This window comes from Pleurodeles waltl, chromosome 6 (genome assembly GCF_031143425.1).
Source record: "Pleurodeles waltl isolate 20211129_DDA chromosome 6, aPleWal1.hap1.20221129, whole genome shotgun sequence".
In the NCBI taxonomy this organism is placed as follows: domain Eukaryota; kingdom Metazoa; phylum Chordata; class Amphibia; order Caudata; family Salamandridae; genus Pleurodeles; species Pleurodeles waltl.
In genome coordinates this window covers 131,529,437-131,817,794 of record NC_090445.1, presented here as the reverse complement: position 1 = coordinate 131,817,794, position 288,358 = coordinate 131,529,437, and the positions used below count along the sequence as shown (strand labels likewise).

Sequence of the window (288,358 nt, the reverse complement as noted above, 5' to 3'; positions counted from 1 at the left end):
TTGTGCATCCTGAAAAGGAGCGGATTCATGACGAGCAGATTGGTCCATTATAAGGGTGAGAGCACCAAACTCAGTAAGAGTATTGAAGAAAAAAAGTTAAATTATCTATGCTTTTTTTTTTTTTTTTTAACTAGGAGAAAAAATATCCTATTTTTAAAAAAATTTATATATTTTTTTTTTGTTTTTACAAAAATGTATAAATATATATGCACCCCAAGTAAATATAAAGGGCAGCCCCCTCGCTGGTGCTCAAGGCAAGGAATAAATATATGAAAAATATATAAAAAGACTGCCACTAGTTTGTTTATAACTGCCGAGCAGCAGTAACATGTGAGGGTTGGTTTGGGAACCGAGACGAGTGACAGCAATTCAAAGAATTTCCTATCAGCGTTAGTCCCGAAACGAGCGTCGCGGTCAGCTGAGGCACTCTGAGAGAGCCGCCTCAGAGGAACAGCTGACGCGCCTGACAGCTTGGCAGAGAGCGCGCGCGAGCATCTCTGCCAGGCTGCGACGAATTTAAACAAATAAAAGAGCGCTCGGGCCCAAAGCCTACCGCACTAATGAGAAGTATTATAAAGGAATATAAGTAAAAATACAAAAAATATAATATAATATGATATCGACAGTTAAGTGAAAAGATAATGAGGAAGTTCTTAACTGATGAGCAGTGAAGAAAAAGGAACAGGAAGGGACGTCATTCATATTTATACGTTGTGCTGTACTGTGATTGAACTGTGGCACTCTCTACACGATGGACTCATGGGACTTGTAGTCTTTATGTGTTTTTTGGACTTTATTACGTTTTTTTCCTTTAAATATGCTGTTGAAACAAAGTGAAGAAAGTAATGCATAATCCTCGCCTCCGGTCCTGACATAGAATTTAAGGCTCTTTGCATTGCCAATCGAGTGTACTACAAAAAGGCCCTCAACTGATATGGCCCCTGGTGCAGCCCTACATTCTCATGAGGACGTTGAGGTCCACAGCTTAATTTAGTATGGTAATTCCAAAAGACCAGAAGTGGAAGCTGATTGTTTTGTCTACCAGGACCCAAAACTCTGCAATTCCTTGCCTATTAAGATCTGCAAGATCAAAAACGAATCAATGTTCAGAAATATGTTGAAGTCCTGGACATTTTTATAAAAACTGGTGAAATAGATCTGTTCTGACCTTTTAGCGGTGGGAGGGCTTCTGGTGGCCATGCACTCTACAAATGAATAGAATAGAATAGATTTCCAAAACCAAGCTATCTAGTAATAGGCCGGTTTACAAAGGGCCAGATGTATCAAGTGTTTTAGCATTCCCAAATGGTGCGAATGGCCTTTTGCGAATGCAAAAATGCCATTTCCGATGTATGACAGGCTTTTGCAGTGCGAAAATAAGGAATCGCAAAAATAGTGATTTTTTGTGAACGAGACATGAATTACCGTGTCGCAACAGCGTCTCGCAAATAGCGATATGAATTACCAAAACGCAATTTGCAAAACGCAAATTGCGACACAGATTAGCGAATCACAGATAGCGATCTGCTAAATGGTGACGCTATTTGCGATACGCAGATTGCGACACGCAAAAATAGATTCGCAATGCGATGCATCAAAAAATGCAATTTGCGAATTTTCGCAGAATGGCCTTTTGCACATGCAATTTACCACAAACTGAAACCAGGTGGTAACCAGGTGCAACCTATATAAGGAGGCCCAGAATGCCTCAGCTCCTCTTACACAATGCCTGCACTCTACGTCATGGCGAGGAGAATGAGGACCTTGGCAGGTTTGAGGAGAGAGAGGAGGAGACAGGAGTGCATATTTAGAGTGCACATCACCCTTTTTGACGAGACTGAGAAGGAAATTTATGAGAAGTACAGGTTAAGCTCAGCCATAATACTTGACCTGATAGCTGAGCTACAACCCATGCTGCAGCGCACAACACACAGGACGAACAGCATACCCACCCATGTGCAGGTATTATGCTCCCTGCACCTACTAGCCTCAGGGAGATATCAAGGGGTCATAGCAGCAGCTGGAGGGGTATCACAGACTGCCCTCTCTAGATTTTTCAACACATTTCTCAATGCCATGCTGAGCAGAATACAATTGTACATAAGATTCCCCAGCACCCCACAGGCATTACAACAAACTAAAATTAATTTCTACCAGATAGCACAGTTCCCACATGTCCTAGGTGCCATCAATGGGACAAACGTAGCAATATGTCCACCATCGGCCAGTGAGTATGTGTATCGCAACTGTAAAAACAATCATTCTATAAACATACAGGTGATATGCAATGCCTCCTACATCATTAACGATCTCGTGGCCAGATACCTAGGGAGCACACATGACTCCTACATCTTTCGCCACAGCGGGATTCACACCAGACTGCTAGCTGGGGAGTTTGGTGAAGGATATCTACTAAGTAATGTGATAGTTTAGAATAATGCATTGATGTGAGCGTGACATCAGACAGCACATGTACTCATTTTACTCTCTGCATTCGGGAGACAGTGCCTACGCTGTGCGCACCTATATGCTTACGCCCTACCTGAGCCCTGCAACTCCAGCAGAGAGAAGGTACAATGCTGCACATAGGGCAACCCGCAATGTGGTGGAGCGCACTTTTGGGCTGATGAAGAGCCGCTTCAGGTGCATCCACAAGAGTGGAGGTGCACTACAGTACAGCCCTCAGACGACATGCACAATTGTGGCCGCATGTGTTATCTTGCACAACATAGCAACCACCAGGGGCATACCAGTGGAACTCACGGAGCCAGACTCAGATGAGGATGATGATCCCTTACCACCCCTCCAATCAGCAGACAGGACCAGTGCAGCAGAGGGCAGGCAAAGACGTGCTGACATCATGCGCAACCATTTTTGATGTAAGTAATGACAAATCCACTTAAATTAAATGTTTTCTGTAGTTAGCATCTCTATTACCTTGACTTCAGGTAACCAAAGGGTCAATAGGACATAGCTATTCACAATGGGCAGACATGAACAATTAACAGTGTCACACTATTAGCATCATAGCATAACTGTTTTGCTACATGTTTAGGTTGTCCCCTCTAGCCCTCAACATCACTTCTACCCTCCACGCACTCCACTTGAGTGCTCAGTACCCTCGCTGGCACCTCTTGTTGCAGGTTCAAATGCAGTACTGTGTTTGGCACTGCGATGCCTCGGATCAATTACAGGGACTGTCAGACTGCTGAGACTAGAGGACTCCTTACCGTCCCCAACACCCAGTTTGCTGGTTGTGGCACTGCGTGCTGTTTGCATAGCATCCAGTACGTTGGTTATTTGCACCAATCCCTGTGCAATGTCTCCACCTGTGTGGCAACAGTACGCCGTGATATCAAGGCTTTTGAACTTGCAAGCCGATTGACGGATCTACAGAAGCTATCAATCCTTGCCAAATATTGGTGATGGCGCCTGCACTGGCTGATGCGCTCCTGCCGTGTCTCAGTGCAGAATTCCCCAATGGCCTGTGTCAACTCCTTTGTGTTTTCAGCAGCTGTTTGCTGTCCCTCAATCAGAGTCTCCAACTGCTTGTGTAGTAACCCCATGTTGCTATTGTGAGACACAAACTGTCTGTGCAGTGACTTCAATTGTTTGCATTGCAGACACTGCACCTTCAGCATGGAAGCTTCAAGGCCGCCAAAGATTGATGGGCCCACTCCTTCATCTGTGCACTGTCTGCCTGCATCGTGGTGCCTCCTGAGGGGAGTTGACTGTCGCTGGGACTGCTGTCTTCATTTGGGACTAGCCTCTGGTGGTGGTGTGGGTTCGTGTTCTGGCATCTTATCTGAGTCTAGGTTATACTCTGGCAGTGGTAACACTCTTGATCTGCGTCTAGTCGGAACAATACTGTAGGACTCGCTGGTATTTGAGTCCGACTGTGGCTGTGTTTCTGCTTCCCCCACTTTTTCAGATCCTGCAGCAGCTTGGACTGGGTCATCTGCAAGGACACTATGCAGCATGTCAGTTCTAGCATTTCCCACAGATTTCCGCAGTGTTGCTTTAAATGTACAATTAAATTGTGTCACCCTGAGTCGTTTGTGGTGTTTCTCTATGTGGCCGACCACTATCTTACTATTTATGTTGTGTATTCACCTTAATGTTGTGTACTACCACTCCCATAAGGCACAGTATGTAAGATGTGACATGGTCTACTTTTCACTGTGCATCAAACTATTTTCTGTTCCCTAAGGGGCATTTGTATGTGCACATGTGGGGATACACATAATTACTGGCCTTACCTATGCTGGTGCTGGGTGCCCCTGGGGTGTCAATGTCATTTACACCACTGACAACTTCTGGAAGCAATATGGACTCCACCAGGTCTTCCATAGGGGTGGACGGTGTCTGGGTGGATGGTCCGCCTCCGGTGCTCCTTGCCTCCATAAACCTGCTTGCCACCCTCTCTTTGGCACGGGACCGCAACTCGTACCATCGCTTGTGTATCTCCTCCACAGAGCGCTGCTCAACACCTACTGCGCATATTTTTGTCTGGATGTCAGACCAGAGTCTCCGCTTCTCACTCTCAGGTACTTGGAGTGAGTTTTTGCCAAATAGTCTATCATTGTTCATAACAACTTCCTCAATGAGCACCTCCAATTCTGGCTCACTGAATTTTAGCTTCCTCTTCCTGTCTCCCTTTTTCTTCCCATTTCCAGCATTGGCCATGTTGCAGTTTGGTCCTGGCTTACTCACAATGCTGACTCCCTGGTGCTGGGCGGTGTCTCTCTCCCTGCTCCTGTGGGTGTGGCTCCTAGAAACAGCATGGGCTGACTCACTTCCTAGTTGTGATGTCATCAGGCTGTTCAGGTTTGCCATTTTCACTATTTGCGATTTTCAATTACCGAATCGCAATTTTTTTTGCGATTCGGTATTTGCATCTCGCAAATTGCGTTTGCGAATTTTAAGAAATCGCTCTTAGCGACTTTCAAATATGATACATCACTTTTTGCATTTCTTAAATTGCAATTTCTTAAAAATCGCAATAGGAGAATCGCTAACTGGAATCTTGATACATCCGGCCCAAAATTCCTATTCAGAGTGGGTTGCAATTTAACCTACATCATGAATATTAATGAGGTAAGTCACAAAGTGTGAATTACTTCATTTTGATGTCAACACTGGAATGCTGGCCTAATGGGGGTCAGCAGACCACCATGATTGTGATCGCATTTAAATAATGTAAACTTTTGTAAAAAATCAGTTAGTTTTCTTTAAAACAAATATGGTTGTGTATAAAAGAATAGTTAAGATAAGCTTGCCTGAGAGTTGGAAGTGGTCTCCAGGGGGACCCCATCCCTTTTGCAAATGCATCATAACCGAAGTGGGAGTAAGTAATTTTCCGGTTGCAAAATATTGCCAAAATCACATATCGATTTGTGATCCCATTTTAGCAGCCCATATACATTCACAGACCCCTAAAATATGATTAGTGTAAAGTAAAATCCAATTTTTGCATGTGCAAAAGAGACAGTTTTTTTGTGAATCGCAGTCTTTGCGTTCTCAAAATATATTTGTACTTCAGGCCCTAGGTGTTCTACTTTTACTGCTCAGTATACTATATGTGGCGAATCTGGTTATGTTAGATGGCATAGTTTTGATAATGGTACCTGTAGTTAAAGGAAGTCTAGAAGTCAAGGTTCTGTAAGCCGTGAGTCAGTTGTGTTTCTGAGTTAAACTTTGTTGCTAGATAAGATCACGGGCCCTGCATCAAAGATATTACTATGTTTATCAAACCATTCCAATCTGTGGTTTCACCTTGTATTGCGATGTATTTTCTGCTTCATATTAGAAAAGGCATGATTTATGTATTTTATTTTTTTACTTTGAGATCTAAGCTGAATGGTGCATTCATTGCACCTGCTAACATGAAGGGCGTGGATTGTATAAGAGGTCACTATAGATATATGGGTTGGAGCCACTATGGCCCTCATTATGACATTGGTGGCAAATGCTGCTTACCGCTATGCTGATGGCCAGCAACTTACCGCCGCCGCGGTGGATATCCATTCACCATATTATGACACACACACACCAATCTGACAAAATTCAGCTACGTACACAAATCCGCCAGACCAACGGTCAGTGATAAACTGGCGGTATCAAAACCCACACCCTTACTCCAACAGAACAACGCCCATCACATTTTGACCCACGAATCACCAAGGTTTAACGGCGGTAAACCATTGGCAGTACATACCGCCGCACTCACAGTGGACACCCACATACAACACAATACCACATTGGACAATTCAAACAACACACACCTGGCACCCATGCACACACCAAACACACACACACCCACGCCACTATAAAACAAACACCCACATTACCCACAACCCTTTACGATTACAAATCATTGCCAACAGAGAGACACCAAGACCACTGACACAACTAGAGCCACACACTACTCACACCTATACACCACTCATGCACTCCACATCACACACCCCAACACATAACCCAACACACCCTCAACAACACACCTCACATAACACCCATGGCACCACAAAGACACCCCAGTTTCACAGAGGAGGAGCTAAGGGTCATAGTGGAGAAAATTGTCAGGTTAGAGCCACAGCTATTTGGAGCACAGGTGCAGCAGATATCAATAGCCAGGAAGATGGAGTTATGGTGGAGAATCGTGGACAGGGTCAACACCGTGGGACAGCACCCCAGAACTAGGGATGACATCAGGAAGCGGTAGAACGACCTATGGGGAAGGTACGTTCCATGGCAGAAAGACACCAGCTCGCTTTACAGAGGACTGGCAGCGGAACCCCACCTCCTCCCCCAAAACTCACAGCATGGGGGCAGCAAGTCTTGGCAATACTGCATCCTGAGGGCCTGGCCGGAGTCTGAGGAGGACTGTACTCTGGTAAGTGAACTCTCTACTATTATCACCCCCCTACCTGCATGCCATCACATACCCTCACCCTCACTCTTATCACTCCACTACATCCCACACACTCCACCATCCTATCTCACTTATCCCAATGCCAAGCCCTGCATGCTGCACCAATGCATGGACACCCCTCACAGCCCTGCATGGACACTCATCACTAAAGCATGCACAGGATAGAGAACTAACAATCCCACCATACACTAACATACAAAAGTGAAAGCTGCCAGGGCAAATCCAACCATAGAGGGAACACCAGGGATGTACAATATGTCATACACATCAACCATAGCACATCATTTACATCCGCAAAGGTACCCCAGACAATGTCACCGGAGAGGAGGTGCCAGCACTATCCAGTCCTCCAACAGAAGAGGTCCACAGTGATGACAGTAACTCTGGTCTTCAGGATCTGGACGATCTACCTGGCCCATCAGGGACCACTGGGCAGCCGGTTACCCAAGCCCAGTCACAGACCATCACAGAGCCTCCCCCATCAGGAAACAACACCATAGCACCCACCCAGCGTACCCACACCTCTGTCCCCAGGACACGTCAACCAGCAGTGTGTCCACCTCTACAAGAACCCCAGGCCACACCTCGCACACAAGACAATCAGGGACCTGGGGTCAGTGGCAGTGGGCACACGGTTCAGGGGACAGAGGCACAGGCCAACAGGGAAACTAGGAGGAGTGCTGTGCGCCAGGGGGAGGACAGGCCCAGGGAACCGACTTGTCACAGTTCACCCTGGGCTTACCGTTGAGGTTGATGAGAGGTGGGGAACGACCCTGGTTCCTGCAGGTCCTGCTTTGGCCGAGGTAGGGGCGACCCCTTCCGGTAGCCACGGTACAGTCCGTGCCCTCCAGAAGGAGTCCCAGAGGAAAAAACCCAAAAGGGTAAAAAACCTCCAACAGGAACTCCCTGAAACAGAAGGAGGACACAAAGACGTTAGGACTGAAGATTCTGGAGTTCAGGAATACTGGAGACAGAAAACAGGTCAAGAATAACTGGCTCCACAAGAGGACACCAGCCGGAGCGTGACTACCACGACAGGAGTGTTGCAACGCAATGAGAAAGAAGCTAGATTCCCCTTATATACCCCTAGACAGGAAGTGAAAAACAGGAAGTAGTAATACCACCATCTTGGATTGGGGAAAAGGTCATGACTAATAATAGAGAACATGCGTTTGGAAAAGAGAAACAAAGCATGCAGGGAAGAGAGGAAGTGAACAGCATGCTGGGAAAGGGAAAAGCATGCATAAAAGCTAAGCATGTGCAGGCATCCGGCTTTTTGCCGTGTAACAGGTGAGTGATGTCAATGAGGGTTCCCCGGGGAATCCCAGACATGTGTGGGTTAGAGATGTGTTGTGCGCGCTGAACGCGATATGTGCGGCAAGGTTTGAGACCCGACTCGGTGTCTCTTCCCTTGCCGCGCCGACCCTGGAACCGGAGGTCTGAGAAAGGGGGCGCGGCGAGTGCCGCGACCCCTGACTCGAGACGCAGCTTCCCCCGCAGCCTGCCCGTGCTCGCGGCCGCGGCGCGACAGTAGGTCCCCCCGAGCCCCCAGGTTTGTGAGGGAAAAGCCATAAAAAGCGACGGACCAAAAGAGGGGCATGAACTGAAGGGGCATCTTCCCAGGAACACTCACTCATAGGGTAACCTTTCCAATGAACAAGATATTGAAGGCGCCCATGGAAAAACCGAGAGTCACAGATTTCCTGGACCTCGTATTCGGGTACATTATCAATCAGCAGAGGGAGAGGATAGGAAAATTGCCTGTGATAAGGATCAGGAAGGTAAGGTTTAAGTTGTGAGACATGGAACACAGGATGTATTTTCCAAGTCTGGGGCAGACGAAGACGCACAGAGACTGGATTAATCTTCTGGAGAATCAGGAATGGACCATAATAACGAGGTTTAAATTTGTTCTGGGTAAGTCGGAGAGGTAAAAATCTAGAGGAAAGCCAAACCTTATCGTGGACCTGATATTGGGGAGCCTCACAACGTCTTTTATCAGCTATTCTTTTCATGCGTGACTTAGTGGCCACAAGGTTAGAATGGATAACACGTTGGACACCCCGTAGCTGCCGAACATAGGAGGAGATTGCAGGAAGATTGGAAATATCTTTCAGGGGAGTTGGGAAGGCCTTAAGATGGAAACCGTAAGATCCATAGAAAGGGGAGACTTTCGAGGCACTGTGTATTGAGTTGTTGTGGGAGAACTCTGCAAGTGGTAAATAGGTAGACCAATTACTCTGCGTAGCATTGCAGAAGCTGCGTAAATATTGTTCGAGGCCTTGATTTAGTCGTTCTGTCTGTCCATTAGTTTGAGGATGGAACCCCGATGATAAGGCCACTTCTATTCCCAGGGTCTTACAGAATTGTTTCCAGAATCGGGAGATATATTGGGGACCCCGATCCAAGATAATGACCTGAGGTAATCCATGAAGTCGAAAGATTTCTTGTGTAAAGATTTGGCTTAATTCCTTTGCCGTTGGTAATTTTCTTAACGCCGTGAAATGAGCCATTTTAGTGAAGGAGTCAACGGTTACCATAATTACTTGATTTCCTACTGAAGACGGTAAAGAGCACATGAAATCAGTGGAGATAGTGTGCCATGGACCTGGGGGAACAGGTAATGGGTGAAGTAATCCTACTGGTTTAATACGGGGCGTCTTGGCTTGAGCACATATAGGACAGGATGATACATAGTCTTCAGTATCCGCCTTGAGAGTTGCCCACCAGAAGGAGCGAAGCAGAAGCTCTTGGGTAGCTTTCATTCCGCGATGACCTGCGATGGGGGAATCATGGCACATACGTAAGGCTTCTGTCTGTACTAACTTAGTGGGTAAGAACATGGCCTTGTTATGGTAATAGTATCCTTGATCTATATGAAGTTGCGGGCGCAACTTATTCATCTCTGTAGTTCCTAGATGGGAATATTCGGACTTGACCTGGTATAGAAATGTCTGTACTAAACCAATGATCTTGTTACTTTCAAATAGGTTCTGTACAGGAGAATCGCTACACTCAGGGTAACGCCGAGACAAGGCATTGGCCAGGATATTCTGAGAACCAGGAATGTATGTGATGTAAAAGTCATATTGACTGAAAAAGAAAGCCCATCGAGCCTGTCGGCTATTCTGACACTGAAAGTTTCTCAAGCATTGTAAGTTTCGGTGATCTGTCCGGGCTTCAAAAGGGACATTCGAGCCCAACAGGAAGTGTCTCCATTCCGTGCACGCGGTCTTCAAAGCGAGTAACTCTCGTTCTAACACTGAATAGTTCCTCTCTGAATCGGATAAGATGTGTGAAAGGTAGAATACAGGGTGCTTTAACTCATCATCGTCTTGTTTTTGTAGCAAAGCAGCCCCCTTAGCTCTTTCGGAGGCGTCTGCGACAACGATGAACTGTTTGTTGGTGTCTGGGTGCCGTAAAATGGGAGCTTGAATGAAGGCTTTCTTTAAGTCTAGAAAAGCTAACTCTGCGTCTTGTGTCCAACAAAAGCCCTTCTTTAGATTGTCTTTTTTAAGGGTTTGAGTAATGTAACTGATTCTCTGGGCAAAGTCCGCTATAAATTGTCGATAGAAATTGGCCAATCCCAAAAAACACTGAGGGCGTTATTACAACTTTGGAGGAGGTGTTAATCTGTCCCAAAAGTGACGGTAAAGTGACGGATATACCACCAGCCGTATTACGAGTTCCATAGGATATAATGGACTCGTAATACGGCTGGTGGTATATCCGTCACTTTACCGTCACTTTTGGGACGGATTAACACCTCCTCCAAAGTTGTAATAACCCCCTGAGTTTCTTTGATGGAAGAGGGAGACGGCCAATCCAGTATAGCTTGAACCTTATCTGAATCCATGGCGACCCCAGTTTGGTTAATGCAATATCCCAGGTATTTTACCTCTGTTCGATCAAACTCGCACTTTTCTGGTTTGCAGAATAAATGGTGTTGTCTGAGTCTCTCTAGGACTTGGAGAACATGTTTAGAGTGTTGTTCTGGGTGGACAGAAAATATTAAAATGTCATCTAGATAAACCACCACTGTTTGCTGTAGAAGATCGGAACAAATAGAGTCCATGAATCTTTGAAAAATGGAGGGGGCATTGGTGAGTCCAAATGGCATTACTCGGTATTCATAGTGACCGAAAGGTGTTCTGAAGGCGGTCTTCCACTCATCCCCTTCCTTTATCCTTAAAAGATGGTATGCTCCTCTAAGATCCAGCTTGGTGAATCTCTTTGCCCCTCTGACAGCTTCTAAGATGTCCTTAATAAGAGGTAGCGGGTACCGATCCTTAGTAGTGATCTTGTTTAATCCTCTAAAATCAATACAGGGACGCAAGTCTTTCGTCTTCTTAGGCACAAAGAAGAGAGGAGCCCATGCAGGTGAAGAGGAGGGAGCAATCAATCCACTCTGTATGTTCTCCTCTAGGTATTCCTTAAGGATCTGCTTCTCAGGTTCTGTTAGAGAGTACATTCGCCCAAAAGGAACCACAGCATCTGGTTCCAAAGGAATGGCGCAATCGTATTCTCTATGGGGTGGCAGTTCAGGTTTTTCTGGTTTCTGGAATACATCGGCATATTCTTGATAATGTCTGGGTACTCCCTGTAGGACGTTAATAGAACATCTCACTTGAGGGGGTGCTGTTAAGAGACCTTTTGGGGACCAATAGTCTCCTGCTAGGTAGCAGTGGTGTTGGCAGAAGTGAGAGGATAAAGAAATAGTTCTTGTTTCCCAGTTAATGTAAGGGTTATGCCGTGTGAGCCGTGGAATTCCCAGGATCATAACGTGATGTGGTGAAGAAATTAAATCGAAAGAAAGGTTTTCTTGATGTTTCCCGAATTGGAGACAGAAGGTAGGGGTGGTATACTGTACGGGTCCTGAGGCCAAGAGTGATCCATCCACCGTGTGGACTTGTTCTGGTACTTCCTTAGGTATTTGCAAAACCTGTCTTTCCCTGGCCCATGCTTCATCTAGGTAGATACCACTGGCTCCACAGTCCAACAAGGCCAGAGCTCTTTCCTCCCGGCCATCAGTTAAGTGAAGGATAACGGGTAAAAGGAAAAGAGCAGTTCCTTCCTCCCTAGAGGAACAAATGGAAGGTATTTTGCAATATCCCGTCCTCACCCTTCTCACTGAGGACGGGAATTGGTGTTTCCCAAAGGCTTGGCTGGACGGACGGGACAGGTGAGAATTAGGTGACCAGCTGCACCACAATACAGAAGAAGTCCCTTCCTTCGTCTGTTTTCTCGTTCACTAGATGATAAAGGTCCTCGAGCTGTATCGATTTGCATCGGCTCTTCCTCGGTAGCACCCTTAGTTTCAGGACGAACCTCTTCGGCACGATGAGGAAAGGTGCGAGACGTCACTGAATGTGATGGTAAACGACTCTTCTTTCTCTCCATTCTTCGCTCATTTAACCGATATTCTATCGTCAGGGTCTGATCCATCAACCCCTTAAGATTTTCTATTCTGGCAGAGTGCACCAGTTCGTCCTTAATGTCCTCTCTGAGACCCCTGCAAAACAGACTCAACAAGGTACGTTCCACTCAGGACGTCTCTGCTGCCAATTGTCTGAAACGAGTGATGTATTGTAATACGTCCTGATTTCCTTGTTGGATATCGCAGAGAGCTTCTTCTGCTGAAGACTCGAGTCCAGGGCGCTCAAACATCTGCTTAAAGGTAGTGACAAAGCTGGAATAATTAGACAAGCTAGGGTCGTTGCTTGTCACTAAAGGAGTTGCCCATGCTAGGGCTGGGCCAGATAGGGCGCTAATCAAATACCCCACCTTGGCGGAATGCGAAATAGACCGTCAAGGCATCCAGGAATTCTCTCAATTTGTTAGGATCCCCGGAGAAACGAGGTGTAGTGGCAGAGACCGTGGGAACATCAGTGGTTCTAGAGGCAAAGGCTTGTCGGTAGACAGTGTTTTCGGTATGTAGCTGCTGGAGTTCTTGAGCCTGTTGTTGTATAGTCAGGAGCAGGGTCTGGCTTGTTGGTTCTGTATTCATCACTGGATTATCCATGGTTCCGGACTGCAACTGGAGTTTTGGGCGTTGCAATCTGTCACAGTTCACCCTGGGCTTACCGTCGAGGTTGATGAGAGGTGGGGAACGACCCCGGTTCCTGCAGGTCCTGCTTTGGCCGAGGTAGGGGCGACCCCTTCCGGTAGCCACGGTGCTGTTTGACAATAGCAAGCCACTACAGTCCGTGCCCTCCAGAAGGAGTCCGAGAGGAAAAACCCCAAAAGGGTAAAAAACCTCCAACAGGAACTCCCTGAAACAGAAGGAGGACACAAAGACGTTAGGACTGAAGATTCCACAAGAGGAAACCAGCCGGAGCGAGACTACCACCACAGGAGTGTTGCAACACAATGAGAAAGAAGCTAGATTCCCCTTATATACCCCTAGACAGGAAGTGAAAAACAGGAAGTAGTAATACCACCATCTTGGATTGGGGAAAAGGTCATGACTAATAATAGAGAACATGCGTCTGGAAAAGAGAAACAAAGCATGCAGGGAAGAGAGGAAGTGAACAGCATGCTGGGAAAGGGAAAAGCATGCATAAAAGCTAAGCATGTGCAGGCATCCGGCTTTTTGCGTGTAACAGGTGAGTGATGTCAATGAGGGTACCCGGGGAATCCCAGACATGTGTGGGTTAGAGATGTGTTGTGCGCGCTGAACGCGCTACGCGAGGCAAGGTTTGAGACCCGACTCGGTGTCTCTTCCCTTGCCGCGCCTGCCCGGGAACCGGAGGTCTGAGAAAGGGGGCGCGGCGAGTGCCGCGACCCCTGACTTGAGCCGCGACTTCCCCCGCGGCCTGCCCGCGGGCTGCTGCGTTTCCAGAGTGCTGCGCCGCGGCGGCACGTGCTCGCGGCCGCTGCGCGACACGACTCTCCAGGAGGCACTCTCAAAGATCCTGGGAACCTACCAACATTCCCAGGACACGATGGGCCAGATCCTGGACAACGTGCAGGAGACCAGGCAGCTGCAGGAGAGACAGTACCAGGGGATCAGGGAGGCTTGCAGGCCATCAACAACACCCTGATTTCCATAGCAGGGGTGCTGGCAGGCATGGCCAACATTATGAGGGAGACAGTCTCACACCAGCGGGCCCCTGCCACTAGCCAGTCATCTGAACAGCCTTCCACCTATGCTGCCGCTAGTGGCCAGGAGGCCCCACCGCAGGACTCACAGGCCACCAGCACCCCTTCCCCTGCAGAAGGTGAACCACCCTGCAAAGGTTCCCTGCGATCCAGACAGAAGCCAGAGACACATGCCAAGACCCCTGCCAGGAAATGACTCTCCTGATTGTTCCCTTGTGTCCCACCCAGTCACCCTGTCCACCTTGAACTGCCATTGCTCCCCTTCCTATGTCCCCTTGGACAATGCACCTGTGCTACAAACAGACTAGAAAAATACCCTGGACTTTCTTCCATCATCACCCCATTCCATAGAACTTTCACCCTATATGTTAGCACTTCAATAAACACCCTTAGACAAAAATCTATTTCTGTCATGTATTTCAAATATGTATTTTTTTGCAACCGGTACAAACAATGCAAATGAACTGTACATAGAATGAGCATAGATTGATGGCCTGTAGCTGGCTGTAGTGATCCCACCAGGAGTATTTGTCAAATCACCAACATCTGCAAAATGAATTGCCAGAGGGAACTGGGCATAGAAGTGAGAAATATCGGCATGCCATTGCCACACAGATTACAACCAAAGTCATTGAAATGTAAAGTTACACTGTCTTACCTGTGTGTCATTGGAAGTATTGACGGATTATGTTCTGTTATCCTCATCCTCGTCCTCATCCTCTGCCTCCACATCCTCACTGTCTGTCCACAGGGTCTACTCTGCCACAGGGGCCTCCTCCTGCAGAAAAGGGACATGGCGTCTGAGGGCCAGGTTGTGTAACATGCAGCATGCCACTACTATCAGGCAGACCTTCTTGGGTGAGTAGCACAGGGATCCACCTGTTACATGGAGGCCCTGGAACCTGGCCGTCAGGAGGCCAAAGTTCTCTCAATTATCCTTCTGGTTCGGCCATGTGCCTCATTATAGCGTTCTTCTGCCCTTGTCCTGGCATTCCTCACAGGGGTCAGCAGCCATGATAGGTTTGGGTAACCAGAGTCACCTGCAAATATTGAGGGTCAACATTTAGCCACACATTATCCTATATGGCCCACACCATACCCATACACCAGCATCTACTGGGTGGGAACCAGGGCTCACTTATTAGCCACACACTGTGCCTCTGTAGTTGGCCCATCACATTTGGGATGCTGCTATTCCTCAGGACAAAGGCATCGTGCACTGACCCAGGATACTTAGCATTGATGTGGGAGATGTACTGGTCGCCAAGCACACCATCTGAACATTCATGGAGTGGAAACTCTTACGATTCCTGAAAACCTGTTCATTCTGGCGGGGGAGGGGGACAAATGCAATATGTGTACCATCAATCGCCCCAATTATGTTGGGGATATGTCCCATTGCATAAAACTCAGCCTACACTGTGGCCAAATCCTCAACCTGGGGGAAAACAATGTAGCTGCACCTGTGTTTTATCAGGGCAGACAACACTCTTGTCAGCAAGTTTGAGAACTTGGCTGTGACATTCCTGCTGCCAAGCCCACTGTCACTTGGAAAGAACCAGTTGCCAGGAAATGTAGTACAGATAGTACTTGCACAAGAGGGGGGATCCCTGTGGGATGACGGATAGCTGAGATCAGGTCAGGTTCCAACTGGGCACACAGCTCTGTGATTGTGGCCCTGTCCAGTCTATAGGTGAGTATAATGTGCCTGCCCTCCAGTGTAGCCAAGTCCACCAGGGGTCTGTGTACGGGGGCATGTCTCCATATCCTAATTATCCGCAGCGGTAGGTATCTAAGGGACACAACATTGAGGAGGCTGCCACAAACGGAACTTTGGAGCCACAACAGTAGTTAGCATTCTGTAAACATGTAATGGGTCAGTGTGATTTGTCCAGTATGTGCCTAATTCTCCTGTGACGCAGCATGATTCTATAGGGCTGCCCCCCCATGAAATGGCGTCTGCCTGTCCTGTGTGGCGGGACAGGTGGAAGTGAGGTAATGCGGCTGACGTTGTGCGCAGTAGCAGGAAGCGGTCGTGAACCGCCATCTAAATCCTCATTGGCTAATATTGGTCCCTATGGGTTACAGTGGCGAATGGTGATCTATGCCGGTGGTGACGGTATGCACCGGCGCGGACGTGACCGCCATTTTCTATCTCAATCCTCACTTGCTACCTGACCTTCCATAGGAAAGGACCTACGCTGCTGGTGCTGCTGTGACCGGTGTCTGGAACCTACCATTGCCCGTGTGACCGGGGAAAGGACCCCAGCCTTCACTTCGGAGGAGTTGGAGAGACTGGTGGATGGGGTCCTACCCCAGTAGGGACTGCTGTATGGGCCTCCAGACCAACAGGTGAGTACACTGTGGGCACGATGCATTTGGCATGCATGTATGGAGGTGTGTGTGACGGGTCCGTGTAAGGGGGAGGGATGTCCTCCTGGCAGGGTACACATTGGGTGCTGGGCTATGTGTGTTCCAATACTGCTATAAACAGGTATGGTGGGCCATAGGTGTAACTTGCTGGAATGTTTGTCTAATGGTGTTTTCCTGTGTGTATTGCCTCTGCAGGTGAGCGCCCATCAAAAGAAGGGTATATGGCGTGCCATCGCCAAGGACGTGTGGACCCTTGAGGTCTATGGCAGGCAGAGCACCCACTGTCGCAAACGGTGGGAGGACCTGAGACTCTGGGCACGGAAGACGGCAGAGGCCCAGCTGGGGATGGCCTCCCAACGAGGAAGGGGTGCCCATCGGACCCTGACCCCCTGATGGCCTGCATACTGGCAGTGTCCTATCCAGAGCTGGATGGCGCTTGAGGGTGAGTACAGTGGCTAACATTACAACTTACGACTGGTGGAGTGGTATCCGGGTGGTGGATGTGTGTTAGTGGGTGCCTCTAGGCAAGACCTGACATAGCATAGTAGGTCCTGTTGTGTCTAGGGTACTGAAGTCCTGCCTACCTAGCTTGTAAGCATCCACTACTGGTCAGGGCTGAGTGGGTCCCATGTGTGCTGCAGTTGAGGTGTGTGCCCCTCCTCATGCCTTGGTGGCTAGCAATATCATTGGTGGTGCAATGCATAGTGCGTAGGCCAGTTCTCGGTGTGTGAGGTGCTGTGTACACCAACGGTGGTGTTGGTGCAGCCATTGACCCAGTGTATCCTTTGTCTACCCCCCTTTCTTGTTTTGTCATCCTGTCCTTATGTGCATTAGGAGGAGCAGAGGCACCGCCGACGAAGGGAGCTGCATCCCACAGGACCCAGGAGACAGAGTCCACAGACGCTGAGGCCAGCAGTGCGACAAGGGGTGAGGGGAGCACCACGGCGGAGACTGGAGGGGACAATGCAGACTCAGATACCTCCTCCGATGGGAGCTCCCTGGTGGTGGTGGACACTTCTGTGACCACCACAGCTACAGGTACAGCCGCCACCCCTGTGCCAGCACCGTCCTTCCAGCAGCCCCTCATCGAGTTGCCCATGCCAGCTCTTCTAGGAGGGTAGGCCTATCCTTCACCCCAGGAACCTCAGGCCCTGCCCCAGTGAGCCCTGCTGCCCTGAGTGAGGAGGTTATTGACCTCCTAAGATCCATCTCTGTAAGGCAAACAACCACTGTGAATGCCATCCAGGGGCTGGCAGCCCAGATGCAACAAACTAATGCATTCCCGGAGGGCATTCACACTGGATTGGCGGCCCAGAAGAGATCAATCCAGGCTCTGGCCTCCTCTCTGATGGCAGCCATTGTCCCTGTTTCTACCGTCCCCCCTCCAACTAAGACTTCCCAGTCCTATTCCCCTCAACCCCAACCCAACCCAAGCACACAGCTAGGCAAGCATGCACACAAGACAACACCCAAGAGTGTCACAGGCAAACACAAGCACCACACTTCAACCCACAGGCACTCACACGAACACCATCCAGTTGCAGACACAACAACATCCACTATTTCCACTGTCTCCCCCTCTTCCTCCTCCTCCACCTCTCACCCAGTTACGTCTACACTCACACCTGTATGCACTACATCATCATCCACTACCTGCATCATCACCACAGCAAGCAGAACACACACCTCACTGGCAGACACCTCCACAACAGCATACATCCCATGCACCTGCACCCAAATCCAGCAGACAAACACCTCCAACAACCACTCCCTCATCCTCCACTCTCATTACTTATCCCTCTTCCCGCCCCAATGTCCCTAAAAAGCTTTTCCTTTCCACCATTGACCTCTTCCCTACCCCTGCATCCTGCATGTATGGCCAGGGTACGAAGAACCCCGCCAAGCACCTCAGCCACACAGTCCACAGGCCCAGTTCCATCCACACCAACTCGTGGTGGAAAGGATTCCAGGCCACATATACAGAAGGAGAAGGAGCCTGCACCAGCCAGCCGAAAGGGGAAGGATCCTGCACCAGCAAGCAAGAAGGGCAAGGAGCCTGCAACAGCAGGCAAGAAGGGGAAGGAGCCTGCACCAGCAGCTGTCACGGAGCCCCCACCACCAACGTGGTTGTGCAGCCATCGCAGGGTGCAGGGGCTGTGCAGGAGCCTCCCACCACCAGCACCACCACAGTGCAGCCATCCAAGGGTGCAGGGGCTGTGCAGGAGCCTCCCACCACCAGCACCACAACATTGCAGCCATCCGAGGGTGCAGAGGCTGTGCAGTTGCCTCCCACCACCACCAGCACTACCACAGTGCAGCCGTCACCACCGGCGGACGCTATGTGATCCAGCCTCCATGGGCTGCTGTGCGGCCTGTCCCCTCCAGAACCAGTGTGGAAGACACCCACCTGAAAGACTGTGGCCTTGCACTCCCCAAGACCAAGCACAGGGCATGTTGCCCCCTCCAGAACCAGTGGGCAAGTCACCCAATCGTGAGACTGTGGCCTATCACTCCTCAAGCAAAGCACAGGGCATGCTGCCCCCCTCAATCAATCAATCAATCAATCACTTGTAAAGCACGCTACTCACCCGTTAGGGTCTCAAGGCGCTGGGGGGAGGGTTGCTACTGCTCGAATAACCAGGTCTTGAGGCGTTTCATGAAGGTCATGAGGTCCTGGGTCAGTCGTAGGCCAATGGGGAGGGAGTTCCAGGTTTTGGCGGCGAGGTGTGAAAAGGATCTGCCGCCGGCTGTGGTACGATGGATGCGGGGAACAGTGGCAAGGGCGAGGTTGGCGGAGCGGAGTTGGCGGATGGCCGCATGGAAGCTGAGTCGCTCGTTGAGGTAGGCTGGGCCTGAGTTGTGGAGAGCTTTGTGGGCGTCGATAAGGAGTTTGAAGGTGATCCTCTTGTTGACGGGGAGCCAGTGTAGGTCTCTGAGGTGGGCTGAGATGTGTTCGTGGTGTGGGATGTTGAGGATGAGGCATGCGGAGGCGTTCTGAATACGTTGTAGTTTCTCCTAGAGCTTGGACGTTGTTCCCACGTAGAGCGCATTGCCGTAGTCCAGTCTGCTGCTGAAGAGGGCGTGGGTGACCATTCTTCTGGTTTCGATGGGGATCCATCTGAAGGTCTTGCGAAACATGCGGTGGGTGTTGAAACAGGAACATGAGACGGTGTTGACTTGCTGGGTCATAGTGAGTGATGAGTCTAGGATGAAACCAAGATTGCGTGCATGGGTGGTGGGAGTTGGTGCAGTTCCTAGGGTGGTTGGCCTCCAGGAGTCGTCCCATGCGGAGCGGTTGGAGCCCAGGATGAGGATCTCAGTCTTGTCTGAGTTCAGTTTGAGGTGGCTCATCTCCATCCAGTTGGCGATGGCCTGCAGTCCGTTGTGGAGATTGGTCTTAGCGGTGGCGGGGTCCTTGGTGAGTGAGAGAATCAGCTGGGTGTCGTCTGCGTAGGAGACGATGTTGAGGCAGTGAGATCGGACGGTGTTGGCGAGATGAGCCATGTAGATGTTAAAAAGAGTTGGACTGAGGGAGGATCCTTGGGGGACGCCGCAGATGATCTTGGTGGCTTCATACAGGGATGGAGGGAGGCAGACTCTCTGAGTTTTACCGGAGAGGAAGGATGTGACCCAGTCCAGGGCCTTGCGGCGGATCCCGGTGTCGTAGACACGTGCGCGGAGGGTGTGGTGACAGACAGTGTTGAAGGCTGCCAAGAGGTCTAGGAGGATGAGGGCAGCAGTTTCTCCTTTGTCGAGCATGGTCCTGATGTCATCGGTTGCTGCTCCTCCCAGCTGCTCCTCCCTCCCACATCCCCTTCTTAATGGCGGCCGCTGTGCAGTGCTCAGAGTGAGTCCTGATCTGCTTTTAGGGTCAGAGCTCCCCCTCAAGCCATGCATCTCCACCGGACTGTGCCCGTGCCTTCCACCCCGCCCTCGGTGCTGCCGCGAGTTCGAGGCCCTCCACCACACACAGGCACACGCCTGCGCCTCATCCCTGGTGACTAGAGGGGACAGTAAGTTCTGTAAGTGGGTAAGTCGCCCACTCGAGAGACTGTTGCCTTGTACTCCCCAGGACCAAGCATAGGGCCTGTTGCCTCCTCCAGAACCAGTGGGGAAGACACCCACCTGAGAGACTGTGGCCTTGCATTCCCCAGGACCAAGCACAGGGCATGTTGCCCCCTCCAGAACCAGTGGGCAAGTCACCCACTCAAGAGACTGTGGCCTGTCACTCCCCAGGACAAAACACAGGGCATGTTGCCCCCTCCAGAACCAGTGGTCTTGTTTCCGCTTCCGGCTGAGGTGCCCTCCTCCCCCTGAGGTGCATGCCTATTTGCCAACTGATGCTCCTGCAGTGTTCTCTCCCTATTGATGCAGGTGACAAGTGAGGCCTTGGACTTTGCCCTGTGGCCATGTGGCCCACGCGAACTGAGGACTGAGCAGTGTCCCCTTTTCTGTACATTTGTATATATCTGTAGCATTGGCTAAATTGTTATTTATACTGTGTTCATCTTATTACAATCACTTTGGTACATTCCTGTTGTCCTTGCATTATTTAGCCGATTTAGGGGAATTAACTTGTTTTCTTGTGCAGCTGGTTGTGTGTATGGTGTGTGTGTGTGGGGTGTGTGTTGTGCGTGTGTGTGTCACTGTCGTTTTCCTCCCCTCTCCCATGTGTGCTAGGCGGCTGTACTTACCGTCGTCGTCTTCGCTGGCGTTGGTGTTCGTGCTGGAGCAGAACGTAGAATATCATCAGAAATACTTGCAGTTCTGGTTCCATGGTGGCGTGGATCTTCCCTGTATCTCCAATGGTGAGTCCTTTCACGTCTGTGCAGTGTTTCCGTCAGGCTTTTGATGTCATTGGTACCGCCCCGGAAAAGGTGGCGGATTGTCTGGTCATAATATGGTGGGCGGAACTTTGACTTCCGGCTGGCTGTAGGCGGCTACTGCCGTGGTGCCTGTTGTTTCCTCTCTGGCGGTCGGTGTGCTACTTTGGCTGTCTTTCAGAGATCTTTCCGCAATAGTCATAATTTGGCGGTAGTTACTGCCAGCCTGTTCACAGTACTACCACCACTTTATCACCGACTGCCAGGGTCGTAATGAGGGCCTATATCTCTTTCACTTTAAACCCATGACGGACAATGCACCTTTTAAAAGTAGAAACGAATAGCTATCTCAGCAGTTTAGGAAGGCTGTCTGGTAGTTATAAGAGGTGGCCAGATTTATCCTGCCTTTATAGTTCTGTACTCATAGTTTTTTTATTGAGATTCTCACTTTCTTTGTTTTGCATAGTAAGTTGGTGATCAGTATGTCTAGAGTTCTAAAGAGCATGCTGGTAATATAGTTCACTAGTGGAGTGATCATAATTTTTACTTTTCCCACCATGTAATGTATTTTTGAGACCACTTCGATAACTGAGATGAAATCTTATTTCAGAATAATTTTGTTGTATAGTTTACATTTTTTTGATACTGCCATTGAACCATATTCGATGGTATTTCAAAAATGTTGTTTGCCGTGTAAGCCCTGTATCACCTTTGGCATGCATAGTATACTGCTGTCTTGTCTCTACTTAGATTAGAGCCTGAGACTGTTGCATATTTGTCAGTAACGTCTAGTAGAGATATGCTGACTGTGTCTGCTTCTGCAGGGCAGAAAATATAATCTGCAGAGGCTGCAGCTTTAAATATTGCGTTTCCTATTTTTGTATTGTTTCTCCTAATGTTTTTTAATAGTGGTTCCATTGCCAAAAGGACAAGAGCAACGTCAGGGGGATAGTGGGCAGGTCCATCTTGTTACCTGCTCTAGTTGGAAGAAGCTGGATATTCAGCCATTTATTCTTACATTTGCGGATGGTTCCACCCAGCAAACCATAACTCTGCTGCCCTAAAGGCAAATTAGTCAAATAATTTCTCTTCATCTAAGGCTGTCACTTGTACAGGAGAGTCTATGTATTTGACGTTTTCCAGCAACATGGCAGAAGAGACAGCTATTGTTGTTGGAGTAACTGTATTTTATGAATGTGGTTTGAGCGGATAAGCTTATGGATTTTTGACTCAAACCTCATGAAAGGTTTTTTGGCTCAAGGTTTACAGTCTATTTTGGTTAGTGATATGGCCCTATAGTGTCTTGTAGTTAAAAGCTGCCATTTAGTGATACTTTGGGAATCACTTCAGTGGTAGCCTTAGATGTAGTGCCTTGAAGTTTATCAGACCTATCTAAGTGTTCACGTATTCTAGTGGATCTAGTAATACATTTGTATAAAGAAGGGAGAGACACTCTCAAGCTGCAACTAGGGATCCCTCACTTATTGTATAGCTAATATTCTCTTTTTTAAATTTAAGTGGGATTTCCTGGTGTTTATTTGTATTAGAAAAGTCAGTTAACACAATGTGGTTTTGTACAAAATATCTGTAGGAGGCTGCCTCTGTATATACTATATCAAAATGAGATATAGTGTGCACAGAGGCCAGGGGTTCCCCAGAGGCTTAACAGAGGCTAAAGTAGATAATAATAATTATCTCTTTTGTGGTAGTGTGATCGAGCAGTTAGGCTTATCAGAGAGTAGTGCAAAGCATTTGTTTTATACACACAGAAAATAAAAGAAGCACACACTCAATGACAACTTCAGATCAATGTTTTTTTATATAAACACAAATATATTTTCTTAATTTATTTCTAGACCCACAAGATTCAAGTTGCAGGTAAGTACTTCCATAGATTTGTATTTCACACATATATCAATAGTACTTTGTTTGAAAGCGATAAGTTATACAGTTTTTGCAATACTGGCAATTATAGACACTGCAATTTTCAGAAAAAGTTCCTGGTGGCAAGAAAGGTTATTACAATTTACAGGTAAGTATGTGACTTACAGTTCCAGTCTCTGGGGGGTTAGTAAGTCCACAAGTTGGGGTTCAAGTTAACCCAAAAACACCCACCACCAGCCACACAGGCCATCCGGGCGCAGAGATCAAAGTTGAAGCAAATTTAACATGGGCTCCAATGGAGACTGGGGGGACTGGGGCCAAGTTAGTTTGCGTCTTCCTTCTTCTTTGCTGGGGGTTCAGCTTAGCAGTCTTTCTTCTTTCTTGTTACGTTGTCAGGAATCTGGTGAGCTGTGTTCAAGGAGGTCCTTAAATCCTGGATTTGGGGTGTTTCAATGTTCAGAGGGCAGTAGCCAATAGCTACTTTCCCTGAGGGTGGCTACACCCTTCCTGTGTCCTCTCCTTTTGGAGAGTGAGACACAAACCTAACCCTATTGGCCCCTGTCCTCCAAACCAAGAAGGAGGATTCTGTAGGGAGGGGTGGTACTAGCTGGGGTGGTCACGCCTCCCTGTTTTACCTAATTTTCCCACCAGACTTGCCGCCAAAAGTGGGGCTTTGTCTGGGGGACAGACAACTCCACTAGCTGGAGTGCCTTGGGGCACCGTAACCCGAGGCTTGAGCCTTTGAGGTGTTACAGTTCCTGCAGTGGGGAGGCGTGAAGCACCTCCACCCAGGACAGGCTTTGTTTCTGGCCACAGAGAGCACAAAGGCTCTCACCCCATGTGATCAGCAACTTTTCTGAAAGTGTCAGGTTGACACAGACCGGTCAGTCCTGCACTATCAGTTTGCTAACATACAGGGGGCATCTCTAAGATGCCCTCTGGGTGCATTTCTCAATAAATCCCACACTGGCATCAGTGTGGGTTTATTGTGCTGAGATGTTTGATACTAAACTTCCCAGTATTCAATAAAGCCATTATGGAGCTGTGGAGTTCGTAATGACAAACTCCCAGACCACATAGTCAATATGGCTACACTGCGCTTACAGTGTCTAAGAATGGACTTAGACACTGTAGAGGCATATTGCTCATGAAGCTATGTCCTCACCTGTGGTATAGTGCAACCTGCCTTACGGTGACTTACATATGCCACAGGCAGTGGTTTGTGGGCATGGCACCTTGAGAGGGGTGCCATGTCGACTTTGTCTTTTTCACCCCACCAGCACACACAATCTGCAAAAGCAGTGTGCATGTGCTTGGTGAGGGGTCTCCCAGGGTAGCATAATACATGCTACAGCCCTTGGGGACCTTCCCTAGCCATATGGCCCTTGGTACCAGGGGTACCTATTACAAGGGACTTAACTGTGTGCAGTGGGTGTGCCAATTGTGGTAACAAAGGTACAGATTTTGGGAAAGAACACTGGTGCTGGGGCCTGGTTAGCAGGATGCCAGCACACTTTCAATCAAAGTTGGCATCAATATCAGGCAAAAGGTGGGGGTAACCAAGCCCACAGTGGCACTTTCCTACAATCCCTTCTTTAGGGCTAAAAACTGCTCCTTGATCTATAACTGTCTACAAGAATTCATCCCCAAGTCATAAATTGCACTTGTTCCCATTGTAATGAGGCGGATTTCTTATTGCAGTAATGTTTTTCAATATATATGTGTGATAATTATTCTTTTGTCATATCTCTTTGAAATATGTAGTTTTAGCAACAGACAACTTGCCTGATAGACGATATGGCAGGTATTGATCTCACAGCCATAAATGTGGTGCTCATTCTAAAATACTTTTCACCGTGTAGTTAGAAGTGGGCATGACAGGTTTTAGCTGCTGCTGTAATTGAACATCTGTGCAGCAGCAGTCAAAATTCAGGATTTCAGCTTCCAGGTGTCATCCTTTAGGCTTCTGTAACTACCCAGTAAATTTACTCATCAAACTGCCCTCAATCATTAAGCAAACTGATGGGAGAGGACATTATTATTATGTAGTGGATCTAGTAACACATGTCTGTATAGTTTGTAAAAACTAGGGCTCCATAGCCATCTGGCCCTCGCGATTTTCTGAAAATCCTTCCTCATTACAGCCAGAAAGGAAAAGGGTTGGTCAAAACCAATCTTGCAAAAAAGAGATTGACTAGAAACAAGCCACGTTAAACCAGAAGAACCATCTTGTGGATGGGGATTTAAAATTATTACATAACATAGCGGTGTCAGGAACTTTAGTGTTACAGGAAATAACAAGTCTAAATGGTGTTTGCTGAATGCTTTCCGCACTTGGGAGTGCTGGGTATGATGATGATCAGCATCGGAGGAAAGTGGCATGCGTAACTGTGAACTCTGCAACAAAACAAAATTCACTTGAATTTTGCAGGAAGCAGGATTTCAGAATCTGTGGCCACCTTGTATTTTATTGTATAAAAGGAGAATGGAGCCAGAGGCTCGTTGCTTTCTAAGCAGTCGTGATTGGCACTTGTTGGCAGATCATGGAAACCAGTATCTAGCAGTAGAAGCATCAGGTTGGAACTTTGACTTGCTGCCTTTTGCACATATTTCCCATTAAGATCATACTTATGATTGGTTATGGTTTCAAAGCCTTGTACATTTTTATATTATGTGTGTGCTCTATTTTGTCACATTTATGTTTTTTTTCACATTTATGTTTTTTCAGGCCCATTCTTATTTTGCACTTGGTGTCTCTCCTTTTCCTGGCTATATTAAAGAATTAACTAGTTTGGACTACTGTGCATTGAACTCTCTAGTATGTTTGCAGAATCAAATATGCAAACCACACTGCATGGGTTTCAAAGGTAAATAGTAATCATTATTTTTCTCAGTAAGTAAACTGCATCTAAGCTTAGAGAAGAAAAGGCTGAGTTAGAGGACTTGTTACTTAAGGTAATTAGGTAGAAGGGGTTGTAAGATATACTGAAGATACAAGGTTCTTTATTAATCTGATATTGTTTCATATAGACTTCCATGGCAGTACGGGAGGAAGTGTGATGTGCCTTGGGTCAGTGTTTCTCTTTCTTCTCCTTACCTTTTTCCCATCTGATGGGCTGCTGTGATTTCTGTTACAATTACAAGTCATGGTCTCTATGAGTAGGATTAGCTTTGTGGCACTCTTGCGGAATGGTGTAAAGAAATCTGTGAGTTACAGCACTTTTCCTTGTTTCCTGCAGCGTGGCTGGCAATCTACAAAAATGCAGGTGATGTTGATTTCATGAATTCCCTAACCAGTCTGGATATACTAGTTCTACAAGAAAGCTTGGCCTCTACCCCATGGAGAATCCCTGGGTACACTAACCTTTCAAAGTGAGTGACAGAATAGTGGTTATCTACAGATAGCTTGCAGGGTCAAAAAACGATTTTCAACCAAGGATTCAGGCACACAAACCTGCTAACATACAATATCAGATTACTAGATAACACAACAGAAAGAATAATAACACTTTATGTTCAACATAAAGGATTGAGGTTTTTCACACCTCAGCTCCACTAAAGAAGCCATAGCCAAACCCAGCAATCAAAACTCCATAACCTCATCTGTGGTTATTTTAATTGTAAGATGGGAGAGAGTGGGATTAATGATGATCAAACAATTGAGCTGAAACTTGTACTCATGATTTCAATAGTCTGACACCGATTTAAGAAAAAAGCTCCAAAGGGCAAGTGCCTGGCCCCATTCTGTTTAAGCAAGGGCCTCATCTCAGTACACAACTCATATTACAATAGTAATACTCATGTAACAACTTGTAATGCTTGTGGAGCTTAGCCTGTAATCAACTATATTCTACTAACTGTAGTTGATCCAGATTCAAAAGAGGTCCACAGGATATTGGAGAGTGAGCACAATGCCTTATTTCTGGACATGAAAAACAAAATATAAACTGAGGTAAGATAAGTTTTAGACCTGAATAATACCTGGGACATGAGCAGACAAGTGAAAGAGATTGAATCCCATCCTCAAATCCAACATCAGAAAATGGCAAAAAGACCCAGCCATCAAGGACCTCCTGACAAATCTGAGGAGAGAAGCAGAGAAAGCAAAATTGTTGTTCCTCCATAATACACTACTAAAACCAGTATTCCATATAGTATCAAAATGACTCACTTTCAACAAACCATTAAGATCCACAAACACTGCAAAAGAAGTTTGGTTTGAAGATGAGTACAAATTCATAACTGAGGAGCTACAGACATTAGTCAGCAATAACATACAACAAAATCAGGAATGTAAGACATAGGTTTAAAGTCTTTATAAAAAAGAATGAAGCACTCAAAACAAAGTGCCACAAACTAGACAAAGCTAAAAATCCTCAAGATTTTGGGCACAAAATTGGAGAAGGGTTGAGGCTAAAAGAAATTAATTGGAATCAAACATCAAGGAAGACTCATGGGTGCTGCATTTTCGACCCTCAGGGACCAGCTCACTAAGTGCAGTGCTGCTTTCGAGACTGCGTGTCTGTTGTGCAGAACTAAAATGAAAACATGACATGGCACACAGGCTGTGCGCCCTCTCCCTTTTGCATTACATGCAATATATCTGTCTGCTAGAGAGCAGGCTTTCCAGCCCTAACGGCAGTGTGCATTATATTGCGTGAGCAGATATACCCCTGCTATGTCTATGTTGATTCTCCGACATAGTAAGTGAACAGTGAAGTCATTTTAAGTGCATGTGCTGGACACTGGTCATTACGAGTTCCCCAGCTACATGAGAGCTTCACTGACAATAGGGATGTTTGGTATCAAACATCTCGTATTAATAAACCTTCACTGACTCCAGTGATGAATTTAGAAAAACATGCCCTCAGCAGGCATCGTAGAGGTGCCCCTTGAAAAACCTACCAACTCCTAGCGTGGGCACTGGCTGGTCAAAACCAGTACAGTCACCTTAAGACACAGTTCTGGCCGCCTGAGGTGAGGGCCAATGATCTTGAGGGCTCAGAACAAAAGCCGGCTCTGGGCAGAGGTGTGACCTCCTCTCTCAGGCAGGATGGACATTCCAGGATGTAAAGTGTCAAAGGCCTTGCCACCTTTGAAATGCGACCCAGGCCTCTCCAAATGGTGGAGGACACTGGCCCACAGTTCCTACCCTCACTTTTGGTGGCAGGAGTGGCGAGAGTGCCCACTTCATGCCAGTCCCACCCCCAGGGTGGACGAGCTGAAGTGGACACTACTTTTTAAAGTCCTCCATTTTGCATGGAAGGAATTAGGCCAAAAGGAAGTGGTCATAGGAAGGGTGTAGTCACCCTAAAGGCGAGTAGCCCATTGACTACCACCCGGCACTCCCTGTAATACCCCTAAATTCAATATTTAGGTGGCACCCCTGAACCTTAGAATGAGATTCCTGTCGACCTAAGAAGAGCCAGACAACACAGAAGTCACCCAGCAGAGAAGTTTGAAGACAACAACTGACTTGGCCCCAGCCCTTCCGGCCTGTCTGCAGCCTTCAAAGAACCTGTGCCCAGGAGACGACTGTCCTGCAACCCAGCGACCTTCAAAGTCATGGGAGGACTGCCTGCCTCTGATAAAGACCAAGAACTCCAATGGACAGTGGACCTATCTAAATGAGACCATCTCTAAAGAAGAAGAAGTCCAGTCCAGTGTAAGTTCCCTAGCACTTCTGACCAAGAGTACACCGTGGGCTGACCCCTGCTGGACTCCACGGTGAAGCCTGAAGCAGGAATCCGATGACTCTCCCTGATCGCGACCTGCCTGGTAAGCAGTTTCTGATGCCAAAAGACACCCCTGCACCCGGAGCCCCTGGGCCTTGGGGAGCTGGACCGTTGGTGCCCCTACAGCCCCTGGCATCTCAACTTACCTGTTTAGCTGTGGGTTGACCTCTCCCGGCCTCCTGGCCAGAGCCTGCAGCCTGTTTCTGAAAGTAGTCTCCTCCATTTAACAACTTTGGGCGCCTGATGCTATGTTGGCACTCTGCACCCTGCCGCCCCTGTGCCACTGAAGGTGTACGTTTGGTGGTGCCTTGTGGCCCCCCTTGTACTTACCTCAAACCTAGGAGATCAACCCGTGGCCCGCTTTACTCACTTGTATGCAGCGCTTGAGCGGATACCCCCTGTCTCCACTGGATAGGATTGGGCACCTGACGCTGTGTTGGCACCCTACACCCGGCCGCCCCTGTGCCACTGAGGGTGTAAGTTTGGTGCTGCCTTGTGGTCCCCCAGTGCTTGCCTCAACCCCTGGAGACCAACCTCTGACACTGCTTGTGCTTACCTGGTAGCAGCAAGGCTTCATTCCCCCCAGTCTCCGCTTATTAACATTGGGCACCGACTGCGACTTTGACTTCTGCACCTAGCCACTCCCGTGCTGCTGGGGGTGCACTCTTGACCTTGCCAAGTGCTGGTCTAAAATCTTGAAGACTGGGATTGTGTGTTGTGTAATTACCTGTGAAACTGCATTCTTGTTTCCTCCCATAGGGTAACATTGAAGACTCTGAAAATTGCAGTGTCAATTTTTGAAACCGCAAAGTATTTTTAATTTAAAATCTGCTTACCTTATAACGAAGTTCTTTGGTTCAAAGCATATATAAAAGGTACTGATATTTTTCTAAATTGGTCTCAGATGTATTCTTTGAGTGTGGTTCTCATTTATTGCCTCTGTACAACAAATGCCTAACACATCTCCTTGATAAGCCTAACTGCTCTCCCAGACTACCATAAAAAGAGCACTTGAGCTATCTATTTCTGCCTCTGCAAACTCTTGGGGATCCACTGGATTCTCTGCACAGTGTACTTCATTATAAGAACCCTAAATGATTTTGTCACCAAGGGAAACATCCTACCCCTCCAGCCAAGGTATCTTTAGAGATGCACTCTCTAAGATAACCAGATTTTCATGTTTTACACACAGCACACAAAGTCATCTTTGTGGCTTTTGTAGATTTTACATCAGCTTTCCACCTGGTTAGGAGACAACCTCTGGACAAAATTGTAAACTTTAAGCATTGATCCAGCCGTGCTGTCCTTAACTCAACTGCTGTACCAGGGATGTGGAATTCCTATCGCCCGAAGCCCAGGACATATTGTTTGGGGTCAAGGGCAACAAGTTTTCATGTTTATTTTGTCCTTGGGACAAGGAAGCCCGACCCCCTGCGACACAAACCCTTTGGCTGCTAGTTTACAGAAAAAGGGAACTGTCTGCAGTTGAGATAATATGTATGTCCATATGTTAATGCTGTTCGATCTCGTATTTATGGTTCATTAATGAAAAGCCTTCATTTTTAGTATGAGTGCTGTAAAATATGTTTTAAGGTCACATTGCACTAATGACAGTGGTTCCAGTAAAAAAAAAAGTGTACACACATTTTTGAAAAGTGTAACAATATGAGGCTAACTATAATGCTCACTGATGAGATGCAAATGTTTGCAGAAACTTGTAAGCAAGAGTGATGATTCTGGGCTTTCAAAATAGAATGTTCAGAAAAAAAGGCAAGTAGGAAAAAAACGTTTTGCTACTATGAAATTTTAGGTGCTATTTCTTTGAAGCGTCATTTGATAACATGTGTTGATGCATGCTAATATTTCAAAAAAATATTCCTAATGGAAAATCAGTATAACCATTTTCAACAAGATTATGGGAAGCATGAAAATCAACAAGCACTGGCAAAGCCAAACGATTCGACATTTTTTGTGAGTCTTTTGGTTTCGTCAATGCGTGTCGTGTTTTGACATGGCCTTTGTAAACACTTTATTGTTGTGGGAGCTGCCAGGCCCTCACATATTTGTAACAAATACTGGCAAAATGAAAAACACGTTTTTGGCCTCAAAAAGCACACATTATCACCAGTGGCGTAACAAAGGCCCAGCAGCCACACTCCGGGGTGAGTCTGGAGGGGGGTCCCTCCATGTTCTGTGCAGGTGGACCGCTCCATTTTCATTACGCCACTGATTGCCACAGTAGTTCCTGGCACTAAAAAAAAATACTTTGTGTGCCAGTATACCCTTTGTGGAAGAGCAGATGCGATCACTCACAGTAAAGCCAGACGATAGATAGAGAGAGAAATAGAAGTTAATGAAAACAAAATGTCTTTGTTAAGGCCAGACCTAATTAGGGACCTAATTCTTGAAGAAAGTCATAAAAGTGCACCCATGGTATACGTCTTTGAATTAGTGGCTTTCATGAATTCACAAGAACTTACAGAAGTAGACCAGGATATCGTACTCCTAGATAATATTTGTGAACTGTATTTAAGCACAAGCAAATATGCATGTGTAGGTTTACTCATGTGAAAATCTATTGAGCATTTACAAGCTCACTTTCCCTCCCAACCACTTTTTTCCCAACCCTGGAAGAACTTCCACTTCTGCCACTGTCAGGAGTAAATTTCCAACCTTTCTCATTATGGGAAAAGATTAGAGAAGAGCTGGTGAAAATCCTTAAAACATGCAAATTAGTAGGTTTGCAGACTCAAAGGCATTCCAGCCCTGGAACTATTGCTTACTGCTTTCTCCAGCCCCAGTATGTAGATCTGCGGAAAGGTGGCAAAATCAGAAAATAGCTATATTAGGGATTGAAATTGCAAGTATTCAAGCTCTACTATAGTAGTATCCCTGGCACAATCGGAGAGGCTATTATCAGAGCTCTTAGATAATGAGATTGCTGCCATAATTTGTCGTCACACTCCATGGCAACAAAGGGACAAGTAGATTTTTTTTACAGGACAAGTAGATTTAAGAAGCAACATGTCGCATGGACAACTAGATATTTTATCAAATTCCACACCTGTGTGTATACACAATATCTCAGGTAGGATGCCATCAAAAGGGTCACATCAGCAAAATAAATCCTGATCAGTAGCCAGGTAAAACAGGGTTGCCTTCTAGCTCTGCTGATGACTCAGTCCTGATTGCCTGAATCCAGGAGGTCTGCAGGCACAACCTGAAGACATGGAAAGCTACTGCAAGGCAAACTACCTAAAGATCAACACCCAAAAATCTAAAATTATGACTTTCAAAATGAAATGTCCAGGGGAGAAAACTTTCTCAAACAATGCAACAAGAATTGGAGAAGCTGATTCCTTTAAATGCCTGGGTGTGCCCATCAATGACAACCTCAAGTGGGATATCTAGATCCAAACCACACTGGACAAGGCTGGGGCAGCAGCCAACACCATCCTGAGCATTCACAGTCATTGCTTCTGTCAACATCGAGTGTGTATTCCAAATAAAATGGTGAAGTCAAATTAGCAGTAGTTCTGAGTTATCGGGTCTGGACAAATTGTCGAGCGGCTTTGGTCATTACTAGCGTGAAGATTTAGAACTCTATTAAGGCTGTCATCAAGTTTTCCCATGACGGCTTTGGAATAAGATTTTAGTTATCATTTGATTGAAGCCAGTTGAAGCCAGTTGCCGGGTGGCAGCTATAAAATATGGCCTGAAGACTTTGAGAAACAAACTGGTGGGCTGGGCCTGGAAAGAACTATTCACTATCAATATTCAATAAATATTTGTAAAAGAAGAAACAGTAAGTATTGTCCTAGCCCTATTATAGGTACCCTCAAACTTGGGGCTTCTGTCAAAGAAAAAAATAAATTCCATTGTAAACAACAATTTTCCAAGATGGAACAGAAATTTAAGTCCCTAAAAAATAAATTCCCCTGGAACCATTTGGCACGTATGACCCTTAGGCGAGTGCACACCCATATTCCATTTTATCTCTCTTTCTAACTTTTTTATACACATTTGGATTATGTCTTGTGCAAAAGGTTGTTTTGTTTAATACAATTCTAAGTTTCTTGTTGATTTTAATATTTACGTCCTTAATAGTGATAATGATAATCAGCTGAGTATCAGCATAAGAAAGACATAAGAAAGCTGATAGTGACCAGACATAGGGCCGGATTTAGAGTTCGGTGGGCAGGTTGCTCCACCATGGGGATATCCCGTCTGCCATATTATAATGCACTTATAATATGGCGGTCAGGATATCCATCATGTCCACCAAACTATAAATCAGTCCCATAGATGTTAAATAGAACTGGAGAAAATGAGAGGCCCTCCAAGACGCCTCTGACCCACTTAAAAGAGAAGAAACCAATCGACTGACACCTCCTTTTCACAAATGAGAAAAGAACCATCTAACATTGTTGTGATCTCATTCAACGCTAATAGCAAGGTGGTGTGAGTACCATGGTCAAGGCAGCACCTGCTCTGCAAGAGATTAATAATATCGACCTTCTCAAAATAGCCAGACAGCTATGTGACCACTTTTCTAATAGCTAATCCAGAGCACAAAGAAAGGTGATGGTGAAGTTATACATGTTTCTGGGATCCTGGTAGACTTTATAGGCAAGAGAGGATTCACCTGCAGCTTCCAATTACCTGGCACAATTCCTGTGACCATGCTGGTATTAAATATACAGGTCACAGTGCATGCAATATACAGGGCCGGCTTCTCCAACACTTCCACAGGCTAGTATCTCATTGGGGGATCTTCACTTCACTGTCGCAATCTGGGCCTCCATCTCACTAACCAAACAGTGAATGATATGGTTCATCATTGACTAGGTTGCTTTTAATTGTGTCGTACAGATCTTTTACTGTCAGGTTAAAGAAGGGGGGGGGGCAAATCATCAGAGAACTCGAGAGTTTGACAGGGTGTTTGCAAGGCACAGTGTCTTCAGAGTGGAAAACAGAGGCCACTGAGCATTTTCAGGTAGGCTGATTTTCTCACATAGGTAGCTGGTGTTCATTTGCCTTGGCTTGTTCTTTTCAAATTTAAGCTGTGTTTTGTAGCCAGTTTTATCAACCTCTTTATCATGTCTCTGCCAGGTGTGTTCTGCTTCCTGGATTGCCTGATTAGTGGTTTACAGAGCATAAGTAAAAAGGTATTCTTAGTTTAGCAAATCAAGAGGAGACTAATTTCCTAGATGTTGATTTTTAGAAATGATCTGCAGATATTTCACAACAGCACATACTGATTAACTCTGGGCACAAGTGTGTACCCCTCTGTGAAATTACCTTTTTATTTGCTGCTTCACCCTTTCCCTGTGTACCTGCTGTTTGATTGCTATACCCTCATGTTGTTATTAACCTGGATGTTGTTTGTAGGCTCTGCCGTCCACCTTGGGTTTTTTCCTGTTACCTGGAGTGCCCCTCTTCCATCCTCTGCTTGTTTTTTTCTTTATGGGTGTGCACCCTTTTACCCTGGTCCTGTTTTCCCTGGAGGGCGAGCAGGCATACGTCTTTCCTCATATCCCCACTGTTTGCTATAGTATTTTGACCCCTACATTTGCCTCTGTGTATATTCATGTGGTGCTGTGCAGGTGTCAAAATGTCTGTTGTAGACAGGATGTGGCGCAAAGGTCGCATACCATTGTTCAATTTGAATCCACAGCCACATATCTAAGGCCCGAACTTCTAGGCAGTCCACTTTGTTTGTGGTTTGTGATGAAGTGTTCAGTCCAACAAAGTAGTTCAGCACTTGCTGTTGTCATGTGGCAGGAGTTAGGAAGTTGGATGATCTTCAAGGGGCTATTTCTTTCTCCAAAGATGTCCTAGCACTAGTTTATAATCTAATCTTTGACCTCTGGATTGGCTGTGCTAGAAAATGGCTTGAGTTTCATTTTCTTGGGCTCTTGTATCTTTGTTGTCTGTTATGACAAAGAAATCACCAGGATTCCATGTAGACAACATAGAGATCACCCCTGTTGTACAATCCTCAAGTAACACAAATGAAAGGCATGCATCATATGAATTTAATTAGATGGAGTTGGAGTTGGCAGGAGCCATTACTTTGGGCTCTCTGCTCGACCTCCTCCCTCCAAAATACTGTAAGGCACTTGCACCAGAGCTGGCTGAGCCTTTAAGATACATCTGTAATCTTTCTCTGGCCACTGCTAAGGTTCCCAAGGCCTGGAAGCAGGTGTTAATTCTGCCCTTACTAAAGAAACAGTCTGCAAGTCCTAATGATTTTGCTAACTTGAGGTCCATTTCTTTGTTGCCTTTTCCAATAAAAGTATTGAAAAGACAGATCAATAAAATAATATTGCCTCATACTGAGGCCAGTAACTGGCTGAACATGGCCTAATGTGAATTTAGACCTCGCCATGGGTCTGAGACAGCTGTGGTCGGTGTCACTGACAATATCCGGATGGCTGAGGACAGGGATGAGCAAGCGGTTCAGGTACTTCTGGACCTGTCCACAGTATTCAATACTGTAGGTCACTCCATCCTGCCCAATAAGTTGGAAGAAGCTGGTGTAGTGGGAAAAGCCTTGGACTGGTGCAGCTCCTATCTGTCTGTCCATGAACAGGCAGTACAACTCCCTCTTTTCACTCCAGCTTTGTCACACCAAAGCAGGGAGTTCTTCATCCAGCCTCTCATTAAATTCAAACGTGGGCTGGGAATGAACTGCATTAATTATGTGGATGACACCCTAAAGACAGTGTTGTTCAACCCAGGCTCTATGGGGTCGTTTGACTTCACCAGTGCATGAAGAGAATAGTCGACTGACTTAGAAACAACTTACGGCAGTTTAATGCTGCAAAATGGAGACCATGCTGTGCCAGGTAGGAAGGGCAAGCATCAGTCATCTAAATGATTTTTGTCCAACAGGAGATAGATCAATTCCTGTAAGGGCAGACTCCAGCGAAGTCTGGGGATACAACTTGTCTTCATCCTTTGTTAGTAGACCATGCAAAGAAGATCTGCAATATCTGCTTTGCTCGTATGAGAGCTTTCCGTAAAATCCTCCTACTTCTTTCTACCAGGTGGCACTCCTGCATCATCCATAGTACAATCATAAGCCGGATTGATTAGTGTAATGCCCTTTTCATCAGCACACCTGAGACGACAAACTCTCTCACAGATTCAAGTTGTAGCTGCCAAACTGACGCTTGGGCTGAAACGGATTTCCTCCACCTCTACAACCCTCGACTCCTTGCTCTGGTTGCCAGTGAAAAAGAGAATTTCTTTTAAAGTAGCGTGCTTGATTCACAAGATGTTTTACCAGCAGGCACCTCGCATCCTGGCATAAAGGATTCATCTGTACCAACCAGGTAGATTACTGTGCTCAAACTCTGTGCCTAAACTTCAGATTCCTAGGTACAAGAAAGCAAGAGCCGGAGGCAAAGCCTACTCCGATCAGGACCCAAACTGTGAAATAGTATACCAACACACATCCGAATGACTCAGGACCATTTATTATTTAAGATACTCCTCAAAACGTGGATCTACAGCCAACACTTTTCCCTCAGGATGGTCAGGGGTATGGCCCGCAGTGCCAGAATACCCGTGGGTTTGCAGTTCCGCTTAACAAATGTTTTATAATAATATTAATAAAAATAACAATAATAACAGTAACAATTTATACACCAATTAGTCAAATATATATATCAGTATCAACTATAAAAATCATAAATAAGTACATAGGAACAGGACACCTGGGTCGCATAGCATTCACAACATCCCTAGAGACTAGCAACTAACATGGGCAGCTATTTTGAAACAAAAAAAAGTCTACACCAACATGGCGTTTGTACACATCAATGGACTAATCGTCAAATATAAACAATTAGATCGCTGAACTTTCTTCCAACATGACACCTTCACAAGTTCACAGCATAGCCTTTCGAAAGCCGCCAAGCAAGCTCACTTGGGGCATACATTTATTAGGGTTCACTTCTGTCCATCTATATAATCTTTGGTCTGCAGTTGACGATATACAGTAGCAGTTCACCTCACATGAGGTGAGATAGGGGATACAGGGCTCATAGCTAAAGTGTACTAGTAACAGAACTGAGAACTCACATATCAGTAGAGCTAGATAAGCCTTACTTTGCAACTGATAGGACATGATACTCTTTAGACCTGTTTTGATCCTGTTGCAATCTTAAAAAAAAAAATCAAACAAAAATTCTTCCTGCCCACCTCCAAGAAGCATTAGGTCTCAAGTGCTAGGTAAGTATATATACTGCATGATGTGTGCTTGTGGGATCAAATAAGAGAACTTGGGATGATTAGTAAAAATGGGAAGAGAAAGCCCTCTGTTGGCTTATTTGCTTTATGTACAATAAACACAACCATGAAACAAATATAAAAAGGATTGCATGAGGGCATTGCTATAAGGAGAGAGGGCAAACAATTATTCAGTACCAGTAAGACTAAGGTGGTCATTCCGACCCTGGCGGTAAAAACCGCCAGGGCCGGGGACCACGGAAGCACCGCCAACAGGCTGGCGGTGATTCCAGGGCCATTCTGACCGCGGCGGTAAAGCCGCGGTCAGAAAAGGGGATCCGGCGGTTTCCCGCCGGATTTCCCCTGGCCCGGAGAATCCTCCATGGCGGCGCTGCTTGCAGCGCCGCCATGGGGATTCCGACCCCCTTCCCGCCATCCTGTTCCTGGCGGTAAAACCCGCCAGGAACAGGATGGCGGGAATGGGTGTCGTGGGGCCCCTGGGGGCCCCTGCACTGCCCATGCCACTGGCATGGGCAGTGCAGGGGCCCCCTAACAGGGCCCCACAAAGATTTTCACTGTCTGCTTTGCAGACATTGAAAATCGCGACGGGTGCTACTGCACCCGTCGCACCCCTGCAACTCCGCCGGCTCCATTCGGAGCCGGCTTCATTGTTGCAGGGGCTTTCCCGCTGGACTAGCGGGCGATCTTCTGGCGGTCGGCCGCCGGCCCAGCGGGAAAGTCAAAATGACCCCCGCGGTCTTATGACCGCGGTGCGGTCTTTCGGCGGTTTCCGACCGGCGGGCGGCAGTCGGAATGAGGGCCTAAATGTTGGTCAGATTATAATGATGAATGGTTCTACTGATGCTGGTCTACAGGAACGATAAAATTAACCGTGGCAACACAGATTGGTTATGGTAAATACTATTTTTATTACAAAAGTGTTTTTTACCTACCTACCACTAGGCACCAAGGAAGATAAGTAATCCACGAGTATGTACTAAGGGCCTTATGAATTGACACTGACTCTTTAGTGAACACACAATATGTTATATGCATGTCAAATTAAATGACATGGAGGGTGATACTCAACCCACTTGTTTTTAATTTGTTGTGGGAAGACACCAATAGTGATTTTACATTTGGCGTACTGCAGGCCATTTCATTACACAGGCCCAGTTTTTCACATACTGTATAGGTTTGACAGTTTTCTGTCAAAAAGCAACACAAAGCAACAACAAGCATTCAAAATAGGAGAATAGCTATGAGCTCCCTACATGGTTGAACATACTTCAGGAAACATTTGAAAACCTGGCATGAGGAACAAAAACCCTGTTGTGAAGCATGCCACATATCTTTTCAATGGCAAAATTGCATAAAATTAGTCTCCACCACCTACAGTATAATCCACTACTGAGTTGTGGGCAAGAATAATTCCAGCTCTGTGCAAGCTCACCTACTAGACTACTGCCTAATCCAGTCGATAAATAAATGTTTCGTAGGGAGCACAGACCACAAAATCTTAAGTTAACCAACACATTTATTGCCAAATGCTGAACTTTCAATGAGAAGTGGTTTCAAAAATGTTTCCCAATACATGCCTTAGTAAGAAACTTATTTGCATTCATATGACATTTTCCAGGCATCAAATTACTCGAAAAGTTTTTATAAACAACATTTTTAGACATCAAATTACTCGAACCAGTTACACACACAGAAAATTCAATGGTCAGACATTCCTAAGACTATCCAGCATTCCTAGAAACATCATTAAATTATAGTTACAGTTAATAAATTTCAACAACAAAAAACGTCAGCCAACATGTTTTACACAGCGATACATGCTGCTCCTTCGGACCGACATTATAAGAACGGAAAAATATATTAGAATCATTCTATATACATACAATAACAAAAAAGAACGAAAAGGATACCAATTCATAAATCACATTTCACACATTGGGGGTGATTCTAAGTCCGGCGGGCGGCGGAGGCCGCCCGCCAGACTTCCCCCACCAAAATACCGCTCCGCGGTCGTAAGACCGCTGAGGGTATTTTGGGATTTGCCCTGGGCTGGCGGGCGACCGCCAAAAGGCCGCCCGCCAGCCCAGGGCAAATCAACCTTCCCACGAGGACGCCGGCTCAGAATTGAGCCGGCGTAGTGGGAAGGTGCGACGGGTGCAGTGGCACCCGTCGCGTATTTCAGTGTCTGCAATGCAGACACTGAAATACTTTGTGGGGCCCTCTTACGGGGGCCCCTGCAGTGCCCATGCCATTGGCATGGGCACTGCAGGGGCCCCCAGGGGCCCCGCGGCACCCCCTACCGCCATCCTGTTCCTGGCGGGAGACCCGCCAGGAACAGGATGGCGGTAGGGGGTGTCAGAATCCCCATGGCGGCGGAGCGCGCTCCGCCGCCATGGAGGATTCTGTAGGGCAGCGGAAAACCGGCGGGAGACCGCCGGTTTTCCTAGTCTGACCGCGGCCGAACCGCCGCGGTCAGAATGCCCTGCGGGGCACCGCCGGTCTGTCGGCGGTACTCCCGCCGACCCTGGCCCCGGCGGTCTGAGACCGCCGGGGTCAGAATGACCCCCATTATTTTTACATTGCTAGTTTTTGTAAGACCCCAAACACATCCTCACTTATGTTTCTATAGTTTTGTAGTGAATGAAGGTACTAGTCTAATACTTTTGATTAGTGCCTACATCATCATTTTTTTGGCACCTTTCTAGGCACAATCTAATTAGAGGTACACTATTCCCAAATAACGCTATGGTGATGTTCGACACTGCAGTAATATTTTTAGAGTACAAGACATCCGCCATAGTTTTCTCAAATATCTACTCCACTAGTGATCCCGATATTCATATAACCCAAAATAGGTGTCCTCAGTCCCCTGTGTACAAACTGAAAACTCACTCACTTGCCAGTACTTGACATATATACAAAGTAACTCCTCTACAGTTTCTGATCAACCAATACTTAAATCAGTCGCGAATACTTTTTTCCCATCAATACCATGGGCCTCATTATGAGGTTGGTGAGCCGACTGTCGCCCCCCCCAGCCCCATGGAGAGGAGACCGCTGTGGAGCTGGCAGTCTCCGCCACAGGCAAGGTTTCTACTGGGCTGACCGATGGAAACTTCTGAAATCGGAGGTTTCCGCCAGTCAGCCCACTGGAAACAGTGCGGCGGCATTGGCCTTGGCTTTCATGGAGCCGAGACCAATGCTGTCTCACAGAGAGGGCCCCCAGCACCCTCGTAATACACACTGTCTGCTGCAGCAGACAGTGTGCATTCCGAAACTGATGGGCAGGGGGGCTCCTGCACTGCCCATGACATGGTCCTTGGCAGTAAGAGCCCTCCTGTGGCCTCCAGAACTGGCTTTCCGCCAGCCTTTTCATGGCGTGTCCCCACTATGAAAAGGCTGGTGGAAAATGGACTTGTGATAAGCACGGCGGTGCTAAACGCACGCCTGGCTGACCACAACTCTGACCACACCACCTTGCCGGGAACCATGATCCTGGCGGTGCCGCCGGTCCTCTGGCAGTCCAACCACCAGGGTTGTAATTTGGTGTTCGGACCGCCAGGAGTGTGGTGGTCTGACCGCCACCTCGAGTCTGGTAGTCTAGAGACCGCCAGACTCATAATGAGGCCCCATGTCTATTGGGAAACAAAGAAAGAACTCAGCACTCCAAATAATGCATACACTACTAAAAGACAACACTTCACCCTTGCAACTATTCTTGATCTCCACCTGCTTATCTCACCTATTCCTGTTTCCCACATCCTCACATCAGTCTGGTCCTAGTTAGCGAACCTTCCTTCAAATACTCTGTGTGCTCTCTACTTTCTGATCTGGCACAAATAGTTGCCCATCACTATGTCAGGTACTCCACTTTTTCCGATTGACCACACACTAAAACTGAAATTAGAACCAAAATAAATTGCTATTAGCCTGCCCCGTTCCCACTTAGTGCCAATCGCCCCTGCAGATCTTTCATGAGTTCCCATGTACCCAACAAACTACCTTTTAATTTCTCTCTCTCAAATCCAATTCAAATCAGGATTAGTAGAGCACAACCATTCACCCGTAAGGCAGTTTGTCTCAAAATCACGATATCACGACATTCACATATTTTCAAGACAACAAATGTCCTCCATTTCGCGTTGTGGATCCTAATGTCACCTATCCTGTCTCGTTTCTTTTCTGACGCACGATTCCACTCTGAAACCAAAATAAATATATACAACAAATACACCATAGCTACCAGACCCCAAACACTCTTTACCAAGCTCTGTATTTAACTCCAAACTTACTGATAATTATAGCATTGCCACTGACTTGTGTCCAAACTCCAGTGTCACCAATGTGGTGACTTCGGCCCTGTTTAATTATTACCCTTAATTGAGGAACAGCCGTTACTACTGTTTTAACTACTTCTATTCAAATTCAAACTAAACTACTTTCCAAAAAAGCCCGGAACGGATTCTTCAATCATTGACCCTCCCGACTCACTCCATTCCACGATATTTGTAAAATGTATTTCCAACATTACATTACATTTGTCTCAGTATTTCAAACTCAAAGTGTGTAAAAGGTTTTCCCATTCACAGCACCAGGAAGCCATAAATTTAAAAACAAAGAACTCTTAATATCAATAGATATTCCAAGATCACTCCTATTCTAGTGACTGTCTACACCTGTGATTCTACCTGCAAGCATGGAGTGTGAGGTCAACAACCTGGAGAGCTACACTGAAGGTGAGTTCAGAGGTTTCTTCAAGGACAGGGGGCTTCCAACAAAAACAAGCTCCAAAAGGGAAGAACTCCAGAAGGTCCTCGTGGCCTCTGTGGGGGCCCATTAGTTGCAAGACACAGCAGAAGAGGTTGAGGCAATGGAGGAGCAGGAATAGGACCTGGGCACAGGTCCTGAGCTGCAGCATTCAGAGGAAGAGGACAACTCACCCCCATGAGTGGAACCTGTTGTCAGGGCAGACAGCAGTGTGTTTTCCCATGGTCTGTCCAAAAGGAGAACAGACAATCTGAAAGGAGGCTTAAGCTGCAGCTGGCCAAATTAAAGTTGGAGGCAGCCAAGGAGGAGGCTGCTGCCAAGAGGGCCCTTGAGGGAAAAGATGTTGGCGCTGGAGGAAAGGAGAATGGCCCATGAGCTGAGTGTCAGAGAGCTGGAAACAGGGCCAGACATGTAGAGACCAGCAACCCTTGAGAGTTGAGAGTTCATATGCTACAAGACTTGGTCCATATACTACAAGACCTGGTGCCCAGCTATGTGGTGGGTGATGACATAGATAAGTAGTTTTTTGCATAGTCCTGAGAATGTACAGGATCCCGCAGGAGTATTGGAAGGCTAGCTTATGGAAACATATGCCCAATGTGGGGAAGGACACCAGTCTTACACCAGAGGTGAGGGACAAAATAAAGTATGCACCTATGAAGTCCATCCTTGTCTCCAAATTTGAGCTGATCCCTGACAGGTCAGGAACAGTCACAAACTCCCAAACCAATCTTGGGTAGATTTCCTGGACTATTCTAGCAAGGTACTCAGTGATTGGGTGAGAGGCTGCAAAGTTGATGTTGGTGATTTTACTAGGCTGTCAACCTGATTCTGAGGGAGCACGTGCTCAATGTGTGTTTTACAGAGCTGCACCAACACAAGGTTGACAGCCAGCTCTCTGACCCCAGGGAGCTTGCTAAGGAGGAAGACCTCTAGGTCAGCAGCAGAGTTTCTAAGAGAGCATCTGGGACGATTCCCAAAAGGGCAGTCAGGGTCCCCACCAGAAGAAAGGAGGTGGGGGGAGAACAAAAGAAAGAAGTTCTCTCAAGGCCCCAATACACAGCTCACAGGGGAAAGGAACCCAGTCCTGTTCTGACTAAAAGAACAATGGCTTCTGGGATAAGAAGACAAGTAATTATGTCCCCAAATGCCAGGAGTGCTACACGTTTGGTCATGTGAAAGGAGTTATGCCTGCGCTGGCTCGATCGAAGCTTATGCGTGTGGCAGGAACAGAGCATGCAGTCCATAAAACGTGCGCCGCCCCACAGAAAGCTGCTTGCCATTCTAGTTGTTTCGGCCGCAGATTCCTGGCAGTGTGTCACTCCTCTTTCCCCACTCACCTGTTCTCCTTGCATCTTCTCGTCCTCTGGTGGCATTTGCTCATCGTGTAGGACGGCCTTTCAGTTCCCGGTCTTCAGGTATCTGGTCCAACTTCTCTGCTTCCCTGCCCCCAAATCCCCGGGGAAATACAGTCAGTGACAACCTTCAGAAAACAACAAACAAACACAAAGCTATTAAGCTGGACATGAACTAATACTGGTAATTCATCTTACGCACTTGTGTTGATTTAAACAACTGTTGAGTAAGTACACTTATCTAATTGTGTTTCTCCACTGCAGTTCTGCTTGGTGGGTAAAAGTAGTCCGTAGTTTATTTGCTCTGTGAGACAGAAGAAGATACATGTTAGCATGGTTTAGGATACATATTGGGGCACTTTAGCTTTTCAATACATTATCTGTTTTGTTTGCATTTGCTTATTAAGGTGCAGGTATAATAAGACCCTAAGGAAGAGTAGCTTATATGTATTACGCACTATGTAAATGCGCTCTGCCTTGATGTATTGTTTTTAGTTCTCTAGCTTCCTATATATTGTGCTGCAACCCCCTAAAAGAAACCTGATGGGACCTTAATCGGGGCACTATAGGTAGGACTCAATTATATATATCCAATATGTGTAAGTGACCTATAGTAATGTATTTCTTTACCACTGGCAACAGTTTCTCATATCTATAGGTGTTCTGGCAGTGCTATTTGTCCCTCCACATCACGTTACACAGAGAAGGGGGTTTAACAGGTACAGATATATAATTTCTCTTTATGAACTTACACAGAAGGTTGCAGAGTTTCATTAGATTGTATTAAGTTACTAAAATCATACTTGTTTTTTTTTCCATAGGGAGAGATACATAGAGAGGCCCTAGACAGGCGCATCCCCTGGAGCGAAGTCTTGTGTGGACATCACCTTTCTTTTCTCCTCCCTTCAGCTTTTCCCCATTGGTCAGGTTTGGCTTTGACCTAGTAGGGCCTGCCCATTCGGTGGGGAAGTTGGGACCTTACGACATGACTTATATATAATCCAGGTGAGAATTCTGACAAAAGGGGACTCCAAGTGTCCCAACTGGGCATAGCCCCAACTGGTTGGCAGACCCCCCGGGTTGGTTAGTGTAGTGCATGGGAAGGAGATTGACCCAGTTAATGTGAAGGAGAATGCAGAGTTTACCCTAGTTTAACAAAAGCCCATGTGCCTTCCGTACTTCTAAGTATGGGCAGAAGGACAAAATCAATGAGCAAAGGGTGGAGGCTCTGAGGGACACAGGGAGTCAGCATGACTACTGTGAGGTATCGTTTGGTATTCTGAGAGCAGGTGATACCCAATATATTCCACCAGGTTGTGGTGGCAGACAACCAGGATTGTCACTACCCAGTAGCTCTGGTCCGCTTTGAGTGGAGGGGTGGAGTCAGGTTCTCTAAAAATAGCTGTGAGCCCTGCCATGCTGTAGATTGTCTGTTAGGTAATCATTTGTCTTGAAGAACTGGAGCTCAGGTCACACCTGAAGAATGTAGGGTTGCCTGAGTGGATCTGCATGACCAAAAGGTCCATGGCTGCCCAAGACAAGAGTCTACGAGGCCTGGAAAAATGTCCCAGGCAACTGCAAAGAAGGGTAATGGTAGGGGGCATGGGAAGCCATTCCCCAAAACTCCCACAATCCAGGTTGATGGGGTGTCTGAGGAGGCCGCCCGAAGCTTACTGTGGAAGACATTGCTGCCTTGGCTGCCTGAGCTTTCTGGATGGCAAGTTAAAGTTGATCCCACAAGCGAAGAAATCTGTAAACTGTAAAACACAGGATTGCCCACCTCCGGAGGGCTTGAGGTCCAAACTGAGGCCCAGGTAGCTGGTGACAAGTCTGAAGATCACCTCATATATTGGGAGAATGACCTCCTATACACTGAGCCTAAGGTTTCTGAGCCTGGGGCAACCTGAGTGTTGGTGGTCCTTCAATGCTACAGAGCCTTCCTACTGGGGCTGGCTCACAACATCACCCGGGCAGGACATCTGGGGCAGGACAAGACCTTTCCAAGACTTGTTACCCACTTCTATTGGCCCCAGATGAAGACAGTGTCAGATGCATTCTGTAGGTTATGTCCCACCTGCCAGGCCAGTCAGAAAACAGGGAAAAAGCTCAAGGCTGCCATGGTTCCTTTACCTGTCAGTGGCACCCTCTTTGAAAGAGTGGGCCTCAACATTGTTGGGTCACTGGCCCCCAAAACTGCCCTATGCAACAGGTTAACCCTGGTGTTGGTGGACCATTCCACCAGTTACCAGAGGTCATTCCTCTGATATCTGTAACTAGACTTGCAGTGGCGAGAGCCCTAATGAGGATTTTCACCTGAGTGGTGTTCCTCAAGGAAGTGGTGTCTGACAGGGGCACCAACTTCATGTCTGCCTACATGAAGTCAGTGTTGGATGAGTGTGGAGTAAACTACGAGTTCTCCACATCCTATCACCCTCAAACAAATGGGCTTCTTGAGTTTCAACAAGACCACCAATGCTCCTGGTGAAAGATAATGGGGTGGAAGAGGAGAGTGAGCCTCTTCCTTACTCCTGTCCTATAAGGAGAATGATGGCTCAGTGGAGGGTGTCAAACTCTCCCCTACCCTGACCCCAGAAAAGCAGAGGGATGGTCATCAGTTGTTGGGGTAGTTTGCTTCTCTGGTTTCTCTCACCTTTGGGCTCACACACTTGTGTACTCATGACATATATACTGGAGACAGTGTGGGTGCAAAGAATAAAATGTATAGGTTGTCATATAAGGTGAAGGCAATTATTAAGTAAGAAGTGTCCAATATGCTGGAATTAGGGGTAGTTGAGACCTCCAACAGTCCCTGGTCCAGCCCAATAGTGCTGTTACCCAAAGAAGCCCCCTGGGGCACTGCCCCAGAACTCAGGTTCTGTGTGGACTACAAGGGACTCAGTTCCAAAGACTGATGCTCATCCCCTCCCCAGAGCTGATGAGCTCTGTGAGGATTTGGGTGTATTATATGGTATAGTTGTGCACCCTTACTGTTTAATACACTCACTCAAGTCAGGCTTGTTTGCAAAATATTTAGCTCAGCACTGGGGAGCTGTGGCTTCGAGCAGCAAGGCCTAATGAATGGAACTAGTATGAAATAATTAGAAGCACCAAACAACGAAATAAGAAAGTCACACAACACAAAAGAAATCCGACACCAATTTTTTAAAATAAGTATATTTTTATGAGTTTTTAGAGACGAAGATGAGCAAAATCCACTGAAGGGATCAGGAGATATAGATTGTAAAAGAGAACGTGAATCTTAGTTATTGTAGTCACAACTGCAAATAAGCATTGGTAACCGTAAAGTTTGGAAACTTTTGAAAAGTTTGAAAGAGTTGTGTTAAGCTACTCTGGCCCGACTAGGGAGATCAAATTCGAAAGGAAGGCGGTCAGGAAGGTCACTAAACAGTAGTTTGTCACCAGAGCATTCTCCAGTCCAGTTCTGAACTTTACAACACAATTGCCGTTGATTTTAATGGAGTGGTCCTTGTATCTGAGGATACAGGAGAAAGGGGATGCTTAAGGATGCTCTGTGTGTTGTGCAGTCAATGGGGGTGTCCTTGCAGTTACTCCTTGGACCTCAGATGGGGTGACATTGGGCAAACAGTTTGGGGTCCCTCAAAGTCCTCTTTGAGCCATTAGAAGGCTGGCTTCATCTGGGCTATCGGCCTCTGGCCACAGCAGGCCCAGTGGTATCCTTTGGTGTAGGCTACTGTCCCTCTTGGATGACAAAGCTGGAGTCAGATGACACTCCCAGTTCCGGCAGACTCCGGTGCAGCTTTTGATTGTCGAGGATCAGTCTACCGGCGATCAGTGATGATGCCCCAGAATGGCTACTGACTTGCAGATTTGGGTTGCTTCAGCTCTGATGGCCCTGGTGCTAGTTCGAGGGGGTCAGCCGACTGACCCTTGGAGTCACTTCTTTGGTCTGGGGTTTAGGAGTGACTTTTCCTCAAGCCAGGAGCCACAGTCCTCTCTTCAGTAGCCTAAGGTGCAGTAGGTGCTATCCAGCAGACGGTGCAGCCGAGACTGGGCCCAATCCTCTTTGTGTACTGGAACCAAACTCCATCGCGGTCGGCTGTAAATTTTGACTTTGGCCAGGTCTTACAAGACTAAGGCCCTCATTATGACATTGGCGGTGAGTGATAAAGTGACAGTAATACCGCCAACAGGCTGGCGGTAATTACCGCCAAATTATGACCATGGCAGTGATAACCAATGTACCACACCAACCGAAACAGCTGACCACGTGGTAGCTGTCAACAGCCAGGCAGAAGACAATGTACCGCCTACCATATCATGACCCAGGAAACAGCCATGATTTCCGGGGCGGTACCAACGCCATCAAAAGCCTGGCGAAAACACATCACAGAAGACGAAAGACTCACCATCGCAGACGCAGGGAAGAACAATGCCGCCATGGTGCCGGAACTGCAAGTCTTCCCAATGCTCATCTATGCCATGCTCTACCTGGGACACCAAAACCCATGAAGACGATGACGGTGAGTACAGCTGCCTAGCAAACAAGGGAGGGAGGGAGGAAAAGGAGAGTGACACACACACACACAACACACACCCGACACACACACACACACCATACACACAACCAGCTTCAGACGAAAAACATTGGCACACGACACACGGCATAATAATGCAAGGACAACAAGAATGCAGGAATGAGAATGTATTGATTGTGAACAGCTACCAAAAGAACCCATTGGACCAAAAACAGATATGTAAAAATGTACACAAAGGGCCAATCCTCAGTCCAAAGTACTAAGGACCCATATGGCCACAGGGCACAGTCCAAGGCCCAGCTTGAATCCTGACTTTATCCGGATAGAACTCTGCAGGCACCTCAGCCGAATACGGGAACAAGCCCACTGGTTCTAGAGGGGGCTCCATGCCCATTTCTCTCTGCTGGGGAGTGCAAGGCCACAGTTTCTCAGGTGGGTGACTTGCCCACTGGTTCTGGAGGGGGTTCCATGCCCATTATCCTTTGCTGGGGAGTGCAAGGCCACAGTCTCTAGAGTGGGTGACTTTCCCACTGGTTTTGGAGGGGGCTCCGTGCCCATTATCCTTTGCTGGGGAGTGCAAGGCCACATTCTCTCAGGTGAGTGACTTTCCCACTGGTTCTGGAAGGGGCTCCCTGCCCATTATCCTTTGCTGGGGAGTGCAAGACCACAGTCTCTAGAGTGGGTGACTTTCCCACTGGTTCTGGAGGGGGTTCCATGCCCATTATCCTTTTCTGGGGAGTGCAAGGCCACATTCTCTCAGGTGGGGAACATGCCCACTGCTTCTGGAGGGGGCCCCTTGTACAGCAGTCCCTGGAGGGTGGTCTACATGCCCTCCGCTGGTGGTGAGGACTGCACTGTGTCATCTGGAGGTGAGGGCTGCACTGTGTCAGTAGGTGAAAGTACCTCCTGGGCAGCCTCTGCTGGAGATGAGGGTTGCACTGTCTCAGCAGGTGAAGGTGCCGCCTGGGCAGCCTCTGCAGGAGGAGTAGACTGCACTTCCTCAGCTGGCAATGAGGGCCCCGTGACCACTGGTGGTGGTGGTGTCACCCTAACAGCCTCTGCTGGAGTCGAGGGCTTCTTCCCCTTCATGGCAGGAGGTGTGGGATCCTTAGCCTTCCTGGTAGGAGACGAGGGCTTCTTCCCCTTCATGGCAGGAGGTGCGGGCTCCTTCCCCTTCATGGCGGGAGTTGAGGGCTTCTTCCCCTTCATGGCAGGAGGTGTGGGATCCTTAACCTTCCTGGCTGGTGGAGTGGGATCCTTCACTGTCTTGCCCCCACAACTCGGAGGTGCCTCCACTGTCCTCGTGGAGTGTTTAGCTGAGGTGCTGGACTGAGTCATTGGGATCCTGCTCTTACAGGCAGGATAGGGGGGAGGGGGACGGAAGAGGTCAAGTTGGGAAGGAAAAGCTTCTTAGGGACGGTGGGGCAGGATGAGGAAAGAGGGATGGGAGTGGAGGTTAAGGGAGTGGTTGTTGGAGGTTTATGTCTGCTGGACATGGGTAAAGGTGCATGGGCAGTGTGCTGATGTGAGGTGGATGGCTGTTGGGTGTCTGAGTGCTTACGTTTGTGTCCTTTGGGGGGGGACAGACAGGGTGGGAGAGGACACAGTGCATGGAGGTTGTGGAGGTGTCTGCTAGTGAGGTGTGGGTGCTGCTTGGTGTGGTGATGCTGGTGGTGGATGTTGATGCAGTGCATGCAGGCGTGAGTGTGGACATGACTGTGAGGGAGGTGGAGGAAGGGAGACAGTGGAGGCAGTGGATGTGGTTGGGTTTGCAACTGTCTGGTGTTTGCGTGAGTGCTTGTGGGATAAAGTGTGGTGCCTGTGTTTGACTGTGCCACTCGTGTGTGATGTCTTGTGTGCATGCTCGTCTGTATGTGTGCATGGGATGGGTTGGGGTTGGGGAGACAAGGACTGGGAAGTGGCAGTTGGAGGGGGAACGGTAGGAAAAGGGACAATGGCTGCCATCAGAGAGGAGGCCAGAGTCTGTATCGATCTATGTTGGGCCGCCAATCCACTGTGGATGCCCTCCAGGAATGCATTGCATTGCTGCATCTGGGATGCCAGCCCCTGGATGGCATTCACAATGGTTGACTGCCCTACAGAGATGGATCTCAGGAGGTCAATAGCCTCCTCAGTCAGGGCAGCAGGGCTCACTGGGGCAGGGCCTGAGGTGCCTGTGGCGAAGGAGATGCTTACCCTCCTGGGTGAGAGGCAACGGGCAACTCGCTGGCACGGGGAGTGGTGGTTGTAGCTGCAGCTGAGGTGGTCACAGAGGTATAAGCCACCACCAGGGAGCTTCCATCGGAGGAGGTATCAGAGTCTGTGTTGTCACCTCCTGTCTCCGCCATGGTGCTCCCCTCGCACTCCGTCCCTCTGTTTCCCTCGGCGTTGGTGGACTCTGCCTCCAGGGTTCTGTGGGATACAGCTCCCTCTGTTGCCGGTGCCCCTGCTCCTCCGCCAGATAATGCTAATACACACATGGACAGGATGACAGAAGAAAAAACGGGGGGAGAGAGAAAGAAAGGAAACACTGGGTCAATAACTGCACCAACACCACAGTTGGCATACACAGCACCGTTACACACAGGGATCAGGATTGAGCACTATGCATTGCACTTCCAGTGATTTGGCGAGATGCCACGGCAAGATGAGGGCCACACACCGCCAACTGCATCCCTCCTGGGACCCACAAAATCCTGACTGACATGGAATGCTAACAAGCTAGGTTACCTACATTCGCCATACACCCATTACCTTTGAGCTGGATCACGCTGCAATGTCTGACCTGGCATTAAGGGGCACCCACTAAATCACACACACCACCCGGATCCCATGCCACCTACAAATTATTGTGGTAATGCCCACTGTACTCACCCCCTTGTGGCAGCTGTGATGCCCTCAAGCGCCCATCCAGCTCTGGGTACGCCACCGCCAGTATGCAGGCTATCAGGGGGATCAGGTTCCGATGGGCACCACTTCCTCGTTGGGAGGCCATCCCAAGCTGGGCCTCCGCGGTCTTCTGTGCCCAGCATCTCAGGTCCTCCCACCGTTTCCGACAGTGGGTGCTCTGCCTGTCATAGACCCCCAGGGTCCGCACGTCCTTGGTGATGGCATACCATAATCCTTTCTTTTGATGGGCGCAGACCTGCAGGAGGAATACAGACACGAGGACACTATTACACATACAATCCAGCCTGTCACACATATGGCCCACAAATCCTGTTTCCAACTCCAATGACACACACATTGCCCGGCGCTCACCATGTACACTATCAACAGACATCCCCCCAAAATGACACAATGCCTGCACACACATCTCCATGCAACCTTCCCACATGCATCGTGCCCAAGGTGTACTCACCTGTTGGTCTGCAGGTCCATACAGCAGTCCGTACTGGGGTAGGACCCCATTCACCAATCGCTCCAACTCCTCTGCAGTGAAGGCAGGGGCCCATTCCCCGGTCATACGGGCCATGGTAGGTTCCAGACACAGGTTACAGCAGCACAAGCAGTGTAGGTGTTCTCCTGTTGAAGGTCAGGAAACAAGTGAGGAATCTGATGGAAAATAGCAGTCACGTCTGTGGCGGTGTACACCGTCACCGCCGGCACTGATCCTCATTGGCCACTATACTCCATAGAGCCCCATATTATCCAAAGAGGAATTGCATGGCGGTGCAAGACCGTCTTCTGCCATGACGCCCGCATCGGCAGAGTTACCTCACTTCCACCTGTTCCTACATACAAGACAGGCGGTTGCCATTTCATGGTGGTGGACAATGAGCATATCAACCTTAACTGCGTCATAGCCTAGATTAGCACATACTTCACCATTCCCACAGTCCCATCACATAAATGCACTATGTACACTGAGGTGGTGGTTCCATTGTTCAAATTATGACAGCCTATTCACTCTTGTATCCCTTAGATACCTACTGCTGCGGATGAATAGGAGGAGGAGACAAACCTCTATGTACAGACCCCTTGTGGAATTGGCTACACTGGAGGACAGGCACATTATACTCATCTATAGACTGGACAGGGCCACAATCACAGACCTGTGTGCCCAATTGGAGCCTGACCTGATATCAGCTATACGTCATCCCACTGGGATCCCCCCTCTTGTGCAAGTGCTATCAGTGCTCCATTTCCTGGCAACTGGTTCTTTCCAAGTGACAGTGGGCTTGGCAGCAGGAATGTCACACTCAATGTTTTCAATCGTGCTGGCAAGAGTTTTGTCTGCCCTGGTGAAGCACATGTGCAGCTACAGAGCTTTGCCCCAAGTGGAAGATTTGGCCACTGTGAAGGCCGTATTCTATGCAATGGGACAAATCCCCAATATTGTTGGGGCGTGCTGACGGGACACATATAGGCCCTCATTATGTCCTTGGCGGTAAAAACCACCTACCGCTGTGGCGACGGCTGCCAAAAGAGCGTCACCACAGCTACCATCCGTTCGCCAAATTATGACCACAGACAGATTTCCGCCACAAGAAGGGCAGAAATCCGGCCGTGGCCATACTGGCGGATTGTGGTAAGGTGGTGCTGCTACTACCAGCAGCGCCACGCCAGCAGACCGCCGCTAGCCGCGTTATGACAAATAATACGTCCTGGCGGTGTTCTGCTGGCGGGGGCTGCTGGCGGTAGCAGGGCCCCGTCCCGTCCCCTGCCGGAAGACCCCCTGGATGCAGGTAAGTCAGGTTTCTGACAGGGGAGGGGGTGGGGGTGTTGTGTGTGTGTGTGTGTGCATGAGTGTGTGCATGAATGCGAGTGTGTGTGTAGTGTTGTTTGCGTGCATGTATGCATGTGTGTGAGTGCGTGTATGAATGCAAATGTGAATGTGTGTACGGATGTGTGCGTGAATGAATGGATGCATGCATGTATGTATGGGTGTATGTCTGTGTGAATTAGTGTGTGTCTGCGTGTTTGTGTGTGTGTGTATGGGGAGGTTGGAAGGGAGGGGGGCGTGGATGAAGGTGGGGGGTGTCGGGGGAGTGTTGGGGGGAGTGGGCCTCCTATCAGTGACAGGGAAGGAATTCCCTGTCACTGATAGGGCCTACCGCCATGGTTTTCGTAGTGTTACGAATGCCACGGAAATCATGGTGGTAGGCAGGGCCATGATACCGCTGGCAGCACAATAGCGGCCGCCAGGCTGGAGATTGTTATCTCCAGCCCGGCGGCTGCTACCGCCATCGCGGTCCGAGTGGTATATTGGCGGGTTGGCTTCAGCCAACCCACCAATATCATAATGTGGCAGTAATTACCGCCAGTCTGTTGGCGGTACTACCGCCACATTATCTCTGACGTCCGGAGTCATGACTCCCACAGCATTTGTCCCCCCGCCAGAATAAACAGGTGTTCAGGAAGTGTAAGAGTTTCCACTCACTGAATGTACAAATGGTGTGCCTGGTGGACCAGTACATCTCCCACGTCACTGCCATGTATCCTGGGTCGGTGCGTGACGCCTTTGTCCTGAGGAATAGCAACTTCAGAGGCACAGGGTGTGGCTAATACATGAGCCAGGGTCCCCACCCACTGTATGTTAGTGTATGCTTTCAGGTGCCATCCCCATAGGATTATGTAAGGCTAAATGTTGTCCCTCCCTACTTGCAGGTGACTCTGGCTATCCAAACCTATCGCGGCTGCTGACCCCTGTGAGGAATGAGAGAACAGGGGCTGAGGAACATTATAATGGGGCACATTGGGTGAATCAGAAGGATCATCGAGATGTTCTTCAGGCTCCTGAAGGCCAGGTTCAGGTGCTTCCATCCGACAGGTGGATCCCTGTGCTACTCACCCAGGAAGGATTGCCAGATAGTAGTGGCAGGCTGCATGTTGCACAACCTGGCCCTCAGACAGCCTGTACCTTTTCTGCAGGATGAGGAGACTGGAGATGCCCCTGTGGCAGCAGTGGACCCTGAGGACAGTGAGGATGAGGAGGCAGAGGATGAGGACAACCGAACATCAGTTATACGTCAATACTTCCAATGACACACAGGTGAGACAGTGCAACTGACCATTCCTCTGACTGTTGATGTTTTCTGTGTGGCTGTAGCATGATGGCATTAACTTCCTTTGCATCTCAACTTACTGTCACCTATGGCTTGGCATTTTAAAGATGTTGGTGAGATAACAACTGTGTACTGATGTGATAACTACAGACAGCTACAGGTCATTATATGCTCTCACAGTGTTCATATCATTTGCACTAGATGTGACTGTTTCCATAAATGCACATTTTCAACACATAAAATACTAGTAGTCAAGTTGTGTTCAAGGGTGTTTATTGTAGTGCTGTGAAATTGAGGCAAAAGTGCAATGGAATGGAATGATGGTGGAGGAAAGTCCAGGGTACTGTTCTATTCTGTTTGTAGCACAAGTCCAGTGTCCCAGGGGCCATAGGAAGGGGAGCAAAGGCAGTTCAAATTGGACAAGGTGACAGTGTGGGACACAAGGGGGACAATCAGGAGAGTCTCATTTCCTGGCGGTGGGCTTGGCAAGTGTCTCTGGCTTCTGTCTGGGTCGCAGGGAATGTTTGCAGGGTGGTTCACCTTCTGCAGGAGAGGGGTGCTGGTGGCCTGTGGGTCCTGTGGTGGGGCCTCCTGCCCACTAGCTGCAGCAGACGAGGAGGGCTGGTCAATGGACTGGCTAGTGGTAGGGGCCCGCTGCTGTGCTGTTTCTTCCCTCATGATGTTGGCCATGTCTACCAGAACCCCTGCTATGGAGATCAAGGTGGTGTTGATGGCCTGCAAGTCCTTCCTGATCCCCTGATACTGTTCCTCCTGCAGCTGCCTGTTCTCCTGCACGTTGTCCAGGATCTGGCCCATAGTGTCCTGGGAATGTTAGTAGGCTCCCAGGATCTCGGAGAGTGCCTCCTGGAGAGTCGGTTCCCTGGGCCTGTCCTCCTCCTGGCGCACAGCAGTCCTCCCAGTTTCCCTGTTGGCCTGTGCCCCTGTCCCCTAAACGGTGTGCCCACTGCCACTGACCACAGGTCCCTGATTGTCCTGGGGGCGAGGTGTGGACTGGGGTCCCGGTACAGGTGGGCACACTGCTGATTGACGTGTCCTGGGGACAGAGGTGTGGGAAAGCTGGGTGGGTGCTGTGGTGTTGGATACTGAGGGGGGAAGCTCTGTGGTGGACTGTGAGTGGGCTAGGGTGACCAACTGTCCAGTGGTCCCTGATGGGCCAGGTTGTTGGTCCAGATCCTGAAGTCCAGAGTTACTGTCATCTTCTGTTGGAGGACTGGATAGTCGTGGCACCTCCTCTCCGCTGAGATTGGCTGGGGCACCTGTGGGGATGTAAGTAATGTATTATGCTTCATGTGTCTGACATATTGTACATCCCTGGCTTCCCCTCTATGGTTGTTGTTGCCCTGCCACCTTTGTTTGTGTATGGTGATGTATTGTGGGATTGTCAGTTTCCCTATGCTGTGCATGCTTTCGTGATTGGTGTCCATGCAAGGATGGGAGGGCTGTCCATGCATTGGTAAAGCATGCAGGATTTGGCATTGGGGTTAGTCAGATGTGTAGGTGCAGTGTGTGGGATGGAGTGGAGTGATGGGAGGGAGGGTGAGGGGGTGTGATGGCATGCAGGTATGGAAGGGTGATAAGTAGTAAATATTGACTCACCAGTGTCCAGTCCTCCGGCTACTCCGGCGAGTCCCTCGAGATGCAGTAAGGCCAAGACTTGCTCCTCCCATCCTGTGAGGTGCGGGGAACGAGGTGGGAGTCCACCTCCAGTATGGCGAGCTGGTGCCTTGCTGCCACGGAATGTACCTTCCCCGTAGGTCATTCCACCTCTTCCTGATGTCATCCCTTGTTCTTGGATGCTGTCTCATGGCGTTCACCCTGTCCACAATTCTCCGCCATAGCTCCATCTTCCTGGCAATAGATATTTGCTGTACCTGTGCTCCAAACCGCTGTGGCTCTACCCTGACAATTTCCTCCACCATGACCCTTAACTCCTCATCAGTGAAACGGGGGTGCCTTAGTGGGGACATGGGTGTTGTGTGGTGTGTGTTGGTGAGAGTGTGTTGAGTAATGTCGTAAGCTGTGTGATGTGGGGTGCGTGAGGGATGTATGGGTGTATGTTGTGTGTCTAGTTGTCTCTGTGCTGTTCATGTCACTTTCCTGGCATAAATTGTTGTTCATAAAGGGTTGTGTATGATGTGGGTGTGTGTTTTAAGGTGCTGTGGGTGGGTGGGTGTGGTGTGTGTATGAGCATCAGGTGTGTTTTTTTTGTATTGGCTAATGTAGTGTTGTTTTGTATGTGGGTGTCCATTCTGAGCGCTGCGGTATATACCGCCAATGGCTTACGGCCAAGTCCGCTGTGGTGATTCGTGGGTCATGATGTGGTGGCCGTTGTTTTGTTGGCGTAACAGTATGGGTGTTGGTACCGCCACTTTAGCATTGACCTTTGGGCTGGCGGATTTGTGTATGTGGCAGTATTCTGCCGGATTGGTGTGTGTGTGTCATAATATGGGGAATGGATATTCACCACTGCAGCGGCATGTTGTCGCCCGTCACAGTGGCGGTAAGCGGGATTTACCACTAATGTCATAATGAGGGTCTAAATGTCCGTGTGGTTGGCCATTTGATCTTTTAGGCACTATTTTACTTTAAAATCTAAAAATTCATGACTCTGGTTCTACTGATTGGATTTGTGTTGTTTTGGTGTTAAATAATGTATTTGATTTTATTGTATTTTTCTAAATTGGTGTGGGATTTTTCTTGCGTTGTGTTTTCACATTATTATTGTTTAAGTGCTGCGTAAATGCTTTACACATTGCCTCTAAATTAAGCCTGACTGCTTTTGTGCCAAGCTACCAGTGGGTTCAACACAGGTTCATTTCCCCAAAGTCTTGATGAAGACACCTGGAAATTAATTTGCCAACTCATCCTGATACTCTGTGTACCCTTTAACATTTATGCATCTGTTCACCACAAAAACTGAAGGGGTCTGCTCAAGGATCAAGTTTCATTCCTAACTTCTCTTTATGAGTCCAACACAGAGTAGACTTTCCTTTACAGTAACGTATATTTTACTCCTAGTTCTTCTATCTTTAAAGTTTAGATCTGGCCATACAAACCTAACTAATTTAATTGGATACCATGAATAACTGACATATCGTAAATCATATTGCCCACATTCTTCAAGAGTGGCAATAGGTTTAATTCTTTAAGGTTAAATGCTCCCAAACCATTGTTTTAGTAATGAGCATCTTTGAGGAGGACAATCCCCTTCATTCAGGACTACAGATTGCTTGGCAGACAAATCTGCTACAGGTCACATCTCAGGTTGTATGAGCTTTACCCAAAATGCATTCTGCAATGAAAATGCTCACACTGCAGCACAACATCCACAGCCTTCAAACTTTCCAATGAGGGCCCAACAGCAAGCCACAACCTCAGATCCTGCTCCAAGTCACAACATGGATGCGAATAATCTGGAAAGGAACCACAACTGAGTTGGCTGCACTCCACAATTAAAAACCAGGCCACAATACAGAAACTAGGCTGCTTCCAATAAGGACTGTACCCTCTTGCTGCTATAAAAGAGAGATATCTGATAGAGAGGGAAGGTCGTTTTTTGATGTATTCATTCAACATAAGATAAATCTTGAAACAGCGCAAGAGCGTCTGTCCACTGGGTAAATACCACTCCTGTTAAGTACCGTGCCTAGAACCTACACACTTTATGCAAAGTTTTAGAGGAAGGGATTTCCATAGCTTTGGTCGAAGAAAAGCGAAAGGGGGCCCTCCCTAGCTTGCAAGTCTGACTTTAGGAATAGTTGCAAGATTATGATTACTGGAGCTGAACTTGTGTCTAGCAGAATAAGGATAGACCAGCAGTTGCATTGCAAATACAGAGGTTCCGTGTGATGCATGGCTTTGTGCGTATAGCATATCACCTTGAATTGATTACGTTTGACTATCGGAAGCCAGTGCAGTTGCTGATGATGATGGGAAACCGATTCAGATTTTGGAATATGGCATAATAGGCGAGCCAACACATTCTGGACAGTCTGAAGCTGCTTAGTACAAGAATTAGTAGCACCCAAAAACAGAACACTGCCTTAATCTAATGTGGATGAGGCCAAAGCCTGCACAGTCATTCTTTGAGTCAAAGAAGGAAAGAGCCATAACATTTTCCCTAAACATCTGAGCAGGCTGAAACAGCATGGTGCCACCTTGATGATTTACTGATCCATAGTCAGTCTATCGTCCAACATGAAGCATGAAACTTTAATCTAAGTTTTGGGGTTCCCATTGCTGGCCAGAGGACCTAGGCTTGCGTCTGATTCCCACGCAAGCCCAGGTCCTCTTCCAGCAATGGGAACCTCAAAACTTAGGTTGGTTACCCAGCAATACGACTTCGTTTTTGCTTCTCTTTGATTTCAAACAGTTATTTTTCTTCCAGTTCACAAAATCAGTTAAACAAGGAGTGCCATGTGATAGAGTAAGATTGTCATTTGCAGAGAATGCTACCACAATTTGCGTATCATCTACAAAGGTAAACAAGCATTTGCAATGCAACGGGTCTCGCATTTGATAGCGTTGTAAACTCCTAACCCGGCTTTTCACCTATCGGCAAAAGTGCATTTATGTACGTAACCGAAAAAGTGCAATTAACTATGTAAAGCGCTCGACTTCTGCCAAGCAAAATTGCGCTAGTAAATTAGAGAAAAAGTAGTCCACGAACCGGACAGAGAACAGCGAGCCTCGCATGTTTTCTGTACTTGGTCGATGCGCTGGAGGAGGGCTAGCCACCGGAAAAGGAATGACGTATGCATGCCTTTGACTAATGAAAGCAAGCAGATTTTATTAGGCAAGCCCACGAACCAATCAAAAACACTGACGTGACGTAAACAGGGCTCCGAGCCCTTTTCTAAACACTAAAGCGTCTCGTTGCGATACGCATGCGCGAGCGCATGCAGCCCAGGCTCGACCCTAAAAAGTGACAGACCATGCACTTCCACTATGTCCGGCAGAGGGCGGACATAAATGTTGAAGTGCGTTGGGCTCAAAGAGGAGCCATGAGGAACTCCATAAGGTAGCATGTGAACCGGAAGAGTTGTATGGTCTTGCTGCGAATTGAAAAGATCGATCTTCCAGGAAAGATTGGAACGAAGCGAGGGCAAGCCCTCGTTTACCAAAGTCAAATAACCACTGGAGGAGCACCCGATGGGACACGGTATCAAATGCGGCACTTAAGTGCAAAAGAATGAGAGCAGCGGTTACACCTCTATCCTCCTCTTGCCTGGGGTGCAGTGCAGGGTCCGTGCCGTGATCCAGAGTGTGAGGGGTGGGGAAAGTTGTTAGTTACCAGAGACACCTAAAGGTGGTGATTAATGTGCCTTTCAAAGATCTTTGCACAACAGGCGGGTGCCGGGGATTGGCTCCATACTTTTCTTTACCTGCCATATGTTGTGGCAGTTCTAGCAAGAGCTATTTTCTGTTATTAACAGTGGTCTCCAGGCCTCAATAGTTCCGGAAGCAGGCTTGGTGCTTTTTGGAGTTTGTATGCAGGCGTTTGTTTCTATCACACTATTGATCACCCGCTCTTTGTTTTTTACGAACTTCAGAACGCGACTAGTCCCAACAATGCAGGTTTGGTGGGAAATAATGCTTAAAACAAAGCAGTGTGAAGAGGCATATGCATAACAAGTAGGGGGTATCAAGCAGCTATCTGGCAGTATATAAAACGTATGAAAGAGGTGGTTCCTAGCGTCTGATAAAAGTAAGGTGGTGTTAGCGGCACTCTTGTTTTTGCTAGAACCGGCAGTGAAGCTGTCTACCTGTCTTGAAGATACCATGTGTTGGCGCTAAAATCTACATTTCCTCAGTATTATAGAATTGATTTATGCCTGGCTTTCTGCAACTCTTTCAGATCCAATAGGTATATAGTGCATTGGACCTAGCGCTAACAATGTAATATTGTATTTTTTTAACACTATTTTCTTGCACTTTATTTGTTTTGCACCACTGTGCTTTAATAAATTAGTCTCAAGGGGTAGAGACAGGATTATGGAAATACTCAGCAATGACTATATGGCTGCTCATTTGTCCCACTGCAATAGATTATTAAACAAGTGCAAGGTTGGGTTGCGCTTTATTTGGATGTGCAAGACAGCACTTTAATGTTTCCCCCCAGGGGATATGGATAGGCCTACGTGGAGATCGAATAAATGGCAACAGGGCTGTCCTTTTGCTTTTTTAGCTTGCATAAGGTTGTATTTCATTTCGCATCAGGTTGTATTTCATTTCGTGAGCTTTTGCACTTTATCTCTGTTTGTAGTTACTACAGAGAGAGAAGGTTTTTATGCAATTAAGATGTATTGCACTTATGAAACCACGGCTGCTTGTTAGCAAGAGCACTCAGTCCATTGGTCCTTGCTGTTTAACTATTTCTTGAAATCTTGCACTTTGTCACTTTATCTATTACTTGTACTGTATATTTTTGTCCATGACACTCAACCCGGCTTCTCAAGGTTGAATCTCTGACTCTTTTATGAAGATGTTTCAAGATTCTTTATTTTCATTCTGCTCAATAAAAAGATTTCTTTAAAAAAAGGGATCTTTCCACAGAAAGAAAGCAGCAAGGCTGGATGATAATTGGCACAGTCAGAAGCTTCCAAATTCAGTTTCGTAAGTAAAGGTAGTACCATCCCAAGTTTCCATGCACCTAGGACCAGGTCATGAGATAATGACGTGTTCTGCAGATCTACTAAGACTGGGGAGAGTGTTGCACTCACCATTCTCAAAATTCTCGGCGGTAATGGGTCTAATGGAAAACCTGACTCCATGGCATCTATGAGAGACTGAAAATTGGTGTTATTCAAGGGCAGAAAATATGCCGCACTGGTTTCAGAAAAAGTGGCGTAAGCAATTGTGGAATCTAACATATTGTTAGTATTAAAAGAGTCATGAACATTAGCCACCTTTTTACAAAAGCATCTGCCAGTTCATTACAGTCATTTTGAGAAAGACTGGGTGATACTGTGGCCAGATCCAGTAGGAACTTAACAATCTGGAAAATTTCTTTAAGAGAATTCTGAACTGTGGCAAGTTTATACGAATACCAAGCAGTACTTGCGGCTCGGCAAGCCTTATGATATTCTTTAGTGGCAGACTTCAGCTTTACTTTGTCTTCTATAGATGAAAGCACACTTCAGGCATTTACAGCTTTTCTTTAGAGCTGAGACAGAATTGTTAAACCAGGGGGTGAGAATTCACTTTAATGCCAAGTTTCAAGGGGAGTACTAAGTCTAAGTTAGACCGAATGCAATGGTCCATGGTGCTCACAAAAGTATTCAATTTTCACTTCTATTTCCGGCATTGATTGTAATTGTAATTGTATTTAGATAGTGCTTACTACCCCTGACAAGGCATCAAAGTGCTGTTTGGCAAGTAGCACCCTACTCCGGAACCCAAAACGATTAGTGGTGGATTAGTATAGGGAAATATGAGTATGGTATTAGTATTAGTATTAGTATAGGTAGGTATGAGCTAATTTGAGCAGAGGACATGTGAGCCTGTTAGTTGACTCGAATAGAATAATGGAGGGACAGAAGAGGGAAGAATCCAGAAGTGTTAATTGGGAGATCATATTAGTAAGATGAGGTTTGGGATGAGTAAAGGAGAGGTGGAGGATGTAATAGTCTGTAGAAAGGTATTAGGGAGATCATAGTAGCTAAATGGGGTTTGGGATGAGTCAAAGGTGAGAGAAATGAAGGAGAATTTAGTAGGGTTGTTTGGGAGTTAATAGTTGTAAACAGAGGTTTGGGGTGAGGTACGTGCAGAAAACAGTGGGGCTGAATTTGTCCAATCTAAAAAGGGCCACAGATCCTGGGTAGACATCCCTGGTCCCAGAACCCTGAATTAAAAGAGAAATTGCGAAATGATCTGACCAGCTAAGAGGTAGTGGGGAAGCTGCAGATGCACCGGTAAGCTAGAAAACACAGAGTCTAAACAATGTCCTGCTCTGTGAGTTGGTCCATGAACTAGGAGATGTAGCCCAACATTTTAATGAGTGAAGAAGCTGTATTACAATGCAAATTATCAGAATGGGTTTTAAGATTGCCCAATATATTACAATTAGCACATTTCGGATTAAAAGGAGATAGAGCCTCAGTCATCATAGAGACACCTAGCAGCCAGGCCCCAGAGGGGGCGATAAATTAGTGAACCAGAGAGCGTCAAGTTTTTGGCTAGATATCCTGAAAAGATACCACACTTGCAATCTGTAATGGAGAGATTGCAAATCTGATAGGAAAAATTTACTTGAAGATAATTGCAAACCCACTGCCCCGTTTCTCAATCCAGCCTTGTCTAATTATACAATCAAATAAAATGTAGGAAGAGCTAATGCATTGTTGGGCACAAAATGCTCATACAACCAGGTTTCAGTGAGAAAGACAGCATCAGGCTCATGATCTGCTGAAAAAATCAAACGTATCCGAGTGATGCAGTGTCAAAGAACAACAGTTAAAGCTGAAAAGGTGGTAAGATGATTGCTTTTGCTTCTCAGGGCCAGCGACCTAGAAAGTAACATTTACAGCCCTTTACAGCCCCAGGTAATAACTGCAAGGACGGTAGCCCTATCTAATGAGCAGTGGATCTAGACAGTTAGGTGACATTACCGGGCAGAGTGAATGAAGCTGTACGTTTCCATAGATGATTCTTCCTGGCAGAACTTAACTAAGGTTCTCAGTCCCTGGTCCCTGTTGGGCTGGAAAAGCTTGCCTTTGCTGCACCAGTGATGCATCAGCACGTTGCCTGTCTTTAAATAGGGAATGTGACTTTTGTCTGATCCAGACAGTGAACGATTAGACCATTACAAATGGCACGTTCAGAATGGCCACACCAAAATGGCTGCCTGTGCTTTCTCCCACTTCCAACAATAGGGTGAATCTGGCAGACAAGGTGGCATAAAAAAACAATTTAGCAGCACAAAACACTTGCTAAAAATAAAATATTGCCCCTCACAACAGAACGCCATAAATTCCCTCTGATTTTAACAGTTACCTCTGTTTTCCGCTGTGCATCCACACTTTGCCTGTCTTTAAATAGGGAAATGTGCCTCGTATGTGATACAGACAATAAAACAACTAGGCCATTCAAAATGGCCACTTTAGAACAGCCCCCCAAAACGGCCACCAGTACTGCCCACTGCTTCCAACAATGTGGTAAATCTGGCAGACAAAGTGAGATAAAAAACAAATTAAACCACAAAACACTTGTTAAAAAATAAAATACCCCCCCCCCACACACAGACACAACAGAACACCACAAACTCCCTCTGATAGTAACAATTACTTTGCGTTCTGTTTGCTGCCTAATTTGGGTGAGGGAACATTTCTGCTTTACCTTTGAAGGTGATTTTCAGCCTTGCAGAGTACAGCTATATGTATATAATCTGCACCTTTTACCGCTGCTTTTAAAGGGGTGAAATAATTTCCATTCCGCTTGCACTGCAGTTGTGAAATCGGGGTACACAGATATGGAGGAGCCATCTTATCTCAGATCTTTTTTCGTGAGAGTTAGGAGTTATATAGTGTCCTGCTCCATCAAGTTGAATATTCTAGTGCTGACTGGCCTGGCCGACGCCTAGAGTATAGGGCTATAGGCGTTATTTTGCATTTCTTGTGATTTCTGCTTCACCTTCATTGGATCCTCATTTTCAGAGGCTTTTGGGACCCATGCCATCATGGGATGTCCTTGACCTGGCTGTAGTGCTGAAAACTTCAGTTCTTGTTGTTTACTGTCTGGCTTCCCTCACTGTGTGCCGACGGAAAATGGGGGCCCACCCATGGTATTATGTTCTGCACACATCTCCTCCTTCTGCTCGGCAGGGACCACCAGGTTATTGAAGGAGACTCTCAATTGTGAGTCACAAAGGCATTTCCTTAGTCATCTCCACCTGGTCAGCCTTTGTCACTGGTGCACAATATTGGTGTCATGACGCAATTTAGGGAGGCAGAGTGAGCATGGGACCACACCATGTAATATATCCACCCCCCACTGTGCCACAATGGGGCTTGCATTAGAGGCTTAAGATTTGCCCTTTATTGCATGGCAGATAGTACAATTCCTGGGTATTTCTTGTCTTAAAATAATGCCCAAGGTATACAGTTTAGGGCTATGCTGCTTTTTGGCTAGGTTTGCCTTAGGCAAATACCATATACATGTTGTTCATCCGTCGTTGTCAACGATGACCAAGGACATCACGTTGAGGAGGTTGACTGGATAGGGTGTGTCTGCTTGTGGCTGATCAGTCCGATGTGGGCTCGGAAAGGCCTGCCACATGTTTAGCACAATTGGTCTGCTGGGTTGGTTGGCAAAGAGTTGGCTATGGATATGCACAGCTCACGCTTCTTCTACGCCTCTGCAATTCTGCTCTGCTCTTAGGAGGTAGCGCCTTTGCTAATGCAGCTTCGCCAGGTGGGGTGGTCTTGCGCTAGGGTTTCCCAGGAGTCCGGGTCAATGCCAAAGCTCTACAGAGAGACTTTCAGCATGACCTTGAAGCGCTTTTTCTGCCCATCTTGTGTTCGTTTGCCTTCCACCAGTTCACCATAGAACAGTCTCTTGGGTAGTCGTGTGTCTGGCATACGTACTACAAGGTGGTCTGCCCATCTGACTTGGGCTCTCCTCAGCAGGGTGTAGATACTTGGCAGACCAGCTTGAGAGAGGACATCCGTGTCTGAAACTTTGACCTGCCAGGTAATTTTCAGCAGCCTTCTTAAGCAGTCCATGTGGAAGCAAGTCAGCTTTTTGGCATGGCACTCATACACAGTCCGTGTCTCACAGGCATACAATAGTGTGGGCAGTACAACTGTCTTATACATCTTCAGCTTTGTGGACAGTTTGACGCCTCTCCTCTCCCACACTGACTCCCGCAGCCGTCCAAATGCAGAGCTTCCCTTGGCGATGTGTGTGTCTACCTCATCGTCAAAGTTCACAGATATGGAGAGTGTGTTGCCAAGGTATGTAAACTTGTCAGCACACTTCAGGATTTCTCCTACAGCAGTGATAGTTGGTTCCGCATACGTCTTCTGCGGTGCAGGCTGATTCAAGACCTCAGTCTTCTTGGTACTGATTGTGAGGCCGAAATTTCTGCAGGCAGGGGAAAAGCAGTTCATGCTCTGCTGCATCTGGGCCCTTGTGGCAGCGCTGAGTGCGTAGTCTTCTGTGAACAGGAAATTGTGCACAAAGTCTTCTTCAACCTTGGTCTTGGCCTGTAGCCTCCTCAGGTTGAACAGCCTGCCATCAGTCCTATATCAGATTTTGATTCTAGTTTTTTCACCATCACAGAAGGAATCTGACAGCATGGCCGAAAGCATCATGCTAAACAGCGTGGGTGCCAGTACACAACCTTGCTTGATAGCGTTGGTGAAGGGGAAGGCATTGGTGGAGTATCCATCGTCCAGTACTTGATCAAGCATGCCATTGTGGAACTGGCGCACCATACTGATGAATTTGCCTGGGCAGCAAAACGTCTTCAGGATCTACCATAGCCCCTCATGACTGACGGAGTCAGAGGCTTTGGTCAGGTCCATGAACGTTGTGTAAAGGTCCCTGTTTTGTTCCTGGCACTTCTCCTGTAGTTGACGTTCTGCAAATATCATGTCCACTATCCCTCGGCCCTCTTTGAAGCCGCACTGACTCTCTGGCAGGTGTCCACCTTCCATGTGTTGAGTGAGGCAGTGGAGGAGGACTCTGGCAATGATTTTGCTGGCAATGATGAGGAGAGATTCCTCTGTGGTTGTCACAAGACTGACGGTTTCCCTTTCTCTTGTAGAGATGGACGATGGGGGCATCCTTGAGCTCCTGAGGGATAACTTCCTGTTGCCACGTGGACTGAAAGAGCTCGGTGAGCTTCTGTAACAAGACTGGTCCCCCTGCCTTGTAAATTCTGGCTGGGATGGAGTCAGAGCCCGGTGCTTTACCATTGGAGAGAAGCTTAATTACTTCCTTAACCTTTGATTCCTTTGGAGGTTCTGCCAGGGAGGTGATGATGGCGACTTGCGGCATGCGGTCAATGGCTTCAGTATTTTTAAAGGAAGGCCCGTTCAGGACATTGTTGAAGTGCTCAGCCCATCTTTTCAGGATGGCGTTCTTGTTGGTGAGCAGGGTGGACCCATAAGCACTGAGCAATGGTGATGTTTCAGAGGACTGTGTCCCATAGATGGTGTTCAGGGCATCGTAGAAATACTTGGAGTTGTTGCTATCAGTGTACTTCTGGATCTCATCTGCCTTTCTGTTGAGCCAGCAGTCTTGCATCTCTCTGAGCTTTGCTTGCACCTTGCTTTTGATGGTGTTGTAGGCTGCCTTCTTGGAGACAGATGTAGTGTCTTGCTGGAGGGATCTGAAGGCTTCACACTACTCATCCAACAGTTTCTGAATGTCTTCATCATTGTCATCGAACCAGTTCTGGTGTTTGCTTGTGTTCTGGTCCAAATGAATGAGAGCCGTGTTGTAGACCACATCTCTAAAAGCTGTCCACTGTGCCAAAGCTGAATTGGTCAGACTTACTGTTGAGGTCCTCACTGAGGTTTTGGTTCACAGAGTGCTGTTCTAACTTGCTGACATTCAGTCACCTGTTGGTCTTTTGCCCCTGCGGGCCCCGTCTGAGCTGGATGTTCATGTTGAGTTTTCTTTTTCCCCTGTGGGCGCCGCCTGAGCTAGATGTGCATGTTGAGTTTTGAGAGGATGAGTCTGTGGCGTGTCCAGCAGCCTGCACCGCACATGGCCTTAGTCACTCTAACATCCTGCCTAGCCATTCTCCTGACTATGATGTAATCAATGAGATGCCAGTTTGCCCTAGGCAAATACCATATACATACACATATACTGTATATAGCTGTACCCGCTGGTCCACCTCGCTCCCCCTCCATTGTGATGTGTGGCCTCAAGGGAGATCTATTGCAGTGCTCCCTTCCCTCCAAGCCAACTTTAATCTTTACTTTCTTGTAGGGGGAGGGCGTCACCCACTCGACATAGGCCTGGGGGCCAAGGCAGGTCTTCTTTTAAAGATTAAGGGCGTGTCCCGACCTCCATGCCATGTTTAGGGAGCTAGCTAGACCTCTCTTATTCCCCAACCCCCTTGCCCCCATTACCAAGGCTCAGGCCTCACCACAATTATGTTGGGGCTTCAAGCCCAGCGTCTCTGTGTACCGGCCCTCCTCATCAACGCTCTCCTCGAGCATGTATTCAGTTGCATGGTCTAGACCTTGTGTGTTGTTTGGATGCCTCCAGGCAGGGATGGGTGCCAGTGCCCTGCCTGGATGTACACTTGGTTGTGGAGCCCAGGGGCTGCACTTCTTTCAGGCATGGGGCACCTTGTTGCCCTGGGTTGTTACCATGCCTGGAGCCTGTCATTTTGCTCTTGTCTATGAATCATTCATCCTCTCAGCCAGAGCTATGCCCCAGAACACAAGCCAGATGGGAAGTTCATGCATCCAGAGTGATTGCCACTGTTGCTGGATACTGGAGCCAGGACTTCTTGTTTGGTCCATGGAGCCTCACCAATGAACAGCCATCTTTACTCACTGCTCTCAAGCGCCTCCTGCCAATGTGAAGCTTAATAGGCCCCCCCCAGTGCTAGCTGCGGCCTCTACCACAAAGAGGTTGCTGTCAGTAGAGTGAGGGTAGTGAGAAAGGTCTGTGTGAAACAGGCCTATGTACTTGAAAGACTTTTGTGAGCCATGTGAATAGGTGAAGGAGTCAATGGCGGTTTATTGGGCAAGTCTGATATAGCATTTATTGTGGTGCATGCGTGCACTAAGAAGAGAATGTGCACTCCTTGTATTATTTTTTTTTACATTAATGTAAGTTCAGATAAACATCATCATCATCACTTAGTACACTGCCTCTAACAATAAAAGGATTTTACCATCCTCGTTGTTTTTGCTGACAATGAATAGTCATCACATGCTGCCACCTTTCTGATGCCGTGGCGCGTCCTTGCAAGTGTTTAGACCTGGAATCACGTCATTATGGATTCTGTTCGAGCATGCTTTGTATGTTCTGTTGAGTTCTTGCAGGCTGCTTGAAAATAGCCTATTTTCCTGCACTTTTAACGGGTGCTGTGTGCAGTGGGGCGTAGGTGTTCACATTAGGTACTTTCCCTCTTCATGCTGCTTGGGCATAAAGGAGCGCAATTAAGTGTATGAACCTGGAGCTCAAGTCTAACTGAGACATTAGCTCAAATAGGTAGGGCCATTCGAGGGAATCAAATGCCTTGGTGGCATCTATGAACACTGCAGCTGCACGGAAGGCAGGGTCAATAGTGTGTATTAGGGCGAAAAAGGTGTGCAGATTGTGAGATGTTGGTCTCCCGGGGACAAAGCCTGCCTAGTCGGAGCACACGAAATGCAGCAACAGGGGAGGCAATCAGAAGGCTATATGCTTTGCGAGTATTTTATTGTCCATATTGATCATAGATAAAGAACGATAAGATGATAAGGCTCGCAACGAGAGAAGACTGTCTGGCTTAAGAATTGTTACAATGAAGGCTTTGCACAACGAAGGTGGCAAGATGCGTGTTGATAGTCTGGATGATCTCTTCCTGAGTGAACCGCTTGCCTAAGTATCGCCTATGTCCGTCATCAAGCCACAGTAATTCTACTGATCAAGATAGAGAGTGAGATCTGAGAGGGTCTCAGACTGTGTGAAATAGTAATGGGAGGAGATGAAGGCAGCCATCTCCCTCTGAACTGCCGCTGTGCCAACATGTTTGCAGTGCTGATCATCTTGCAGTTCAGCTATGTAATCACTAGCCTTCGGCTTCCGCAGCATATTAGCTAGTGTCTTGCCAGCTCTGTCTTCCTCCCCATGCTTCCGGAGATTTGTCTCCTTCCCTAGGAAGTGGGCTTCCCTCTGTGCAGCCTCCTCATAGTCCACCAGATTGCTCCAGATTACCATCAGAGTGGATGGCGAGCCATGCTTGAAGTATTGAAGCTCCAAAGCATGGAGCTCCTGCTCGAGACATGCCAGCTCCCTGTGCAGCTCCCCCTGCTTGGCTATTCGGACCCATCCCCACACAATAGCCTTGAAGGTCTGCCACAACTTGGACTGGAGGACACAGTGGCCCTCATTACGACCCTGGCGGTATAGAACCGCCAGGGCCGCGGCACGCGGGAGCACCGCCGACAGGCTGGCAGTGCCCCGCAGGGCATTCTGACCGCGGCGGTAGAAAACTGGCGGTCTCCCGCCAGTTTCCCGTGGCCCGTTTGAATCCTCCAAGGCGGCGCAGCTTGCTGCGCCGCCGAGGGGATTCTGACAAGCCATACCGCCATCCTGTTCCTGGCGGTTCGGCTGCCAGGAACAGGATGGCGGTATGGCTTGTCGTGGGGCCGCTGGGGGCCCCTGCAGTGCCCATGCCAATGGCATGGGCACTGCAGGGGCCCCCGTAAGAGGGCCCCACTTTGTATTTCACTGTCTGCATCGATTCCGAGCCGGCGTCCTCGTGGGAAGGTTGTTTCCCGCTGGGCTGGCGGGCGGCCGCCCGCCCGCCCAGCGGGAAACTCAGAATGCCGGCCGCGGTCTTCAGACCGCGGTGCGGTATTCCTGCGGCGCAACTTTGGCGGGCGGCCTCCGCCGCCCGTCAAAGTTGTAATGAGGGCCAGAGTGTTTGTTATGCCCAAAGTAGTCTACAATGGCACATTTAATCTTCTCCCGGAACACCTGATCTCCCAGGGCCCAAGGAGGAGTTGCCACATGAAAGCGCATGGAGTGCAATCTGGCAGGGTTACCTTCAGTAAGACCAGGGCATCATCTGACAGTATCCAAGGCAAATGTTGAAAGCTAGTAGGCCAAGTGTCTACCCTGTGCATCACCAACCAATAGTCTATGAGAGTGGTATGTGTTAATGAATTACAGGTGCCCTCCGAGCTATCAGCGTCTCTGGCACGCCAGAGGTCTGCAAAGTGATTGTCAGACATGAGAAAGCGAAGCGACGTAGCTGCATTTGGATGTGGACAGCAGGACTCACCGGAGCAATCTGCTCCAAGGCCCAGGACCAATTACTAATGAGTGTTCTATATACACATTTTTGTAGGGTTTATGTTTTGTTTTTGTGTTAAGGGGAAGACTTTATGTGTTGCACTCTGGTGGGAATTACTTTTACACCATATGCTTCACCCTGTGATGCATTCAAGACACAGTAACATGAAGTCATCTGGTCACCCTATCTGTGCTGGGAATTGACGCCTGACTCAGACAGGACATTACAAATGCAGCGATGTTGGTTTGTTTTATTATTTTTAGGATTCCACATAACATGGGCGTAGAAAGGGGTGGTGATTTATCCAGCCCATATTTTGGATTAGGAAGAAGCAGGGAACAATGCCCTTGCCAGATTATGGAGTGCAAGGGAACATGAAGAATATACAGTGGCAGAACAAGTCTCTTTGAAGCTCTGTATACCGAAGCGCAAGCTCAATGGGGCCTCCAACAGAATTTTGTTTTGTAAATTATTCAATTGTGGGACTTTGTTCTGTAAATTATTTAATTCTGGGTATTAAGTGTTGAGTCTCTCCTAAAATCCTCTGTTTCTCAAGTAAAGTCAGGCTAGCCAGCAGTGACATTTAAAATAAAATATCACCTCCTGCCTTCCCTTACACTTACATTTTACAGCCTGCACGAGAATGGTACCTATTCCAAATATAAAGTTAAGGGTAAAGAAAGACGGGGAGTGACATTTCTATTTAACTGCTACTGTTGGCTCCCCTGACTCAAAAAAGAACAAACTTAAGTGAGGCTTAACACTTCAATGACACAATTTAATAATTAGCAAACCATATCGTTCGTATATACCCCCACACAGTGATAGGAGACACATAGGATATGCAACACTGCTTCAGGCAGACATGGTCTGTCACCTTGTTTGATCTTCAGTGTCTGTAGATGCATCCCAAACAGAAAAGCAGACCTATGATTATGTATATGTTTGTGTGGATAGTGGTACTTTGTTTTAGGTGTGTTTATTGAGGTCAACATATTAAAAGTAATTTAAGAAATACTTGAACACAAGGCATTAACCTTTGATGCTAAATGGAAGATACTAAACGATGGTGCAATTACCTATAAATCTAGATACCTGAGCTTCCAGGACAGGCCACCAGTATTTGTTTTAGATTTTTGCAGTTGCTACTGACCCCTAAATGGCCCTTGTATGCTTCTTTATTAATATAATCTTTGATAGATACTGGAGGCCAACAAATATCATTTTGCACAAGCACACCTGCACAAAAGGTCTCAATGAAGCCTCAACATTTCTCTCCTTGGGCCAACCTTCTTTCATGAATTTGAAAACAGGCTGTAAGGTGGCATTCTATTTGGAAGTCTCTAACCACTGTTTATGGATTATAATCCCTTTGTCCTCCAGTATGTCTTCCACAAGAGCAATCACACACTAATTAACTGGAACTGGGTTTGTGCCCTCATTTCCAAAAGATAACCTAGAGAGACAATCAGCCCTTATGTTTTCCCTCCAGGTGTATAGTTCACAGTGAAGTTAAACTCTTGCAGTTTGGAATGCAATCTGACCAACCATGATGATGCTTTTCCTGAATCATTGCCACTCAAAAGGTGTAGCAATTGTTTGTGATCAGTGAATAGATCAAAATGCCAACCTCCCAAAAAAGTCTTGAATTTCTCTATGTCCCAACAGCAGGCTAATCCCTCTCGCTCAATAGTACTGTAATTAGCTTCCGCATTACTGAGTGAGCGGGAGGCAAAGGCAATAATGTGTTCTCTGTCCGGATATATTTGTGAAAATACCACCCCAATCTTACTAGGATCAACCGTGATGATACATTTTTTGCCTCAATTAATGGAGATAAAGCTGGGGCTTAAATAATGAGATTCTTCACTTTCTGAAAAGCTTCTTGCACATAATGGGACCAGATATCCTTCACTACCTTCATGAGCAGATTCCTCAATGGTTGCACTATGAATCCATAACCCTGCACAAACCTTGAATAGTATTCAGTAAGCCCAAAAAAGGGGAAAATGGTATCTCTATCTCTTGGTAGTTGTGCATCCTTAATGGCATTAATCAACAAGAACTTCAGAGAAATACCGCTGGGGCTGATCGAATGCCCTAAGCAGTCAATATTTTGTGTCAAAAATGTGTATTTCTCTTTGCAGAGAGTGATGCCAAACTCCTTACATTTTGTAAATATTGTTTCAAGAATTTGATTGTATTCAGACAAAGATTTTTGCAACAATTAGCACATCATCTTGAAATGCCGGTATCTCCTTCACACCCTTCAATATGTTGTCCATGAGGCGCTGAAAAATACTAGTGGCTGACTCTAAGCCAAAAGGAAGTCTGCAAAACGTATCTCCTCCAAATGGAGTCACAAACGTGGTTAATTCTTGGGATCTTTCATCTAACAGAATCTGTTAGTTAGGTAACTTATGGTCTAACAGTGTAAAAGGTTTAGAGTCCCCAGTATTAGCAAGTAAGTCTTGTACCTAGTCCACCACGATTTTCTTGTGGAGACTGTGAAGATCAGCGCACAAGCGTATCTCAACATCCTTTTTTCACACAATTACAATTGGAATTACCCATTCGGAGGAGTCAGTAGGTTTCATAACGCCATCTTTAACTAACTTCTCCAAAAGATACTTCAGTTCACTTCTTAACACTTAAGAGAACAAGTCTAGCTTTGTATGTGACAGGCATGGCATGCTTCTTCAATTTAACCGTGTGCACATATTTTTGAATGAAACCAGTCTTACCAGAAAACAATTCAGGGAATCTCTACAATATCTTCAGTAGGATTTGTGTAATCTGCAGTAAACAAAGAACCATTAGCTATTCTAACTGGAGTATCTGCACCAAGTACTAACATGAGGCCAGTTTTGTAAGATCCTGCCAGCCTATTATGTTCCTACCCTTGGCTGCCCCATAATTTTTTGTTGACATTGTTCTACAGAGACAAGACACAGTGTCTATGAAGAACCCAACCATATCGATATTCTGATCACCATAAGCCTTAGCATGTATATCAGCTGTGCTTGGGATAACACTAGAGCCCCACTGTTGGCAGATGTATCAGATATGATAATAATAGGTGCCCCTGAATTACACATCGTGTCTGGTGTTATTTTTGAACCTAAATAAACCTGACATAAAGGTTTTTTTTAATTTTGTTCGTGGACATGGAATCAATCTTGAGCAGCAAAACCATATTGGATAAATCCACCTGCTGTCACCCTCATTTAACTCAACACTGTGTACTTTAACAGGTTGTTTTCTCGATCTACAAACACTGTGAAAGTAACCTAGTTTCTTGTATTTTATGTATAGTTTATCTCATTCTGGACATTGCATGTTGTTGCTGAAATGGGAGTTTGATCCTCACCTGAAACGACAAGTGTTATTATGTGCTGAACATTCTTGAAAACTTTGCCCTTAATTTGGGATGCCCGGGCTGAACATGCAGAACTTCTTAAGTGACTGTGGGTGGTGGATCATAAAATATACAGGGAACGAGCACATAGTAAAGGAGATAAGACAGCAACACTATGGGCGTGACTGATAAAATACTTGCCATCTCCCACTCCCACCTTGCACATACTCACCCCTTAATTATCCGATATCAACACCCAGACAGAGATTAACACACCATTCCTAGACTTTTACACAGACCTGTATTCTGCCCCCTCCACCACTGGATCGAGCGCAGCTTCGATCTTTTCTCCATAATCTTACTCTCCCGGTGCTTGAAGACACCAAGGCAGGCCCTGGGAGCCCAGATCATGCAAGGGGAAATACGAGAAGCCATTAAGAACATGCCTCGTAATAAATCGCTGGGGACAGCTGGCCTTCCGGATGAGCTTTACTCAACCTATAGTACAAAACTGGTTCCCCAATTGCAAAAGCTATACCAAGCCTCACTAGTTGCTGGTCGCCTCCCCCATACTACAAAGCAGGTAATAGTGATCTTGCTATTAAAAGATGGTAAACCTGAAACAGATATGTCTTCCTACAGACCACTGTCATGATTAAATACTGAACTAAAAATACTGGCCAAAGTATTAGTGGAATGACTCCTCCCGCTACTATGTAAACTGATACACACAGATCAATGTGGATTTGTACTGACCCGAAACATGTCCCTTAATATTCGCCGCCTGTACCATATTATGTACTATGCTGGTGAAAGATATCCCGGAGCTGGTTGCCTTTCCCTGGACCCACATCAGGCATTCGATACACTGAACTGGGACTACATGTTTGCAGTTCTTGAACGTTTTGGGCTCCCCTGGTGTACATACGTTGGGTGTGACTACTGTATGCCTGTCCCACGGCAAGGGCATATGCTGGACAGTGTATATCGGATTCCTGTCCCATATTCCGGGGCACTCCACAGGGATGCCCACTTCCCCCCTGCTGTTTCTCTTGGCACTGGTGCCTCTGGTGCAAAGACTTCAGCGAGATGCCGGGAGATGGGGTATCACAATAGGAACTATAATTCACTCTGTGTCCTTGTATGCTGACGACATTGTGTTACATACACAAGATCTGGGCCAAAACGTAACGAGAGCAGCACATATATTCACATACTTTGCGCCCCTATCTGGACTTGAAATAAATTACAGCAAATCAATGGCGTTCTCTTTTCGTAAGACTGTTATGGGAAACACTATCGATTTTGGTAACAAAACCTTAAAAGTAGCAGCCGACACTTTCCGATATCTGGGTATATATATATATATATATGTGTGTATACATATATATATATATATATATATATATAATATATATATATATATAGCAAAAAGGAGGACACAGGACAACCCTACTGTTAGAAGCACAAGCCCTCACACATCCTAATGGATGTCATGCTTCATCATTGGGCATGCTTCTTGTCAGACCGGCGCTGCAATGTCTGACGGGCCCCCCATGTAGGGGGCTCTTTGCTGGAGGTCTTTAACAATGTCAATGTGCCTTTGGAAAATAGTAGGCCGGATAATGCCGCCTAACAAGATCAACAAGGGAAGGAGAGCAGAAAAGAGTAAAATTGGCTCAGAACCCTTCTATTCATCATCAATTTATTTATTGAGTCAGGAAAACGTTAAGGCCAAGATTAAAAAAACACAAATGGAGTGTATTGAGGTAATGCTCAACCACTCTCTCAATCAGCTGTCTGGATCTTCTTTGAAAAATTAAACCTTTCTAATAGAACACTAGGTTCATCTGAGTATTTGACCCAAAGTCTTGTGATGGCTTCTGAGTATTCGTTCCAATAACCAGATTGTCCAGATGTGGTAGCAGCTGGAGCCAAATTATCAAGGATTTGATGGCCTTTATGGCCCAAGTGGCTACACAAAAAAGCTGCCTTTCTTTTAGGTTCAAATACATCTGCTCCAACATCGATTAAATTGTTTGAAAAAGATCTCAACCGAGCATTCCACTTAACCACTGGCTTTCCAGGATGTTGAAGAAATTGTGAGATATGCACTAAACTTTTAGAAGCCATTGAAGTGGTATTTATAAAATGCTAACATCCAATAAAGAGTTGTCAGAGATGAGAATTAAAGTTCTTAGATGTCTTTGAGAACTTCAGAAGCAAGTGACAAAGAATGTTGAAGAAATCCACTTAAAGTAAATATTCCAACATTCTCTTGAAATAATTTGAGGAATTAATAATCCAACAAATATTAAAGCATAGCTGCTGAATGACTTGAAATTCCCAAACCAACATGGGCGTGGATGTGTGGATGTCATAGCTCGTAAACAGTTAAACATAGGATGAGCAGTTCAAATGAGAACAAATTGTGCCATGCTCCAGCACAGTGGCTCAAGACTGCTGTAGCTGCATTACATAGCTCAGAGCCAAATTGAGCAATCAGGGTGCAGCAGAGCCACGAATAGCCCAAAAGCAGGAATAAGTGGTATACAGCTCCAGAATGAGCAGCACTGACACTCACTGGGTAAAGCAGAGGTCTTCAAACTGTGGGGCGCGCCCCAGAGGGGGCCGTGGTGGCATTCGAAGCGGGGCACGAATGCCTTAGTAAGTACTTGTAAATAATGATGGCCTGGAAGCTAGACTTATTTTGTTTTTCACATTTCCAGGACTCTTCATTTACATGAAGCTATTAAGTTTAGAGGTGCCACCTTTCACAGAGAAAAATGGCCATGTGTTCAGGTTTTAAGATTCTGCAAAGGCCTAGAAAGCTGTATTCATTCTAAAAATGCTTTTATATCTTTGTGTACTTTAGTTATCAGTCAGTGCTCATTAGGGCAGAAATAGAACACATTTTAAAGTGTTTTCTTTTAACATTTTCTATTTAAAGTATGTTCTAATAACAGGAAAAAGCCTGCTGTATTTGAATTTTCTAATATTTGTGTGGACAATAACTTACTGGTCATGTCAGCAAATGAGATCCTGAGCCCTGTGGTATCGATGTGAAAAACATGGCTCAAAACAGCAAAATATTTGTTAAGTGTTTTGTTGGTATTTCACCTTCACCAAACCTGAATATAAAATAATGCACACACCTTAAGTTACATCTTAATAAAACAATTTATGCAAATTAAATGAATTGGTGGGAAATGTACCCTTTCAGTTATGAAACACTAATTGGTTAATGCATCACTGCAGATGTCTGTGAGACAAGAAGTCACAGAATTGAATCCAGTTTGCCACAGTGCAGAATACTGACAAGTATTTATAGTGCTATGAGGTCTCAGCAAGTAACAGAAAACACTGAAAACATTCAAGTCGTCATTTTAAAATTGTAACAGTATAAAATATTCTGCCATACAATGATTTACTGTATATGATAAAAATAAGTACTTTAAAAAAATACATATTAACTAACCTAATGTAGTCATTTTATAAGCCCATTAAAGGGCACTTTCCAAAATTCAGCATCCTTAAATTATCTCTCCAAAAAGTGACACCTTAAATTAAAGCACTTTAGAGCCCCCTCCTCCCTTTCAGCATCCTCCCAGTACTCCAATTCCCCATTAAAAACTCAGGGAAGGCTGTTTTTAACAAAATATATCGGACCTGTTTAGTAAACTTAAGAACAACTTGCTTCCCAACACCTGGCCAACTTTGACCTCTTTTTACATGCATATGGTCTCTCAGGTGAGTAGAGAGGGTGGGAGGAAGGAGGCCAGAAGGGTCATATTCAGAGCCTTGATTGTCCTGACCCCTGGAGCCTCAGAAGAATGGCTCAGGAGAAAGCGGAACCTACAAAAATCCATGTATAGCGTCAAAGAGATGACCCTGAGAAGAAGGTGCTAGGTGGGGTCTAATTTTTTCATTGACAAATGGACAGAGACAGCTTCCCTACTTCCTGAAAAAGATGCTGTTATGATATTTATGTTTTGACCACTGACTCCACATTGCACTTAGCCTAGCAGCACACTTTCACATTAATGACCACCAGCTTCATTTTGCATATTGACTTTATTTTAGCATTAGCCACCACCACGTTAAAAGCTGCAAGTAGTTTTCCACGTTGTACTGTGCTCATGTTTTTATTGTTCGTGTTCTTTCCCACCAAGGGCTTAGGCTGTTAAGAATTAACTCAGACGGCAGGGAAAGGTCTTGTTTTGAATTGGAACCTTGGGATTGTGGCCAAGTCCTAATGTGTTATTTTTAAAGCTGGCCTAAAGCAATCAGCATTTTTTGATTAAATAAACTTCTGCAGTGAGAGGGAGGTTCTAGAATGTTCCTCTCTTGTTTGTTCAAAGTATAAGAGGCCGAGACCAGATGGACCTGGGACAGAGAGTGTTTGTAGATCTCAGGCATATCCAGGACGTTGGAGTGTGTCATCCTTCTTGCGAGGATAATTGATCTCTCTCTCCTTGATTGATTCTGGGATCTGGCGATCTGATGCTGAATAGGAGGGAGATGAAGCAGTTGTGCCCTTGCCTCATGGTGATGCATATTTTTTAATTCACTGCTTGCTTTGCATTATAATATAGATACATATATTTGCTGTGTATATTGCAGTGGAGAATCATGTGTACATGCTTTCATTTAATTGCTGTGACCATTTTTAAACGTGTGCTTTCAGCATTCTAATCTCCTTTTACGAACCTTGCTAAGTGAAATAATAAATGTCTTCTTTGTAAATGTCTTCTTTGGACTAAGAAGTGCGTTCCAGAGATTTTTGTCAGTGCATGAGTGTTTCAGCTCAGTCATTAGTGAAGCAATTTTGCCGTAGTCAGACAGTCTAGAGGGAGGTTGGAAGTTGAAAGTGTTCAATTTAAAAGTGAAAATATGTTTTTATTCAGAGAGTTAAAGGAAGCACCGCAAACCATGCCTGAAAATGCATTTGACATTACAATGCCTTATGATGTCTTGGCAAATGTGTTTTCTTGTTTATCAGTACTTTCTAATTTTTGGGATGGGTGTTTGGATAAAACAGAATTAATAACTGTACTTATATGTTTAGAAAAAGGTGCTTTTTGAACGGAATGATGTCCCTTTTGTTCCTGACAGGAGGGTTTGGATACTTTTGTCTGCTTACAGAAAAATGCATAAGAGGTGTAAGCAGTTAGAATATGAAAATCAGAAATTAGAAAAACATACTGTAACTATGCTGTCTTGTCAGAAGCCGTCACAGGGAAATCAGATTTTTCACATTCCAGTAATGAGTGTGGTATCTACATCTGCAGTGAAGCTAGCTCTGCATCTCTCAAGACATGGAATGTGCAGGGGAGGAGATTCTAGATTGCTGGAGTTGAAACTTGAGAGATGGAGAAGGAGATGAAGGGAGCAGAGCTGCTGAGGGAATCTCTGTGGATGAGATATTAATCTTGGACTACAAGAAAAATCCTTTGATGACCCATTATCTGCAGATCTCATTTTTACACTGGCGACAAGAATGGGATTCATTCATTAGGATATCTCAACACAACTGTTACCCACGTTGGAGTTCCACAGTCGGTTGGTTTTCTTCAGATTGACTTTGATTTTCGCCTGCTCATATTTGGTGAGTCACATTTGTCATTCAGTATCATTGTGGAGGATATTATATAAAAAAAAAAAGGGAAAGAAAGAAAAAGGAAAAGACAAACGAGAAATACCAGCTCTTCTCTCAAGATCTTAAACCAAGTCTATAACAATATCAATAACTCTATTGACCAAGATTTTTTGGTAAGGGAACTTGTCTCACCCCTTTTTCTTGATTTTTATGTGAGTAACTTGTCTAAAACTGGTACTGGATATTTCTATTGAAACTTGGCATCTTTTAAATTCGTTGTCAGCGCACGCAGGTGCTCAACGCGTCTGTTTCATTGTTATGCTGAGAATGTGTATCTACCGTAAATCATACTTTGTGCCTACTGACCACCTCACTAAGGCTGACTTAAGGAGGCTTTGCAGAAAATGGGGCCTTCCTGTATCAAGGAGATCTACTAAGATGGAACTGCTAGATACCTACATAACCTGGGGGGAAGAAAGATGGGCAGAGGAAGAAGCAGCAAAAAAACAAATGACTAAGTACTCCTCAGATGAGGAGGAGGACTGCTCAGATGAGGAGGAAGACTACTCAGATGAGGAAAGAGAACCAGTGAAAGATGAATATACCCTAGCTCGAGAGCGGGATCTGGAAGAGCTAGATAACTTTATTGAAAGGGCTGAGGCAGCAAGAGCCTTAGCCCTGGAAGAAGAAAGGATTGCAGCTCAAGAGCTGAGCTGTGAAGAGCTGAAACTGGAGGCCGGAAGGGCTGAGTCCAGTTCAGATGGTGGCAGCAAAAATCTTGCATCCAATATTGCTGAAGAAGGGCACAAGCCCAGAGATGTGGTGCCCAACTTGAAGAAGGGAGTTGACACACCCCAGGCGGTTCAAGGGTATGAGGTAGTTCCCGTAATGCACAGGGTCCCTGAGAAGGATTGGGGAACTGGCACAGAGAGTCATATTCCTACTGGGGGAGGGACACTTTACTGGCTCTAGAAGAGAGTGATAGGGAAAAGGGTTCCCCCTTGGTGGACATCCTGGATATAGAGTGTAGAGACATCCCAGAAGAGTATGGGTTGAGTGTCAGGGACAGTCAGATACTGTCTCACCAGTCTCAGGAGGGTGATGTAGAGTGCTTTTTCAAGGCTGAGTCACTGGATGGTTGGGTGAAGAGTACTGTGGTTAATACATGTGAAGGGCAGAGTGATGTAATTGCTGGAGAGCATATGTCTGGTCCTTATTTTCCAGAGCTATGCCAACACCAGGTGGAGTGTGAGTTCTCTGACCCCAGGGAGCTTACAATGGAGGCAGACTTCTGGGTGAATATTTGAGAGTCTGAAGAGGCATTTGGGGGTGCTCCTGAAGGGAGTGGCAGGGGTGTGGAATTTATTAAAATATCTACTTGTCCAGGGGACAAGTTGCTTCTCAAATCTACTTGTCCTGTAAAAAGATCTACTTGTCCCTTTGGTGCCATGTAGTGTGGCGACAAACTATGGCAGCAATCTCATTATGTAAGAGCTCTGATAATAGCCTCTCTGATTATGCCAGGGCTACTACCATAGTAGGGCTTGAATACTTGCAGTTTCAATCCCTAATGTAGCAATTTCCTTATTTTACCACCTTTCTGCAGATCTGCATACTGGGGCTGGAGGAAGCAGTAAGCAATAGCTCCAGGGCTGGAATGCCTTTGAGTCTGCAAACCTACTAACCTGCATGCTTTAAAGATTTTCACCAGCTTCTCTCTAATATTTTCCCATATTAAGAAAGGTTGGACATTTACTCCTGACAATGGCAGAATTAGAACTTCTTCCAGGCCCACAACAGCAGGGGCGTGCTATAGCCAGCTTCCCAACAGTTCTGGTGTCTGGCAGTACCACTCCTAGTGAGGGGGTGCAGAAGTCCAGACAGAGGAGAGTCAGGGGTCAGCTCTGAGAGCAGAGCCCCCCAGGAATGACCCAGGTGAAACTGTTTCTGGTTTGGGGGAGATCCAGACTTTGCCAGATGGGGCAGAGGTCAGGAGACCTGTGTCAACCAGACTCGTGTGTGGCCTTGTTGGATAACCAGGCTCAGACGTTAAACTCTGACCTGGTGGTGCCCCCCAGTAAGTCTTGGTTTGCCAGGCAGTGATCCAGTCTGAGGGTACAGACCCTGGGCTGGAAGGCCAGGTTCAGGGTGTCCCCCCGGACCTGGAGGGAGGGGCTACTGATAACAGTGCCCCTACCATGTTGTCTTCTGAGGAGGCCACTCCTAGTTGGAGGGTGCTGGTCCCCAGAAGGGGGTGCAGGGGGAGGGAAGCCTTACCCCGGGCCCTAGTCCAACCTGAAGGTACAGACCCCAGGTTGGAGGGCCAGTTGCAGGTTAACAGCCCTGCACTGGTGGAGGAATGGTGCAGGGCAGCTTCTATAAGCACCCTGACCATGTTGGACTCTGGGGGTACCACTCCAGGAGGGAGGGTACGGAGCCCCAGAGGGGAGGACCAGGTTCAGGGTGTCATCCCTGACCTGGTGGAAGGGAGAGTGGTTAAAGGGTGCCCAGCACCTGGGGCTACCGCCCCTCACTCTCCACAGCCACAGTGGTGGGAGAGCTTTGAGAGGCCTGGAGCCTGGCTCTCATCCCTGACAGCTGTCAGTAACCACTGTGGCTTGCTGTCCAGGTGGACAGAGTTATCCCTGGGGAGGGGACAAGAGTCACACCCCGGGGGTAGAGTGGGCAACACCACTGTGTGGGTCCTGGTGGTACTATCCTGCTCCTGGGATACGTCTGTGAGCAAAGTAAGGTTAGGTGCTGCACAGATGGGATCCGCAGGTAAGGAGAAAGGTTCCCCATGGGTTGGCTGAGTGGGCCCTGAGAGTATGGACAGAGGGATCCAATTGGAGTCAGGAAAGCGAAGAACTGGAGCACGCCCCTGCTGTTGTGGGCCTGGGTCCTTGTTCTGTCGCCTCAAACAGGGAAGTACATCAGGATAGTGATTGTTCTCCCCTGGCTTTAGGCTGGTAGGGGGTCATGTTGGACCTGGCTTTTTGACAGGGTCATCCCCAAACTTTTTTGCCTCCTTCCTCCTATTTTTTCTAACCTGTTGTTGTTGGCTTTTGACCTCTGGGTACTTTACCACTGCTAACCAGTGCTAAGGTGCATATGCTCTCTGTGTAAATTGTACTATTGATTGGTTTATCCATGATTGGCTATTTAATTGACTTGTAAGTCCCTAGTAGAGTGCACTATATGTGCCTAGGTCCTGTAGATTAAATGCTACTAGTGGGCCTGCAGCACTGGTTGTGCCACCCACTTCAGTAGCCCCTTAACCTTGTCTGAGGCCTGCCATTGCAAGACCTGTGTGTGCAGTTTCACTGCCACTTCGACTTGGCATTTAAAAGTGCTTGCCAAGCCTATTACTCCCCTTTTTCTACATATGAGTCACCCCTAATGTGTGCCCTAGGTAACCCCTAGAGCAGGGTGCTGTGTGGGTAAAAGGCAGGACATGTACCTGTGTAGTTATATGTCCTGGTAGTGTAAAACTCCTAAATTCGTTTTTACACTACTGTAAGGCCTGCTCCCTTCATAGGCTAACATTGGGGCTGCCCTCATACATTGTTGAAGTGGCAGCTGCTGATCTGAAAGGAGCAGGAAGGTCATATTTAGTATGGCCAGAATGGTAATACAAAATCCTGCTGACTGGTGAAGTCGGATTTAATATTACTATTCTAGAAATGCCACTTTTAGAAAGTGAGCATTTCTTTGCACTTAAATCTTTCTGTGCCTTTCAATCCACGTCTGGCTAGGTTTAGTTGACAGCTCCTTGTGCATTCACTCAGACACACCCCAAACACAGGGTACTCAGCCTCACTTGCATACATCTGCATTTTGAATGGGTCTTCCTGGGCTGGGAGGGTGGAGGGCCTGCCCTCACACAAAGGACTGCCACACCCCCTACTGGGACCCTGGCAGACAGGATTGAACTGAAAGGGGACCTGGTGCATTTCTTAGACACTCTTTGAAGTCACCCCCACTTCAAAGGCACAATTTAGTATAAAACAGGGCCTCTGTCCTACCTCATCAGACACTTGCCGGAGAAGAAACCTGAACCAGAAACTACATCTTGCCAAGAAGAACTGCCTGGCTGCTCAAAGGACTCACCTGTCTGCTTTTCTACAAAGGACTGCTGCCTTGCTGTTGGCCTGCTGCCTTGCTGAACTCTTATCTGGCTGTAGAAGTGCTCTCCAAGGGCTTGGATAGAGCTTGCCTCCTGTTCCCTGAAGTCTCAGGACCAAAAAGAATTCTCTTTTTCATTTGGACTCTTCGTGCGGGGAAAATTTTGACGCACAGCTTGTTCCGCAGCGAGAAAAACTACGCTCACCGACGCTGATCGACACGACGCCTTCGGGGCGACCGGAACTTCGACGCACGGCCTCGCAAGGACAATGCCGCCCGACTTCCAGAGAGGAAATCGACGCGACGCCTGCCGTGAGAGTGAAACTTCGATGCACAGCCCCGCGGAACGATGCGGAGCCGGAAAACAAGCAGGAGAATCCACGCACAGACCCAGGACATCTGGTAATCCCCGTGACCCACAGAAAGAGACTGTCCGTGCGCAGAAAACGACGCACGACTTCCCCGAGTGAAAAATAACGACGCAAGTCCGTGTGTGCTGGGGAGAAATCGACGCACACACCATTTTTCCACGTATCTCTCCTTTGCAGAGATTTTCCACTCCAAACCAGGTACTTTGTGCTTGAAAGAGACTTTGTTTGCTTTTTAAAGACTTAAGACACTTTGGGGGTCATTCTGACCCTGGCGGCCGGTGACCGCCAGGGTCACCGACCACGGGAGCACCGCCAACAGGCTGGCGGTGCTCCCGAGGGCATTCTGACCGCGGCGGTTCAGCCGCGGCCAGAAAGGGTAAACCGGCGGTCTCCCGCCGGTTTACCACTGCCCTTGTGAATCCTCCATGGCTGCGGAGCGCGCTCCGCAGCCATGGGGATTCTGACACCCCCTACCGCCAACAGGATGGCGGTAGGGGGTGCCGCGGGGCCCCCGTAAGAGGGCCCCGCAAAGTATTTCAGTGTCTGCTAAGCAGACACTGAAATACGCGACGGGTGCAACTGCACCCGTCGCACCCCTGCAACTACGCCGGCTCAATTCTGAGCTGGCGTCCTCGTTGCAGGGGCATTTCCTCTGGGCCGGCGGGCGCTCTTTTGGAGAGCGCCCGCCGGCCCAGAGGAAATGTCTGAATGGCCGCTGCGGTCTTTTGACCGCGGTGCGGTCATTCAGCGGCGGTACCTTGGCGGACGGCCTCCGCCGTCCGCCGAGGTCAAAATGACCCCCTTTATATCACTTTTCAGTTATATCTTTACAAATTCATATTGCATCTTTGATCGTTTTGACCTGCATATACTCAGATAAATATTATGGGGGTCATTCTGACCCTGGCGGCCGGTGGCCGCCAGGGCCACCGACCACGGGAGCACCGCCAACAGGCTGGCGGTGCTCCCACGAGCATTCTGACCGCGGCGGTTCAGCCGCGGTCAGAAGCGGCAAGTCGGCGGGCTCCCACCGACTTACCGCTGCTCGAGGGAATCCTTCATGGCGGCGGAGCGCGCTCCGCCGCCATGAGGATTCTGACCCCCCACTACCGCCATCCTGTTCATGGCGGGAAAGCCGCCATGAACAGGATGGCGGTAGGGGGGGTCGCGGGGCCCCTGGGGGCCCCTGCCGTACCCATGCCAATGGCATGGGCACGGCAGGGGCCCCCGTAAGAGGGCCCCGCAAAGTATTTCAGTGTCTGCCTTGCAGACACTGAAATACGCGACGGGTGCCACTGCACCCGTCGCACCTTCCCACTCCGCCGGCTCGATTACGAGCCGGCATCCTTGTGGGAAGGGAGTTTTTCCCTGGGCTGGCGGGCGGTCTTTTGGAGACCGCCCGCCAGCCCAGGGAAAAACTCAGAATACCCTCCGCGGTCTTCTGACCGCGGAGCGGTATAATGGGGGCGGAATTCTGGCGGGCGGCCTCTGCCGCCCGCCAGAATCAGAATCACCCCCTATATCTTTTTCTAAACACTGTGTGGTGTATTTTTGTGGTGCTATATTATGGTATTGTATGATTTATTGCACAAATGCTTTACACATTGCCTTCTAAGTTAAGCCTGACTGCTCGTGCCAAGCTACCAGAGGGTGGGCACAGGCTAATTTTGGATTGTGTGTGACTTACCCTGACTAGAGTGAGGGTTCTTGCTTGGACAGAGGGTAACCTGACTGCCAACCAAAAACCCAATTTCTAACACACTAGAAGAACGTATAAGGGATCAATTTATGCTAGAGTGCTCTAGTGACAAAATTAGGCAGGAATTTTGGAGTAAGGATGATCCTTCTTTACAAGAGGTAGTGACAATTGCTAAGAGTGTGGAGCACACCTTAGCTTGTGTGGGAGAGTTGGAGAGGAGCAGGTGCCCTGCTGTAAATAAAATATCTCAAAAGAACGAACAACAGGACGACCGCACATCAGAAGCTGATGGAGGAAAAGATGAGGCAAAACTAGGTCAAATTCAAATGTCTAAATATAAGGACACTAAATGTTTCCGCTGTGGAAATCTGGGACATTTTGCTTCTTACAAAAAGTGTCCTGCTGTCAGTGCCGTCTGCAAATTATGCGGGAAACGTGGACACTTTGCCAAGTGCTGTAGGTCACAAAAGGATTTTCCTTCGACTTCGGTCAAAATGGTACAAGACTGCATATTGATGGTGGATGAACAAGGAAGAAAGAAGAAGTATCCAAAAGACTTTTTGACCATGTGTGGGATTGAGTGTGAAGTTCTCTTTGACTCAGGAGCATGGTTAACTTTAATGTCTGATGAGGTGTTTGATAAGTATTTGAGTCACTGTGTGAAGTTGAAAGACCCTGATGTAATCCCAGGGGGTTATGGTGGACAAACCATAGAGTTGAGGGGATACTTTGAATCAGATTACCTTCAAGTCTAACACTATTGTTGCGAAAATATATGTTCCAGTAAAGGGGGACAGTGTCTTAAGCTGGCCTCATCAGGGGGAGCTGTAGGTCATTTTGGATCCCAATAATTCTACACCAGTCTTACTTAAGAAAGATTTTGTGCAGGTTGCTAGTGGCGTGTGTGAGATATCAGCTGACATTAAGGTTGAAAGAGTACCAAATTTTGTGCATGAGTTCAGAGATGTGTTTAGTGACACTTTAGGGTGTCTTGCCAAATATGTACATTTCATCAAACTCAAGGATGGTGCAGTACCAGTGGCTTGTAAAGTACGACCCATATCAATGAGAGACGATGTGGAAAAAGAGGTAAAAGATTGTGCCAGGATGGTATTATAGAACCAGTAGAAGCATCAGAATGGGTTTCTCTCATAGTTGTTGCACATAAATCCTCTGGCGAGATCAGACTATGTGTCGACTTGAGAAATCTTAACAAGGCAGTCATTAGTGACCAGTTTCGTCTGTCTAACATCACAGAAATTGTAATTCTATTGCATGGAGCAAAGTATTTTAGCACATTAGATTTAGCTTCAGCTTATCATCAGGTGATGTTGCATGCAGATTTGAGAGATCTCACCACGTTTATCACGCCTTTTGGAACATTTAGGTTTGTAAGGATGCCATTTGGGCTGGTGTCAGCTGCATCAGTGTTTCAACGTTTAATGCATAATCTGTTTGGTTCTGAGAAAGGTGTGAAGTATTTTCAGGACGATATTCTAGTATTTGGACGGACCAAAGAAGAACATGAGGAGAGAGTAAGGGAGGTGTTGAGTATCTTAAGAGATCATAGGCTCACATTGAAACTGAGTAAGTGTTATTTTAGTAAAGAAGAAATAGAATATTTAGGACACAAAATTACTTCTACTGGGTTGTACCCGAAACAAGATTTAATTGAGAACATTTTGAAACTACATTCTCCAGAGAACAAAGAAGAATTACTAACCTTCTTTGGTATGGTTGAGTTTCATGCCAAATTTCTACCCAACCTAGCTTGGAAGACTGAGAACATGCATAGCCTGCTCAAAAAAGGAGATGAATTTGTGTGGAGTGAGAAGTGCGAGGATGAGTTTAAGGTTGTTAAAAGTGAACTATCTAAAGTGGGGTGTTTGAAATCGTTCAATCCCAACGAATTGTGTGTAATCATGACTGATGCGAGTACAAGAGGTTTGGGGCTGTTCTCTTACAGAAAAGAGATGGCCATGAGTGGAAACCAGTCGTGTACAGTTCACGAACCATGAGAGGCTCAGAAGTAAATTATTCCACAATTGAGAAAGAAGCATTAGGGGTTTCTTGGGCTATTAACAAATTTAAGAACTTTGTGTGGAGAAGGATCTTCCATGTTTATACGGATCACAAACCTTTAGTCAATGTTTTCATGAGAAAGGGTCTGGATCAAATCTCGTCCAGAATCAGCAGGTGGGTGGTTAAACTCCAGGATTTCAATTTCAAGATGTTTTATGTACCCGGAGCTTACAATAATACTGCAGATTGCTTGTCTAGGTTCGCCTCTGTTTCAGTGGAAGACTTGAACATAAGCCAAGAAGATGATTTCAGTGTGTGCAGTGTAACAGAAGGTGTGATTGACCATGATGAGTGGGTACGTGCAGTGGCCAACGATCCTATTCTGCAACGTGTATGTGGTTTCCTCAAGAACAAATGGGATTTTGAAGGTTTAAGAAGTTCTGAAGTTTTAAAAGGATTCTGGAAGGTAAAGGATGAGTTGTCTGTCTCTGGAGAGTTATTGTTTCGTGGAGGAAGGTTAGTAGTCCTGAGTGCTTTGGTTGAGAAAATTATTCAACTGGGACACACTGGGCACCAAGGGAGAAGCAAAACAAAAGCTAGAATTTGCCTAAACCATTGGTGGCCGGGGATGGATTAAAGTATAGAGAGAGTAATCAGAGAATGTCCTGACTGTTGCAACAGCGATAAAATTTATTTAAAAAGGGTACCTTCGATGTGTATCAGGAGTCTGTCAAACAGACCGTGGGATGTTGTGGCTATGGATATTGTGGGACCGATCTATGGTAGAGCAGGAAGCAGTTACATTTTAGTGTTAGTTGATCAATTTTCCAGGTGGGTTGAAATAGGTGTAGTCAATAGTGTGGAAACTAAAAGGATAATCGGTCTTCTTGAAGAAATTTTAGCTCGAGAAGGGTTTCCCAATGCTATTCTAACAGACAATGGTCCGCAATTTGTGTCCAAGGAAATGGAGGACTATCTGAAAAAATTGGGGATCAAGCACAAGTTATGCTCATTGTATCATCCTGAAGGGAATGGTATGGCTGAGAGATTCAATAGGTGCGTAAAGGAATGTGTGCAGTTGGAAGTGGCAGCAGGGAGATGTTGGAAGGAAGGTCTAAAAAAATTCTTAATAGCTTACCGTTTTACTCCACATTTGACCACTGGGGCAGTTCCTTTTGAGTTATTCAGGGGAAGGAAGGCCAATACTATGTTGGTTCCTGGTTGGGTAACCAGGAATAAGAATAAGGCTGTCTCCTGGTCTCAGGAGGAGCATGATAGGAGCTGTGAAAATAAATTAATGGAAAAGAGGAAGGAATACTTTGACAGAACGAAAAAGGCATGTGCTGTGAAGGTAAATGTAGGTGATAAAGTTTTGATTAAGAAACCAATTTTTGGTAAGAGTGAGAGTAAATTTTGGGGCCCGTTTAGTGTAACAAAATTGTTCAAAAATGCTGTCAAAGTTAGCGATGGGAGAATTTTGAATCTTAATTGAGCTGTGATTTCTAGAAAAAAAATGTTTGATTCTCCTTTGTTATTCCTGACGTAAAACTCTTCTGTCACTGCGATGTTTCTTTTAACACATTTCAAAATGTACTTTTCTTTTGTTAGGGTTTGTGCACAGCAAAGAGCATGTCCCCTCTCACTGCACTAGTGGGTTCTGTAATAGCTCCCTTTTAAACTTACTATTGAAAGCCTTTCTTGTTATCTCACCTTCCCCCCCCCCTAGGCTTCTGTGTATGTTGTTTAATGTGCTGTTTTGTTTACACATTGGGCCTTGCTTTTACCAAGGCTTCTTTAAAACACTCCTCTCTAGGCCATGTGTTAATTTAACTCATTTGCATAATAACTGAAACTCTGCACACCTTTCAAGAACATGTGCAGCATGTGAGGACCACACCCAGCTCTTCAAACCACACCCAGCTCTGCACACCTTTCAAGAACATGTGCAGCATGTGAGGACCACACCCAGCCCTGTCTATAAAAGGCAGCCCCCGAGCCTCACCCAGTGCTTGTGCTCGTCTACCTCCCGCTTACCTGAGGACAGATCCCTCGGCGCTGGCACTCCTGCTCTCTACAGACTTTCATTGGCTTCAATGGGCGCAGCTGCTGGTTCTTCCTTCTTCCGGTTTCCGGTTCCTCCTTGCCTCAGCCTCTCTCCTACAAGCAACCTGCAAAAGAGAAAGAAGACAAGGTTAGACTGATCAGTATCTCTTGCCAGCAACAAGTAAGTGCAAAACTTTTATTACCTGAAAGAACTTTGACAACAATTTCTGGATTCGTGTATAGACAATTTGAAACAAGATACCTTCCACGAACATTGTGATTCAAACTCTTTGTTACAAGAATACTTTGCGGAACTTTGTGAAGCAAACATTTTTTTTTTTTTTTATGGAACTTTTAAGAATCGAACCGTGGAAACCATTAACAGCAAGGCAAACAGTAAATCAAGGACTTGCACAAATTACATGCTGTATTTTGACGTAAAAGTACAGTATTTGTTTTATAAAAGATTCTGGAAATATGGGAAAAGTGAGTCTGCTATTGGGAATTTAGGCTTTAGTTATATTAAGATGAATGTTTGATATTGGTAATTCTGATAACGGTATTTGTTTAATGTTTTAGAAGCTTTAGAGTAATAGAAAGCACATCCCAGAGCAGTAACACATTCCAAACCTGGAAACTAGAGACCAGGATCCAAGAGGTACTTTTAGAAGAAAATTTCTAATAAATAAAGGGATAGTCAGGAACCCAGTTAGGAATAGGTTGTACTTATCTGTTCTTTGTTTATGTTTCATTAGGCACCAGTTTCTACAGAAGTCAGAGAGGGCTGCAGATTTGTGCAGCACTTCAACAGTGGAAACGCAAGCACGGTGTTGTCTCTTTATTTTATTTTATCCACTTCCCCCCTTCCCTTGAGCTTCTGTTCTTAGTGCACTGTTTTAAAAACTAGTGTGCTGGAACAAGCAGTTTCAGGGTGGGGTCGGATTGTCTTCAACCTCCATCAGAACTGAACAAGGACTCAGGTGAGCTGGGCTTTGACATCTTTCTACGTTTCATGTATATAGTTTGTTATGTTGGGTTTATTTTAGTTACAACTGTTGAACGATGTTTTCGTTGGGGGAAATGGGTGTGGTATCTACATCTGCAGTGAAGCTAGCTCTGTATCTCTCAAGACATGGAATGTGTAGGTGAGGAGATTCTAGATTGCTGGAGTTGAGACTTGAGAGATGGAGAAGGAGATGAAGGGAGCAGAGCTGCTGAGGGAATCTCTGTGGATGAGATATTAATCTTGAACTATAATAAAAATCCTTTGATGACCCATTATCTGCAGATCTCATTTCTACAATGAGGAGGTTAAAAAGGTGGGGGCAAGTGTGAGCTACATGAGCAGAACGTAGTTCATGCTCAGCCAACATTTAGACAAAAAATACAGAGTAGCCCACAGAAATTAACAGGAGTTCAAATGCAGTCTTTAAAAGATTATACCCAGCAAGAAGTTAAGGATGTTAATGATATATCCACGTAGCTTTTGCATAATAAAATGTGGCCAGGACATAGAGAGATGTTGCTACAGGTAAAACAAAAGATTTTAGAGTTTGCTACTTCTTGCACTAAGCAAGAGACATAGCGATACATGGAATTGTTTGATTTTTGGAGACAGCATGACCCTCATCTGAGTAAAATCTGAACCCTTTGATACAAAGTGACAAGAACAAAATATGAGTTTGAATGGAGTGAAGTGCAGCGGTGTGCTTTTGATTTGGCAAAATAAATAATTAAATAGGCTTTGGACTTGTGGACAGTGCAGGAAGGAGACATTGTGTTGCATGTAACTATCCAGGGACAATATGTAGATTGGAGCAGGTGGCAAACACAAAGAAGATCAGGAGTGCCCCTGGGGTTCTAGACTAAAACATTATTTGGTGGGACTTTGAAAAACTGGAGAGAGCATTCAACTGAAGCCCTCCAGATTATGAATAACAGACCATTAAAAAATGTTGAAACTCCCCTGATACAACCATATTTTGCCACCAACACCATTGTGTACAGGGAAATAAAACATGGAGCTTTGGCTTCTTACAGAGCCACACCAGTATTTGCAGGTCTTGACCTACATGCTTACAAAATTGCCCAACTTGTCATAAGTCCAGTGTATGGAGGATTGGTGAGGAAGGGGACTGCCCCAGCTCTTCTGACAGTACAAGGAAAAGGAGGTTTGGGTTCAATTGACAAAAACCCTGGTGCTAAGGTGTGGGTAGAATTTCCAAATGGCCCTCCAAAACCTGCAGAAATTATAGCCAATGGCCCTAATAATGCTCTGCTGATCATAAAACAAGGAAAGAAAAAGGGGAGCACATTTCAGCTGACAAATGTTATTTGCAAGAAAGATCATACTTGTTTCTTTTACAGATCATACTACGACTTGCCTCTGACCATGAGTGTGCCGTATGGTCTCCCTTTGGGCGTGTGCAGTTGGGTGAGATAAGCACCCCCAACCTGAACCTGATTGATCAATTACATTGCACAACACCCCTACTGCTTTTGAAGAGCAATACCTATGGATCCATGTGGAACAAATTGTGCTTCATAGATCAAAGTTCTGCATGGGAATAATGCAGAGTACCATGGATGTCCTATCAACCTGTTTGATTGCATTTCTAATTGAACAAACAACATAGCTTGTTATCACCTGATGACTGCTGCTAGTCACATTAAGCATGTCAAAGTTGCCAGTTGGCTGACTATTCTCGTAAGGAAACCTCACTTTTACTTAGATTCCAGCAAACATTAAAGGTGGACCGTGTACCTTTATATGATTAGGACTCATGCTGTTTCCATCTAACTCTATACCAACTTGTTATCCTAGAGACACTATTCAATCAGTTATTATCCAATCAGGAATATATAAGCGTCAGTCTTTTTATTGTAGGTGTGCCTGGTTTTACTGTTTATAATATCAATAAATTAATCCCACTTCCATTGCTTCATAGTGATTGCTCTTGTCATTTCATTATGTTGCTGTGTACAATGCATACCTAATTTGCTTGTAATGTTTTAAAAGAAAAAAAAGAAGTTGATTTTAGGACTATAGAGTATATGAGTCATTGGTCAAAAGGGTGGAGTATTACGATATTTATGTTTTGACCACTGACTCCACTTTGCACTTAGCCTAGCAACACACCATCACATTAGTGACCACCAGCTTCATTTTGCCTATTGATTTTATTTTAGCATTAGCCACCGCCACATTAAAAGCTGAAAGTAGTTTTCTAAGTTGTACTGTGCTCATGTTTTTATTGTTCGTGTTCTTTCCCACCAAGGGCTTAGGCTGATAAGAATGTACTCAGACAGCAGGGAACGGTCTTGTTTTGAATTGCCACCTTGGGATTGTGGTCAAGTCCCGGCGTGTTATTTTCAAAGCTGGCCTAAAGCAATCAGCACTTTTTGAATAAATACACTTCTGTAGTGAGAGGGTGGTTCTAGAATTTTACTTTCTTGTTTGTTCAAAGTATAAGAGGACGAGACCAGATGGACCTGGGAGAGAGAGTGTTTGCATATCTCAGGCATATGCAGGACGCTGGTGTGTGTCATCCTTCCTGTGAGGATAATTGATCTCTCTCTCCTTGATCGATTCTGGGATCTGGCGATCTGATGCTGAATAGGAGGGAGATTAAGTAGTTGCACCCTTGCCTCATGGTGATGCAAATTTTGTTATTCATTATTTACTTTGCATTTTAATATAGATACATATATTTGCTGTGTATACTGCAGTGGAGAATCATTTGTACATGTTTTAATTTAATTGCTGTGACCATTGTTAAATGTGTGCTTTCAGCATGTTAATCTCTTTTTACGAACTTTGCTAAGTGAAATAATAAATATCTTCTTTGGACTAAGAAGCGCATTACAGAGATTTTTGTCAGTGCATGAGTGTTTCAGCTCAGACATTAGTAAAGCAAAACAGATGCCATGAAGAAGGTTTTGAGAAATTATTGCTAATATGTTTTCAATGCCATCACTACCATTAGTGCAGTAGGTGCACTGGCACTTTAACAATGGTGAGGGATCACTCAATTTCCTTGTTAGCATTGGGGCCCAAGCCCCCTTGATACACAGCAAACAGGTCCCAAAAACAGTGGGGGTAGGAGAATGAGGGACTTTTCCTGTTTTTTTAACAGAAAGGGGCCAACAGCCTGCTTTGGGCCTCAGGCGTAGCAGTAATGGTCCATTCGTGTGGGCAGAGGAGTAGATATCGTTGGTGCTGCATGTGCAGTGTCACGGGGGCGGTGGTGTGAGGGCCCAATTAAACCCCTATTGTGGCTGTTTTTACCATCATAACATATCATCTTGTATTAGGGCTCGATGCACCCTTGTTGTACCAGGGTTGCTTTGGGCACCAAACTAATGAAAGGGACAGTTTGTTTCAAAATTGGAGTGATGGCCAGGCTTGGCAGGAAAGAGTTGAAAGAAGTAGAAGGGATAGCTTGCTACTCAGGGCTGCAGCTGTTTTTAGTGGATAAGGTGCAGTTGCATTGGGGCCGAAGAGTGTGAGGAGTTCACAAGACCCCAAATAATGGGAGTAGTGTTTTTTGTATATTTCAGGTATTTCAATGTATTTCTCATCTATAAGTCTCACATTTAGTTTGGCTATGGTACTGGAAAAGTACCCAGGAAATGATCTCCTGCAAACCACCCCTGTGCTCAGCCCTTTCCCTTTCACTTCTTCCACTCTTTCCATAAAGTTTTGGAGGGTGAGACCCGACTTCAAAACATTTTGGGAGAAGAAGCTTAGGGTAAAAAAAGTTGGAAGACCTCTGGTGTAATGGATTTGTTGTTGATGCAGAAGCCAATTGTCTGCCTGGATGATCCGAAAATGAAAATGGCAGTTGGAGACACTGAGGGCCCCAAAAGTATTCACCCATCAGCAAATGTTGGCAAGCGGATGTACGTTTCTGGTTTTATATTTGAAAATGAGAAGTAACATGGAAGGACCCAGCCTGTCCTCAGTCATCAAGTACCTACTGAAATCTGAACAACCAATGAGGGACTGATGCGGGCGGCAGCATGGGCCACGAACAACACAATCAAAATATAACATGCCAAATGAGAATGCAATTAGCCTTGAAGTAGAAGCTAGCTCCATACAAACCAAAACTATTAAAGTTACAGCACTGTAAATCAAATTACACATAAAACAGAACTTACATTATAGCACATGGTATGGTACAACAAGGATGTAAACCTACAGTGGCTGAGTTGCACAATTTCAAACCTGGTCACACACAGCTGTCAAGTGTTGTTTGCTTATGTGCAACATGCCCATGTGTGAAGTGCAATTATGTTTGACATTTTAAGCCTTATTTGTGACACTTTGAGGGACGCTTTATTGTGAGTGAAATAAGACAGTTTGTATCCATGTCAAGAGATCATTTCCTCATATGCGACAGTCCTTAATACATGAACTGACCCGGGGTGCTTTACATGAGAATCAGATACGTCTTTATTAACACAATTAAGTTAGATGGTTCACTCAGAACCACAGAATTGAGTCGGAGCTTGGATTTGAGTCCTCTTCTGTGGTTCTAAAGTAGACAGGTGTGGTCGCTAGGCCACAACTCATCCAGCCCCCTCCTTCTTCTCCCTGTACAGTACTCCAAAAAGGCCCATCTTTTACTGCAGATTTAGACTGACCCATAAACCCCAGCTTTACCACTTGACCAAATTATGTGATCCAGCCCTGCTTTAATTTACTGTGTATCATGACAGCGCCTTCGCATAATTCAGTTCAGGGTCTATCTGTACAAAAAATCTAGTTTGCATAAGTAATATACACTAATCTTGCTTCACATTTATTAACAATGTAGGCCATGTAAACAGAAAACATGACTGACACGTTTCGGTAACTCGTGATAACGATTTCAAGGCAGATGGGCATTCCCGAGTGCTTCAGGTTTAAAAAAAATATTCAGTAAATATCAACCAATTCAGTCATATTAGTAATTAAAATAATTTGTTTTAAAAATATATATATATTTTTAGAAAGTGTTATTGTAGTTTATCCTTACACGTGTTGCCAGATTTACATTTTTGATGGCTCTGGTGGCTCGTGGTTTGGCCCTTACGGCCGAGTTAGATGGGTTGCTCAGCTCTGTTTCGGCTCTCCCCACGGCTGTCGTGTGCCCTCCAAAATTGAGCGTTTCCACGCCTTACCATATACCTGAACATGATGACAACTTTAATGTGCCTTGTGTGTTCACAATAAGGCCAACATTTTATATTTGTGAGGATTACTGCGAGGCTGTCTCGTGTGTATGCGATAGAATTTCAAAACCACCAAACACCGTTAAAAGACGAACTTACACTATAAAATAATAGAGAATACTTTAGTAAACTGTTCCACGATGTATGATTACAGAAACCTGCATTCTGCAACAAAGGCCCAACTAGATCTGTAATAAAATGCAATACTCCTTGCTTTCTGTCCCTTATTATTCCTCGTAATACTTTGTGGGAGCGTCCATTCTTTCTAAACGAGTTGTACCCTCTTTCTATTTCCATCGCACAGTTCAGCATCTGCTCTCTGTCATTGGCTCAGCCTCTCTAGTGACGTTCCGTGCCTGTCGCGGGCTGCTTACGTCGTCCATGGTTTACATTCAGTATACTTCCGGCTTGGGCAGTAGGCTGTATACAGTACGGTTAACGATGCACCGGCGCGGGGTTGGGGCTGGTGCTATCGCCAAGAAGAAGCTAGCAGAAGTAAGGGCCGTATACTGGTAAACGTAAACGTGTCTAATCCGCACATTCTGAAGTCATTGTCATTATTTCGTCCCTCTCTCCAAGACACACCTCCAGTCAGAATCTGACAATTGTTCCAGGCATCGTGACCCTCAAAACAGTAAATCCAAGACAGGAGAAGGCGAGCCAGCAACAGAGATTGCTTTTCACATTGTTTGAAATCACTTATCTTGCGTAATTTGGATAGCAAGTTTAGCCATTGTCGTGCACTGTAGTACTATCGTCATCTGTGCGAAACTGAGGGAACTATCATTTAATAGTGTGTCATGGGATTTGGTTGTTCGTGGTTAGTAGGTATTGCATTCACTCTTTAGTTCGGAAATAGGTTTGTGTAAAGGAAAGTGCAGTGCTTTAAATGGCCAGAAATTAATCGGTACTCCGTACTAAAACGTTCTCTATTTGATATTGGAACTCTCCTAGTCGAATGAGAGTACTTGTGTCAGCGAAGATGGAGCAGGGGCATAGTTTCTCAGGGGATTCTGGTGACGAGGATGTCGGAGCGAGGGCTGTCTCGCAATGCTGGAGTCTGTGTGTCAGTCATCACAGAAATTGAAGCGCAGTTGAAATCGGGCATTCCAAAAAAATGAGTTAAAAGCTATTTGCGTGGGTCACTGTGCTATGTATGTGCCTATGTGGGTATGAATGTTGTAAGTGGTAAAATGCGGAAACATGCCCTGAAGCCATGTGTTATGATACAAGAGCAGAGCGCACCAGGCAATACACACTCACGTGGGTCTGCTGGTAGCAAGTGGCCTTCATCTGCAGGATCTCTCCGTTCATAGCCACGATCTTCATAAACGTGTTGAACGGGCATGGGGTACTGGTCTTTACTCAGCATGAAAAACGAAGGGAGACGAGTATTGCATTGAAGTCGGGAGTCCCGTCGCAGAGTGAGAACCATAACCAGACACCGCACCCACTGGCAGCCTTGAACTGTTTCTGAGATTTGACACAGTAGCAGCCAATGTTGCACATAAATAACAGGGCGCACCATTCAAGCGACTTTGCACCCTGAGCCAACGAACAACATCGAGCATGTACGACCCCATAGTCTGACGCTTTTTTTCTCTAACCTGAGTAGGGCCATTTATCACCTTTTGTATCCAACACCTCACTGGAGCACCGACTTCCTATATGGGCTGAAGAATAGCCTGCTCACTATTGTGTTTTCAGCTCATGACTGTCGCCCTGTATGTGACCATGAGGATACCGACTCAGCCACTGATCCCTGGGGTACCTACCGTAGGAGATACCGCTCACTACCTCACATGTCAAACTTCAGACTTAGCTCCTGATTCAAAGTTTGGCCGACGGGTTACTCAGTCATAAACGTGACTGTTTTCTGACCGAATAACCCCGTCTGCTAAACTCTAAATCAGGCCCCAAGTTGCTGACTGCGTGTCACATGCATGTTCCCTTACCACCTATGTGTGCCCGACGCAGCCACTAATTCCCAAAATGACATTGGGACAGCCAACTCTCACCCATACGTTTCCATCTCCTGACTCATCCACTGACTGTATTACTTGAGGGATGACACCAAAGGGGGTTTCCAGCTCCCTGCGTCTAGTTGAGCCTTTTTGTGTTACACGAGAGGGCTATTTAGCACCATATTTATCCAATGCCTTACTCAAACACTGGCTCCCAAGTGTGACTTGTAGAGAGGAACATTTTACCTCTGCTCTTGTCCACCACTAACAGCTCGTTTGTATGGATATGTACCCAGACAAACCGTGTGTGCCTCACTTCCAAATCTTACCACTGACATGTGCAGTGCCCACTTTCTTAATTTGGTGAGTAGCTGCACTTACCACTGGTAAAATAAAAACTAGTTCAGTCTAGGAAGACCACTGTGATATAATGTTTATGGGTGAGTGTGCTTAAGGACTTGTGCTTTTTTCCCATTTGTAGTCGCAGAGTCCTGTAATTGAAGGTGAAGGAGCGCTATGAAGTGTGACAGACAGGCTTCTTTTTGCTTCATCAGTATTTGCACTTTGGTCCAGCTATGACTGATAAACCCTATGAACACATTCTCTTTTACGTTTCATTTTTAGGCTAAGTATAAGGAAAGGGGAAATGTGTTGGCCGAAGACCAGTTGGCTCAGGTGAGAACTTGTGTTTTTCTTTTGTGTGAACTTAATGTTTTAAGCTGTTGTCCACAGCCTAGTCTAAGAGATGCTTCCTGTTAGGTTTAATTAAATAATAGACTAGCATCTAACTCCCGAGGTGTCCAAACTAAAGTTCACTTGTTGTCAAGGTGTAATCTTGAGGATTCTGGCAGTTATTGAGAGGCAAAACGTGGAGCATCACCTACATACAGGGCTGAAGTCGAGGGCAGATGGCGTCTACCCACTTTTTTCACAGGGTGGACTCCATCTGCCCTGCAAAGAATGTGGCCCCACAAAAATATGCTAAGTTTGTCCCGGTGTAACTTGTAGATATCGGGATACATTCAGCAGCGCCTGGAGGTTGTCTGCTTTCGTTCCGAGCAGAGACGTGCAGGCGGGGAAGGGGGTTGTCAGTTAGTTAAGGGGCCATCAGGCGTCCTCTTGTTAAAGTATCCTTGCTGGGAGCTATCAGGATCCTCAACACCTTAAGGCAAGGGTAGGGAAACAAAGGCACTCATATTATCTCTTCACGGATACTTGAGAGGGATGTTTTTGGCTTTGTTCAGACCCTGTGTATAAGACATAAGCATGCACTGTAAGAACGTCAGATGTGTTGGTCTGTCCCAGTATTTACATAAGTAAAGATTTAAATACCACTGTTTTTTTACATTTCTTTTATAGCGCTTTAGCGCTACTCATTCCAAAGCAGGGTGTAAGAACGCTTTACATCACATGTACATATTATGCTTTGACAATAAATCATGTGTGTAAATCACTACAGGATGTGTAGCATAAGACAGGGTTACAAGGTGTAGGAGTGACGTACTTCATAGCTTACTGTGTCTTACAATTTATGAACTGCAAGTAACAAAAGGATCTCGGTGTTGAAAGTAGTAACCCACTTACCCATTTAAATGAAATAAAAATAGTGCATTTTACATAATTTACTCTGAAAGGGAAATATTAATCTACTATGTTACTTTGATTCAAAACTGGGACTAGACAAAACACAGATCTCTCTGGCAAATACGTTAATCTCCAGAGTTATGTAATCATTATTATTATTCCCTGAGATTTAGTTGGCACACGAAGATCTCTGCGACAGGTACCTCAACCCCATAATATTTTAAAATGCACACTTTGAAACCTATTAAGTTTTACATATTTACTGGTACGTTTCTCCTTGTTTCCAATTTCTTTTTGTCAGAGTAAAAAAAAATATATATGTAAAATTTGAGGCACAGATTTTGCGTTGGGGTTGCATCACTTTTTCTGTCACAACCCTGACACAAAACCTAATTTGTTAAATATTGTCATGTGCTGAAATGTACTCATGATAGACCTGCTAAATATGTGTGAAGTCTTAAGATTTGATGTCACTTCTTGTGATGCCACTCTGTGTGATTCCACATGCAATGTCACATGGCGTGATGTCACACGCCATGATGCCACTTGGATACCGCCTGACTTGGTAAGTCCCCCCACTTCTGTTTTTAGGGCGTGTGCCCTGCCTACATTCTCAGGAGGTCGCATGCTATCCAGAAGTTCCTCTGGCTATTATTTGAACAAGAAAATGCATTGTACAGATCTGTACAAGAATCCCTTAAACATGATTTTAGGTATTTCATTTCTTATTCTGTAAAGATTCACGGCCTCTACAGCGAAGCACAACTTTTTGTTAGATTAGCCACACATGGGACTATTTAATAATGACAGAAATCTTAGTCATAATGATCTATACCAAGATAACTGCCACTCCATTATGGTAGGTGTAGGAAAGTACCCTCTTTCTGGCATGGTTACCCTCACATTTTGCCTGTTGTCAATATGTTTTTGACTGTGTTGACTGGGACCCTGCTAACCAGGACCCCAGTGACTGTGCTCTCTCCCTTTAAACTTGGTTGCTTGGACCACAAACACCCCACATTTGGCATACTGGTGCCCCCTTATAAATCCCTCGTATATTGTACCCAGGGCATTGGCGCACCAGGGGTCCCCCATGGGCTGCTGCATGTATTATGCCACCAATGGGGATCCTATGCAAAGTGTATCTGCAGGCCTGCCATTGCAGCCTGTGTGAAAGGGTGCATGCACCCTTTTCACTACAGGTCACTGCACCAGGTCACTGTAAGTCACACCTATGGTAGGCCCTACTAGCCTAGATGGCAGGGTGCAGGTACCTGTGTGTGAGGGCCCCCCTGCAGAAGCAGAGGTGCCCCCATGAACTCCAGTTTCGTTTTCATGGACTTCGAGAGTGCGGGAATGCCATTTTATGCGTGTACTGGACATAGGTCACTACCTATGTTCAGCTATATAATGGTAACTCTGAACCGGGTCATGTTTGGTATCAAACATGTCTGAATCATACCCCAATACTGTTGACCGTATTGGAAGTATGATTCCAAAGACTCTGGGGGCTCCTTATAGGTCCCCCAACATTACTCCTACCAGCTTTCTGGGGTTTTCCGGGCAGCCTAAGCTGCTGCCACCCCTCAGATGGGTTTCTGCCCTCCTGCTGCTTGACAGCTCAAGCCCAAAAAGGCAGACCAAAGGATTTCCTTTGGGAGAGGGAGGCAACACCGTCTGCCTTTGGAAATAGGTGATACATGGCTTGGGAAGGGTAGCCTCCCCTAGCCACTGGTATGCTTTGAAGGGCACATTTGGTTCACTCTCTGCATAAACCAGTCTGCACCGGTTCAGGGACCCCCAGTCCCTGCTCTGGCGTGAAACTGGACAATGGAAAGGGAGTGACCACTCCTCTGTCCATCACCACCCCGAGGGTGGTGCCCAGTAGTCCTCCAGATGGCCCCTGGGCTCTGCCATCTTGAATCCAAGGTGGGCAGAGGCCTCTGGGAGCATCTAAATGGCCAGATCAGGCAGGTGACATCAGAGCCCCCTCCTGATAGGTGGTCACCTGGCTAGGTGTCTAACAACCCTTCCAGGGCTATTTAGGGTCTCCCTCTTGCGTGGGACTTCAGATTACATGGGCAAGACTCCAGCAGGACTCCTCTGTACTGTTTACTTCGACTTCTGACTACTGGAACCACTACCGGACTCCACAGGAATGTACAATCTGCCAATACAGCAACGTCTTCGCCCTGCAGCATTGTTTCTCCAGCTCCTTCCAGCAACTGCAACATTTCCTTGGCTGTGCATCCTCTGAGGGTAGCAATTCTTTAGCCTGCACAAGAAGGAATCTTACAAGGAGTCTGCATCCGCAGATTGGTGGTCATGAGTGGTCCCCTTGATCCTCTCTGCCAGCTAACCATCTTTAGTGGAGGATAGCCCTTGCCTTCACACACAGGACAGTACCCCAGTGCACCACATCTCTTGCAGCTACCAAGGCTTGTTGGTATATCCTCCAAGGGATCTTCAGGCTCTGTGTAGCCCCAACCCCTAGCACTCTTTCCTGTGACGCACAGCCCTCTGCATGCTTCTCCTGGAACGTGGAACCTCTTCTCAGGTGTGCTACGTGGGCCTCTGCAACTCTTGAGTTTCTTGCCTGTGGGGCTTCTGTGGGGGCTGCTGCTTCTTATTTGGACTCTCTGCACTACTGAGGGTTGCCTGGGATGCCCCCGTGGGTTGAGTCCCCCCCTGGACCTTGCTGGTCCCTGACAGCTCCACTTTTCCTCCAACCTGACATTTGCCTTTACCAAGTGTTGTTGTTGGTTTTTCCACACCACTGACTGACTGCAATCCTTAATTCGGGTTGGGACGTCAACTACATCACCCAGGAACTCTTCATATGCTCCAGTGCTGCATTGCTGACCATCTTCTTCTCCCCATCGATCAACTCCTGCATCCACAGACGGGTGGGTAGTGGCTCCTGCCACCACCGGACACTCCAGCTGGAACTGCACTTGGTCCCCTTCTTTTCCAGGTCTTCCTTTTCCAATATCCATATTTGGTTTCTTGCATTTTATCAGGGTCTTGCAATATCCTGGGGGGGACTTCATTACTTACCTTTGGGGTTTCCTAGTACCTCCAGCTCCCCTCTACAGATTCCACTTCCCTGGGTGGGGACCCGACCTTCGCATTCTACTTTCTTAGTATATGATTTGGTCTCTCCCTAGGCCTTCAGTATTGCCTATTGCTTTTCCCTGTTTTCTATTGCTTTTTATGCCTATTCCTGATTGTTACTGTACATATATAGTGTGTTTAGGTACCTCCTATTGGAGAGTTACCTATCTAGTATTTTAGTACTTGTGCCACTAAAATAAAGCACATTTATTTTTATAACACTGTATGGTTCTTTCATGTTTGTGAGTGCTGTGTGAATACAGTGGTATTGCATGAACTTTGCATGTCTCCTGGATAAGCCTTGGCTGCTCATCCACAGCTACCTCTAGAGAGCCTGGCTTCTAGATACACTTCACTAATAAGGGGATACCTGGTAGTGGTATAAGGTGACAATACTATAGGTACTCACTACACACCAGGCCAGCTTCCTAGAGTAGGTGGCAAAGTCTATAGCTGTTACAATCAACATGCATGCAAATGTTATAATGTTACTTACACCGTGCATGACTCACCCCCAAAGGAGTATCTTAGCACGTTGGCTCATTAGTTGAAGCATAAGGGGTACATAATACTAATGAAGCAGAACTGTTTTAAGAAGTTTCCCAAATGTAAGATGATCAGTGCATTAGCAAAATTAAATTGGAAGAGCATTCATTATATGAGAAAGATCTGCTGCCCATCCTGGTACTATTTACTCTGGGAACCGTAAGCAACATTTTGTCACGAGATTGCAGATTTCTGATAGGGCAGCAGGTAAAAAGCCTCGAGGATAGATATTGTGGTCCCTTACAAATCAAAGTTCTGTGAGTAATGCAGAAGATTTTAAAAGTAATCCTACTGCGAACTGGTAACCAGTCAAGAGAACACAGTAGAAGAGAAACTGATGTTCTTGCAGGCGCATTACAAATAAGGCGCCCTGCTTTATTCTGTACCCACCTGTAGCTTGGTCAGCAAGTCTCATCCATAGAAGTATACAAGGCGTTACCGTAATCCAGGCAGCTCCAGATTAAAACCTGAATCAGCGTTTTCCTAGAAGAGGAAGGGAGAAGAGTAGGTGGAAACAAAAAAAACATAGTTTTCTGTACATGGTCGGATATGGTAAGGGATAGATCTAAGTGGACACCAAGATACTTTACCACAGTGGTGGGAGTGGGAGGGGTGCCAAGTTCCAAAGGCCACCAACAGAAGATCTCAGTTTTACTTGCGTTGAGCTGGAGACAATTTACTGTCATCCAGTCAGCGATAGCCCCAAGGCCCGAACTGAAAAGTTCTTTCACTTTGGAAAGTTCAACATCGAAAGACAGTAACAATTGGTCGTCGTCTGCATTTGACTAGATTTCTAAGCTGAACTGTGTGACTAATTTTGCCAAAGCTGCTATATACATAGTAAATAAAGTAGGACTGAGACATGAGCCCGGAGGGACTCCCTTATCCAGGTGAACAGTGTGTGACTTAAGAGTCTAAGATAACCAGTTGTGTTCTATTTGAAAGGAAGTCCTTTAACCACTGTAGTGCTGGCCTGATTATGCCAAACACCATCAGCCTTGATATCAGGTGGGAGTGTGCCACGTTATCAAAAGCTGCAGACAAATCTTATCAAACAAGCATGATAGGGCATTTGGTGTCTAGTACATATCTAATATGGTCCACCACCGCTACCAAGGTATTCTTAGTGCTGTGAAAAGGGCGGAAGCCAGACTGTGAGGGGTCCAGGAGCTGTTTGAATTCTAAGGACTCCATTAGCTGTTTATTTATTAGGCCTTCCAGTAGCTTGCCCAGTAATGGAAGTAGCGAAACCGGGCAATAGTTGCTTTAGTCATCGGAATGCATTTTGGCTGTGTTCTGGATTGGAATCACTACAGCTGCTTTCCAGGCTGCTGGAATTTTTCCGTTAATAACAGATGAATTAAAGAGAGAAACCACTGCAGGGGCTAAAATATTAGCTGAAGAAGATGTAATCTTGGGAGGGCATATGTCTAGACGGGATCCCGATTTAGCAGAGTTAAGAGTCTGCTGGATTTGTTCATATGAAAAAACAGAAAACTGCTCCAAACAGTAAGAGCTCATTGACGCATACTTATTAAGTTCCAGAGGCTTAGTAACTTATTCCATAAAGGCGGCAAAGTTTGAATAGATATTATTTATTTTATCCTCAAAGTGAGAAGCGAGGGAAATGCATAATACTTGGGAAGGCTGGATCTTATGGATACACGCTAGTGGCTTGGTAAAGGAATTAAGAACTTTATATAGTTCTTTAGTTGAATTTTCGGCAGAATCAATTTGGTTCGCTAAATATAGCTTCCTAGTTTTTTTTTTAAATTGACAACAAATGTTTTCTTCTGTGATAGTCACTAGTCACCGACTTTTACTGTCTATGCGGTGTAACAGTCCATTTCGATCTTCCAATGAGATTCATTCTCCCCCAACAAAGGTATAATTTCTAAGAAAATTAATAGGAGGTAGAAGATAGGCAGTAGTCTGCCCCTGGTACTGCTCTGCTGATATGTGTGGATTGATGGGAAATGAACCATGGTGCAACGAGTAGCCAATCTGCTGTTGCTGCTATCTGATCTGGAGCTAGTCTTTCTGGCGAAAGTATATCTTTATATTTATGTGACATAGCAGCTTAATAAAATAATATTTTTATGGTCTGATGAGACTCTTAATCGGAATGAAAGTGCTGCAAAAAATCATAGTACTCCTGCCTTTCTACAGTAAGAGGAACAGAACTCCAATTCAAAATGTTACCTGGGTGCTTGCTCCTGAGAATCGAAATGTTCCTTCTCAGACATTATTCGATGCGGAGCTCTAACCTTAGCATTGTTTGCAGTAAGTTATGGAATGCAATATTTGTGCTACTCTCAGTCACAATGAGTACTATTAAGGGGTTCATTGAGCATGATGTCAGCATCAAGTAATCCAATGAGTTTGATTCGCTGTTAGCTGCTGATAGCAAGTTGTGTATTGTACTGAGGCTTAATTGTGTCCATCTTTAACCACATTAAGGAGAGCCGATGTGCTCCATGTCGTACTCTGTGAGGGAGTTTACACAAACTCAGAGAACATTCTTTTTATGTGGGGAAACTATTACTAAATCAATCACCTCTGCTTATTTAAAAAAGTAAGGGTAGGGGCTACATTTTCGGTTTACAAAAATTCTTAAGTTCAGTGGCATTATACCTTCTCTTGCTTTTCTTTTGGTAATTATACTCTTGAATCATAGTAGTCTTTCATACTATGGTTGAGGACAACTATTCATCAGTCTGTGCGTGGTTAAGTTGTGCTTTTGTAGACTGCATGTCGACACCTAAGCTGGGCTATTGATCATAGATTAAAGAAACGTTTAGTAGCCATAGAAGAAAGAAAGGAAACACATTTGTGTAAAAAAAAAAAAAAAAAGTTGCTGATCTTGAATGGATTAGAGATTTCCTAAGGCTGCAGAAGCCTGGACCAAAAATGCTCAGTTACCACAAATGTGATCGCAACACATTACCAGAACAACCAAAACAGCAATGTCCCAGCACCTCTTCCTAAAGAAAGCGAAACGGTTTCTTTCAGAAACTGATTTCAGCTACATAATGGGAGCTCTGGTCCTTTGCCACCTGGATGGCAGCACATTGCTTACTGACCTACCAGGCAGCACCCTGGCACCCTTAAAACATTCTGAACTTGGTGGCACAGCTCATTTAGAGCTTGAAGTTCAAACCAATCACTCCGAGGCTGAAGCAACGGCAGTTAGCCACCCTCTAGGCGTATATCATTTTAAATACAAACTGTATCATGCCCAAGTCCATCAGAATGAATACCTTGATAAATGTGGGCAAAAACTAACTATCTCTGGTGGCCAGCCCCACACGAGGAGGCGTGACGTTGCCAGACTGGAGATATAAGTGCAAGAGGCAAAATCTAGATGGCAGACCATCTGCTGCATGCCAGTAATCTAAAACAATCTCCCTGTCTACATCAGAACTGCTCCATCCTCGTGTAGTTGAGTGGAAGTTACATCTGTTAGAGGGGCATTACCCCACTTCCCCCACATGCACAGTAGTACCTGCCGGTTACCAGCTTCGTTGTAAACAATCTGTATTTTACTATTGGGCCCTCGTTCATGGTTCTGCACTCCTTTGCTTCCAGTCTAGGTTTACACTGTATATTTGTCACCCTTGATTGAAAGGGGTACAATGGGTGATGTATGTGGGCAGATATTGATCTCCCAGATTCAGTGAACTAAAATGGGATTTCTCCAAGTTTAGGGGCAATTAGATTTGCAAGGACAAATGACAAACTGGTACATCTACTTGTAACCTGGGACTTTGCCTCCCCCTCGATCCTCGAAAGAGGGTTCATATGTGGGTGAAGTGTGCCTGTAAAGGCATCCAAGCCACACTTCATGTCATGACGATATTCAGTGGGGGAGTTTCTGCAGCAATGGTGGAAATATACCCTGTCAAGATGCAGTTGATTGGAAAGTAGAGACAACCTTGAAGAACATCTCTAGTTATTACCTGGCAATCAGTACCCATACATATGGATGTTTGATCCTCTGTATCAAGGTGGCTGTAAAGAACACCTACTGATTGTCAAAGGAGCTGAGCAAATGACGCCCAATACAGGCCGTCCGTCCAAAGACTGCGAGAGGTTGCATATCCTCAGCATGGAAGTCCAGATCCAACAAAGACACATCCCATTATTCCTGCACTTACTGGCTGCCATCCAATCGGGAAAGATTATTTAATGCTGTCATGCCTGCCGGGGACTTGCACAACTCGGCGCATAGATATGCCCTTGGTTTATTCTTAAGGCCAAACTTAGACTTTGGGGACTAGCATAGGGCACATCTGAAATATGTGTTTATTACTGAGTGGGGATAACCAGCTCTACTACAAGGGACCGAGCAGTTTAGGGATACCACCAAGGGCAACACTAACATGTTTTCCCTAAGAGACTCTGATGATTATTAGTGTATTGTCTCTAGATGTTAGTGTACTTATTAAAATACGACTTTTTCATAAAAACAAGTATTTGACTGGATATCCAGCTCATTTGGGTTACTTATAAGGTTGAAGCCGAGCAGACAGGACAGCTGGCTGGCTGTGAAATTTCTTTTTGGGGATAGGCCAGAAGCTGACCTAAGAATACATTCCTTCCAATTCTGACCATTGGCTTTGTCTTTTGAAATGTATATTTCCTTGCTTTCTATTGGTTGGCTTTAGTTGTATTATCCTTCTGCTTGGGTTTGTCCCTCCTGTGAAGCATTGCCTTTCCGCCACATCTCTGATAGACTGCTGCTATCTTTCTTGGGGTGCTCGCTTCACAGGAACTATTTGTTTTCCTTTCTCAATAAGCTTTCCACAAAAGTGCATGTTTTGAGCTGTCTCTTTGCTTCTCTCTACACCCCTGTCATTCTCTGTGCTCTCTTGCTTAGTACTTCTGTTGACCATTGCTTCCCATGTTGTTGTCTCACCGCTGTATTGCTTTCTCTTGCTCTTCTGTTTTCCACCCGCTTTGCTCTCTAGTCCATTTGACACTGTCTACCTTTAGCGTTAGTTGAACCCCTCCCAGACCCGCTTTCCAATTTTTAAGATGTGCGCTTATGTGGTACTGTTTTTTTCAATCTGTGTCCATCTCAGGTCTGTAAGGTAAATTATTTATTTTGTGTTCAGCACGCCATACTTTCAGCACTCAATGTGTTTGAGAGCTTCTCCCTCGTGTACTTCTTTACCCCTGCATTGCTCTTTGTTGCCCGCCACTTTCTGTGCTCGCTCATGTGTTTTTCCTGTTGTTTCTCACACAGTGGTGTAATTGCAGTGCTGGGTGGGCACATTAATGGCTCGCAGATTTCTTTTTCTTCTGCCTTTCGACCTCACACTGAGGGTGAATTTGTGTGCATTTCTGCGCACCCCTGGTCAGAAGGGGCCCGTGAAATAGTACAGTGGGTTTCGAAGGGCATGTTATACGCTCTTCTTGAATTACAGCATGGCACCTTTTCAATTATGAGTTAGTGTCACATGTTCTAACAGGTTACCACGTGCCAGTCTGTAAAAATCTAGTGGTAAGCCTCAATTATAATCCAGCATCATTTTTGGGTGGGTCAGCATGTTTGGTTGGCAGCTCCTTCCTGGTTGTATTCTGTATTTTTTATAATTGTTTTGTTGGCGCCTGAAAAAATTAGCGTAGTATGCCTTTGAAAGGGCGCAGGCCTTGAGCCTAGTTTTGATTTTGGGTTGTGATAGGTGGCTTTCCAGTGGAATCAGGCCTGATGCCATTAAAGAAAAGTTGCAGACTGTTAGTTGACAGTGTAAGCAGTTCAGGGGTATCATGGAGAGCGCAGAATGTTTCATGTTTGTATTAATACTACAGTTGTGTTTTCTTAAATACCCAGCATGATAATGAGTTGGCACATCCATTTTAACTCTGATTGTTACATCCGTAAGTCGATCCATTGGGCACTTCAGATAATTCAATCAATCTGTGATTTCTAAAGTGCATCTAATCACCCATAGGATCTCAAGGCGCTGTTTGTGGACATGCTGCTGAGTTGAAAAGTCAGGTCTTGAGGATCTTTCTGAACTGCTTCAGTGATGCGCTCTGTGTGAGTTTGAGAGGTAGCGTGTTCCAAGTCCAGACTGCGAGGTAGGAATCTTCCTCCTGCTGTGCTTTTTCAGATATTGGGAATGGCTGTAAGGGCAAGCTGGGAAGACCAGAGTTGTCTGTTGGGTACGTAGAAAGTGAGGTGGTGGTTGAGGTATGCCGGTCTTATGTTGTATAGTGCCTTTTAGGTGTGGATCCGGAGTTTAGGTGATGCGCTTCTTGACTGGGAGTCAGTTTAGGTCTCTGATGTAGGAGGAGATGTGCCTGTGTTGGGGGATGTCCAAGGTGAGTCTGGCTGATGCATTCTGGATTCTTTGTATTCTTGATTGCAGTTGTTTGGTGATGCCGCATAGAGTTTGTTGCCATAGTCCAGTTTGCTAATGATGAGTGCATGGGTGACTGTTTTCTTCGTGTCAGAGGGGATCCACTTAAGGTTCTTTCGAAGAAGTCAGAGGGTGTGGAAGCATGATGATGAGACAGCGTTGACTTCGTGGGTTATGGATAGAGAAGAGTCCAGGATGATGCCCAGATTGCGTGTGTGGTCCGTGGGACCGGGGGCATTTCCCAGTGCGGTAGGCTGCCAGTGGTCGTTCAAGGTGGAAGGGGTGGAGACAATTACGAGGATCTCCATTTTGTCTGAGTTGAGTTTGAGGCAGCTGACTTCCATCTAGGCGGTGACTGCCCTCATCCCTTTGTGGAAATGTCTCTTGGCCTTTACAAGGTCGTCGGACAGGGAGAGGATCAGGTGGGTATTGGCGTAGGAGGCTATGTTTAGCCAGCGTTGTTTGATGATCTTGGCTAGCTGGCCATGAGATGTTGAAAAACGTTGGGCTAAGTGATGATCCTTCGGGCACTCCGCAGCAAATATCCCTGGGTTCTGATGCAAATGGCGGTAGTCTGACACACTGTGTTCTTCTGGTGAGGAAGGATCTTATCCATTCCAGTGCTTCATTGTGGATGCTTTCGTTGTGGAGTCTGGCACAGAGTTTGGAGTGGGAGACTGTTAAGAATGCGGTGAAGAAGTCGAGGAGGATGAGTGCGGCCGTACCTCCGTGGTCTAGTATAGTGCCTATGTCATGGGTGGCTGCTAGAAGGGCTGTTTTGGTGCTCTGGTCGCTCCTGAAAGCGGATAGGGGTGGGTTTAGGATTTGGTGTGTCTCGATTTTGTTGAGTTGCTAGTTGACAGCCTTTTCCGTTACTTTGACTGGGAAAGGGAGCAGAGAGATGGGTCTGTAGTTTCTCAGCCTCCTTGATTTGGTGGTGGGTTTGTTGAGTATCAGGATGATGTTGGCGTGCTTCCAGTCTGATGGGTAGGTGGCATAGTTCGGCAGAGCTCAGATGCTATGGTGGCGATGGCCAGGTTGAAGACGTGATGAGGGCACAGAACCTGAGGGTGCTCTCAAGTGGATGGAGTTCATGAGTCTTTGGATGTCCTCTTAAGTGATGGGGGTACAGGAGTTCAGGATCTGGTGTGGTGCTGGGTCCTTGGTGCTATTTGTGGATGGTGCAGGTAGTTTTTGGTTCTTGAAGCCTTCGTAAATGTCCTTAATGTTTTGGGTGGAAGAAGGTGGCAAGGTCGTCAGAGAGGTCTGCCTTGCCCAGGTGAGGGGTGTTCATGTGAGGTAGTCAGGCTCAGTCTTTTTCACATTCTTACACCAATAATTGGGAATTAAATTGTTCATTTAGTTGACTATGCTGCCTTTTACACATTTTATCAGTGCTGTTTGTCATCACATTAGCCACCATACTTATGTTTGTTGGTGACCATACAGTATGTGATGAGATGATTTAACTCTTTAAGGGCAGCATGCTTGTGGCAGTCATGCTCTGTTTGGTGTACAGCCAGCATCAGCTAGAATTGTTTTCATTTGTATGTTGCTGATAACTTGTATTGTAATTGTATTTCTGTAACACTTTACTAACCCTGACAAGGCGTTAAAGTGCTTTTCGGCAAGTAGCACGCTACTCCGGAACCCAAAAAAGATTAGTGATGAATTAGTATAGGGAAATATAAGTTGTTAATTTGAGCGGTGGGCATGTGAGTATGTTAGTTTGATTGAATAGGATAATGGAGGGTTAGAGGAGGGAATAGTCTTTAAAGTGTTATTTGAGAGATCCTATTAGTAAGGTGAGGCTTGGGATGAGTCAAAGGAGGGATAGAGGAAGTAAGAGTTTAGAAAGGGACTAGGGCGATCATAGTTGTAAAATGAGGTTTGGAATGACTCAAAAGAGAGATACATGAGGGAAGAATCTAGAAGGAGTTGTTTGGGAGACTGTAGTAGCGGAAAGAGGTTTTGGGTGATCCAAGAAGGACAGTGGAGGGGAGAGTCTTGAAATGGATATTTGGGAGAGCATAGTAGTATAATGGGTTTGGGATGAGTCGGAGTGGGCGTAGAGGATATATTGAGAGAGGTATAGAATGAGACATTCAGTAGTGCATTGGAGAGAGTTGAAGTTTTATTTCTTCTACAGTAGTAGTAAAGTAATATAGACACATACCTACATAGAAAGGGTATATATGTATAACGAAGATAATATATCAAGATATAAAGTCCCATGTGTGGCTAAATAGATAGAAACACAGACTTTCAATTGTTGCAGTATGTGTAGCTAATTGATTTGTATATTTTTATAATTTTGTGTGTTTATTTTATTTTTATATTTTCCTCTATCCCGGTAGTGAAGCACTTTTAGATACAATTGTTGCAATCATATTTACATTTTGTGATAAAATAAAACAGAGACCCATAAGCATCTCATCAAAAAACTTACATGAAAACTATGCAGTGACCTGTATACATCTTAAGCATAAAATATATATATTTTAATCATGAGCAATATATTCATTTGTCAAGCAGACCTAAAGAATATCTATATATTTTTAAACCATAGGTTGTGTGTGTGTATATATGTACAAAAAATGCACATATCTAAGCACATACATATAATCAAATTATAAATGTTTACATACACAGGCATATGCTGTACATTTGTGTTTGAATATGATGATTATGTAGGAAAGAGCCAACTCTTGAGTAGTTTTCTGAAGATAAGGTAATTATCTGTGTATCTTAAGTCTGGGGTAATGAATTCCATAGTTTGGCTGCTTGAACAGAGAATGATGGACCACCCATGTTTTCTTCTTGTATGCTGGGGTTTTGAGACGGGGTGCCAATCTGGAGGGAAAGTACTTTGTTACATGTATTTGGTGATTTTATTCTTGATGAAAAGTGGTCCTTTTCAATGTATTGCTTTGTGGATGATGCAAAGCAGGTTGAAGGTAGATCTTCTGGCATTCGATAACCAATGTAGGGTCCCACCGCAGGGGAGATGTGGGCTTGTGGTTTTACATGTAGGAGTAGTCTGGCAGCAGAGTATCCTCTTTTTTCAGGGCAGTTACAACAGTTGTCTCCATGCTTCTGCCAATCAGTGTTGATATTTTCACTAATTGTGATGGCTAGGTTTCTGATGGATACAACTACCTGTGGATTCCTCACCTCATGAATACTCCCATGGCGCCAGCATTCGACGGAAATCTTCTTACTAGTCTCTGCACGTCGACGAGGACGTCACTCTAGCCCACGCGACGCCGTCTGACGTCATACAGGCAATAAGAGGTCCTCGACGACGTGCGGACGTCCGTTCCCTTTTTTCCGTGCATTCGAAACGGTTATCTTCGAGGGAGCAACTGTTACTCTTGCGGTTACAGTGTATATCTTGCTGCGTAGTCTTTCGCTGTGGAAATAATGTCGCAGAGAAAGTCTGGATTTAAGCCTTGTCGTGAGTGTGGAGGCAAGATGTTGGTGACGGATCCTCATTCCGATTGCCTTTGGTGTTTGAGCTCCGACCACGACGTCTCGACTTGTGATTCATGTCAGCACATGAATCCAAAGGCCCTCAAGGAACGTGAGGCGAAGCTGTTTATGGCCAAGTCAAAGGAGAAACATCACAAGAAGTCTTCTTCCCCAAGACATCGGCGTCATCGAGACTCCCGGCGCCGTAGAGAATCTCGGCGTCATTCAAAGGAGACTCGTTCCAGGTCTCCGGATCGGCGCCGAAGGACATGGGAGGTCAGTCCCACGGTTACGCCGCATCCTTCGACGCCGTTGCCCTCTCCGGCGTCTCCAACTTCACCTGGACAGGCGTCGGTGATTGAGGTATTGGAGCCTCAAGTGTTTTCTCCGGCGCAGACGCCGAGGCCGGCGTCGGGGTCGCCTCCGAGACAGGCACCCCAGTATCCGGCTTTTCCCACCCCTGGAGCCGATAGTTCCGCATTCTTGAATGCGATGTATGCCATCTTCCAACAGATGGCTCCAGGGGGTGCTCCGGCTGGGCCTTTGGCCTTTTCTTTGGGTGATCCTGCGCCTCTTCGGCCGGCACCCTTTATGCCCTTTCTCCCGTTTGGGAACGTGGGCTCGGCGCCAGTGTCGGCGCCGGTGGCCGCTCCGGTGGCTTCAGAAGGATTGGCCCCGGGGATTTCCATCCCGTCGACGTCGGGATTTCGGCCTGTGACTCCGGTGGGTCCATCTGCTTCAGCTGCTCTTCCGTCGGCGCCGAAGTTACCTGTGGCGCCGGATGCGGCGTCGGTGGCTTCTGAAGATCGGCGCCGATCTTCGACTTCGGCGGAGGCATTGTTGACTCCGCGTATTGAGCAACGACTTCATTCAAGGAGACGTGCTCTCCGTGTATTAGAAGAGCAGGAGTACCAACGAGCCCTAGAGGAAGGAGAGCTAGAGGACTCGGGTGATGGGCTGCGTGGACTGGAGTCGGCCAGTGGGCTGGACACTTCCCCTGAGTGGGACCTTTCGTCCCCGGGGGAATATACTGAGGAGGCTGCTTCCTTTCATGCAGTGGTACGGAAGGCAGCTAGTTTTTTGGACCTGCCTTTGCCGGTGGTGGAGGCAAAACAAAACCTTTTGACAGAGGTGTTACATCCGGCCTCAGCCGCGGCGGAGCCTCTGTTACCATTTAATGACGCTCTGCTGGATCCGGTGTTAGAGGTGTGGAAGAGGCCGGCATCTTCCCCAGCAGTTCACAGAGCCGTGGCCAGGAGGTATCGGACGGCTCCAACTGACTCTGGTTTCCTATCTAGGCACCCTACGCCGGAGAGCTTGGTGGTGCAGGCCTCCTGTTCGTCCAAGTCAGCGCCTGGTTCTTTTCCGACGGTGCCTGGGGACAGAGATTCAAAGAAGCTAGAGGCGCAGTCGAAGAAGATTTTTTCGTCCTGCAGTCTGGCGTTAAAAGCCACCAATGCAACCTGTATCCTGGGGAGGTATATTCATGCTCTGATGGATGACATTTCCTCTTCGTTTACAGAGCTTCCCCAGGGTCTTTTGGATCTTGTCTCAAATGCCCAGGCTGCTGCGACCCAAATTATCCAGACGGGACTGGATACCACCGACTCGGTAGCCAGGGCAATGGGCACAACTGTGGTGGCAAGGAGACAGGCCTGGCTCCGTAACTCGGGCTTTTCGGCAGATGTACAGTCCACATTGTTGGATCTCCCGTTTGATGGGGACAAACTGTTTGGAGCTAAGGCTGATTCGGCCTTGGAACGTTTTAAGGAAAGCAGGGCCACGGCTAAGTCGTTAGGGCTCCAAGCTCCTTCTTCCACGGCCTCTTCCAGATTCTTCAGGAGGTTTCGTGGATTTGGGCGTGGCTCTTCCTCCTCTTCCTTTCGGGGGAGATATCAGCAACCTGCTTCTTCCCATCCCTATAGATCTTTCAGGGGGAGAGGTAGGGTCCGCACCAGAGGAGCCTCTCAGCAGCACTCTGCCTCTTCCTCATCCTCTGGCGGGGTGCAGCAGGGGAAGCAGCCTTAGGCTTCCACCATTTCCCACTCACTCCTCTCCTGTAGGGGGAAGATTACAGCATTTTCTCACCAAATGGAAGACTGTTACATCGGACACTTGGGTTCTCAGTGTTGTGGGAAAAGGCTACACCCTTCCCTTTCGGGAGTTCCCACCCCTCATCCCGCCCCGCCCTTCGTATTGTTCAGAAGAACACCTCCTGTTGCTAGAACAGGAGGTGCAAGTCCTCCTTTCAAAGGGCGAGGTGGAGTTGGTCCCGGAGCAGGAAAGGGGTCGAGGAGTTTACTCAAGGTATTTCCTGATTCCCAAGAAGGATGGTCGTTTGAGACCAATTCTGGACCTGAGGATCTTGAATTGGTTCCTCAAGCAGGAAAAGTTCAAGATGCTGACCCTAGCACAGGTGCTTTTGGCGTTGAACATGGAAGACTGGATGGTGTCTGTCGACTTGCAGGATGCTTACTTTCATATCCCGATACTCAAGTCACACAGGAAGTATCTCTGGTTTGTGGTGGGATCGCAACACTATCAGTTTGCGGTCCTTCCGTTTGGTCTTACTTCAGCACCTCGAGTCTTCACGAAGGTGATGTCGGTGGTTGCGGCAGAACTCAGAAGGAAGGGGATAGCAGTATTCCCTTACTTGGACGACTGGTTGATCAAAGCCAAGTCCCCGGAGCTTGTGTCGCATCATCTGCAGTCAACAACCCAGTTGTTGTTCGACCTGGGTTTTTCGGTGAACGAGCCCAAATCTCACCTAGAGCCCTCTCAGCGCCTCCTGTTTATAGGGGCAGTACTGGATACAACATTGGGTCGGGCCTTTCCTCCGCCTCAGCGGATTCAAGATATTCAGGATTTGGTTCCAATGTTTCAAAATGGAGCGGTAGTTCCAGTCCTCAAGGTCCTTCGTCTGCTCGGTCTTTTTGCCTCCTGCATTCTGTTGGTCACGCATGCTCGCTGGCACATGAGGGCTCTTCAGTGGTGCCTCCGAAGGCAGTGGTCTCAACACAGAGGGGATCTAGAGGGTACTGTCAAGATCTCCAGAGATGCTGCTGTGGATTTGAAGTGGTGGATTGCAAGCAACAATCTTTCACAAGGAAAGCCGTTCCAGCAGTCGCCACCAGTGGCCACAGTCATAACGGATGCTTCCACTCTAGGGTGGGGAGCTCATCTGGGGGATCTGGAGATCAAAGGTCTTTGGTCTCCAGAGGAACAGATGTTTCACATCAATCTGTTAGAGTTACGGGCTGTACGTCTGGCTCTCAAGGCCTTCCTCCCTTCCCTTCGTGGTCAGTCGGTACAGGTCCTAACGGACAATACTACCACGATGTGGTACATAAACAAGCAGGGAGGAGTGGGGTCGTACCTTCTCTGCAGAGAAGCTCTTCGACTATGGTCCTGGGCAAAGGACCATCGGATTTGCTTGATAGCAAACCATCTGGCCGGAGTTTTGAACGTGCGTGCGGACAGTCTCAGTCGCCACTTCTCGGCAGACTACGAGTGGCGTCTCCATCCAGATCAAGTCCGTTTAATCTTCCAGAGGTGGGGGTTTCCTCGGGTAGATCTGTTCGCCACTCGAGAGAACGCGCATTGTCCGTTGTTCTGCAGCCTTCAGTATCCGATGCAGGGAGCGTTGGGGGACGCGTTTCAAATAACCTGGTGCGGCCAGTTGCTTTACGCGTTTCCTCCCATACCCTTGATTCCTCGAGTATTGAGGAAGATTCGCCAAGACCGGGCTCTAGTAATCTTAATAGCTCCGGATTGGCCAAGGAGGGTGTGGTACTCCGACCTTCTCCAACTCTCAATGTGCCCGCCGCTCCGTCTCCCTTTCAGGGCAGACCTCCTCTCGCAGTCGCAGGGGCAGGTTCTACACCCCAACCTCCAGAGTCTGCACCTACATGCCTGGAGATTGAACGGGGCAACCTGAGTTCCTTCTCTCTCCCGCCTGAGGTAGTGGATGTTATATTAGCGGCCAGGCGACACTCCACTAAATCTATCTACGCTAATAGGTGGTCTAAATTTGTTGCGTGGTGTGGAGAGAGGCAGATTGATCCTTTGCATGCTCATCTATCGGACGTTTTGTCTTTTGCTCTATCTCTGGCGCAGAAAGGTTGTGCAGTGGCTACCATTAAGGGTTATTTATCGGCCTTGTCAGCCTTCATATGTCTTCCAGACCAACCATCTTTATTTAAATCCCCTATTGTTATCAGATTCTTGAAAGGTCTTCTAAATCAATATCCTCCAAAGCCATTCGTTATGCCGCAATGGGATTTGTCCTTGGTCCTGACTTTCCTTATGGGGTCCCCTTTTGAACCTATGCATTTTTGCCCCTTGAGGTATTTGGTTTTAAAAACAGTCTTCCTGATAGCTATAACATCAGCAAGGAGAGTGAGTGAGTTGCAGGCCTTATCAGTAAAGCCCCCTTATACAACTTTTTATGGGGATAAGGTGGTGTTGAGGACCAAGGCTGCTTTCCTCCCGAAGGTTGTTTCACCCTTCCATTTGGCTCAGGCAATTACTTTGTCCACGTTCTATCCTCCGCCTCATCCTTCCAAAGAGGAAGAAAGACTGCACCGTCTGGATCCAAAGAGAGCGTTGAGCTTCTTTATTGATAGAACAAAGGATTTCAGGCTGGAGGATCAGCTGTTTATTGGATACGTGGGCAAGAGGAGAGGAAAGGCAGTCCACAAGAGAACACTATCCAGGTGGGTTGTTCTTTGCATTAAAATATGTTACTCTTTGGCAAAGAAGGATCCTCCTGAGGGCATTAGAGCTCATTCCACCAGAGCTAAGTCGGCCACTTCGGCCTTGGCCAGGGGTGTTCCTGTGGTCGACATCTGCAAGGCCGCAACTTGGTCGTCCCTTCACACTTTTGCAAAACATTACTGTTTGGATTCTGAGGTTAGAAGGGACGGCCATTTTGCACGGTCAGTGCTGCAGGATTTCTTGGTTTGACCATTTAGGCACCCACCGCCGGGCGTGGTACTGCTTTGGGACTCTATTCATGAGGTGAGGAATCCACAGGTAGTTGTATCCATCAGAAGAACGAGTTACTTACCTTCGGTAACGACTTTTCTGGTGGATACATTAGCTACCTGTGGATTCCTCACGGTCCCACCCGCCTCCCCGTTGCCTTTCTGGTCTTACCAAGTAATCCTTGAGTGCGCTCCTCTTGGTCTTTGAGGGTGCAATAGATGTGTATATAATATATTTATATATATGTATATATGTATATATATATCTTTGTGTATATACTTGGTGTGTGTATATATTTTAAAAGAGAAAGTTTTATATATATATTTATATAAAAAGATTTACAGTTATTCATACAATGTTGTGTATTTTTACAATATAATGGGATGTTGCCTTGCTCTTTCATTGCATTGCCTGGTTGTTCTCATGCACGTAAAAAATGATTGGTACTGACCTCCGCACGTCGTCGAGGACCTCTTATTGCCTGTATGACGTCAGACGGCGTCGCGTGGGCTAGAGTGACGTCCTCGTCGACGTGCAGAGACTAGTAAGAAGATTTCCGTCGAATGCTGGCGCCATGGGAGTATTCATGAGGTGAGGAATCCACAGGTAGCTAATGTATCCACCAGAAAAGTCGTTACCGAAGGTAAGTAACTCGTTCTTCAGTTTTTAACTTAAGTAACAGCATCTTGTGGCCAGCAGCTTGCAGTTCTTAATGCATGCAACTGCCAAATTAGTCCTTCTTCTGTGCAGTTATCTAGTCCTCATAATACAGATGGGAAAAAAGCTTTTTGCTAGTTGCTAGCTAAGTGTGTGCAAAATGTGCGTAACATGCTTTTGCATATTTACGTAAAATGCAAAATTGGCATTTAGGGATGTATTTTAGCACAAAATGCGCCTATTGTCGAGGATGCATTTTGTGCTAAAAATAGTGACAAAAAAACAAAAGAACCACAAATAACAGTCAGCTGTGCTCTGTCGTTTTTCTGTTCCAGTGCATATTGCGAATAGCGCATTTGCAGTAAGTTTCTACCGTGAATGGTGCTTAATTACGCCATGTGGCTCCACGCTATTCAGAGAAACAAGATTTTCTCTTATTTTATCTAAACTGGTTATAGTGCTCCAAAAATATGGGTTACCAGTTGATCGAGCCAAGTTTGTCTGCAGCATATTGCACTACAAAAACTCAGTGAAATCAAAGGAGCGATGGCCGATATGGTCACAGTGCTGGAGGTCAGCTGCAGCGTATATTTGCGCAAGGGGTGCCTTAGAAGGGTGCTGCTGGTCAGCTGCAGCATTACTATGTACGTGGAAAGTATTCTGACGTACCTGGAGCAGGTTTGCACATCTCAATGCCTGCTTACATATATACCATTAATATGCTTTAAAGAACTTCAGTTATGTACCACTGCTTCACAAAAAGTGCGTGAATTAGTCTCATCTTCGGTTGGAGAGGAGGACACACCCCCTTCAAGTAGAGGTAAACCTTCAGTGAACTTGAGACAGGAATGTGCAAGGGTAGTTTATTACCTAATTGTCAGTCTCTGCCTGTTGAATGGTCTCTGGAGCAGTAGTGCTGTTAACCTCAAGCAAGAAAGTATAACACCTAGGATAAATGATAAGGAACACTTGTTCTAAATGAAGATATGACAGGGGTTCTTTTTAGGTCGAGACTATGAGACAGTGCTTCGCTGTCTGTTGAGAGCCATATAGCGGCTTACCAACAACATAGATGGGCTTGGAGTCCGCCCTCTGCTTACCATTGTTTGGCTTTCTTTGTCATTCCCATTTGCCTGCTTTTTCTTTGTGTCCCAGGTAGTCAATTTGGTATTTGCCCCTGCTGTGGAGTATTGCCTCTTTACAATCTCCTTGATTGGCTGGCTCCTCGGCTTCCACTGCTTGCTTTTCAAGCACTACTTTTTTCTTTTGTGTTGAGCATTAATTGAGTGTGTGTGTATTTTCGAGCTGTCTCCCTCTTGTATTTGTCTGCCCTTGCTTTGCTCTCTGTCTGACCTCCCCCCCTCATGTTACGCTTGCCTGTATGCTTCTCCCCATTGCTTCCCTGTGCCATTTGTGTTGCTTTACCCCACCTTCTGTGTTGGTACCCCTCCTCCCCCCGCACCGTCCGTGTTGTCCCAACTCCCGACTTATTTTACACAAAAAGCTTGTGTGCATTTTCGTTTTTTTAGTTAGATCGGTAACTACAAATAGGAATGCTTGCATCATGTTATAGTTAATGCATATGCGTGGTGCGCATGGCTACAAAATGAGTCAGACAACCTCGTCAAAGGCTTTTTTTTTTCTTTTTAACTTGAGCCAGCTGCACCACATCAGGGAGTGAAGCGTGGTTAAAAACCATTAGCAAAGATAATAGGTCACAAAGCTGAAACCTATTGGCTTTGCCAGTGCTTGCTATACTTTGATTTTTGTACATGAATATGCCATATACCTACCTCCCCCGGAAGACCCTTGAACCCAATGCAGCAGTCCTTATTTCACTAAATCATCTTTCTCATTATAGCACTTTTTCCCTGGGGGGTGCCAACAGATATTATCAATGGTACAGAGGACGAAGGTGTGGATTCTTATTTTATAATCTTTCAACCAAGCGAGAGGACTTAATGTCCTAATGGTAAAACAATGGTTTAAGAGTATATTGAAATGCGGTATGAGCACCTTAGTTCACAAGTACTCTGATAAGGTAGGGAGGAAGTGGTATAGTGAGGATTACTAGTCAGTTTTCTCTCTGCATTCCACAACATTGGTTGATACACAGCGTGGGTTATGTAGTCCAGGCTCTTGATTGCAGTCCTTGCAATTTAATGTCAATGTATTTCTTTTCACAGATGTCTAAGCAGCTGGACACATTTAAGACTAATCTTGAGGAATTTGCAAGCAAACACAAGCAAGAAATTCGGAAAAATTCCCAGTTCAGGGTGCAGTTTCAAGATATGTGTGCAACAATTGGTGTGGATCCATTGGCTTGTAAGACATCTGCTCTCAGTTTCTTCCCAAACAAGCATCGTTTTTTCCATTAGCAGTTTACGCTTGTTCTGATTAAAGCTAAGCCCTGCCAGAGACTAAATTTGAGTGAAATGTGTTACTGAATTAATGGACTTTATTTGCTTATTTAGCCTTCAGCTTGTATTCCAGTCGCTGTGTTTCTTTAACTACCAAAAACAACTTTTAGTCTTGCCATGACTTTCTTTGCAGTAGTAGTAGCAGCACTGACATGTTGCTGATAACGTCTGGGCACCAACACCGTGTCTCTTTTCCTACCACCATTCTGTTTCAAAGCATACTTTTTTAGAAGCTTTTACTAGTGAGTTATTCAAAGTGTTCACCTTACTGACATGGGTGGACGCAGTTAGATTTTTTTTTAATGTTTGTTGCTCATCGTACGCCTTCTTAACTTTTCTCAAGTAATTTCCGAATTATGGGTAATTAAAATTGGTAAATGGAAGTATGGTCACATAACTATCTTCTTACAAGATATGCTTGTTGTCTTTCAGAATGTGTCGTATTACAAATTATACTGGTTATGTTGCGCTTTCTCATACATGCCTTTTTTAATTTAAAACTTAAGTGTAATAGACTCCAATTGCATGGTAGATATTTGGCCTTATGAATGACAGTTCTGACAAGGAAAGAGAGGATGTGGACTTGCGTTACCATCATAATGTCGACTCGCATCGCCTGTTACACAGCTGTTTCTTCCAGAAGAAGCTTCTTCGCCAGCGACTCTGTTTCTTCCTTCAGCATTCTGAACTGTTCTCTTTTGTTCTTTCCTACCCTCTTCACTTTCCCTGGTTCTTCTCCTTATGAAATGGTATATTTAAGAGGATGTCATAATGAGCTGGTTTCCTTGCTGTGGTGCTTGCATCATATGTACATTCAGTCGTATTAACATTTAGAATGCTGCAGCCATCTTACCATTAAGCTGTTGATGCCCACTTCATGAAATTAGTATTTCTCTTTCCACAACCCCGTGTCCACCAGTAATTGAATATTTTATTATTTAGCACTTTTTGTAAAAAAACATGATCTGATATAGAGACCAACTGTCCTACTCTAACAGGACAAGATTTACATAAAGATGATTTGACCTTGATAACTGACACTATGCCTGTGACCAGCAGGAAGAGGGAAACTATAGGCAGTAACATTGTATGTTACTATATAACTATAAAACCTGACTGTAGCAGATGTTACACTTGCTGTGGTTCCCATGATCCGTTGTGGTGGGCATCATACCTAAGCACATTGTTACTTCTAGTGGACAAATTGTTTTGGCTGAAATTTACGACTTTCTCCCTTGCGTTTGTTTTTTTTCCCCATTCAGCTGGAAAAGGCTTTTGGTCGGAGATGCTGGGAGTTGGAGATTTTTACTATGAGTTGGGAGTTCAGATTATCGAAGTCTGCTTGGCACTGAAACACAGAAACGGAGGTAAGGATGAATTTGGGTTTCCTAAGGTCATTTTTTGCCTTGCATAACAAAATGACATACACAACTGTGCAAGCCCTCAAACCTCCCAATACATTTTTTAAATCAAGTTTTCATAAACCGTTCCATTTATTTCTAAGTCACTGGATTCTACATAGATGTATAAAGTATACAATTTGTGGTCATGAGACACGGTCAGAATGGTGCAGAGCTCATTGTTTTTTCCACAGACTGTGACGCCATTTACTTCAACTTTCATATACTGCCTATCACTCTATTTAATTGATCTTTTGTTAGTGTTGTTTAGTAATAAACCTGCAAAGCATATTCAATAAAACCCGGAGGAGCACTGATATATCCAAAAGCATAATGTGTTAGTCACAGTGCAGCTCTGAAATAGATCTTAAACTAGTTTTATACCACTCCCCAGGCAAAGAGTCAGGTCCACCTTTTCTAATAATTTTACCAAAATATTGCAAAATTGTACCTGTTTACTGCATTAACTAAAATTAGTTCCCCAAAACATTGTTTCCATGCAGCCCTTCTTAGTCTTCAACACTGCTTCCCTGACTGTTGAGTCTAGGCATTTGTATTGCTCCTCAAATAGACCCTTATATCATAGAGCATTTGCACACTTGAGGGGAATAAGACCAGGAAAACTGTATCACTTTAATAATGGTAGCCGGTTTTCTAACGCAAAGAACATTTATATTAGATATATTGGAAAAGAGATGGTCAAATAACGTTGAGGGGGGAAAAAAGATACAGAGGATGCTAATAAAATGTTTGGCTTTATGATTATTATACAACACTTATTTGAAGTTAAAAGTGTTATCTATGGACCAAATGACTGTCACTCTCAGTATTTTCAATTACGTCAAGAGAAAGTGTCCATTAAGCATTGCAGGCAAAAGTGAATATTACTGTAAATGTGTGATTTAAGCATTTTAATACATATAATCTAAATTAGCTTTAAAGAATAACTAGGGGTTTTCCGTGTCATGTTCGTTTTTATTCTTAAATAATTATAGGCTGGCACTTCGCTCACTTCTAATTTATCAATATTTTATTTAAACAATTTATTTCTGCAGCTGAATGATTTAACACTTTGTTTTAGCAATAACTCTCCAGGGCATTTTGTGACCTTTGAAGCCCCAACTTTATATGGTCAAAAATATCTGATTAGTACTTGCTCTAGTCAATTGGTACTCTTTCCCCTATGCTGATTTTAAACACTTACTTAGTGCTCCTTGCCACATTCCAAGCCAATTTTGATGTGTGGCCTTGGGCTGTCATTACCACCTGTTATGCTTCTTTTATCCTTAATTGGAGTGTAACGTATTTTTCATGTTCTCTTCCTGGGGCATAGTTTAAATTAGCACCGAAAATAGACATGCGCTAAAATTTTGGGGGTCACTGCACAATAGCAAGTTTTCCAACAGGAAACATTTTTATTGCTTCTCACTCGTTTTCTTATCTCTCAGATGACTTTACTATGATCTCTATCCAACTTATAAAACAGCAACATCCCATGCAAGGTAGTTAATATCAACCCTTCTGAATACCTATTCCTGAAACGTAAGATCTCTGCCAGAAACTGAGCCATAAGAAATCACTCCCTTCTCACACGTGATATACCAACATTTAAAAAGATGTTCATACTGAAACATTCCTTCTGTTTCGCAGCAAACTTTACCTTCTTGCTCTCTCATACAAGAGAAGCCTCCAAAGGTACCACCCAAGTAAACATACTGATTCAACTTGAACTCTTTCAACCTAGTTTCATAACTCCAATACCAGCTTATGCTAAGCCTTGTATCTGACTTCTAGCTGCAGATTCCTTACCTTTGAATTCCCTGGTATCATCTTCGAATCCGGAATCTTTTTACTGAGCAATACCCTGGGCGTGGCGTTGGGTGGCATAGTTCGGATCCGTGTGCGTCGTCTGGCTCCGCTTGGCTTCATCAGGGTCGTTGGAGCTGTCTGTGATGTCACGATCACCTATAAGGGCACCACCCCAGCACGCGTACGTCAGTACCCTTTGCCTTATTTGGCAAGCCTTTTTTCGAAGAATTTTTTTCGTCTGTGCGAGGAGATGTCATTCAGGAAGACTGGGTTCAAGCTGTGTGGCGCCTGCCATCACGCCATGTCAGTGACGGACCCCCACCAGGTATATCTCTGGTACCTTGACAGGGACCCGACTCAAAGTCGTGCTCCTCCAGCCGGGCCATGGCCCGAAGGCTTTGAGAGAGTGGTCTGTAAAGCTCATGGCCACCTAGCAGTCGACTTTGGTCGGTGCAACTCCTCGGAGGTCACGGTCCCGCTCAAGGAGGAGGCCACAAGCCAGTCCAGGAGCCCCAAGTCTTTTTCTTCCCACTCGAGGTCCTCGGGGCACTCGGGGAAGAGGCACATGAAGAAGTCCAAGTGGACTTCGACTTTGCCACGCCCGTCGGCCGACGATGCGTCATGGGAACGTCGCCGTTTCTGAGCACGGTTCCGTGGAGCCGTTGCCAGGGCCGACTTTGCATCTTCCCCCCTTATACGGGAGCCAGAGCGACCCTGCTCAAATTCTACGAAGCCATACGCCTCGTTTTTGAGCGGGCTGCCCCCGCGGGTGGTTCCTCGGATCCCGCATGGACAGCAGTGGGCCCATCAGGTTTGACGCTGGCGGCTTCGGCCTCTGTGCCGTTGGGGACCCCAGGATCCGATATCTGATCCGGACCGGCATCGGTTCCACACAGTCAGCCTTGTCTGGCACCGGGCCCAACATTGATGCTCCTCACCCCCCCACCACAGGCACCCACTGGTGGTGGGAGCCCCATCCTCATTCCAGATGAGTTGGAACAACGTCGCATGATGCAGATTCAGACTTCAACAGCGCCGACTAGGCCCAGATCAGGCTTATTTTGAACAGCCAGGCACAGGTGAGGAATGGGAGGGGTCCGAGGCTCCTTTGGAATATTGTTTAGAGAAGCAGGACTGATATGAAGAACAAGGGGAAGCCAGCAGAAAGGATACTTCTCCAGATACTGGTATGCTCTCACCTCCTTCTGTGGCTACGGAGGAGGGAGCATCATGTGCGATGGTGGTGCGTAGAGCAGCTGGGGTATTGGACCTGGAGTTGCATACAGTGCCGGTCAGGGCTAACATCCTGACAGAGGTGCTTCAGCCGGGGGTTGCTACATCAGAACTGACGTTAACCTTTAATGAAGCCCTTACTGATGTCCTGCTGGAGACGTGATCCAAGCCCAGCACAGGGGCTCCTGTAAATAGGACAATTGGCTACCACCAGCTCCTAAAGACCCTAGTTTTCTCATCGAACAACCCACCCCGGAGAGCTTGGTGGTCCAAGCATTCACTTCTTGTGGTGCCTTCCCTTCTGCTCCCCCGGGTAGGGAATCTAAGAGGCTGGAACAACTTGGGAAGAAGATGTTTTCTTCCTCCAGCCTGGCATTGAGATCTGTAAACACCTCATGCCTATTGGGCCGTTTCCCCCCCATACTTTATGGGATATGGTGGCACAGGTGCTGCCCCAGGTCCCGGAGGACGTGGGGACCCTCTCACCCAAGCTGTCAAGGATGGGAGAGATGCAGCCAAGTTTACAATGTTGTGTGGCTTGGACATGACCGACTCACTGGGCAGTGCTATTTCCTGTCAGTGGCCCTTCGTCGCCACAGCTGGCTTCGTACCATTGGCTTCTTTGTCCATGCAAATCTGTTGGACATGCCATTTGATGGCTCTCGCCTTTTTGGAGAGAAGGCAGACTCGGTGCTTGAGCAGTTCAAGGACTCTTGAGCCACAGCCAGATGCCTGGGCCCCTCGGCACCCGTTCGCTAGCAGTCTGGCTGTCGACCCTTCTGAGGCTACGGGAGGGCCAGGGTACCACACCAACCACAGGTCAGCCACCGTCCTCAAGCTCCACAGCATCCAGTGCGAGGTTGAGTCCAGCCTAGGTTATGCCCTGCTGTTCCAGACATGTCCAGAGACGCAGAGACTCTTGACAAAGGGTCTACGACCTCACACCGCCCTGCTTGTTGCAGTACCACATTGCGGTGGTGTTGTCCTGAACACCTGCACTGTCTTCCCTTTCACAACAGGAAGAAATGCTTTCAATGCCAGTTAGTCATGGAGTCCAATTTCCGCTGGAGACCAGAGGCCTCTGAACTCCATATGGTTGCCCCATCTCAGAAGTGACGCATCTGTCACTACTGTGAGATCTGGCTAGGGAAGGGAGAGGAGTCTGCCTCTGACTCAACCGCAATTCACTAACCACCACTGCAGGGCTTTTGCAGTTCCCTCCGAGATCTGAACTGTGTCGGTAAGATTTCCCTGATGCTGCGCACACTGGAACTTCAGGTTCCACTGCAGAGCCCTCATATGCCATCTGGCATGTTTGACTAACAGGATGCAGGAAGCCATGAGTCCCAACAGCCTCAGAGTCTGTCTCACCGAAATCCTCTTTCTGCTTCTCTTTCTGATATTCTTCTCTTCATTCTTTCCCTTGCCCAGCAGGGTTCTGCCTTGGGGACTCTCAAGGGCTATCTTTCTGCCTTATCAGCCTTTCTTCGGCTGCCTGATCAGCCTTCTCTGTTTAAATCCCCCATTGCACATAGATTCCTCAAAGGGCTTTTTCATAAGTTTTCCCCTACGCCCTTTGTTATGCCCCAATGGGACTTAAATGTGGTCCTCACATTTCTGATGTGTGCTCCCTTCGAGACTTTGCACAACGGTCTCCTTTGGCTGCTCACCATCAAGACAGCCTTCTTAGTGGCAGTAACATCTGCCAGGAGGGTGAGTGAGATGCAAGCTCTGTCATCAAAGCCACCGTATCTCACTATCTATCCAGACAAGGTGATTCTCAGAAATCGTGCCTCTTTAATCCCCAAGATGGTGATCCCATTTCATCTGGGTCAGAACATCACCCTGCCCACCTTCTTTGCTCCACTGCATCCCTCTAAGGAAGAGGAGAGACTCCACCAACTGGACCCAAAAGAAGTCGTTCTACCATGACCACACAAAAGAGTTCCGGGTGGATGACCGACTCTTTGAGGGGTACGTTGGCGCACAGAAGGACCGGGCAGTGCAGAAGCGAACCATATCGCGCTGGGTCATTCTCTGCATCAAGATCTGCTATGCATTGGTCAAGAAGCAGCCTTTTGAGGGCTCATTCTGCCAGGGGCAAAGCTGCTACCACTGCGTTAGCTCTAGGCGTTCCAGTGCTGGAGATTTGTCAGACGGCAGTGTGGGCATCTTTGCACACGTTTGCAAAGCATTACTGCATGGACAGTCTGGTACGAAGAGACGGGCACTTTGGCCGTTCAGTCCTACGGGACTTCGTAGTGTAAGGAGGAGTATTCGCAACCCACTGCCGGAGGTTTTGGCATGGGTGTCCGTCTATACAAAGGTAAGGACTCTGCAACTAGAAGTCTCTATCAAATCAACAAGTTGCTTACCTTTGGTAACGCATTATCTGGTAGAGGCTCTATTTAGCTGCACATTCCTTACACCCGCCGTTGCCTTCCTGCTCTGCGGATTTGTCTAGTAGGGTTAGGGTTTATCCCTTTCAGGGCCCTAGTTGTGCACAGACAAAATGTTGGTCCTATTTATGACTCTGCGCTTCTGGCATGGAAGTTTTGTGGATAAAAGAACTTACATTGGAGCGCTGGGGTGGTGCTTTTATAGGTGACTGTGATGTCACAGCCGGCTCCAACGATGCAGACGAAGCCACGTGGAGCCACACAACGAATGCGGATCCGTACTACGCCACCCGATGGCGTGCGCTGGGTATTGCTCAGCAAAAAGATTCCGGATTCGAAGCTGACGTCAGGGAATTCAAAGGTAAGGAATCTGCAGCTAGATAGTCTCTACCAGATAATGCTTTACCAAAGGTAAGTAACTTGTTCATTAACGTCCCATAAACATATTTTGATTTTGCATGCTTTCTATTCACTGAATAATCTCTCTGAATGGTGTGATGCACTCTGATCTCTAAAAGTTCTTAATCGACCTTTACAGGAAGTCGTTTTTTAACCTCAATGTTTACGTCTAATGAGAAAGTGTTTTGCAAAATGTGCCATGTCAATACTTGGCCATTTGAGTGATTCACATCATGTTGCATTCCATTTATTGGTTTGTAAATATCATAATCCATACTTTTGTAGAACACTTTGATGCCCCTTGTGATGTATTTTGTTTGTGTTATATCAAAAATTATATTTAATGTTTTAATATAATTTCTATGGACCGCCGACTGATACCCCTACCTTGTCTCTCAATGCAGTCCGTTCCCCTGGGTTCCTGCCAGCCCCTGCTGTTACTTTTGCCTACAGGCTGTGGTAGATGGTCCATTTCCAGACCCCATTCCTCTTCTCATGCACTGATGTGATCAGACTTCCAGATACGGTTAGCAGGTCCTTCTATCGCTCTATACCCTCGATAGTGCTGCTCTTCCACTGATGCAATGTTCAAGGCACACCTTTTTTCACCTTCCTTAGAGCTCCTGAGTTGAGGCATGATTTTGCTATGACCACTCCTGAGTTGGTCTCACAGATCCATGTACGTTTTGCATTTTTTTAATTCCAGGGTTCCTTCTATGCCATTGTGACATATGGGTGGACTCCTCCGAGCATGTACTATGGTTATCTGTATATGGAAAGTACAGTGCATGTGAAAGCTAAATTGGAGGAAAGCAGCTGAGACTCGAGACGTCTGAATACCAGGTCTTCTAATGCACTTTTGTGTTACCTACACACGGTTTGCTCAATAGAATCCCAGCTTACTACCCTTCCACCCCAGATGCGGAATTTCAAGTGAACAGAATCCTAGGTCCTTGGTAGCTAAATGATCAATGTTTGGTGTTCCCAAGGAGCGGCGAGCCTCTCCCCCGGCTCTTATTTGAGCTGCAGATTGTGGGACGATCAGTGTTGCCAGCCTGCTCAGGGAATTCAGTCATTATCAGAAACATACAGATGAGCCACAACCAACAAAACATATGGTGCTTTTGTCACCCCCATTCCACATGTACAGGCTCTTGCTGTAACGCCAAAAATAATACACTTCTGCTCTTGTTGATTAATTGTCTTCTCTGTTAGAACATATGCACATGGGCAAAAAGGCTGTCCGTGTCAAGCAGATTTTCCAAATCTTCAGGAGTTTGATCTGAAACCGACTCTCTACATGTGTGCACACTACTAATTGACTGAATTCCTTTCCAGGATCTGAATGCGATGACAGGATTTGTCTGGGAAGGGGTCACCTTTAATCAGGTTGTACTCTGTGCTTCCACACTACAAGTCTGCACCTAAGGCTTGTAGCATTAGAATGAGATGTTGACACTCCCATGCTTGACTGCAGTGATGCTTCGTGCTCCAGTGCCAGCATGTCGTTATCAGGCATGCAGAATGAGCTAGATAGATTATTTTCTTATATATTATTTTCTGAAAACCGTGAAAAGGAAGGGCTTGTAGGTCTACATTCAGATGAAAAATGAAGAGAGACTGAATTCTGAATGGCTGACACCTTCACTGGCAAAAAGAAAGTCTGCCTTTTGATGTCTGTTTTTCTACTGCTGCTTTGACCCTTGTGAAACCCCAGTGCACAGATGCCAGGCCAAATGGTAAGATGATAAACTGATAGGGCTCTCCATTGATGTAAAACCAGAGAAGTTCCCAATGTAAGACTTGCACTGTGATAAGAAAATTGGTGTCCTGGATGCCTGGAGGTCCTGGAATTTAAGGTGCCATTTTCATTGTTGTCTTGGTTACTGGAAATCCATCTGTTGGAGCTTCAGCCTACTGAGGTGTCTGATGTGGTACCCAAGGGTGGCTCAGTTCTAGAATTGGGTCTGGAGTCACTGTTGACATCTTTTTTCCTTTAGCTAATATAAATACCTACCTGATAATAAAAGTCATTTTTCCTCCCAAAATAAAGCACTTACTGGATAGCAATCCTATTCAATGTTATTTACTGTTTCATACCATGCCTCAGAATTTCTAAACCCCTACTATATCCCAAAGCAAGCTTTGGAGGCTCAATATTGCCAACTAAATAGAACCATCTATCTAGAGGGAATACATTGGCCAATTTTTGGGATGCTTTGATATTGTGGGACACCAGTATTACACAACCTTAACCACAGAGGATGCTGCCCAGCATCTAAAAAAAACACTGCTGACACACAGTCTGAAAAGATCACTGTAGGAAGCTGACCTGGTGTGTAGTGTAGACAGTGTCTAGAAGCCAGGCTTGCCAAGGTAGCTGTGGATGAGCAGCTAAGGCTTTTCTAGGAGACATGCAATACCAATGTAGACACACATGAAAGAAAACACTCAGCGTTACAAACATAAAGGTACTTTATTTTAGTGACTCAGTTATCAAAAAGTACTAGAGAGGCATCTCTTCAATAGGAGGTAAGTAACACACTACATATGTACACTAGTAATCAGTAAAAGGCATAAAAAGCAGTAGACAATATTGGCCCTAGGGGAGCCTAAACCATATACTAAAGAAATGGAATGGGAATGCAGGACCCCCACCCAGGTAAGTGGAATGTGTAGAGGGGAGCTGGAGGAACTAGGAACCTCAAAAGGTAAGTACCACAGTGCCCCCCCCCCCCAGCGACTAGGAAGAAAGGCGTAAGTTACTGGGTTTTCCCCTAAACCCCCCAAAAGGACTAAAAAGAAGATAATGCAACACCCAGACAAGACTGCAAGAAACCATTGGTGGATCCCTGAAGAAGAAGACCTGTGGAAGAAGGGGACCAAGTCCATAAGTCGCAGAAGTGTCTGGTGGTGGCAGGAGCCGCTATTCACCTGTCTGTGGTTGCAGGAGTGGGTCGACGGTAGGACAAAGAAGGTCAGCAATACAGCCCTGGAGGCGGAGAAGAATTCCTGGAGAATGCAGTCGACGTCCTATGCTGGATGGAAGATTGTAGTCGGTCAGTGGTGTGGAAAAGCCACCTTTAAGCCTTGGCAAAGGCAGAAGTTGCGATGAAGCTAAAGTGGAGCTGCCGGGGACCAGCAAAGTCCAGGAGAATTCAGCCCACGGGGGGCGTCCTGGGGCGCAGAGAGTCCACAGAAGAAAAGGCAGCCCCCACAGGAGACCTACCTGAAGAGGAACCAGGAGTTGCAGAGGAGCCCACGCAGCACAACTGGAGAAGGGTCCCACGCCACAGGAGAAGGATACAGAGGGCTGTGCGTTGCAGGGAAGAGCCTGAAGATCCCTTGGAGGAGATACCAATAAGCCTTGGCAGCTGCAAGAGACGTGGTGCACAGAGGTACTGTCATGCGTGGGATGGCAAGTGCTGACCTCCACCAAAGTTGGACAGCTGGTAGAGAGGACCAAGGGGACCACTCAAAGGGAGATTCCTTTTTCCTTCTCATGCAGACTGAAGACTTGCTGCCACCTCAGAGAATGCAGAGCTGGGGAAATGTTGCAGAAGCTGGAAGGAGCAGTGGAAAGAATGTTGCAAGCAGAGTCTTCGTCGTGGATGCAGATTGTCGGTTCCTGGAGGGTCCAGTCAAAGTTCCAGTGACTAGAAGTCGAAGTAGAAGTTGCAGAGGAGTCCTGCTGGAATCTTGCAAGTCAAATCTGAGGACCCACCCAAGAGCACTGAAAAGGGGATTGGTCACCTAGCTAGGAGACCACCGATCAGGAGGGGGCTCTGACGTCACCTGCCTGACCTGGCAACTCAGATGCTCCCAGAGGCCTCTGCCCACCTTGGATTCAAGATGGCAGAATCAAGGGACCCTCTGGATGATCTCTGGACACCACCCCAGTGGTGGTTATGGACAGAAGAGTGGTCACTCCCCTTCCATTGTCCAGTTACATGTCAGAGTAATGCAACACCTATTTCTAAAGTGAGAGGGTGTTACCCCCCCTCCCAAAGTAAATCCTTTGTTCTGCCTTCCTGGGCTTGAGCGGATCAAGCTGCAGGAGGGCAAAAATCTGTCTTATGGGTGGCAGCAGCTTGGGCTTCCCGGAAAACCCCAGAAGGCTGATAGGAGCAATGCTGGGGGTCCTCGTAAGGAGCCCCCAGAGTGCATGGAATCATACTTCCAATACTGGCATCAGCTTTGGTGTATGATTCCGACATGTTTGATACCAAACATGCCTAAGTTCGGAGTTACCATTATGCTGCTGGACATAGTGACCTATGCCCAGTACACGCGTAAGATGGCGTCCCCACACTCACAAAGTCCATGAAAATGGCACTGGAGTTCGTGGGGACACCTCTGCTTCTGCAGGGGTGCCCTCACACACAGGTTACTTGCACCTTGCACTCTGGGCTAGGAGGGCATACCATAGGGGTGACTTACAGTGACCTGGTGCAGTGACCTGTAGTGACCAGGGTACATGCACCCTTTCACACAGGCTGCAATGGCAGGCCTGCAGATACACTTTGGATGGGCTCCCCATGGGTGGCATAATACATGCTGCAGCCCATGGGGAACCCCTGGTGCCCCAGTGCCCTGGGTACCATATACTAGGGACTTACAAGGGGGCACCAATATGGCAAATGTGGGGTGTGTGGGGTCCAAGCAACCAAATTTAAAGGGAGAGAGCACAGTCACTTGGGTCCTGATTAGCAGGATCTCCGTGAACACAGTCAGGCACACTGACAACAGGTAAAACGTGGGGGTAACCATGCCAAAAAGATGGTACTTTCATACAATCTCCCACAACCATTTTGTGTTTGCTTAATACGCTAATAAATTGGATGGATACTGTTGGCCTTAGATCTCCTCTTGACCAATAAGTATCTGATATAGCAGATAATTTCTAGAGGAATGCAAGAGGAATACGGGTAAGAAATTTAGAGGCTTTTTGCGAAAGGGACAGGGCAACTGTCCCCTAGTTGGTTAAAGTGTGGAAGGATTGGAGTAATACTTCCAAGCCTACTTTATTTTTTTAGCTGCAGAACAGGGAAGCAGTCTTGTGTGCTCTAGCAGTGCTTTCCCAGTACAGGCCTGAGTCATTGCTGCTCTTCTATCAAGGACAACTCTGCAAGCTGCCTGTACTGCAGCTGCCTCCCAAACTCTCTGGGCAAACCTGTAGTTCTCGTCTATTTCTGGTTCTCAGCGCTCTTATAACGTTGTGTCCTAAGAAACTCAGTACCACCATCAAAAGGTATGTTGGTCTCATCTAAGAGTGTGGCCTGTGGATTATACAATTGAATCTAAAATGTCCAAAGTAGTAGTCCCAAGGAGTTAGCAGTGCAGTGCATGTTTGAACACTTGTGGCTGTGTATCAAGCAAGCAGAACTGGTGGTTCACAAAACCATTTTTCTTAGATTGAAGCTTTGTTGACATCTTTCAGGGGACACCGAAAGAAAACTTTGGTTTATGTTTGAACAAAGAGGTTTGATTTATCTGCCTTTTTGGAATACAGTTAGTTGTGAGGTATTCAGGCTATGCAGAGCAGAACTGTCTTTTGTGACTACCTGCTAGTCCACTTTTAGGGACCAGAGTTGAAGCATGGCTGTGAAGCAGGTATCATAATGGCCAAATGTTCCCTGGAACGCCTTATGCGTTTTTCCCAGTGGACTCAGAGGTCTCCATTCCTTCTGAAGGTGCTGTCGTATTTTGTGTCTGGAGCTCAGACTGTTCTGGTTATACGAGTCAACAAGAACATATTAGACGGCATCTATTGCTCCTACACATTAGGCTTTGGGTGGTACTGAATGTGGGACCAAGCTTGTTTCTCTGTATTTTTTAGGCCGCCCCTGGTTTTAGTGCATGTGCTTGGTTAGTGTGGAATTAGGAGACAAAGTGCTGGGCAACTTGTATTCAACAAGGATATTCATTCTCTGCCCCAAAGCTCTAGCAGTTTGGCAGGCTGTGGGAAAACATACATCGGTTCCCTGTTTAATTGGTTTTCTCATTCACCATGCGTAAAGCTACCCTCCCATTTTTTTTGTTGAGTCACTGTATATCGAGGAAGACTTGATTAGGGTTGACTTGGTTGAATCGACAAAATATCTTGACCTTTTTGAGCCGTATGGAAAACCCAGGAAAATATGATAGGAGGATACACCTGCTCCTGGGTGTAATATTGTGCTTTCAGATGTCAGTAGCTGCAACTAATGCCCCCAAAACAGGAACCACACCCTCACGCTGATACTTTACCTTTGACTGGTCTTCAAGAGGGTCACTCTGCCAGACAAGACTCTGTCGCTTTCCCAGACTCGCGTGTATGGGACCTGCAGAGATGCTTTTTAGGACTCTAACTTTAGTGTTCTTGCATAGACCGCAATTGGCCTGCTTCTGCTAAGACCCTTGGTATCTGTCCCAGTCTAGCCCCAGAGGAGTATTAACATTTCATTTTCACACAGGGTTTTAGTTGAGTACTGTTGGCTTAGGCCGGTCTCTTTCTGGAATGTTGGTATGAAAGAATCTGGAGAGAAGATCATTTAAGGTCATAGTTGAAACTGGGAACTGAATTCCTGTTCCTAGTGTTAACTAGTGGAAGCAGAGTATGCTCCTCATCTAGTAGATAGCCCACCAACATAAAACCTTGACTGTCGTGGCATGTTCTGAGATACAGGAACCTGAACATTGGTACCCCGTCAGTTGCTCGTAGTAGTCCAGCAGCACTTGATGTCCCTTTAAAACTGTGACATACCAGTTGAGGTCTTAACTAGACTCGCTCTGTAACTGCCAAGCCGTACGCAAACTATAAGTCCCATTTACTGTTACATTTACTTCTTTGCTTCAGACTATGGACTGCTAGCCTTGATTCCCTAAAATCTAGGGTTGTGTCTACGTCATTTAGATTTGGAGGGGGGAGTTGTGAAACAGTTTTCACGGCCATCACATAGGTATCTAGTGGGTTTGGTGACACATATATTCAAATTATAGAGGTCTTGGGATGTAATGTGTACCAGTGCTTGAGGTGATGATTGCTATTTAAATAAACAACAATCTAAAATGCCCGTTCCGATATTGAGGTTTGATATTAAAATTTGTCAAATGGACATTGGACAATAACACAATAAGATTTGTTTCCTTTTTTGCAGGTAGTGATGGGCTCTGATGGTGTCTGACACATGATCACTGTTACGCAGCCCTCCAATAAGTCTAGCTGACACTAATTGTAAGCACCCACTGTCCTTTGTGGGGCTGGTGGGTAAATGCTATTTCTATAGTCTAAGTGAGACTGGTGAAGTCTATTTATCACTGTCCCGTGTAGATGGAGTGGTTAATTAGGCAGTATTGCACATAGCTCTCAAGTTTAATGGAGGCATGTATCTGTGTGATGAGGGTTGCTAACCCTGGTGAAAACCTGACCCAGACACCACCACATCTGACTGGAGATGCCTATGTCTTACCATAGTCCATCTATTAAGGGGTTGTCACAGCAAAAAACACCCCCCCTGAAGATACGTTCCTGCTAAAATAATCAACTTGGGAAATGGGTGTAGATACCTTTTCACGTTGTGGCTTTTTGTTTCGATGTGTTTTTTTGTTTTTCTTTAAAGCAAGTACTGGGACGAAATACACAGATCTTCAACATTGTAATCAGATCCACTGAAAAGCCAGTGCAGAACAAACAACTGCATGCATGGAGACTCATTAGCCAAAGTGAAAGTTTTAGGAGTCAGACTACACTTCGAGTTGAACAGCTTAAATGGCTTGATCATTGCCCATAGAACCCTTTGTAATTTATTATTTTTGTAGTGCCTGTTCTCTTGCAATATTTTGACTTGTAAAATTTTGCCCAGAAAGTGCTAGCACCTTGGGGTAATTTGCGTTGATCTTAAATGAGAAAGTTACCTATGACAACCCTCTTTCTGTTAGATAATCTGCAGAGTCCTTACCTTTATAATATCCCCCGACTGCATCTGAAAGACGCTTTTTTTTTTGTTTTTTTTTGCATAGGTGCATGGCAGGTGGCATCTTGCAGCTCTGTCTCATCTCCACCTCGTCATGTTACGCCTGAAGCTGCATATAGGTGCCACCCAACTGTGCTGATGTTGGCTTCTTTCTAGACATTGTCCATGCACTCAGACGCAGTTTCCAAAAACACATTTTTCCCCTAGTGGGGCTAATTTGGGACGTTTTAAGATGCAAAAGAGCGCATTCCACAGAACTGGCAAGGTGGTGAGGAATCTGTGGTTAGAATGTCCACCAGAAAGAGGATTTTACTCAAGATAAGCAACATGATCTTCTAATGGATACTTTTAACTGCAGATTCCCTACCATTCGATTAAATAACAGAGATGGATGTGTGGAAGGACTCCGACCTTCCCGCCGGATCTGGCTGTAAAAGCAGTAGTGAGCGTGTGCACTGTTGGCCACATTGTAAACTGACAAAAACCCACGATATGCACTCCTCAAGCTAATTCTGTGGTAGCAGCTTTGACCCGGATGGACTTTTTTGGAGGCTACTTTTTGGCCATTGATACCTTAACACAGAAGACTATCCATCTCCACCGCTTTACATATCTTTGCCCCAGAAAAACCCACAAAAAGCTGATCGTCCACCCAATGGTCTTTGGTGTTTTCGATGTAAAAGCTGAACGCTCTTTTGGGATCCACATTTTGAAGCGTCTCCTTCATTTTTGAGGAGTGAGGTGGGGCAAGTAGTGTCAGAAGAGTGAGATTATCTGGCGTAAAAGAAGGCCACAACTTTTGGGAGAAAGGCAGCGTTTTAGTCCTCAGCATCAGGATGTCAGGAAAGAAGGTATAGGGCAGCTGGACAAACAGAATAGAGAGAAGCTCACCCATAAGACATACTAAGATTATTGTGATGAGAAAGACAGTCTTCAGGATCAGGGAACTTTGGGGACAGCTGTGCAGCGTCTTAGAAGGAAGACACATAAGGAAAGTAAGGATCAAATTAAGGTTCTACTGTGGCATCACAAAAGGTTTGGGAGTAGACGTGGACCAAACCTTTGAGGAAACCTGTCACAACAGGTGATTTGAACAAGGACAGCTGGTCTGATAGATGCATAAAATGCTGACAGGGACCTTTAACAGAGCCCAGTGCAAGTCCTTGTTGAGTGAAAGACAGAACACGCTGTAACTCACGTGGCAGTTTAGCTTGCAATGGGTCCTACTTATGGGTCAGAATAACACCTAGCCACCAGGATTACATCTTCATCTGCAAGAGGTAGATCAATTGCAGTCTACTGCCACCTCTCAGCTTTATGTATGGAGGTGTAGATTGGGCAGGCCTGGGTGCAAGACGCTGCCTGACTCTTGTGACAGAAGATCCTCTTGTTTTTGATCTTCTTCAGAACTCTGGGCAGGAGAGGTATCGGCAGGAAAGTGTACAGGAGTCCCAGACTCCACTCTAACTGGAATGTGTCCTGGAGAGAGAGAGAGAGAGAGAGCCTTCTTGGGAGCTCCAATGTGCAAAAGTATTGGCACTGCGCATACTGGTGGTGAAGAGATTGAGCCACCTATGGGTTTAGCTGCCTTTAGTGATCTGCTAGGCTGAGGGTGTCTGCCCTGGCATTTTTGTAGATCATGCCAGGTGATATATGCTCAGCAAGACCCCCTGACATTCCAGCAGCGTCCATAGCCACAGGGCTGCTTAGCACAGAGCCCACAAACTCACCCCATTCTGATTTTTGCAGTACTATGTGGCTCTGGTTTTCCTGTTGAGGACCTTAACCAGCTTCCCCTTGGTAGACAGGAAGCTTTCAGCGCCTGGGAAATGGCCTGCAACTCTAGCAGGTTGATATGGAGGTGGGCCTTCGTCAGAAGCCAGGGTCCTCTAATCTCCACCTTCCCAAAAGGAATTCCCTAACCCAACGTGATATATCAATCACCGTCGTCAACTCTTGGTGGAGTAGGGATGGGGATCTGCTGCTGGTCCAACCGCAGGTCTTTTGCAGTCTCCTGAAACCTGCATGGAGTCTGACAGGTTTCCTTAATGCTGGGCCTATTGAGACTTCAGGGCTTTTTGCAGAGCCTGCATATGCCACCTGGCATTGCGAATGAGCAGGATGCAGGAGGGCAGCTAGACAAGAAGCCTCAGAGGCATTCTCCCTGGACTGAGGCTGAAACATCTAGATCATAGCCTGAACGTCCTGGATTTGTTCCGGATTACATTTATCCAAGATAGCTCCAATGAAAGAGAGCCTCAGCGAAAGACTGACTAACTTCAGCAAGTTGATCGTAAACCCCAACAATGTAAGGAGTTTCACTGTCTCCTGGAGGTGGTCCATAACTGACTGACAAGCATGTATTCAACAGTCAGTTGAAGTAGGAGAAAACTGGTACCCCAGAACTCCAAAGGTACGCTGTGACTACCACCATCACTTCATGGTGGTAGTCACGAGTGGGCCAGAAGGCAGCAGAAAAAAACTGAAAATGCTGATAGTACACCTTGCAGGTAACTCTCATGGGCCTGCAGGGCAGTGTTATAAAAATAGGCGTCCTGTAGGTCCAGTGCCACCTTACAGTCTCCTGGATGCCAGGCAGAGAGAACAAGGGCCAGTATGAGTATCTTGAATTTGTCCTCCCACAGGACGAAGTTGAGGGATCAGAGATGTAAAATAAGAAGAAGGCTTCCACCCTTTTTCAGGACAAGGAAATAACGGGAATAACAGCAAGTTCTGATCTCTGAGGCAGCCCCTCTGTCTAGCTCTTTTTTCCAAAAGACCTTGAACTTTCTGCAGCTAAATGGACAGATGGCCCTCTGAAAATTGCTTTGATGTAGACAGAGGAGGAGGCGGGGCCAAAAAGAATGACATGCTGTAACCCTGTTGTATTGTCTGCAGGACCATCCTGTTGGATGTTGCGGCTTGCCACTCATGGAGAAAACAATTAATCCTGCTTTGTACAGTGTGGTAGTGTGCCACTAAGGATCAACTATAGTGACTGGGAAGTCCACTGCCCCTGCTGACCTGGATATTGTCCCTGACCCTGGAAGGACTGGGGTGTCTGTTGAGAGGGAGGTGGGCCTTGATGCTTGAAGGTGAAACGCCTAGCAATACCTTGGCTGGGGTGACATAAAGCCAAGGGAGTGCACAATAGCTCTGCTCTCTGTAAAGTTCTCGGGTTTGAAGTTGGCCTTCCAGCCAATGAGGCAAGACCTATGAAAAGGTATATTCATGAGTGATGCCTGCATTTTGCCAGAGAAGCCCATGGATCTCATCCATGTGTGGAGCCGGAGTACCACACTTATGCCGACTGCTGTTCCTAAGCAATCTGTTGTGTCCAGGCCGGCCCAAATGATATAGTTATCCACATCCATCCTGGCCATTTTGTATGGCTGTGCCACATTGACGCAAAATTCTTCTGTGACTGTAGGTAAAATCTCAGTGACTGAGTCCCACAATGCATGGGGGTATCTTCCTAGCTGGCATGGACCGATCTGAGGATGAGGATAGGAGAAGAAAACACCTGCTTTCTAAATGCCTCTGTTCCTTTCCACCCTCTCCCTCTAGAGGTATGGTAGGAAAAGACTTTGGATTATCCTGCAAGTGGAAGCCTTTGCCACAGGCTCTCAGGAGTGGGCTGCTGTGTTTGAAGGGCAAGGGCACCGTAAAGGGTCTGTGTGTTTACAGGTGGGTAAGATGAAGGTTTGGTCCAAGTGACCATGTAGGTGTTGGTCAGCGCTTTGTTGAAGGCACTTGGGGTTCATATGAGGATTGGTCAGGTTTTAACATTTTGTGAGGACATTGGCTTTTACCTCAAATGAAGGCATTTGCAAATCCAAGACCTAAGGCGCCTGTTAAGAACCATGGTAATGGAAGCATTCTCTTCCGTAGAAAGGCTGGGGGAGGGATGGGAAACCAGTCCTGTGTCAGAGGAAGCATCCTGCCCACTAACCTCTTGCAGGTCATATAAAAAGTGTCATCCATGTTGTTGTAAGAATTTGTCTTCACCATCACCACAGAAAGCTAGTTGGCTCTGGTCCGAGTGCGATCCAAAAACGTATTGATCCACTGTTTTATCAGAGTCTAAATATATGGGGGCCAGATGTATAGGGAATGTGCTCTAGCACAGCTTCGGCAGAGGTCAAAGACGGATTTGGCTTAGTCAGATAAAACTATGGGATTGACGTCATCCTGCATAATAGATCCCAGTGGAGTCAGACCTGAACCATAAATGGGACCAGAAGGCACAGACGGTGCCAAGTATGGACTTGCTGGCGGTAATCCGACCCAATTACCAGGAAATTCGGGTTGCATCAGAATCCACTGAAGAGTCAGCTCTTTAAGTAGGGGACTGAGAGCGAGACTACAGGACACATTGACATTCTTGTGACTTCTCAGACAGAATGTCAAGGCTGGGACTGGATTTAGACTTACCCGATGACATGGATTGCGATGACAATCTGTCATGCGTCTAGCCTTAGGAGCAATTATGCTTCTGTGTCCTTGCGTGACTTCTTTCAGTGCTCATGACATACAGCTTAGCCTTGCGGTGCCCGATTGCGTTCAGGTGCATCAGGGCACACCTTTTGCATGGTTTGGAGTTGTGGCCTGACCCCAAACACCCGACACACGCCTTCTAGATATCTATCAGACATTTGTTTAGGACATTCCCTACAAGGCTTAAACACTGTGTCGTTTTTGGATTCCCTTGCACACTGGAAATAAATAATACAGAAAATAAAGTCAACTGCTGAGAAAAACATAAGGCGCTAGCTCCGGGTCAATGTACAAAATCGTGGAAATAATGGAACTGACACCATTGCGGTTGGGTAATGTATATATGGGCTCCGGTTGTCACTTCGGGGTCGGCGGTGGGGAGAGTAGTCAATCCAAACATCACCTACTAACACACGAGGCCTATGCGTTAAAATCTTCTGGATCTATTATGGGATGTGGGGCTATCTAAAGGCGAGGAATATGCAGTTAAAAGTATCCATTAGATTTAACTGTACTGCTTAACCTATCTTTAAATGACAATATTTTCAGCTTAGAACGTATACCTCGGGTTTGGCATCGTTTATTTTCTGTTACTTACTCTCCTGTTCGATCTGAGTTTCCCTGCTTAGTGTTGCTACCAATAGTGGGTCAAGTGTTCAGTGAGAGTTACTACATGGTGTATACCTTTGCTGATGGCTCAGAGATAACAGCGATAAATGATATTCCCAAACCATTGTGGAAAATACAGATTTTGGTGATCTCTTGATTCTTACATATCTTCATTAGCTGACCTCTAAAATGTTAACAGTTGGCTTTTGCAGAAGCCTAGTGGAAGATGTATGGCCACAGAATTCATTCTGTTGTCAAAATACAAACAAGAACAAATATCTTCAAAGACATCACCTTTTTTGACAGTCTCACACCAAATCCTTTGCTCTCCTGTAACAGGGTAACATTTCTGCTTTTTTTTGTCACATAGCAAACGGACTCTTCTTCTGTTGTAGAGGTATGAAGCCTGTTGTTGGGGTTCTGGGGCACCCATTGAATCTTGGATGGCTTCCATGATGTGCACTAATCCTCCTGTCTCTGCAAAACATCAAAGTAGTCTTCAGGCGGTAGCATGGATTTGGACAGTGCTAGTCCTGGAATTAAGTCATTAGCCTTGTTTCATCAACCTATGTATTAAACATATCCTGGATAGCCTCCAACACTGACGCCAGCAGTAGTACTGTATGTACTGCCATCCGTGGCTCCTTCACAAAAAATGTGCTAGCAAGGAATAGAGAGACGTGCCAAAGGTTTTGGAAGCATTGGATTATTTGGAGCTGAAGCTAAAGCCAGAGGAACCAATGCAAAAAATGTGCTAAATGCTCCTGTGTCTAGGAAAAGAGGTCAGGAACCAGCGGAGGTGGCTGGGCCATGTAGACAAAAACCTGACCATTGCCTTTTCAAGAGGCCCTCTCTTTAGGTTTAGAACTGATGGGAAGGAATAAACCTGGTAGATATATACGTTCTTGGGAGTCTTCTCTTTTATTGTGCTTCTTTAATTGGAGAGGAGGAAGAATGTTGAGTGGCAGGGAGGACTTATTTTTCAGCGGAATTAGTGATGTTTAGGTGCTTATTTCTGTGCACTCCGTTAACTTCATATTTCATTATGCAGATCCTTGTTGTGGCAAGTCTTTTGCAAGTTGTGCCTGAGATCCTGTTAGCTAATATTAAAGGGACAATGTAAGCAATGCAGCCTAAAATGCCAAAATGTGGAGAGGTTTGGAGTTCAGTTTCCATATTCCTTAACCACTTGGCAAAAAGTTGGTTCTTGTGAATTAAAACAATTGTACAGAAAAAGTGTCATGGTGATGATCGTTTCACTGCACAACATCCAAGTCTGATCACTTCTTACTTCAATAAATTTTATTTTTGTTCTTACATTATTAACTTACGTACTCGGACAGGTCTCATAACTCTACAGGAGCTCCATCAGCAGGTTTTGAAAGGCCGAGGAAAGTTTGCTCAGGATGTCAGCCAGTGAGTATAATTTTAATTTATTGATGTGTCTGGTCTTGGCTTGATTTTCGGCATCTTTATTTGACGTAAACAGGAACTGCAACCCGCATGTTGCTCATCTGTTTTTATTTTCCTCTATCTTTGTATCCTTGTACAGAGATGATCTCATCCGGGCAATTAAAAAGCTGAAGGTTCTAGGAAATGGATTTGGAATCATTCCAGTAGGAGGAACCTACCTCATCCAGTCGGTGCCTGCAGAACTCAACATGGATCACACGGTCGTACTGCAGTTGGCCGAGGTGAGATATTCTGTGAACATAAGAGCATGTCAGCCTGTTAGGAGATTCCATCACCAGACTTTATTAACATTAATTATTTTGGGGAAAAGCCCATATGTAGAGCCATTCATCCTCTTCGTCACCCACATAGTGTTAAATGCTTCATTGTAGAAAACTCAGTCTAACACTAGGAAAACAGCCTGTAGATTTTTTTCATTATGAACACCATTCTTATATGGTTAATCCATCTGCTGTCTATATTGTAGGTGATTTTCTCACTGTCGTCTCAGTCACTGTTCCTGTCTGAGGATAGTTGACAGGAAATCCTTTTCTAGTTGCAGTTTCACAGTTAAAACGGGGTGTGGAATAAGCAGTTTTTATGTGCCCCCTGCCACCAGGTTTGAGAAGTGGTCTCTACATGTCTGTTGTACGTTTCTGTGCTCAGATTCTTGGCTGTGAGAGGTCAGGCACATGGATCATGACAATAAATTTAAAGGCCCCAGAATTTTGTTTTTATAGAACTAGACTGTGAAGGTGAGTGGGGCAAAATGCACAGGCCAGGGACCAATTTTTTGAATCCACCATAGCCAGTATGAGGTTGTTGGCACCTGTAAAAACTCATTAATGACTAAGAGCGCGGGTGGTGTTGAAATATGAGAACCATGAACAAAGTCGGTCACCCCGTTCGTGAACAGAGGAGTAGTCGAAGCAAAAGTCATGTTGGCTGCATTGCATCTTCAGCATCCTTTAGTCCCTTGCATCAGGACCACTTCCTTAGGAAAGCCTTAAAAAGGATAAAAACGCCTTGAACTGACTGAAGACCGCTTCACCTGCTGAGATAACTATTTCTGAAGCCATTGCTGGTCTCCGTGACTGGCTCCCTACTAGAGTCAGTCACCTAAATTAACTCCAAGTGACCGCATTACAACTACTGCTAATTTTTTAGTGAAAATGTTTCTAAGTGTCAGATTTGTTGAATTTGCCAGTTGTTTTTGAAGTTTAGTGAAATGCTTTGATTAACTATACCATGTAAATTCTATATCTCCATAAAATACAGTCCATTGTTTTTTTTGTTTTTTTCAACAAATTGGTGTCTGATTTCTTTAGTGTCTTGTTGATTTCTTCTTCGGTTGTGTTGGTGCTGTTTAAATGCTTTACACTAGTTCTTTTGCCTTGCTGTTCAGAACCACAGCTACTCAGGGTTGAGCTGAAGGTTTGACAAACAAAACCTAAGAGTCTTAAAGGGGTTGGTAAGTATAGTACACAGTACTAGTAACCAGAGCGGATAGAGGAACGGTGATGGTAAATAGAGAAGTGGCAACAGTATTTTTAACTTCTTATTCTAACTTTAACCTGATCATCTTGACTAGCTGAAGTAAAAATTTCTAATCTCAAGTTTATCAACTCTTCAGTGGAATTTGTTAAACCTGGAGGAGTTGGAGGATACAGTGAACGCTTTTCACAGAGAAAAGGGGACAGGATGATCTAAATTATATTCTCCAGTCTCTAGCTGCTTACTCTGCTCTCGGGTCTGTCTGGGGTCTGCCTTTGTCTATACCGTTTGTGGGGAATGAGCAAGAGCAGGCAAGCCTGTATGCACCCGACTGTCGCCAGGACCCCTGCATCTTTTGGTCCAGTATCCGGGATAAGACAGCGATTTACGTGTGAGGAATTACGCAGGATTCGAAGGTGGGAGGGCTATGATATGGACACAACTGAACAGTGTTAAACTTAGTGGGTCCATTTTCCTGCTACACTTTTGGATTCTCGTGTGGGTAGCAGACATGGCACTGCCGAGAGGGGTGAGATTGGGAGAAAACCCCAAAAGACTCAGGAAATAGGCAGGTTCACAAAAGTAATGGCCATCAACCGGAAATTAGAGGCCCTTATAGCAATGCCAGATCTATTCCCAAGCATGCAACAGAGCTATGGGCACTGTTGTCCTCCCAGAATCCTGACATTTTTTTCATCAATGAAACTTGGCTACGTGTCCATGCCACACCCTATACCCCAACTGCCTATCCCAAAAATTATACGATGGCCAGATTGGATAGAGACAATAGAGTGGGAGGCAGAGTAGCTCTTGCTTTCTCTAATAAAGTGATGGTTTTAATTATCGATATGCATTTCTCTGAACAGCTTAAGACGTGTGTGTTCAAGATGGGTATATCTACTCATGGAAAAGAGCATTAGTCTACTACCCAGTTCAAGGAAATACTTTAGCCTTAAGTTGGTCTATCAGCTGACTCCACATATTCTAGAGACTGAAATATTTTTGTTTACTGCTGGGGTATTTTAACTGTTATAGAGAGGATATACCCGACAGTGAGTTGAACCCAATTACAGGCAGATTTGGAAAAGGTAGGCCTGGAGCAGGTAGAGGGCCCAAAACATTTAGTGGACCACACCTTATAATTTATATGGGCAGTCAAAAAAAACAGTGAGCATGCGGTTGGTTAAACCATGGAGGAAGGTAAATTCAGTGAACTTTCAGTCCAGCCTCTAACTTCCATTCATATAGAAGACTGATGAGATCAGTGATGCAGTCTCTAACTTTCATGACTCCCTTACCAAGGCCTCTGGTTTAGTAGTGCTTCCTACAGTCTTGTAAGATCAGACAGGCTATACTACAAGCGGCCTGGTACACAGAGGAGCTTAAAAGTGAAAAACACACTCTAAAAGGCTGAAAAAAAGGTGACGCAGGAATAAATCCCCTCAAGATAGATGGAAGTATAAAATAGCTCTCACAAATTACCATTGTCCGATCAGGAAGGCGTGCCAAAGCCATATTATTTTGAGAAATTAGAAATCGGGGAAGCTCACAATAACAGAACAGGTAACTTTGACTTGTGGTAACTTTTTAAGCATCTCAGAGTTTTCCCCAGGTTTCCAATTATTTCCATAAAATGATGGTCCAAGCCACTCAAACGAGTTACCTGGACTACGGCAACACACTTCTTGTAGTGGCGACAAAGACTCTTCTGTCCAAACTACAGGTGATGTAAAATACAACAACCTGCTTGGTCTGTAACTCCCTCCTGTCTGTCCTTCTGAACCCACTTTAAGAGCCCTACATTGGCTATCCGTAAGGATGCGCAATCTGTTCAAACTTGTATGTCTTACACAAAAACCATGATCTGGGAATGGCCCTGAATACTTTGGCATTCTCGACTAGAAACCTGCAGCCTGCGGACAAGGCACTACTAACCCCACAGAACATACATACAACTCGATATGGGGGGTTGTTCGTTTTCATATTTAACCCCCTTTCATTGGAACAGGCTGCCTTTTCAAATTCACTTCTGCCTGTATTTTCAAAGGTTTAAAAAACAGTGGAAAAGATGGCTCTTTGAAGTAACATCTGTTGTGTTTCCCTGAGACTGTTGTATCAGCGCCTGGATACTCCTCCGGGAGTGATATGTGCGTTTTACAATGCTTTACAAGCATAAATAACATAATGTAGGAAACTGGCACTTTTTGCAGTCATCCCCCCACACCTTTTGCCTGATATTGATGCTGACTTGACAGAGTAAGCTGGGATCCTGCTAACCAGGCTCCAGCACAAGTGTTCTTTCCCTAAAAATGTACCATTGTTTCCACAATTGGCACACCTTGAGCACGCAGATAAGTCCCTTGTAAAAGATACCAGTGGTACCAAAGGCCCTGTGACAAGGGAGGGTCCCTAAGGGCTGCAGCATGTTATGCCACCCTTACGGGACCCCTCACCAAACACATGCACACTGCCATTGCAGATTGTATGTGTTGGTTTGGAGAAAAATGCAAAGTCGACATGGCATCTCCCTGAGGGTGCCATGCCCACAAAACACTTGGTCTTGGTATGCCTGTGGCATAGGTAAGTCACCCCTCTAGCAAGCCTTACAGCCCTAAGGCAGGGTGCACTATACCACAGGTGAGGGCACAGCTGCATGAGCAATAAGCCCCTACAGTGTCCAAGTCCATTCTTAGACATTGTGAGTGTAGTGTGGCCATATTAAGTATATGGTCTGGGAGGTAGACATTTCAAACTCCACAGCTCCATAATGGCTTCACTGAATACTGGGAAGTTTGGTGTCAAACTTCTCAGCACAATAAACCCCCACTGATGCCAGAGTGGTATTTATTAAGAAATGCACACAGAGGGTGTCTTAGAGATGCCCCCCCTATATTTTACCCAATGCTCTATTGTAGGACTGACTGGTCTGTGCCAGCCTGCCACTAGCAGACAAGTTTCTGACCCCGGGGGTGAGGGCTTTTGTGCTCGCTGAGGCCAGAAACAAAGCCTGCTCTGGGTAGAGTTGCTTCACACCTACACCCTGCAGGAACTGTAGCACCTGGCAGTGCGCCTCAAAGGCCCGAGGGCCCTTGTTACAGTGCCCCAGGGCACTCCAGCTAGTGGAGATCCCCCAGACAAATCCTCCGTTTGGCAGCCAGTTCGGCGGGAAAAATTAAGAAAAACAAGGAGGAGTGACCACTTCAGCTGAGAACACCCCTAAGGTGTCCAGAGCTGAAGTGACCCCCTCCCTGCAGAATCCTCCATCTTGTTTTGGAGGACAGGGGCCAATAGGAATAGGAATGTGCACCCCTCTCCAAAGGGAGTGGACACAAGGAGGGTGTAACCACCCTCAGGGACAGTAGCCATTGGCTACTGCCCCCTGAACCCTGTAATGTACCTAAATCGTGTATTTAAGGACTTCCCTGAACCCAGCTCACCAGATTCCTGGCAACCTAACAAGAAGAAGGACTGCACAGGTGAAACCCCAAGCCCTACCAGCCTGTCTCCTACTTCAAAGAACCTCCAAAAGAACAGCGACGCATCCAGTGGGACCAGCGACCTCTGCCAAGCTCCAGAGGACTGCCCTGCACCCAAAAGGACCAAGAACTCCCAAGGACAGCGGCCCTGTCCAAGAAGAATCAACAACTCACTCCGAATGCGTGAGTCCTGACCACTCTGCACCCGACGCCCATGGTCCGTGTCCAGGTGGTCCATCCAGCTACAAAGAATTCCCAGGTAATTCTAAGCAAGTGCCCACCCTGGGTTGATCTCTCCACCCCTCCACAATGACGCCTGCAGAGGGAATCTGGAGGACCCCCCGGACCACAAAGCTCCGGACGAAGATATTAGACGCCTAAAGACACACTGCACTCGCAGCCCCCATGCCTTGGAGATCCCGACCTCCGGTGCAGCAACGTTCAGCAGGCGGCCCTCCTCCCTGTCCAGCTTGTGGTTTGCCCGAGATGACCCCCTGGACCTCACCTGCAGCCTCTGAGTGACCCCTGGGGTCCCCTCCTAGACCAGCATTGGGAGCCCGACATCCTGTTGGCACCCTGCACTTGGCAGTCCCTGTGCCGTGTTGGTGCCTACTTGTGCCCGCTACCCCCCCCCCCCCAGTGCTCCTCTAATCCCTCCTGGTTTGCCCTCCGAGCCTCAGGCACTTACCTGCAGCAGGCCTGATTCCGAGTACCTCCTGTCTCCATAGGAGCCCACGTTAACTTTGCTCATTCTTGACCTCTGCACCAGGCCGGCCCGATGTTGCTGGTGGTGGGTGGGTGCTTGGGGTTAACTTGAACCATGACTAGTGGACTTCCTAAAACCCATAGACTGAAACTGTAAGTCGAATATTTAGCTGAAAATCAAACTAACTTTTCTTCCTCCCAGGAACTGTTTCTGAAAATTGCACTTTGTCCACAGATTAGTGCCAATATTTCAAAAACTGAATGACGATTTCAAACAAAGTACTGATGATACATGTGTGAAATACGAATCTATTGAAATACTTACCTGCAACTTGAATCTTTTGGCTCTAAAAATAAATTAAGAAAAGATAATTTTGCTGTATAAAAACCATTGGTCTGGAGTTAAGTCATTGAGTGTGTGTTTCTTCTATTGTCTGTGTGTGTACAACAAATGCCTTGCACTACCCTCTGATAAACCTAACTGCTCGACCACACTGCCACAGAAGAGAGCATTAGTATTATCTACTTTAGCCTCTCTTAAGCCTCTGGGGAATCCCTAGACACTGTGTAAACTATATCTAATTTTGATATAGTGTATACTGATCCAGCTTCCTACACAGATCTAATCCACATAATGCACCCCATTTCCTCACATAACTGAGAGGCTGACCTGTGGAATACATAAGTTTGATCACATCACATTACAGAAGTCAGTCAAAAGTTATATTTGATTCTAGTAAAGTGGAGAATACAATTTAAATGACTTTCTGTGGTTCACAAAGCTATGCACACAGAGAGGGAGGCCTTGCTGTTACAGCCCATGTTAAGTAAAATATCACCAAAGGGCCTCCTTAACTCTGCTGGCTTTGGTTCCCCAGTTTAGAACAACTGTGGATGGAGGAAAGGTATATCCTATGGCATGTATGGTTGTAGATGCACATGCTCCTGCCATCTAGTGTTGGGCTCAGAGTGTTACAAGTTGTTTTTCTTCTAGAAGCATTTTTAAATTCATGTAATCAGTTGACTCCTCCTTCTCTCTGATACTGCGTATGGGCATCGAGTCCTTTGTTAGACTGGTTGGAGATGGTGCATAAATCCCCAGAAATCACTCCGGACTCTGACGTTCAGTCTGACATGGAAAGCCACGAAGTACCATCCGCGCAGCGCAGTCCTCCTACTCCCATTAAAACTTACAAAAAAGCCCTTACAGAGGTCAACAAACCACCACTGCCACCAGGCCATGGTTGGTCTTGGAAGGACGTTTTGGCTGCCCCGCCCCTCCGGCACCCAAGAAAATTAAGACTACTGCTGTGATTTCAATATTGACCTCTTCCATTTCGGTCTGAATGATAACTACCAAACCTTTGGCACCAGATGTATCGACTCCGAGAAGAAGCATCTCCGAATCAGGTGTGGCATCAAAAAATGTCCACCCACCGAAATAGTCTGTACTGAAAATTCAAGACACCATCCATTCGGAGCAATTGGATTCTCGTCAGTCCTCTGCTACACCATCTCCTATTGAGCCGATATTAGAGACGATGGACGCTAAAGAGCACTGGTTATATATACAGGAAGGAACAGGCTGTATTGTGGCTACCCCTCCATTACTTTTAAGAGGAAGCTAACATTCCAGAAGGCCTTGGACACCCTCGCTGCCTCTGAAAAATCCTTTAAAGGATAAAGCCACTGCGACCAAATCTTTACCTTCGCCTCTTCCTTCTCCTGATCCACCACATTCACCACCCCGCTCCTTCTTTCCCCTCCACCTACTTCTCCTGATTCTCCTGCCTCTCCCACTTCAGGGGACTTTACCCCTCAAGGCTGACATTTGTTTGTAGGGGAAGACTTTGGGGACACACATCCAGACACAGACCCTTGGGACTCTTACGATCCAGATCCTATTATTAACATGGATCCAGATTTAAATCCTGCATGGCCCTCTCACCTAGAGGATAACATTAGCTACCAACAGGCCATTGCTAGGGCAGCCAATTATCACAATGTGAAGCTGCATAAAGATCCAACAGAGCAAGATTTTTCGTTTGATACCCTCACCACCCACAGACACATTCATTTCCTGCCTATGCTTCAAGGTATGCTTTGTCACGCAGACAAAATCTTTGAAGAGCCTTTCCGCTCTAGGATTATACCACCCAGGTTGGACAAGAAATACAAGCCTGCACCTTCTGACTCACTATTCATCAGGTCTCAGGTCGCACCTGATTCTATAGTGGCTACCACTGCCAGGAAGAGAGCTAACAGCCAGGCTACTGGGAACTCGACTACACCAAAAATGGAGAGCAAGAGGCAAAGCACCTCCCAGCCCAAGCAAGCTTCAACCTCTTACTCTTGAGGTTCTTTCAGAGGGACATATAGAGACAACCATTTCGGAGGCAGGGGTAAGAGCACTACCACCCATGGTTCACCCTCCTCACACAAACACGGACTATATACATCTTCCCGTACCCCATACCTCACCACTGGTGGGCCGCCTTCAATATTATCACATACACATAACATCGGACCAGTGGGTCCTCTCCATTATCTAAAATGGTTATTGTCTGGAGCTTACTTCCACACATCCAGACATTCCCCTTTGTGCACACAGTTTATCTCACGAACATCTTACCCTTCTAAAAGAAGAAGTGCAGTATTTACTCCTCATAGAGACCATAGAGCCTGTCCCATTACAGTATCAGGGGACAGGAGTATATTCCCTATACTTTCTCATACCCAAAAAGGACGGCTCACTCAGATCCATACTGGTTCTTTGACCTGTATACCAGTACATTCTCTCAGAACACTTTCACATGGTTATTCTTCAGGATGTTATTCCACTCCTTCAACAAGGCAAGTTCATGGTGGCTCTAGCCCTAAAGGATTCCTACTTCCACATCTTCATTCATCCGGCACGCCCCAAATACCTAAGATTTGTGGTCGCAGGAAAACATGATCAATTCAAAGTTCTCCCTTTTGGAGTCACAACCCTTCCCAGGGTATTTACCAAGTGTCTAGCAGTTGTTTTAGCACATCTCAGAAGACAGAAAATACATTTGTTCCCTTACCTATATAACTGGCTCCTCAAAGCCAGTACACTACAGCAGTGTCAATCCCACACTCAAACCACTGTAAACCTTCTTCACAAATTAGGGTTCACAACCAACTTTCTCATCTTCCACCTAGAACCTCTTCAAGTTCAACCATATCTAGGGGCCATCCTCGATGTGCAACTGGGGTTAGCATACCTCAGTACAGCCGCAGTCGCAGTTTTCAGCTACTTCTTCCCCAGTTCCAGGAGAACCACACTTACACAGTCAGGACTGTCATGATGGCATCTTGTATTGCCATCGTTCCTCATGCCAGACTCCATATGCATCCACCACATCAGTGTCTGTGCTGTCAGTGGTCTCAGTCACAGGGTCACTTTCAGTATCTAGTATTGTTAGACTACCAAACGTACCTCTCTCTGCAGTGGTGGAACTCCACCAACCTATTAAAAGGACTACCTTTTCGAGACCCTATGGCTCTGCTCATTCTGACTACGGATGCATCCCTGATGGGTTAGGGCGCATATCTTCAGAACTTCACAGTTCAAGGCATCTGAGATCTCAATCACCAATCCATGCACATCAATTATCTAGAACTTCAAGTGGTATTTCTAGCCCTGATAGCTTTCCTTCCTCACCTATCACACAAATTTGTCTTGGGCCGGACGGACAGCACAACAGCAATGTATTATGTACAAAAACAGTGGGGTAGGGCGTCCATTCCAGTTATCCCAACTTGCACAAATAATATGGAAGTGGACTTATCCCCATCACATTCACCCACTGGCAGAGTATCTCCCAGGAACAGACGAGTTTGCAGACCTGCTCAGCAGGACGCATCAACAAGTCCACGAACGGGAACCTCCTCCCTCAAGTCCCTCAAAAATACTTCCAAAAGTGGGGAACTCTTCAAATAGACCTTTTTGCCACAGTTGAAAAAGAAAAATGCCCAAGCTTTGCACACAGGTACCCTCACCCTCTGCCCAAGGGCAATACTCTATGAAGGAACTGGCTAGGGATATTTGCCTACGGTTTTCCACCGCTCCCTCTCATTCCATTTTTAATTCGGAACCTCGGACAGACATCTCTCACCATGACACTGGTAGCTCCTACATGGGCATGTCAGCCATGGTTCACAACACTCCTGGACTTCTCACAGGTTCCTCACAAGAAGCTCTGCAACAGGCTGGACCTTCTCACACAGGATGAAGAACAAATCAGACACCCAGATCCCAAGTCACTCAGCCTTGCGAAATAGCCCCTGAAGTCATAGAGTTTGGCATCTCCCATACCTTTTGGGTGTAGGGAGACTTTTACGGACGCTCGTAGACCAGCAACTAGAGAATGTTAAGCATCCAAATGGAAATGCTTTGTGTTTTTACTGCCAGTCCAAAAACTCTGACCCCATCAAAGCATCTGTCTAAGATATTGTTTGATATTTTCTTCACTTGCAAAAGGCAACCTTAGCTTACACTTCAGTCCGATTACATCCTGCAGCCATAGCTGCCTCTTTACAAAACAGACAACATACTTCAATGTTCAGAATCCCAGTTATCAAAACATTCATGGAAGAACTTAAAAGTAATTCCACATACATTGCTACCAGTCCCATCATGGAATATTAATATAGTGTTCACTAGGCTCCTTGGCCCACCTTTTAAGCCACTTCATTGATGTCATTTTCAATTTCTTTCTTGGAAGGTGCCTTTTCTAGTCGCTATTACACTATTCAGACATGTAAGTGAGCTCCAAGCATTAACTTTAGAAGAACCTTTCTTTCAAACCATACATACAAGGTGGGCCTACATACAAACTCAAGGTTCCTACCAAAATTAGGCTCTCAATCCCACATCAATCAAACCATTGAATAACCAGTTTTTAAGAGCACTACACACTTTAGATGTCAAAAGGGCACTCATATATTAAATTGACAGGACTAAACAGTTTAATAAAACAAAGCAGCTTTTTGTAGCCTTTTCAGTACTGCATAAAGGTAATGCAATTTCTTATAATGGCATAGCATGGTGGATTGTTAAGTGCATACAAACATGTTATGGTAAAGCAAAGAAACAGCTGCCTCTAACTCCTAGAGCACATACCATTAGGAAGAAAGATGCAATTATGGCGCTTTTGGGAAACATTCCTTTAGCTTTTGTTTGTAAAGCAGCTACTTTGTCTAAACTGCATACTTTCACAAACATTATTGTGTAGATGTATTAGCACGTCAGCAAGCCAATGTAGGACAGGCTGTGCTAAGTACACTTTTTCAGACGACTGCAATTCCCACAGGCTAGCCACCGCTTTTTATGGATCTATGCAGAGGATGTGTATCTTCAGCCACGCATGCCATCAAACGGAAGATGTTACTTACCCAGTAGACATCTGTTTGTGGTATGTAGTGCCATAGATTCACATGCGCCCTCCCTTCTCCCCGGATGCATGTGGCTGTTTCTGGTACATTATAATTGTATATATTTGTACATGTGTACATACTCTTGCATGGACATCTTTCTCAATACTTCTGCTATACTCTCTCACACCTGCCTGCGGGAAAACTAACAAAGGACTCGATGCCCACGCACAGTATTACTGAGAAGGAGGAGTCGCTTGATCCTGTGACTTGAAAAATGCTTCTCAAAGAAAAACAACTGGTAACACTCCAAACCCAACACTAAACGGCAGGAGCAGCAGAGCATGTGAATCTATAGCAGTACATGCCATGAACAGATATCTATTGGGTAAATAACAAGGGCTGGGCCCTTGTATATACTGTATAGGCTTGCCCTTGTAATTCAGTATTTTGGATTCAAATAAAGGCTAGTTTATCTGGAGTGCTGTGTACTCCCTTAGATCTGCCCGCTATGACTTGCCTTGTAAGGCTTATGGAGAGGTGAGACAGTCTTAAAATACAGATGGTATTAAAACTGCTTCACTGGTAGTCAAAAGATATATTTTATATGGCTGAGGGGTGGGGGGAGGGGTGAAAGAGAGATCCTGACATTGATTTGCTTAAGGCCATGGACTAGTGTATGATGGCTGAAAAAGTGGTCTATACAAGAGAACTGGATTGCCACAGAAGCCTGAGAAATGTTTGGACCCATGGAAAGAATATCGTGGATTCTGAAATGCACCAGTGGGCAATATGCTAGACACAGAGAACTAGATAAATAATCTGTAGATGGCAATGCATGGGCCCCGCTGAGTCCACCTGCAGAGTCTTACAAGGTAGGTCATGGCACTGGGGTTGTATTAGTAGGAGAAACCAAGTCCAAAAACAGACTTATGACAGGATTCACTCTCAAATAGGTAGGGGCAAACACTGATCTGGATTCAATGTAAGTATATGATGTTGTAGTTGAAGAGGTTTTCCTTTCTTGGTAGTTGTCTGCAGTTTTATGTTTCAATACTTATCCTTTGCATACTTGTAAACATTCAAAACTTTTTACAAAAATGTGTATTTTTTAAAAAAAAAGTTATTTTATAAACCATCATAACACCTATTTAGCAACTTTTTTTTCTGTATTTTTTTTCTTAACAATATATTTTGACCCTGGCGCCAAGTATCCACTGTGCACTAGCCTTTACTTAGTACCTCCTAAGTGAGGCCTTTGGCCATTTCATGATTTCTCTTCCCCTGCCCATAGCATTTGCCAGCCCTGTACATACTGGGCACACGGCACGACTTATGACCATACTCTCTGTTACTCACCCCTAGTAGCAAATGAGCACTGGACACTTCCACAGTACATTGATCTGCTGGCTGTGTCAGGTTGGTTCTGGGCTTTGGCCATGCATTGCTCTTGTTCCTCTGGTCTAGGCCTTGGACTCTTTACTAATTCCTTAAATAAAAAATAAGCATTTTGCTAGGGGAAAAAGGGCATTTTTCACCCCTAATTTTTTAAAATCTGTTTTTATTGGGTTAGTATGAAACATCAAAACATACAGTGTACTAGCAAGTATCATAGAAATAATCTGGTGGGGACATCATAGTAGTTCCAGAAACAGGAGTTGTCCCACACAATTTAAATAAAGGGGGGAAATCGTTACAGAATGTATGTCATGTGCTAAGTGTGCGCATGTGTACCCATCTAACAGTAGGTGAACTAATGCCAAGCTGGGTAGTGGAGTGGCAGGTGGCACCCCAGGGCACCCATGAAAAACTAGCCAAGTGATGGCAAAAGCGAGGCGTCTCCAACCTTTTCTATAATAAGAGCTACTTATGTCCAGTGAAAGTCAGACTGAGCTACTAATACCTTCGGTGTGAAAATAGTGATTATGTCAACACAAGATTACATTAGTTGCCACTCCATCTATGCTTACTGACTAAGATCATCCTAGTACATCAAGAAGGCTTGTCATCAGTAATGTGTAAAAGGCTTTATTCATTTGGACTGGTTAAGATATGACAGCCATAGCTGCCGTGCCTGTGGTACCAAAGGTCTCCCCAATGGCTCATGATTTATCACTCAAGTATGTGTCAAATATATTACATATATTTTGGAAATCCATTTCTCCAAACATCAGATTATGAGTTCTTAAAGTACACGCAATTGTAACCCACATTTCAATGTTGTTATGCATAAATTAATTCAACCATGCAAAAGCTTCTAATTTAGTAGGTTTGGCTGTACATTGGAGAGCTACTTACAGGTAGCTATAGAGCTACAAGTATCTCACAAGCTACTCGTTGGAGATGGCTGGTATAGGCAGAATAGATGCGCCAGGGTAATGTTTAGTGTTACTTCTGCTGAACGAAGGAGCAACTTTACAGAGGTGTGCTTCAAGGTCTCCCACGCAGAGGTGAGGAAGCAGGCTCATTTGCATCTTCTGCAGTGTAACTACATTGGGCTGAGTATCTGGTCCTGAATCCTGATTCAGCTCTCCAGACAGGTGTAATGTGGGGTGGGGATGAGCACTTGTGAGGAGGAGAAACTTTTCTCTTAATGTCCATGTACTGGGACAAAAAATAACCCGATGCCAGAGCTATCAGGCGATAATGAAGACTCCTGGCCTCCTCTTTGTGTAAAGCTTTCACCTCCGGCTGAGCCCACAGGCCTTTCCTCTCCACTGTGGTCAGTGTAGGAAGAGGGGTGTCTTCAGGGAATGCTTAAATATCTGCCCGTGGGACGGGTGAAGCAAGTGGAGGCGGAAATACTGGCCTCTGTAGAATGACACAAAGGACTTATGAATATCCCCATGCAAGTAAAGTATGGTGCTGTTTGAGCATTGTAACTGGGGGCTGTTAGCTGAGTAGTCCAGACAGCTCAATCTTTCCATCAAGCTTGCCTCTTCTTTGAGTAGCTGGGAAAGGCAGTGCCTCAATGTGTGGTCATCCACGACCAGTTGCTCTTTGTCGATATGTTTGTTTGACTTTAGCCAGCTCTCTGATGAAGCTCTTACAGTTGCCCTGGGAGAGATTGATACGCAACCTCCTCATGACCACCTTAAATGCCTTCCACTCCACCACAGGGGAGGCACCAGAGCCATCATTATCTCATAGTAGATAGTGATATGTTTGCTCAGCTTGTCCCTAAAGATGGAGTGTAGGAAGCTGGCTCTGTATATACTTTATCAAAGTGAGATATAGTGTGCACAGAGTCCAGGGGTTCCCCAGAGGCTTAGCAGAGGCTAAAGTAGATAATACTAATGTTCTCTTTGTGGAAGTGTGGTCAGGCAGTTAGGCTTATCATAGGGGAGTGCAAAGCATTTGTTGTACACACACAGAAAATAGAAGAAACACACACTTAATGACTTAACTCCAGACCAATGGTTTTTATATTGTAAAAATATATTTTCTTAATTTATTTTTAGAACCACAAGATTCAAGTTGCGGGTAAATACCTTCAAGGTTTTGTATTCCACACAGGTATCAACAGTACTTTGTTTGGAATAGGTAAGTAATACCGTTTCTGAATTATTGGCAAAAAGCAATATTAAAAATGGACACTGCAATTTTCAAACTGTTCCTGGAAAGGGGGGGAGGGGGAAGAAAAGTTAGATCGATATACAGGTAAGTACAACACTTACAGTCTCAGTCTCCGGGATTTAGGAAGTCCACCGGTTGGGGTTCATGTTAACCCCAAACACCCACCACCAGCAACACGGGGCCGGCCGGGTGTAGAGGTCAAAGTTGAGCAATTTTAACGTGGGCTCCTATGGAGACGGGGTATTTGGAATCTGGTCAGCCAGCAAGCAGGTAAGTGCCTGCGATTTGGAGGGCAGACATGAGGAGATTAGAAGACCACTTGAGGGGCCACAAGTAGGCACCAAACACACGCCCTCAGCGGCACAGGGGTGGCCGGTTGCAGGGTGCAGACAGGACATCGGGTTTCCAATGCTGGTCTATGGGGAGACCACGGGGGTCACTCAGAGAGGGTGCAGGTAGGGTCCAGGGGGGTGTCTTGGGCTCACCATTGGTCGTACAGGGAAGGCCCGCCTGCTGAAAGATGAGCCAACGGGGGTCGGTTTCTCTAGTGCCTGGGGGCTGCGGGTGCAGTGTGTCCTTTAGGTGTCAGCTTCGTCCGGAGCTCGCGGCCAGGGGAGTCCTCAGGCTTCTCTCTGCAGGCATTGTCGTGGAGGGGTGGAGAGGTCAACCCAGAGTGGGCACTTGCTCACAATCGCCTGGGGACCCTCTTTAGCTGGGTGGACCACCTGGACACGGGCAGTGGGCATCGGGTGCACAGGGATCAAGACGTGCATCTGGAGTGGGGTGGGAGTCCTTGGGTGTAGGTTTCTTCAGACAGAGCCGCTGTCCTCTGGAGTTCTTGGTCCTTTTGGGTGCAGGGCAGTCCTCTGGAGTTGGCAGAGGTCGCTTGGCCTGCTGGACGCGTTGGTCTTTTTGCAGTTTCTTTGAGGCAGGAGACATGCCGGTAGGGCTGGGGCCAAAGCAGTTGTCGTCTTCCTTCTTCTCTGCTGGGGTTTTCAGCTTAGCAGTCCTTCTTCTTCTTCTTCTTGTAGGTCACCAGGAATCTGGTGAGCTGGGTTCAGGGAGGCCATTAAATCCTAAATTAGGGTCGTGTTAGGGGTCAGAGGGCAGTAGCCAATGGCTACTGTCCTCCCTGTGCCCTCTCCCTTTGGGGAGGGGGACACATTCCGATGCCTATTGGTCCCTGTCCTCCAAACCAAGATGGAGGATTCTGCAGTGAGGGGTCACCTCCGCTCTGGACACCTTAGGGGTGGTCCTAGCTGGGGTGGTCACTCCTCCCTGTTTTCCCTAATTTTCCAGCCGGACTTGCCGCCAAAAGTGGGGATTTTTCCAGAGGGCAGGCATCTCCACTAGCTGGAGTGCCCTGGGGCACTGTAACCTGTGGATTGAGCCTTTGAGGCTTACGGCCAGGTGTTACAGTTCCTGCAGGGGGAGGTGTAAAGCAACTCCACCCAGGACAGGCTTTGTTTCTGATCACAAAGGTACTCACCCCATGTGGTCAGAAACTTGTCTGAAAGTGGCAGGCTGGCACAGACTGGTCAGTCGTACACTAGCAGTTGGGCTAACATACAGGGGGCATCTTTAAGATGCCCTCTGTGTGCATTTTTCAATAAATCCCACACTGGCATCAGTGTGGGTTTATTGTGCTGAGAAGTTTAATACCAAACTTCCCAGTATTCAGTGAAGCCATTAAGGTGCTCTAGAGTTCGTAATGAAAAACTCCCTGACCATATACTCTTATGGCTACCCTGCACTTACAATGTCTAAAAATTGACTCAGACACTGTAGGGGCATATTGCTCATGCAGCTATGCCCTCACCTGTGGTATAGTACACCCTGCCTTAGGGCTATAAGGCCTGCTAGAGGGGTGACTTATCTATGCCACAGGCAGTGGTTTGTAGGCATGGCACCCTGAGAGGGATGCCATGTTGACTTTGTCTTTTTCTCCCCACCAGCACACACAAGCTGCAAGGCAGTATGCATGTGTTGAGTGAGGGGTCCCCTAGGGTGGCATAATACATGCTACAGCCCTTATAGACCTTCCCTGGCCAGAGGGCCCTTGGTATCATTAGTACCTTTTACAAGGGACTTAACTGTGTGCCAGGGCTGTGCCAATTGTGGAAACAAATGTATAGTTTTGGGGAAAGAATGCTGGTGCTGGGGCTGGGGCATGGTTAGCAGGGTCAGAGCACTCTTTCAATCAAAGCTGGCATCAACACTAGGCAAAAAGTGGGGGGAGCGAGCGGGGGGGTAACCATGCCAACAGTGGCACTTTCCTACATGGAGTCTTCTAGGACCATAGATTGTAGCCTTCTGGTGGGAATAGGGGAGGGAGTCCTGCCACAAACCAAGGCTAATAGTAAGGGATTTTGGTCTTTCAGATCCCTGCCTATGTAGTCTGGGGGTGGTGATGGAAGGGCAAAGCACTGTCGACCATATGATTCTATCCAGGCAAACCTATAGGTTGTGAACTATAGAATAAAAGGAACAGAGCTTGAATCCCAGGTTGAGGTGTCTCCAGACAAATTAGAGGGACCATTGTTGAAGCCATGAGACCAGACTGCACAGTAGGAGCAGACGAAAGTGGGAGATGTGAGAGATCTAATGAGATCTCCATGACGTAGTTGAAATTGCCCCTGATAACTCATGGGATGTATGCCCATTTCATCAGGTAAGGGGAAAGCGATGAAAGACAGTTGGTCAGAGTTTGAGGCATATGTACTGTCCAGCAAGCTATCCTTCCAGTCTGGTCTCAAGAAATTTAAACCGTCTATGTCAGGGTCTATCTTATGCGTCGGGGGGAGTTGTTGAGGGGCATCTGCTTATCCAAATAAGGATCCCTCTAGCGTAGGCTAAATAGTTGTGTGTGTCTGCTCCAAAGGCTATTGGAACTTTTCGGGTGAGGTGGGTGTGGTGAAGGTGTCATTTCCAAAGTAACTAACAACTTGATTCTAAATTCAAAACCAGTATACCAGCCAGCGAGCTGGGAACATGCTGTCCAAACCAGTCAAGAACACCCTCAATAGGGGAATAGGGCTGGCTGTGTGGCATGGTAAGACAACCATGTGCCAGGGACTCCTATTAGTAAGGGATATATATATAAGGTAGGAGACCAAGGGGCCTATGGGGATCCAATGAGTCTCGGAGTGAGTCAAAGGGTTCATCACCTGGTGAACCAGGAGATTGGAGGACAGTCCAGAACTCCGGTACGATCACCCCCACAGTCCTCTGCAGAGAGAGAGGTAGCTGTTGTTGGATCCCAGTTTACTAGAGGAGGAGGCCAATGTCAAGGGCAGCATGGCAAGCCCCCAAGCAGGGGGGCAAGGGGTGTCCAAAAAGTGGAAGTCAAAGAGGCCATCTGCTGTGTCACGCAGAGGAAGGGATCCAGGTTCGTGAAAGTCCGAAGAAGAGGCATCAGCATCCTCCGGGCCCATTCCAGAGAAGCCAGTCAAGTCCTCCCAAAGGTCCCGGAAGGTGACAACAGCATCCAGGGCAGAACGTCTGCTAGTCTGATTCTGTTCTGGATATGGAGCTGTAGAGGAGGATGAGAGTTTATCTGTTCCACTCAAGAGCAGCAGCGTCTAAACGGCGGAGGGGGGTGACTCCAGACCACCTAGCATTATCTGGTATGCCCCCTACCCCCGCCATTGGACAGCTAGTGTATAATACGAGAAGATAAGGTTGCAGTGGTTCTCCTTGAGGGGATCGGGTTGTCTGGCTTTTTTAAGAATAACATTGTAGTCTTTATAGTAGAGGATCTTTCCCACTATCTGGCAAAGCAGGGGTGGCACAAGGGTACACAGTGAGATTCTTCCACGAGGAAGCTGAATATAAGGTCCTGTGTAGTGGCCAGGTCTCTCAGCCAGGCTTCTACCAAGTCTTCCGTGTTCTGACCTATGCAGCCCTCCAGGAAACCCACAACCCAGGTAGATGTTTAGTTTGTTGCTGCAACAGATGCAGCCCTCTGCATCCTCCTCCTTTTCTTCTAAAAACCAAACTATCTCTGGTTCGTCCACAAGGTGTTTTTTTGGGAGATTTGCTGTTTGAGGCCGCAAGCTGACCAGAGTGCTTTTGGTTTTGGGTGACCCAGTTCAACAATTTTTGGTGATCAACACATAGTAATAACATCAACAGCCACAGCATCTACATTGGCTTTCAAGAAGATGCGAGGAGTCTCTGTGGCCTTCAAGATGGTGGCGAGTTTGCCTGGGTCCAAAATGGGGGCGTTTGGCAAAGGGAGGTTCGTTTAGAGGAATGCATTTTATTTGCTTGGAGGGGAAGGAAGCTAGAGGACTAGTTTGCTCCATGATGAGGAGCTTCTGTGATAGGTGATGGTAAGGGCCACTAACCAATAGGTGGGAGGTTATGTGGGTCCGGTGCTGCCACAGAGAAGCAAGAGAAACTCCCCAAGGCAGCGCAGTACGGGCAATCCAATGTCCCCTCACAATGTCGAGTCCCCAGCTAGGGAGCAGAGGTAGACCATTATGTACTCCTCCTGGAGGCCCAGTCCACAGGCACTGAGTACAATCTAATCAGGTCCCACCTGGTAATGTCTGAGAACAGCTGACGCATGGCACCCACTCAAGGGGCTGAGGCCCCTCCTGCATCCTAGGACAGGAGGCGGAAAATTCTGAGCCTTTCAAATGAAGACAGAGTCAGTGGGGCCACCAGGTCGGGGACATTTTCCCCTGTGTCCTGTCAAATCCACTCCCATCAGGTTAAGCTGTGGAAGGGCCATTGGGGGGGGGGGGGGGGGGGGGGGGTTCTAGATGTCTAATTTGCTTCATAATGAGGAGCTCCTGTGATGGGTGGCAGTAAGGGTCGGCAGCCAATAGGCAGGAGGATGTGTGGGCCCATTACCACCACTGAGGTGCAGGAGAAGCTCCCTGAAGCATCGCAGCACAAGCAGCCTGATGTCTCCCTCCCAATGTCAAGTCTCCCCACTAGGAAGGAGGGGTAGACTATTATGTACTCCTCCTGGGGGCCCACTCCCACAGAGGCTGAGTGAAATCTAATCGGGTACCACCTGGTAATGTTGGAGAATAGCTGACACACGGTGCACCCTCAAGGAGCTGGGGCCCCTCCCGTATCCTAGGGCACAAGGCGGAGACCCAGAGCCTTTTAAAAGAAGGCACCTCTATCTGGAAGTGTGCGTCTGCCCCAATCCACTGTTCCCCCCTCAGTCGAACCCTCAGCACATCCAAGAGTGGGATCCAATATCGGGCAAGGTGCTGCATATGCACTCCCAGGTCAGCTCTGCGGAGCAAATGCAGGTGGGCACATCTCATTTATCAGGTTCTTTAGGCCTGGGCAGGCCCTAAGACCACTGCGTGGCTGGAGCACACCAGACACTCCCTTAATGCTGTGGCACCCCTTCCTGGTCAGTCTTACACGCCTTGTCCAACCACGGGTAGGTCTGACCACGCAGCCCCAAATGTGTTATTTCTCAAATGTCTCTCTTGCCGGTGGAATGGGTCCCTAACGGTCTCTTAGACCTCCGCTGGGAGGCACACAGAGCAGGAAACCCTCCCACACCAAAGATGATTCATATTAGAGAGTCAGAGAGAGCTCCAATCAGGTGGCTGCCATAGAGGCCAGACAGGCCACGCCCACTTACCCCTTTTTATGCGTACACCTTCTTTCTTTGACTCTAAGAACATTTTCCTATGAAGATGCCCATGGACTTCACAGCAGTTAAGGCATGACAACAGCAAATGGCAAAGGGCATAATGTCCAGCTCTGAACAGCCAGTAGGATTTCAGCTTTCTTGGTAGTGAACCTTATGAGCAGATGGTTATACAATTGACCTCATTGCACTTCAATCAATCAATCATTTGTAGAGCGCTGTGCTGTCATCCCTGGGGCTATCTGGGCACTTGGGTGCAATGTCTCTGTCCAAGAGTCTTTCTGAAGTCTGCCATTGAGGGTGCAGTTCGGAGGGGTAGGGGTAGGTCGTTCCAGGCCCTTGGTGGTGATTTAGGAAAAGAGTCACAACTGCTGCGCCAAATTCTGTGTGTGTGTGTGTTAGTTAGTTAGTTAGTTAGTTAGTTAGTTAGTTAGTTAGTTAGTTAGGTAGGTAGGTAGGTAGGTAGGTAGTTAGTTAGTTTGAGGGAAGGCCAGAGGAGGAACACAGGTATCTGGTTGGTTGGTGGAAGCGTAGAAGGTGGCTAATGTAGTCTGGTCCTTGATCATGTAGGGCTTTGTAGGCGTGTGTGAGGAGCTTGAAGTGGCATCTCTTTTGGGCGTGGAGGTTTCAGAGGTGGGGGGTGATGTGGGTGCACCTGAGAAGGTCTAGGATGAGTCTGGCTGCAGTTTTCTGTATTGTCTGGAGTCTGTTTAGGAGCTGGGAGGAGATACTGGCATAGAGAGAGTTACTGTAGTCGAGGTGGTTGGTGACAGTTTTCCTTGTGTTAGCTGGTACCCGTTTAAATATTCTGCAGAGCATACGTAGGGTGTGGAAGCAGGAGGAGTCGACTGCATTGATCTGCCACTTCATAGTTAGGTCACTGACGAGGATTATGACAGTTGCAGGTGTGGCCTGTGGGAGTGGGTCCAAATTCGGCTGGCAACTAGCTATGGTCCCATATGGAGGTGTTTTTCCTGGCCATTAAGCAGGGCCTTGGGTGAGGGAGGGGCTCTGGGAGGCAGGAGGAGGGAAAAAGCAGGAGGCGGGCAGGAAGGGGTGGGAGAGTGAGGCTAAAAAAGAGACAACAAGGAAAAGGTGCAAAAACAAGTGAAATAGGTAACAAAGGGAAAAGAAGGCACACAGAGCAACAAAAAGAGAAAATGCCACAGAGAGGAGAGGAATAAAACGAGCACAATGAGGCAATAGGCAGTGAAGGATGGAAGAAGGCTCAGGGGAGCACAGAGGAGAGAGCGGCACAAAGTGGGAGAAACTAGCACAATAGATAAACAAGCATGATGGAGGCAATAAAGCAACAAGAATCATGCACAATAGAGGCAATAGACAGCAAAAGACAAGCAGAGGATTGACTGGGAGGCAGGATGGCAGAGTCAGGGGACCTGTTGCATGGAGAGCAGGTGCAATGACCTGCTCAATGGGGTCCCGCTGCAGCCTCCATTAAGCAAGTCCTGGGGGGAGGGAGGAGCACTGTGTGGTGGGAGGCGGGAAGCTGTCAGGAGAGCCAGGCTGAAAAAGAAAGAATAAAGAGACAATAAGGAAAAGAAGCAAAAATGAGCACAATAGGCTAAAAATGCAAGGGAAGGCTCACGTAGCAGCTTAAGGCACAAGGAGCAACAAAAAGGGAAATGGCACAGAGAGAAGAGGAAATGGCACAGAGCGAAGAAAAAAATGAGCGCACAGAGGCACTAGGCAATAAAGGGAAGAAAACGGCATGGGGAGCACAGAGGGGATAGCAGCACAAAGCTGGAGAAACGAGCATCAGAGAGGCAAAAGGCTGTGAAAGACACGATGAGGAATGACCATAGAGGAGAGAGCACAGCACAATAGAGGCAATAGCCAGTGAAAGACAAGCGGAGGAATGACAGAGCCAGCAGGAGAGCTAAGTGGAGGAGGCAGGAGCAGAACGGCAGTGTCGGGAGACCTGTCGCAAGGATCATTGCATTTGCCTGAAGACACATTATTACTAGTAACGAAACCTACTAAACACATTTATACTAGGTTTGGAAAGAATACAAAAGGACTGTAGACTTTAACCAAATAGCTTGTTATCCTGATTAGATGTTTATCTTTAGTTTACCCTAGACATTTGCACAGAGAAATGACTTTTAATGGCCTGGCTTATCAGTTTGCTCCCTCAACTCTATACAAAATATTCATAGAATACCTATAATATGCTTTTGGAAAGTGGTTGAGGGGAGTGGGGTTAGATGATAATCAGCACTACTATGTTCCAGTTGGTGACACATGGGCCCACCTTTGTAATGGGCCTAAACTGAGTTCTAAGCACACTCTTTTAGCACTGACTTTCAAGCTAGTAAGCTAATGCAGTCCAGGGTCTACTCAAGAGGTGATGTGTGCAAGAGGTTTAGGTACTTACTGATTGGCCATTATGAGCAGTTTTTTTAAAACATTTTTATTTATTAGTATTTCGGTTGGTACATCACCTTAGTCACAGGATCAATACCACTGATACAGCCATACAGTTCACATGTTCATGACAATTACTAAGCAGCTAACCATCACTTCTATCCTTTAGTGTGCATCCCACACTGATGACTAAACTTCGTCCTTCTCCGTGTACAATTGGAGCAATTACAGTATGGGTTTTCAATGTTTCTCCGGTCTTTGCAGTGTGTCCAAGAGGTCGGGTGGTTGCACACCACCAGTGTCAACTCTAGGCTCTCAGGCGCCAAACCGCTTCAAGCTCATTGGTTAGCAATCACAACATAAAAAACATTACAACTTGCTCAGCTATGCAAACCAAACTACTTGGCTTGCAGGTGTGTCTGCATCAACGGGGAGTCCGGACAGGAGGGGAGGCAGGGGGGGATGCGGGGCAAGGGGCCATGGGCTGTGCATGCTCGTGCCTTGGGGTCCTGTGTGTCTAGTAAAGCTGCGATACTATTGTCACTGATTGAGCAGCCCGTTTGCAGGCTGGTCCATGGCGGCCTCAAATGTGTTCCATGTTCCCACCACTTCCACCCACAAGGGGGCTATCGGTCTGTTCCTCATCCCGCTCAGTTCTTCCCACTGAAGGGCCCACTCCTCTGCCCTTGCCCAACGTGTAACAACTGCCACCCATGCACTCAGCCTGGGTCCCGAACTAGACGTCCAGGCCATCGCCACCCTTTTACGCACCAGACCCAGCACCAGGTCAATAAATCTGTTCCCCACCTTTTTTGGAGGGGGCCTGTCAAAAAGTCCCAGTAAGCAGACTGCCGGGCCATTGTCCATCTGTCTGTCCAGAGTGCTGTTGAGTTGAGCAATAGCCTCCCTCCAAAAGTGTTGCAGCCCGGGGCATCCCCATGTCATATGGCAAAAGTCGGCATTGCCCAAACTGCACTGTGGGCAGGCCCAGGATGTGCCATAAATGCGATTAATTCTATGCGGGGTAAGGTAGGTCCTGTGGACATAGCTATACTGGATGTACTTCAAACAGGTGTTTCGAGAGATTTTGTGTGGGTACGCTAGGACATGAGCCCATTCAGTATCCATCAGCTGTCTCCCTAGGTCTGCGTCTCACCTACCTCTCATTCCCTCCAAGGGGTGGTCCACCATCCCACTCAGGGCTTTGTAGAACCACCTTACCAGGTGGGATTCGCCCCCCAATATCATCATAGACTGGAAGATCGTAGTGGGTTACTCACTTCCAACCCCCCTCCTCCCCCTCCCAAAATGTTTCTCAGGGCTCGTACGATAGCCTCATAGTTAAGAACCGGCCAACAGTCAAGCCTGTCTGATCTGTCAGGTCACCGAAGGGGATCAACATCCAACCCTGAAACATGCCCCCACCACCATTGTTATTCCTGCCTCCGTCCACGGTTTTAATTGTAGTGCGGTGAAGGAGGAGCAGGGTTCCCTGTGAGGGAGGCCTACCAGCGTGAGGGCAGGGGCGTAGGGGCTCATCGTGTGTGTTTGTCTGAGGGCCCTGCGCTAGGCCGCCAGTGCCGTAGTCACCAGTAAGTTCATTCTAGCAAGGGGGGCTGTCTCCCCTGTAGCAGGCAGGCCACTAGACCTGCCTCCTGGGTATGTCCCACGTCTAGGCAAACCATCGAGGAGTTCAGTCCGTGGAGCCATCTCGCCAGCCACTGGAGCTGAGCCACCACATGGTACAGTTCAAAGTCAGGCACTCTGACCCCCCCCTGCCCCCGCTCCCCTCCCCAGCGGCAAGCGGAGCGTCGCCAGTGTCACCCGCTGGCGCCTGACATCCCACACCAGCTCCCTCAGGAGCCCATCCAAGCTGCAAAACCAGGCCACTGGGATGAGCAGCAGCAGGTTGGCAAAGTAGTAAAGGAGCCTGGGGAACATCACCATTTTAGGCAGGGCGATCCCAGCCATGAATGGGAGTTTTAACAATTGCCAGAAGGCTACCGCTGATTTCAATGCCCTGAATGCTCCCCCAGGTTGCCCTCGCGAAGGTCTTTCAAGTCATGGTAGATCTGAATTCCCAGATACTTAAAAGTACGAGGAGCCCACTGGACATCATCTGGGCAGGAGAGTGGATGTGGCGCCTCCACCACCAGTGGAAAGACGCATGTCTTGTGCTGATGTAGGCGCAGTTCCGAGAGGTTGCCAAAGTCCTCCAGCATCTGAAGCACCCGTGGGAGCACCGCATTCCCATATCATAAATAAGGAGGTCATCAGCATAGAGGGAGCTAGTATGCGGTGCCTTCGCCCGGAAGCTCGCTGCCAGAGGCTGAATCACAAGGGCAAACAGTAGTGGCGTTAGGGGACAGCCCTGCCTGGTTCCCTGGCAAATATCGTAGCTACTTGAAATCGTGTGCCCTGTCTTCACTCTTGTCGTAGGCAGAGTGTAGGGCAGTTTAAACCATTGTACTCATCGCTGCCCCAGCCCCACCTGCAGCATCACCACCTCTAGATAACTCCAGTGCACAATGTCAAAGGCCTTTTTCCAGGTCCACCAACCTATCAAAGGAGAGAGTAGAGTCTCCAAAGGTTATGTGATGTACTATGCATGGCTATAAACCCATTTTGGTCTGCATTTATGAGGGTTTGCATGTATGAGAGCAGCCTGGTTGCGAGGACCTTGCTAAGCACCTTGATGTCGATGTTCAGCATGGATAGCGGGTGGTAATCAGCTACCGTGTGTTTACCCTCAAGGCCTCCTTAGCCGATAGTGGCAATTTGCCCTTCTCATAGGCCTCTGTGTACATCTCTACCAGCCGGGGTGCTAGCATCCAGGCGAACCTCTGATAGAGTTCTGTCGATAGCCCATTGGTTCCTACACTGTTAAAATCCCCCCCTCCCCCCAGCAAATGGGGCCCATGAGGGAGTTGCGCTAGTCGGGCCAACAAGGTCTGCCAAAAAAGGTTCTGGTCCTGGTTAGGGGCGTACACACTTCCCAGCACTATTGGTCTGCCATTAAGTCATCCCTCTACTAAGACATACTGCTCCTCTCTATCCACGTCTATTGTGATGGACTCAAAGGACACCCCCGCCCGCACCCATATCAGGGCACCTCGCGTATAGGCTGAGTAAGTACAAGCAAATAGTTTCCCCCCCTCCACCGCTTGCGGAGGCTATCAGCCTCTTACTGTGTGAGGTGGGACTCCTATAGTAGTGCCACCTGGACCCCCTCCTCTTTATATAGGTCAGAATATTGTGCTGCTTTAATGCAGCCCCCATCCCTCAAATATTCCAGGACATCAATTTAATAGGTGCAGTTATTTAGCATTTTGATGTGTGATGTGAATTGCAGCATCCTCTGATCCACCCCTCCTAGTCCGCCACCCCCTCCCTCAACCCCCAGCCCCCCAACCCCACACCTGTTGCACTTCTGATGGATACAACTACCTGTGGATTCCTCACCTGATGAATACTCCCATGGCGCCAGCATTTGACGGAAATCTTCTTACTAGTCTCTGCACGTCGACGAGGACGTCACTCTAGCCCACGCGACGCCGTCTGACGTCATACAGGCAATAAGAAGTCCTCGCCGACGTGCCGATGACAGTTCCCTTTTTTCCGTGCATTCGAAACGGTTATCTTCGAGGGAGTTACTGTTACCTTCGTGGTTACAGTGTATTGTCTGCTGCGTAGTCTTCTCTGCGGTAACAATGTCTCAGAGGAAGTCGGGTTTCAAGCCCTGTCGAGAGTGTGGGGGCAAGATGTCAGTTACAGATCCTCACTCCGACTGTCTATGGTGTTTGAGCTCCGACCACGACGTCTCGACTTGCGATTCATGTCAACACATGAATCCGAAGGCCCTCAAAGAGCGCGAGGCCAAGTTATTCATGGCAAAGTCAAAGAAGAAGGAGAAACATCATAAGAAGTCTTCTTCGCCAAGGTCTCACCGGCGTCATCGAGACTCCCGGCGCCGTAGAGACTCACGACGTCACTCCAGCAAGGAGTCTCGTTCGAGGTCACCTTCGGCTCGGCGTCGGAGGACTTGGGAGGTCAGCCCCACGGTCACGCCGCATCCATCGACGCCGTTGCCCTCTCCGGCGTCACCGACTTCACCTGGTCAGGCGTCAGTGATTGAGGTGGTGCAGCCTCTTGTGTTTTCTCCGGCGTCGCAGACGTCGAGGCCGGCGTCGGGGTCGCCCTCGATCCAGGCACCCCAGTATCCGGCTTTTCCCACTCCTGGAGCCGATAGTACCGCGTTTCTTAATGCGATGTATACCATCTTTCAGCAGATGGCTCCAGGAGCTGCTCCGGCTGGTCCTTCGGGGCCCTTGGCCTTTTCGTTGGGTGATCCTGCGCCTCTTCGGCCGGCACCCTTTATGCCCTTTCTCCCTTTTGGGAATGTGGGCTCGGCGCCGGTGCCGGCGTCGGTGGCCGCTCCGGTGGCTTCGGATGTTTCGGCCCCGGAGGTTGCCCCTCCTTCGAAGTCAGGATTTTGCCCTGTGACTCCGGTTGGTCCATCGGCTCCAAGACCTCGTCCTCCGGCTCCTGCCTCGGCGCCGAAGCTGCCTGTGGCGCCGGACGCGGCGTCAGATGCTTCTGGAGATCAGCGCCGTTCTTCGACGTCGGCGGAGGCCATGTCGACTCCGCGTATCGAGGAGAGACTTCATTCGAGGAGGCGTGCTCTCCGTCTTTTAGAAGAGCAAGAGTACCAGCGAGTCCTAGAGGAGGGAGAGATTGAGGACTCTGGAGACGGACTGCATGGTCTGGATACAGCCAGTGGGCTGGACACTTCCCCTGAGTGGGACCTTTCATCTCCAGGGGAATATACGGAGGAGGCGGCTTCCTTTCATGCTGTGGTGAGGAAGGCAGCGAGCTTTTTGGACCTGCCTTTGCCGGTGGCAGAGGCAAAGCAGAATTTGCTGACAGAGGTATTGCATCCGGCCTCTGCTGCAGCTGAGCCTCTCTTGCCATTTAATGAGGCTTTGCTGGATCCGGTGTTGGAGGTGTGGAAGAAGCCGGTGTCTTCCTCGGCCGTTCATAGGGCTGTGGCCAGGAGGTATCGAGCTGCACCATCTGACCCTGGCTTTCTCTCTAGACACCCTACGCCGGAGAGCTTGGTGGTGCAAGCCTCCTGTTCCTCAAAGTCAGCGCCTGGTTCCTTCCCGACGGTGCCTGGAGACAGAGACTCCAAGAAACTGGATGCGCAGTCCAAGAAAATATTTTCGTCATGCAGTTTGGCGTTGAAGGCCACCAACGCCACGTGCATTCTGGGGAGGTACATCCATGCGCTGATGGATGATATTTCGTCTTCATTCACGGAGCTTCCCCAGGGTCTTTTGGATGTGGTCTCGGACGCCCAGGCTGCCGCGACCCAGATTATCCAGTCTGGGCTGGACACGACCGACTCGGTGGCCAGGGCGATGGGCACGGCTGTGGTGGCAAGAAGACAGGCCTGGCTCCGAAACTCAGGGTTCTCTGCGGATGTGCAGTCGACCCTGCTGGACCTCCCGTTTGATGGGGACAGACTGTTTGGAGCCAAGGCAGATTCAGCCTTGGAACGATTTAAGGAGAGCAGAGCCACAGCCAAGTCGTTAGGACTGCAAGCTCCTTCTTCCTCTGCCTCTTCTAGAATTTTCAGGAGGTTTCGGGGATTTGGGCGTGGCTCTTATTCCTCTTCCTTTCGGGGGAGGTTCCAGCAACCCGCCTCTTCCCTCCCCTATAGGTCATTTAGAGGGAGGGGGAGGGGTGGGGTCCGTACCAGAGGAGCCTCTCAACAGCACTCTGCCTCTTCCTCGTCCTCTGGAGGGGTGCAGCAGGGGAAGCAGCCTTAGGCTTCCACCGTTTCCCACTCACTCCTCTCCTGTAGGGGGAAGATTACAGCGTTTTCTCCACAAGTGGAAGTCTATCACAACGGACAATTGGGTTCTCGGCATTGTGGGAAAAGGCTACGCCCTTCCCTTTCGGGAGTTCCCGCCCCTCATCCCGCCCCGCCCATCTTATTGTTCAGAAGAACACCTCCTGTTGCTAGAACAGGAGGTTCAAGTCCTCCTTTCAAAGGGCGCGGTAGAGTTGGTCCCAGAGCAGGAAAAGGGTCGAGGTTGTTACTCAAGATACTTCCTGATTCCCAAAAAGGATGGTCAGTTGAGACCAATCCTGGATCTGAGGATCTTGAATTGGTTCCTCAAACAGGAAAAGTTCAAGATGCTGACCCTAGCACAGGTGCTTTTGGCGTTGAACAAGGAAGATTGGATGGTGTCTGTCGACTTGCAGGATGCTTACTTTCATGTCCCGATACTCAAGTCGCACAGGAAGTATCTCCGGTTTGTGGTAGGGTCGCAGCACTATCAGTTTGCGGTCCTCCCGTTTGGTCTTACTTCAGCACCTCGAGTCTTCACAAAGGTGATGTCAGTGGTTGCGGCGGAGCTCAGAAGGAAGGGGATAGCAGTATTCCCTTACTTGGACGACTGGTTGATCAAAGCCAAGTCCCCGGAGCTTGTGTCGCATCATCTGCAGTCAACAACCCAGTTGTTGTTCGACCTGGGCTTTTCGGTGAACGTGCCCAAATCTCACCTGGAGCCCTCTCAGCGCCTCCTGTTCATAGGGGCAGTACTGGATACAACATTGAGTCGAGCCTTTCCTCCGCCTCAGCGGATTCAAGATATTCAGGAATTGGTTCCAATGTTTCGAAATGGAGCGGTAGTTCCAGTCCTCAAGGTCCTTCGTCTGCTCGGTCTGTTCGCCTCCTGCATTCTGTTGGTCACGCATGCTCGCTGGCACATGAGGGCTCTTCAGTGGTGCCTCCGAAGGCAGTGGTCTCAACACAAGGGAGATTTAGAAGGTACTGTCAAGATCTCCAGAGATGCTGCTGTGGAATTGAAGTGGTGGATTGCGGGCAACAATCTTTCACAGGGGAAGCCGTTCGCGCAGTCGCCACCAGTGGCCACGGTAATAACGGATGCCTCCACCCTAGGATGGGGAGCTCATCTGGGGGATCTGGAGATCAAAGGGCTTTGGTCTCCAGAGGAACAGGTGTTTCATATCAATCTGTTGGAGTTACGGGCTGTACGTTTGGCTCTCAAGGCCTTCCTCCCATCCCTTCGTGGTCAGTCGGTACAGGTCCTGACGGACAATACTACCACGATGTGGTACATAAACAAACAGGGAGGAGTAGGGTCGTACCTTCTCTGCAGAGAAGCTCTTCGGCTATGGTCCTGGGCAAAGGACCATCAGATTTGCTTGGTGGCAAATCATCTGGCCGGGGTCTTGAATGTACGTGCGGACAGTCTCAGTCGCCAATTCTCGGCAGACCACGAGTGGCGTCTCCATCCAGATCAAGTCTGTTTAATCTTCCAGATGTGGGGGTTTCCTCGGATAGATCTGTTTGCCACTCGGGAGAACGCGCATTGCCCGTTATTCTGCAGCCTCCAGTATCCGATGCAGGGAGCGTTGGGGGACGCGTTTCAGATAACCTGGTGCGACCAGTTGCTTTACGCGTTTCCCCCCATACCCTTGATTCCTCGAGTGTTGAGGAAAATTCGCCAAGACCGGGCCCAAGTCATCTTAATAGCTCCGGATTGGCCAAGGAGGGTATGGTACTCCGACCTTCTCCAACTCTCACTGTGCCCTCCGCTCCGTCTCCCTCTCAGGGCAGACCTCCTCTCGCAGTCGCAGGAGCAGGTTTTACACCCCAACCTCCAGAGTCTGCACCTACATGCTTGGAGATTGAACGGGGCAACCTGAGTTCCTTCTCTCTCCCGCCTGATGTAGTGGATGTTATCTTAGCGGCCAGGCGACACTCCACTAAATCTATCTACGCTAATAGGTGGTCTAAATTTGTTATGTGGTGTGGAGAGAGACAGATTGATCCCTTACATGCTCATCTGTCACATGTTTTGTCTTTTGCACTGTCTCTAGCGCAGAAAGGTTGTGCAGTAGCTACCATTAAGGGTTATTTGTCGGCCTTGTCAGCCTTCATTTGTCTTCCAGACCAACCATCGTTATTTAAATCCCCTATTGTTCTCAGATTCTTGAAAGGTCTTCTGAATCAATATCCTCCAAAACCATTCGTTATGCCTCAATGGGATTTGTCCTTGGTCCTGACTTTCCTTATGGGGTCCCCTTTTGAGCCTATGCATTCTTGCCCCTTAAGATATTTGGTTATTAAAACAGTATTCCTGGTAGCTATAACATCTGCAAGGAGAGTGAGTGAGTTGCAGGCCTTATCGGTTAAACCCCCTTATATAACGTTTTATGGGGATAAGGTGGTGTTGAGGACCAAGGCTGCTTTCCTTCCGAAGGTTGTTTCACCCTTCCATTTGGCTCAGACAATCACTTTGTCCACGTTTTATCCTCCGCCTCATCCTTCAAAGGAGGAAGAAAGACTACATCGCCTGGACCCAAAAAGGGCGTTGAGCTTCTATATCGACAGAATGAAGGATATCAGGCTGGAGGATCAGCTGTTTGTCGGATACGTGGGCAAGAGGAGAGGAAAGGCAGTCCACAAGAGAACACTCTCCAGGTGGGTTGTTCTTTGCATTAAAATCTGTTACTCTTTGGCAAAGAAGGATCCGCCTGAGGGCATTAGAGCTCACTCCACCAGAGCTAAGTCGGCCTCTTCGGCCTTGGCCAGGGGTGTTCCTGTGGTTGACATCTGCAAGGCCGCAACTTGGTCGTCCCTTCACACTTTTGTGAAACATTACTGTTTGGACTCTGAGGTCAGAAGGGACGGTCATTTTGCACGGTCAGTGCTGCAGGATTTCTTGGTTTGACCATTTAGGCACCCACCGCCGGGCGTGGTACTGCTTTGGGACTCTATTCATCAGGTGAGGAATCCACAGGTAGTTGTATCCATCAGAAGAACGAGTTACTTACCTTCGGTAACGACTTTTCTGGTGGATACATTAGCTACCTGTGGATTCCTCACGGTCCCACCCGCCTCCCCGTTGCCTTTTTGGTCTCTCCAAGCAATCCTTGAGTGTGCTCCTTTTGGTCTTCAAAGTTGCAATACATTTTGCATGTATGATATTTGTATATATGTGTATATTTATATATAAATCTATATATATATTGGGTATATACATGATTCGTATGTATAAATATATTTATTTGTTTAAAAAAAAAAAAAAAAAAAAAAGTTATATTAAATCTACAGCTATTTTATTGCAATGTTGTGTGATTTACAATATTAAGAGATGTTGATTTGCTCTTTCATTGCATTGGGTTATTATTATTATTCTCATGCACGTAAAAAATGTTGGTACTGTCATCGGCACGTCGGCGAGGACTTCTTATTGCCTGTATGACGTCAGACGGCGTCGCGTGGGCTAGAGTGACGTCCTCGTCGACGTGCAGAGACTAGTAAGAAGATTTCCGTCAAATGCTGGCGCCATGGGAGTATTCATCAGGTGAGGAATCCACAGGTAGCTAATGTATCCACCAGAAAAGTCGTTACCGAAGGTAAGTAACTCGTTCATCTGGGCCACAACAAAAAAGAAGAAAGGAACAAAATCTAACACCCAACTCCCCAACCAAAGAGCAGTCCAGCAACGGCCAACTGCCCAAAATGGAGGAACCAAACTTCTACAGTCTCTCATTGTCGCCCTTCTGCAGCAATCCAAGGGCGAATAGGGGGTAAGATGTCCGGTAGCCTCTGATAGTCCAGGATGCTTGTCCGGGCCAACCCCATCAAATGCAAGCCGCCTCATCAGCCAAGCGCCGGTAGCAGAGTGAGGGTAGGCCTCCCAACAAATGTCAGATTATGTCTTCTGCTGTCTGGGGAGTTACCCAGGAGAGCTCCTCACTCACACTGAACACGGAGTCAAGATTAGATGTGTCTTCCATTTCATGGGCTTCGGCGGAATTGATCCTATCCCTATATGAGGCAGGCGAGCCAGTCAGTGACGCTGTAGTCTGGATCGCTGCACGTTGTTCCTGGGTTACTTGAAGTTCGTGGGTCACCTCAGGCAGTCAGTGCCAGATCTATCTTTAGAGCGGCGCCTCTTCTGTCGACGGGCAGCAGCACCTGGCGTACCCCCGATAATCAAGTTTGCCTCCTTTGTAGGATTCACGCCAGTCCCAAGTTTCCTCCGGTGTCTGGCAAAAGTGCGTTTTGCCATCACATACTATCTTCAGCTTGGAGGGGAAGAGCAGCATGTAGCGGGCCCCTTCATCTTGCAATGCCTTCTTCACTGTGAAGTAAGAAGCCCGCCTCACCTGTACTGCAGCTGTGTAGTCGGGAAACATGTTGACTTGCTGTTCTCTATTGTAAAAGGGCCTGCCTCACATGCTCTTTGTAACAAAATGTCCCGGTCCCTTTAGTGCAGCAGTTGTGCCACCACTGGTCTGGGGGGGGGGGGGGGGGGGGGGGGGGGGGAAATCTTGTGTGCTCTTTGCAGTGCAGAAAAGGAGGTGAGCTGTTGCTCGCTGAGGATAGTTTTCAACGGGGGTTCCAGGAAGGCCACCATATCGGCACCCTCTGACCCCCTCCGGCAGCCATACTATGTGCACATTGTTACGACTGCTGCGGCCCTCAGCATCCTCTGCTCTGTACTCTAGTCTCTTCACCTTATCAGTGAGGTGGGCTAGCTGCGCCTCCTGCGTCTGCTGCTGGGTTCCAAAGCTCGTCACCTCGTCCTCTGTAGTCTTCACTCTGTCCGCGAGTTTACGGTGGTCTGCCTGCAGATGGCCCAGTTCTGTCAACATCTTCCCGATCTCTTGTCTAAGGGTATTTTTAGAGTCCTCAATCACTTCTAGCATTTTTTGGAGAGTGGTTTGCATTGGGGGTGCTGCACAGGTAGGTCCAGTAGCGGCTCGACCACGCCCCGTTTGCTGCCTGGGCTGAGTGGCCTCTTCGCCTGGGGTTTAAGGTGTTGTTTGCCCATTGGGGGGGCTCTGTGGGCAGACCCTTGACAGTCTGGCCAGCCCCGTGCTGGGCAACCAGAGAGGGGGACCCCTTGCTACCAATGTTAGTCCCCTCGCCCGGTCTAGTCTCAGCCGCCTGCTATTGATGGGCCTTATCTCTCCCCGTTGTGCAGGTATGCTTAGCAAACTCGATCCAGGTGGGACCCTTTGTAGGAAGTTGGCTCTGTATATACTATCTCAAAGTGAGAGATAGTGGGCACAGAGTCCAAGGGTTCCCCTTGGAGGTTGATAGTGGCAAAATTAGATAATACTAATGCTCTATTTTGTGGTAGTGTGGTAGTGTGGTTGAGCAGTAGGCTTATCAGAGGGTAGTGTTAAGCACTTGTTGTACACACACAGGCAATAAACGAGGAACACACACTCAGACTTAACTCCAGGCCAATAGGTTTTATATAAAAAAATATATTTTCTTAATTTATTTCAGAACCACTGGTTCAAGATTTACATTAAACAATTCAAATGTAAGGTACTTCACTTAGGAACTTTGAATAAAAGCAATATCATATACAGTCTTTGTAAAAATGGCAATAAGCAATTTTCAAAGTGGACACAGTGCAAAAATTAACAGTTCCTGGGGAGGCAAGTAAAGGTTAGATTAGGAGGTAAGTAAAACACTTACATGTCTCAGTTCTAGGGCATAGGCAGCCCACCGATGGGGCTTCAAGGCAAAAACACATAGGCGCCTAGAGAACAGAGGTGCTCTGGTTCCAGTCTGCCAGCAGGTAAGTACCTGCGTCCTCTGGGGGCAGACCAGGGGGTGTTTGTAGAGCAGTGGGGGGGGAGGGAGACACAAGTAGGCACACAAAACACACCCTCAGCAACACAGGGGTGGCCGGGTGCAGTGTCCAAAGCAGGCGTCGGGTTTCAGGTAGGAAACAATGGAAGGACCCGGGGGTCACTCTAGCGGTGCAGGCAGGCATAGGGGGGCTTCTCGGGACAACCACCACCTGGGCTAGACAGAGGGTCGCCTGAGGGTCTCTCCTGCGCTGAAGTTCGATTCCTTCAGGTCCTGGGGGCTGCGGGTGCAGTGTTGGTTCCAGGCGTCGGGTCCCTTGTTCCAGACAGTCGCGGTCAGGGGGAGCCTCTGGATTCTCTCTGCAGGCGTCACTGTGGGAGCGTCTCTGGTTACTCACGGGCTCGCAGTTGCCGGGGAGTCCTCCTTGAGGTGTTTGTTCTCTGAATCTCGAGCCAGGGGTTGGGTGCAGAGTGAGAAGTCTCACGCTTCTGGCGGCAAACGTGCAGTCTTGGAAAATTGCTTCTTTGTTGCAAAGAAGTAGCTGGTTTTGAACAGGGCTGCTGTTCACAGGAGTTTCTTGGTCCTTTAGTCCAGGGCAGGCCTCTGAGGCTTCAAAGGTCGCTGGTCCCTGTCGGATGCGTCGCTCGTTGCAGGTTTTCGAAGTCGGAGACAGGCCGGTAGAGCTGGGGCCAAAGCAGTTGTCGTCTTCCTACTTCTCTGCAAGCTTGTAGGTCAGCAGTCCTTCTTGTTTCTTCAGGTTGCAGGAATCTGATTTCCTGGGATCTGGGGTGCCCCTAAATACTGAATTTAGGGTTGTGTTTAGGTCTGGGAGGGCAGTAGCCAATGGCTACTGTCCTTGAGGGTGGCTACACCCTCTTTGTGCCTCCTCCCTGTGGGGGGGGGGGGGCACATCCCTAATCCTATTGGGGGAATCCTCCCAACTCAAGATGGAGGATTTCTAAAGGTAGGGGGTCACCTCAGCTTAGGACACTTTAGGGGCTGTCCTGACTGGTGGGTGACTCCTCATTGTTTTTCTTACTATCTCCTCCAGCTTGGCCGCCAAAAGTAGGGGCAGTGGCTGGAGGGGCGGGCATCTCCACTAGCTGGGATGCCGTGGCGCGCTGTAACAAAAGGGGTGAGCCTTTGAAGCTACAGTTCCTGCAGGGGGAGATGAGAAGCACCTCCACCCAGTACAGGCTTTGTTGCTGGCCAGAGTGTGACAAAGGCAGCCTCCCCATGTGGCCAGCAACATGTCTGGTGTATGGCAGGCTGGCAGAAACTGGTCAGCCTACACTAGAAGTCGGATTGGTATTCAGGGGGCATCTCTAAGATGCCCTCTGGGTGTATGTTACAATAAATTGCACACTGGCATCAGTGTGCATTTATTGTGCTGAGAAGTTTGATACCAAACTTTCCAGATTTCAGTGTAACCATTAGGGAACAGTGGAGTTCATGTTTGACAAACTCCCAGACCATATACTCTTATGGCTACCCTGCACTTGCAATGGCTAAGGTTTTGCTTAGACACTGTAGGGGCATTGTGCTCATGCACATATGCCCTCACCTGTGGTATAGTGCACCCTGCATTAGGGTTGTAAGGCCTGCTAGAGGGGTGACTTACCTATGCCACAGACAGTGTGAGGTTGGCAAGGCACTCTGAGGGGAGTGCCATGTCGACTTAGTCTTTTTCTCCCCCAGCACACACAAGCTGTGAAGCAGTGTGCATGTGCTGAGTGAGGGGTCCCCAGGGTGGCATAAGACATGCTGCAGCCCTTAGAGACCTTCCCTGGCATCAGGGCCCTTGGTACCAGTTACAAGGGACTTACCTGAGTGCCAGGGTTGTGCCAATTGTGGAGACAAAGGTACAGTTTAGGGAAACAACACTGGTGCTGGGGCCTGGTTAGCAGGGTCCCAGCACACTTTCAATCAAAACTTAGCATCAGCAAAGGAAAAAGTTAGGGGGTAACCATGCCAAGGAGGCATTTCCTTACACTGAATCTTGTGGTTCTAAAATAAATTAAGAAAATATATTTTTCCATATAAAAACTATTGGCCTGGAGTTAAGTCGTTGAGTGTGTGTTCCACAGTCATTACCTGTGTGTGTACAACAAATGCTTAACACTACCCTCTGATAAGCCTACTGCTTGACCACACTACCACAAAGTAGAGCATCAGTATTATCTAATTTTGCCACTATCAACCTCTAAGGGGAACCCTTGGATTCTGTGCACACTATCTCTCACTTTGAGATAGTATATACAGAGCCAACTTCCTACACTGGACTTCTGTCAAAATCAAGAGGACTTCAAGGGACATCGATATCTGTGGCTAGGACCGCCTCACCAAGCCAGTGGACACGAGTAGGCAGAAGAAAACCTCCATTGAGCACAGGATCCTTGATCATCTTCAGCATCCTGCATCCCTTGCATTAGGGCCACTTCGTAAAAGTCAATCATAAGGATGGTGGAACTGGGCTGAAGACTGATTTTCCTCTTGAGATAACTGTCTTGAAGAACCTTGCTGCGCTCCCTGTTCGAGTTGGTCGCCTAAGGTAACTCTAAGGAACCGCATTGGTACTTACCAAAGTTTTGCTTGAAAAAAGTTTCAAAGTGTCAATTTTTTTTACATTTGCCAGTGCTGGTTCGCGGTTGAATACAAATTGCATATTTACTGTGCCTTGTAAGTTTTGTATCTCCAGAACTCTCTAGTGGATCTTTTTTTATTTTGGTGTCTAAAATATCTAAAAATCGGCTTTATTTATGTAAATTAATGTCTGATTTCTTGAGTGTCTTGTGTATTTCTCCTTCAGTTGTTTTTGTGCTGTTGAAGTGCTTCTGAACCTGACTGCTCAGAGCTACAGCTACCCAGAGTTGAACTAAAGGTTTAACAAACGAAACCTGACTGGTCCCAATGGGGTTGGTAGTTGTAGGAAGCTGGCCTGGTGTGTGGTGAGCACCTATTGTTATCATTTTATACCAGGTCTAGATATCCCCTATTAGTGAGGTGTAGGCGGTGTCTAGGAACCCAGGGCTCTCTAGCGGTGGCTGTGGATGAGCAACCAAGACTTATCTAGGCGACATGCAAAGCTCATGCAAAGCTCATGCAATACCACTGTAATCACACAGCACTTAAACACATGAAAGAAAACACCCAGGCCCGTAGTTATACTTTTTTAGCGCCGCATTTGCGTCATTTTTTGACGTAAAAGCGGCGCAAACTTCCAAAATACAATTGTATTTTGTAAACTTGCGCCGCTTTTTCGTCAAAAAATGACGCAAATGCGGCGCTATAGAAAGTATAAATATGGGCCTCAGTGTTACAAAATTAAAGGTACTTTATTTTAGTGACACAGTGACCAAAAAGTACTACATAGGCAACACTCCAATAGGCGGTAAGTAACACACTAAATATGTACACTAGTAATCAGAAATAGGCATAAATAGCAATAGAAAACAGTGCAAAAGACAGTAGTGACCCTAGGGGCAGCCCAAGCCATATACTAAAAAAACAAAAACAAATGGAATGCGAATGCAGGACCCATACCCAGGTAAGTGGAGTCTATAGAGGAGAGCTGGAGGAACTAGGAACCCCAAAAGGTAAGTACCACAGTGCCTCCCAGCAACCAGGAAGAAAGGAGTAAATTACTGGATTTTTCCCCAAACCACCAAAAGGACTAGAAAGAAGAATAATGCAACACCCAGACAAGACTGCAAGAAACCAGCAATGGATTCCTGAAGAGGAAGGCCTGAAAAAGAAGGGGACCAAGTCCGGAAGTCACAGAAGTGTCCTGTAGCGGCAGGATCCCCTACCCACCAGTCTGTGGTTGCAGCAGTTGGTCAACGGTAGGACAAAAAATAGTCAGCAATGCAGCCCTGGAGTCGAAGAGTTCCTGGAGGATGCAGTTGACGTCTCACGCTGGCTGGAAGATTGCAGTCTGTCTGTGGCATGGAAAAGCCACCAACAAGCCTTGGCAAAGGCAAGAGCCCGGTAGAGGAAAAGTGGAGCGGCCAGGGACCAGAACGGTCCAGGGGGACTCACCCCGCGGTGGAGGTCCCAAGGGACCTTCAGCGATGCAGAGAGTCCACAGAAGAAAAGGCAGCTCCCACAGGGGACATATTGGACGAGACCCAGGAGTCGCAGAGGAGCCTACGCAGCACAACTGAAGAAGGGTCCCTGGGCTTGAGCTGTTCAAACAGCAGGAAGGCAGAAACCTGTCTGAGGGGTGACAGCAGCTTGGCCTGCTCTGAAAACCCCAGAAAGCTGTTAGGAGCAATGCAGGGGGCCCTCAAAGGAGCCCCCAGAGTGCATGGAATCATACTTCCAATACTGGCAACAGAATTGGGGTATGATTCTGACATGTTTGATATCAAACATGTCTAGGTTTGGAGTTACCATTATGTAGCTGGACATAGGTAGTGTGACCTGTGTCCAGTACATGTGTAAAATGGCATTCCTGCACTCACTAAGTCCATCAAAATGGAACTGGAGTTCGTGGGGGCACCTCTACTAGTGCAGGGGTGCCCTCACACACACAGATACTTGCACCCTGCCCTCTGAGCTAGGTTGGCCTACCATAGGTGTGACTTACAGTGGCCTGGTGCATTGACCTGCAGTGAAGAAGGTTCCATGCACCCTTTCACGCAGGCTGCAACGGCAGGCCTGCAGATACCCTTTGCATGGGCTCCCCATGTGCGGAATAATACATACTGCACCCCATGGGGGACCCCTGGTACCCCAATGCCTTGGGTACCATATACTAGGGACATACAAGGGGGCACCAGTATGCCAAATGTGGGGGGTGTGTGGTCCAACCAACCACGTTTAAAGGAAGAGAGCATGGTTAGCAGGATCCCAGTGAACACAGTCAAAACATACTGACAACAGGCAAAAAGTGGGGGTAACCATGCCAGAAAGAGGCAAAGTCAGCGGAACAAGAGAGGGGGACTGCAGTAGCGGCACCACCATTGTAACAGAAGCACTGACTGGTGTGCGCAGGCCACTGCACGAGTCTGCTTTGCTGGATCTGAGAGGAGAGTACAGTTTGCATGCCTATCCCCGCCCTGGAACTCGGTCAACGGATCATCTGACCGCTGGTGCGGTCAGACACCACTGGCTATATCAGACAGGAGTAAGCATGGTGCTGTGGGGGTGCTGAGAGAGGCCCTAGGAGGAGGCTCCCTACGAACAGTTTGGGGCCCTATAATACCCACAAGGTGCGGAGGTTAACGGAGAGGAAGGGTGCCTGAAGGGATCCCAGTTGTGGAGAGTTGACCATTTGTTGTACAGCGCAGTGCGGGGGAGAGATCTCCGCGATGAAGGGTGGTTCTCTGTTGCTCTCTAGATATACTGAGGTTGTCCTTACTGCAGGCGCGCAGCCACTACCCGGTTTACACTTAAGGACTACTACATTGGGGCAGTGGCAGAGGGAAAACTGACAGACTGCTAGGAGCTTGTACTACAGCCCTAGCAGGTGGCAAAGACTCCCTCTGTTGGGCAACCTACTTACCCCTAAACACTCTCCTCCACTACACATTTGGTAACGCGAGACGGCAACCTCTGAATGGTCCTAAAAAGTAAGATGTGATATAAAAATGCCTGTGGGTCCCACCAAACCAAGCCTGATTGCTTTTGTGCTCCTGAGGGAGAAGGCCACACCAGACGGGGCCCAGTTATACAGGTCCAGGCTTCCTCTCCATCCCCAGCGGGGTAATCTCCCACACTACAGGACATAATGGCTATCCAGGAGTGCACTCCCCCCTGGAAACCAGAGTTGACTCTGTGACAACAGATGTCACTCCTCTGTGAGGACCTTCGAAACATGGGAGCCCAGGTCAGAGTGGTGGAGGAATCCACAGCCTCCCTAAAAGTGGATGCAGGAACCTACAAGGTGGAAATTACCACCCTATGCTCTACCACAAAGACCATGGAAGCCAGACTTAAAGATTATGAAGGCTGCCTCCGGCGCAGTAATATTCGGATCATCAGAGTGCCTGAGTGAACAGAGGGGGACTGTATTGTGCTTGATCCATGGTACCTCAAAATTCCCCACATTCGTAAGAATTTATTCCAGTCCACTGAGAAATACTGAGGGGAATGAACACTCTGTTGATTCGGTACAGTCCTTGTGGGAGGCGTTTATGTGGCCAGGATCGCTCATTAATAGTGGGACATAAGAAAGAACAGAGAGCTTCCAATTAAAGTATATTTTTCCAGGGCCTCTAGTCTAGCTGAGTTCACGTCCGGAGAGCGGGAGACTCAGCTCACCAGTTCACACTCAGAGGCTGAATTCAGGGAGGTGGCCACGGATGCTGCTAGGGGCGATTACTGTACAACACAACATTGTCTATATAAGGTTGGGGATAAAGCTGGGAAACTTCTGGCCTTGTTAGACAAGAAAAGTGCAGCTAGCCGCTGGGTTCTAGAAATTTTGAAAGAAAATGGGAAAAGGGTGAAGGACAGAAAGGACATTACCAGGGCTTTTGCGGCCTACTATGATGGTCTTTATTCATCGACACACATTGTGATGACGGCGATATGCCGGGACCTCTTAAGTGACATACAACTCCTGATACTAGCACAATCGGACATGGAGGCCCTGGAACAAGAGCTCATGACAGTGGAAGTGATATAGGGAATCCAAGCCCTAGAGAACTGTACAAGCTTACTGCCACTAAGATAGCACCTCACCTCCTGCGCATGTTCAGTGAAAGCCAGGGAAAGGACTCCTTGTCCCTGGACCAGTGACAGGCCACGATAGTGGCCATACCTAAAGAGGGAAAAACACCACAGAACTGTGCCTCTTGTAGGCCACTTTGGAACATAGAGGAGAGAATCCTGCCTGAGATACAGGCCACCAGGTTGATTCGGGTAATTGGTCTGGGTGGACTAGGGCACCAATCTGGCTTCCTGCCAGGAATGAACACCTCTGTCAGCCTCAGACGCCTGCTTGGTGTACTGGGCTGTGCGCCTGAAATCCTAGAGACCGCTTTGGTGCTTTCCCTAAATGCCCACATGGCCTTTGATACTATTGAGTAGCCTTTCCTATGCGACGTTTTAGCTAGGCTGGGTTTTGGCCCGCAGTTTGTATCTTGGGTTAAGCTCCTTTGGACTGCACCTTTGGCTGAGGCGAGAGTGAATTGAAGCACGTCTGACTCCTTTCCATTAAGGCAGGGTGCCCACTTTCCTTCCTGAGACGCGCCCTTGAGCTTCTAGCATTCCTGGATTGCAACCAATGCAGTGTTCAGAGGTCTGCATTGGGCTGACTATTAGGAGCATAGGATCTCCCTCTATGCAGATGATATTCTTCTGTAAATGTCTGAGCCCGCAACCACTCTGGTGAGGGTTTATATGGATTACCATCTTGGGATTCCTGCAACTGCCAAAATCCACCAGATAGGTGACTTTGCCTTTATTTTCTAGGATGGGGTAGGGCCCATTCCACTTATCTTGGCTGCCTCGGGGCCACAGGCTCCAACAACCATACCTTCTGCCCAGGTTGTTATACAATCAGTGCAGCTTTTCAGTCAGATTAGAGCTTCAGGAGGTCTTGGCTGCCCTCAAGATTTTTGTTTACCTTAGTCATCCTTGACTGAAGGCCAAGCACACAATCTACTCTCCCATCCTTCCTTCACAAGACAAAGTGGTCCCCTAACAGGATGCCCAAACAAAAGCTCAAATGGGGAGAAACCCACTCCCTTCTGTGGTCTTCCTTGTAGGCAAAAAGCAGGCATGGAAGTAAGACATCCCGTCTACTTCTTAGTTTTTCACGGTGCCCACTAATATTGCCTTCAAGACTTTTGTTAAATCTCTTAACTAGACCATTGCACTGGGGATTATATGTGTCGGTGAACTTATACCCACATATACTTTAGGTAGCCAGACATGAAGTTGGTACCCCTGTCTGACACCACCTCCTTATGAAAGCCCACTCTGGAAAAAAGAAAATAATAATAATTACCAGTGAGAGCCGCAGGGCAGTAGTCGTGCTTAGGAGGATTGCTTCAGGGTACCTGGTTGCATGATCCACTACCATCAGTCTAAATCGGTTCCCTGATGCTGATGGGAGGGTCAAGGGGACCAACAATGTAAATCCCAACCATTTCAAAGGGAACCCCAACCACTGGAAGTGGAATTAAGGAGGCCTTTGGTTGTCCACCTGTCTTGCGGCTGGCCTAACAAGTGGCACAGGAGTTGCAAAACTCCTTTACTTTCTGGGACATGCCTGGCCAGTAGACGTGGTTGACCAACCAACTCCATGTTTTTGTCTGGTCAAGATGCCTAACTAAGGGTATGCCATTAGCCAATGTTAGGAGGTGTACTCTGCATTGCTGTGACCCTACCAGTCCCTTGGTGGCACCAGGTTTAAGATCTCTGGCCTCCTTATACAGGAGCCCGTCCTCCCAATAGGGCCTGTGGGTACCATTAACATCACCATTTTCCTGTGCAGCACCCTGCTGTGGCGAGTGGGACAGGTTTGTTGTCCCTTGCTCAGATCTTCCCTAGAGGATCCCCCTGGTCCTAGGAGCTCTGCCATGTAAGGCCCAAGCTCCTGAGGTCCGGTTCCCTCTGGGGCTGTTAGGTCTTCTAAGCAGATCACAGAACAGGAGCTCTCTCCTAAACGAGAAGCTGGTTCCCCCAGTCTTCCAGCCTTTTTTCTTGGTAGGTTGGGCAATTATCACAGGCTCAGACTTTTTCACCCTGTGCTCAGATGTTGATGCACACCCACTGAGGGATACCCAGCATAGCTGCATGGGTCTTTCTTTCCACCTTAGCCCAGGCTAAGGACTCCAGATCATTTCCTAGCAGACATTGGACAGGTATAGCAGGAGATACCACCACCTTCTTTTAGCTAGTAACCTCTCCCCATTCTGAGGACACCATTGCAATCAAATGGACCTTAGCCTGATTGTCAGCGTTGAGGACAGTACATGTCTCTCCAGGAAGATACTGGTCGGAGGACTCCAGTTGCTTAGTCAACGTGGTGACAATGGCACCAGTGTCTCTCAGTGCTTAAACCTGAATCCCATGTATATGAGACTGTTGTCTGTTCTTCTCCAGACTACTGGGCCAGAAAGCCAGGGAACTACATCTCCCCAACCCTCTGAGACTAAAGTTGCCGCAGTAGGCTCACTGACAGCGTCAGGGTGTACTTCTAATTCCATCTGTAGACTTACCACTGCATTTACTGCAGGTGCACTATAGGCATTCTTTTTGTTAGGACAGTTACTATCTCCAGTTTGGTGTCAATTGGTTTTGCAGTTATGGCACCAAGCCTTCCAGGGATCCCAATCTTTCCCTTTGTAGCCACCCTGGGGCTGGGAAGAATCTTGGGGCCCAACGTCCTGTGATCGTTTTTGGAGACCTTTAGAAGACTCTGTTTTTGTCCTTGTTTTGGTTACCGTGTTTCCCTTGTGGGGGCTTTTTGAACTCTTTCTTGTGGGCCCACCACCACCAGTGGAAGTCTTGGTCACCCTTGTTTTGACCAGTGTCTGCCTTCTTCCCCAGCTCTTGAGGAGAAAGTGGACCTAGGTCTACCAGGTACTGGTGCAACAACACACTTACTCAACAAATGCTCTTTCATCATTTGATAGTACAGCCCTTCATAATCATATACATTGTTAACTTTTAACCAGCCACCTATAGTTTTCACTGAGAAGTCCACAAAATCAACCCAGGACTGACTGAGTTTTTCGAGTATCCCTGAATTTGATTCTTTACTCATCGGGAGTCAACCCAAATCCCTCAATCAGGGTGGGCTTCATGAGATCATAGGAGATTGCATCTGCCTCATTCAGTGTGAGGAGTCTATACCTACACTTACCTGAGAACTGTTCCCAAAGGAGAGTTCCCCAGTACTCTTACGTTTTCTGGAAACACAGGCTTGTTCCCAAAGGAGAGTTCCCCAGTACTCTTACGTTTTCTGGAAACACAGGCCCTGCCATAGGCTGTGAACTACTTGGTGATGTCATCACTATCTTCAAATTTGGGGACAATCCCTTTGGGGATTTTAGGGTCACAGTGCTCTACTATGCCCCTGCTTATTATATTGCTGCCACCATTCATGAGTGCCAAACCCATTTCTGCTCTTTTCCCCTTTTTAGCTAAGATCCCTTGTTCCAGGTCTAGTCTCTTTGCTAACCTCTCTAAGAAGGCATTTTTCTCAGAGATTCTATTTCTGGACCTTGAGGAATCTGACCCATCCTCGCTAGAGGGAGGTGTCCTAGGTGCAGGTTCGTCTATTTCAAGATGAGGAGGGTCCCATTCTTCCTCCTCACTTGGGTTGTCTTGATCCTGAGTTACAGGATCAGTGGCCTCATCAGAACGATGTGCCTAGTCAGACTCTGCCAGTGGCACCTGGAGCCTTGCACTGGCAGTGTTTTAGCCCGTTTTTATTCTGTTCATTTTACATAGGGCTCTGAACTGCTTGTGGGAAAGCTGAAGGTAACAGGTGAAGTAGAGCTCACCCGCATTGTCCTCTGAGGTACCCGTAAGTGGGAACCTTTTTGAACTAGAGAAAGAAATCCTAACAAGTTTTTACAGTCCTAACTGCAGTAAGTTTTTAAAGTGTTTACTGTTAAGCTACAGGGACCTAACCACGGCCCTAACAATGCTTTTAGGAATTTGAAAAAAAAAAAAAAAAAATCAAAAATGCAATTTATCTAAAGGCATTTTTTTGGATTGACCAAGTGGTATCAGCAAATGCAAATTCGCAGACCCCACCGCTGTTCTACCAATGCAGGACACTGATTCCCTAAGTAGTGCACTAAAATGAAGTACACTGCAGAGTCCAGTGGATCCCCAAAGACTTGCAGAGGCAGAAATAGATAGGTCTAATACTCTATTTGTGGTAGTGTGGGCGAGCAGTTAGGCTTATCAAGGAGACATGTTCAGCATTTGTTTATACTACAGAGGCAATAAATGAGACATACACCCAAAAAATAAATCAGAAACCAATTTAGAAAAATAACACTTGCTTTCATAAATGCTTTGAACCCAAGGACTCGTTACAAGGTAAGCAGTTTTTAAATTAAAAATACTTTTCAGTGTCAAAAATCGACACAGTACAATTTTCAGAGCCTTCAATGTTAACCTAGGAGAGGAAAACAAGAATGCAGTTTTGCAGGTAAGTACACGACTTACAAATCCAGTCTTCAGATTTTTAGGTCAACACCAGGCAAGGTTCAAATTGGTACCAAGAGAGCACCCATAGCGGCACAGGGGCTACTGGGCTGAGGTCAAATTCGAAGTCGGCGCCAAATGTTAACCAGTGGAGAGATCTGGGTGGCATTTTAAAGGCGGCAAGGCCTTTGAAGCTCTCTGCCCTGGAGGGTCCACCCTGCCTCGGAGAGGAAGTCACACCTCTGTCCAGGGCAGGCCTTTGTTTTGAGCCCTCACGAACATTGGCTCTCACCTCAATGGGCCAAAACTCTGTCTGAGGTGGCTATGCTGGTTTGACCAGTCAGTGCCCCCTGCTATGATTTGGTAGGGTTTCTGGGGGCACCTCTAAGGTCCCCTATGAGTGCATGTATTAATAAATCCATCACCGGATTCAGTGAGGGTTTATTAATATGAGATGTTTGATACCAAACGTCCCTATTGTAAGTGATGCCATCATGTAGCTGGGGAAACTCATAAGGACAGGTGTCCAGCAGATGTACTTAAAATGGCTTACTATGTCTGAGAATTGACAAAGACATGGCAGGGGCATATCTGCTCATGCAGGTTTGCCCTCACATGTAATATAATATACCTTGCTTTTAGGGCTGGAAAGGCTCCTAAAGGGGTGGCATACATATATTGCATGCAGTGTAATGGGGACAGGGCACACAGGCTGTCTCTCATGTTGTGTTTTTATTTTAGTTCTGCACCAAGACACGTAGCCTGCAAAAGCAGCACTTTGTGCACTTAGTGAGAGGGTCCATGAGGGTAGCACAATTTGTGCTGCAGCCCTCTTATGGGGAGGGGGCTTCCTATAGTACCCCATGCAATAGATACCATATACTAGGGACTTACAGTGGTACCTAAAGGTTTGCCAATTGGGAAAATTACTGTGCGGTTTTGGGGAAAGAGATCTGGCACTGGGGGCCTGTTTAGCAGGGACCCAGTGCACTTTCAGTAGAAAATGCTTCAGGCATAAAGTGGAGGGTGACCCTGTTAAAAAAGACACTTTCCGGCACCCTCTGATAAGCCGAACTGCTCAATCAGATCAGACAAATAGAGCATTAGTCCTATCTACTTTTGCTTCTACAATACCAATTGGGGATTGTTGCACCTAGCCCTTCTTGCAGGGTCATCCCCAGTCTTTCTGCCTTCTTCCTCCTCATTTTTCTGACCAGTTTTTGCTGGCATTAGGACTCTGGGCGCTTTACCACTGCTAAAACAGTGCCAAAGTGCATATGCTCTCTGTGTAAATTGTACTGTTGGTTGGATTATCCATGATTGGCATATTTGATTTACTGCGAAGTCCCTAGTAAAGTGCACTAGAGGTGTCCAGGGCCTGTAAATCAAATGCTACTAGTGGGCCTGCAGTACTGGTTGTGCCCCCCACATTAGTAGTCCTGTAACCATGGCTCAGACCTGCCACTGCAGTGTCTGTGTGTGCAGTTTTAAACTGCCAGTTCGACTTGGCAACTAAACCTTCCCTTTTACTACATGTCAGGCACCCCTAAGTTAGGCCCTAGGTAGCCCCAGGGGCAGGGTGCAGTGTATGTTTAAGGTAGGACATATACTAGTGTATTTTACATGTCCTAACAGTGAAATACTGCCAAATTTGGTTTTCACTGTGCAAGGCCTATCTCTCTCATAGGTTAACATGGGGGCTGCCTTTAAATATCCTTAAAGTGTAGATTCTCTTTGAGAGCAGATAAAAATGTGGAGTTTAGGATCTCTGAACTCACAATTTAATAATACATCTTTTAGTGAAGTTGTTTTTTAAATTGTCGGTTTGAAAATGTCACTTTTAGAAAGTACGAATTTTCTTGATAAAACCATTTTGTGACTCTGCCTGTTTGTGGATCGTCTGTCTGGGTCAGTTTGACAGTTGGGCTGTTTTGCACCTCTCTAGACAGTGACAGAAAGGAGGCGGGGTGTAGCCTGCATATCCTGATGAGTCATCTGTACAAGAGGGGAGGGAAGAGTGGTCGTTCACACATGAAAGGACTGTGCCTGCTCTCACACAATGCAGTCTCCAACCCCCTAGTGTGTGTCTGGGGCCTGGCACTTGAGACTTTGCTTTGAAGTTTGCCAACTTCAAAGGCAGAAAGGGGTATAAGAAGAAGAAGACCCAAAACCCCAGACTTTTAGAATCTTTCTGGAATCAAGAGGAATCTCTGCCCAGGAGAAGAGCTGGAGGAGGAGTACTGCTGCTTCTGCCTGAAAAGAGTGCAAAGGGTGAACTTTGCTGTGTGTCCTGCTTGAGAAAGTTCTCCAAGGGCTTGGAGTAGAGCTTGCCTCCTGTTGGAAGTCTCAGGGATATCAAAGATTTCAGTTTCCTCTTCCTACAGCACTGGGAACTGTGTGTTTTGTGCTGTTCAAGGAGAAAAACCACTGTGATGCCGTCAACGACACCGCTGGCCTGCAGTGCGACCTGCTGACGCCGCACAGAGTGTCACTGCCCTGCTTTGCACTACAACTCTGGTCTCACCGACGCCATCATCAGACTATTTCACTGAGCCTCTGCTCACGCCGTGACCTGTGGGCCCCGCACTCTGGCATTGCCTGCTCACACGCCAACCTGCTGACACCGGCGCCGCTGCCTGCACCGTGGCCGGTGGACACCGCTTGTGAGGAGCACGAAGCACCGTCCCGCCCCACACCGCAGCTACGGTCCACCAACGCCAGCACCTTCGACCCCAGTGTTGTGACCAGGCATCCCCGCCTTCACCGTGGCCACCACTCGTGAGGGTCACGAAGCACCATCCCGCACCACTGGCTTGGGCCTACCGACAGCGCTTCTGCAATGACGCCGCCGCTGCCTGCACTGTGACCTGTGGGCACCGCACGTTGCACCGCCCCGCTTCACACCGCAGCCCTGGTCTCACTAACGCTGTCACCGAGCCACTGCCTGCACCGTGACCTGTGGGCACCGCATGTCGCACCGCCCTGCTTCACACCACAGCCCCAACACCATCCACGCCAGCACTCTTGACTTCATCAGCCCAGAGTTCTATCTGGAACGCGTGTGACTTCAAGGGCCCGACAACTCCTGCACTGACTCTGGAACCGACACCGTGTCGTCAGCAACGCTACTCTCCGGAGCTCACCGCGAGGATCACGATGCCCTACAAATCCAAGGTACTGTTTGCGGGTCTTCCTGACACCGTAGCTGGCCCGTTACGTCGCGGCCGGCCCGAACTGTTGGTTTTGTTGATCACGATGCCGTGATAGCCCCAGGTGGAGCTATCGACTTCAAGGAACTTTATTTTTAAGATAAATCTTACAAAATTCATATCTTTAGCATTGTATGTTGGATTTTTCTCGTTTTGGTCTTGTTTTACACAGATAAATATTGGCTATTTTTCTAAAACTGGTGTGGTGTCCTTTTGTAGTGTTTTCACTGTATCACTGTGTGTTATGTGCAAATGCTTTACACATTGCTTCTGAGATAAGCCTAACTGCTCATGCCAAGCTACCAAGGGGGTGAGCAGGGGTTATCTGAGCAGGTATCTCCCTTATCCTGACTAGAGTGAGAGTCCCTACTTCGACAGGGTGCAAACCCGCTGCCAACTAGAGACCCCATTTTTAACAGGGATCCACTGGACTCTGCACAGTGTACTTCATTTTAGTTTACTGTTTAGATAGCCAACTTCCTACAGTTGGCAGTTTGACTTTTTTACTTTAAAGACAGTATTGTTGGTTGGATTAACTTCTGCACAAAGACTCATAACTTCAAGGCCTCTCAGTCTGTCCACTTTTCAGTTTGTGACCCAGATAAGTTAGTCCTGCATACCTGCCCAACCTTCTTGGCCAATGTGGTTTCAGCCTTTCATATGTGGTCCAGTATATCACTTTTCTAACTTTGTCTCTTTGCGCCAGCAAGGAGAGACCACATGGACTGCATCCCAGGCATGCAGTTGTGTACTACGCAGACTGCACTAGGCAGGACTTAGTGGATAAGCAACTGCGGGAGCCAAGCAAGGCAAGATGGTCGCAACATGCAGCATTTTCATCAAAATCATGGCCAAGAACAGATGTCCCAAAGAGGGCATTCTTGCCCTCCCCGCTATGCTGTTAGCTGTTTCCATTGTTCTCACAAGTGTTCTTGTGGCACAGATCTACCAGCAGCCCCATCAGCATTCTTGCATAAGTTTGCTAATCATTACTGTTTACCAGGCTAAACATGCAGTGACAGATACTTTGCCAGGACTGTGCTGCATGACTTGTTTGGTTAATTGGCACTTCTCATACCCACTTCCTGGTGAAGTATTGCTTTGGGGCTTCCCATCAAGGTGATGAGTCTGCAGGTAAAAGTATCCATGAGAGGTCAGTTACTTAATTTCACTAACAATATTTCAAGTGGATGCGTAATCTTCCTCTAGATTGCTCATTTCCCTACCTCCTCTGCTGATTAATCTGTGCTGTATAGAATATGATCCAAGGTGTGCACCTGCTCTCTCAGATCCTTTCTGCTCCCCTTGCTTGGGCACAGAAAAAGCATCAGGAACTGACGTAGATGTGCAGGTTGATACCTATTATATGCCAGTGATGTCATGTCCAGCAAGTGGAGTCTAGGCTAGGGTTGCATGTAGATGCTGGAGAACTACTGCTATGTTAAATCTTTTTTGGACCAGCCTGATGCCTCAGAAAATTCGTAAGGTGAGAAATATGTGTATGTATCTAGCAGAAGCTAAATGTTACCCTGTAACCACCTGTTCCCAGTGTTATAGATTTGCCTACTCTGTGTACTCATGCCATATAGTAGTGGGCCTGAACGTTTGCAACTTGTTTTGTTTAAAAGTTGTTTTGGGTCACAAAGCCTGCTGTCATTCCTCCCTACGTCCACAATGTACCAGGACAACGATCCCACCTCAGATTGTTTTTCCACTCATTGAGTAAGTAGTTTAAGTGCTGTGTTGTGGCAAAGACAAGTCCACTGTGCATTTAGAAAGGTAAGATGGAAAGGGTAAAAACATCTGTGATCTTCATTGGATTTCAGGGAGAAGGTTGTACGCATGTGCATCTACAGCTCTACGTAACTTGTTTAGAGTTGACCAGTTGCAGTCTTCAGTTATCTATTAAAGGGATGTTACTTGGGAGTCCATCTGTATGTGGAATGGGCTCTAGGAGCAAAGGTAATGTGCACTTGGATTTGGCATAGCAAGTTGTGTATGCATTTAACAAGATCTCTTGTAGTGTCTGACTTGGAGATGGGGTGTTCCATGTGAAGTTGGGCAGCACCTACAAAAAGTTTGTTTTATTTTACCAAAAGACTTGGTCCTGTCAGTGTAATGCATAGCATCCTTTTTAGTGTGTGCAAAACCCTTTCGTTAGTGTGCAGCAAGAGGATGAGTACTTTCATTCATGTGAAAAGGTGAGACTACCATTGGCAGGAATTTAGGATTGGTTCTGAGGAGCAACCTGGCGACCTGAAAGGAATGGGTTGTCCATTGTTAACCTATAACTCACTGATGCATCAAAGCGAGGCAATTACTATCCTGAAAGTTACCCAAAAGGGGGTCTGTAGGCATAACCCTCCGGGCATTCCAGAAAAGCTATCATGACAGTTTTTTTTTTTTAATATATATATATAAATATATATATATATATATATATATATATATATATATATATATATATAAATAAAGGATGTGCTGCCTTTTCTCCATGCGTGCTTTGACTGTAGCCAGGTGTTAAGTGTACGTTGTCCTAGCCTTTTGGCTATATCACCTCTACAAAAGGGTCTATTTGTTTATCAATTTAGTATTGGACAAACCTTCACTTTCCCTTCCAAACAGTAGGCTTGTGTGCCTCATGCAGAATGAGAATTCACTCCTGGGAATTGAGTTAGCTGAATTCTGGGTCTGCTAGTGGTAAATTGCTAAGTTGAGATGTTTGAGATCTGGGTGCAAGAGCTGACCAGGTTGCTGACTGAGACGCTCCAGCGTTGGAGGTTTCTTGTGTGGATCAACAAATCTCCACGAGCAGAGTGCCAAGTTTGTCTGGCCCCACTAGGATGCGACATGGATACTTGCCTCATTTTTCCTGACCATTTGTGGAATGAGTGGGAGATGAGAAAAGGCATACGCAAATACCGTAGACCAACGCATCTGGAGTGCATTGCTCATGGACGGTGTGGGTATCTATAGGTGAAGCATTCACCTTTTGTGTTATCAGGAGTGGTGGAAAGCCCCACTTTGGGGTGGACTTGTGAGCCTAGTTTCCATTTACTGATTTCTTAATGCATCCTGCTTAGCAAGTCCACAAAATTGGCGTTCAGCAGATGTATGTTGTGAACTGCCCAGTGCAGACAGCTGAGGGGAGTGGGTGGCCTCTACACGTAGTACATAATTCTGTTTTCCTCATCTTTGAGAACTCCCCCAACCCCCAGGATGAGCTTAAGGAAAGCTGTCCCAGCTAGACGAATGGCCAAGAGCTCCAAATAGATGTGACTGTCCTGGTATTGTCAGGGCAAGGTGCATTGAATGGGCATGTAGTGGAGACGAGTTCCCTACCCTGAGTGGGGCATTTGTGGAAATGGTTATCTGAGGAAAGGCCTGCTAAGTAAACAAATTATTGCTGTTGAATCTCAGGTGAGCACACTGTTTCGGTCTTTACTAGCACTGGATCCTCCCATTGACCTACCGCTTTCGACTATTTCTTTGTGATGTGCTATAGGTGCAGTCTGGATGCAGCATTATGGCAATGCCAGAAACTATCATCCTAAGCAACTACATTACTGTGCTTACAGTAGGAGGAAGTCCTGTATGAAGAAGAGGAAACAGCTTTTGGGATGCCATCACCCTTTCTTGGTTGGGGTATACTGTCCCAGTGACAGTCTCGAGGACAGACCCTGGGAAGGAGGTGGGACTTACTGGCACTGGTGTTGAATCCTAACCTTTGGAGTAAGGGCATCGCACTGGTGTTTGAATGTGTGCTAAGCTGCGGCTCTTGTTGAGCCAGTTGTCTAGCTAGGGAAACATATGAATGATGTTTCTGTGCCGATGTGCAGTGATCACTAGAAACTTTGTGAATAACCTTGGAGCTGTAGTGACCCCCCTAAGGGTAGAACTTTGTACTGGTAGTGCTGGCCACCAACCACGAAGTGGAGGTGCTACTGGTGGGCTTGATGAATGGGTAAGTGGAACTAGGCGTCATGACACCATGAAGTTGGAGCAGTGGGGGATGATGTCCTGCAGAGTGGTTTTGTGAAATTGCTGCAATAGCTGAGGATTAGCTAGAGGGGCCTGAGCTTCTTGGTCAAGGTAGAACATCCCTTTTCCATACTGGTGTGGGGGCACTAGATCAATGACCCCTTTAGCTTGGAGCTCCTAAAGACCTTGAGGATGTGGCATTGGCTAGGGACAAAGAAGCTGAATCTCAGGGCCTAATTTTTGTTTTGATGCAGCTTGTTGGGCTGCCCTGCGTCAAAACAAAAGGGCAGGAATGCACTATAGCTACAAGACACAGCGCATTCCTGTCCTTTTCCCCTTGTGCTGGTGCACAAATTGCTGCCATGCGCCAACACAGCTACCCTTGCACCATCTTGCAAGGGTGCATGTGTTGTGGGATGATTGTTGTGCACGGAGGGAGTTCTTCCTGGTCAAAAACAATCACAAGAGCCTTTTTCCTCTTTTTGTGTGTGTTGCATTTGCAGCCCACAGAGAAAGCTTTAAAACCGGCAGGCTTTTGACACATTCCCAGGTTTACAAAACCGTGTATATCTAGGAATGCGGTAAAATCCATGGATGTTGCGTAGGAACACCCACAGAAACACCTCCCTGGCACAAAGTAAGGAAACGCAGAGACTTGCACAGCATTGCCTTACTCCAAATTTACAAGGCCATGAAAAGCCATGCAAAGTGGCTTTGCGTGGCCTTTTAGATATTGGTCAGCAGCCTGTGCCACTGGTGTGTCACAAAACCTGATGTGCAGGCCGCTTGTAAATAAGCCCCTCAGTCTTCCCCAGACAGGTGGTGTGTGGCAAATATGGAAGGAAGTCACTTGTTTGAGGCTGAGGAGTCCCAGTTGCAGGCCATCCCATGAGAAGGCTTTGGGGGGGGGGGGGAGAATCTACTTCCTGAAAGGACTGCCACTAGATGTCTTGCCTTTGGGTGGATACAGTTGTCTTAGATCCACCTCTGGGTTATTTGTGGATGGTGGACCTTTACATGAAGGACTCCCATAGATCTCACAAGGCCGGAGTCTTTTTTTTTTTTTTTTCTAGCATCTCAACCACCTGAGAGCTGAAGATATTTATCCCCCATCAAACAGCACATTGAAAAGGTACCATTGTAACTCAGAATGGAAACGGAGATCTGGAGCCAGGCATGAAGGCACATCTGATGTTTGCATTGGATTTGATGTTGCCTTCCCCCACTGCATCCTCCATATCTGTGTGACTCAGGGAAGGTGTTTGTTGAGGTCTTCCATTTCCTCCCAGTGATGTCTGTCATAGAGCAAGAACAGACCAATGGAATTTGCAATGTGCTACTGAGTGGCAGACCCCACTGTTGCATGCTTGCCAGCATCATTTGTCCTTTTACTCTCATTGTCAGACAGAAGAGAATAGCCTGTTGACTGCACTGGAGCACTTTTGCGTGCTCTGTGGTGCTGGTTGGGACTTCATCACGAACATACACTAGGTTGTCCTGAGCAGGTTTGACCTTTTTTTGTGTGCGCCCTCAACCCTGGTTTTTAATAGCTCAAAATTGTTGCAGACTTTCAGTTGCCCTAGAGCATGGGGAGGGACTGCAACAATCTCAGTCTTTTAAGAGTCTCCACAAGCCAATCCTCCTCATCCTAGAAAACATGCATTTTAACCTTCTGATGGTGGGTGGAGTACGGGTCTACATCAAGTTCGTAGATGGGATTCACATTATAGCACTACCACAGGTCATACCCTTCCCTGGGCACAAAGTACAGGTCCTGAGGGAGGCGCTAGAGGGGAAGTGAGGCTGTGGAGGTGGGAGTAGTGAGAGAGAGAATGCCTAGGAACAGTGAGGTGTCAGTGTCCCAAATCCTTTTGGGCCTTGGCGGTGTAGAAGGCTGAAACTTCTGTTTCTTGGAGAAACAGAAGGATTTATGTGTGGGCTAAAGAGCAGGAGGGCTTGGCAAAAATCTTCATTTTTGGTGGTGAGCGGGAGAGAATATGGAATATATTGTGATTTTGTCTCCTGCCCAGGATATCTGGTGTAGGAAGTTGGCTCTGTATGTGCTACTTCAAAGTAAGGAATAGCATGCACAGAGTCCAAGGGTTCCCCTTAGAGGTAAAATAGTGGTAAAAAGAGATAATACTAATGCTCTATTTTGTGGTAGTGTGGTCGAGCAGTAGGCTTATCCAAGGAGTAGTGTTAAGCATTTGTTGTACATACACATAGACAATAAATGAGGTACACACACTCAGAGACCAATCCAGCCAATAGGTTTTGTTATAGAAAAATATATTTTCTTAGTTTATTTTAAGAACCACAGGTTCAAATTTAACATGTAATATCTTGTTTGAAAGGTATTGCAGGTAAGTACATTAGGAACTTTGAATCATTTCAATTGCATGTATACTTTTCAAGTTATTCACAAATAGCTATTTTAAAAGTGGACACAGTGCAATTTTCACAGTTCCTGGGGGAGGTAAGTTTTTGTTAGTTTTACCAGGTAAGTAAGACACTTACAGGGTTCAGTTCTTGGTCCAAAGTAGCCCACCGTTGGGGGTTCAGAGCAACCCCAACGTTACCACACCAGCAGCTCAGGGCCGGTCAGGTGCAGAGTTCAAAGTGGTGCCCAAAACGCATAGGCTCCAATGGAGAGAAGGGGGTGCCCCGGTTCCAATCTGCCAGCAGGTAAGTACCCGCGTCTTCGGAGGGCAGACCAGGGGGGTTTTGTAGGGCACCGGGGGGGACACAAGCCCACACAGAAATTTCACCCTCAGCGGCGCGGGGGCGGCCGGGTGCAGTGTTAGAACAAGCGTCGGGTTCGCAATGGAAGTCAATGAGAGATCAGGGGATCTCTTCAGAGCTGCAGGCAGGCAAGGGGGGGCTTCCTCGGGAAAACCTCCACTTGGGCAAGGGAGAGGGACTCCTGGGGGTCACTTCTGCAGTGAAAGTCCGGTCCTTCAGGTCCTGGGGGCTGCGGGTGCAGGGTCTTTTCCAGGCGTCGGGACTTAGGTTTCAGAGAGTCGCGGTCAGGGGAAGCCTCGGGATTCCCTCTGCAGGCGGCGCTGTGGGGGCTCAGGGGGGACAGGTTTTGGTACTCACAGTCGTAGAGTAGTCCGGGGGTCCTCCCTGAGGTGTTGGTTCTCCACCAGCCGAGTCGGGGTCGCCGGGTGCAGTGTTGCAAGTCTCACGCTTCTTGCGGGGAGATTGCAGGGTTCTTTAAAGCTGCTCCTTTGGATAAAGTTGCAGTCTTTTTGGAGCAGGTCCGCTGTCCTCAGGAGTTTCTTGTCGTCGTCGAAGCAGGGCAGTCCTCAGAGGATTCAGAGGTCGCTGGTCCCTTTGGGAGGCGTCGCTGGAGCAGAGTTCTTTGGAAGGCAGGAGACAGGCCGGTGAGTTTCTGGAGCCAAGGCAGTTGTTGTCTTCTGGTCTTTCTCTGCAGGGGTTTTCAGCTAGGCAGTCCTTCTTCTTCTTGTTGTTGCAGGAATCTAATTTCTAGGTTCAGGGAGAGCCCTTAAATACTAAATTTAAGGGCGTGTTTAGGTCTGGGGGGTTAGTAGCCAATGGCTACTAGCCCTGAGGGTGGGTACACCCTCTTTGTGCCTCCTCCCAAGGGGAGGGGGTCACATCCCTAATCCTATTGGGGGAATCCTCCATCTGCAAGATGGAGGATTTCTAAAAGTTAGAGTCACCTCAGCTCAGGACACCTTAGGGGCTGTCCTGACTGGCCAGTGACTCCTCCTTGTTATTCTCATTATTTTCTCCGGCCTTGCCGCCAAAAGTGGGGGCCGGGGCCGGAGGGGGCGGGCAACTCCACTAGCTGGAGTGTCCTGCGGTGCTGTGACAAAGGGGTGAGCCTTTGAGGCTCACCGCCAGGTGTTACAGCTCCTGCCTGGGGGAGGTGTTAGCATCTCCACCCAGTGCAGGCTTTGTTACTGGCCTCAGAGTGACAAAGGCACTCTCCCTATGGGGCCATCAACATGTCTCTAGTGTGGCAGGCTGCTGGAACTAGTCAGCCTACACAGACAGTCGGTTAAGTTTCAGGGGGCACCTCTAAGGTGCCCTCTGGGGTGTATTTTGCAATAAAATGTACACTGGCATCAGTGTGCATTTATTGTGCTGAGAAGTTTGATACCAAACTTCCCAGTTTTCAGTGTAGCCACTATGGTGCTGTGGAGTTCGTGTAAAACAGACTCCCAGACCATATACTCTTATGGCTACCCTGCACTTACAATGTCTAAGGTTTTGCTTAGACACTGTAGGGGCACAGTGCTCATGCACTAGTACCCTCACCTATGGTATAGTGCACCCTGCCTTAGGGCTGTAAGGCCTGCTAGAGGGGTGGCTGACCTATACTTGCATAGGCAGTGAGAGGCTGGCATGGCACCCTGAGGGGAGTGCCATGTCGACTTACTCGTTTTGTTCTCACTAGCACACACAAGCTGGCAAGCAGTGTGTCTGTGCTGAGTGAGAGGTCTCCAGGGTGGCATAAGACATGCTGCAGCCCTTAGAGACCTTCCTTGGCATCAGGGCCCTTGGTACTAGAAGTACCAGTTACAAGGGACTTATCTGGATGCCAGGGCCTGCCAATTGGGGATACAAAAGTACAGGTTAGGGAAAGAACACTGGTGCTGGGGCCTGGTTAGCAGGCCTCAGCACACTTTCAATTGTAAACATAGCATCAGCAAAGGCAAAAAGTCGGGGGGTAACCATGCCAAGGAGGCATTTCCTTACATCTGGTAACTAAATACATTTATTGGTGGTGTTGGATATCTGCAGTAAAAGTTCTTCTGGTGCAGACCTTTTTGGCATCTGGCTCTGAAGCTTTATTTCCAGCACATCAGAGCCAAAGGGGTGGTGTGGCTTGGGACTTTCAGCGGAGGCTTGCTGGGCATCAAGGGAGGGTCGAGTGGTGTATGCTGGTGAAACCGAACATCAGTGCCTTTTTAGGCTGGACTCGGGGCTTGGTATGTGGATGCTTAGTAGGTACAGTAGGATTACCTTGTTGCATCAGGACTGGGGACCTAGTTGTGGATGTAGTCTTCGGCCCAGAAACATGGGCCAATATTTATATTTTTTTAGCGCTGCATTTGAGTCATTTTTTAAACGCTAAAAATTGCAAAATACAATTGTATTTTGTAAGTTTGCGCTGTTTTTGCGTCAAAAAGCGGCACAAAAAAGTATAAATATGGGCCATGGTCTCTTCCTGCTCGGGGCATCTCTGGGCTCGATGGCTGGAAAGGACTGCCTGCTACTTAGGTCCGAATAGGTTATAAGACCCAATGATGTTAGAGGCTTGTCTGTATCCTGTGATGCACCAAACACCTTTTTCATTGGTGCCATAAGGTTTTCTTGCAGGGAAAGACTTGGCATATGTCACTTGCGGCCTTTGAGTGCTCTGGCAACAGACAGGTTACACATGCATGATGATCTGAGCAGGGGTACTTAGGGGGCATATTTATACTCCGTTTGCGCCGGAATTGCGTCGTTTTTTTTTACGCAATTCCGACGCAAAACTAACTCCATATTTATACTTTGGCGTTAGACGCGTCTAGCGCCAAAGTCCATGGAGTTTGCGTCATTTTTTTAGCGTGGACACCTACTTTGCGTTAATGAGATGCAAGGTAGGCGTTCACGTCTAAAAAATTGACTCCGAGGCCTGTGCGTCGTATTTATACTCCCGGGCAAAATTCACGCCCGGGAGTGGGCGGGTCAAAAAAAATGACGCACAGCCGCTTTTGCGCCGTTTTTTAGCGCCTGCAAAAGGCAGGTGTTAAGGGACCTGTCGGCTCTGAAGGAGCCCAGAGGTGCCCTCCCATGCCCCCAGGGACACCCCGTCACCCTTGCCCACCCCAGGAGGACACCCAAGGCTGGAGGGACCCATCCCAGGGACATTAAGGTAAGTTCAGGTAAGTAATTTTTTAATTTATTTTTGTGGCATAGGGGGGCCTGATTTGTGCCCCCCTACATGCCACTATGCCCAATGACCATGCCCAGGGGACATAAGTCCCCTGGGCATGGCCATTGGCCAAGGGGGCATGACTCTTGTCTTTGCTAAGACAGGAGTCATTTCAATGGGGGTTGGGAGTGAAAAAAAATGACGCAAATCGGGTTGAGGCGAAAAATTTGGCTCAGCCTGACTTGCCCCATTTTTTCACGCCCAAACTCCATTTTCCCCTACGCTGGCGCTGCCTGGTGTACGTCGGTTTTTTCCACGCACACCAGGCAGCGCCGCCGGCTAACGTCATTGATTAAATACAGCACCCGCATGGTGCTTCAGAATGGCGTTAGCTGGCGCTAATTTTTTTGACGCAAAACTGCGTTAGCGCAGTTTTGCGTCAAAAAGTATAAATATGGGCCTTAGTGTTGCACCTAGAGCAAAACTAGATGGGTGTCCCCTTCCACATAGTAGGGGTGTGGAATTTCATAAAATATCTGCTTGTCCTACGGACAGGTGGCTTCAAAAACCTACAGGTCACTTTTGGTGCCATAAAGCGATAAATTGGAAACGTGCTCGTCATGTCCGAGCTCTCCAGACCGCCCCTCTGATTTTGTTAGGGCTCTTATCAGACTTTGGAGTCTAGCTATGCTCCGATTTTGTCACCTTTCTGCAAATTGACATGCATGCATTTTAAGTTGGTGTGTAACAGTAGTCGGGAGTTGGAATTCCCATATAGTATGCGCACAACCTGTACTTTTGACAAGGAGTAATCAGTTTACCATGGTAGTTTTTTTTTTTTTTTTTTTTATTTAAAAAAAAAAAAAAAGGGGGGAGCGCGCGTTAGGGAAAGTGAATTTGCAATTGCTCAGCATATTTTCATAGCGGCAATCGTTAAAAAAAAAAAAAAATGAATCCACAAATGTTTGTTAGGTGTATGATTTCCAGGCCTTCTTCTGTAAACTCTTGTGATTACCTTGAAAGCGTAAACCTGCACCAACACAGGTAAGGGTACCTGCAAGTACACGTTTGTGTTTTTTTTTTATTTTTTTATTGTGCCGATGGGTTTACACTGATTTGCCATTGCTATTAACCTGCCTCAAACGTTTTACTCATTGACTCCTCCGATAAATTGCATTTAAAAGGTGTACAATATTGTAGCTAAACTTTTTTTTTCTTTCTAAGTTTCAGATGTGTACATTTTAGTTTGAAAGCAGTTAATCACCAACCATGCTTAAAATGCTTATTCTTGTATTTGCATATAACTAAGGAGCATTATAGGAGCACTATAAATAGCTTCACATTATTACATTTCGCTAGCGTGCGTACACATTTTTACTCTGGAACCACTGTCAGTTATTCAAGCTGACCTCAGAATATTACCTCACAGGGCTCGCTTGAGCATTATAAGCTCTAGTATTTATTACGTATGTACATTTTTGAACAAAATATATACACACCTTACTACTCACAGTAGTAGAGCGTCCTTTCACAGATCCACACTGTATTACTTTCAACTAGCAGGTAAAGGGTTTGTATTGTAGGGGTTGAGCTTACTAGTCAAATGGACATGAAAACTGTTGTCCTAGACTCCGGTCAATAGAAATCCCACATGAAGAGTTGTTGACAAAGTGTTGTGTGTCAGAACAGTCTTCCAGGCACATGATGAGCAGCAGTTAATTATGATGGAAAACTCTGAGGCCGTCCCCAAAGAATCCTACTAAGAACATGTCAGTCTTTGAGCTGGTAGTTGAATATCCGAACCCAATAGTGGACCAAAACAATCTAAGGCAGAGACATCCTGGTTCATTGTGGACAAAGGGGAGGAATCACACCAAACCTTGTGACTCACAACGTCTTCAAACAAAAACAAGTTGCAAAGTCTGGTCCCAACACTGGATGGCAGTAGTATGCATAATTACAGTGGTGCATGCTATAAACACATTGCCACTTAAAGTAAGTACCTGTAATTGTTCTCCTGGTGCCACATACTTTGGGGACTCAATACCTGCTGGGTGTGGTTAAGTTCACTTTCACCCAGGACACCCACAGAATCAAAGCAAATGCAGTTAACTCCACCCAAAGGACATTTGGGATGCTCCACTAGCCAAGGTTTAATTGGTCAAAGTTTTTAGGGCAGGAAAACTAAAGTTCACAACTCTCCCAAGCTAAGGAGCAGGCTCTAGCTCCATTTAAGTGGGAAGTCAGGAGGACCCCACTTCCTTCAGGAGCTATGAATACACCTTAGTTCCCCTTCGTGCTGATCTTCCCCTGGCCTCGCAATGTTAGTGCCATGCTCAGTCTTTAATCCCTCTTCACAACTTCCACTTTACAGCAGGTAGCTTAGCTGTGCCCTTCAATTTCTATACAGTGCTTCTCTGGGCACCATCCTCCCACAACAATTTGCTTCTCTCACATGGAGGGTACAGCTGCATATTTTACAGAATGCAGAACTCTCCCAAGCCTTTCCCCATCTCTGGGGTGGTGAAGTCAAATAATCCAGCCCTGTAGCCTGAAGATTATTCTGCCACTTTTGTGGGCTTTCCTTCCTGGTACATTTTATGCTAGCACAATGATCTGAGGGGTTCTATCCAGTTTTAATTACTGGCTAGCAGACAGAAATGTGAACTCTAGAGCCTTGCTCAGTTTTTGGGTGTTTCAAGGTCTTTGGGTGCTCCGGCACCCAAAGACCTTTAAAACTGGCTGCCAAGCCATAGCCATTTGTTATGAAAATTTGGCAGGTAAGATCATAGGATTGGTGATGAGAAACAGTGAAACAAAGGGAGGCTTTTCTTGCCTGGCCACTACACAAAACAAGTCTGCAGCACTCCTGTTGGGGGGGGGGGGGGGGGGAGGGGGGAGACGAGGTCAGGAGGCCCTGCCTCAGTTTATAAAGAACATTTGTGCTCCTGTCACTAGAGCGTGGCTCACTTACAAGAGTCCTCACTGGGCCACCTTCAAACGTCATTTTGTCAGCCAACCACACAGTGGTTGCACGATTGATTCCTGTCTCCATACAACCAAGCACAACACTCATACTAAATCATGAATGAAGTTTAAACATGCATTCTCCATCCATTTCCCACATGGATGGAGCTAAGGACTAGCTTGACGAGAACATGCAGTCCCTTTGAAACAGGAGACACCAGTAGGCAGATTCAAATCAGATCAGCAGTTGTTTGTAGACATCACTAGGTTTCCATTCTAATAACCTCAAATCAATCCTTCAAAATTGCACCGCAACCCGAGTCCACCTTTATTGAAGACCTATTTATCTGATGCATTGGCATGTGGCAAGATTATACAGATGCGCATCCATTTTTAAGTGAAGCAAGTAAATTGCATGCCGAGTGTTTTAATTTTTTCTATTTAAATTTCAGAAAAAAGGATTCGTAACAGTCAATGAAATAAAATCCAGTTTAAAGTGGGAAACTGAAAGAGCCAATCACGTGCTGGTAAGTATTGCAAGCAATTCCAAAATGCTTTATGACGAGATCTGAATTTGTGACCTTCAGATTACTGCAAAGATTAGCAGTGAGCACTTAACTCATTAACTCAAACTGTATGGCTGTGGGGTAAGGCTTAAAAAACAGGTCTCTGGGCACAGTGACAATCCCACTGAAGCTTTTAAAAAAAAAAAAAAAGCAGGAAATGAAGAAAAGATGTTCACACAGGTGCATTTGTTATTGTTCAAACATGTTTTAAGTCCTAGATGTTTTTTTATAGCTGCCCCTCAGTCTTCAGACTCTAAATACCTATTTTCCTCTTAACAGGAGCATTTACTGAAAGAAGGCTTGGCTTGGTTGGATTTGCAAGCACCAGGAGGCTCCCATTACTGGTTCCCAGCGTTATTTGCAGACCTCTACAGCCAAGAAATAACTCCAGAGGAAGCTAAAGAAGCCATTCCCTGAGCAGGATGCAAACCTTGTCAGAATATAACCACATAAAAAACATATAAGAGAGAACTTCTCCAGGACAGTGACTGGGGACGCTTCCCTGCCTCCTTGCTTTGATCGTCGGGTTATTTTTGTTGTGAAGAGGCTCGAAGCCAAAGACTGCATAAAAAGACAAGTGCCCAGATACCCGCAAAACAAACGTACAGCACACCATAGGTTTTTGTTTATGTACAATTTATTAACATGTTTTTTCACAGAAACGTGTCGGTGTTTGTCACTTCCAACAAGGATGTGTATCTTACCTTGCTCTACCTTTACATCAACTGCTGCTTCTGTGGATTGTCTCTAAGGTGGAAACACTTAAAAAAAAGGTGTATACTCATGACAGCTAAGAAAAGGGGAAATAAAGTTTTTGCCATGCACCCTGCAAGTAAGGTGCCTAGCTGTCTGAGTGGAAAGTGCATGTTTTGTTAACCACTACAAGGGAAATTTCCGGCTTCAAGTTTACTTTGTTGAACTAATAGCCAGCAATTCCTGCTACCTTTCATATCCCTTAATCTAAAGCAGGCCTCTACAGGGTGGACTGAAACGCCTGCTGATACCATTCCTCCATAAAAAAATAGATTATTTAATAGCCCACTGGGGAACGTCATTGCACCGTGGTGCAAAGGCTCAGCAAAGTGGTCTGCTTCGAAATGAGACATATGGCAACTAACGCTTTTCCTAGAAATTACCTTCACATGCCAATCAATCCTCTATTGGTAAATTCTGAGGGTTGAGGTTGCAACACTGTATCTTAAAGGGCTGCTTCCACAGCCCAAAAGCAAGTAAACAACTCCGAAGAGAGACAGCCAACTTCCAAATATGGATTGCTGTACATTTTTAGAGGGTTAGTGACCTTATGACATTTTTAGTAAAGTAAAGGGGCCAGGTGCACACAAGGGCGACACAGAAATGCATAGAAAATTAATCGCGCATGTTCTATTTCAGAATATTTCCTCGTTATCCACACACAGTGGTAATGTATTCTCTCACCTAACCGAGGGGTCTACAATTCAGAGTTCATAGACTAGTCTGATCACTTCTTTAAAAACCATTTGCAACCCCCCACACCAACCAATGTGGTCCTGGCAGTCTTTTCCTACAAACCAAGCCAGAGAGAAGATTGATAAATAAAAACATTACACAGTAACTCCCATAACAGTTACAAATGTGTAAAAAAAAAAAAAAAGAAATGCATAAAAAGAATACCTCGGTTGGGAGTTGGAGTACGCTTTCTTCAAATCTAGCTCAAGGCTGGCATCAAACTGAGTAGGCCTAGAGCCCCACCTAGAACATGTTAAATCACCACGTACCTCAGACCACCAGCAGCGGTACAAGCACCTCCTCCTGTACCCTGGAAGGCGTTCTCCCCTTTTTTTTTTTTTTTTTTTTTAGATAAAAGAAAAGGTGGGGTGGGCTACTGTAACGACAAACATCCCACCCAGTCTCCTGGAAAGTTTAGTGCAGTAGTTAGAACAAACAAAATACAAAAAAAAAAAAAAAAAAAAAAAAAAAAAAAACTTAACATATCTGTGAGTAACGTGACATGGCTCTTTTTGGTGCAAGGTCTACTGTTTATGTGATAACTGCAGAAAATGCAGCCATTTTTCTATTTTGTTTTTAAATAAAAGCAAAGTAAATTATTTATAAGGCGCGCCGTAGGTCAGCTCTATAAAGACCATGTGACAAACTACTTCCCCAGCTTTTTCTTGATCCATACTCACCTCACTAGTGCCCAGATCACCCTCAGCATGCCAAATCTTTGGCAAGGGCATTCACCTAGGATACCACCAGTGACAAGAAGAAGAACCAAACCTCCCCCCTTCTGGTCCATTTTGGTACCAGCCCTTGACTTATGCTCAAAGATTCCATAACATACAGCAAGCAGAGTGCCTTTGATCACATCAGATAGAATTGGTCTAAAGAATCCATATGCTGTAATCACAGGTCCTCCTTCAAATAGTCTGCCCCTTTTAAAACTGTTAAGAGCATGGCTACCTTCTGGTAGTTAAAAAATCTGTAGGAGTCTGCAACCAAATGAAAATAGGCTTTGTGGAAGGGACGTACAGTTATTTCTTCCCAAAAGCTCAGACAAGGCCAGTCTTGTCCACTGGATAGTCATGTGCTCTTCTGGGAGGTTGAGGTGGAAGTCCAGCCTCCGTAGGTGTTGCATCCCTGGGGCTTAAGGACACTGGCATTGCTCTATGGCTTCGAGCTCCCCTGTGTGTCAGTCTCTGTCTCTGAAGAGCTGCTCTCAGAGTCTATGTCCATATTCTCCTGGTGGTGCTTCTCCTGTACCTTTTGTCGAATGGCTTGCAAGCGGATTAATAAGGTCTGGTAATCAAAGTGTCCTCGTTTTTCACCAAAGGGGTCCTGCAACACAAGCAACCTAATTAGCAAATTGACATAATTTAGCCATTACAAGGGAAGCATTTATAACAACATTTTCCAACATAATATAAGTGGTACTGCGATACAGTCTTTCAAACACATTCACTTCAAATGCCAAAAAAGACCAGTTCTGTAATGCTACCTGAACAAAGAACCCTTCTTAAGGTGAAAATAATTTATAGGTTGCCACTTGAAAGCACGTCTTGTGTTCATTTAGCAATTGTCTTTTTCCAAATGGGTAAGTTGGATCCCTTCTTCTCAGAGGGGCCGTCCACAAATAAGAGGGAGGGGGGAGGAGGGGGTGGATGGGGGGGGGTAGCTTGAAGAATGTTCTGGATTCACATACTGTACATTTTTACACCATGTACTGGTTGGGTCCAGACTACATTTAATTTTTTATTTTTTCCTGTTGATGGACGTCATCTGTGGCCATCTGGTGGGATGTCCGTCCCTACAGGACGCCAGACATGTGCACTGGAAGCCCATGTGCCTGTTTCTCCCCCTCAGATGACTTGTGTTGTCCTTACTGGCTTCATGCTATGGTTGAAAGTAATGTAGCCTTCTCCCAGCTTAGCAGCAACTCCTTTCCCTGGGGAGGTGGCGGGTCGTATGTGAATATAGATAATTCTTCAAGCTTCAAAGCTCAAAACTCCTACTGGTACGTAATTTAGTTTTGCAGTGTGAATATTTTCTGTATTCACATACTATGCACTCATTCTTTGGTAGTGTGCCTGGTCAGGTGAGAGTTGAAATGTGGACTAAACAGATGTTTTAGTACTCTTTGCCCTATCTGTGACTTTCTTCACTTGGATGTCCATAAAGTAGTGTTTTGTGACGGTGTGTACAGATGACCACCTGGCCAACATACATATATCATTTATTGGAACCTTTGCTAGGAAGGCCAGGATAGCACCCTTTTTCCTCGTGGAATGTACTACGGGTCTCGTCTTTTGGTGGCAGAGTTGGATTATTTGGAGTATCCACCTTGTAATGGTGCCCTTCATCATCAGTTAGCCTTTGCTTGAACTGGAAAATGATACAAAGGAGTGACTTCCTTTCCTGATTTCCTTTGTAATTAGTGCATTACTGCCTTACATACATCTTCTGTGGGGAAGGTTTATCTGTCTGTACTTTTGGTTGTTGGTAGTAGCCTAGAAGCAGAACTGTTTGATTCACGTGAAACTGATATACAACATTTGGGAGGAAGCGTGGGTACACTGTGTACTTTCAGGTAAGGGTGGTAGGTGCTTGCAGGAAGGCACTCGTTAATATCAAGAATGATAGTTTCATTTTGTGGAGCTGTTCACATGGTTCCTTCAGTAGTTATGTCAGCAGTAGGTTAAAATTCCAAATGGGTGTTGATGCCAATCTGAGTGGAGCTACCCTTTTTACTCATGGGTGGTGGTGCTGATCTGGATGAAACTACCCTTTTTTTTAATACTCCTTCTGAGAACCTTTTAATGACTGATGTTGTGCAGAAGCTTCTCCCTGTATGTTAAATATCTGACTATAGAGGTGGCCTGCTGTGGAACAATTCCTTTCTCTTCACCACAGGGACAGACCTCCATTTTGCTTTGCAGCATTTTCTTTTTCTTGTATGTAAGGAAATGCCTCCTTGGCATGGTTGCCCCCTGACTTTTTGCCTTTGCTGATGCTATGTTTACAATTGAAAGTGTGCTGAGGCCTGCTAACCAGGCCCCAGCACCAGTGTTCTTTCCCTAACCTGTACTTTTGTATCCACAATTGGCAGACCCTGGCATCCAGATAAGTCCCTTGTAACTGGTACTTCTAGTACCAAGGGCCCTGATGCCAAGGAAGGTCTCTAAGGGCTGCAGCATGTCTTATGCCCCCCTGGAGACCTCTCACTCAGCACAGACACACTGCTTACCAGCGTGTGTGTGCTAGTGAGGACAAAACGAGTAAGTCGACATGGCACTCCCCTCAGGGTGCCATGCCAGCCTCTCACTGCCTATGCAGTATAGGTAAGACACCCCTCTAGCAGGCCTTACAGCCCTAAGGCAGGGTGCACTATACCATAGGTGAGGGTACCAGTGCATGAGCATGGTACCCCTACAGTGTCTAAACAAAACCTTAGACATTGTAAGTGCAGGGTAGCCATAAGAGTATATGGTCTGGGAGTCTGTCAAACACGAACTCCACAGCACCATAATGGCTACACTGAAAACTGGGAAGTTTGGTATCAAACTTCTCAGCACAATAAATACACACTGATGCCAGTGTACATTTTATTGTAAAATACACCACAGAGGGCACCTTAGAGGTGCCCCCTGAAACTTAACCGACTATCTGTGTAGGCTGACTAGTTTTAGCAGCCTGCCACAAACCGAGACATGTTGCTGGCCCCATGGGGAGAGTGCCTTTGTCACTCTGAGGCCAGTAACAAAGCCTGCACTGGGTGGAGATGCTAACACCTCCCCCAGGCAGGAATTGTCACACCTGGCGGTGAGCCTCAAAGGCTCACCTCCTTTGTGCCAACCCAGCAGGACACTCCAGCTAGTGGAGTTGCCCGCCCCCTCCGGCCAGGCCCCACTTTTGGCGGCAAGGCCGGAGAAAATAATGAGAAAAACAAGGAGGAGTCACTGGCCAGTCAGGACAGCCCCTAAGGTGTCCTGAGCTGAGGTGACTCTAACTTTTAGAAATCCTCCATCTTGCAGATGGAGGATTCCCCCAATAGGGTTAGGATTGTGACCCCCTCCCCTTGGGAGGAGGCACAAAGAGGGTGTACCCACCCTCAGGGCTAGTAGCCATTGGCTACTAACCCCCCAGACCTAAACACGCCCTTAAATTTAGTATTTAAGGGCTACCCTGAACCCTAGAAAATCAGATTCCTGCAACTACAAGAAGACGGACTGCCTAGCTGAAAACCCCTGCAGAGGAAGACCAGAAGACGACAACTGCCTTGGCTCCAGAAACTCACCGGCCTGTCTCCTGCCTTCCAAAGATCCTGCTCCAGCGACGCCTTCCAAAGGGACCAGCGACCTCGACGTCCTCTGAGGACTGCCCCTGCTTCGAAAAGACAAGAAACTCCCGAGGACAGCGGACCTGCTCCAAGAAAGGCTGCAACTTTGTTTCCAGCAGCCTTGAAAGAACCCTGCAAGCTCCCCGCAAGAAGCGTGAGACTTGCAACACTGCACCCGGCGACCCCGACTCGGCTGGTGGAGATCCAACACCTCAGGAGGGACCCCAGGACTACTCTGATACTGTGAGTACCAAAACCTGTCCCCCCTGAGCCCCCACAGCGCCGCCTGCAGAGGGAATCCCGAGGCTTCCCCTGACCGCGACTCTTTGAATCCAAAGTCCCGACGCCTGGGAGAGACCCTGCACCCGCAGCCCCCAGGACCCGAAGGACCGGACTTTCACTGGAGAAGTGACCCCCAGGAGTCCCTCTCCCTTGCCCAAGTGGAGGTTTCCCCGAGGAACCCCCCCCTTGCCTGCCTGCAGCGCTGAAGAGATCCCGAGATCTCTCATAGACTAACATTGCGAACCCGACGCCTGTTTCTACACTGCACCCGGCCGCCCCCGCGCTGCTGAGGGTGAAATTTCTGTGTGGGCTTGTGTCCCCCACGGTGCCCTACAAAACCCCCCCTGGTCTGCCCTCCGAAGACGTGGGTACTTACCTGCAAGCAGACCGGAACCGGGGCACCCCCTTCTCTCCATTCTAGCCTATGTGTTTTGGGCACCACTTTGAACTCTGCACCTGACCGGCCCTGAGCTGCTGGTGTGGTAACTTTGGGGTTGCTCTGAACCCCCAACGGTGGGCTACCTTGGACCAAGAACTGAACCCTGTAAGTGTCTTACTTACCGGGTAAAACTAACAAATCCTTACCTCCCCTAGGAACTGTGAAAATTGCACTAAGTGTCCACTTTTAAAACAGCTATTTGTCAATAACTTGTAAAGTATACATGCAATTTTTATGATTTGAAGTTCCTAAAGTACTTACCTGCAATACCTTTCGAATGAGATATTACATGTAGAATTTGAACCTGTGGTTCTTAAAATAAACTAAGAAAAGATATTTTTCTATACAAAAACCTATTGGCTGGATTTGTCTCTGAGTGTGTGTACCTCATTTATTGTCTATGTGTATGTACAACAAATGCTTAACACTACTCCTTGGATAAGCCTACTGCTCGACCACACTACCACAAAATAGAGCATTAGTATTATCTCTTTTTGCCACTATCTTACCTCTAAGGGGAACCCTTGGACTCTGTGCATACTATTCCTTACTTTGAAATAGTGCATACAGAGCCAACTTCCTACATTGTACTTGATCTTTTAGCTTCCTTTGGTATGTCTATGGATGAATTTGATATTCAGGTGGACAAAGTGTGCCCTCAGGAGCAGGGCTGCTAGGCTCAGACTGCATGGTTCTGGGTAGTAGATCCTGCCTCCCTCCTTGGAGAGTAGGTTCTGTGATGCTGGGCACTGGTGTCCGTCTGCACTTGCTTATCGCAAGGGATGTGAGAGCAATTGGTGGAAAAGCCTACACAAGTCTCCTTGACCAGTCTATTGGCAGCACTTTCCCTCAGGAGTGATGGTGTGAGTGCCAGGGTAAGAAGTCTTGGCATTTTACATTTTTTGAAGCTGGGAACAGGTCTAGCTCTGGAGGGCCCCAGTGTGGAAACCCTCTTAGAGCACTTGTTTGTTTAGTTCCAATTCGTGTGATACTGATGCTTGCCTACTTACCCGTTTTCCACACCTAGCAGGTGTATTGCTATCAAGGTTATTTATTCTTCTCTGGTCCATCTCCAAATCTCCTGGGCTAGTTTGGCAGCACATGTGACCATGTCCCTCCTCCTTTGTTCAGACAGAACACTGTGGTCATGCTGTCTTTTTGGATTTGCAATGTCATTTCCCTCATCTGCATCTGGAAGACCTTTAGGGCCAGGAAAACTGGTTTGAGCTTAAGGACATTTGTTTTTTATTGGATTGCTTCTTCTGTTTTCCATGGTCGTCTTCATTCTGAGTGGCCATGGTGATGGTCACCTTTTTTAGTTGGTTATTTGAAATGTCTGCCTACTGTTATGTTGACCATGTTCCACCATGTCAACTCTTCCTGTGCCTTTCACATTATAAACACTTAATCTTCCCAACTCCCCAATGACTGTGACCACCGATTTTGGATCCATCCTTAAAAGTGGTCTAATATGTAATCTTTCATGTCCGAATCAGTGGAATGCACAATGGCAGTGTGCTTATTTTCCCCCACAGTCTTGACCCTCGAGGTAGCGACAAGCATGTTTTGCGTTCCCTTTGAATCCTCTTGAGGGTGGACAAGGCTCTCACTTCTACAGTGCTGCTTTTTGTTCACAGAAAGATATTTTATTGCTCTGGCTTTGTTGATGACTTCTTTAGGTTTATTGCGAACCCTAGTATGTGAAGGGTGACCATGATTGTTATGGTTCTCTTGCATTAAGATGATAAGCTTGCCATGACTAGCCACTGGTCTAGGTAAGGGTAACTATGTATGCGTCTCCTTCTTAGGTAAGCTGCCCCTGCAACTAGATATCTTACAAACACTTTGGGTACTGACTTGATCCCAAAGGGAAACAATCTGAACTGATAGAAGTTCTGGTTGACAACAAACTGCAGGTATTTTTTTTTATTTTTTATGAGAACGTTTAAATAAGCATCCCTAAGGTCTATCGTTGCCATATAGTCCTTTTCCCGCAGCATGACCTCATAGAGTATGGTTATTTTGAATTTTTGTGTTTTTATGGATTTGTTTCAAAAGCTTGGGTCTAGAACTGGTCTTAAAGAATTGTCCAGTTTTAGAACTAGGAAGTATGGCAAGGATTTTCCCTAATTTCTGCTGCGGGTACTTTCTATTGAGTTTCTGTACTTCTCGTTGCAGGCATAAGTCTTTTTTTCCTCTGAATGTGATCGTTTCATTGGACTGACCACCAATGGTTTCTTTATAAGTTCTATACAGTAACCATGTTAGACAATGTTAAGGATCTATTGGTATGACTTGACGTTCCTCCATTTCCCCCACTGGTGTTATGCAGGGAGGCAGCTGGTCTGTGGAGTCACTTAGTTGAGTAAGGGTTCACACTGGGTTGTTTGGAGCTGCCACTGTTGCTTTGACTTCTGCTGGTATGGTGCATGCAGTGGTGCATTCTGGAAACTTTCTCTTTAAGTTAGTCTCTTCACAGGAGTTGCCCCTCTCTGCTGGTGATCCATGGGCTGCAGCTCCCCCGGGGCTTTGGCCATGTGGTTATCCTTCTTAAGTTGTGTAGCAGGTCATCCACCGATGATCTAAACAGTTGCTTTCCAGTGAAGGGGGCATTGATGCTTGCCCGTACCTCACTCTTGAACCGCAACACCTGTAGCCAGGCGTGACTCTTCAGAACTGTACCTGGGTGTCTGCAGCATTGACTGCAGACTTCAGGCACATGTCAATGGTTTTCTTCTCTTCTATAAGTGCAGCTGCTTATATTTGAAACTGCTCTTCTAGGTGTTTTATTAACTCTTTGCCTCCTTTCCAGTGTTGGTAGACATACTGATTTAGAAGGACGGAGTTAGCAATCCTTCGCTGTGTTAATATTCCTCATTTAATTTTTCGCCCCACCATTTTCACGTTCTTCAACCAGGGTTGGGCTGCTTGATGTGCGGACACTGGCCTGCCTTCTTGCTGTGGCCACGATGATGGAGTCTGCCATTGCATTTCCCCAGATGTGCAGCAGGTGAGTGATTATACTTCTTTTCGACCCTCTGTAAGAAAAAAAGCCTGTCTTCTCTTCTTCCGGCTTACTCCATACTGTTCCATGGCTCTTTTCAACACCCAGCTGTACATGGTGATGGCATTTGTAGGTGATAGCCTTGAAGGACAGGGTTGGATTCCATCTGGTGAGCCAGTGGCTGGGTCCTGTCATTGATGTTGTTAACGTCCTGAATTATTCCCTGGTCCTGTTTTTTTTTTTTCCTTCCTCTTGCGGCTCTGGCATGGTGGGCGGTTCAAGTTTGACCTACTCGGTCTCCTCTTGGCTCGGCTCCCCACAAAAACTTAGATGGGATTTGAAATTCACATAGGGATGTCCACCCCCCCCTTTTTTATTTAAAAAAAAAACATAACAATAGCATCGCCATCATTGAAGCTTTGAGGCATCTTTTCTTATTCTCCATTTCAAGCACCCACTTGTCAGCATCAACTGTGGATGAAAGCCACGTTTTCGGACCAGGCCTTCAATGTCTGTCGAGTCCTTTGGCCAGCCTCACTCATCTTTTGATGTTAAGTGTTTCTCAGAGGGATATCCTCCACTAGTTTGCCTGTGGGGCTGAGGCAGTCGGAGACAGATGATTTTGGTCAGCTAATCTGTGTTTTTTGGCTGTTACCCTAGTGCATTTTTGGAGTTGTCTCTCCTTGTGTTTCTGCGACAAACTATGATCCAACTCGACAACTTCTCCCTCGGCATTGTATCTTTCTGTAAGCACTGATGGGTTGAGGGGAGAGCACCAGACAAAGAAAAAATTTAAAAAAAAAAAAAAAAAAAACACAACAAGAAAAAAATGAAACTAATGTTTGGTGATTTTTGCCCAATATTTCGACATGGGACCTACAAAGATGCACCGCAAGCCAAACCTGGGGGGAACCACGTGACAAAGAATGTTCTGAAAGTGACTGTTCCTGTGGAGTTTTGTGAGTGATAATTAATCATGCCCTGCTCTTCTCCAAAACAGGACAAGGTCAAACTTCTCTATGGAGTACAAAGAAACTAGTCCAGTTAACCATATCCTAGATGCATCAGCTGTGGTATACAAATTTCCAGCGTGTCTTCCTTGAAAAGCACAACTGTGATGCAAGAGAGCCAGAACATGTCACCACATTTGCCTCATTATTTAAATGTGCAGGCTATATAGACTTAATGGGTAAATCTGAGACTTGTGCAGGATACTTTTCACCAAGAAAACCTAGTTATTCACTGTTGAGTATTCTAGAACCTCTTATCTCTGATTTCAGTAATCACCATTGCTTAGTTTGATATTGCATTAAGATTTTATGGTACACCAACTTTTCAGCGTACCTGATTGACATACCACTGAAATTTGTTTCCCTCTTGGCGTTTGCCTTGGCTATGGAGCATTTGGCTGAACTATCTTTTAATGAAGGGACCTACTTGGCTATACTATTCAATGAATATTCACATGCAATATCATCATGTGCTGCTATATCTCCGCAAGATACCTACTAACCATGAGCCATCCATGAACACAATAATGATCTTTGGTACATTTTCTTGTCTACAAGTTAACGGAAAAAATATCTTGCCTTTAGATGGGAAAGAGTAAAATTAAGTATTTAGGAATATCACTGAAACATGTTTATCAAGACTACCTATGCAAGGAAAGTCCATCCTTCCACTCTTAACTCCTCATATTCCGTTTTTCGGTGGCACTAATTCCCATTTCTGAATAAAGGAGCCTCATTTCATCTCAACCAACCTCCCAGAAGATTTCAGTTCCATGCACTCTACTTCCAACCTGGAGGAATCCAATAAGCTGCTGAAAAAGGTTGGTTTCTCTAGGATTTTGACGATATAAAGCTACAAGCTAATTTCTGTGTTGACTTTGATTGCAATACTGTCAAAATACAGACAATTTAATGTTAAACAGTTTTCTGGACTACATTTGCCTGCAATTGGTGCAAACTATAGTCTGGCTGAAGGCTTCAAGGTGTTGAAAGGACCAGAGAGCAGCATCCAATTCTTTATTAGGGAAAAAACATTAAGCCTGGTGGTAGACATTTAGAACTCTACAGCCTCCAAATCGATTTTTATAGCGTGGCTTATCACCGTGGAAGGAGTTTGGGGGAGGAAGGGGGTTGATAATCCAGGCACTGAGTGTTGAGGATGCAAGCTGGCTAGTTATTCCTCAAAGAGACATTTTCTCCTTAATTCTGTGGGTGTGAGTGAGCTGTAGGGTAAGGCGTTCCAGATCTTGGCGGCAAGATTGAAGAAGGTGCGATCACTGCTGCAGCTGCAACAGCTTCTCAGGATTTGGGTGAGGTTTGTTGTTTGGAGCTCTCTTGCAGGCCGGTAGAAGGAGTCTGTATTTAATAAGATTGGGTCAGATGTTGTGGGGGGCTTTGAAACCAATGGTGAGTACCTTGAACTGGCACCTCCTGTACACTGGCAGCCAGATTGGGTCTTTGAGGGGAGGAGGGGGGGGAATGGGGTTTGACGTAGATCCATCTGGGTAGATCCAGGATGAGTCTTGTAGCGGAGTTGGGCGTGGAGTCCGAAATAGAGGGCATTTCCGTAGTCCAGTCTGCGGGCGATGGTGCCCTGGGTTACTGTCCTTCTGGTTTCGGGTGGGATCCATTTGAAAATCTCATATAGCATGTAGAATTGGTGGAAGCAGGATGAGGCTACAGTGTTTATCTCATTTGAAGGGGAGTCTGCGGTCTACGATGAAGCCAAGATTATGGGCGAGTTTGGTTGGGGTGGGTGGGTAGTCCAAGAGTGGGGGGCCACCACGAGTCGTTCCAGGCAGAGGAGGAGTTTCCAAAGATGATCACTTCTGTTTTTTCGGTGTTCAATTTCAGGCAGTTGGATTTCATCTATCGGCGACGTGCCTCATGACTTTGCCGAAATTGTCTCTAGGGGGAGGCGTGGTGTTCAGAGAGGGAGAGAAGCATAGCCTTCTGTTCAGTTTACCTTGTTACTACTAAGTTGTGCTATACCAAATTTGTTATCAGGTTTTCTAGATCAGTACTGGAGAACACGTGTTAGATTTCTTTGATAATATATGTTCGGTGGCATGTGTAGCTGCAGATACACATGCTGTGCACAGTCCGCCGTCTGGTGTTGGGCTCGGAGTGTTACAAGTTGTTTTTCTTCGAAGAAGTCTTTTCGAGTCACGAGACCGAGGGACTCCTCCCACTTCGGTTCCATTGCGCATGGGCGTCGACTCCATCTTAGATTGTTTTTTTTCCACCATTGGGTTCGGACGTGTTCCTTTTCGCTCCGTGTTTCGGGTCGGAAAGTTAGTTAGAATCTCAGAAAAAATCGTCGGTATTGTTGCGTTCGGTATCGGGTTAGTTAGAACAAATCGACACCGAATCTTGAAGAGCTCCGGTGGCCCTTCGGGGTAATTTCGATCCCCCGTCGGGGCCTGGTCGGCCCGACCGCGTGCGACTTCAAGACTGATGGAACGGACCCCGTTCCGCTTCTGTCCTAAATGCCATAATAAATATCCGTATACGGATCAGCATCTGGTCTGTAACTTGTGCCTGTCCCCCGAGCACAAGGAGGATACGTGTGAAGCCTGTCAAGCGTTTCGGTCGAGGAAGACGCTCAGAGACCGAAGAGCCAGGAGATTGCAAATGGCGTCCACGCCGACAGGACAACAACGGTTCGAGGACGAAGAGGAAGCGTTCTCCATCCACGAGTCGGATTCGGGGGAATCCGACGCCGAAGACATAGCAACCGTGAGTAAGACGTCGAAAATTAGGACTCACGAAAAGTCCACAAAAGCCCAGGGGACGCCACTGCCAACAGGCCATGGCTTAACCCAAAAACTAGGTGACCGAGCCACGGCACCGAAAAAGGGCATGCTGGTGTCGAAGTCATCCGACTCCGGTCGTGATACCGCCACACAGCAACCTCGGAGCCGAGACACCGGCTCCGAGAAACTTCGGCGCAGAAGATGTTCGGCACCGAGATACCACACCGAAATCAAAGAAAACTTCTTCGGAGCCTAAAAAGACTACCAAAACTGTTTCGGTACCGAAAAAAACCTCGGTACCGAAAATTAGTTCCTATACAGAGGAACAAGGACTAAACACCCAATTGCATAGATTTGGGGAAGAGCTTCAAACTGTAGAAACTGACTACACGCAAAGGAGGCTTCACATCCAGGAAGACACAGAGAAGATAACCACTCTTCCCCCAATCAAGATGAAAAGGAAACTTGCCTTCCAACAAGGGGACAAGCAACCACAAGATAAGGTGGTAAAGAAAGTAACACCACCACCTTCTCCACCACAATCAACACATGCATCACCGGCGCAAACTCCACCACTAACGCACTCACCAGCTCATACCACAATGAGCCAGGATGATCCCGATGCATGGGACCTCTACGACGCTCCAGTGTCTGACAATAGCCCAGACTCGTATCCAACTAAACCGTCACCACCCGAGGACAGTACATCATATGCACAGGTGGTAGCAAGGGCAGCCGAATTCCACAATGTCTCACTACATTCGGAACCTATTGAGGATGACTCTCTTTAACACCCTGTCCTCCACCCATAGCCAGTATCAGAGCCTTCCCATGCTCCCAGGAATGCTAAGGCACTCAAAAAAAATATTTCAGGAGCCAGTTAAAGGCAGAGCCATAAATCCAAGGGTGGAGAAAAAAATATAAGGCACCGCCCACAGACCCAATATTTATTACAACACAAATAACACCGGACTCAGTAGTTGTGGGGGCAGCTCGTAAGAGAGCCTACTCTCATACATCAGGCGACGCACCACCTCCAGACAAGGAGAGCCGCAAATTTGATGCAGCAGGGAAAAGAGTTGCAGCACAAGCAGCAAATCAGTGGCGTATCGCCAACTCGCAAGCACTCTTGGCAAGATACGACAGGGCTCATTGGGATGAAATGCAACATTTCATCGAACACCTACCCAAAGAGTTCCAAAAAAGAGCGCAACAAGTGGTGGAAGAGGGACAAAGTATCTCAAACAATCAGATACAGTCTTCCATGGTTGCAGCCGATACAGCTGCAAGGACAATAAACACTGCAGTCACAATAAGGAGGCATGCATGGCTGCGCACTTCTGGGTTCAAACCCGAAATCCAACAGGCTGTGCTCAATATGCCGTTTAATGAACAGCAATTGTTTGGGCCGGAGGTAGACACTGCCATTGAAAAACTAAAAAAGGACACCGATACAGCCAAAGCCATGGGCGCACTCTACTCCCCGCAGAGCAGAGGCACATTTCGGAAAACACCTTTTAGGGGAGGGTTTCGGGGTCAACCCACAGAAACCAACACTTCACAAACAAGACCACCTACCTACCAGGGTCAATATCAAAGGGGAGGTTTTCGGGGACAATATAGAGGAGGCCAATTCCCAAGAAATCGGGGAAAATTTCAAAGTCCCAAAACCCCTCAAAATAAACAGTGACTCACAAGTCACACAACCCCTTCACACAACACCTGTGGGGGGAAGACTAAGCCAATTCTACAAATCTTGGGAAGAAATAACAACAGAAACTTGGGTCTTAGCAATTATCCAACATGGCTATTGCATAGAATTTCTCAAATTCCCTCCAAACGTCCCACCGAAAACACACAATATGTCAAAACAGCATATAGATCTTCTAGGACTAGAAGTTCAAGCATTACTACAAAAGGACGCAATAGAATTAGTACCAAGCCTACGGGAAAACACAGGAGTTTACTCACTGTACTTTCTAATACCAAAGAAGGACAAAACTCTGAGACCAATACTAGATCTCAGAACACTAAATACCTACATCAAATCAGACCACTTTCACATGGTCACATTACAAGACGTAATCCCACTGCTCAAACAGCAAGACTACATGACAACATTAGACCTAAAAGATGCGTATTTCCATATACCGATCCATCCTTCCCACAGGAAATACCTAAGGTTCGTATTCAAAAGGAATACATTACCAATTCAAAGTGTTGCCATTCGGAATAACAACTGCGCCAAGAGTCTTTACAAAATGCCTGGCAGTAGTAGCTGCACATATCAGAAGGCAGCAAATACACGTGTTCCCTTACTTAGACGACTGGCTAATCAAGACCAACACGCTAACAAGGTGTTCACGTCACACAAAATATGTCATACACACCCTTCACAAGCTGGGTTTCTCCATCAACTATGCAAAGTCACACCTTTTGCCGTGTCAAACACAGCAATACTTAGGAGCGACAATCAACACAACAGAAGGGATAGCCACTCCAAGTCCACAAAGGGTTCAAACATTTCACAAGGTAATACAGGCCATGTATCCAACACAAAAGATACAAGCAAAAATGGTATTAAAACTACTAGGCATGATGTCCTCATGCATAACCATTGTCCCAAACGCAAGATTGCACATGCGGCCCCTACAACAATGCCTAGCATCACAATGGTCACATGCACAGGGTCAACTTCTAGATCTGGTGTTGATAGACCGCCAAACATACATCTCGCTTCTATGGTGGAACAGTACAAATTTAAACAAAGGGCGGCCTTTCAAAGACCCAGTGCCACAATACGTCATAACAACGGATGCTTCCATGACAGGGTGGGGAGCACACCTCAATCAACACAGCATCCAAGGACAATGGGACATACATCAAAGGAAGTTTCACATAAATCACTTAGAACTGTTAGCAGTATTTCTAGCGTTGAAAGCATTTCAACCCACAAATACATTCTGGTCAAAACAGACAACATGACAACAATGTATTATTTAAACAAACAGGGGGGGGGGGACACACTCGACACAGTTGTGTCTCCTAACAAAAAATATGGCATTGGGCAATTCACAACCACATTCGCCTAATAGCACAATTTATTCCAGGGATCCAAAACCAGCTAGCAGACAATCTCTCTCGGGATCACCAACAAACCCACAAATGGGAAATTCACCCCCAAATACTGAACACTTACTTTCAAATTTGGGGAACTCCTCAAATAGATCTATTTGCAACAAAAGAAAACTCAAAATGCCAAAACTTCGCATCCAGGTACCCACACCATCAATCCCAAGGCAATGCTCTATGGATGAATTGGTCAGGGATATTTGCGTACGCTTTTCCCCCTCTCCCTCTCCTTCCATATCTAGTAAACAGATTGAGTCAAAACAAACTCAAACTCATACTAATAGCACCAACATGGGCAAGACAACCTTGGTATACAACACTACTAGACCTGTCAGTAGTACCTCATGTCAAGCTACCCAACAGACCAGATCTGTTAACACAACACAAACAGATCAGGCATCCAAACCCAGCATCGCTGAATCTAGCAATTTGGCTCCTGAAATCCTAGAATTCGGACACTTAGACCTCACACAGGAATGTATGGAGGTCATAAAACAAGCTAGAAAACCTTCCACTAGACACTGCTATGCAAATAAATGGAAAAGATTTGTTTGTTACTGCCATAATAATCAAATTCAACCATTGCACGCATCTCCAAAAGATATAGTAGGATATTTACTACGTTTGCAAAAATCTAATCTAGCTTTCTCTTCCATAAAGATACATCTCACCGCAATATCTGCTTACCTGCAGATTACTCATTCAACTTCCCTATTTAGAATACCAGTCATTAAAGCGTTTATGGAAGGCCTAAAGAGAATTATACCACCAAGGACACCACCTGTTCCTTCATGGAACCTCAACATTGTCTTAACAAGACTCATGGGTCCACCTTTCGAGCCCATGCATTCTTGTGAAATGCAATACTTAACGTGGAAAGTTGCATTTCTCATTGCCATCACATCTCTAAGAAGAGTGAGTGAGATTCAGGCATTTACCATACAAGAACCATTTATTAAAATACACAAGAATAAGGTAGTTCTAAGGACAAATCCAAAATTCTTACCAAAGGTTATCTCACCGTTCCACTTAAATCAAACAGTAGAATTACCAGTGTTCTTCCCACAGCCAGATTCGGTAGCTGAAAGAGCACTGCATACATTAGACATCAAAAGAGCTCTAATGTACTACATTGACAGAACAAAACTAATTAGGAAGACAAAACAACTATTCATTGCCTTTCAAAAACCTCATACAGGAAATCCAATTTCAAAACAAGGCATTGCTAGATGGATAGTTAGGTGCATTCAAACCTGCTATCTTAAAGCAAAGAGAGAGCTGCCTATTACACCAAAGGCACACTCAACCAGAAAGAAAGGTGCTACCATGGCCTTTCTAGGAAATATTCCAATGAACGAAATATGCAAGGCAGCAACATGGTCTACGCCTCATACATTTACTAAGCACTACTGTGTAGATGTGTTATCTGCACAACAAGCCACAGTAGGTCAAGCTGTACTAAAAACTTTATTTCAAACTACTTCAACTCCTACAGGCTGAACCACCGCTTTTGGGGAGATAACTGCTTACTAGTCTATGCACAGCATGTGTATCTGCAGCTACACATGCCACCGAACGGAAAATGTCACTTACCCAGTGTACATCTGTTCGTGGCATTAGTCGCTGCAGATTCACATGCGCCCACCCGCCTCCCCGGGAGCCTGTAGCCAGTTAGAAGTAGATCTTGAACATTTGTACATTTGTAAATATATTACTTCAAACCTTTATTTTGTACATACGTACTCATTCCATTGCATTGCATGGGCACTATTACTAGCATACACAACTCCTACCTCACCCTCTGCGGGGAAAACAATCTAAGATGGAGTCGACGCCCATGCGCAATGGAACCGAAGTGGGAGGAGTCCCTCGGTCTCGTGACTCGAAAAGACTTCTTCGAAGAAAAACAACTTGTAACACTCCGAGCCCAACACCAGACGGCGGACTGTGCACAGCATGTGAATCTGCAGCGACTAATGCCACGAACAGATGTACACTGGGTAAGTGACATTTTCCTTTTAATGCAGGTTTGCTGTATTGGATTTCAAAGTAGATAAGCTTACTCTAGGATGGTGTAAGAAGAGTGAAATTGCTGTTATGGCCAGTGTAGGAAACTGTCCCCTTGTTCGCAGAACATCGCCCCACCCCCAAACAAAAAACCACAACCTTCGAAACAGGCCCTGGCGGGACGTGTGTGCTTTACCTGAAACTATAAAATTGTTTTCCCAATTGGAACACCTCTAGCATACAGATAAGTCCTGCAGCATATATTGTGCCACCCTAATGGACCCTTCACCTAAGACATGCACACTGCCACTGCAGGTTGTGTGTGTTGGTGGGGAGAGAAAGTCTCAGGGTGCCATGCCCACAAACCACTGCCTGCGGCATAGGTAAGCCACCCCTCTAGCAGGGGTTACAGCCCAAGACAGGGTGCACTATACCACAGGTGAGGGCATAGCGGCATGAGCAATATGCCCATACTAAGTACATGGGCTGGTAGTTTGTCATTACGAACTCCCCAAATCCACGATGCCTTCACTGAAGACTGGGAAGTTTGGTATCACACTTCTCAGAAATATAAACCCACACTGATGCCAGTGTCACTACTTATGTCCAGCTACACAATGCTAACTCTGAACCTGGGCATGTTTGGTATCAAACATGTCGGAATCATAAACCAATACTGTTGCAAGTATTGGAAATATGATTCCATGCACTATGGGGGCTCCTTAGAGGACCCCCAGCATTGCTACCACCAGTCTTACAGGGTTTTCCGAGCAGCCCAAGCGGCTACCACCCCTCAGACAGGTTTCTGCCCTCCTGCTGCTTGATCTGATCAAGCCCAGGAAGGCAGAACAAAGGAATTCCTTTGGGAGAGGGAGGTAAGACCCTCTCCCTTTGGAAATAGGTGTGACTGGCTTGGGAGGGGTAGCCTCCCCAAACCACTTGTATACTTTAAAGGGCACATATAGTGCCCTCTGTGCATAAACCAGTCCACACTGATTCAGGGATGCATTCACCCTCCTCAACCCCCCCCCGTTCTGGGGTGAAACTGGACAATGGAAATCATCACCCCAGGAGTGGTGCTCAGAGCTACTCGAGAAGGTCCCTGGTTTCTGCCATCTTGCTTCCAAGGTTGGCAGGGAACTCTGGGAGCATCTGATAGGTGCTTACCTGGCTAGGTGACCAATCCCCCTTTCAGGGCTATTTAGGGTCTCACTCTGGGGGGGGGGGGTCCTCAGATTTGGCTTGCAAGACTCCAGCAGGATTCCTCTGCAACCTACACTTCAACGTCTGGCCTCCAGGAACCAACTATGCTGCAAACCATGAAGATGACTCTTCTGCAACTTTGTTTCCACTGCTCTTGCCAGCTGTGCATCCTCAGAAGACAGCAACTCTTCAGCCTACACAAGAAAAAGAAGGAATCTCCCTTAGAGTGAAGGAGTTACTCCCCTGCATCCGCAGGCAACTGCTGCAACGATAACTGGCTGCGTGGATCTCCTCTCATCCTGAGCCGCGTGGATCCTGAATCATGGGTTGTGGTCCGCAGTAGTCCTCTTGGTCCTAGCCTTTGCTTTCCCACGCAGGGCAGTATCCCTCTGTATTGCGTCTCTTGCAGCTGCCAAGGCTTGTTTGCATCTCCTCCAAGGGATCTTCAGAAGACGTTTAGCTCCAGTCCCCAGCACTCCTACCTGCGAAGCACAGCCCTGTGTGTGGTTCTCCTGCCGCGTGGAATTCCTTCCTGTAGTGCTGCCTGGGCTCCTTGTATTCACATTCTATTTTTTTTGGTGTATAGTTTGTGCTCCTCCTAGGGTCACCATTGGTTATCTACATTTGCACTGTTTTCTAACCTATTCTATGCCTATATCGGATTACGGGTGTACATAGTGCGTTTACTTACCTCCCAAGAGAGTATTGCCTTTTTAGTAATTTTGGCATAGTGTCACTGAAATAAATACCTTTATTTTTGTAACACTGTATGGTTTATTTCACGTGTTGCATTTCATGAACTCTGCTTGTCTCCTAGATAAGCCTTGGCTGCTCATCCATAGCTACCCCTAGAGAGCTTGGCTTCTAGACACTGCCTACATTTCACTAAAAGTGGATACCTGGACCTAGTATAAAGCATAAGTACTTTAGGTACCCACCACACACCAGGCCAGCTTCCTATATAGGGGCACCCCTAAACCTTGTTCACCAGATTCCTGGTGACCTCAAGAAAGAAGGACTGCTATGCCGACCCCAGAAGTGAAGACTCCAGATGACAACTGACTTGGCCCCAGCCCTACCAGCCTGTCTGAAGGTTCAAGACTCCTGTTCCAAAAAGGCAACATCCTGCAGGACCAGCAACCTCTAGAAACTCCCACCGCCCCCAGAGGACTGCCTGCCCAGCAAAGGACCAAGACCTCCTGAAGACAGTGGCCCTGTCCAGAAGAAATCTTCCAAAAGGACCCCAGGCCAGTGTCCTGAAACCATGGGTACTTACCTGCAATCTGTTTCTTCAAAGTGCCCCCCAGTCCTCATAGGATTCCACTGAAAACCTAGCGCCAACTTTGACCTCTGCACCTGGGCAGCTCTGTGTTGCTGATGGTGCACCTTTGGGGGCAACTTGAACTTTGACCTGTGGACATCCTAATCCCCAAAGACTGGGATCTTAAGTAGAGTACTTGCCTGTTAACTGTGCTAAACTTTACCTTCTCTAGGACTGCATTGGTTCCTATGAGAAATTGCACCAAGTGTCAACTTTTAAAATTGAAAAGTGTTACTTGTAAACTGCTTTATCTGCGAAACCTAAACAAAGTACATTTGATACATATGCTTGATACATACTTACTTACAACTGAACTTACCTCCAACAAAGATCTTTTGGTTCTAGTAATAAAGTAACCAAGTAAAGTTTTGTTATATAATAACATTGGCCTGGAGTTAGTCATTGAGTATGTGCCTCCTTTCTTGACTGTGTACAACAAATGCTTTGCACTACCCTCTGATAAGCCTAACTACTCGACCACACTACCACAAAAGAGCGCATTAGCATTATCTACTTTAGCCCCTGTTAAGCCTCTGGGGAACCCCTGGACTCTGTACACACCATACCTCATTTTGGTATAGTATATATATAGAGCCAGCTTCCTACAGTCAGCAATCCAATCAGCACAATGCAAAGTGTGACATCAATGTGGTACCCAAAGCGATCCTCTCTATCGGGACCCTCCATGAAAGTGCTCACCGCAAGCTTAATACATGAACAAAATCACTACAGGCATGTTCCAGTACCATTAAGCTTTTCTATACCAGCCAGGATTCCTCTATAGATTTGCTGAAGACATCTGGATTTCGGAGATCAGTGTTCTGTCCAGAATAATCTAGATGCTCTGCTATGAACAGATCACTAAAAATAACTTTATCACACTTGCCTTCAAACATTACAACTAGTTACCCTGCAATGTGTTTCTAATTCTTTTGGGTTCTATGGCGAACACCTCAGACTATCAGTGCCTAATCTCTCACGAGCTGTGTGGGATAAGTTTCTCAAAGTTAGTGCTCAACAAGTACTCTATGCCCATAGTTTTTTTGAGTGCAGCATTGAATCATCATGGGCGGCCTCAGCAACACATGATCACATGATATTGCAGCCTGTGTTTGTACCTGCATGCTCTGTCCTTGTAGGTGAAGTCTGTCCTTGCACACAACTTCGTAGAAATCGTAGTACTCCATGAAAGATTTCTCCATTACACTCCTGCAAGAAAAAAGGTGTCTCAGCACATTACTATATACAGAAAATGCACCACACAGCCGAAGAGCCACCTAGCAGCCACACACCGAACACAGCTTGAGGCATATGTCAACTTTAGATGCTGTAACAGCAACAGAACTCACTCTATCAGTAACAGTGGCATGTTCGAGAACTGTGCACAAGATCACACCATATAATGACTACTGTTGTACAGACGTCCCAGTACTAGTGGGCACATACCAACAGTACGCTACAAAAACGTATACCAGCCTGCAACCAACACTGATGCTGTGGACGTATAGAAAAACCGTGGCCCATGCCACACACAAGTTGAGCTTCAAAACCGCTACACTGCTAAGCGATGTACAACTCTGGGGTAAAAAGAAACACCGAAAGGTTTGGCCATTTGTAAATTAAGATTTTATCTGTATTTACACAGAGAAGTTCAAGTCCTTATCAAGCACGTCTCACATTCATACCGTCCTTCATGTCTGCGCCTCACTCAAAACAAGATCAACCCTAAACGTAACACCCACCCCATCTTTCTAAAATGTCACTCGAGGGTGACTAGATTTAAAAATTATCAACACTAACTTTCACAATTTGAATTTTCCTATCGGCCCAACCCTGTCAAGAACTATTAGCTTTCTCTGACAGCTGTGATTCTTACCATGCCACTTTCTGCCCCGCCACCCCTCCCACATTGCCATTGAATACCTAATCTCGAGTTAATTTCAAAATGCAATTACCATTAACCAATGCCGCCTGAAAATATGGTACAATGTCTAAAGACAGTTATTCCTGCCTTGCCGTCAGCCAACAGAAAAGATATGGCACAGCTACACAGCATCTTGCATGTTCAGAAGGGTCCACAGCCTTGCGTACATACCGTAAGGTTTCTGGGCACAGGCACTTTCCCTCCAGCATATCACACACTGCTACTCGGATGGTTTCGTGTCTGATGCATTCATTGTAATTTTTACTATCCCCGCAGTGTCTCTCCTACAAACAAAAGAAACATTTAGACCCTCAGCCCCTCGATAATTGCTTTCTATACAGAGTATGGGAATGACAGGACCCCATGCTTGACTTAACACATCATATAAAAAGGATTAACATTATATTTGATCATTTGAAGGTGGGCAAACCAAGAAACAAATGGGGATTCTAAAGAGGGCAAAAAGAGAGAAAGAAAAAGGGTATGAAAGTGCCATAAAAAGTACTAAGTTTCCAAAAATAGAATCAGTCTTCGGCCGGTCTGTCAGAAGGCTGTGCTGCAAGACTTAGTGTTTAGAATTCAGTGGGCATACCATTTGTTGTTGTCAGTTTACAATTCAGAGGGCTTAAAACCTGCCCACAGCATACCATTAGTTATTTTCAGTGTCACTCATTTGCAATCTTTAAATTGCTTAGCTCCCATAGGCTTTCCTTCCTTCTTTGTGTTAGATTCTCCCTGGAGCATGGACCAACTACGCGTGTTATTCCTTGTCTTTGTTCTTCCTTGTCTTTTTGCACAGCACTATTTTTTAATTACTTATATGCACTATGCTTTCCTACTTCTTTTAACAGGAATACAGCTTATTTATGTTGCTTTCGCACTAGCTGCAGTCTCCTAATGACTGACGTTTTAGTTACTTACATCCACAACCGTACTACTCTATGACATGCCAGACCACTCCATTCTGCAGAGTGCTGCTTCTACTACTGTTGCTATACAAACATGGCTAAAAGATATGGGCAAAGCCAATAACTCTCACATAGGCAAGACCTACTAACTTTGCCAGTGCTTGTTTAATGAATGGTGGGAAGATGCTATGCCGAAGCAGATGGCACGTTGTAAGGGACATTCTCACCTGCTCAAAGCCAGGTTCATTGTGATATGGGTTCTCAGTCATCAGAGACTGGATGGAGATGAGGACGGAGGAGATACTCTGTGCCGGACTCCAGGCAGGGCCGGTCCAGGTGCTGAAAAAGAGGTTTAAAGCCAGTGCATTAGGCTCACAACAAACAAAAGCAACAAATGTCAGCAAGCACAATCTAAACTCAAGCAGGTAACTCCCATTTAGAAGCAATCTACAAAACCCAATTCTTCCAACAACGAACACCAATGGTCTCTGAATGGACATTTACAGACTGCTTTCTTATAACTACAGCAGGCAAAAGTTTCCAAGCAATTGAGGCAAAGGACAGTGAGTCAGTAGGTGCAACTAGCAACTGGATAGAAGTCCTCCCATGAATGCTTTCAAAATAAATTGCATCAGTCTATTTTAAATAAATGGGCCTGGGGCACATGTAGTCTCCAAGTACTTTCGTTTCAGTAGGTACCAATATGACACTACACAACTACTACATGGGTGCAGGCTTTCGCTGTGGGCAGAGCAATCATCACCCTCTGTGCCAGTCGGCCACTCTCTCACGACCGCCAGAATGAAAATGTCACTTACCCAGTGTACATCTGTTCGTGGCATCAGTCGCTGAGATTCACATGTTCTGCATTAGCTCGCCATCTGGTGTTGGGTCGGAGTGTTACAAGTTGTTTTTCTTCGAAGAAGTGTTTTCGAGTCACGGGACCGAGTGACTCCTCCTTCTGTGCTCATTGCGCATGGGCGTCGACTCCATCTTCGATTGTTTTCCCCGCAGAGGGTGAGGTAGGAGTTGTACTATAGTAATAGTGCCCGCGCAATGAAATGTGTAAGTATGTACCTATTAAAGGTTTAAATAATATATATACAAATGTACAAAATTGGAGGTAACTTCTGAACTGCTACAGGCTTCCGGGGAGGTGGGTGGGCACATGTGAATCTCAGCGACTGATGCCACGAACAGATGTACACTGGGTAAGTGACATTTGCAGTTCGATGGCATCTGTCGCTGTAGATACACATGTTCTGCATAGACTAGTAAGCAGTTATTTCCCCATAAGCGGTGGTTTAGCCTGTAGGAGTAGAAGTTGTCTGAAATAGAGTTCTTAATACAGCTTGACCTACTGTAGCTTGTTGTGCGGATAGCACATCTATACAGTAGTGTTTGGTGAATGTGTGAGGCGTAGACCATGTGGCTGCCTTACATATTTCATGCATTGGGATGTTTCCTAAAAAGGCCATTGAAGCACCTTTTTTCCTTGTTGAATGTGCCCTGGGAGTAATGGGCAGTTGTCTTTTTGCTTTAAGGTAGCAGATTTGGATGCATTTAACTATCCATCTGGCTATACCTTGTTTTGATATTGGGTTACCTGCATGAGGTTTTTGGAATGCAATAAATAGCTGTTTAGTCTTTCTGATGTTCTTTGTCCTGTCAATGTAGTACATTAATGCTCTTTTGACATCTAATGTATGTAGTGCTCTTTCAGCCACAGAATCTGGCTGTGGGAAAAAAACTGGTAGTTCTACCGTTTGATTTAGATGGAACGGTGAAATAACTTTTGGTAAAAATTTTGGATTAGGTCGTAGGACGACCTTATTTTTATGTATTTGTATAAAAGGTTCTTGTGTTGTGAACGCTTGAATTTCACTTACTCTTCTTAAAGATGTAATGGCGATGAGAAAGGCAACTTTCCAGGTTAGGAATTGTATTCCGCAAGAGTGCATGGGTTCGAAAGGTGGGCCCATGAGTCTTGTTAGGACCACGTTTAGGTTCCATGAAGGAACAGGTGGTGTTCTTGGTGGTATAATTCTTTTAAGACCTTCTATGAATGCTTTGATGACTGGTATCCTATACAAGGAAGTTGAATAGGTAGTCTGCAGGTATGCAGATATTGCTGCAAGGTGTATTTTAATAGAAGAGAAGGCTAGCTTTGCTTTTTGTAAATGGAGCAAGTAATTTACTATATGTTTTGGAGTTGCGTCTAGTGGTTGTATCTGATTATGATGGCAGTAACAAACAAATCTTTTCCACTTACTTGCGTAGCAGTGTCTAGTGGATGGCCTTCTGGCCTGCTTTATGACTTCCATACACTCTTGGCTAAGTTGTAAGTGTCCGAATTCTAGGATTTCAGGAGCCAGATTGCTAGATTCAGCGATGCTGGATCTGGGTGTCTGATCTGTTGGTTGTGTTGCGTTAACAGATCTGGTTTGTTGGGCAGTTTGATGTGGGGTACTACAGAAAGATCTAGCAGTGTTGTGTACCAGGGTTGTCTTGCCCACGTTGGTGCTATTAAAATGAGTTTGAGTTTGTTTTGACTCAATTTGTTTACTAGATAAGGAAGGAGAGGGAGAGGAGGAAAAGCGTAAGCAAATATTCCTGACCAGTTCATCCATAGGGCATTGCCTTGGGAGTGCTTGTGTGGGTATCTGGACGCGAAGTTTTGGCATTTTGCGTTCTCCTTTGTTGCAAATAAGTCTATTTGAGGTGTTCCCCAGAGTGTGAAGTAGGTGTTCAGAATTTGTGGGTGGATTTCCCATTCGTGGACTTACTGGTGATCTCGAGAGAGATTGTCTGCCAGTTGATTCTGGATCCCTGGAATAAACTGTGCTATTAGGCGAATTTGATGGTGGATTGCCCACTTCCATATGTTTTGAGCTAATAAGCTTAACTGCGTAGAATGTGTTCCTCCTTGTTTGTTTAGATAATACATCGTTGTCATGTTGTCTGTTTTGACAAGGATGTATTTGTGGGTTATGATTGGTTGGAAAGCTTTTAGTGCTTGAAAAACTGCTAATAATTCTAGATGATTTATATGCAGTTTTGTTTGATGTATGTTCCATTGTCCTCTTATGTTGTGTTGATTGAGATGTGCTCCCCACCCTGTCATGGAAGCATCTGTTGTTATTACGTACTGTGGCACTGGGTCTTGGAAAGGCCGCCCTTTGTTTAAATTTATACTGTTCCACCATAGAAGCGAGAGGTAAGTTTGGCGGTCTATTAACACCAGATCTAGAAGGTGACCCTGTGCTTGAGACCACTGTGAGGCTAGGCACTGTTGTAAGGGCCTCATGTGCAGTCTTGCGTTTGGGACAATGGCTATGCATGAGGACATCATGCCTAGGAGCTGTAGTATTGTTCTTGCTTGTATTGTTTGATTTGGAGACATGTGTTGAATGACTCTGTTGAAATTGTGAATTCTTTGTGGAGTTGGCGTTGCTACTCCTTTTGTTGTGTCTATTATGGCTCCTAGATATTGCTGTACTTTGCTTGGCTGAATGTTGGATTTTGCAAAGTTGACGGTGAACCCTAATTTGTAGAGGGTTTGTATGACTTGATTTGTGTGGTTTGAGCATTGTGTGAGCGAGCTGGTTTTGATTAGCCAGTCGTCTAGATACGGGAATACATGTATTTGCTGCCTTCTGATGTGTGCAGCGACTACTGCTAGGCATTTTGTGAATACTCTGGGAGCGGTTGTTAAACCAAAAGGCAATACCTTGAATTGGTAATGTATTCCTTTGAATACAAACCTTAGATATTTTCTGTGTGATTGATGTATTGGTATATGGAAATATGTGTCTTTGAGGTCTAGGGTTGTCATGTAGTTGTGTTTTTTGAGCAATGGTAACACTTCTTGTAGTGTGACCATGTGAAAATGGTCTGATTTGATGAATGTGTTTACTACTCTGAGGTCTAGAATTGGTCTCAGTGTTTTGTCCTTTTTTGGTATCAAGAAGTACAGAGAATAAACTCCTGTGTTTATTTGTGTGCTTGGTACTAATTCTATTGCATTTTTTTGCAGTAGTGCTTGAACTTCTATCTCTAGAAGCTGTGAATGGTGTTTTGCTAAATGTTGTGATTTTGGTGGTATGTCTGGAGGGAATTGCAGGAATTCTATGCAATAACCATGTTGGATAATTGCTAGGACCCATGTGTCTGTAGTTATTTCCTCCCATGCTTCGTAATATTGACCTATCCTTCCCCCCACTGGTGTTGTGTGGGGGGGGTGAGTGACGTGTGAGTCACTGCTTGTTGGTAGTGGTTTTGGGGCTTGGAAATCTTCCTCTATTTCTAGGGAATTGCCCTCCTCTATACTGGCCCCGAAAGCCTCCCCTGTACTGTCCCTGGTAGGTGGACGGTGCGGACTGTGAGGTACTAGCTTGTGTGGCCTGACCCCGAAACCCTCCTCTAAAAGGTGTTTTGCGGAAGGTGGTATAAGATCCTCTGCTCTGCGGGGAGTAGAGTGCACCCATGGCCTTGGCAGTGTCAGTGTCCTTTTTGAGCTTTTCTATGGCTGTGTCGACCTCCGGACCGAACAGAAGTTTTTCGTTTACTGGCATGTTAAGTACTGCCTGCTGAATTTCTGGCTTGAATCCAGACGTTCTGAGCCATGCGTGCCTACGGATGGTAACCGACGTATTAATGGTCCTTGCGGCTGTGTCTGCTGCATCCATAGAGGAGCGTATTTGATTGTTGGAAATGTTTTGACCCTCCTCAACAACCTGTTTTGCTCTTTTTTGTAGATCTTTTGGGAGATGTTCAATGAGATGCTGCATCTCATCCCAGTGGGCTCTGTCGTATCGCGCTAGCAGCGCTTGTGAGTTTGCGATGCGCCACTGGTTTGCTGCTTGGACAGCGACCCTCTTCCCGGCTGCATCAAACTTTCTGCTTTCTTTATCTGGGGGAGGTGCATCCCCAGAAGTGTGTGAATTTGCCCGTTTTCTGGCAGCCCCTACCACCACAGAATCTGGTGGCAGCTGAGAGGTGATGAATACAGGGTCCGTAGGAGGCGCCTTATACTTTTTGTCCACTCTAGGCGTTACTGTCCTACTTTTAACAGGCTCCTTGAAGATCTCTTTTGCATGGCGTAGCATGCCTGGGAGCATAGGCAGGCTTTGGTAGGAGCTGTGGGTGGAGGAGAGGGTGTTAAATAAAAAGTCATCCTCTACTTGTTCAGAGTGTAGTTCCACATTATGGAACTGTGCTGCTCTAGCCACCTCTTGTGAATAGGCTGTGCTGTCCTCAGGTGGTGATGGCCTAGTTGGGTATGTGTCTGGGCTGTTATCAGACACTGGTGCATCGTACAAGTCCCACGCGTCTTGATCTTGGTCATCGTGGCTCATGGCGGTGTGAGCTGGTGAATGTGACGGGGTGTAAGTTGGCGAAGCCGGAGTTACAGATGGAGGCGAGGGAGGAGGTGTTACCTTCTTTGCTGTTTGTTGCTGAGGAGCCTCTAGTGCTGTAAACTGAAGTGTTCTCTTTCTTTTGACAGGTGGAAGGGTACTGATCTTCCCTGTCCCCTGCTGAATAAAGATACGCTTTTGCGTGTGATCCACTTCAGTGGATTGCAGTTCCTGTTCGAATCTGTGTTTTTTCATTTGTGAAGACATAGAATGTTCTTCAGTATATGAGCCTGAAACTGGGTCTGTTGGTGCTTTTTTCGGCTCCGAAAACCCTGTGGTTTGTCTTTTCGGCTCCGAGGTAACCTTCCTCTTCTTTTGTGCCGAAAAATCTTGGCCTCTATGGTCTTCGGCGCCACTGTCTCGGCGTCGATCCGTGTCGACACCGAACTCTCGGTGTCGATGCTTCTCTTTAGCACTCTCTCGGTCCCGAGGAGGCTGCGTGCCGGTGTCTCGACCGAAGTCAGACGATCTCGACACTGAATGGGCCTTTTTCGGTGCCGATTGTTGGTCACCGGGAATTTGGGTTGAGCCATGGCCGGTTGGCAGTGGCGTCCCCTGGGCCTTTTTGCCTTTTTTAAGTTCTGATCTCGACGTCTTACTCACAGTTTTTGTATTGTCGAGTTCGTCGGAGTCTGAATCCTGGATGGAAAAGGATTCCTCCTGTTCCTCTTCTGTCTCGAACTGTCGATGCTCCTTTGGCGTGGACGCCATCTGCAGTCTTCTTGCTCGACGGTCGCGCAGAGTTTTTCGGGACCGGAACGCCCGACAGGCCTCGCAGGATTCTTCGCTGTGCTCGGGTGACAGGCAGAGGTTACAGACCGAGTGTTGGTCCGTATAAGGATATTTGTTGTGGGATTCGGGTCAGAATCGAAACGGGGTCCGTTCCATCGGCGTTGTTCTCCACGCGGTCGGGTCGACTAGGCCCCGACGGTGTGCCGAAATCAACCCCGAAGGGCTCCGAAGCGCTTCGATGTTCAATGCGTCGTCGTATGTGTTTATCTCGAACCGGATCGCAACGATACCGTCGAAAATCTTCCGTTTTCAGCTATCTTTCCGTTCCGAAACTCGGAGCGACAGGAACACGTCCGAACCCGATGGCGGAAAGAAAACAATCGAAGATGGAGTCGACGCCCATGCGCAATGAGCACAGAAGGAGGAGTCACTCGGTCCCGTGACTCGAAAACACTTCTTCGAAGAAAAACAACTTGTAACACTCCGACCCAACACCAGATGGCGAGCTAATGCAGAACATGTGTATCTACAGCGACAGATGCCATCGAACAGACCCATTTCAAGCTGAAGCTTTGGATTGAGACAAAGTTCAAGCACTCAGAGATTTCTTTCACAAGACCAAGGCAACGTTTTCTTCTAACCATATGCACCTACACTACTAAAATCCTGCTTACAAGCCCACACTAACTAATTCTCTGATTCTAAGCATATAACTCTTACCCCAGAATGCTCAAGCAGACTTTGCCGTTGCGGTAGAAGTTTGGGTTAAAACGGACGGTATTGTTTCCAGTCGTCATCAGCTTGACTCTGGGTGGATGAATGGGATAATCTGGCGGGCATCGGAACAGGAACAAGAAGAAACCCCCTTCATAAGGCGTGTCAAACGGGCCAGTGATTAGTGCATGAATCTGCAAAACATATAACCCCCAAATCATCAGCCGTGCGCCAACTACTACACAGCATTCTCCCTTCCAACCAACGACCTGGGAGCCAGGGAAACTGCGTCTATGGGAAGTCACACACTCCAGTTACCACTCTTTTACCCCCATCTACAAACCAGGTTACACTATAACCGCCCAAGTCACACTCTGCATATGCACCACCTACACGCTCCAGTGAAGCTTATTTTATACTCCACGCCACTGTACACCCAAGGCCCCAGCAAGTCACATGCATCTTCTTCATCACCCACTGGAACAAGCCGGTGCACACAAACTTCATTTAGGCATGGCCCTTTGCTGATTTACATGCACGTAAAAGCACAAAAGATTAAATGAATGAAACAGCTCGTCTATGCCGGTGCTCGCCTACCTTTGTCATGTCGTGTGGATCGGGCACAACAAACATTCCTGGAGGGGGTTCTTTGTAGATTGACATGATGTCTCTGAAGAAAAGAAAAAATGTAGACTGAGTTTAGACAGACTTCCAGATACAGCACAGGCAGTTTTGCACACACGGTTTTGTGGGTGGGTAGAAGAAGAATATACACAGAAATGAAGCAGCACAAATGACCACTTGTTAACAGCGATGTGTTCCTAAAGAATTATAATAAAAGCTTGAAAAAAGGCTGAATTGTCAATGTGAAGATGCTATTAAGAGTGTTACTTTCAGATATTAAATATGTGCTGCAGATACTGAGAAGGCCGCTATTTGGAAAAGTCACTTACCTCTTATTATGACAAAACTCAAATACTGAATTAAGAAAAGGACAGGCCCAACTCTCATCGGGGTAGGAGGAAATCAAGCAGCGGCGAGGGCAACAAGATCTAGCCAATTTGACATATTAACTGCACAGATAAGTCTGCTAGGATAACAAGCATTGTCATCGCACGGCTGCGGTGCAACATGGCTTAAATAATTTTTTAATTGCGGTCAATGCAGGCCGTGTCATAGTGTCCTTTTCCCTTTAAGGTGTCTAATTGCACAAGAGCACACAGTACGCCTGCTGCTTACAAAACTGCACAACCTGGAGGGCGTGTGGGGAGAAAAACCAGTTGGGGTGAATGGGTGGGTGTACGAGAAGAAATGGCCGTGAGGTGATATGTAGAAGAAAGAAAAACAGACTGTGAGAGCAAAACAAGCGGCAAGGTACAACTAGAGGCTATAGGAAGCCTGGTGTGTGGTGAGCACCTATGGTGTTTTCACCTTCTACCAGATCCAAGTATCCCCTATTAGTGAAGTGTAGGCAGTGTCTAGGAAGACGAGACTCTAGAGGTAGCTGTGGATGAGCGGCCAAGACTTCTCTAGGAGACATGCAAAGCTTATGCAATACCACTTTAGTCACACAGCACTTGCACACATGAAATAACCACATAGTGTTGCAAAAATAAAAGGTACTTTATTATAGTAACACAATTACTAAAATACTGTCTAGGCAATACTCCAACTGGAGGTAAGTAAACACACTATTATATACACATTACCAGTCAGTAAATAGCATAGAAAAGAATAGGCATTGGTAAAAGCAATAGCAAACAGTGAGGGCCCTAGGGGGGAACTAAACCATATACTAAGAAAGTGGAATGTGAATGCAGTCCCCCACCCAAGGATGTGGAATCAGGAGAAGGGAGCTGGAGGAACTAGGAACCCCAAAAAGGTAAGTACCAGGGTGTAAAGAAATGGCTCCCTGTTGCAGTTACCCCCCACTTTTTGCCTGATACTGATGCTGACTTGACTGAGAAGTGTGCTGGGACCCTGCTAACCAGGCCCCAGCACCAGTGTTCTTTCACCTAAAATGTACCATTGATTCCACAATTGGCACACCCTGGCATCCAGATAAGTCCCTTGTAACTGGTACCTCTGGTACCAAGGGCCCTGATGCCAGGGAAGGTCTCTAAGGGCTGCAGCATGCATTATGCCACCCTAGAGACCCCTCACTCAGCACAGACACCCTGCTTACCAGCTTGTGTGTGCTAGTGAGAACAAAATGAGTAAGTCGACATGGCACTCCCCTCAGGGTGCCATGCCAGCCTCTCACTGCCTATGCAGTATAGGTAAGACACCCCTCTAGCAGGCCTTACAGCCCTAAGGCAGGGTGCACTATACCATAGGTGAGGGCACCAGTGCATGAGCACTGTGCCCCTACAGTGTCTAAGCAAAACCTTAGACATTGTAAGTGCAGGGTAGCCATAAGAGTATATGGTCTGGGAGTCTGTTTTACACGAACTCCACAGCACCATAATGGCTACACTGAAAACTGGGAAGTTTGGTATCAAACTTCTCAGCACAATAAATGCACACTGATGCCAGTGTACATTTTATTGTAAAATACACCACAGAGGGCACCTTAGAGGTGCCCCCTGAAACCTAACCGACTATCTGTGTAGGCTGACTGGTTCCAGCAGCCTGCCACACTAGAGACATGTTGCTGGCCACATGGGGAGAGTGCCTTTGTCACTCTGAGGCCAGTAACAAAGCCTGCACTGGGTGGAGATGCTAACACCTCCCCCAGGCAGGAGCTGTAACACCTGGCGGTGAGCCTCAAAGGCTCACCCCTTTGTCACAGCAGGACACTCCAGCTTAGTGGAGTTGCCCGCCCCCTCCGGCCACGGCCCCCACTTTTGGCGGCAAGGCTGGAGGAAACAAAGAAAACAACAAGGAGGAGTCACTGGCCAGTCAGGACAGCCCCTAAGGTGTCCTGAGCTGAGGTGACTAACTTTTAGAAATCCTCCATCTTGCAGATGGAGGATTCCCCCAATAGGATTAGGGATGTGACCCCCTCCCCTTGGGAGGAGGCACAAAGAGGGTGTACCCACCCTTAGGGCTAGTAGCCATTGGCTGCTAACCCCCCAGACCTAAACACGCCCTTAAATTTAGTATTTAAGGGCTCCCCTGAACCTAGAAAAACAGATTCCTGCAACTAACAAGAAGAAGGACTGCTGAGCTGACAAACCCCTGCAGAGGAAGAACAGAAGACACCAACTGCCTTGGCCCCAGACTTACCGGCCTGTCTCCTGCCTTCCAAAGAAACCTGCTCCAGCGACGCTTTCCAAGGGACCAGCGACCTCTGAATCCTCTGAGGACTGCCCTGCTTCGAGAAAGACAAGAAACTCCTGAGGACAGCGGCACTGCTCCAAAAGAACTGCAACTTTGTTACAAGGAGCAGATTTAAAGACCCCTGCAACTCCCCGCAAGAAGCGTGAGACTTGAAACACTGCACCCGGCGACCCCGACTCGACTGGTGGAGAACAACCAACTCAGGGAGGACCCTCCGGCGACTCTACGACTGTGAGTAACCAAAGTTGTCGCCCCTGAGCCCCCACAGCGACGCCTGCAGAGGGAATCCCCAGGCTCCCCCTGACCGCGACTGTCTGAACTCCATTTCCCGACAGCTGGGAAAGACCCTGCACCCGCAGCCCCCAGCCCCTAAAGAAACGGAACTTCTGTGCAGGAGTGACCCCCAGGAGGCCCTCTGCCTTGCCCAGGTGGTGGCTACCCCGAGGAGCCCCCCCCTTGCCTGCCTGCGACGCTGAAGAGATCCCTTGATCTCTCATTGACTTCCATTGAAAACCCGACGCGTGTTTGCACACTGCACCCGGCTGCCCCCGCGCTGCTGAGGGTGTACTTTTTGTGCTGACTTGTGTCCCCCCCCGGTGCCCTACAAAACCCCCCTGGTCTGCCCTCCGAAGACGCGGGTACTTACCTGCTGGCAGACTGGAACCGGGGCACCCCCTTCTCTCCATTGAAGCCTATGTGTTTTGGGCACCTCTTTGACCTTTGCACCTGACCGGCCCTGAGCTGCTGGTGTGATAACTTTGGGGTTGCTCTGAACCCCCAACGGTGGGCTACCTTGGACCCAAACCTGAGACTTGTAAGTGATTTACTTACCTGACAAAAACTTACCTCCCCCAGGAACTGTGAAAATTGCACAAAGTGTCCACTTTTAAAACAGCTTATTGTGTTTTATGTAAAAAGTATACATGCTAAAGTAATGATTCAAAGTTCCTAGAGTACTTACCTGCAATACCTTTCAAATGAGATATTACCTGTAAAATTTGAACCTGTGGTTCTTAAAATAAACTAAGAAAATATATTTTTCTATAACAAAACCTATTGGCTGGATTTGTCTCTGAGTGTGTGTACCTCATTTATTGTCTATGTGTATGTACAACAAATGCTTAACACTACTCCTTTGATAAGCCTACTGCTCGACCACACTACCACAAAATAGAGCATTTATCTCTTTTTGCCACTATCTTACCTCTAAGGGGAACCCTTGGACTCTGTGCATGCTATTCCTTACTTTGAAATAGCACATACAGAGCCAACTTCCTACACAGGGTGCCCCCCAGCAACCAGGAGAGAAGAGGTAAGTACCTGGTTTTCCCCAAACTCAAAAAGAGGACTTTGGAAAAGGATTGTGCAAGACCAAGTCAAGACTGTAAGAACCCAAAGGTGGATCCTGACAGACGAGGACCTGCAAAGGAAGGGGACCAAGTTCAGTTTGTGATGGGGTGTCTGGTTGTGGCAAAAGCCACTACCCACCCTGTTATGGATGCAGGACCAGGCCGATGGTGAACAAAGAAGGTCAGCAGTGCAGCACAAGAGCAGAAGAGGAGTTCCACAAGTGATGCAACTGATATCCCACATCGGCAGTCGTGATGCTGGAATACCACCAACAAGCCTTGGCAAATGTAAGAGTTGGAGAAGAAGGTTTTGCAAGGCTTAAGAGGACAAGCAAGGTCCAGGGGACTCGACCCAAGAATGAGAGTTCGGGGTGAGCCTCAGCAGCTTGGAGAGCCACAAGAAGAGGAGGCAGGCCCCACAGACAACCCACGAGCAGGCACAGGAGTCACAGTGAGGCCCACTCAACACACCTGAAGAGGAGTCCCACATCGCTGAAGCAGGAGACTGTGTGTTGCAGAAGAAGTGCTGGGGGCCGGGGCTACATGGAGCCTGAAGATCCCTCGGAAGAGGAACAAACAAGCCATGGTAGCTGCAAGAGTCGCGGTGCACAGGGGTACTGTCTTGCATGGACAGGCAAGTACTTACCATCTCCCAGCTGGACAGCTGGTAGAGAGGACTAAGGGGACCACTCCAGACCACCACCTGTCATGCAGGATCCACACAGCTACGAAGGAGAGAAGATCCAAGCAGCCGGTCGTTGTTGCAGTTGGTGCCTGCAGATGCAGGGGAGTGACTCCTTCACTCCAAGGGAGAGTCATTCTTACTTCTTGTGCAGGCTGAAGACTTGTCGCTCTCAGAGGATGCACAGCAAGGGAAATGTCGCAGTTGCTTGAAGGAGCCGGAGAAACAATGTTGCAGAGCAGAGTCGCCGCTGAAGTTGCAGATTGTCGGTTCCTGGAGGGTCTTGATGCCGTCCCAGTTGCCAGAAGATGAAGTAAATGATGCAGAGGAGTCCTGGTGGAATCTTGCACGTCGAATCTGGGGACCCACCCAGAAGTGAGACCCTAAATAGCCAAGAAAGGGGGATTGGTCACTTAACAGGGTGACCTCACCTGCCTGACCTGGTAACTCAGATGCTCCCAGGGACCTTTGCCCACTTTGGAGTCGAGATGGCAAGATTAAGTGGCCACCTGGAGGAGCTCTGGGCACCACCCCTGAGGTGGTGATGGACAGGGGAGTGGTCACCCCTTTCCATGGTCCAGTTTTGCCCCAGAGCAGGGACCGGGGGGGTCCCTGGACTAGTGCTAACAAGTTTATGCAGAGAGGACACCAAATGTGCTCTTCAAAGCATACCAGTGGCTTAGGAAGGCTACCTCTCCCAAGCCATGTAACACCTATTTGCAAGGGAGAGGGTGTTAACTACCTCTCCCACAGGAAATCCTTTGTTCTGCCTTACTCTGCCTGAGCTGGTCAAGCAGCAGGAGGGCAGAAACCTGTCTGAGGAAGGGCAGCAGCGCAGGCTGCCCGGAAAACCCCAGAAGACTAGTAGGAGCAATGCTAGGGGAACCCTAAGAAACCCCAGAGTGCATGTAATCATACAACCAATACTGGCATCAGTATGGGGGTATGATTCAGACATGTTGGATACCAAACATGTCCAGGTTCGGAGTTACCATTATGTAGCTGGACACCGGTAGTGCAGTGTAATGGAGCTGGCATTCGTATGGACCAGGCTGGAGGGGGGCAATAGAGACACCCTACAAAACGTTACACTCTGGAGTGCCCAAGTTATTTAAAGAAAAAAAAAATGTACCTCTGCAGGTGAGCAGGCACAAACAGCAAGCAGTACTTGGTCCAAGCTCAACGGCATTGACACAAGGAGTCTGGGGAGGAAGCCGGAGGCGCTGTCTAATAAGAAGCAAGAAAAAGAAAGAATCGTGGGACCCAACCAAAGGTAAGTAAAGGTGAGTAATGTAATGGACGAGCTCTAAGCCCCGTTCAAGATTTTTTTTTCGTTACAAGAGATTTCACAAGCATAGCGCAAGCCCTGAGCAGGCAAAACTTGAAAAATGCTGATCTCTAAAAATAAATCTACAGTTCCGATGTAGGAAACATAAGAAACTGATGTTAATTAATACCACGGCGGACCTGAACCGATCCTGCCCTCTTGTGGAAACTTCTTGTATCGCCCAACAGGGAAGCCATTTGCAGAACATGAGGCGAAGGAAATTGCATATCTGTTAAGAGGAAGCACACACATTTTAGGTAGTGCCTACCAGACAGCAGAAGGTGTCTGGTTGTGAAAGGCAGTTTTACCACAATCATACATTGGCTTGAAGCCTGCCCATTGCTCACCACTGGATCGTGTTACTTTTACTCTTATATGCTTGATTTTCATTGGATGGATTTCTTTTTGTAGTCTGTGCATTATGAATTTGTAACTCCCACTGCCTCAATAGCATCTCTGAGTGGCAGACACTGCTTTCTCTTTTCACTTCAAGGGAACTACTTTTTTCTTTTTGTTTAAGCACTCCATGAAAGCACATTTTTCCAGCTGTCTCCCTTGTGTGCTATTCCCCCCTCCCGAGCTGCTCACTCTCTCTCGCCCATGTGCATCTTTCGACCCACACCTATACTAGAATGTATCACTTGTCCGTGTGCTTCTCCCCATGCACTCCACATTGCTCTTTTGCTCGTTCCCCATTTGTTATTTTCCAAGAGTTTCTTCTCGCCTTATTCAGTTACTTTACCCATTCACCTCCTCCACAACCAACTCATCATTTTTTTTTTAAAGTACATTCACACTACATAAAAATAAAAAAAATTGCTTCCAAACCTTTTTTTTTTATTTGCAGATTCATCTTAGATCAGAAAAATCAGTAAAAAAAAAAAAAAAAGCCTCTGTCATTTTCAAGAAATGCATAAGTATGTTGAACGAATGTGCGCCCCCCAATAGGATGCAGCAGCTGTCATCACTTTTTTTGCCCATGCTGCGCAGCAGCCGTTATGCTGTACGGCACAGCTATAACACACCGACAAAGCCAATAGTTCTTATAGGTGAGGCCTATTGGCTTTGCCAATGTTGGCATTAAAACAGCTTTAGCTATCTTGCCTGCATTATATTTTTAAGGAAATGCATGGTAAAAATACATACATAAATACAAAGATATGTGGGCTTTCGGTCAGACATCTTCATCCACTGGTCTCAAGTATCATTCACATTTGTGTACTGCCAAAACCAGCAAGAGCTTTGGGTAACAGGTCAACCCAGTTCACTCACTGACTGAGTCTTGAGCGATGGCATTTTGTCTCATCACATCCACAATCATGTGCACAGCCTGTTGAAAATTGAAACACTTCATTGCCAATGCTGGTTTACCTCGACTGCTAGGCCTTTCTTATTTTATAATTTTGCTTTTTTGGGCATATTGCATATATTTGATAAAAAATAAACATGTGTATGCTTTCTAAGGCCAACTCACTGGCTTTGCCAATGTTTTTCCTTTACGTTGATATGTCTCAGCATTCTGTACATGAAAAGTACATCTGGTCGTCCATTGTACCACTTTTTTTTTTTTACATCGTTCAGAAGCTGGATACTAGAGATGGAAGGTTAAATGGAAATTAACTTGCCAAAATGAGACCTTTGGGGCAACTTGTTCAAATCTATGGAAATCGTTTTGCTGAGCTCCCTCTGTACAATTTAGACAAGCATTAGAAGTGTTCCTACTTGACTTCTGTAATGAAGTCATAAAATTAGATTCATTGCTCTTTCAACATCACAACACAATGAAAAGAGGCACGGGACATTTCAAACAGCATAAAGTTGCCGTCCAACCAAGATGTTTGAAGCAAGTAGATTCGGATATAATATTGGGAAAGGGGTTTGACTTTTTGGGGGCAAGATGGGATCACCCGGGGGCCGTCTTCGAAGTCGCTTATTAGCATGCAGCACAGCCTGCCTAGATGCACTTTTGTTATATACTGGTAGTATGGTCGGTGATCACTATCAAAGCTCCCTACGGGCTGGAGATGTCCATAAAGATTTCACTTGGTATGCAGTTCATTGTGTGGCAGCGGCTGATAAAGGGAGAATAAGAGACATTATCCAAGTACGAGCACGCACTGTTCAAATGCTCAGGGGGAAAGTAACATGGTAGAGAAAGATGTTGCATCATTTAGGAAAGAGGGCACTAGTTGAGGAGGCATATGTTATCGCTTGATTTGAGGATAAGAGAGTAATAAACAGTCATTGGCAAAACGAGGAGCCCCTAGGTGGTGAAACTTCACATCTAGATTGGTAACGTATCTGCAGTTTGCACCGCACTGACACTCTAACGATGCCGAACTGTTCATTAGAAAGAATGGTATCCGTTTGAGGGCATCGGCAATGTGAGAAGATTCCCAGGTAATAACACTTTTAGATCTGGAGCATGCCTTGTAATCTCCCGTTGGGGAGATGCATATAAAGCAGGCATTTTAAATTGCTGTGCACCGTCGCTAAGTACGCATTAGCGCAACACATGCGCGCTCCTACAGAACGATGTGCAAGCTTAATTTTATTTGTTACTCAGATCTGAGTTGGATAGGCAATTTAAAAATGTGAAATCATTTTCTTTTAGAGAGAAGGCAGGGGAATAGTAGCAACACGTGGGAAGGTGGGAGCTGGAGAATAGCGAAGCCATACAGTTGACTGTGGGGGTAAACAGTGAAGCAACATGAGGAGGGGGATGATAATGGTAAAGCAACATGGAAGAGGAAGTGAAAGCAACAGAGGAGAGGGCTGAAGGAGACACTAACTCAACTGAGGGGGAGGGGGAAGAGCAAAAGGGTTGTGGGAAGCAAAGTGGAGAAGCACATAGACGAGCACAAAAGGGAGGATGGACAGCGAGAAGTAGCCAGGCAACAGAAAGCAACATTGAGTGCAGGGGAGAGCCTACACAGGGACGATGGCTTGAAAACACACTCTAATAGAGTCCATCACACAAAACATGAACTAGTGCTTGAAAGAAGCAGTGGAAACAGCAATGCCAGCCAATTTAAAACATTAAAATAAAAAATAAACTGTGGTGAGGCTATCCTCCATGGGTGGGACAAACTACTGATAAGCTGAGACACTAATAAGAAGCCCACTAATAAGAAGCCTGCAAATAAGAGTAACAAGGAAAGCCATGGGTGGATTCTAAGCCCATCCATGTTCTTGATAAGCCACAATATGCCACACTAAAGAAAGTGCATATGCTGCATAGAAGACCAGATGTAAAATTATCCAAGACTAAAAACAATTTCTTCTGCTTCCCCCTAAACCAGGATTCAACTGATATATAAAAGTGACTCTTTTTATATGGTAACTACCCACATGTTTGGACTGATGCTGATGGTTTTTCAGCTGACCAGGCCCTAGTACAATGTGAGCTGACCTCTTAAATGAGTATGTGCAATTGGTTAATCCCTGATTGGCATAGTTAACTTAACAATAAGTCCCTAGCATATGAAATAAAGGGTACCCAAAGTATGCGAGTCAAATGTCACAAGTGGACTTATTGTGTCGCCACTACAATGAGAAGATGAAAATGTGGGTCTAGCTCTGCTACTACAGCCTAGTCTAGAAGCTTTTAAACTGCTAAACAGACATTACAAAATAAACCTTGTTGCCAAGTTCGAACTTTCATTTTTAGTATGTATAAATCATCCTAGGGAAGGCGGCATTAGTAGTCCTCAATGTTGCTAAATATTTAAAAGGACATGTATTTTTGCCGTTTGACATATCAGGACAGTAAAAACTCAAATTTGACGTTTTCACTGTAGTAGGGCTGGTAGCCCCATTGGCTAATATGGAGTTACACTAGCCCAAAGAGCTAACTGCTTACTTCCAAACGGGACCACCAAACATAGTATTCCAAGGTACCAAGTTAACAGTTACGCTGAAGTTGTATTTAAAGTAACTTTTAATATAGAGGTAACTTTAGAAAGTCACTACTTCCTTGCCCCAAAGATCTGGTAGCCATAGCTGATTAATAATAATAGTTGTTACCTTAGACAGCCTGCTGCCCTCCTGCCAGGAGGTATGAAGCCCTACCAGGAAGGGGAACAAAAGGGCTGCTGGAGGGAGGAGGTCTGCCCACCTCTTGACATGATGGCCCAAGGGCAGTGGCCACAGATGACCCAGCTTCAAGGGGACTACCACGTCTGAGGCACTAATGTGAGCCACACCTTAGCTTGCCTGTTTTTTTGTATGGTTATCTCCTCCAGACAGGAAAAAACCTGTTGCAGAACCGTTTTATCAGGAGGGGTGGCTAATTATACTGGGCACATCTCACGGTGTTCCCATAGCTCTAACCCAGGAAAGCAGCGTCAGAATATTTTGGATTTGATCAGAGAGATGCACTGTGGTATTGTTTGGTGCCAACCCCACAAGAAATTATGTAAGCATGGGTAGGGTGGCCCAGTGGAATTGTAGCCTCATTGGTTAGAGGGTCCGCCCCATCCACCGTTCTGAAATTGACAGAAAAGTAGCACCCTTGTATCCAGCTTCAGAATACTGCTGGGCTCAGATGACAGAAGGGGGAATGCACGTGCTGAATCTGTGGACATCAGAAAGGCTGCACCAAGGAGGACTCCACCTGCTGAACTAAAAGAGAACTTCAGAGAGATAAGGGCTGCTCTTGCTGTCTACTTTGTGGCAAAAGACACCAACGGCTATGTCTGCTCCCACTTGGGCCAAGGATTAGGGAGCAGACTCTAAGGGTTAGTTGGCTAGCCTCCTGTTAAGCTTCAGGGACACAAAGCCTAAGAAGCTTGCACCTGCAAAGTGCCCAGTAGACACTAGACTTGCCCTGGAAGTCGCTGGTATAGTCGTGAGATCGAGTCCTATACCACTCAAGAGAGCCTGGACCCTTGGTTGGTGGTCGAGTGTGCTTGTTCTCTCCACTGAACTGAAACTTTAAAACCAAAGGTAAAAGATAATTGATATTAGGCACAGTGTGAGGGTCATAAACTATTGCTACTTGCTGGTTTGTGGGTAGCCTTGAACACAGTCGAGAACCGTGACTTCACCAAACAGATGGACTTCACCTGGCTATCGATGTCAAGCCCAACTCAGGTCTCACGCTGCAGAGGATCCTGCTGACCTACCCGTCAACAAGAAAAATAACCAGAAAAGTTTCTGAGTGCGAAGGCAAAATCTTGATCGGGACCAAACTGGCCCGCGCATCGGATCCCCACTTCCAGCGCAGTCATCTGAAATTTTTACCTTGGCCCTGGAACTTCACATTCAATGCAGATAGACTACCCCTACGGGTGAAAAGCAGTAGTTAAACTTTTGTTTAAGTTTTTGGAGTTCTGAAAACCATGCAAAAATCCTATTTCGCATTCTATTTGCCTTATTTTTGTTGTTTTGCTGTCTTAAACAAAAATATATACTATTTTTATGAACTGGAGTGGGATTTTCATTGTGTGTTTTTTTTTGTACTTTTTGACTGCTTTGGTACTGAAATGCTATACACTTGTTTTCCTTTGAGTTAAGCTTGCCTGCTATGTGACACAGCTACCAAGGACTATGCAAAGGTTTGATTTAAAGAAATCTGACCGTATGATACAGAAATGTAACATAATTACTTGGTGAGGCCTCGCAGCCACCCGAACAAATAATCCACTTTCTCACAACAACAACTGCAGTAACACAACCTAATCTAGGGGCCTACAGCTCCAAATTTTGGTCTCTGCTAAATCTTTTATGAGTCATTCCAGAGGGTAGTCTCAACTTGGTGAAGCCCATATTAAGAACCAAGCACGGGGCATTTTTTTAAACTCAAACGACTCCATAACTGAAAACTGTTACTTCCACCAAATGAATTAAACTGGAGTGCAGTTTTTCACCTTGCACCATTAAAGCTTCCGTGGCAGCCAGGCTTGGTTCAATAACCCAAAGAATGATAATATGTTAATAGTCCTCTCCTCCTTTAGTCAGCAAGCAGTTGAGGAAAGAGGCCTGTTTAAACTTCAAGGCTCTTCTGTTATAGATCCCTAAACATCTGTGGGAGAAATGGACCATTTTCAGGGGGCCAAGGCAAACAATAATTGTAATACTGTGGCGATAGCCAGTAGGTAGTTAGGACCTAGTTTCCATAGGAGAAGCATTTTTAGTTTTGTATATAACTTTAGTGTCATTTGACGAAACTTCACAAAATTCTCAAAACTAGTTTGCTACTCAGGGAGGGACTCCGTAGCCAGACGCTGCCCACAACTCCGCAGGAAGGAAGGTGGCATTCCCCGGGCCTCCTCCAGACACAGGTGATGACCCTGAACCTCTGCCGCCCACTGCCATCACCGTCAATACAGCGTCTTCCCCGGGACTCTCCACCATTCGGTCTCTACAGCCACAGCCACTTCCGAGACCGGTGAGACGAGAACACACTGCGCGTAGTGTAAAGTATAGAGTTTGGAGATAGAACCTCTAAAACAACCACGTTTCGGGGTGATTCATCAAGTGGAGGCCCAGAAAAGGAGGGCAGAGATGCTGAAACATGTTTTCCCCACACATTTTCCCATAGGGATTTTAAACAACTACAGCCTGAACCACTGGACGGAGTTACACTAGATTTGGCAGAAAGTTAGCTCTTGGTCCAGAGTCCCTTTTGTTATTTGGCGTAAATTCGTTCAGTAGTTTTGAAGTTATTAAAGGAAGAAAGATATACAGTTATCTAGGGACACGGACCCTTCACGGATGATCAATGAATCCAGAGGAAAAGCAAAGCTTTGACTGGTTGGCTGCAACCTGAGAGGAAAGTTGTGGGTGACATTTTCTTTCTCACATTGTGAACTCATGAAGGATCCGGGATTAAAAAAACAATGAAAAAAAAACACACCACATCATGGGGCTGGGTGCATGCGGGTAGGTGAATTGTTGGCAGCAGCGGTGATTGTATTAATGTGCGGTAATCTGATATTATTTTACTTCCCTGTACATCCCGGTATCCTTAGTTTTTTTTCTTCCAGTGAGTCTGTTTTGCTATACAATGCATTGTAACTGCATATATGTGATGCAAACCCAAGCCCATGCTGGCACTTATATTAAACGTGCTTATTAAATAATGAAGATACGGATGGAAATGGGGGAATTCGCTGAGATATTGTTGGGGCATCACCTTTTCATCCATAGCGCCATGAGCTTACTGCCACTCACTGTATGCAGGATATATGGTAGTGAGGATGGGGTGGATGACTGGTCCCAGTAAGGAGAGCCTGAAGCACTGGAGGATGATGGCTGGCCTACTGACCTGATGTACACGTGGAACTGTCACTCTCCAGTTTTATGTCAGGCATGATTAGAATTTAAAGTTGGTGGCAAAAAATATTCCGACAGGTTCGCCCCGATTGCCGAAGCCTGGCTTTGTAAAGTGGCACTGTTTGAGATAATGATAGGCTGAGCTCATGGAGTGTGTATTGGATGGAATAAAGGGTATCAACTTGATTTATAGCGAGTTCAAGTCTGACTCAGAATGTACTTTAAGCCTGCTTGGTGTAAATGGTTAAGAACAAGATTTCACAAGTTGAATAGGAAGAGGAGCAGCAGCTCACTGCTTTAGGGTCACCGAGTACACTTATCCTCTCTTGATGTTTATGGGGTACTATTAGTGTTAAGATCAAATTTATGCTTGAGGGTGCTTTATTTGTAGAGGAGCTTCTGGGTGGCACATTTCTTGATCTGCAGCACACAGCTCAACAATGTCCCCTGGCTAAAATAATAAAATGGGGAGGCAATGTTATAAAGATGGTTGAGTGGGTGTGTGGGACAATGTTTAGAAGGCTCACCTCCACTGCACTTGGCCCCACGTCCTAGCTTGTAGAGGGCAGGGATTGCAATTGAGGTGTGCAAATTAGCTTCCGGTTATGCTATTTGTGTACCTGGAAACTGTTCCTAGTATGACTACCAAGAGCAGCCACTGGCACCTGCAGTAATAAGTCTATTTGCGCAAAGAGAGCAGATCAAGCTGAAGCCTTTCTTCACATAAGTGAACGTGACATTCCATAAGTTAAACAAACTTTTCAAGTACTTTCCATGCAATAAATACAGTCTGGTAATACTACAAACTTTTTATTTTAAAGTAACCACTCCATTTATATCGAAAACTGTATCAGACGAACAAAATAAAATATTATTTTTGACTTAATATCTGCCTAGTATAAGAGACTAGTAGCCCCCTTCAACAATAGCTGGGATTTTGATAATTCCCCTGGGCAATACATTTGTTTCTATGCGTGTGAGCAAACTGACAAGGGAGGGGCAGCCGCCACAGGATAACAATCAGGCGCAGGAGGGGCATTGGGTACAGGATAGCAATCAGTCGCAGGAGGGGCCTTGGGCACAGGATAGCAATCAGATGCAGGACAGCGGTCACAGGGGGGGGGGAATCAGTCAGACGCAGGACAGCGGTCACGGGGGGGGGATCAGTCAGACGCAGGACAGCGGTCACAGGGGGGGGATCAGTCAGACGCAGGACAGCGGTCACACGGGGGGGAATCAGTCAGACGCAGGACAGCGGTCACAGGGGGGGGAATCAGTCAGACGCAGGACAGCGGTCACAGGGGGGGGAATCAGTCAGACGCAGGACAGCGGTCACAGGGGGGGGAATCAGTCAGACGCAGGACAGCGGTCACAGGGGGGGGGAAATCAGTCAGAAGCAGGACAGCGGTCACAGGGGGAGGAATCAGTCCGACGCAGGACAGCGGTCACGGGGGGGGGGGGAGGAATCAGTCCGACGCAGGACAGCGGTCACGGGGGGGGGGGGGAGGAATCAGTCCGACGCAGGACAGCGGTCACGGGGGGGGAATCAGTCCGACGCAGGACAGCGGTCACAGGGGGGGGAATCAGTCCGACGCAGGACAGCGGTCACAGGGGGGAGGAATCAGTCCGACGCAGGACAGCGGTCACAGGGGGGAGGAATCAGTCCGACGCAGGACAGCGGTCACAGGGGGGAGGAATCAGTCCGACGCAGGACAGCGGTCACAGGGGGGAGGAATCAGTCCGACGCAGGACAGCGGTCACAGGGGGGAGGAATCAGTCCGACGCAGGACAGCGGTCACAGGGGGGAGGAATCAGTCAGACGCGGGACAGCGGTCACAGGGGGAGGAAATCAGTCAGACGCGGGACAGCGGTCACAGGGGGAGGAAATCAGTCCGACGCGGGACAGCGGTCACAGGGGGAGGAAATCAGTCCGACGCGGGACAGCGGTCACAGGGGGGGGAAATCAGTCCGACGCGGGACAGCGGTCACAGGGGGGGGAAATCAGTCCGACGCGGGACAGCGGTCACAGGGGGGGGGAAATCAGTCCGACGCGGGACAGCGGTCACAGGGGGGGGAAATCAGTCCGACGCGGGACAGCGGTCACAGGGGGGGGAAATCAGTCCGACGCGGGACAGCGGTCACAGGGGGGGGAAATCAGTCCGACGCGGGACAGCGGTCACAGGGGGGGGAAATCAGTCCGACGCGGGACAGCGGTCACAGGGGGAATCAGTCCGACGCGGGACAGCGGTCACAGGGGGAATCAGTCCGACGCGGGACAGCGGTCACAGGGGGAATCAGTCCGACGCGGGACAGCGGTCACAGGGGGAATCAGTCCGACGCGGGACAGCGGTCACAGGGGGAATCAGTCCGACGCGGGACAGCGGTCACAGGGGGAATCAGTCCGACGCAGGACAGCGGTCACAGGGGGAATCAGTCCGACGCGGGACAGCGGTCACAGGGGGAATCAGTCCGACGCGGGACAGCGGTCACAGGGGGAATCAGTCCGACGCGGGACAGCGGTCACAGGGGGAATCAGTCCGACGCGGGACAGCGGTCACAGGGGGAATCAGTCCGACGCGGGACAGCGGTCACAGGGGGAATCAGTCCGACGCGGGACAGCGGTCACAGGGGGAATCAGTCCGACGCGGGACAGCGGTCACAGGGGGAATCAGTCCGACGCGGGACAGCGGTCACAGGGGGGATCAGTCCGACGCGGGACAGCGGTCACAGGGGGGATCAGTCCGACGCGGGACAGCGGTCACAGGGGGAATCAGTCCGACGCGGGACAGCGGTCACAAGGGGGATCAGTCAGACGCGGGACAGCGGTCACAAGGGGGGATCAGTCAGACGCGGGACAGCGGTCACAAGGGGGGATCAGTCCGACGCGGGACAGCGGTCACAAGGGGGGATCAGTCCGACGCGGGACAGCGGTCACAAGGGGGGATCAGTCCGACGCGGGACAGCGGTCACAAGGGGGGATCAGTCCGACGCGGGACAGCGGTCACAAGGGGGGATCAGTCAGACGCGGGACAGCGGTCACAAGGGGGGATCAGTCAGACGCGGGACAGCGGTCACAGGGGGATCAGTCAGACGCGGGACAGCGGTCACAGGGGGATCAGTCAGACGCGGGACAGCGGTCACAGGGGGATCAGTCAGACGCGGGACAGCGGTCACAGGGGGATCAGTCAGACGCGGGACAGCGGTCACAGGGGGATCAGTCAGACGCGGGACAGCGGTCACAGGGGGATCAGTCAGACGCGGGACAGCGGTCACAGGGGGATCAGTCAGACGCGGGACAGCGGTCACAGGGGGATCAGTCAGACGCGGGACAGCGGTCACAGGGGGATCAGTCAGACGCGGGACAGCGGTCACAGGGGGATCAGTCAGACGCGGGACAGCGGTCACAGGAGGATCAGTCAGACGCGGGACAGCGGTCACAGGAGGATCAGTCAGACGCGGGACAGCGGTCACAGGAGGATCAGTCAGACGCGGGACAGCGGTCACAGGAGGATCAGTCAGACGCGGGACAGCGGTCACAGGAGGATCAGTCAGACGCGGGACAGCGGTCACAGGGGGATCAGTCAGACGCGGGACAGCGGTCACAGGGGGATCAGTCAGACGCGGGACAGCGGTCACAGGGGGATCAGTCAGACGCGGGACAGCGGTCACAGGGGGATCAGTCAGACGCGGGACAGCGGTCACAGGGGGATCAGTCAGACGCGGGACAGCGGTCACAGGGGGATCAGTCAGACGCGGGACAGCGGTCACAGGGGGATCAGTCAGACGCGGGACAGCGGTCACAGGGGGATCAGTCAGACGCGGGACAGCGGTCACAGGGGGATCAGTCAGACGCGGGACAGCGGTCACAGGGGGATCAGTCAGACGCGGGACAGCGGTCACAGGGGGATCAGTCAGACGCGGGACAGCGGTCACAGGGGGATCAGTCAGACGCGGGACAGCGGTCACAGGGGGATCAGTCAGACGCGGGACAGCGGTCACACGGGGATCAGTCAGACGCGGGACAGCGGCCACACGGGGATCAGTCAGACGCGGGACAGCGGCCACACGGGGATCAGTCAGACGCGGGACAGCGGCCACACGGGGATCAGTCAGACGCGGGACAGCGGCCACACGGGGATCAGTCAGACGCGGGACAGCGGTCACACTGGGATCAGTCAGACGCGGGACAGCAGTCACACGGGGATCAGTCAGACGCGGGACAGCAGTCACACGGGGATCAGTCAGACGCGGATCAGTCAGACGCAGGACAGCGGTCGCGGGACAGGATCAGTCAGACGCGGGACAGGATCAGTCAGACGCGGGACAGGATCAGTCAGACGCGGGACAGGATCAGTCAGACGCGGGACAGGATCAGTCAGACGCGGGACAGGATCAGTCAGACGCGGGACAGGATCAGTCAGACGCGGGACAGGATCAGTCAGACGCGGGACAGCGGTCACAAGGGGAATCAGTCAGACGCGGGACAGCGGTCACAGGGGGAATCAGTCAGACGCGGGACAGCGGTCACAGGGGGAATCAGTCAGACGCGGGACAGCGGTCACAGGGGGAATCAGTCAGACGCGGGACAGGATCAGTCAGACTCGGGACAGCGGTCACAGGGGGAATCAGTCAGACGCGGGACAGCGGTCACAGGGGGAATCAGTCAGACGCGGGACAGCGGTCACAGGGGGAATCAGTCAGACGCGGGACAGCGGTCACAGGGGGAATCAGTCAGACGCGGGACAGCAGTCACAGGGGGAATCAGTCAGACGCGGGACAGCAGTCACAGGGGGAATCAGTCAGACACGGGACAGCGGTCACAGGGGGAATCAGTCAGACACGGGACAGGATCAGTCAGACGCGGGACAGCGGTCACAGGGGGATCAGTCAGACGCGGGACAGCGGTCACAGGGGGAATCAGTCAGACGCGGGACAGCGGTCACAGGGGGAATCAGTCAGACGCGGGACAGCGGTCACAGGGGGAATCAGTCAGACGCGGGACAGCGGTCACAGGGGGAATCAGTCAGACGCGGGACAGCGGTCACAGGGGGAATCAGTCAGACGCGGGACAGGATCAGTCAGACGCGGGACAGCGGTCACAGGGGGATCAGTCAGACGCGGGACAGCGGTCACAGGGGGATCAGTCAGACGCGGGACAGCGGTCACAGGGGGATCAGTCAGACGCGGGACAGCGGTCACAGGGGGATCAGTCAGACGCGGGACAGCGGTCACAGGGGGATCAGTCAGACGCGGGACAGCGGTCACAGGGGGATCAGTCAGACGCGGGACAGCGGTCACAGGGGGATCAGTCAGACGCGGGACAGCGGTCACAGGGGGATCAGTCAGACGCGGGACAGCGGTCACAGGGGGATCAGTCAGACGCGGGACAGCGGTCACAGGGGGATCAGTCAGACGCGGGACAGCGGTCACACGGGGATCAGTCAGACGCGGGACAGCGGTCACAGGGGGATCAGTCAGACGCGGGACAGCGGTCACAGGGGGATCAGTCAGACGCGGGACAGCGGTCACAGGGGGATCAGTCAGACGCGGGACAGCGGTCACAGGGGGATCAGTCAGACGCGGGACAGCGGTCACAGGGGGATCAGTCAGACGCGGGACAGCGGTCACAGGGGGATCAGTCAGACGCGGGACAGCGGTCACAGGGGGATCAGTCAGACGCGGGACAGCGGTCACAGGGGGATCAGTCAGACGCGGGACAGCGGTCACAGGGGGATCAGTCAGACGCGGGACAGCGGTCACAGGGGGATCAGTCAGACGCGGGACAGCGGTCACAGGGGGATCAGTCAGACGCGGGACAGCGGTCACAGGGGGATCAGTCAGACGCGGGACAGCGGTCACAGGGGGATCAGTCAGACGCGGGACAGCGGTCACAGGGGGATCAGTCAGACGCGGGACAGCGGTCACAGGGGGATCAGTCAGACGCGGGACAGCGGTCACACGGGGATCAGTCAGACGCGGGACAGCGGTCACACGGGGATCAGTCAGACGCGGGACAGCGGTCACAGGGGGATCAGTCAGATGCGGGACAGCGGTCACATGGGGATCAGTCAGATGCGGGACAGCGGGCATGGGGAAGCAGAAAGATAACAGAGGGTGGGTGGGTGCTGGGGAAGCAGAAAGATAACAGAGGGTGGGTGGGTGCTGGGGAAGCAGAAAGATAACAGAGGGTGGGTGGGTGCTGGGGAAGCAGAAAGATAACAGAGGGTGGGTGCTAGGGAAGCAGAAAGATAACAGAGGGTGGGTGGGTGCTGGGGAAGCACACAGACAACAGAAGGGGTAGAGACCAAGGATGGCAACAGACAGGTAAGGAACCAAGGATGGCAACAGACAGGTAAGGAACCAAGGATGGCAACAGACAGGTAAGGAACCAAGGATGGCAACAGACAGGTAAGGAACCAAGGATGGCAACAGACAGGTAAGGAACCAAGGATGGCAACAGACGGAGTGTGGTCAAGTAAGAAGCAAGAACAGCAACTGAACGAGGCAAGACGTGGGGAAAAACACATGGATGAGAAAGTGGTATACAAAGTACACAAGGGAGACAGTTTTAAAACATATGCACTCTCGTAGAGTGTGTAGCCTAAACAAAAAAAAAAACATATGCCTGTAATGGGAACAGTAAAAGGACACAAGTATAGGTTCATCCTCCAGGAGAGGAACAAATACCAGAAAAGGAAGGAAAGCCCATGGAAGCTGACCAATAGGTAGCAACCAATGGTAAGCAATGCAAGAACTGAACAGTCCATAAATATTTTCATTTGTGAGATGAAACTGGTAGTCTCAAAGTCAAAGCTATCAGCATTGCTCTTTTGTGAATATATTTTTTATGACTTTTAAGAAGACCTATACTTGGCAAATTAAGGAACGTAAAAAAGTGCTATTCTATATTGTGTCTTTACTGTAAAAACATTAAGTCTTCCCAGCAACTCTGTTAAGACAACATTAGTAAATATGTATTATTTATCAAAATCTGGTGTATGGTTGAGAATGTCAATAGCTAGGAGGTACAGGACCAACGTACCTTGAAAAATCTCACCCAGTCGCTATGGCAAGTCATATTTTAGCAGGATGAGCTATTTTTGGGAGCTACTCGCCCATTCTGGCAAGGTGAACAGGTGTTCTGTGAAGGAGCAATAAAGACGTCTTTAAATCTTTTTATCTTGAAGCATTTGTTCTGTGTTTAGACACAGACGTAAAAAGTCAGCTAGTCTTCTAACAAATACCTTTCCTTCTGTGACTGCAGAGTTCCAGAATTTTGTAAAGTGAACTGTCTGACCTGCTGAACATAGTGTGAAACGAAAGGCGGTAGGATGTCAGATTGTTCATAACACCCATTTAAGTAGCTAATAAGTTAACTGTACAAACATTTCAAAATATATTTCAGTAGTTGTGAAAGCCCATTTTTTGTACTTCAAAGTGATGAAAAAATATTTTAACAGCGTGAAAACAAGTCAGAACACCTTGCTTGGTGATGTGCAAATGATTAATATTTTTTCTGAAACCCAACTGTCACAGATTATTGTTAATACACGTTAGTGGGAAGGTTTTTGTCCATTTCTTGGAAATGTAATGTTTGTAAATAACAATGTGCTACCACATCATGCCTTAGTATTATCTTTATTACAAGTGAGTGTTTAAACATAAGCTGAGAAACGCTCCAGCCCCTTCCCTGAGGGCAATGCTCTTAGTAAACTAAGCCACAAGTCAGGGATCATGTGTAACCCTATATGTGGGCTAGATTTTTAGGGTCTTATTTATAAGAAAGTCATGCAGTGCAGCATGTCTCCTTGCTGCATTGTGTGACAGAGAAGTGGCAGGAATATGAAATATTTAAGACAATATAGAACATTCCTGTCCTTTCCCATGCGCTGGCACACAATGGGCTGCCTTGCACCACAGTGCCAGAGTGCCTGCACTGCATGTCAATTGTTTTTGTGCAAGAAGGGACACACTCCGACACAATAAAAATAATCTTGGGAGTCTATTCCTCTTTCTATGTGTGCTGCAAAATGCAGCACACATAGAAAGATGGAGAAACTAGGAGAAATTTAGATATTTCTCATTGTTACATCTCTCCTGGGAAGGTGTAAGATTTTTTGTGCATCCCCAAAGTTACAAGTTCTCGTAAATCTGGGGATGTGTCCAAATCCGTGAGCGATGAGTGGGAACACCCGTGCAACACCCATGAAACGTCTTTCCAAGGCAGAGTAACTCAACGCAGCGATTTGCACTGCACTGCGTTACTCCAAATTTTTGGAGACACTCAACCATGCAAATTGGCTTTGGTGGCTTCAAAAATATGTCTTAAGATTTGAGTCACTCTTGCACTATGTTGTGTGGTGCAAGGGCGATGCAAACAGCCTCATTAAATAAGCCCCAGATTATACATGGAGCAAACGTTTAGTCTATTTAATCAAACTAAATAGTTTTTTGTGCAGCAGAAATGCTTAACTCACATATTTGAAGGTGCACCCACAAGAATGAAGAAAAAGGCAATGCTGTAAAATAAAATATTTGCCTGTGATCACACAAATTAAAACCTGTTTATGGGTCAAGTACCTTACAATTAGATCGTGTAGATTATTCAGGTTACTCGACCTGCAGGCCAAGTAACATTTCTAAGATTTTTTAAGGCCTGAGGTACATCAGCTAGGAAGCCGCTTATAGGAGAATGGGTGGTGTAAATAATAGAATCTTGAGCCAAAGCCTTCTGGTCCTGTTAGGGCATGGTAGGTATTTAGCACCTTGTGGGGTCATTATTTATAAGAGGCCCTTGCCTAAATCGGTACCCACTGTGTCTGTGACAAAACACCTATTCATTTCATCATTACAATAAATATATTTTCTTGTGCAGGAAACGTGTTTCACAACTCTCGACAAGTGCTCTGCAACTATTTATTCAATTTATAATCCGTATGCGTTGCCCGCCTATAATGTGTTACCCCCTACTATAGTATTACCTAATAAGTGTACAGAAATGTAAGGCACAGAAAGTACAAAATATAACTTACGCATTTAGAACTAATAATTTGTCAAAACGTCTGAAAGTTACTGAGCGTATTGCCGAAATGATGTTACATCTTTTTCTTAAAAAACACAACGCTACCTAGATATTACATTTATCGTGAGACGCTGCCTGACTACATGTTCCAGCACAGACCATGAGTAAGCTTTCGGTGTTCGACATAACGGACTCATGAAAATCAAAACCAAAACAGGAAGTACTTGTCAATTAAGAGATCTTGCGGTAACACCTGTATCATGTGTTCCCAAAGACAACCGCAATGAACTGCCTGTCACTGAGTCACAAAAACCTCTAACAATGGCCTGACATCAAAGTGTTCCTCCCTTTTGTATCTGTGGCAGACATTGCACAGATACCTTTTACTGAGATCGAGTGTAGGGATGATGTTATAACAGAATGTTAATTCCGTTTTTTTTGTTGGGCGGGCGAGCGTCCACTGGGTGCCACCTCTACGTAATGAGAATGATTAAGGCAGGGTGCATGTTGAGGGCTGATGCAGTGTAGTAACGCGCTTCTGCCCTGCATCCGTGTATAAATGTTAAGAATAGATGTGAGTCGTTAAAATGACAAAAATGTATTTAGGTGAAGGACTATAACTTTTTAACCACAGCACATATCACTGCACAGACGCACATGCTGGGGATAGGGCTATTGCAGGTGAGGTACAGTATGGTGGAGGAGGATGAACAAGAACTCTTGCGGTGCTGTATTGGCAGCATACACTCACTCGATCCTTTCTAGCAGTGCACAGGTGTATGATTGACGATCACAATACATATATCATTAGTATGATTAGATGGGAAGCGTGGCAAACCGTTGAAGAAGCAACTAAGGACCCAAGCGCTTCAACTTCTGAAGTGCAGCACAAACTGCGCTCAGACGCCTCTTGTTGCGTATTGGGGTATGGCTGGTGATTACCGTGGTAGCAGTTGGACTGCCAGTAGCGGAGGATGGTTATTACAGGAGAAAGTATTACGAGCATGGCTGAAGCGAAATTAGAGAATGGGACCTCACCTCTTGATCCGCAGCACGCACTGCGCTGACGCCCTCTCGTTGTCCCAGTCGCTGCTCACCGTGGGATCCCAGAAGCTGGAGTGTGAGAGGAGCGCGGCCCCTGCCGAGGGCAAGCCGCTCAGTGGAGAGATTGTGCCTACAGGTGGCATGGGTGTAATAGTCGCGATGGGGGGCATAGGAGCAATAGTTGCGATAGGAGGGACGCCTCCGGGAGGGACTCCGTAGCCAGCCGCTGCCCACAACTCCGCTGGAAGGAAGGTGGCGTTCCCCGGGCCTCCTCCGGACACGGGTGACGCTCCTGAACCGTTGCCGTCCGCTGCCATTACCGCTGCCAACACAGCGTCTTCCCCAGGACTCTCCGCCATTCTGTCTCTACAGCCACTTCCGGGACCAGCGAGACGAGAACACACTGCGCGTAGTGTAGAGCGTAGAGTTTGGAGATAGAACGTCTAAAACAACCAACGAGTCCTGAACCAGAGCGTCCCTCTAGTGAGATTGGAGAGTAAATTACAAATATACAACTAGACTGCTGGCATATTTCTGTCTGTGCCAGGGGTGGCGCCCTGCTGTTAGATTAAACAACTTTAGGCTCCTGCAGAGTTTCATGCAATATACTTGTGAGGAAAACGCCCTTTGACTACACTGTCCATCCTTGAGTTAATCAGAATTATTTAATTTTCAGTCTGTAAAAATTGCTTCAACCCGCGGAATAAATTAAAAACCTTTACTGTATGTGTGTGGATTAATCCAGCTAAAAGGGTAGCAGAGTGCTTCAGGGTCAAAGAAAGACGAAGTATAGTAAATGAGTGATGAGAGGAGCTGGTTCTGGGAGCAGAAGTGTATTAGGGTGGTTAACTTTGCACTACTCTTTGCTTTATATTGAAGCCCTAATCACTTTACCACCTCCTGGAGTATTTTCTGCTTGCTTTCGCCAACTTTTAAGAAACAAGTTTAGAAAAGGAACAACGCTTGTATTCAAATTGAATGAACGCATCATGATTTTAAGACAGTAATATCCGCATTTGCTACACATACCTCCCAGTAACCACGGACTGTCTCAGGTCCCAAAGTTCGGGAAGAGGATGTGTTGCCCTTGGAACTGAGCAACCATGTTCGAGTCTCAGTGTCAGCTCAACTTCCTGTGATTCTGAGTAAATCACTTTGGCCCTCATTACAACCTTGGCGGTAAATGCCGCCTACCGCTGTGCTGACGGCTGCCAACATACCGTGATCGCAGCGGTATACCGCTACACAGAGAAATCCGCCACTATACAGACACCCACACAAGTCAGCCGGACCAAAGGTCAGTGATAAAATGGCGGTAGCAAAACCCACACCGTTACGCCAACAGGAATACTCCCACAGCATCAGGACCCACGAATCACCGCAGCGGTCTTTCAACCACGGTAAACCATTGGTGGTACACATCGCCGCGCTCAAAATACACACACACTTACAAAACTACACCACATTGGACAATTCAAAATACACACACCTGACACGCATATACCCACCACACCCACACACTCAGACCACCATAAAACACCCACCCACATTACCAACAACCCTTTCAATGAAAAAAAAGATTGCAAACAGAGAGAGAGAGATAAGCCAGGAGCACCCACTCAATCTGAGCGACAGAACACCATCACCCATACACCATCCACGCACCTCACAGCACACATCACAACACATCACCCCACACATTCTCACACATACTACTCACACCACATCTATGGCACCCCAAAGACACCCCAGGTTTTCAGAGGAGGAGCTAAGGGTCAGGGTGGAGGAAATCATCCGGGTAGAGCCACAGCTATACAGATCACAGGTGCAGCAGACGTCCATTGCAAGGAAGATGGAGCTTTGGCGGAGAATTGTGGACAGGGTCAACGCCGTGGGACAGCACCCAAGAACAAGGGATGACATAAGGAAGAGGTGGAACAACATACAGGGGAAGGTGCGTTCCGTGGTAGCAAGACACCAGGTAGCTGTACAGAGGACTAGCGGTGGACCCCCACCTCCTCCCCCACAACTAACAACATGGGAAGGAGCAAGTCTTGGCGATCATGCATCCTGAGGGCCTCCCAGGAGTAGCAGGAGGACTGGACTCTGGTAAGTCAAATCTTTACTACTATATTCCCCACACTACCTGCATGCCATCACAAACAACAACCCCTACCCTCACCCCCATCACTCCACCAACTCACAAATACCCCACTATCACAACCCACCCATCCCAATACCAAGCCCTGCATGCAACAACAATGCATGGACACCCATCACATACCTGCATGGACACCCATTACTAAAGCATGCCCATTAGAGAGAATCACTTAGCCCACAAAATCACAACGCACACAAGGCAAAGCTGACAGGGCTATCACAACCATACAGGGAAACACACCCATGCACAAGATGGCACACGCAGATACAATAACACTGCATTTTCATCCCCACAGGACCCCCACTAAATGTCACCGGAGAGGAGGTGCCACCAATATTTAGTCCCGCCACAGAAGAGGCCCACAGTGATGACTGCAGCTCTGCATGCCTAGATCACGATGACCAACCTGGCCCATCAGGGACCTCTGGAAAGTCAGTTACCCTGCCACAGTCCTATACCGCCACAGAGCCTCCCCCCTCAGGAAGGAAACACCACCACAGCACCCACCCAGCGGGCCCATACCTCTGTCCCCAGGACACGTCAATCAGCAGTGTGTCCACCACTACAGGGACCCCAGGCAACCCCACAAACCCAAGAAAATCAGGGACCTGGGGTCAGTGGCAGTGGGCACACGGTTCAGGGGACAGAGGCACATTACAACAGGGAAACTGGGAGGACTGCTGTTCGACAGGGGGAGGACCGACCCAGGGAACCCACTCTCCACGAGGCACTCAGCAACATCCTGGGAGCATACCACCATTCCCAAGAGACCATGGGCCAGATACTGGACAAGTTGCAGGAGGCCCAGTGGCTGCAGGAGGGACAGTAGCTGGGGATCAGGGAGGACCTCAAAGACACCCACACCATCCTGGTCACCATGGCAGGGGTGCTGGCTGACATGGCTAACACCATGAGGGAGGCAGTGGCACAACAACGGGCCCCTGACACTAGCCACACCGATGAACAGCCCTCCACCTCTGCCGGCGCTAGTGGACAGGAGGCCCGCCACTTTAATAACAGGCTACCTGCAACCCACCCCCTGCAGAAGGAGAACCACCCTGCAAACAGTCCCTGCAATCCAGGCAGAAGCCAGAGAGCATTGCCAAGACCCCCGCCAGGAAATAAGACTCTCCTGATTGTCACCCTTCTGTCCCACTCTGTCACCCTGTCCACCTTGAACTGCAATTGATCTCCTTCCTATGACCCATTGGACAATGCACCTGTGATACCAAGAGACTGGACTCTACCCTGGACTTTCCTCCACCATCAGCCCAGCCCATTGCACATCCACCTCTACTTATTTGCACTAAAATAAACACCCTTGGAAAAAATAAAATTCTGGAGTCTGTCAACTGATTAAAATATGTATTAGTACAACATTCTGAAAACATTGCAAATCTTATGTACACTAATGTATACATTGGTATCACCTGTAGTGGGCAGCAGTAAACATACCAGGAGCCAGAGTGGGCACAGAGATCTGAAAACAGAGATGCCAAAGGGTACAGTAAGTCCCCATAGACATAGGGAAATCAGGCTGCCATGTACAATGTCCAACAGAAAACTGAAAAGAAAAGTGAAGTTACAGTGTCTTACCTGTGTGTCACCGAAAGTACTGCTGTATGATATTACTTCTGTTTTCCCCATCTTCTTCCTCTGCCTCCTCTTCCTCACTGTCCACAGGCTCCACCGCTGCCACAAGAGCATCTCCAGACTCATCCTCCTGCAGAAAAGGCACCTGGCGTCTCAAGGCCAGGTTGTGCAACATGCAACGATGATCTGGCACGCCTTCTTGGGAGAGTAGTACAAGGATTCACCTGTCAGATGGAGGCACCGGAACCTGGCCTTCAGGAGGCCGAAGGTTCTCTCAATAATCCTCCTTGTTCGCCCATGTGCCTCATTGTAATGTTCCGCTGCCCTTGTCCTGGGATTCCTCACTGGGGTCAGTAGCCATGAGAGGTTGGGGTAACCAGAGTCACCTGCAAATATCGAGGGATAACCGTTAGACACACACTAACCATTAGGGACAACCCCATACCTAGACACCAACATATACTGGGTGGGGACCTTGGGCTCACCTATTAGCCACACCTAGTGCCTCTGGAGTTCAGCCATCACATATGGGATGCTGCTATTCCTCAAGATAAAGGCGTCATGCACAGAGCCAGGATACTTGGCATTCACATGGGAGATGTACTGGTCAGCCAAACACACCATCTGCACATTCATAGAGTGATAGCTTTTTCTATTCCTGAATACCTGTTCATTTCTCCGGAGGGGGACAAATGCTACATGTGTACCATCAGTGGCACCAATGATGTTGGGGATATGTCCCAGGGCATAAAAGTCAGGATTCACTGGGCCAAATCCTCCACCTGGGGGAATACGATGTAGCTGCGCATGTGTTTCAACAGGGCAGACAACACTCTGGTCAACGTTGGAGAACATTGGCTGAGACATCAATCAATCATTTTGTTAAGCGTACTACTCACCCATTAGGGTCTGAAGCCGCTGGGAGGGGGGAAGGGGAATGGTTGCTACCGCTCGTTTAACCAGGTCTTGAGACGTTTCCTGAAGGTGAGGAAGTCCTGGGTCAGACATAGGTTCACGCGGAGGGAGTTCCAGGTTTTGGCAGCGAGGTGTGAGAAGGATCTGCCGCCAGTTGTGGTACGGTGGATGCGGGGGACGATTGCGAGGGCGAGGTTGGCGGAGCAGAGCTGACGGGTGGGAAAGTGGAAGCTGAGGCGCTCGTTGAGGTAGGCAGGGCCTGCATTCTGGAGAGCCTTGTGTGCATGGATCAGGAGTTTGAAGATAATCCTCTTGTTGACGGGGAGCCAGTGAAGGTCTCTGAGGTGGGCTGAGATGTGTTCGTGGCGTGGGAGGTTGAGGATGAGGCGTGCGGAGGCGTTCTGAATGCGCTGAAGTTTCCTCTGGAGCTTGGTCATTGTTCCCGCGTAGAGTGCATTGCTGACAAGGGCGTGGGTGACCTTTCTTCTGGTTTCGATGGGGATCCATCTGAAGGTCTTACGAAGCATGCAGAGGGTGTTGAAACATGAGGATGAGATGGTTTTGACTTGCTGGGTCATGGTGAGCGCTGAGTCCAGTATGAAGCCGAGGTTGCGTGCATGGGTGGTGGGAGTTGGCGCAGCTCCTAGTGTGGCAGGCCACCAGGAGTCGTCCCATGCTGATCAGTTGGAGCCGAGGATGTTAAGTTTGAGGCGGCTTATCTCCATCCAGTTGGCGATGGCATGAAGTCTGTTGTGGAGCGGTGGCGGAGTCCTTAGTGAGCGAGATGATCAGTTGGGTGTCGTCCGCGTAGGAGACGATGTTGAGGCCGTGGGCATGGGGCAGGGAGATGTTGGCGAGTGGCGCCATGTAGACGTTAAAAAGATTAGGGCTGAGAGAGGATCCTTGGAGGACTCCGCAGATGGTCTTGGTGGCTTTTGACATGAACGGGGGGAGGCGGACTCTCTGAGTTCTGCTGGAGAGGGAGGATGTCATCCAGTCCAGGGCCTTGTGGCGGATTCTGGCATCGTGGAGGCATGTGCGGAGTGTGTGATGACAGACGGTATCGAAGGCTGCCGAGAGGTCAAGGAGGATGAGGGCCACGTTTTCACCTTTGTCGAGCATGATCCTGATGTCGTCGGTTGCGGCGACGAAATCGGTCTCAGTGCTGAGGTTCTTGCGGAAGCCCGATTGGGAGATGTCAAGCAAGCTGTTGTCCTCCAGGAAGCGGGATAGTTGGCTGCTGACTGTCTTCTCGATGACCTTCGCTGGGAAGGGGAGGAGGGAGATGGGCCAGTAATTCTTGAGGTCTTTGGGGTCTGCCTTGGGTTTTTTGAGCAGGGCGTGTTTCCTGCTCTCCGGGAAGGTGGTGGTATCGAAGGAGCTGTTGATGATAGAAGAGAGTTGGGGGCGATGATTTGGCTGGATTTGTTGAAGACATGGTGAGGGCAGGGGTCGGCGGGTGATCCGGAGTGGATGGTGCTCATGGTCTTGGTGGTGTCCTCGTTATTGGTGTGGGTCCAGGCACTCAGGAGGTTATTGTGGTTGGGTGTGTTGGGGTTGGTGTTGGCCGCGGTGGTCGGGGTGGTCGGGGAGGTGAAGCTGCCGTGGATGTCCGTAATCTTGTGGTAAAAAAAGGTGGCGAGGGAGTCGCAGAGGTCTTGCGAGGGGGGTGGTCGATAGAGCAGGACTTGGGGTTGGTGAGTTCTTTGATGATGCTGAAGAGCTCTTTGTTGTCGTGCGCGTTGTCGATTTGGTCTTTGTAGAATGATCTTTTGGTAGTCCGGATAAGCTGGTGATGCTTGCGGATGGCTGTCTTGAGGGCGGCGTGGTTTCTCTCTGTTTGTTCGTGGCACCATATCTTCTCGATTTTCCGGTACTCCCGCTTGGAGGCCTGAAGGTCGGCGGTGAACCAGGGTGCTTTCGTGCTGGTGCGGGTGTTGGGTGGTTTCCTAAGTGGTGTGAGGGTGTTGGCGCAGTCACCTAGCCATTGTTTGAGGTTGAGGGCAGCAGTGTTGGGGTCGCTGGTGTTGGATGGCGGGGCATGGGCGAGGGTGGAGATCAGCTGGTCCTTCGAGCTCTTGTTCCAGCTACGGCGAGGGGTCTGCTGCGGGTGGTGGTGAGCGGTGGGTTTCTGGAAGGTGAAGTGGACACAGCGGTGGTCGGTCCAGTGGAGTTCGTGGTATGGGTGAAGGTGATGTGGCTTCTGGCGAAGAAGATGGGATTGAGTGTGTGGCCGGCTGAGTGGGTGGGCGTTGTGATGAGTTGTTTGAGACCGAGGTTGTCGATCAAGGCTGAGGAGTTGCTGTCGCTGGTGTTCTCTAGGTGAAAGTTCAGGTCGCCGAGGAGCATGTAGTCCGAAGAGGCAAAGGCGTGGGTGCTAATTGTGTCGGCGATGGCGTCGCAGAACTGTGGTCGGGAGCCTGGGGCTCTGTAGACAAGGGTACCTCTTAGGGTGGTGTTGGCGTTGACTTGAATCTGGAAAAGCAAGTGTTCGGCGGCATCAATGGTGTCATGGGTGTTGGTTGAGATCCTGATGGTGCTCCTGTGGACTATGGCAATTCCTCCTCCCGGTTTGTTGGTGTGGTCTCTGCGGGTGATCTTGTAGCCTTCTGGGATGGCTATGGCGATGTAGGATTCCAAGGAGATGTTCACCCAGGTTTCGGTGAGGAAGGTAATGTCTGGGGAGGTCGAGGTGAGAAGGTCCCAGAGTTCGACGGCGTGCTTGTGGACATAGCAGGTGTTGAGGAGGATGCAGCTGAGGTGGTTGTGGGTGGAGCTGTTGTGGTGCTTGGTACTTTGGGTGCAGGTGAAGTTGCACAGCAGGCAGGAGAAGGGTCCCTGGGTGTGCCTCGGGGAGGCCTGGATGCAGGCAGTGGGGCGGCCAGGGCTGAGAGCGTGAAGATCTTCGGCCTTGTAACGGCGTGTGGCGATGTGGGCCAGGGGCCTGGAGCTGGGTGCAGTCCAGGCGCGGATGGGGTTTGTAGGAGGCTGGACTGGCTTGTAGTGAGTACCTAGGGGTACTTACACCTTGCACCAGGCCCAGTTATCCCTTATTAGTGTATAGGGTGTCTAGCAGCATAGGCTGATAGATAATGGTAGCTTAGCAGAGCAGCTTAGGCTGAACTAGGAGACGAGTGAAGCTCCTACAGTACCACTTAGTGTCATATGCACAATATCATAAGAAAACACAATACACAGATATACTAAAAATAAAGGTACTTTATTTTTATGACAATATGCCAAAAGTATCTCAGTGAGTACCCTCAGTATGAGGATAGCAAATATACACAAGATATATGTACACAATACCAAAATATGCAGTAATAGTATTAGAAAACAGTGCAAACAATGTATAGTTACAATAGGATGCAATGGAGACACATAGGGATAGGGGCAACACAAACCATATACTCCAAAAGTGGAATGTGAATCACGAATGGACCCCAAACCTATGTGACCTTGTAGAGGGTCGCTGGGACTATTAGAAAATAGCAAGGGTTAGAAAAATAGCCCACCCCAAGACCCTGAAAAGTGAGTGCAAAGTGCACTAAAGTTCCCCAAAGGACATAGAAGTCGTGATAGGGGAATTCTGCAGGAAAGACACAAACCAACAATGCAACAACAATGGATTTCCAGTCGAGGGTACCTGTGGAACAAGGGGACCAAGTCCAAAAGTCACAAGCAAGTCGGAGATGGGCAGATGCCCAGGAAATGCCAGCTGTGGGTGCAAAGAAGCTGCTACTGGACAGTAGAAGCTGAAGATTCTGCAGGAACGACAAGGGCTAGGAACTTCCCCTTTGGAGGACGGATCCCTCACGCCGTGGAGAGTCGTGCAGAAGTGTTTTCCCGCCGAAAGACCGCCAACAAGCCTTGCTAGCTGCAAATCGTGCGGTAAGGGTTTTTGGATGCTGCTGTGGCCCAGGAGGGACCAGGATGTCGCAAATTGCGTCAGGGGACAGAGGGGACGTCGAGCAAGACAAGGAGCTCTCGCAGCAGCAGGTAGCACCCGGAGAAGTGCCAGAAACAGGCACTACGAGGATGCGTGAAATGGTGCTCACCCGAAGTCGCACAAAGGAGTCCCACGTCGCCGGAGAACAACTTAGGAGGTCGTGCAATGCAGGTTAGAGTGCCGTGGACCCAGGCTGGACTGTGCACAAAGGATTTCCGCCGGAAGTGCACGGAGGCCGGAGTAGCTGCAAAAGTCGCGGTTTCCAACAATGCAGTCTGGCGTGGGGAGGCAAGGACTTACCTCCACCAAACTTGGACTGAAGAGTCACTGGACTGTGGGAGTCACTTGGACAGAGTTGCTGGATTCAAGGGACCTCGCTCGTCGTGCTGAGAGGAGACCCAAGGTACCGGTGATGCAGTTCTTTGGTGCCTGCGGTTGCAGGGGGACGATTCCGTCGACCCACGGGAGATTTCTTCGGAGCTTCTAGTGCAGAGAGGAGGCAGACTACCCCCACAGCATGCACCACCAGGAAAACAGTCGAGAAGGCGGCAGGATCAGCGTTACAGAGTTGCAGTAGTCGTCTTTGCTACTATGTTGCAGTTTTGCAGGCTTCCAGCGCGGTCAGCAGTCTATTCCTTGGCAGAAGGTGAAGAGAGAGATGCAGAGGAACTCGGATGAGCTCTTGCATTCGTTATCTAAGGAATCCCAAGAGACAGAGACCCTAAATAGTCAGAAAAGAGGGTTTGTCTACCTAGGAGAGAGGATAGGCTAGCAACACCTGAAGGAGCCTATCAGAAGGAGTCTCTGACGTCACCTGATGGCACTGGCCACTCAGAGCAGTCCAGTGTGCCAGCAGCACCTCTGTTTCCAAGATGGCAGAGGTCTGGAGCACACTGGAGGAGCTCTGGACACCTCCCAGGGGAGGTGCAGGTCAGGGGAGTGGCACTCCCTTTCCTTTGTCCAGTTTCGCGCCAGAGCAGGGCTAAGGGGTCCCTGAACCGGTGTAGACTGGCTTATGCAGAAATGGGCACCATGTGTGCCCATGAAAGCATTTCCAGAGGCTGGGGGAGGCTACTCCTCCCCTGCCTTCACACAATTTTCCAAAGGGAGAGGGTGTAACACCCTCTCTCAGAGGAAGTTCTTTGTTCTGCCATCCTGGGCCAGGCCTGGCTGGACCCCAGGAGGGCAGAAGCCTGTCTGAGGGGTTGGCAGCAGCAGCAGCTGCAGTGAAACCCCGGGAAAGGCAGTTTGGCAGTACCAGGGTCTGTGCTACAGACCACTGGGATCATGGGATTGTGCCAACTATGCCAGGATGGCATAGAGGGGGCAATTCCATGATCATAGACATGGTACATGGCCATATTCGGAGTTACCATTGTGAAGCTACATATAGGTAGTGACCTATATGTAGTGCACGCGTGTAATGGTGTCCCCGCACTCACAAAGTCCGGGGAATTGGCCCTGAACAATGTGGGGGCACCTTGGCTAGTGCCAGGGTGCCCTCACACTAAGTAACTTTGCACCTAACCTTTACCAGGTAAAGGTTAGACATATAGGTGACTTATAAGTTACTTAAGTGCAGTGTAAAATGGCTGTGAAATAACGTGGACGTTATTTCACTCAGGCTGCAGTGGCAGGCCTGTGTAAGAATTGTCAGAGCTCCCTATGGGTGGCAAAAGAAATGCTGCAGCCCATAGGGATCTCCTGGAACCCCAATACCCTGGGTACCTCAGTACCATATACTAGGGAATTATAAGGGTGTTGCAGTAAGCCAATGTAAATTGGTAAAATTGGTCACTAGCCTGTTAGTGACAATTTGAAAGAAATGAGAGAGCATAACCACTGAGGTTCTGATTAGCAGAGCCTCAGTGAGACAGTTAGGCACCACACAGGGAACACATACATATAGGCCACAAACTTATGAGCACTGGGGTCCTGACTAGCAGGGTCCCAGTGACACATAACAAACATACTGAAAACATAGGGTTTTCACTATGAGCACTGGGCCCTGGCTAGCAGGATCCCAGTGAGACAGTGAAAACACCCTGACATACACTCACAAACAGGCCAAAAGTGGGGGTAACAAGGCTAGAAAGAGGCTACTTTCTCACACAACCCCCCCCCAAACGAAGGACAATAAGGCTAACCTTGGCCAGTTGAGACTTTATTGTCTAAGTGGTGATAAGTAGAGAGTAGCTCTGCAATAGACTGGTTACTCCCTTTATCATCCACTATATGGTTACTTCCCTGTGGGGATGTAAACCACCCTGTTTGAAGTTTTTTAGCTAAGCAACAATGTGAAGATGTATTTTCAGAGTTTCTATCAGTAAGTTTTAGTTTAGAGCAGTGGGAATTGTCCACTGAACCTATTTGTAGTGATGGAAATGCCAGACAGGGATGCTGTCTCAGAAAAGCCATAGCTGGGCAAAAACTTTGTCCATATGGCTGGAAGAGAGAACAGGGATGCTGTTTCTCTTGAGTTGGAGCAGGGCAGGGATGCTGTCCTATGAGCTCCACACTAGGGCAGGGATGCTGTCCTAAGTGTTGTGAGACAGTGCAGGGTTTCTGCACTAAAGTTTCTCTGGGAGGGTTGGAGGGATGCTCCATGTTAACTAAAATGGTGCTCTTTTTCTCACCAATGTTAGTTATCCCACAGAGAGGTACTTCTACCTCAGGGAGTCCAGCTTTGCCAGCTGATGATTCCCTTGGAACAGGTGCCACCCCAGGAGAGGTTTCTCCCACCACAGGAATGGTATCCTGAATGGTAGGGTGATTAGGGAATACTGTGATACCCTTTTTACCTGTTGATGGAGAGGGATCCTGAGTTTTCAGGCCTTCTCTCCTTTGCTTTTTCATTTCAGTAGAAATGAGAGGGAACAATTCCTCAGGGATGCCCAGCATGGCTGCATGGGCATAAAACTCTACATCAGCCCAACCTGAGGCCTCTAGGTCATTACCTAAGAGACAGTCTACAGGTAAGCTAGGTGATACCACCACCTGCTTAGGGCCAGTAACTCCACCCCAACTAAACTGAATTATAGCTAAGGGAAGAAACTTAGTGGAGTTATGGACATCAATAATCTTATACTGTTGTCCAATGATGTGTTGTTCAGGATGCACTAGGTTTTCAGTCACCAAAGTGATACTGGCACCTGTGTCCCTGTAGGCCAAGGCCTCAACACCATTTATTGAAACTGTCTGCCTGTACTTATCCATTATAAGGGGACAAGCAGCCAGTGTGGCAAGGCCAATGCCACTAGGTGTGACAGAAACTGTCTTGGGACTGACTACCCCAGTTTCTACTATGGACCCATAAGTGAATCCAACTACACCCTTAACTTGACTGTTGCCAGCAGTCCCACCACTAGTACCACTACTGCTAGGGGCACTAGAGCTTGATGTATTAGTGGTGGTAGGCTCAGGGGGTTTACCTGGACAGGACTTATCCCCTCGCCTATGGCCTCTGTTTTTACACACAAAGCACCAAGGCTTTTTAAATTGTGTAGGTTGAGAAGAAGAGGAAGAATTTGTTTTATCCCCACCCCCTGAAGAGTGTTTAAGATTTGAAGTGGGATCTTTGGTTTTACCCTTATCCCCATGCTTATCTTGAGATTTTTCACCATCTTTCTTCTTATTGTTCTCTTTGTCACCCCCTGTATGAACTTTTCTGTTCACCCTTGTTCTGACCCATTTGTCTGGCTTCTTTCCCAATTCTTGGGGAGAGGTCAGATCAGAGTCCACCAAGTACTGGTGTAACAAATCAGACACACAATTATTAAGAATATGCTCTCTCAGGATCAAGTTATACAGGCTGTCATAATCAGTAACTTTACTGCCATGTAACCACCCCTCCAAGGCCTTTACTGAATGGTCAATGAAATCAACCCAGTCTTGTGAAGACTCCTTTTTGGTCTCTCTGAACTTTATCCTGTATTGTTCAGTGGTTAAGCCATAACCATCCAGGAGTGCATTCTTAAGAACTTTGGAATCATTGGCTTCACTTTCTTTCACAGTAAGGAGCCTATCCCTACCTTTTCCACTAAATGATAGCCATAGGATAGCAGCCCACTGCCTTTGAGGGACATCCTGTACAGCACAGGCCCTCTCAAGTGCAGCAAACCACTTGTTAATGTCATCCCCCTCCTTATAAGGGGGAACTATCTTGTGCAGATTCCTGGAATCATGCTCTTTTGCAGGATGACTATGGGGAATACTGCTGCTGCCACCATGGGTTTCTAAACCCAATTTCTGTCTCTCCTTCTCTACTTCTAAGGTCTGTCTATCCAAATCCAGCTGTTGCTTCTTGAGCTTCAGTCTGGTTTGTTCCACTCTCATCTATTGAGCTCCCTTTCTAACAATCTGTCATCAGGGTGGGTGGGAGGGACATGCCTTGAAACAGAAGTATGGTGAGAATGGACAGAAGGAGACCTGTCCCTTACAGAAGGCACCCTAACAGCTTGGTTAACAGAAACATCACTTCTACTGTGGTGAGAATGAATGCTCTTGCTATGATGTGAGACAACACTATCTGTATGGTGTGACTCAACCTCAGTACCAACTATGCTAGACTGTCTAGTAATGGGCAGGCTTGGAAGTTTCTTTCCTGAATCTTTTCCTGGGGGAGTCCCTGGATCAGATTGGGAACCATTAGCTACTTTTTCAACAGATGGGGCACTTTTAGCCTTATCTTGTTCTCTAAGCATGTTAAGTAACAATTCCAAGGAAGGATTCTTCCCTACACTCAAACCTCTTTCTACACAGAGACTCCTTGCTCCTTTCCAGCTAAGGTGGTCATATGCAAGTTTGGACAGATCAACATTTTGGCCTGTGCCAGACATTTTAGAAAGAGTTTAAGTGATAGAAAAAGTGAAGAAAAAGTTTTTCAGAACTTTTAGAAAGACAGAAAAAAAAACTTTTAAAACTTTTTAGAACTTTTAGAAAGTTTTAGAAGTACTTTTCAGCACTTAGAAAAGAGTGAAAAGAGGAAATGCAAAACTTTTTAGTTATGTGTACACACACTGAACTTGTTTTGTATATTTTTCTCTTATGAAAAGTACAATGACAAGAGTGGTAAGTAGTCTCAAAGCACTTATCCCACCGCTGCACAACCAATGTAGGAGGCTGGACTGGCTTGTAGTGAGTACCTAGGGGTACTTACACCTTGCACCAGGCCCAGTTATCCCTTATTAGTGTATAGGGTGTCTAGCAGCATAGGCTGATAGATAATGGTAGTTTAGCAGAGCAGCTTAGGCTGAACTAGGAGACGAGTGAAGCTCCTACAGTACCACTTAGTGTCATATGCACAATATCATAAGAAAACACAATACACAGATATACTAAAAATAAAGGTACTTTATTTTTATGACAATATGCCAAAAGTATCTCAGTGAGTACCCTCAGTATGAGGATAGCAAATATACACAAGATATATGTACACAATACCAAAATATGAAGTAATAGTATTAGAAAACAGTGCAAACAATGTATAGTTACAATAGGATGCAATGGAGACACATAGGGATAGGGGCAACACAAACCATATACTCCAAAAGTGGAATGTGAATCACGAATGGACCCCAAACCTATGTGACCTTGTAGAGGGTCGCTGGGACTATTAGAAAATAGCAAGGGTTAGAAAAATAGCCCACCCCAAGACCCTGAAAAGTGAGTGCAAAGTGCACTAAAGTTCCCCAAAGGACATAGAAGTCGTGATAGGGGAATTCTGCAGGAAAGACACAAACCAACAATGCAACAACAATGGATTTCCAGTCGAGGGTACCTGTGGAAGAAGGGGACCAAGTCCAAAAGTCACAAGCAAGTCGGAGATGGGCAGATGCCCAGGAAATGCCAGCTGTGGGTGCAAAGAAGCTGCTACTGGACAGTAGAAGCTGAAGATTCTGCAGGAACGACAAGGGCTAGGAACTTCCCCTTTGGAGGACGGATCCCTCACGCCGTGGAGAGTCGTGCAGAAGTGTTTTCCCGCCGAAAGACTGCCAACAAGCCTTGCTAGCTGCAAATCGTGCGGTAAGGGTTTTTGGATGCTGCTGTGGCCCAGGAGGGACCAGGATGTCGCAAATTGCGTCAGGGGACAGAGGGGACGTCGCGCAAGACAAGGAGCCCTCTCAGCAGCAGGTAGCACCCGGAGAAGTGCCAGAAACAGGCACTACGAGGATGCGTGAAACGGAGCTCACCGAAGTCGCACAAAGGAGTCCCACGTCGCCGGGGAACAACTTAGGAGGTCGTGCAATGCAGGTTAGAGTGCCATAGACCCAGGCTGGACTGTGCACAAAGGATTTCCGCCGGAAGTGCACGGAGGCCGGAGTAGCTGCAAAAGTCGCGGTTTCCAACAATGCAGTCTGGCGTGGGGAGGCAAGGACTTACCTCCACCAAACTTGGACTGAAGAGTCACTGGACTGTGGGAGTCACTTGGACAGAGTTGCTGGATTCAAGGGACCTCGCTCCTCGTGCTGAGAGGAGACCCAAGGTACCGGTGATGCAGTTCTTTGGTGCCTGCGGTTGCAGGGGGACGATTCCGTCGACCCACTGGAGATTTCTTCGGAGCTTCTAGTGCAGAGAGGAGGCAGACTACCCCCACAGCATGCACCACCAGGAAAACAGTCGAGAAGGCGGCAGGATCAGCGTTAAAGATTTGCAGTAGTCGTCTTTGCTACTATGTTGCAGTTTTGCAGGCTTCCAGCGCGGTCAGCAGTCTATTCCTTGGCAGAAGGTGAAGAGAGAGATGCAGAGGAACTCGGATGAGCTCTTGCATTCGTTATCTAAGGAACCCCAAGAGACAGAGACCCTAGATAGTCAGAAAAGAGGGTTTGGCTACCTAGGAGAGAGGATAGGCTAGCAACACCTGAAGGAGCCTATCAGAAGGAGTCTCTGACGTCACCTGATGGCACTGGCCACTCAGAGCAGTCCAGTGTGCCAGCAGCACCTCTGTTTCCAAGATGGCAGAGGTCTGGAGCACACTGGAGGAGCTCTGGACACCTCCCAGGGGAGGTGCAGGTCAGGGGAGTGGTCACTCCCTTTCCTTTGTCCAGTTTCGCGCCAGAGCAGGGCTAAGGGGTCCCTGAATCGGTGTAGACTGGCTTATGCAGAAATGGGCACCATGTGTGCCCATGAAAGCATTTCCAGAGGCTGGGGGAGGCTACTCCTCCCCTGCCTGCACACAATTTTCCAAAGGGAGAGGGGGGTAACACCCTCTCTCAGAGGAAGTCCTTTGTTCTGCCATCCTGGGCCAGGCCTGGCTGGACCCCAGGAGGGCAGAAGCCTGTCTGAGGGGTTGGCAGCAGCAGCAGCTGCAGTGAAACCCTGGGAAAGGCAGTTTGGCAGTACCAGGGTCTGTGCTACAGACCACTGGGATCATGGGATTGTGCCAACTATGCCAGGATGGCATAGAGGGGACAATTCCATGATCATAGACATGTTACATGGCCATATTCGGAGTTACCATTGTGAAGCTACATATAGGTAGTGACCTATATGTAGTGCACGCGTGTAATGGTGTCACCGCACTCACAAAGTCCGGGGAATTGGCCCTGAACAATGTGGGGGCACCTTGGCTAGTGCCAGGGTGCCCTCACACTAAGTAACTTTGCACCTAACCTTTACCAGGTAAAGGTTAGACATATAGGTGACTTATAAGTTACTTAAGTGCAGTGTAAAATGGCTGTGAAATAACGTGGACGTTATTTCACTCAGGCTGCAGTGGCAGGCCTGTGTAAGAATTGTCAGAGCTCCCTATGGGTGGCAAAAGAAATGCTGCAGCCCATAGGGATCTCCTGGAACCCCAATACCCTAGGTACCTCAGTACCATATACTAGGGAATTATAAGGGTGTTGCAGTAAGCCAATGTAAATTGGTAAAATTGGTCACTAGCCTGTTAGTGACAATTTGAAAGAAATGAGAGAGCATAACCACTGAGGTTCTGATTAGCAGAGCCTCAGTGAGACAGTTAGGCACCACACAGGGAACACATACATATAGGCCACAAACTTATGAGCACTGGGGTCCTGACTAGCAGGGTCCCAGTGACACATAACAAACATACTGAAAACATAGGGTTTTCACTATGAGCACTGGGCCCTGGCTAGCAGGATCCCAGTGAGACAGTGAAAACACCCTGACATACACTCACAAACAGGCCAAAAGTGGGGGTAACAAGGCTAGAAAGAGGCTACTTTCTCACACAACCCCCCCCCAAACGAAGGACAATAAGGCTAACCTTGGCCAGTTGAGACTTTATTGTCTAAGTGGTGATAAGTAGAGAGTAGCTCTGCAATAGACTGGTTACTCCCTTTATCATCCACTATATGGTTAATTCCCTGTGGGGATGTAAACCACCCTGTTTGAAGTTTTTTAGCTAAGCAACAATGTGAAGATGCATTTTCAGAGTTTCTATCAGTAAGTTTTAGTTTAGAGCAGTGGGAATTGTCCACTGAACCTATTTGTAGTGATGGAAATGCCAGACAGGGATGCTGTCTCAGAAAAGCCATAGCTGGGCAAAAACTTTGTCCATATGGCTGGAAGAGAGAACAGGGATGCTGTTTCTCTTGAGTTGGAGCAGGGCAGGGATGCTGTCCTATGAGCTCCACACTAGGGCAGGGATGCTGTCCTAAGTGTTGTGAGACAGTGCAGGGTTTCTGCACTAAAGTTTCTCTGGGAGGGTTGGAGGGATGCTCCATGTTAACTAAAATGGTGCTCTTTTTCTCACCAATGTTAGTTATCCCACAGAGAGGTACTTCTACCTCAGGGAGTCCAGCTTTGCCAGCTGATGATTCCCTTGGAACAGGTGCCACCCCAGGAGAGGTTTCTCCCACCGCAGGAATTGTATCCTGAATGGTAGGGTGATTAGGGAATACTGTGATACCCTTTTTACCTGTTGATGGAGAGGGATCCTGAGTTTTCAGGCCTTCTCTCCTTTGCTTTTTCATTTCAGTAGAAATGAGAGGGAACAATTCCTCAGGGATGCCCAGCATGGCTGCATGGGCATAAAACTCTACATCAGCCCAACCTGAGGCCTCTAGGTCATTACCTAAGAGACAGTCTACAGGTAAGCTAGGTGATACCACCACCTGCTTAGGGCCAGTAACTCCACCCCAACTAAACTGAATTATAGCTAAGGGAAGAAACTTAGTGGAGTTATGGACATCAATAATCTTATACTGTTGTCCAATGATGTGTTGTTCAGGATGCACTAGGTTTTCAGTCACCAAAGTGATACTGGCACCTGTGTCCCTGTAGGCCAAGGCCTCAACACCATTTATTGAAACTGTCTGCCTGTACTTATCCATTGTAAGGGGACAAGCAGCCAGTGTGGCAAGGCCAATGCCACTAGGTGTGACAGAAACTGTCTTGGGACTGACTACCCCAGTTTCTACTATGGACCCATAAGTGAACCCAACTACACCCTTAACTTGACTGTTGCCAGCAGTCCCACCACTAGTACCACTACTGCTAGGGGCACTAGAGCTTGATGTATTAGTGGTGGTAGGCTCAGGGGGTTTACCTGGACAGGACTTATCCCCTGGCCTATGGCCTCTGTTTTTACACACAAAGCACCAAGGCTTTTTAAATTGTGTAGGTTGAGAAGAAGAGGAAGAATTTGTTTTATCCCCACCCCCTGAAGAGTGTTTAAGATTTGAAGTGGGATCTTTGGTTTTACCCTTATCCCCATGCTTATCTTGAGATTTTTCACCATCTTTCTTCTTATTGTTCTCTTTGTCACCCCCTGTATGAACTTTTCTGTTCACCCTTGTTCTGACCCATTTGTCTGGCTTCTTTCCCAATTCTTGGGGAGAGGTCAGATCAGAGTCCACCAAGTACTGGTGTAACAAATCAGACACACAATTATTAAGAATATGCTCTCTCAGGATCAAGTTATACAGGCTGTCATAATCAGTAACTTTACTGCCATGTAACCACCCCTCCAAGGCCTTTACTGAATGGTCAATGAAATCAACCCAGTCTTGTGAAGACTCCTTTTTGGTCTCTCTGAACTTTATCCTGTATTGTTCAGTGGTTAAGCCATAACCATCCAGGAGTGCATTCTTAAGAACTTTGTAATCATTGGCTTCACTTTCTTTCACAGTAAGGAGCCTATCCCTACCTTTTCCACTAAATGATAGCCATAGGATAGCAGCCCACTGCCTTTGAGGGACATCCTGTACAGCACAGGCCCTCTCAAGTGCAGCAAACCACTTGTTAATGTCATCCCCCTCCTTATAAGGGGGAACTATCTTGTGCAGATTCCTGGAATCATGCTCTTTTGCAGGATGACTATGGGGAATACTGCTGCTGCCACCATGGGTTTCTAAACCCAATTTCTGTCTCTCCTTCTCTACTTCTAAGGTCTGTCTATCCAAATCCAGCTGTTGCTTCTTGAGCTTCAGTCTGGTTTGTTCCACTCTCAATCTATTGAGCTCCCTTTCTAACAATCTGTCATCAGGGTGGGTGGGAGGGACATGCCTTGAAACAGAAGTATGGTGAGAATGGACAGAAGGAGACCTGTCCCTTACAGAAGGCACCCTAACAGCTTGGTTAACAGAAACATCACTTCTACTGTGGTGAGAATGAATGCTCTTGCTATGATGTGAGACAACACTATCGGTATGGTGTGACTCAACCTCAGTACCAACTATGCTAGACTGTCTAGTAATGGGCAGGCTTGGAAGTTTCTTTCCTGAATCTTTTCCTGGGGGAGTCCCTGGATCAGATTGGGAACCATTAGCTACTTTTTCAACAGATGGGGCACTTTTAGCCTTATCTTGTTCTCTAAGCATGTTAAGTAACAATTCCAAGGAAGGATTATTCCCTACACTCAAACCTCTTTCTACACAGAGACTCCTTGCTCCTTTCCAGCTAAGGTGGTCATATGCAAGTTTGGACAGATCAACATTTTGGCCTGTGCCAGACATTTTAGAAAGAGTTTAAGTGATAGAAAAAGTGAAGAAAAAGTTTTTCAGAACTTTTAGAAAGACAGAAAAAAAAACTTTTAAAACTTTTTAGAACTTTTAAAAAGTTTTAGAAGTACTTTTCAGCACTTAGAAAAGAGTGAAAAGAGGAAATGCAAAACTTTTTAGTTATGTGTACACACACTGAACTTGTTTTGTATATTTTTCTCTTATGAAAAGTACAATGACAAGAGTGGTAAGTAGTCTCAAAGCACTTATCCCACCGCTGCACAACCAATGTAGGAGGCTGGACTGGCTTGTAGTGAGTACCTAGGGGTACTTACACCTTGCACCAGGCCCAGTTATCCCTTATTAGTGTATAGGGTGTCTAGCAGCATAGGCTGATAGATAATGGTAGTTTAGCAGAGCAGCTTAGGCTGAACTAGGAGACGAGTGAAGCTCCTACAGTACCACTTAGTGTCATATGCACAATATCATAAGAAAACACAATACACAGATATACTAAAAATAAAGGTACTTTATTTTTATGACAATATGCCAAAAGTATCTCAGTGAGTACCCTCAGTATGAGGATAGCAAATATACACAAGATATATGTACACAATACCAAAATATGAAGTAATAGTATTAGAAAACAGTGCAAACAATGTATAGTTACAATAGGATGCAATGGAGACACATAGGGATAGGGGCAACACAAACCATATACTCCAAAAGTGGAATGTGAATCACGAATGGACCCCAAACCTATGTGACCTTGTAGAGGGTCGCTGGGACTATTAGAAAATAGCAAGGGTTAGAAAAATAGCCCACCCCAAGACCCTGAAAAGTGAGTGCAAAGTGCACTAAAGTTCCCCAAAGGACATAGAAGTCGTGATAGGGGAATTCTGCAGGAAAGACACAAACCAACAATGCAACAACGATGGATTTCCAGTCGAGGGTACCTGTGGAACAAGGGGACCAAGTCCAAAAGTCACAAGCAAGTCGGAGATGGGCAGATGCCCAGGAAATGCCAGCTGTGGGTGCAAAGAAGCTGCTACTGGACAGTAGAAGCTGAAGATTCTGCAGGAACGACAAGGGCTAGGAACTTCCCCTTTGGAGGACGGATCCCTCACGCCGTGGAGAGTCGTGCAGAAGTGTTTTCCCGCCAAAAGACTGCCAACAAGCCTTGCTAGCTGCAAATCATGCGGTAAGGGTTTTTGGATGCTTCTGTGGCCCAGGAGGGACCAGGATGTCGCAAATTGCGTCAGGGTACAGAGGGGACGTCGCGCAAGACAAGGAGCCCTCTCAGCAGCAGGTAGCACCCGGAGAAGTGCCAGAAACAGGCACTACGAGGATGTGTGAAATGGTGCTCACCCGAAGTCGCACAAAGGAGTCCCACGTCGCCGGAGAACAACTTAGGAGGTCGTGCAATGCAGGTTAGAGTGCCGTGGACCCAGGCTGGACTGTGCACAAAGGATTTCCGCCAGAAGTGCACGGAGGTCGGAGTAGCTGCAAAAGTCGCGGTTTCCAACAATGCAGTCTGGCGTGGGGAGGCAAGGACTTACCTCCACCAAACTTGGACTGAAGAGTCACTGGACTGTGGGAGTCACTTGGACAGAGTTGCTGGATTCAAGGGACCTCGCTCGTCGTGCTGAGAGGAGACCAAAGGTACCGGTGATGCAGTTCTTTGGTGCCTGCGGTTGCAGGGGGACGATTCCGTCGACCCACGGGAGATTTCTTCGGAGCTTCTAGTGCAGAGAGGAGGCAGACTACCCCCACAGCATGCACCACCAGGAAAACAGTCGAGAAGGCGGCAGGATCAGCGTTACAGAGTTGCAGTAGTCGTCTTTGCTACTATGTTGCAGTTTTGCAGGCTTCCAGCGCGGTCAGCAGTCGATTCCTTGGCAGAAGGTGAAGAGAGAGATGCAGAGGAACTCGGATGAGCTCTTGCATTCGTTATCTAAGGAATCCCAAGAGACAGAGACCCTAAATAGCCAGAAAAGAGGGTTTGGCTACCTAGGAGAGAGGATAGGCTAGCAACACCTGAAGGAGCCTATCAGAAGGAGTCTCTGACGTCACCTGATGGCACTGGCCACTCAGAGCAGTCCAGTGTGCCAGCAGCACCTCTGTTTCCAAGATGGCAGAGGTCTGGAGCACACTGGAGGAGCTCTGGACACCTCCCAGGGGAGGTGCAGGTCAGGGGAGTGGTCACTCCCTTTCCTTTGTCCAGTTTCGCGCCCGAGCAGGGCTAAGGGGTCCCTGAACTGGTGTAGACTGGCTTATGCAGAAATGGGCACCATGTGTGCCCATGAAAGCATTTCCAGAGGCTGGGGGAGGCTACTCCTCCCCTGCCTTCACACCATTTTCCAAAGGGAGAGGGTGTAACACCCTCTCTCAGAGGAAGTCCTTTGTTCTGCCATCCTGGGCCAGGCCTGGCTGGACCCCAGGAGGGGAGAAGCCTGTCTGAGGGGTTGGCAGCAGCAGCAGCTGCAGTGAAACCCCGGGAAAGGCAGTTTGGCAGTACCAGGGTCTGTGCTACAGACCACTGGGATCATGGGATTGTGCCAACTATGCCAGGATGGCATAGAGGGGGCAATTCCATGATCATAGACATGTTACATGGCCATATTCAGAGTTACCATTGTGAAGCTACATTAAGGTAGTGACCTATATGTAGTGCACGCGTGTAATGGTGTCCCCGCACTCACAAAGTCCGGGGAATTGGCCCTGAACAATGTGGGGGCACCTTGGCTAGTGCCAGGGTGCCCTCACACTAAGTAACTTTGCACCTAACCTTTACCAGGTAAAGGTTAGACATATAGGTGACTTATAAGTTACTTAAGTGCAGTGTAAAATGGCTGTGAAATAACGTGGACGTTATTTCACTCAGGCTGCAGTGGCAGGCCTGTGTAAGAATTGTCAGAGCTCCATATGGGTGGCAAAAGAAATGCTGCAGCCCATAGGGATCTCCTGGAACCCCAATACCCTGGGTACCTCAGTACCATATACTAGGGAATTATACGGGTGTTGCAGTAAGCCAATGTAAATTGGTAAAATTGGTCACTAGCCTGTTAGTGACAATTTGAAAGAAATGAGAGAGCATAACCACTGAGGTTCTGATTAGCAGAGCCTTAGTGAGACAGTTAGGCACCACACAGGGAACACATACATATAGGCCACAAACTTATGAGCACTGGGGTCCTGACTAGCAGGGTCCCAGTGACACATAACAAACATACTGAAAACATAGGGTTTTCACTATGAGCACTGGGCCCTGGCTAGCAGGATCCCAGTGAGACAGTGAAAACACCCTGACATACACTCACAAACAGGCCAAAAGTGGGGGTAACAAGGCTAGAAAGAGGCTACTTTCTCACAGGCTTGCCTCTGGCGCACCCGCTGCACCATTAAGAAGGGGAGGTGGGAGGGAGGAGCAGCTGGGAGGCGGGAGGTGGGAGCGACGGGCAAATGGGGGCGTGAGGGGCGGGGCCACCGGGGACGCAGCAGCAGGAATGCACAAAAAAGCAGAATACGAGAGAAATAGGCAAAGAAGGCAATAAACGAAGAAAAAAGCACAGAAACAGGGGAGAAGAGGCAGAGAGCAAACAAAGGCACAATAGAGGAAAAACAGCATGGAAAAGACAAAAGACAGACACACAATACTTACGGCAACCACTAGACACTAGGGATGAGGCGCAGGTGGGTGCCTGCGGGTGGTTGAGGGCCTCGAACTCGCAGCAGCAGCGAGGGCGGGGTCGGGGGCACGGAGGCAGATAGGAGGAGCTGCGTGGTGTGAAGAGTGAAACAACCGCCTGAAATCAGATCAGGGGTCTCTCACTGCACCACGCAGCGGCCGCCATTAAGAAGGGGAGGTGGGAGGGAGGAGCAGCTGGGAGGTGGGAGCGGTGGGCAAATGGAGGGTGCGAGAGGGGTGGGGCTGCAGGGGAAGCAGCGACGGGAAAGGGGAAGCGCAAAAAACCCAATTACGAGAGAAATAGGCAAAAAAGGCAATAAAAGAAAAAAAAGGCACAGAAACATGGGAGAAGAGGCAGAGAGCAAATAAAGGCACCATAGAGGAAAAACCGCACGAAAAAGACAAAAGACAGATTACAGGACAGACACACAATACTTACGGCAACCACTAGACACCAGAGGGTGCCTGCGGGTGGTGGAGAGCCTCGAACTCGCAGCAGCAGCGAGGGCGGGGGCACGGAGGCAGACAGGAGGAGCTGCACGGTGTGAAGAGTGAAACCCGGCCTAAAATCAGGTCAGACATCCCTGATGCCATGGCCACTGTTGTTTGGAAGGAACCACATGCCAGGAAATAGAGCACTGACAGTGCCTGCACTAGAGGGGGGATACCTGTGGGGTGGCGGATAGCTACTATCAGGTCTCGGATTCAATTGAACACACAGTTCTTGGATTGTGGCCTGATCAAGTCTGTATGTTAGGATAATGTGTCTGTCCTCCATTGTCGCAAGGTCCACCAGGGGTCTGTACACTGGAGGATGTCTCCATCTCATATTCATCCTCAGTGGTTAAAGCCTGGTGAGGAAAATGGTGAGCAGAGGGTCATATTCACACATCAATTGCAATAATGATGCATCTCTTCATTTACAGAACCAGTATGTGAATCCGAGAATCAGTTGATGTGCCAATGTCTGCTGTGCGCAGTTAGGTGCCATCGCCTGTGCGCCCCCCTGAAATGGCGGCTGCCTGACCTGTGAGGAGGGAGAAGTGGAAATGAGGTAATTCCGCTGGCGCTGTGCGCCGTTGCGGTAGGTGGTCGATGACCGCCGTGCAACTTCACATTGGTTATCATTGGGCCCTAGGGGTTCCAGGAGCCAATGGCGATGTATGCCGGTGGTGACAGTAGGCACCGCCGCGGACGTGACCTCCATTTTCTTTCTGTTCACTCACTTGCTACCTGACCTTCAACAGGAGAGGACCTACACTGCAAGTGCTGCTGTGACCTGTGTCTGGAAGCGACAATGGCTCAAGTGTTTGGGGAAAGGGCCCCTGCCTTCACTGGGGAGGAGTCGAAGAAACTGGTGGATGGGGTCCTACCCCAAGACCGTTTACTTTATGGTCATCCAGACCAAAACTGTGAGCACGATGCATGGGGCATGAATGCATGGAGAGCTGTGTGTGTGTGTAAGCCTTGTGTAAGGGGTGTGTGGCTGAGGTGTCCTGGGCAGAGTGCTGCATGTATGGTGGTCAATGTATGTGCGTTAGTGGATGGCAGGGATATGGTGGGCCATGAGTGTGATGGTCCGGACGGTATTACTAATCCCTTTTCTGCTGTATTTTTTCTGCAGGTCAGCGCCCATCAGAAAAAGTGCATTTGGCCTGCCATCGCCAAGGAGGTGCAGACCCTGGGGGTCTTTGACAGGCGCAGCACCCACTGCCGCAAACAGTGTGAGGACCTGCACCGCTGGAAAAGGAGGACGGCGGAGGCCCAGCTGGGGCTGGCCTAGCAATGAGGAAGGGGTGCCTGTCGTACCCTGACCCCCCTGATGTTCCGCATCCTGGCGGTGGCCTTTCCGTAGTTGGTTGGGTGCTTGAGGGCATCACAGCAGCCACAAGGGAGAGAGTACAAATTCAGATTCATGAGATGGCGCTTTAAGGTTTTACCTGGGTGGGGGATGTGGACTCTGGGTGCCCCTAGGCCAGGGCGAACATGGCAGTGTAGGTCCCTTGTTGGGCAGGCTCTCAAGCACTCCAAAACCAATGGTGTTAGTAGGCATCTACTACTGGGCAGGGTCCTGTGGGTTTCAGGTGTGCAGCTGATGGCGTTATGCCATGTCCCCCATGGGCTGGTGACTAGCATTGTAACTGGTAGTGCATGGCCTAGTGCATAGGGCAGCTCCCTGTGTGTTGTATACACCAACGGTAGTGTTGTTGCTGGCACTGACCAAGTGTATCCTCTGTCTCTTCCCCCCTTTTTGTTTTGTCACCCTGTCCTTGTGTGCATTAGCATCATCTGACGGAGGAGCAGAGGCACCGGCGATGGGTGCTGACCTGCAGAAAAAGAAACATAGAAAAAGGTATCAGTCATACCGTCCGCCCTGTTTCACTCATGGCCCACCATAGCTCTCACATCTCCTTACACACAGACATTGCCCACCATACATGCATCATGCTGCCCAGAACCCCTCCACCAACCCCTCCCACACGAGGCCCTCACACACAGCAGTCCATGCATCCATGCCCCTTGCATTGTGCTCACAGTGTATTCACCTGTTGGTCTGGAGGCCCATACAGCATTCGGTACTGGGGTAGGACCCCATCCACCAGTCTCTCCAACTCCGCAGCAGTGAAGGCAGGGGCCCTTTCCCCAGTGACACGAGCCATGGTAGGTTCCAGACACAGGTCATAGCAGCACTTGCAGTGTAGGTCCTCTCCTGTTGAAGGTCAGGTAGCAAGTGAGTAAACAGATAGAAAATGGCGGTCATGTCTGCGGTTGTGCGTACTGTCACCACCGGCGTACATCACCATTGGCCACTGTAACCCATAGGGTTCAATGACAACTAATGAGGAGTTGCACGGCGGTACTCGACCGCCTCCCACAATGGCACACAACGTCAGCGGCATTACGTCATTTCCACATGTCCATAGACACAGGACAGGCGGACGCCATTTCAGGGGGGGCGCAGGCCATGGCACCTAACTGCGTCACAGTACACATAGGCACCGTTTAGGCATATCCAACTACATACTGTTACAGTCACAACATGCAATGCATTGTAGTGTTTGGAAATGTGGAATACTGACCAGCTGCTCACCGTTTTGCACCCTAGATTACAACCGCTGCAAATGAATAGGAGATGGCGACATACCCCTGTGTACAGACCCCTTTTGGACTTGGCAACAATGGAAGACAGGCACATTATCCTCACCTATAGACTGGACAGGGCCACAATCACAGAGCTGTGTGCCCAATTGGAGCCTGACCTGATATCTGCTATCCGTCAGCCCACTGGGATCCCTCCTCTTGTGCAAGTCCTATCTGTGCTCCATTTCTTGGCAACTGGCTCCTTCCAAGTGACAGTGGGCTTGGCTGCAGGAATGTCTCAGCCACCGTTCTCAATAGTGCTGACTAGAGTGTTGTCTGCCCTGATTAAACACATGCACAGCTATATTGTTTTCACCCAGGTGGAGGATTTGGCCATAGTGAAAGCTGACTTCTATGCAATGGAACATATCCCCAACATTATTGGGGCTATTGATGGTACACATATTGCATTTGCACCCCCTCCCCCCCAGAGAAATGAACAGGTCTTCAGAAATCGAAAGAGCTTTCACTCGGTGAATGTGCAGACAGTGTGTCTGGTGGACCAGTACATCTCCCATGTCAATGCAAAGTATCCTGGCTCTGTGCATGATGCCTTTATCCTGAGGAATAGCAGCATCCCATATGTGATGGCTCAACTCCAGAGGCACTGGGTGTGGCTAATAGGTGAGCCCTGGTTCCTACCCAGTGGATGTGGGTGTATGGGTATGGTGTGGGCCCTAAGGGTTAGTGTGTGGTTAACAGGTGTCTCTCGATATTTGCAGGTGACTCTGGTTACCCCAACCTCTTGTGGCTACTGACCCCTGTGAGGAATCCCAGAACAAGGGCAGAGGAACGTTACAATGAGGCACATGGGCGAACAAGAATAATAATAAAGATAACATTTGGCCTCCTGAATGCCAGGTTTCATTGCCTCCATCTAACAGGTGGATCCCTGTACTCCTCACCCAAGAAGGTCTGCCAGATAATCATGGCATGCTACATGTTGCATAACCATGCCTTGAGATGCCAGGTGCCTTTTCTGCAGGAGGATGAGGCTGGAGATGGGCGTGTGGCAGTAGTGGATCCTGTGGACAGTGAAGATGAGGAGACAGAGGATGAGGACAACAGAGCAGCTATTATACAACAGTACTTCCAGTGACACACAGGTAAGACACTGTAACTTCACTTTGCAATGACAGTTTTGTATTTGACATTGTACATGGTGACAGAGTGGGACACAAGGGTGACAATCATGAGAGTCTTATTTCCTGGCCGGGGGCTAGGCAATGTTCTCTGGCTTCGTCCTGGATCGCAGGGACCGTTTGCGGGGTGGTTCTCCTTCTGCAGGGAGAGGGGTGCTGGTGGCCTGTTGTTCCTGTGGCGGGGCCTCCTGTCCACTAGCGCAGCGGAAGTGGAGGGCTGTTCATCGGTGTAGCTAGTGTCAGGGGCCCGGTGGTGTGCCACTGCCTCCCTAATGGTGTTGGCCATGTCTGCCAGCACCCCTGCAATGGTGACCAGGGTTGTGTGGATGTCCTTCAGGTCCTCCCTGATCCCCAGGTACTGTCCTTCCTGCAGCTGCTGGGCCTCCTGCAACTTGTCCAGTATCTGTCCCATCTTCTCCTGGGAATGGTGGTATGCTCCCAGGATGTTGGTGAGTGCCTCCTGGAGAGTCGGTTCCCTGGGCCTGTCCTCCCCCGTCGCACTGCAGTCCTCCCAGCTTCCCTGTTGTCCTGTGTCTCTGTCCCCTGAACCGTGTGCCTACTGCCACTGACCCCATTTCCCTGATTGTCCTGTGTTTGTGGGGTTACCTGGGCTCCCTGTAGTGGTGGACACACTGCTGATTGACGTGTCCGGGGGACAGAGGTATGGGCCTGCTGGGTGGGTGCTGTGCTGGTGTTTCCTGAGGGGGGAGGCTCTGTGGTGGTATGGGACTGTACCTGGGTAACCGACTGTCCGGAGATCCCTGATGGGCCAGGTTGGTCATCCAGATCCAGGCGACCAGAGCTGCTGTCATCATTGTGGGCCTCTTCTGTGGGGGGGACTGGATGTTGCTGGCACCTCCTCTCCGGTGACGTTGTGTGGGGGACCTGTGGGGATGTAAATGCAGTTTTATTGTTTATATGTGTGACATCTTGTGCATGGGTGAGTTGCCCTGTATGGTTGTGATTGCCCTGTCAGCTTTGCCTTGTGTGAGAAGTGATTTTATGGGCTAGGTGATTCTCTCTAATGTGCATGCATTAGTGATGAGTGTCCATGCAGGGCTGTGAGTGGTGTCCATGCATTGGTGGGGCATGCAGGGCTTGGTATTGGGATGGGTGGGTTGTTATGATGGGGTGTATGTGAGGTGGTGGAGTGATAGGGTGAGGGTAGGGGTGGGGGTATGTGATGGCATGCAGGTAAGGGGTGATAGTAATAGAGATTTGACTTACCAGATTCCAGTCCTCCTGCTACTCCTGCCAAGACCTCAGGATGCAGTATTGCCAGGACTTGCTCCTCCCATGTTGTTAGTTGTGGGGGAGGAGGTGGGGGTCCACTGCCAATCCTCTGTACAGCTATCTGGTGTCTTGCTGCTGTGGAACGCACCTTTTCCCATAGGTCGTTCCACCTCTTCCTGATGTCATCCCTTATTCTGGGGTGCTGTCCCACGGCGTTGACCCTGTCCAGGATTCTCCGCCATAGTTCCATCTTCCTAGCAATGGATGTCTGCTGCACCTGTGCCCCGAATAGCTGTGGCTCAACCCAGATGATTTCCTCCACCATGACCCTTAGCTCCTCCTCAGAGAACTTGGGGTGTCTTTGTGGTGCTATGGGTGTAGTGTGTGTGGTGTGTGTGAGGGTGTGTGGGGTGATGTGTTGGGGTGTGTGCTGTAAGGTGCGTGGATGGTGGATGGTGTATGGGTGATGGTGTTCTGTGGCTCTGGTTCTGTGGGTGCTCTTGGTGTGTCTCTCTCTCAGTTGTCAATTTGTTTGAGTCGTAAAGGTTTGTGGGTAGTGTGTGTGTGTGTTTTGTAGTGGTGTGGGTGTGGTGTGTGTATGTGTGTCAGGTGTGAGTAGTTTGAATTGTCCAATGTGTTGTTGTTTCATATGTGTGTGTATTTTGAGCGCAGCGGTATGTACCGTCAATGGTTTACCGCGGTTGAATGTCCGCCGCAGTGATTCATGGGTCATAATGCTGTGGGCGTAGTTCTGGGGGCGTAACGGTGTGGGTTTTGGTACCGCCTGTTTATCACTGACCTTTGGGCTGGCGGACTTCTATGTTTGGCTGTATAATGACGGATTGCCATGTGTGGGTCATAATATGGGTAGCGGTAAACC

The 288,358-nt window shown here is 47.2% G+C and overlaps 2 protein-coding genes across 2 annotated transcripts; one reads left to right on the top strand and one right to left on the bottom strand.

Moving 5' to 3' along the window:
• Positions 1-95,539: 95,539 nt before the first annotated feature.
• On the top strand, positions 95,540-204,945 carry SNF8 (SNF8 subunit of ESCRT-II). The gene is made up of 8 exons (XM_069237575.1): positions 95,540-95,681; positions 97,775-97,825; positions 120,063-120,201; positions 121,559-121,663; positions 141,941-142,013; positions 142,150-142,291; positions 203,988-204,062; positions 204,381-204,945. The coding sequence occupies exons 1-8, from the start codon at positions 95,568-95,570 to the stop codon at positions 204,516-204,518; spliced, it is 837 nt and encodes a 278-aa protein (XP_069093676.1). The 5' UTR covers positions 95,540-95,567; the 3' UTR covers positions 204,519-204,945.
• On the bottom strand, positions 204,721-259,146 carry UBE2Z (ubiquitin conjugating enzyme E2 Z). Its single transcript, XM_069237574.1, has 7 exons — positions 258,744-259,146; positions 235,363-235,435; positions 234,772-234,959; positions 228,130-228,241; positions 227,166-227,278; positions 226,189-226,279; positions 204,721-206,918 (listed from the first exon to the last, which is right to left on the bottom strand). Exons 1-7 carry the CDS (start codon positions 259,106-259,108, stop codon positions 206,748-206,750), a joined length of 1,113 nt encoding a protein of 370 aa, XP_069093675.1. The 5' UTR covers positions 259,109-259,146; the 3' UTR covers positions 204,721-206,747.
• Positions 259,147-288,358: the final 29,212 nt, after the last annotated feature.

Bases quoted from the DNA above. Each gene is read 5' to 3' on its own strand.
- SNF8 (XM_069237575.1), top strand. From the start codon at position 95,568: ATGGTTTACATTCAGTATACTTCCGGCTTGGGCAGTAGGCTGTATACA. The intron at 121,664-141,940 runs GTAAGGATGAAT...GTACTCGGACAG, and splicing joins ACTGAAACACAGAAACGGAG to GTCTCATAACTCTACAGGAG. The intron at 142,292-203,987 runs GTGAGATATTCT...TTTAAATTTCAG, and splicing joins TCGTACTGCAGTTGGCCGAG to AAAAAAGGATTCGTAACAGT.
- UBE2Z (XM_069237574.1), bottom strand. From the start codon at position 259,108: ATGGCGGAGAGTCCTGGGGAAGACGCTGTGTTGGCAGCGGTAATGGCA. The intron at 235,436-258,743 runs GTGAGGTCCCAT...TCTTTTCTTCAG, and splicing joins TGCGTGCTGCGGATCAAGAG to AGACATCATGTCAATCTACA. The intron at 226,280-227,165 runs GTATGTACGCAA...TTTTTCTTGCAG, and splicing joins CTGTGCCCAGAAACCTTACG to GAGTGTAATGGAGAAATCTT.